The sequence below is a fragment of the Hemitrygon akajei genome, chromosome 7 (assembly GCF_048418815.1).
Source record: "Hemitrygon akajei chromosome 7, sHemAka1.3, whole genome shotgun sequence".
Classification (NCBI taxonomy): Eukaryota; Metazoa; Chordata; class Chondrichthyes; order Myliobatiformes; family Dasyatidae; genus Hemitrygon; species Hemitrygon akajei.
In genome coordinates, this window is record NC_133130.1 from 16,856,338 (window position 1) to 17,144,695 (window position 288,358).

General features: G+C 44.0%; 1 protein-coding gene across 5 annotated transcripts; it reads right to left on the minus strand.

Annotated features, from left to right (window-relative positions):
* Positions 1-76,385: 76,385 nt before the first annotated feature.
* On the minus strand, positions 76,386-238,103 carry adgrg6 (adhesion G protein-coupled receptor G6). 5 transcript variants are annotated; one of them, XM_073050439.1, is made up of 28 exons: positions 237,487-238,103; positions 237,223-237,308; positions 194,635-194,735; positions 186,745-187,086; positions 181,834-182,445; positions 159,896-159,961; positions 151,489-151,566; positions 148,875-148,934; positions 138,286-138,377; positions 136,368-136,420; positions 131,852-131,914; positions 130,544-130,686; positions 128,880-128,994; positions 122,984-123,078; positions 120,419-120,623; positions 119,496-119,664; positions 115,723-115,866; positions 112,900-113,013; positions 107,776-107,821; positions 105,121-105,227; positions 103,597-103,724; positions 102,167-102,435; positions 100,256-100,358; positions 98,259-98,542; positions 97,276-97,377; positions 96,146-96,295; positions 86,613-86,665; positions 81,745-81,825 (listed from the first exon to the last, which is right to left on the minus strand). In XM_073050439.1, exons 3-27 carry the CDS (start codon positions 194,732-194,734, stop codon positions 86,661-86,663), a joined length of 3,645 nt encoding a protein of 1,214 aa, XP_072906540.1. In that variant the 5' UTR covers position 194,735; positions 237,223-237,308; positions 237,487-238,103; the 3' UTR covers positions 81,745-81,825; positions 86,613-86,660. The 5 variants fall into 5 exon arrangements, with proteins under 5 accessions (XP_072906536.1, XP_072906538.1, XP_072906537.1 ...); XM_073050435.1 differs by lacking the exon at positions 86,613-86,665 and having other exon boundaries at positions 76,386-81,825; XM_073050437.1 differs by lacking the exons at positions 86,613-86,665; positions 148,875-148,934 and having other exon boundaries at positions 76,386-81,825.
* Between the last annotated feature and the right edge of the window lie 50,255 nt (positions 238,104-288,358).

Sequence of the window (288,358 nt, forward strand, 5' to 3'; positions counted from 1 at the left end):
TTGTTTGTAAGAGCTTACCAATCCTTTAATCTCCTTTTGTGCTGTCATTGACTTCCCTTGTCAGCCTCTATTACCTCATCCTTTCTTTAGAATACTTCTTTATCTTTGGGAGGTATATATCCTGCGCCTTCTGAATTTCCCCCAGAAACTCCAGCCATTGCTGTTTTGCCATCATCTCTGCTAGAATCACCTTTCAACCAACTTTGGCCAGCTCCTCTCTCATGCCTCTGTAATTCCCTTTACTCCACAGTAATACCGTTAAATCTAACTTTACCTCCACACTCTCAAACTGCAGGGTGAATTTTATCATATTATAATCACTGTCTCCTAAAGGTTCCTTTACCTTCAGCCCCCTAATCAAATCTGGCTCATTACATAGCACCTAATCCAGAGTAGCTGATCCCCTCATAGGCTCAACCATAAGCTGCTCCAAAAAGTCAACTCATTGTCATTCTACAAACTCCCTCCTTTAGGTTCCAGCACCAACATGATTTTTCTAATCTACCTACATATTGAAATCCCTCATTACTTTTCTAACATTGCCCTTTTCACAAGCCTTTTCTATCGCTTATTGTAATTTATATCCTACATCCTGGCTACAGTTTGGAGGTCTGTTTTCAATTCCCATTAGCCTCTTATTACCCTTGCAGTTTCTTCACTCTATCCACAAGGATTCTACATCTTCCAACCCCATATCACCTCTTTCTAAGCATTTGATTTAATTCTTTTTACCAACAAAGCCACTCCGCCCCCTGTACTTTCCTGCCTGTCCATTCCATACAACGTCTATCCTTCGATGTCCCAACTGTGTTATTCTTTCAGACATGACTCAGTGATGGCCACAACATTGCAAGATTGTCTACCTTCTTCTGTATATTGCACATATTCAAATATAACACCTTCAGTCCTATATTCATCTCCCTTTTCAATTCCACCTTCCCATATTTCATTTCATCTCATCCCACTGACTGCAATTTTGCCCTGTCTAATCATCTGTTTGTTCTTCCTCACAGTCTTGCTACAGACTGCATCCACCATGGTGTACAGAACATAGAACATAGAAAACCTACAGCACAAGACAGGCTCTTCGGCCCACAAAGCTGTTCCGAACATGTCCTTACCTTAGAAATTACCTAGGCTTACCCATAGCCCTCTATTTTTCTAAGCTCCATGTACCTATCCAGGAGTCTTTTAAAAAACTCTATCGTATCCGCCTCCACCACCATCGCCAGCAGCCCATTCCACACACTCACCACTCTCTGTGTAAAAAACTTACCCCTGACATCTCCTCTGTACCTACTTCCAAGCACCTTTAAACTATGCCCTCTCGTGCTAACCACTTCAGCCCTGGGAAAAAGCCTCTGATGATCCACATGATCAATGCCTCTCATTATCTTGTACCCCTCTATCAAGTCACCTCTCATCCTCCTTCGCTCCAAGGAGAAAAGGCCGAGTTCACTAAACCTATTCTCATAAGGCATGCTGTCCAATCCAGGCAACATCCTTGTAAATCTCCTCTGCACCCTTTCTATGGTTTCCACATCCTTCCTACAGTGAGGCGGCCAGAACTGACACAGTACTCCAAGTGGGGTCAGACCAGAGCCCTATATAGTTGCGACATTACCTCTTGGCTCCTAAATTAAATTCCACAATTGATGAAGGCCAATATACCATATGCCATCTTAACCACAGAGTCAACCTGCGCAGATGCTTTGAGCATCCTATGGACTTGGACCCCAAGATCCCTCTGATCCTCCACACTGCCAAGAGTCTTACCATTAATACTATATTCTGTCATCATATTTGACCTACCAAAACGAACCACCTCACACTTACCTGGGTTGAACTGAATCTCTGAAAAATAACATTTTTAGTTCTGTGTAGCAGTTGGCTGCGACATTTCCTTCAAGAAACTTTCCATGGCCTTGAAGAATCATCAGATTTCCCAAGACTCTGCGAATTTTCCTTGGAAGTACGAATTTTTTCCCTGTTGGTCATTCCACGACGACTTGGCTCCATTGCAGAGTTCCATTGTGTGGCGTTTGAGGTATTTGTAAATGTCAACAGAAAGAGCTCCAATGATCCACTCTTTAAAATATCTGCAATTGAGATATAGAGTCCTCTTAAGGATCCAGGGATTTGTGCAGAATTTTGCCTGTGGCATTTCACCTGTGAGCAAGTTGAAAGAAAAGTTCATTTGGTGCAGAGCCAGTTATTAATTCTGAACAAATATTGCATGTCTTCCATGTGCTTTTCCTCTTTCTCCCTACCCCTTCAGTCGTGAAATTAATGGTCAGGTTGTGAGTGTGACTGAGTTATTCAAATTCCCGGGGACCACTATTACCAATACATACAAGTGGGACAAGCACGTTGTACCCATCACTACAAAACTCCAGCAAAGACTTTTCTTGCTACACCATTTTAAGAAACTCAACAGCTCAGGATGTATCTTGATGAATTTTTTCTCAGTCATCATCAAGAGTTTGGAGTTTGTCCATCCATGGCCTCCTCCACATGATCCTAGATGCTGCCTGGCCTGCTGAATTCCTCCAGCATTTTGTGTGTGCTGTAAATTGTTGGTTGCTATTGTGTTGTCTGTTATGGTATTGTCCTGTGTTTTATGCTTGGCACTGAACCATGATCAATTAAGGACTGGTTCACATACCGGCAATGAAGTGATTCTGATTCTGAAGAAAGCACACTGAGGAGAACGTGCAAACTAGTTTCATAGAGGTAGTGTTTTAAAATAAAACACAGTTTGACATGATAGCTACCCTTTGAGCTTTGATCAAGAATATCGACGTGAACTTAACGCTCCAGTTGAAGTTGGGCCTTACACTCAACACCTCATCCCTATACTGACAGTCACTGTCCTACTGTGTGTCCATGTGTCCTGCTGCTACCAAGCAGAGCTCCTCTTGTCAAGAGCCACTTTGTCACTTTATCATTTCCTGACAGAGTCACCTTATGTGCAGATACTCCTGCACCTACCTTCATTTTATGGATATACGAACATTGGCAACTTAATTAAGTATCTCCTGTACCTACTAAAACAGTCATTTAGTGTATGTTCATGCTCTTCTGCTGCTACAGTTCAAGGTCCATCGTGTCGTACATTCAGAGATGCTCTTCTGCACCCCATGTTGTAACATGTGGCTATTTCTCAGCTTGAAACAATCCGGCTATTCTTCTCTCACCTCTCTCGTTAACAAGGTGCTTTCAGCACCAGAATTGCCTCTGGGTGGATGATTTTTTTGTTTTTTGCACCGTTGTCTGTAAACTCTAGAGTAGTGGTCGCCAACCAGTCGATGGTGATCAACCAGTCGATCTTTGAGTCTTTCCCAGTAGATCTCGAAAAAAATGAAAAATAAATACAGAAACACATTATGCCTGACAAACCTTTTGATGCAAATATGTAGTAACTTCTACTTTGAAAAAGGACCACTCGACAACTTCATGCCCAAAAGGAACAACTTTATCTAGGACGGTAAAACGATATTCGCATACAGAGGTTTTCACTAATGCGCACCGGGCAGAAAAGACCGGAAGGAAAACCCCGTAACCCGGGAAACAATCTCTCTTTACAAACAGCTTTACCATGATCTTAATTGGTATTAACTTATCTTTATAATACTCACATTACAACACTTCTCCCCCTTTAAATTCCAACATTCCCCAAATGTAAAGAAATGGGAAACAAAAACAGTGGTGTCATTAGCTTGCGTACCCCTGAAACTTATACTAGCATCTCAGTAACAATTTACCAATACCAGGAAAGTTAAGGAGCTGAAATCGGGGTTGAAGGCTCAGAGGACGTGGATCGACAAGTGTTGAAGGACTTGACACTCTGTGAATATTTTTCATGATAGTTCGATGAATCCCTGGATGTAATGCAAACGGCTCAGCTTGTTGTATTTGTCAGAATGGCTTTCCAGGATTTTACAACAAAGGAGGACTTCCTCACTCTTTTGCACTTAAAGGAGAGAACGAGAGGTGAGGATATTTACAATGAGTTTTTTTAAAATGTCCATGAAAATTACATCCCGATTCATAAACTGGTGGCAATTACTACTGATGGGACCCCAGCAAAGTGTGATGTGCACGTTGGTTTTACAGGACTGTGCCGTAATGACCCTGATTTTCCCAACTTCCTGGATTATCACTGCGTGATTCATCAGCAGGCCTTGGCTGGGAAGGTCGTGGACTTTTCTCATATAATGACACTGGTGGTCAAAATGATAAACTTGATTCGAGCAAAAGCGCTTCAGCACCACTTATTCAAGGAGTTATTAGATGAGCTTGAAGCCGCTATGTCCTGTTTGATATGCTAGTTACAGTGTTTTCGTGGTTGAATTAATTTGGAAGTTTGACAAAAACATTTTATGTAATTAAAATACAATTAGCCCAAATAAAGGGCTTCAAGTTGGAAGTACAATCTGACTTGAAGTACAAGTCACTTGTTACATTGTGTTTTATAGGATTGCTTTTACATTTATTTTCAATGCGTTTTTTAATTATGCTTTTTACGCTTATTGTGTATTTTTTTATGCTGCATTGGATCCAGAGTAGCAATTATTTAGTCATCCTTCACAAACATGTAGCGAAGAATGGCAATGATCTTAAGAATGCTCATCACAGGGTACTTGGCATTATGAGACAAGGATTTGGTTGATTGTCAAGTCTGATCTTCGGCATTTTTATAGTTGGCTGGGTCTATTTATATTTGATCTCTGTTCCAGATCCTGCATAACTGTTCTGCTGGATGCTGCCTTAGTATTTTCCTAGGGTCACAGACCCACAGCACTGAAGTCCGACCAGCTCATCATCCCCAGCTCTGGCACACAGGTGCTGCAGATCAGCTACTTCTCCTGCTTGCTTGAGATTGCTATCCCCACCACACCAAACCCCACAGGCAGGTTGATCTCCGTCCACTGGGTTACTCAGATGGACCCCAAGAGTGGAAGGAATAACAGGCTATCAACTCAAGTGAGTGATGCTGGCGAGGGTGCAAGGAAAATTTGCTGCCGCTCAAACTGAGCCAAAGGGTCTAAGCTAGAATGCCCTCTGGCCAAGCAAACAGTCAAGCTGACATACTTCAGGCATCACGATAGCGCAGCAGTTAGCATAATCACTCATACAGCTCAGAGTTCGATTCTAATTGTTAGGGCATATTCTGGAGTCACGTTATATAGCAATTTCAACAGCAACCAATCTTCAGAATTGTATGTGGACTGTAGATTAAGTTCAAAATACAGCTCAAAACAATGGTCTTTCCTGGGGTTGCAGACTGGGGTCGATTGCAAACCAGGAAACACCCCTCCACCTGAGATGTCTGCATTTACATGAATGCAGCTAGAGAGACAGCAGTGATCAACACTCATATTGGGTGTGTTGGAGTGAAGATCTAGGTGTTTGAAACTATGTGTAACTCCAAGGAAGCATTAAACATTGGAACTATAGAAACTGTCCTGTTGTTACCTTTGTTCTTTAACATATAAAACGTGATCTAACATTGGGTCAGGAGGTTTCATCTTCCAAGAGTATCTCAAGTATGATGCTCACTTATGTGGAATAAAACCTTCTGTATTTACCAGATACAATGTCGCCTGATGGCCTTGTTCACAGTCACAATTCTGATGTTAACTATAAAGTTAACATGCATTCACAGGTACGTTCCTCCCTGTGAATGCATGTGCTTCCTCCGGGTGCTCCATTTTCTTCCCACAGTCCAAAGACATGCTGGTTAATAGGTTAATTAGTCATTGTAACTTGTCCTGTGATTCGCATAGGGTTAAATAGGCAGGTTGCTGAGTGGCTCATCTCATTGGTCCAGAAGGGCCTATTCCGCGCTGTCTCTAAATGAATAAACAGCATGGCTGTAAAGATCAACGTACCTTTAGTGTTTCATGGAATTAAACCCCCACAAGAGGTCATTTGGATGGGTATGACAACAAGGTTTCCCTGTAGGTGAATTACTGCAGATCCCATAAAGGGGGAGAGAAAGATTAGCTCTATTTGTTACACATATGTACATTAAACATACAATGAAATGCGTCATTTGCGTCAATGGTCAACATGATGTGAGGACTGTGCTGGTGCCAGTCAGCGGGCACTGCCACACGACTGGCGACAACATCGCACACCCACACTTGCTAATCTGTATGCCTTTGGAAAGTGTGAGGCAGCCAGAGCACACCCACATGATCATAGGGAGAACATGCAAACTCCTTACAGACAGTGGCAGGAACCTTATAAACCTCCATCAGTCATCATTAGCAAAATAAATCATTTGATCTTTAGCCATAGAGTCATAAAAAGCACAGCACCAAATCAGACCCTTCAGCCCATTTAAACTATCTACTCCCATCGATGTGCACCAGATCATAGCCCTTTATACCCCTACCATTCATGTACCTATTCAAACTTCGCTTAATTGTTGAAATCAAGCTTGCAATCACAACTTGTGCTGGCAGCTCATTCCACACATTTTACCTTTCACCCTTAACCTATGACCTCCACTTGTAACCCCACCAACCTCAGTGGAAAAAGCCTGCTTGCATTTACCCTCATATACCCCTTATTACACTTTGTGATACAAGTGCGTCCTCAGCACACTGCTTTACGGCAGCGAGACCTGGAGCCTCTACTCCAAACAAGAGCGGCGTCTCAACGCCTTCCACCTTCACAGCCCGAGACGCAGCCTGGACATCAAGTGGACCCACCAAGTCACCAACAATGAGGTCCTGGCCCACACCCAGTTACCCAGCCTCTTCACCCTACTCCAACAACGCCGTCCCCACTGGCTGGGCCACGTACACGGCATGTCAGCCAGGAAGATCTCGAAAAACCTGCTGTATGGGGAACTGGCCTCTGGCAAGAGAGCACAAGGGCGGCCCCATCTTCGTTTCAAAGATCTCGACAAGAGACACATGATGTCACTCAACATGAATGTTGAGAGGTGGGAGGACACTGCAAGCAACTGCACTTGGAGGCTGGAACTACGCAGAGGTCTAAAAAGAGGAGAAGAGAAGCTGAGGCTTGCTACTGAAGAAAAGCGCACTCGCTGAAAAAACAGCACCAAGCCAACACTGGGGGACCGCGCCTTCAAGTGCAGTCACTGCAGCCGAGACTGTCACTCCCGTATGGGTCTCGACAGCCACAACAGACACGGCTCTACCAACACAGACTGAAGCAAGATTTTCCAGGGGCAGATCCATGAGACTAACGGATGCCTCATGATATAAGTGTTTATATTCTATGTTTTCAATTACAAAGCAAATTCAGAAGAATCCAAAACCAAGTTTAATGAGCACATTTTACAGGCCAATATCTTCCTACCATTCATCAGGTATCTGTTGCGTCATAGATATGTTTCCACTTCACAATAAAAATTTGGAAAGAACGTCATTCACTGTAAATTACTTTGAGGATATCTGTGAAGATATATTGAAGTATAGATCCAGGCAACTGTGAGCTGCTGCACTTCAGGAGGTCAAATGTAAAGGAAAAGTAGAGAGAGAGAGATCTTGTGGTCCAAAGCCGTTAGCTCCCTGAAAGTGGCTGCACAAGTGAATAGAGTGGCAAAGAGGGTGTACAGCATGCTTGCCTTTATTAGTCAAAGCACTGAATTCAAAAGTCAGAAGGTTATGTTACAGCTTCATAAAGCTCTAGTCAACGCTCATCTGGAGTATTGCACACAGTTCTGGTCGCCCCGTTATAGGAAGGTTGTCAAGGCTTTGGAGAGAGTACAGAAGAGGTTTACCATGATGAGGTTTCCTGATGAAGGGTCTCGGCCCGAAACGTTGTCTACTCTTTTCTCACGGATGCTGCCTGACCTGCTGAGTTCTTCCAGCGTTGTGTACATATTCTTTGATCCACAGCATCTGCAGTTGTATTTTTAGGTTTACCATGATGTTCCTGGATTACAGAGTATATGGTTCCTTCAGGTGGTTATAGCTGGGGATGGTAATAGGGATAAGCTCCTATTACCTATTAAATGCTCCCAATGGCATGCAACTCAAACAACCATGTCATGCTCCTGCCTTTCATGTGTGGCTTAGCTTCTATGCCCGGCGGAACCATTTCTACTGACAGGAGAGGGAGCCAAGGTGGGTTATTGGTGCCTTAAAACCGATTGAATTGGCCAGATGGGGCTCATCAGCCATGTTTGGCAACTCATCTAGGAGAAAAAAGATCTCTGATCTCAAACCTCTGCTTCTTGCGGCTATACCCACGCATGGGGAAGGCTTTGGGAGTAAACCCCGAAGAAACATTCAGAGCTGGACTCCTGAGGGATGTCTTGCATTGAGTTCAATGCTGACTGACAACTTCTGTGGCCTTGGTGCCAAACTGTATTGGTCTCTGCCATTCCTTTGGGATCATTAGCTGTGTGGAGAGGGGGAGTCTGCTACATGGGCAACATCTTGCCCTTTTTATCATACTGCCCTGGATTGTGCACTGGCTTGCGTTTCACTTAGACAGCTGAGGCACCACATCCATGGTCAACCCCAACTAATGGAGGGCCTCAAGAGGGCTATAATGAGAGGTGGGACAGGCATGGGTTGTTGTCTCTATAGAGCTGAGGCTGAGGGGAGATCTGATAGAAGTTTATAAGATCATGAGAGATATAGATAGAGTAGACAGATAATCATTTTCCAAGGGTTGAAATGTCTAACACCAGAAAGCATGCATCTAAAGTGAGAAAGGGTCATTTCTAAGGAGATGTGAGGGTCACAGAGAGTGGTGGCTGCCTGGGGTGCTGGTAAAAGCAGATACATTCAGTATTTTTAAGAGATGTTTAGATAAGCACGTGAACATGAGGAAAATGGAAGGATATGGACATTGTGTAGGCAGAAGGGATTAGTTTAGTTGGGTATTTGATTAGTAATTTAATTGGTTCAGCACATCATTGTGGGCCGAAGGGCCTGTTCCTGTACTGTGCTGTGCTGTTCTGTATTCTACCCCAATCTCAAAGAGTCCGGTTCAATCCTGACCTCTGGTGCTATCCATGAGGAGTTGTCGCGCTTTCCCTGCGACCCACGTGGGTTTCCTGCGGATGCTCCAGTTTCCTCCACATTCCAAAATGTGAAGGCTGCTGGATAATTAGAACATGGAACATAAAATATTACAGCACACATTGGGGTTAGGGACAACAGCTTGCTCTCCATATCAGCAATTTGCTGACATTTTAACCAACACTAAGATCCATCTAACACTTCCCTCCTGCATAACCCTCCATTTTTCTATCATCCATGTGTCTATCTACCTTTCCTGCCATACACAGTGGAATATTCTGTTTCTTTAGTAATGGGGATATGTAAATGTGTATATGTTGTATCTATACTGTATTTAATGCAGATACTTCTGCTTGTTTGGTAATATGATTGTAACTACATTGTGGGATGCATCATATTCTGATTCAAGTGTAGTCTTATTTTAACTTTGTGGGTTTGCAGATCCTTTTGCTATTTTGTGCTCTGTGCCCCCTAATATGATGAACTGATTAGCAAGGCTCTGGGCCTACTCACTCCAGGCTGCTCTGAGGACCCAATTTTGGTTCAGAATACTATTGTTGTTCACTTCAATTGTTAGCGTGATTTTCATTATTCTTTTCTTTCTCTTGCACATCAAGTGTTGGTCTTTAATTTTAATTTTTTAAAATTGTGTTCTTTCAGGTTTCTTGCTTTGTGGCTGCCTGCGAGCAAGCAAATCTCAAGGTTGTACTATTTATACACTTTTTGATAATAAATGCATGTTGAATCTTGAATTAAAGATGGTGTATCCAAATGCTGAATAAAAAGGAGGTACTCACCCTCAGTAGGGCAGAAAAGTAAAGGCTGCCAGCGGTTCACACTGGACAAGAGTAACATGGTGTTATTATCGTGTTTTCTGGTAGTTATCTGTTTGTAAATATTGGCAGTTTTCACTATTTTCACTATTTTTTTAAGTTTGATTTTTGACGCACCTAATAAACGCCCTTGCACTAAAGTGCTAATCTACTCCAGTCATTTTTCCTTTGGACATAGCCCATGTGTCTAACACCTTGGTAAAATACGCAGACTGTCTACTCTACTTATGCCTCTCATAATCTTAACATCCTCTATCAGTCATCATCAACAAAATGAATCATTTGATCTAATTACACTCAATGATATAGCTGTTTATATTCTATGGTTTCAATGACAAAGTAAATCCAAAATAATCCAAAAATAAGCTTAATGTCCACATTTTACAGACCAATATTTTCCTACATTTCATCAGGTCTTGTTTGTTTTAGTTTTGAAGAAGAGTTTTCACTTTAATGAAAGTTCTGAAAGCATGTCATTGTCTGTAAGTTACTTTAAGGGTATCCTGGAAGATATATTAAAGTTTAGATGCAGCCAAGTGTGAGCTGTTGCAATTTGGCAGATCAAATGGAAAGGGAATGTACAGAGAGAGATCTTGTGGTTCAAGGCTGTGGCTGCACAAGTGAATGGGCTGGTAAAGAAGACATATGGCGTGCTTGCCTTTATTAGTCGAGGTAATCAGTTTAAGTGTTAGGAAGACATGTTGCAGCTTAAAAATTCTAGTTAGGCTTCATGCAGAGTATTGCATTCCTTTTCAGTAACCCCATTATGGGGAGAATGGAGAGAGTGCAGAAGAGGTTCACCAGAACACCTGGATTACAGGGCATGTCCAATAAGTGGAAGTTGGGCAAAGTTGGGTTGTTTTCTCTGGTGCAGCAGAGGCTAAGGGAAGACCTGAAAGAAGTTTATAAAATTCTGAGGGGCAAAGGTAGGTGGATAGACAGATACAGTAGATAGATTAGGGCACAAGACTGTTGCCAAACAATTTCTAACTAGTATCAGTTGCATGCACTTACATGGCCATTAGAGACAACACATTACCTTGAGTGAACAATTTCTAAATAGTTTCCAGTGAATACCCTTGAACTCAAAAACAGTGGTTTCAACACTGAAAGTCGATGAGAAATAAGCAGTAATTCCTGACTATTTTGGTCACTGCAGTTTCATGTATTCAGGCTCGGAGATGCCAGCAGCGGCCTGGAGTGAAAAGGAAATTATTTCACTACTGCAACAAGTTAGGAACAACAAAAAATTTGAAGGTATGGACAATAATCTTGAATGTTACAAGGAAAATGGATTTGGAGGATGCGATCATCTAAAGCATTGTTTGCAGGCAGTCCATTATCTGCACTAGGCTGATTTTGTTCAATTGCACAATTACAGTCAATCAAAAGAATGCGTACATTGGACGAATTCTTCCATCAATAAATATAAGGACCTAATACACTGTTTTATAGTAGTAATATAGTACTATTGACAGTTCTCTAATTTGTTCTGTATTTTATTTAAATACATAATTTATTACTCAGTTAAACAGTAGCTTGCTTTTTAAATACTTTTTTAATGATTTTCATGAAACCGGTTAACTGGGCCAGCTGCTCAAATGGGCCAAAACATACTTGTCCCAATGTGTCCCAATTAATTGGAATCCACTGTATTTCTTATTGCAATTTATAGTTCTAACCATGCTCCACAAAACCCACCTGTAGTAACTTGGGTTGACATGTATATAGAAAAATCAGAATCAGAATCAGGTTTATTATCACTGGCATGTGACGTGAAATTTGTTAACTTAGCAGCAGCCGTTCAATGCAATACATAATCTAGCAGAGAGAGAGAAAAAAATAATAATAATATAAAATAAAATAAAACATAATGATAAATAAACAAATAAATAAATTGCGTATATTGAATAGATCTTTAAAAATGTGCAAAAACTGAAAAACTGTATATTTAAAAAAGTGAGGTAGTGTCCAAAGATTCAACGTCCATTTAGGAATCGGATGGCAGGAGGGAAGAAGCTGTTCCTGAATCTCTGAGTGTGTGCCTTCAGGCTTCTGAACCTCCTACCTGATGGTAACAGTGAGAAAAGGGCATGCCCTGGGTGCTGGATGTCCTTAATAATGGAAGCTGCCTTTCTGAGACACTGCTCCTTGAAGATGTCCTGGGTACTTTGTAGGCTACTGCCCAAGATGGAACTGACTAAATTTACAACGCTCTGCAGCTTCTTTCAGTCCTTTGCAGTAATCCTTCCACATCAGACAGTGATGCCTGTCAGAATGCTCCCCGCAATACAACTATAGAAGTTTTTGAGTGTATTTGTTGACATGCCAAATCTCTTCAAACTCCTAATAAAGTATAGCTGCTGTCTTGCCTTCTTTATAACTACATCAATATGTTGGGACCAGGTTAGATCCTCAGAGATCTTGATACCCAGGAACTTGAAACTGCTCACTCTCTCCACTTCTGATCCCTCTATGAGGATTGGTATGTGTTCCTTCGTCTTACCCTTCCTGAAATCCACAATCAGCTCTTTCGTCTTACTGACTTTGAGTGCCAGATTTTTGCTGCGGTATCATTCCACTAGTTTGCATATCTCACTCTTGTACGCCCTCTCGTCACCACCTGAGATTCTACCAACAATGGTTGTATCGTCAGCAAATTTGTAGATGGTATTTGAGCTATGCCTAGCCACACAGTCATGTGTATATAGAGAGCAGATCAGTAGAGAGAAAAACCATCGGGACAAATATGAAACAGAAGGGGCTGCATGCTATAGAATGCTTCTGATCCATAGCAAAGATTGGCATCTTCACCCAAACAATCATAACTGACGCAAAGCCACAATGGCATTCAACCCTCTCACACACAACCTCCACAATTACCCTCTGTTTGAAGGAAGCAATATTTTAGCCTCAGAATGTCTGAAAATTTCATCTATGGGGATAAACCAGACATGGGATATCACTGACCTGACAACAGTAGTGGCCAGGAAGTAAATACTGGATTTGATTCCACGGCAGCCAGGTTAGATAAGATATTGTAGGAGAAAACTGAAAGATCGCATGGAGTTGCTCCTCAGAACGGTGGGTGATTTATCAAATACTGGGGTTTTAATAAATTAAGGTCACATGAAGGCCTGGGAGCAGCTGGTGCACATCACAAGTCCTGGTTATGCAACCACTGAGTACTGATAATGGCTGGATCACCTTCTTCCCTTGTTCATTCGTCCCTTCCAACTAATCTCCCTGCTGACATCTCACAGGAGTGAAACCACAGCTTCCCCGAATTTACTATCAGCCTTCCTTATGACCTTGAACGCTGCTTGTTAAGTCTGGACCTCTGGATCAGTAGCTTGGACACTGCCATGACAGCATAGTCAATCCCTATGTGTACAGCCGCAATGGCTGTTCATGAGAGGCATCAGTCAGGGCATTATTTTGCCCCTTGATATGTTGTATATCCTTTGTGAACTCTGATAGGTAGGCCAGTTGGCATTGCTGCCACGCAGACCAAGGGTCTGATATTTTACCCATCGCGTGTGTGAGGGTTTGTGATCAGTGGCAACTCTCTAGAGGAAAATGGAAATGGCGGACAGCCAGACAGAGATCAAAAAGCTCGTGGTCAAATGTGTGGTACTTCCTTTTGGGGGATGGAGCTGACGAATGAAGAAGACAAGCTGCTGCCACACATCTCTGACTAATTGTTTGTGCACAACACCCATCTGAAGTTTTAGTGGTAATGGCATTGGGGAATGGGTTGCATTAGAAAGAGCTTGTTTGGTATCATTATATGCCATGGTCTTTTGTCACCTGACTATTACTTCCCCCTGGGTCCCCTTCTCCTTCCCTTTCTCCTATTGTCTACCCTCCTCTCCTATCAGATTCTTTCTTCTCCAGCACTTAACCTTTCCCACCCACATGGATTCACCTATCACCTTCCAGCTAGCCTCTTTTCCCTCCCCCCATCTTTCTATCCAGGCCACTTCCCCCTTGTACAGGGGAAGGATCTCGACCCAAAATGTCAACTGTTTATTCTTTTCCGTAGATGCTGCCTGACCTGCTGAGTTCCTTCAGTATTTTGTGTTATGTTGCTTATGATCTACTGTTTACCTACACTGCACTTTCTCTTTAACTGTTACACTTTATTCTGCATTCTGTTTTCCCTTGTTCTACTTCAATGCTCTGTGTAATGGTCTGATGCATATGAATAGTATACAAGACAAGCTTTTCAGTGTATCTTGGAACATGTCACAATAATGAACCAATTCCAAAACTACTATCAAGCACTTTCGGAATATTTTGATCATTAACCTTGCTGTATAAGTGTAATAAAAAGTTCTTTAGAGCAGGGCCCCTTGCTTCATGGCATTGATCCATGGCATAAGGAAAGTTGGGAACCCCTGCTTTAGAGCATACGGCCCATTGCAGAGGCCAAAAGTAAAACACAGAGAAGCGATGGTACTTTGAAATAAATCAAGGACATTGGTTTGTAATTGAGTGTTGGAGAGGAATGGATAACAATCCACATTCCTATGACTCTCCATCGTTAATTTTCTCTCCAAAAAATATCACATTGAAGATTTTTTGCCTAAACATCAGAGGGTTGTAATCCATCAAAATGTAATTCTGGGAATCAGAAGCGTTCCATCCTTTGGCAACTGAAGGCATATGATTAAAACCAGGAATCGACATACACGAGACCCGAGTTACAACAGTAGGACAATGTGAAAGGATTTGGAAGCAAGGATAAAAACATAAGAACTGAAACTTTGCCAGTGCAGGAGCTGGCATGGGTTTGCAAGGAAAGTGGGGAGAGGGTGTGGGGTTAAAGATTTTTAAGATTTAACAATGAGCTTCATCTGTCTCCTGTACAATGAAACATACAGTGAAATGCACCTGCATCAATGACTAACACTATCCAAGGATTTAATGGGGACAGCCCTTAAATGCTGCCATGTTTCCAGCGGCAAGATAGTATGCCTGCAACTCAATACGCTCATCCATAACAGGATCCATTCGACTTAAGCTCCAGGCCGATTTGGAAAGGATGAGTAGGGGCCAGAACATGACAACAGGGACCAGGCCCAGAGCGTACTGAGGCACCAGGACCCAGGTCCTCATGCAGGAATGTTTGCACAATTTAAACGCCGGGTCAGATGGACTGGAAAGTCTGGGTGTCGGGACCAGAGGTGAGGGACAGGCCATCTCCGCGTTTACTCTGCTCTCTGCAACACTGGAGCTGAGGCTGAGAGCCTGCTCCTGCTGTTCCAGACTGCAAGCTTCATGACAACTTGTCTCACTGTCTGACTAACTGAGGCTGAGGCTGTGGGCCTGCTCCAGGCTTCGTGTCCATGGACTCACTTTTGTTCTGAAAGTTGTTCGCTTGCTTTTTATTGTTTGCACAATTTGTGTTTTCTCTCTCTCTCTTTGCACAATGGGTGTTTGTGAGTCCTTTTTTTTTAATGGATTTTTCCACTTTCTTGTTTTGTGGCTGCCTGTAAGGAGACGAATCTCAAGGCTGTATGATTTATACATACTTTGATAACAAATGTACTTTGAACTTTACAACTCTTGATAAGCAGAGATACAGCTCTTCCAGCCCATGATGCCCAACTGCACGGTACAGATGCACAGTATCACTGCATGGTATGGAATAACCTGCTGCCCCGTACATCTTTGAAATGTGGGAAGAAACCAGAACACCCGAAGGAAAGCCACACGATCACAGAGAGAACATATACGCCACGACAGGAAATGAGCCCCGACCAGTAATCACTGGAGCTGTGAAGAGTTGCTCCAACGGTCCTAGACACAGGCAGTAGAGATCACGGACGTGAATTTATGGAAGGTGCAGGAGAGAAGATTCACTCAGCATCTAGCAAAACGACTGAGTCTGGAGGTGGAAAAAGCAGGGAAGAGGGTTTTTGGAGCAGGAGATAGACTCAGCTGAAGGGAGGAGAATGGAATCAGACTACCTGAGTAAATCAGGACCAGGATTATTATCATCTTTCTTATATGCTGTGAAATTTGTTGTTTTGTGGCAGCAGTACAGTGCAAAGAGAAAAAATTACTGTAAATTACAAGATAAAATATTGTATAAAGAAAGGAGAAATGAGGTAATATCCATGGACCATTCAGAAATTTGATAATGATGAGGAAGAAGCTGTCCCTGAATCATTGAGTATGTGTCTTCAGGATCCTGTACCTTCCCGCTGATGGCAGCAATTCGAAGTGGGCATGCTCGGGATGCTAAGGGTGCTAGGTGATGGATGAATTGACTGGAATTGAATTGAGTTTATTACTTACATCCTTCATATAAGTGAAGAGTATTTTTCTCTGTCTAAATGTGCAATGTGCAATTCATGGTCATTTATGATAAACAGTATGTACAACAGGGCAGTCGATATAACATGGAAATACAGTTATATTAGCATGAATTAAGCAGCCTGATGGTCTGGTGGAAGAAGCTGTCCTGGAGCCTGTTGGTCCTGGCTTTTATGCTGCGGGACTGTTTCCCGGATGGTAGCAGCTGGAAGTTTGTGATTGGGGTGACTTGGGACCCCAATGATCCTTCAGGCCCTCTTTACACACCCGTCTTTGTAAATAGCCTGAATAGTGGGAAGTTCGCATCTACAGATGCGCTGGGCTGTCTGCACCACTCTCTGCAGAGTCCTGCGATTGAGAGAAGTACAGTTCCCATACCAGGCAGTGATGCAGCCAGTCAAGATGCTCTCATTCGTGCCCCTGTAGAAGGCTCTTAGGATTTAGGGGCCTCTACAAAACTTCTTCAACTGTCTGAGGTGAAAGAGGCGGTGTTGTGCTTTTTTCACCACACAGCCGGTATGTACAGACCACGTGAGATCCTCGGTGGTGTTTATGCCAAGGAACTTAAAGCTGTTCACCCTCTCAACCCCAGATCCATTGATGTCAATAGGGGTTAGTCTGTCTCCATTCCTCCTGTAATCCACAACCAGCTCCATTGTTTTTGCAACATTGAGGGAGAGGTTGTTTTCTTGACACCACTGTGTCAGGGTGATGACTTCTTCCCTGTAGGCTGCCTCATTATTACCTGAGATTAGGCCAATCAGTGTAGTGTCGTCAGTAAATTCAAATTAGCAGATTGGAGCTGTGCGCGGTGACACAGTCATGGGTGTACAGAGAGTAAAGGAGAGGGCTCAGGACACAGCCTGAGGGGCACCTGCGTTGAGGGCCAGAGGGGCAGAGGTGAGAAAGTCCACTTTTACCACCTGCCAGCTATCTGACAGGAAGTCCAGGATCCAGCTGCACCAGGCAGGGTGAAGGCCGAGGTCTCTGAGCTTCTTGTCGAGCCTGGAGGGAATTATGGTGTTGAATGCTGAACTGTAGTCCAAGAACAGCATTCTCACACAAGCACCCCTCTTCTCCAGATGAGCAAGGACGGTGTGTAGAGCTGTGGCTATTGCGTCATCTGTCGATTGGTTGTGTCGGAAGGCGTATTAGAAGGGCTCCAGTGTGGGTGGTAGCAAGCTGCAGCTGGAGTCCTTGACCAGCCTCTCAAAGCCTTTGCTTATTCTTGAGGTGAGTGCGAGGGGCTCCTTCTTGAAGCACTGGTGCTTGAGGATGACCTCAATGGTGGGGAGGGTTGTGCCTGTGATGGGCCATCTGAGTCTGTAACCTTCTGCAGCCTCTTACGATCTTGTGCATTGGAATCTCCATACCAGGCTGTGATTAAAAAATACAGTCAAAGTGCTCTCTACTGTATATCTATACACATGTGCTAGAGTCTTTGGTGACATACCAAATCTCCAATGAAGTGGAGCTGTTGACATTCCTTCTTTGTGACGCATCAATATGTTGGGCCCAAGACAGTCTCCCCAATAACGTCCAGGAATTTAAAGCAGCTCACCCTTTCCCCCAGTAACCTCTCAATGACAATGTGGATGGTCACAGTCTTATTTTCCCAGGGTTGGGAAATAAAGGGCATAGGTTTATGTTGCAAGGACAGAGATCCAACAGGAACCTAGGGGCAACCTTTTCTCTGGAGGGTGGAATGAGCTGTCCGAGGAGGTAGCTTAGGCAGGTACAGTACATGAACAATCAGAATCAGAATTAGGTTTTTATCACTGACACTTGATGTGATAGTTGATGTTTTGCAACAGCAAAGACATAAAAAAACACTCATGGTCCCAAAACACATCCTACACAATTAGGAAAGCTCACCAGTGCCTCTACATTCTGAGGAGGCTGACGAGAGCCGGACTAAGTGCGTCCATACTCACGTCCTTCTACAGGTGCACCGTAGAGCACACCCTAACATGCTGGTCACCGCATTGAAAGGAAACTGCACCGTCTGCAAACAGGAAGGCCCCACAACGGGCAGTCAAAATAGCCCAATGCATCACCGGCACCAGCCTACCCCCAACATACACAAAGGTGTCTAAAAAGTGTCAGAAACATCATGCAGGACCCCACCCACCTTGCTCAAGGACCGTTTGTCCCACTCCCATCAGGGAGGAGGCTACGTAGCATCCATGCCAGGACCACCAGGCTCAAAAACAGTTACTTTCCCCAAGCACCTCCACCACTAGTTTATTATTTTCAGTCAGAGCCACCTGACGTAGACACTCCTGTGCCTAGCATCACTTATAAACACACAATCAATCTCTGTATATAAGCTATCTTATGTACATATACTTACTGTGCTTTTTGATAACTGGAAATGACTTGAATCTTGAAAATCCGTAAATTATAAAATAAATAGATTCAGATTTTTTTTAATCACATGTACATTAAAACATTGTCCTGGGCAAGATATAGACTGCATCCAGGCGCAGGGGTCCGCGAGGGCTATGAGGATGATGGAGTGCCTCTTAACCGTTGCTGGTACCCCCAGGTGTACTTCGGACAAGGACTAGCGCCTGTCAGCCTCCCTGACCAGGGTTATGGTGAAGACACTGGCAGCAGGGTGTTGGATGACAGCACTGGCAGAGGAACTCAGCAGGTCAACGGCAATAATGTCAACTGCGCAGGTGGAAGAATGCCATAATGGCATCACCAGCTGGGCAATTTGGTCAGTGAGCGACCACTGTGCTGTGAGAAGGACATGGGGGACCACTCACAGAATCTTTCCTCCAAGGCAACCACTTTCACTCTATTGCAGGACCAATGTTTGACAAAAACATGTCCGTAGGCAGTGGGACCCACAGGCTGGATCACGGTAACAATGCTACTGGGGAAGAGGCTGACGGCACTTCAAGTACCTCTGGTCATAATGACGACACTGGGAGAAATCCTCTTCCAGGAACCCCAGAACCTGACACAACCAGTGCTGGAACAAAGACCCTCAGACTTAACAAACATTATATCAATATTGGCACTTGGAACGTTCACACTCTAAGAAGCACAGGGAAACTTCAGCTTCTCATTGATGAAATCGGCAGAATCGGCTGTGACGTCATTGGAATAACAGAGATCAGATGGTCTGACAGAGTCACTTTACAACAAAGAACAGCTACACAATGTACTACTCCGGATCTGAGAAAGGAGGAAGAGCAGGTGTTGCGTTCATCTTGAAGCAAGAAATAGCTAAAGCAGTACTAGGCTACAAGCCATTGAACGAACGACTAATGTCCATCCACATACAATGCAAGCCTTTCCCAATCACTACTCACCAAACTGTGGATGACAATGATTCTGCTGCTCGGTGAGGCACCACACCCAGTGGCTCTTCTAGAAACATTGTATGCTACGCAATCCTCCAGCCTTCGGACCACATCTGGCGAGACTGAACCATTCTGCAATGGGAAAGGAGTCCGCCAAGGCTGCATCCTTCCTCCACACCTTTCTAACATCTGCACTGAGATGATCATGAGACTGGCAATTCCAGACAACACTGGCATTAAAATAGGAGGAAGAACTATCGGTAACTTGAGATACGCGGATGACACGGCCCTGCTAGCCACAGCAGAAGATGACCTACAAGCACCACTCAATAATGTTGCAAAAGTCTCTGCTGAATTTGAATTGCTGATAAATGGCAAATAGACCAAAGTTATGGTGATAAGCAAAACTGCAATTCAAGCTGACATCTACATCGGAAACAACAAGATCAAACAAGTGTCTTCCTTCATATACCTTGGTGCAGAACTAAATGACACAAATGAATGCAGCAAGGAAATAAGACGAAGGCTAGCAATGGCATGCACAAGCACTACTAAACTCTGGAATATCTGGAAAGATAGATCTGTGAGCACTGACACCAAGATAGGCCTCCTCAAGAGTCTCATCTGGCCAGTAACCCTATATGGCTGTGAAACATGGACCCTAAAAGCAGATAATGAAAAGAAGTTGACAGCATTTGAGATGTGGACATACAGACGGATCCCCAGGGTATCATACGTTGAAAGGAGATCCAACAATTTCATCCTAGAAAAGACTGGCATGAAACCAATACTTCTGGAAATGGTTATCCAAAGGAAACTTCGTTATTTTGGACACCTCTCAAGAACTGATGACACACTGGAACACACTGTGCTTGAAGGCAGAGTAGAAGGAAGCCACTCCCGAGGCAGAGGACAACCTGGATCAACAACATCAAGAAGTGGACCAGCCTCACCGCCAGAGATGCAAGAGGTTTGACTGCCAACAGATCGCAGTGGAAGAAAGTGGTCACCGAGGCTCTGGCAGAGTATGGCACATGATGGTGATGATGACATTGAAACGTACAGAGAAATGCGCCATTTGCGTAAAGGCCATAAACCATAGGAGTAGAATTAGGCCATTTGGCCCATTGAGTCTGCTCTGCCATTCAATGATGGCTGATCCTTTTTTTGTACTCATGACCAACACAACCTAAGGAACGTGCTGGAGACAACTGACAGGTGTCACCACACATTGTGGCACCAACATAGTATAACTGCAATGCTCAGTTGAACAATACAGAACACAGCAAAGCAAACTAAGTAACAGCCTCGAAACAAGCCCCGTTCCTCCGTCCCAACTCCCCACCCACTCATGCACATACAGAACGCAGTTCTCTAATCCAAGGAAAAGCCGTTATCTTCATCGTCCAGCTTCCAGTGAGCTTCCGAATTCCAGTGAGCTACCTAGGCTTACCCATAGCCCTCTAATTTTCTAAGCTCCATGTATCCATCCAGGAGTCTCTTAAAAGACCCTATTGTCTCCATCTCCACCACCGTCGCTGGCAGCCCATTCCACGCACTCACCACTCTCTGCGTAACAAACTTACCCCTGACATCTTCTCTGTACCTACTTCCAAGCACCTTAAAACTGTGACCCTCGTGCTAGCCATTTCAGCCCTGGGACAAAGCCTCTGACTATCCACATGATCAATGCCTCTTATTATCTTGTACAGCTCTTTCAGGTCACCTCTCATCCTCCGTCACTCCAAGGAGAAAAGGCCGAGATCACTCAACCTATTCTCATAAGGCATGCTCCCCAATCTAGGCAACATCCTTGTAAATCTCCTCTGCACCCTTTCTATGGCTTCCACATCCTTCCTGTAGTGAGGTGACCAGAACTGAGCACAGTACTCCAAGTGGGGTCTGACCAGGGTCCTATATAGCTGCAACATTACCCCTCGGCTCTTAAACTCAATTGCACAATTGATGAAGGCCAATGCACTGTATGCCTTCTTAACCACATGTGTCAACCTGCATAGCAGCTTTGAGTGTTCTATGGACTCAGACCTCAAGATACCTCTAATCCTCCACACTGACAAGAGTCTTGCCATTAATGTTATATTCTGCCATCATATTTGACCAACCAAAATGAACTACCTCAAACTTATCTGTGTTGAACTCCATCTGCCACTTCTTAGCCCAGTTTTGCATCCTATCAATGTCCCCTGCAACCTCTGACAGTCCTCCACACTATCCACAACACCCCTAACCTTTATGATTCAATGCAGCACAAAAAAATCCACAAAAGATATATAAGCCACAATAATAATGATAATAATAAATATAAATACACAGTTGGTATAAACACATAAGATAGAATTGTGATAAATCAGATTTACAAGTTCAGTGAGTGAGGAGAGAAGACACTCACTACTGGTAAACAGGTAGCTTAACCATTTATTTATAGGACAAGGCAGACACTAAACTTTCAGTAAACCCTTCAAAATAAACTCGGTTACAGATACTTACCTAAACTGAGTCTCCAAAGGGGCAGGACAAAACAGACACTAAACATTCACACAGTGACAAGTACTTATCTAAAATGTGCACCTAGGCCTCTTTTTACTGCAGCACACCTCCAGCGTTTACCGCTTCTGTTGCACCTTCATCTGCCTGGTCACTGTGACCCAAAAAGAAAAGAGACCGCTAGATTTAAACCCTACCAGTGCCATAATGTCATCAGCAAAACAGAAGCTAGTGGGAGGAGCTGCAAAGCTCCTTGCATGGGCCAATCACCGCCTTCCATGACGGAATATCTTCCAAGGAGTGGGAAAGTTAAGGCACTTCACAAATCATTCTGGAAAACTGGAAAATTTCAAATGCCACTCCACTCTTCAAGAAGGGAGAGAAGCAGAAGAAAGGAAATTACAGGCCAGTTAGTCTGACCTCTGGGGTTGGGAAGATGTTGGAGTTGATTGTTAAGGATGTGCCTTCAGGGTATTTGGAGGCACATGATAAAGAAGGCTGTAGTCAGCACGGTTTCCTCAAGGTAAAATCTTGCATGACAAATCTGTTGGAATTTTTTGAAGAAATAACAAGCAGGATTGACAAATGAGAATTGGTTGATGCTGTGTACTAGAATTTTTAGAAGGCCTTTGACAAGGTGCCACACAAGAGGCTGCTTAACAAGTTAAGAGCCCATGGTATTACAAGAAAGATACTAGCATGGATAAAGCAGTGGCTGATTGGCAGCAGTCAAAGAATGGGAATAAAAAGAACCTTTCCTGGTTGGGTACTGGTGACTAATGGTGCTCCACATGGCTCTGTGTTGGGACTGATTCTTTTTATATGTCAATGACTTGGAATCCTCTAGTTAAGATTTTTATGGCTATGCTGTAGGTATTTCATTTCAGCAGTTTTCTGCAAAAGCAATGTGTCCTACTGACCAAAAGAAGCTGCAAATCCAGTCAGCTCCATCTTGGGTACTAGCCTACAAAGAACCTAGGACATCTTTAGGGAGCGGTGTCTCAGAAAGGAAGCGTCCATTATTAAGGACCTCCAGCACCCAGGGCATGCTCTTTTCTCACTGTTACAATCAGGTAGGAGATACAGAAGCCTGAAGGCACACACTCAGCGATTCAGGAAGAGCTTCTTCCCCTCCACCATCCGATTCCTAAATGGACATTGAATCTTTGGACACTACCTCACTTTTCTTTAATATACAGTATTTCTGTTTTTGCACCTTTTAAAAAATATATTCAATATATGTAATTGATTTACTTGTTTATTTAATATTATCATTATTACTTATTTTATTTATTATTATAATTTTTTTCTCTCTGCTAGATTATGTATTTTTAAATATTTATTTATTAAATTTTAGAGATTACAAAGAATAAATGTGGTGATAAAATAGTGAGAAAAATGATATTAACCCTCTCCCCTCCCCTTAACCCTTATCTAAAAAAAGAAAAAAAAGAAAGAAGAAAAAGATTGCCTGGATATCGGAGAATCCCCACATGCTCCATGGAGTTCAAAATAATTTTGATATTTATTTTCACTTTCCCCAATTACTATAATTTTATCTTCAAAGGACCTATGTATCTAATCCTATCTTTTGTAAGTATGGGGACCAAATTTTCAAAAATATATCATATTCATTTCTTAGATTATACGTAATTTTTTCAAGTCGAATACAACTATGTATTTCATTATTCCAACGATCCATAGTTAAATTTAAATCAGATTTCCAAGTAACTGCGATAACTTTTTTGGCTACTGCCAAAGCAATTTTTATAATTTTTTTCTGATACTTATTGAATTTAAATTTCGTTATTGTCCCTTCAATGTCTCCTAATAAAAATAATAATGGACTATGTGGGAGTTGTACTCCAATAATTTGTTCCAATAAAAGTCTTAAATTAATCCAAAATGGTTGAATTTTAAAACAAGACCAAGTAGAATGTAAAAAAGTACCAATTTCTTGTTTACATTGAAGACATTGGTCAGACATATTTGAATTTAATCTATTTATTTTCTGTGGTGTTATATATAATTGATGTAAAAAATTATATTGTATTAATCTAAGTCGAACATTTATTGTACTTCTCATACTATCAGAACATAATCTTGACCAATTTTTTCCATCAATTTTAACATTCAGATCAGATTCCCATTTTTGTCTTGATTTATGAATTCCTAATTTAATTGTCTGCTTTTGAATCAAATTATACATACAAGATGTAATTTTTTTAATTTTTCCTTTCTGAATTAATATTTCTATTTCACTAGATTTTGGCATCAACATTGTTTGTCCCAGCTTTTCTCGTAAATAGGCTTTTAATTGAAAATAACAGAAAAGAGTGTTATTTGATATTTTATATTTATTTTTTAATTGATCAAACGACATCAATATACCTCCTTCAAAACAGTCACCTATATATTTAATTCCCTCTTGAAACCAATTATGTAAAAGTTTATTATCCATTGTAAAAGGAATAAGCCTATTTTGAATTAAAGTCCTTTTTGCTAATAAAGATTTCTTTATCTCATCGTCCATATTTACCTTATTCCATAAATCAATCAAATGTCTTAATATAGGAGATTTTTTTTTTCCCGTATCCATTTGGATTCCCATTTATATATAAAATCTTCTGGTATATTTTCTCCTATCTTATCTAATTCTATTCTAATCCATGCCGGTTTTACTTCATCAAAAAAAGACGCAATAAATCTAAGTTGATTTGCTTTATAATAATTCTTAAAGTTTGGAAGTTGTAACCCTCCTAAATCAAATTTACATGTCAATTTTTCCAATGATATTCTTGACATCTTTCCTTTCCAAAGAAATTTCCTTACATATTTATTCAGTTCTTGAAAAAACTTCTGAGGTAATGTATTGGTAAAGTTTGAAATAAATATTGCAATCTAGGAAATATATTCATTTTTACAACATTAGCTCTACCTATTAATGTTATTGGTAACATCATCCATTTATCAAGATCCTCTTTTTTTTAAATAATGGCAAATAATTTTGTTTATATAAATTTTTTACATCATTATTAACTCTAATACCTAAATATTTTATCCCATTTATTGACCATCGAAATTGAGTTGCTAATCGACATTGATTATAATTTCCTTCGGTAAGGGGTAAAATTTCACTTTTATCCCAATTTACTTTATAACCCGATACTTCCCCATATTCTTCCAATCTAAAAGATAATCTTTGCAAAGATTGCAATGGGTTTGTTAAATAAATCAAAACATCATCAGCAAATAAGTTAATCTTATATTCTTCTTGATTAACTCTAAAACCCCCAATATCTGAATCTGTTCTAATTAATTCAGCTAATGGTTCTATTGCCAATACAAATAAAGCAGGTGATAATGGGCAGCCTTGTCTAGTTGACCTCGTTAAACAAAATGGTGTTGAAATCTGACCATTTGTAACTACTTTAGCTTGAGGATTAGTATTTAAAATTTTGATCCATTGTATAAAAGATTTTCCTAATTCATATTTTTACAATACCTTAAATAAAAAATCCCATTCCAATCTATCAAATGCTTTTTCTGCATCCAAAGCAACTGCCACACTCATTTCCTCTCTTTTTTGTGCCAAATGAATTATACTAATTAACCGGGTTATATTATCCATTGATTGTCTATTTTTAATAAAACCTGTTTGGACAATATGTATTAATTTTGGTAAATATTTAGATATTCTATTATATAAAATTTTTGCTATTATTTTATAATCTGTATTCAACAAAGAAATAGGCCTATATGATGCTGGTTTTAAAGGATCTCTGTCTTTTTTTGGCAGTAGTTATGATCGCTGTTAAAAAAGATTGTGGGAGTTTATGCATTCTTTCCACTTGATATATTAATTCCATAAAAGGAGGAATTAATAAATCTTTAAATTTTTTATAAAACTCAGGAGGAAAACCATCTTCTCCTGGAGATTTATTACTCTGAAGTGATCCTAAAGCTTCTTCATGCTAGATTATGTATTACATTGAAAGGCTGCTGCTGCTAATTAGCAATTTTCACGTCACATGCCGGTGATAATAAACCTGATTCTGATTCTGATTCTGGCAGAGTGTTTTGGCTTCTGATGCCGTGTTGTTCAACTTAGGAATGTTATGTCAACCGATCAGGATGGTGGGATCAGAAGAAAGTTCTGGAGAGAGCTGGGCAGAGTGAGATTTGTGATGGACAGAGGTCTTGTTTGGGGGCTTTTGGTGGGAGTTGTGGAGCGGGACAGAAGGGAAGATGCTGCTAATGCCATTGGATGGTGCTTTGTGTAGGTGGCTGTCTCCAAGGAGAAAGCATCAATAGTCCTGAGGGAGAGAGCCAGTTTGTTCCAGATTGACTTTGAGGGAAGATTGGAACGTCGCGGGTGATTTCACACCAGCCATGGGTCAAGCATGTGAGTAAAAGACGACTCCTGTATGAGCACCTATGATTATGGGCACATTGGACTGGTTTAACTGTAATGATCCCTTTTCTCTTATATTTTCTCTTTCCTTTTAACTGTTTGATAAAGCTGAAACTTGTCATTTTCGGGAGTGTATGATCGCAATGCTTCTGTTTTGTTGAACCCCAAATCATACCGACTCTAGACATATATTGTTTATGAAAGGTGGCCTTCGCACCTCTGAGTCATGAGACTGTTAGCAAAGCTAGCTAACAAGCCAAGTTTGTATACGAGCCTGGTGAGAGGGTTACATGGAATTGATGGTTTTGTTGCAAAGATTATGGACGATGTGAAGATGGGAGGAGGGGCAGGTAGATTTGAGGAAGCAGAGAGGCTACAGAAGGACTTGGATAGGTTAGGAGAAAGTGGTAGCAGATGGAATACAGTGCTGGAAAGTGTACTGTTACGTACCCTTGTCACGTGACTGGGGTTGAAACTATACTGGACTTGAGGTAATGGTCTTGTGATGGTGGAGTGACGTCATTTTTCCCGCCAGTAGAGGTCATGTGACAGGTTTATTTTACAGGGTATAAAAGGAGGACCCCTCCCTGTGAGGAGGGGCAGTTCGTGGCTGGATTTGCCATGTTGGCTTCATGCCACTGCGTGATTTAATGTTATGACGCAGTTTAGTTGGAAGATGAAGTTTTATTTAATGCCTAAAGTTTAAAGGGTCATTGCCAGCAGTTTCTTTATAGCACTGCTAGTTGAGAATCAGTGGAGAGTGAAGATCAGAGTTCGGGAGTTAAAAGATCGAGGAGAATCGATTTCGACGGTGCAACAGGTTCGACCTTGTTTGATCCTTATTCGGAAGGAATTCGTTGACTGTTCTCGTGTTAATCCCTGTGAAATAGCAGAAAGGATTGGGAACAGTTTTGTAAAGGAAAGGTCAGTGCCTTTAAGCCGTTACATATCATCTTCGTAAAATTCTTCGTGGGAAAAGCAGTTCGACTGGGAATTGCAACAACACGATGAAAGAGAATTTAAATCGTCTTAAAAAGTCTCCCTTAAATGGACTGTAAGCATTTTGAACTTTTGCAATACTACTTTGAAGAACTGTTTTTGCAACATCGCTTTAAGAACTGTTTAAGCTGCCGCACAGCAGCTGATTTCGGTTACGTTAGTGATTTGTTTACTTTTGGGGGGTTTGTTTTCAGTGTTTAATAAACGTGTTATTTGCTATAAAAACCCCTGCCTAACTCATATATTTATTGTTGCTTGAATCCGTAACAGTATGGTCTCAGTTGGAGTATTATGAGAAGTTTTGGGCTGCTTATCTTGGAAAGAATGTGCTGACATTGCAGAGGGTTCAAAGGAGGTTCATGAAAATGATTCCAGGATTGAATGGCATGTCATATGAAAAGCATCTGATGGTTCTGGGCCTTTATTCATTGGAATTCAGAAGAATGAGGGGTGACCTCATTGAAACCTATCAAATGGCAAAAGGCATTGATAGAGTGGTGGTGGAGAGGATTGTTTTCTATGGTGGAGGAGCCTAAGATCAGAGGACACAGCATCAGAATAGAGAATAGAAAGATATCCTTTTAGAAAGGAGTTGAGGTGGAATATTTTTGACAGTGGTGAATTTATGGAATTCTTTGCCACAGGCGGCTGTGGAAGCCAAGTCTTTATGTATATTTAAGGCAGAGTTAATAAGTTTTTGATTGGTCAGGGCATGAAAGGACACAGGGCAGGAGACTGGGGCTAAGAGGAAAATTGGATCACACTTGATGAAATGGTAGAGCAGACTCAATGGGCCAAATTGTCTAATTCTGCTCTTATATCTTCGGATCTTATAATCTACAAATTACAACGGGAGTTAGAGAATGCATGCCAAAAGGGCAATGTTACGATAGTCATGGGGGATTTGAATATGCAGGTAGACTGGGAAAATCAGTTTGGTGCTGGATGCCAAGAGGGGGTATTTCTAAAATACCTGTGGGATGGCTTTGTAGAGCACCTTGCAGTTGAGCCCATGAGGGGATCAGCCATTTTGGATTGGGTGTTGTGTAATGAACCAGAATGGATTAGAGAGCTTAAGGTAAAAAAAAACCCCGAGGGACAAGTGATTATAATATGATCGAATTCACCCAGAAATTTGAGAAGGAGAAGCTGAAGTCAGATGTATCAGTATTACTGTGGAGTGAAGGGGATTACAGAGGAATGAGAGAGGAGCTACCAAAATAGATTGGAAAGGAACACTAGCAGGAATAACGGTAGAGCAGCAATGACTGGAATTTGTGTGGGCAATTCAGAAGGTACAGGACAGCTACATCCCAAAGAGGAAGAAGTATTCTAAGGGCAAGATGACACAACTGTGACTGACAAGAGAATCAAAGCCAACATAAAAGCCAAAGAGAGGGCATATAAAAGATCAAAAATTAGTGGGAAGTTGGAGGATTAGGAAACATTTAAAAACCGACACAAGGCAACTGAAAAGTCATAAAATAGAAAAAGATGGATTATGAAGGTAAGCTAGACAATAATATTAAAGAGGATTCCAATTGTTTATTCATATACATAAAATGTAAAGGAGAGGTGAGGACAGATATCAAACCACTGGAAAATTATGCTGAAGAGGTAGTAATTGGGGACAAGGAAATGGTGGATGAAGTGAATAAGAATTTTGCAACAGCCTTTACTGTGGAAGACGTTAGCAGCATGCTGGAAGTTCAAGATTGTCAAGGGTCAGAGTGTTTGAAGTTGACATTACTAGGGAAAAGGTTCTTGAGAAATTGAAAGGTCTAAAGATAGATAGGTCACCTGGACAAGGTGGTATACACTCCGGGATTCTGAAAGAAGTAGCTGAAGAGATTGTGGAGGCATTAGTAGAATCAATTGATTCTGGCATGGCTCCAGAAGAATGGAAAATTGCAAATGTCATTCCACTCTTCAAGAAGGGAGAGAGGCAGAAGAAAGGAAATTATGGGCCAGTTGTTCTGAACTCACTGATTGCAAAGATGTTGAAGTCAATTGTTAAGGATGTGCTTTCAGAGTACTGGAGTCACATGATAAAATAGGCCATAGTCAGCATGGTATCTTTAAGGAAAAATATTGCCTGACCAATCTGTTAGAATTCTTTGAAGAAATAACAAGCAGAATAGACTAAGGAGAATCGGTAGATGTTGTGTCCTTGGATTTTCAGAGGGCCTTTAACAAGGTGCCATAGGCGAGGCTGCTTAACAAGCTCTGAACCCATGGTATTACAGGAAAGATACTAGCATGGATAGAGCACTGGTGGATTGGCAGGAGGCAAAGAGTGGGAATAAAGGGAGCCTTTTCTTGTTAGCTGCCAGTAACTAGTGGTATTCCACAGGGATCTGTGTTGGAACCATATCTTTTTACGTTATACATTAATGACTTGGATAACAGAATTGATGGCTTTGAAGCCAAGTTTGAGGATGATACAAAGATAGGTGGAGGGGCAGGTAGTTTTGAAGAAGCAGATTAGGAGAATAGACAAAGTAGTAGCAGATGGACTCAGGAAGTGTTAGGTCATGCACTTTGGTAGAAGAAATAAAAGTGTGGACTATATTCTAAATGGAGATAAAATCCAATAATCTGAGGTGTAAAGGGATTGGAAGTCCTAGTGCGGAATTCCCTAATTTGCAGGTTGAGTCTGTGGCAATGAAGGCAAATGCAATATTAGCAGTCATTTTGATAGGAACAGAATATAAAAGTAAAGATACAATGTTGAGTTTTTATAAAGCACTGGTGAGGCCTCACTTGGAGTCTCGTGAGCCATTTTGGGCCCTTTTACTAAGAACGGATGTGCTAATATTGGACAGGGTCAAACGAGCTTACAATAAATGTTTCCGGGATTGAAAGTTTTATCGCATGAGGAGCGTTTGATGGCTGTGGACCTGTACTCACTGGAATTCAGAAGAATGAGGTGTGGCCACACTGAAACCTATCGAATGATGAAAGGCCTCGATAGAGTGACTGAAGGGAGGATGTTCCCTATGGTGAGGTTGTCTAAGACCAGAGGACATGACCTCGGAATAGAGTGGTGTCCTTTAAGAAAAGAAATGAAGAGGAACTTCTTTAGCCAGAGAGTGGTGAATCTGTGAAATTCATTGCCACGTGTGGCTGTGGAGGCCAAGCCATTGGCTATATTTAAGGCAGTTGATAGATTCTTGATTAGTCAGGGTACAAAGGGATACTGAGAGAAGGCAGGTGATTGGGGCTGAGAGATAAAATGGATCAGCCATGATGAAATGGCAGAGCAGACTCGATGGACCAAATGGCATAATTCTGCTCCGATATCTTATAGTTTTATGGTCTTGTACTCAAACTATGTATCTTGTCTGGCATCAATGATCATTCCATGGACAAAATTACTTCGATCACATTTCTTCCCCATTCTGACACTTGGTCTGAACAATGACTGAGGCTGTTGACAATGCCTGCATGCTTTTATGCAATGAGTTGCTATCACATGATTGGTCAATTCAATATTTGCATTGATGAGCAGGTGTACAGGTGTACCTGAAGGAGTGGCCACTGAGTGTATGTTCTGTGTATTGCCTGTATCAATATGTCTGCGATGCTGCCAGAAGTAAGATTTTCATTGTATCTCAGCGTACATATGACAATAAACTTGACCTGATACTGCACGGAGGTGAAAATTGCAGAGTAGCATCCCCAGTTTTGGAAATATCTCTATCAAGACCAGGAATTTTTATAGCTTTATGAGATCTGCTTCCGAAAATATTTAAGGTGAAATAGTTAAGGGGTACATGAGTTTCAGCGACAGGTTACTATCGATGCAATGCTCCTCAGACAGGATGAAGAGGTCAATACTCCCCAATGCCATTAGGCTTTACAATTCAACCGCCAGGACTTAAGAACTTTTTAAAAGCTATTATTAATGCTTTTTGAGATAGTGATTTAGATGCATATCATATTTATTTTTTTTTACTGAGTTAAGTATTGTATGTAATTAGTTTTGCTACAACAAGTGTATGGGATATTGGAAAAAAGTTGAATTTCCCCATGGGGATGAATAAAGTATCTATCTATCTATCTATCTATCTATCTATCTATCTATCTATCTATCTATCTATCTATCTATCTATCTATCTATCTATCTATCTATCTATCTATCAGGGAGAATTTCTTCACTCAGAGGGTGGTGAGAGTGTGGAACGAACTGCCTGCGCAAATGATGGATGCAGGTACCATTTCAACATTTTAGAGAAATTTGGAAAGTACAGGATGGAGATAAGTCTCTTATAAAGAAGGTGTAAGGCATTCTTTCCTTCCGCTAGCCTGCAGGTCACCATTGGGCAAGGTGTAGCACCTGCTTAGCCCCCAATCAAGATAACGTGAAGCCATGGGAACAGGTGGTGGATGGTCATATGAGCAGCCGGTGCAGATCACAAGTCCTGGTTATGCGATTGCTGACACCAGACAGACAATCTCTGAGAAGTACTGATAATGGCTGGGGTCATCCGGCTTGTAAAGACACTAGCCAGAAGAAGGCAATGACAAACCACTTCTGTAGAAAAAATTGCCAAGAACAATCATGGTCATACAAAAACCGTGATTGTCTATGTCTATTGTTGACATGGCACATAATGAACCAGCAAACAAGGATGGGAGGGGTATGGAGTGATATGGTCCAGATGGGACTAAGAATAGTTTGGCAAGAATCGATGGGCCAAAGGGTCAGTTTCCGTACGGTAGTGCTCTATGGTTCCTTCACCATCTTCAAAGAGCGAAGGGTTAATCTCTGGGAGTGAAATCTAACCCAAAAACAAGACTCAAAACCGAAATGTAGGGCTTGCTCTAAAAATTAAGCCGTGGTTTTCTTTACATTAATCTGTCTGTTCCTTTTACTTAGGCACTACATCTGGAAGTGGCAGTTAAATCCTCAGCTTGTAAATTAAACCAGATGATCTGCAATTATTTATAAAAAATATCTTTCAGGTGCAAGATGGGTCTCAATGTTGGGAATTAGCACACTTGTTTTTCTGCCTTACAAATTATCCTCGCCTTAATCCCCTCAAAATACTCCGCTAGAGCATGGAATAGGTCTAGCATGTGAGAAAGGAAAGTAGATTGAATCAACTATAGAGCCAGTTTGACAAAAGAGGCTTTTACAAAATTATGCAGCACATAAATATGCCTGATTAGCTCCGACCAGACATTCCTGCAACACTTGAATGCCTTTCATTCACTTCAGTTGTTCGCCAGCCTTATCATTACAAATGCCCATACTCCATTCACAGCCCTGCCATAATAGGAGACATAGGAACAGACTGGGTATTCAGCTCATCAAGGCTACTCTGCCACCCCATCAGGGCTGATTCATCATCCCCCTCAATCCCATCCTGCTGCCTTCTCCCTGTAGCCTTTAATGCCCTGCATAATCAAGAACCTATCAACTTCGTCTTTAAATATGCCCATGACTTGACCTCCACGGCCGTTTGTGGCAATGAGTTCTGCAAATTCACCATCCTCCGGCTAAAGAAATTCCTCCTCACCTCTTTTCTAAAGGGGCATCCTTCTATTTTGAGGCGAAACTCCAGTGAGTACAAACCCAGAGCCATCAAACGGTCCTCATACGTTAACCCTTTCATTCCCAAAATCATTCTTGTGAACCTCCTCTGAACCCTCTCCAATGTCAGTTCATCTTTTCTTAGATAAGAGGCTTGAAAATGTTCACAATATTCCCAGTGTGGTCTGACATATGCCCTACAAAGCCTCAAATATTACATCCTTCCTTTTATATTCTGGTCCTCTTGAAATGTATACTAACGTTACATTTGCCTTCCTTTCCAACAAATCAACCTGCAAATTAACCTTTAGGGAATCCTGGACAATGACTCTCAAGTCCCTTCACACTTCTGTGGCAGCAAGATCCATATGGTCATAGTGCTTTAGTGGAGAAGTTTTCTTCTGTAAGCACCTTATCCATGACTTAGGGGTTATCTAGTTACAATTATTTTCTTAACCATAACTTGAAGGGGCCTTTGCAGAGATATTTAAATCATCCTTAGCAACATGTGAGGTACCGGAGGATTGGAGGTTAGCTAATGTTGTTCCAATATTTAAGAAAGGCTCTAACAATAACCCAGGAAACTATAGGCAAGTGAGCCTGACATCAGTAGTGGGAAAGTTATTGGAAGGTATTCAAAGGGACCGGATAGATGAGTGTTTAGATAGACAGGGACAGATTACGGATAGTAAGCATGGCTTTGAACATGCTAGGTCACGTCTAAACAATCTTACAGAGTTTTTGAGGAAGTTACCAGGAAAGTTAATGAAGGCAAGGTAGTGGACGTTTTCTATATGGACTTTAGCAAGGTATTTGACAAAGTGCCGCATAGGAAGTTGGTCAAGAAGGTTCAGTCACTTGGCATTCTGGAAGAGGGAGTAAATTGGATTAAACATTGGCTTTGCGGGAGAAACCAGAGAGTGGTGGCACAGGTAGATGGTGTTGTAAAGAAGGCTTTTGTACATCGGCCTTCATAAATCAAAGTACTGAGTACAGGAGATGGGATGCTATGTTGAGAATGTATAAGATGTTGGCTAAATTTGGAGTATTGTACAAAGTTTCACTGATCTATCCACAGGAAATGATAAATTGTAAATAAGGTTGAAAGAGTACAGAGAAAATTTTCAAGGTTGTTGCCGGGACTGGAGGACACAAGTTATAAGGAAAGGTTGAAGAAGTTGGAGTTTATTCCTTTATAAGGATGGTCCTACCGAAGTGCAACACCTCGCACTTGTCTGCATTAATTCCATCGACCATTTTTAGCCCACTTTTCCAGCTAGTCCAGATCCTGCTGCAAGCTCTGGTAGTCTTCCTCACTGTCCACTACACCCTCAATCTTGTTCTCATTCACAAATTTGCTGATCCAGTTAACCACACTGTCATCTAGATCATTGATGTAGATGACAAACAACATTGGATCCAGCATCGCTCCCTACAGCACACCACAAGTCACAGGTCTCCAGTCAAAGAGGCAATCATCTACTACCTCTCCCTGGCTTCTCCCACAAAGTCAATGTCCAATCTAATTTATTACCTCGTCTTGAATGCCAAACAGTCTTGAATCCAGGACCTAACTGCCATTACAAAGAAGGCATAGCAGCAACTCCACTTTCTTAGAAGTTTGCAAAGGCTCGACATCTAATATTTGGACAAACTTCAATAAGTACGTAATGGAAGGTATACTGAGTGGTTGCATCACAGCTTGGTATGGAAACACTATTGCCCTTAAATAGAAAAGCCAACAAAAAGTGGTGAATGTGGCCCAGTTATCACAAGAAAATGCTCTCCCCACCATTGAGCACATCTACAAGGTGTGCAGAAAATCAGCATCCAGTATCAAGAAAACAACCCCCCCCCCCCCCACAATCACCATCAATGCTCTCTTCTCGCTGATGCCATCAGGAAGGAGGTACAAGAGCCTCAGGTCCCACACCACCAGGTTCAAGAAGCTATTTCCCCTCAGCCATCAGGCTCTTGAACCAAGGAGGATAACTTCACTCAGCTTCACTCTGCCCAACGTTGAACTGGTTCTACAACCTATGGATTCACTTTCAAGGACTCATCATCTCATGTCCTCAATATATTTATTTATTATTATTATTAATAATTCATTTTTTTTCTTTTTGTATTTGCACAGCTTGTTAACCTTTGCATATTGGTTGTTTGTCTGTCTTTACTGTGTGTGGTTTCTCATCGATTCTGGTGTGTTTCTTTGTAGTTATGTGAATGCCTGTGCAAGCCACTCATCGGGGCTCATACACCAACTTGGATTGTTAACTGACTATGCTAACAGCCATGTGAGTCAGCGGCAAGAAGGTAATCTTTCATAAGCAATATACATCTAGGGTCAATATGATCTGGGGTTCAACTGAACAGGAATGTTGCAATGTTCCGATTAAAGGAATCTTGATCTGAGCGAATGCTGAGTAAATACTGCCCTATATAGTTATCAGTAGCTCAGAAATAACTGATCATACGCCAGCATAAAATTATAAAGAAAATTCATTTATCAATTTTCAAATTATCAAATAGTTAACAGAGAAAGAAACAAAAAGTACCCATTATAGTTAAACCAGTCTAAATATGCACGTAAGTGTTGGAGCTCATTCCAGTATTAGCTGGGTGCATTGCTTTACTCACCATGCTGAATTCTTTTCACCACTCGCAGGTAGAAATTTCCATCGTGAAGCACTCATTGCAATAGGGTCTCCCCTTTGGATGGGATCTTCCAGGCATCTTTCCTGCTGTTCTTCTTTCTGCACCTCCCACCAAAACACCTAAACCATAATATTGTCATTCTGAAAACATACCCACCAGCTCTCTAGCACTTCTCTCACAACCCACGATCCTGATTGGCTAACACAACATTCCTAACTTGGACAATATGGCTCCTTATCTTTAGCCAAAGCCAAAAACACTTTTTCAGAAAACTGCTAAAGTAAAATACCTCACAGCATAGCAGTTGAAACCTTAACCGGGGCATTATGATTGCAGGAAAATTAATCTCAGGATCATAGACTCCGGACTCCCATCAATTTGCCTATCGCACCAACAGGTCAACAGAGGACGCCATCTCCACGGCATTTCACTCTGCCCTGACCCACCTGGACAGCCCCAACTCTTACGTCAGAATGCTGTTCATTGACTTTAGTTTGGTATTCAATTCTGTAATCCCCCGCCAAGCTGATCACCAAACTTCGCCAGCTTGGTATCAGCTCATCCCTCTGCAATTGGACCTCGGACTTTCTGACTAACAGACCCTAATCTGTTAAATTAGACAACCTCTCCTCCTCCACTCTCGCCCTGAATACCGGCGTGCCTGAAAGCTGTGTGCTGAGCCCTCATCTGTACTCCCTTGTCACCAATGACTGTGTTCCTGTACATGGTTCTAACTCCATAATCAAGTTCACTGACGGCATCATGGTGGTTGATCTGATCAGGGGGGATGACGAAATGGCCTACAGGGATGAGGTCCAGCACCTAGCGTGTTGTGCTCAACAACAACCCTGGCCCTTAACACCCAGAAGACCAAGGAAATCATTGTGCACTTCAGGCATGCTAGGACCACACTCATGTCCCCATCTACATCAACAGAACTGTTGTGGAGCGTGTATCAAGCTTCAAATTCCTTAGTGTCCACATTTCCGATGATCTCACCTGATCCCTGAACTCCTCCATCCTGATCAAAAATATGCAACAGCACCTTTATTTCCTGTGGAGCATCAAGAAAGCTCACCTCTGTCCCAGGATACTGACGGACTTTTACCACTGCACCATGGAGAGCATACTCACCAACTGCATCTCAGTGTGGTATGGCAATTGTTCCATATCAAGTGTGTGGTGAAAACTGCCCAGTGGATTATCGACACCCAATTGCCCACCATTGAGGATCTCTACCATAAATGCTACCTGGGCAGGGTGAAAAGCATTATCAAGGATGCGTCACCCTAACAATGGAATTTTACTCTCCTCCCATCCGGTAGGCGCTACAGGAGCCTCCGCTCCCGCACCAGCAAGCACAGGAAGAGCTTCTTCCCTGAGGCTGTGACCCTGCTGAACCTCACATCACAGCGCTAAGCAGTATTGCACCCATATTGTACTGTCTCAGCACTTTTATATTTGTATGCTGTAGCACGTACTATTTATTCACAACATTTTGTAAAAAACACTATTCTTTTGCACTTCTGGTTAGATGTTAATTGCATTTCATTGACCTTGTATCTGTACTTGGCACAATGATAATAAAGTTGAATCTAATCTAATCTAATATATATGGGAACATAACTGATCACTATGGGTATTGGTATTGGTTTATTATTGTCTCATATACTTGGATACAGTGAAAAGCTTGTCTTACATACTCTACGCAAATCACATCAAATTATACAGTGCATTGAGCAAGAATAAGGTCGAACAATAATAATGCAGAATAAAGTATAAAAGCTACCAAACCAGTGCATGATCATAAAGAGATAAATTATGAGGTCAAGTGATCACTCAAGAGGCCCATTCAAAGTCTGATAACAGCGGGGTAGAAGCTGTCCTTGAGTCTGGTGGTATGTGCTTTCAGGCTTTTGTATCTTCTGCCCAGTGGGAGGGGGAGAAGAGAGAATGTCCGAGGTGGCTAGGGTCTTTGACTATGCTGGCTGCTTTACTGAGGCAGCGAGAAATGTAGACAGAATCCATGGAGAGGAGACTGGTTGCTATGAGGTGCTGTCTAGAAGTAAAAGCAGAAGTACTGGAAATACGCAGCAGATGCAGCATCTATGAAGTTCAAGTGCCAGTGAGTTTGGGCTGTTATCCCTTCTCATATTCCATCTGGGTAGACTCCAACCTGATGTAATGAACATTGATTTCTTCTGGTAATTTCTTCTCCCTCCTCCTTCTCTCTTTTTCCATTCCCCGTTCTGGCTCCCCGTTACTCTTTCTCTTCTCCTCACCTGCCCGTCACCTCCTTCTGGTGCCCCTCCTCCTTCCCTTTCTCCCATGGTCCACTGTCCTCTCCTATCAGAGTCCTTCTTCTTCACTCTTTTACCTTTTCCATTTATCACCTCCCAGCTTCTTAGTTCATCTCCCTCCCAGCCCAAATATTAACTGTTTATTCCTCTCCATAGATGCTGCCCTGACCTGCTGAGATCCTCCAGCATCTTGTTTATTCATTAATTAAGATACAGTGTGGAATCTACTAACCAGTACGTCTTTGGACTATGGGTGGAAACTAGAGTACTTGGAGAAAATCCACTACAAATTCATTACAGAGGACAATGGAATTGAACTCTGAACTCCGATGCCCTGAGCTGTAGTAATAGCATTGCACGAACCACTATGCTACTGCAGTGCCTATCTTGTGTGCTGCTCTGGATTTCCAGCATCAGTTGAATATCTTGTTTATTATTATGGAAGGTGTCTTGTTTTGTCATTGATACCTAGATGAGATGTTCAACTGTAGTCTTGTCCTTTCTCAGGAATAAAGAAGATGCAGAGAGTAGTGAACTCTGCCCAATACATTGTAACTACATCACTTCCCACTATCTGTTGTATCTAAAGGAGGCACTGACTGAAGAAGGCAACATCTATCATCAAATTTTTTTTCATTTTTAAAATCTTTTTTTATTCATTGTTATTGAAGATCAACAAAAAATACATTAAGGTAATCAAGTCAAATTGTCATTATGTACAATGAAGAATTAGATTAGCAAATAACTGATTAACAAAGCTAAGCAATATATCAATAATAATAAGAAAAAATAAAGTATTAAGAATATTTTTGAAAGAAAGAAAAGAAAGTAAAAAAAGGAACGCCTAACCAACTAAGAGAAAAAAAACCCTACTAACTAAAAAAACAAACAGAAAAAGCCCCATTAGGAGCACAACCCCAGAGCTATACATCATACCGTATAAGAAAAACATCAATCCGCCAACTCAAATCCATTTAAACAAAAATCAGAAGGAAACCATATTAATTAACTCAAATCAGATGATAGTAGCGGGTGAATGAACCCCACCTTTTCTCAAAATCAAATCGAGGATCAAAAGTTCGACTTCTGATTTTCTCCAAACTAAGACATAGCATCAACTGAGAGAACCATTGTATCAAAGTAGGAGCAGAAGCATCTTTCCATTTCAACAAAATAGCCCTTCTGGCCAATAATGTAACAAATGCAATTACATGTTGGTCTGATAGAGAAATACCATGAATATATTGAGGAATTATACCAAACAAAACTGTCAATTTATTAGGTTGTAAATTAATTTTTAAAACTTTAGAAATTGTAGAGAAAATAGATTTCCAAAAATGTGGTGGCATTGGAAACGATCTTTCAAATGTTATTGGACTCTGGCATGGTGCCAATAATACATTCTTAAATTAGGCAAAGCAAGACCTCTATCCTTTTTTAAATTTTGAAAATGATACTTACCAATTCTTGGTCTTTTGTTATTCCAAATAAAAGATGAAATAATAGCATCAGCCTGATCAAAAAACTTCTTAGTTAAAAAAAAGGGATATTTTGAAATACATATAAAAATTTTGGTAAAATTTTGGAGGCGCTGACTGAAGAACATCTATCATCAAAGATTCCCATCATCTTCTCACAGCTACCATCAGTCAGGAGCTCAATCCTGAAGAAGTGTCTCAGCTCAAAACATCAGCTGTTTACTCTTTTTTATAGATGCTGCCTGACCGCCTGAGTTCCTCCAGCATTTGGTGTGTGTTTCTCAGGAGGAACTTCTAGTGGGACTGGAGAAAATTGCATGGAAGGCATTCAAGGATGTTGTTGAAAATATTCTTGGCAACTACAGACCACCAAACTACGTGCAGCTGGTTGACAACATGCTTCAAGCGTAGGTAGAAATCTGAGAAGCAGGACCTCCCAGGTAGTAATTTCTGGATTGCTGCCTGTGCCATGCTCCCAGTGAGGGTAGAAACAGGATGATTTGGCAGATAAGTGCATGGCTGAGAAGCTAGTGCGGGGGCAGGGCTTCAGATTCTTGGATAATTGGGATCTATTCTAGGCAAGGTTTGACCTGTTCAAAAGTGACAGGTTGCACCTGAACCCAAGGAGGACCAATGTTTTCATGGGCAGGTTTGATATAGCGATTGGGGAGGGTTTAACATAAGTTGACAGGGAGGTGAGAACCAGAGTGAAGGGACTCATGATAGGGTGGATGGTAAAAAAGTTCAGATAACGTGCAGTCAGATTGTCAGGAAGGGCAGGCAGGTAATGGGACTTAGTTGCAGCCAGCAGGCTGAGAATTAAATTATTAGGGATGCAAATCAGAAAGGATAGTAAGTGCAGTACTCAAGGTACATCTAAATGCGCGATGTATGAGAAATAAGGTGGATGATCTTGTTGCAATATTACAGATTTCCAGGTATGATGCTGTGGCCATCACTTAGTGGCTGAAGGATGGCTGTAGTTGGGAGCTGAATGTCCAAGGTTACATGTTATATTGGAGGGATAGGAAGGTAGGCAGAGGGGGTGGTGTGCCTCTACTGGTAAAAAATGGCATCAAATCAGTAGAAAGATGTGACATAGGATTGGAAGGTGTTGAATCCTTGTGGGTTGAGTTAAGAAACTGAAAGGGTAAAAGGATGTTGATGGCAGTTGCATACAGGCCTCCCAACAGTGGCTGGGAGGTGGACCACAGGTTACAACAGGAAATAGAAAAGGCAGGTCAAAAAGGCAATGTTATGGTAGTCATGAGAGATTTTAACATGGAGGTTGATTGGGAAAGTCGGGTTGGTAATGGATCTTAAGAGTGAGTTTGTTGATTGTCTAAGAGATGGCTTTTTAGAGCAGTTTGTCGTTGAGCCCACTAAGGGATAGGCTATACTGAATTGGGTAATGAACCAGAGGCGTTTAGGGAGCTTAAGGTAAAAGAACTCTTCGGAACCAGTGATCACAATATGATTGGGTTCAACTTGAAATTTGAAAGGGAGAAAGTAAAGTCTGATGCAGCAGTATTTCAGTGGAGTAAGGGAAATTACAGTGGTATGAGAGAGGAGCTGACAAAAGTAAATTGGAAGGAGCTGCTGGCAGGGATGTCAGGAACGTGTGTTTCTGGGGAAAATGAGGAAGGTGCAAGACACGTGTATTCCAAAAATGAAGAAATATTTAAATGGTAAAATAGTACAAATGGCTGACAAGGGAAGTCAAAGCTATTGTAAAAGTGAAAGAAAGGGCATCACAACAAAGCAAAAATTAGTGGGAAGATAGAGGATTGGGAAGTTTTTTAAAACCTACACAGAGCAACTAAAAACATCATTAGAAGGGAAAAGATGAAATATGACAGCAAGCTAGCAAATAATATCAAAGTGGACAGAAAAAGTTTTTTCAAGTATGTCAAAAGTTAAAAAGAAATCAGAGTGGATATGGGACCGCTAGAAAATGAGGCAGGTGGAATAATAACGGGGGACAAGGAGATGTCTGATAAATTAAATGAGTATTTTGCATCAGCCTTCACTGTGGAAGACACTAGCAGTGTGCATGATGTTGTAGTGTGTGAAGGAAGAGGAGTGGGTGCAGTTACCGTTATAAGAGAGCAGGTGCTCAAAAAGCTGAAAGACCTAAAGGTACACAAGTCACCTGGACCAGAGGAACTGCACCCTAGGGTTCTGAAAGAGGCAGTGTTAGAGACTGTGGTGGCATTGGAAACAATCTTTCAAAAATTATTGGACTCTGGCATGGTGCCAGAGACTGGAAAATTGCAAATGTTACTCCATACTTTAAGAAAGGAGGAAGGCAGTAAAAAGGAAATTATAGACCAGTTAGTCTGACCTCAGTGGTTGGGAAGATGTTAGAATCAATTGTTAAGGATGAGGTGATAGAGTACTTGATGACACAAGACAAGAGAGTACAAAATCAGCCTGACAATCATGGAAAATCCTGCCTGACAAACCTGTTAGAATTCTTTGAGGAGATTACAGGAAGGATAGATAAAGGGGATGTAGTGGATATTGTATATCTGGACTTTCAGAAGGCCTTTGACAAGGTGCCACATGAGGCTGCTTACCAAGTTAAGAACCCATGGTATTACAGGAAAGTAACTAACATGGTTAGAGCATTGGCTGATTGGTAGGAGGCAGCAAGTGGAAATAAAAGGATCCTTTTCTGGTTGGCTGCCAGTGACTAGTGATGTGCTGCAGGGGTCGGTGTTCAGGCCTCTTCTTGTTATGCTGTGTATAAATGGTTTAGATGATGGAATAGATGGCTTTGTTGCCAAGTTTGCAGATGGTACGAAGATTGGTGGAGGGGCAGGTAGTGTTGAGAAAACAAGTAGGATGCAGGAGGACTTAGATTAGGAGAATGGGCAAGAAAGTGGCTAATGAAATACATTGTTGGAAAATGCATGGTCATGCACTTTGGTAGAAGAAATAAATGTGCGGACTATTTTCTAAATGGGGAGAAAATCTAGAAATCTGAGATACAGCGGGACTTGGGAGTCCTTGTGCAGAACACTCTGAAGGTTAACTTGCAGATTGAGTTGGTGGTGAGGAAGGCAAATGCCATGTTAGCATTCATTTCAAGAGGTTTAGAATACAAGAACAAGGATGTAATGCTGAAGCTTTATAAGGCACTGGTGAGGCCTCACCTTGAGTATTGTGAACAGTTTTGGGCCCCTCATCTTAGAAAAGATGTGCTGGCATTGGAAAGTGTCCAGAGGAGGCTCACATGAATGATTCCAGGAATGAAAGGGTTATCATACGAGGACTGTTTGATGGCTCTGGGTCTGTACTCACTGGAAGTCAGAAGGATGAGGGGTAATCTTATTGAAACCTTTCGAATGTTGAATGACCTAGACAGAGTAGATGTGGAAAGGATGTTTCCCATGGTGGAAGAGTCTAGGACAAGAGGGCACAGCCTCAGGATAGAGGGATGCTCTTTCAAAACAGAGATGTGGAGAAATTTCTTTAGCTAAAGGATGGTGAATTTGTTGAATTTGTTGCCACATGCAGCTGTGGAGGCCAGGTTGTTGGGTGTATTTAAGGCAGAGATTAATAGATTATTTTTTGGACATGGCATCAAAGGTTACAGAGAGAAGGCCGGGAACTGAGGTTGAGCAGGAGATAAAAAAAAGGATCAGCCATGATTGAGTGGCAGAGCAGACTCGATGAGCCAGATGGCCTAATTGTGCTCCTATGTCTTATGGTCTTATGGTCTAAAACCATGGAGCGCAACATGTCACTAAAGATCCATTTTCTACATTCCCGTTTAGACTTCTTCCCTGTAAATCTTGGCGCTGTCAGTGACGAGCATGGTGAAAGGTTTCACCAGGACATTGTGGTCATGGAGAAACAGTATCAGTGCAAATGGAATCCATCAAAGCTGGCTGATTATTGTTGGACACTTAAGCGAGAAGCCTCAGAGACTGAGTACAAACGTAAATCATCAACAGAACATTTTTAGCTTAGCTAACTATTGCAAAGCATCAGCACCGTTATGTAATAAAATACATTATATTCAATAAAAGTTAATTTCTTGTTTCTCCAAATTCCTACGTGATACAAGCAGTCTGAAATTGTATTTGTGTTCAGCTTCAAGCGGTCTATCATGAACAAAAAAAATTCTGAGGAAGCAATACTTCTGAAAAATTTGTTGACCAGTGATATCAGAGATCTAAAGGCATGGATATGAAGTATTACATTAACCCTAGAGTTTTGTTCAACTCTCAACTTTTGTTATGTTTTGGTCATTTTCACACTGCTGTTTATAGAAGCTTATGAACAGGCTGTAAAACACGTTGAAATATCTTGAAGTGGGTAACTCAGATGGAAAGTTATTGAAAGCTGTAATCAACACGGTGGAATGTTGGAACAGACTCAATGGGACAAATAGCCAAATTCTGCACCCATGCCTTGTGGTCTCATGGAAAGGGACTCGATAATGTGGCTGAGAAACAAAAAGTTGTGACAGATACAACCCCACCCAACACTTCCTTTTAATCTTGCTATCGCAGCTGGTAAAATCTTTACCTTGTCATCGCCACGTTACAGGATGACAATGAGCTGTTGTACTGTAATTCCATTCACCGGGATGCCTTGAAGCAATTACATTTCATTAACTCAACACACCTTGTATTTCATGCATTATTACCTTTGATGAGACATTATAAAAGACACAGGTAGATTTATCCCTGAAGTTATCATTACAAAATCACTTTGGTTTCAATACTTACTAAAGAACTTGCTATACGGGCGCTCCTAAGGTTATTGAACTCAACTGAGTCGGCTTTGGCTGTGGTTGTGAAACTATTAGTGACCTGCTACTTCTAGTCATAGAGCAATAGAGTACAGAAATAGGACCTTCAGTCCATCTACTCTGTGCCAAAATATTATTCTGCCTAATCCCATTGACCCAGACCTGGACTATAGCTCTCCCATTCATGTACTTATCCAAACTTCTCTTCAATGATGAAACTGAACCCTCATCCACCACTTCCACTGGCAGCTCACTACACTCGCACCATCCTCTGAGCTTTCATCTGGACCTCTTTTTCCGACTTGTAACTAATTTTCAGAATTATCAAGTTAAGTCACAGAACAATGCACTCAAGCTGCAGGTGGAACTCAGCAGATCAGGTAGTATCTGTGGAGAGGAGTAAATAGTTAATAACCATATAACAATTACAGCACAGAAACAGGCCATCTCGGCCCTTCTAGTCCATGCCAAATGCTTACTCTCACCTAGTCCCACCAACTTGCACTCAGCCCATATCCTTCCATTCCTTTCCTGTCCATATACCTATCCAATTTTTTTTAAATGACAAACTCGAACCTGCCTCTACCACTTCTGCTGGAAGCTCATTCCACAAAGCTACCACACTCTGAGTAAAGAAGTTCCCCTTCGAGTTACCCCTAAACTTTTGCTCCTTAACTCTCAACCCATGTCCCCTTGTTTGAATCTCCCCTACTCTCAATGGAAAAAGCCTATCCACGTCAACTCTATCTATCCCCCTCATTATTTTAAATACCTCTATCAAGTCCCCCCTCAACCTTCTACGCTCCAAAGAATAAAGACCTAACTTGTTCAACCTTTCTAGGTAACTTAGGTGCTGAAACCCAGGTAACATTCTAGTAAATCTCCCCTGTACTCTCTCTATTTTGTTGACATCTTTCCTATAATTCGGTGACCAGAACTGTACACAATACTCCAAATTTGGGCTTACTAATGCCTTGTATAATTTTAACATTACATCCCAATTCCTGTACTTCTATAGGAGCAGAATTAGGCCATTTTGTTCAGGTGTTCAGCGAAAACTCCTACGCTCTTTCCGCCAGAGAAAGCAGGATCTCCCAGTGGCCACAGATTTCAATTCCACGTCCCATTCCCATTCTGATATGTCTATCCATGGCCTCCTCTATTGTCAAGATGAAGCCAGACTCAGGTTGGAGGAACAACACCTTATATACCGGCTGGGTAGCCTCCAACCTGATGGCATGAACATTGACTTCTCTAACTTCCATTAATGCCCCTCCTCCCCTTCTTACCCCATCCCTGACATATTTAGTTGTTTGTTTTTTTTCTCTCTCTCTCTGCCCATCACTCTGCCTGTTCTCCATCTCTGTCTGGTGCTCCCACCCCCCTCCTTTCTTTCTCCCGAGGCCTCCCGTCCAATGATCCTTTCCCTTCTCCAGCTCTGTATCACTTTTGCCAATCACCTTTCCAGCTCTTAACTTCACCCCACCCCCTCCGGTCTTCTCCTATCATTTCGCATTTCCCCCTCCCCCCACTACTTTCAAATCTCTTACTATCTCTCCTTCCAGTTAGTCCTGACGAAGGGTCTTGGCCTGAAACGTCAACAGTGCTTCTCCTTATAGATGCTGCATGGCCTGCTGTGTTCCACCAGCATTTTGTGTGTGTTGTTTGAATTTCCAGCATCTGCAGATTTCTTTGTGATTGCCATCAACAATTGCGATCTGGAAGTGGTCCACGAGTTCACATACTTGGGCTCGACCATCAGCGACACTCTCTCCCTCGATGCTGAAATCAATAGGCGTATCAGCAAAGCAACATCGATCCTTGCTCAAATCTCCTCGCGGGTCTGGGAGAATCTGAAACTCACTACAAAGACCAAGACTGCCTTGTACAATGCATGTGTCATCAGCACCCTCCTGTATGGTAGCGAGACTCGGACCATCTACTCCAAGCAGGAGAGGAAACTCAATAGTTTTCACCTGCGCAGCCTTCGCTGCATCCTCGGCATCACCTGGAGAGACGAAGTCCCAAACTCTGAGGTACCTTCCCGCACTGGACTTCCCACAATGTTCACGCTTTTAAGACAACACAGACTACGCTGGCTGGGCTACGTCAATGTATGAAGAATGGTAGACTGCCAAAGGACATCCTCTATGGAGAACTAGCAAAAGGCAAAAGGAACGTTGGTAGACCCCAGCTTCGCTTCAAGAACCTCTGCAAGTGCCACATGAAAGCCTTAAAAATCAACACAGAGTGCTGGGAGGATAGAGTAGATGACCACAACAAATGGCGAGGTACTCTTCAGCAACACCTGGAGCAAGGCGAAAGAGTGACCCTGAGTAAGTGTGAGGAGCGGAGAGCTAAATGGAGAGCACAGCGGACAGCGGAAAACAATTCCACGACACCCTACACATGCAGCAACTGTGGCAGAGCCTACAGTTCCATGATTGGCCTCAATAACCACAGTCGACACTGCTCAACAAACCAGTGACTACCAGAGGCGCAGTACCCATGGTCGACCACGACCGACGGAGGCCGCAATTCAATTCAATTCAGTGTAGGTATTTCTATGTTCAAGGTGATCCAAGGCTGACAGGAGAGCTTGTATGATTGCATTCACTGTAAACCTATAGTAATGATTGGAAAATTGGAAAATAAGTTCCTTGCTTAGGCAGAAGTTGATTCCAGCCATGAACAACTTCTCAAAGCATTCCATCACAGTAAATATGAGTGCCATTTGACAACAGCCATTGAGGCAGCTTACCCTGCTCTTCTTGGGCACTGGTATGATTGTCAACCTCTTGAAGCAGGTGGGAGCTTCTGATTGCAATAGTGAAAGATTGAAGATGTCATTGAATACTCCCGTCAGTTATGGCAGGGAGATGGGAAACAGTATGAGAGAGGTCAGGATGCCAGCAGAGAAAGAGTTAAATTGTACCACAGAGGCAAAATTCAAAAGGGTGAAGGATGCAGGACTGAAGGTGCTATATTTAAATTCAATAGGTTTCAGAATACGGTGGACAAACTCGCGGCACAATTAGAGGTTGGTCGGTATGAGGTGGGCATCACTGAGTCGTGGCTGAAAGAAGGCCATAGTTGGGGGTTTAACATCAAAGGATATACTTTATATTGGAAAGACAGGCAGGAAGCCAGCGGTGGTGATGTGGCTGTGTTAGCAAGAGATGGAATTACACCTTTAGAAAGTGGTGACATAGGGTCAGAAAATGTTGGATCTTTGTGGGTGGAGTTGAGAAACTGCAAGGGTTAAAAAACCATTATGGAAATCATAGATAGGCCTCTAAATAGTAGTCAAGATTTGGGATTGAGATTGCAAAGGGAACTGGAAAAGGCATGTGATAAGGGTAATGACACAATTGTAATGGGGCACTTCAGTATGCAAGGGGATTGGAAAATCAGGTTGGTGTCAAATTGCAAGAGTGGGAATAAACCACTGAAATACCGACAGACTGGATTTTAGTTTCTCCTTCAAAGTGAACTCGATCATATTGTGTATTCCCTAAGGGTTCCTTAACCTTAAGCTCTCTTATCACCTCTGGATCATTGCACAACACCCAATCCAGCACAGCTGATCCCCTAGTGGGCTCAACACAAGCTGTTCTAAAAAACCATCGCTTAGACATTCTACAAATTATTTCTCTTGAGGTCCAGTACTGGCCTGGTTTTCCCAATCCACTTTCATGTTAAAATCCCCAACGATTATCATGACATTACCCTTCTGACACACCTTTTCTATCTCCTGCTGTAATTTGTAATTCACATCCCGACTGCTGTTCGGAGGCCAGTATACAACAGCCATTAGGGTCCTTTTACCCTTGCAATTTCTTAGCTCAACCCATAGAAACTCTTCACCTTCTGATCCTATGTCATCCCTTTCTAATGATTTAATATTATTTCCACCCCCTCTGACTACTAATCTATTTTTCTGATACACCATATATCCTTGGACATTCAACTCCCAAATGGCAGACATCCTTTAACCAAGTTTCAGAGATGGCCACAACGTCATACGTGTGAAAAAGCCACACTCAGGTTGGAGGAACAAGACCTTATATTATGTCTCCATAATATAAGGTAGCCTCCAACCTGATAGCATGAACACTGATTTGACTAACTTCTGGTAATGTCCCCCGCTCTCTCCCTCACCATTCCCCTCCTCTTTTCCCTCTCTCACCTTATCTCCTTGCCGGACCATCACCTCCCTCTGGTGCTCCCCCTTCTCTTTCTCCCTTGGCCTTCTGTCCTCTTCTATGAGACTCCCCTTCTCCAGCCTTGTATCTTCACCATTCAACTTCGCAGCTCTTCACTTCATTCCTCCCACTTCAGCTTGTGTTTCTCCCTCCCCTCCTCTCACCTTTTAAATATACTCCTCAGCTTTTTTCCCTCCAGTCCTGACGAAGGGTCTCGGCCCGAAGCGTCGACTGTACTCTTTTCCAAAGATGCTGCCTGGCCTGCTTGAGTTTCTCCTGCATTTTGTGTGTGCTGCATAATCAGTTCGGCCCAGTTTTCATTATCTGCAGGCTGCCCTAATTCAAGTTCCCCCAAAATAAGAATAACACCAGAGACCCAAAACACATCATAACATGAACTAGAGAGTCCAATGCACAAACCGCATCATTCATGTCTAAGTTCAAGTTTAATTGTCATTCAACTATACAGATGTACAATATACTGGTAAATGAAAGTGATCCTCCAGGGCCACGGAGGAAAACGCAGTACATACAGTCACACACAGCACATATAGCTATGATGGCACTTCAGTCACATTATAATATTGGCACAAGTCCCTGAGTGGCATGGCCTGAAGATTGATGGTGCATCGGATGTTGTTCTGGAGAACAAGCACACCGCAGTTCCTCACATCCCGCAAACAAATCAGCTTGTCTTTCAGTGAGCGAACACCAGAGAGTAGCATCAACACGAGAGCTGGCCTGCAAGGGCCAACCCCCAACCCAGCACAGATTTCAGCAATCCCACTGTCACTCTGTTCTCTACTGTACTGCACCCGGGTGGACGTAGCAGGTGACGCCGTGGTAAGAGGTACTGGCCTGTGCAAGAACCGAGGCCACGCAGCACCCCCCATACCCCCCACCATCGGTCTCACCAATGAAACACACGCAGTATTTTGTATTACCAATGTCCAACAGGGTCTTGCGACTGCAAGAAAAATGCTTAAGGCTAACATTTACACCTTTTGCTAGACCTGGAGAAACTGCTGTGAACAAGCACATCACCAATTTACCAGACTGTACCAAACCAAAGATTTCACAAAGTAGGGGAAATAACATAGGTCATGAAACCTGCTTTGTCATTCAGTGGGGCTGAGGGTTATCAGGTTGTTGGTTGCAACTCAGTTTCCAGCCTAATTCCTGGAATTCATGATTTCCTTATTGTTAATCAGTTTCTAAACATTACCCTAGTGCTTCCAAAGACTAACACTCACACTCATGTTCCTCTATGCCTGCAGACGTACTTTAGAATACCCACTGTTCTATGGGAAAACATGCAAACACCTTGATGAAATTGCAGCCTGAAGCACATTCCTCTTTAAACTTCAAAGTAAATTTATTATTCAAGTATATATACGTCATCATTTCTGACTGTGAGGTTTATTTTCTTGCAGATATCCACAGTAGAACAAAGAAACACAATAAAATGAATAAAAAATACTGTAGATACTGACAAACAACCAAAGTGCAAATACAAAACAAATAAATAATTCTGGGATAATGATTTCTTGAAAGTGGAATCAGTTCAGAGATGAGATGACTGAAGTTATCCACATTGGTTCAGGAGTCTGATGTTGAAGAGTAATAACTGTTCTTGAACCAGGTGGTGTTGGACCCAAGGTTCCTGTACCTCCTGCCTGATGGCGGTAGTAAGAAGAGAGCATGGCCTGGGTGGCCTCTTGGTTGCACCACAGATTCCAACTTTGCAACTAACCACACACACCTTGATTAGATTCAGACATAGGCATGTATTTTCCCCAAAGAGTATGCAAAACTCTCGATAGTCAATGAGATATGCAGCACAGAAAAGGGACATTTAGCCCAATTTGTTTACACCGACCATGTCAGGAGCAAACAACCAAAGTGCAAAAGAAGGCAAATTGTGAAAATAGAAAAAAATATCAAGAAGGAAGTACAGAAGCCTTAGGTTCCACACGACCAGGTTCAGGATCCTTCAATCTTTACCCTTCAACCATCATGCTCCTGAACCTGCGTGGGTAACTACACTCACCAGAACTCTCAACTGATTCCACAATATGCAGACTCACTTTCAAGGACTCTACAACTCATGGTCCTAGTATTGCTTAATTTTATTTGCACAGTTCGTCTTCTTATGCACGTTGATTGTTTATGTCTATCTTTTCAGAAACTCGATTGTATTTCTAAATTTTCCTGCAAATGCCTGTAAGGAAATGAATCTCAAGGTGGGAAATCATAACATATACTGCATACAGTGCCTATAAAAAGTATTCACTCCCCTCAGAAGTTTTCATGTTTTATTCTTTTACAATATTGAATCACAGTGGATTTAATTCGGCTTTTTTGACACTGACCAAGAGAAAAACAGATCTCAGGAGTCTAAGGAAAGCAGATCTCAGTATACTAAGTGATCTAAATTAATTAGAAATATAAAACACAAAATAATTGATTGCATAAGCACTCATCCCCCTTTAATATGACACATCAAATCATCATTGGTGCAGCCAATTGGTTTTAGAAGACATATGATTAGTTAAATAGAGATCTGTGTTCAGTCAATGTGTTTTAATTGATTGTAATTAAAAAAAAAACGCGTATCTGGAAGTTCCAACTGCTGGTGATTCAGATCCCTGGCAAAGAAATACACCATGAAGACAAAAGAACACTCCAAGCAACTCTGAAGTCAGCTGGAAGAAGATTCTATGGCCTGATGAAATTGAAATTGAGCTTTTTTCCATCAAGCTAAACACTATGCCTGCGTAATCCAAACACCACACATCATCAAAAACACACACCCATATCGTGAAGCATGGTGGGGGCTGCATCATGCTGTGGGGATGCTTCACTGCAGCAGGCCCTGGAAGGCTTGTGAAGGTGGAGGGTAAAATGAATGCAGCAAAATACTGGGAAATCCTGGAGGAAAACCTGCTGCAGCCTGCAAGAGAACTGTGATTTGGGAGAAGATTCATTTTCTTGCAAGACAATGACCCCAAGTTTAAAGCCAAAGCTAGGCTTGAGTGGCCAAGTCAACTCCAGACCTCAATCCAATTGGGAATTTGTGGCTGGACTTGAAAAGGGCTGTTTGCTCACAATCCCCAAGCAATCTGACAGAGCTCAAGCAGTTCCGTAAAGAAGAATGGGGAAAAATTGCAGTGTTCAGAGGTGCAAAGCTGATAGAGACCTATCCACACAGACTCAAGGCTGTTATTGGTGCCAAAGGTGCATCTACTAAATACTGACTTGAAGGGGGTGAATACTAATGCAATCAATTATTTTGTGTTTTATATCTGTAATTAATTTAGATCAGTTTGTAGAGATCTGTTTTCACTTTAACACAAAAGAGTCTTTTTCTGCTGATCAGTGTCAAAAAAAAGCCAAATTAAATCTAGTGAGATTCGATATTGTAAAACCATAAAACGTGAAAACTTTCAAAGGGGGCGAGTACTTTTTATAGGCTCTGTATGTACGTGTATATGTTGAGATTAACTCTCTGTTGAGTCGGAGTTTAAGCTAAGCAGGGAGGAGGGATGTGTATTTGATATCTGAGTAATTTTTGTAAATATACTGTTTGAGTAATCATTCTTTGTTTGTTAGTCATTATGGGTTAAATGTAAAAGTACGTGAAATGACATACACCATCATTACACCACCACCTCATAAGTGCATGCCTCACAAAGTAAAAACGAAATTTACATGCATCTCTTGGGCTACCTTGTTTTAATTTCAATTTATTTTGTGTTTTGGAGTTACAAAGCATAACAAGAAGAGACTTAGTTTAAAAAGGGGTTCAATCAAACTGGTGCCCAAGGAGAGCAGGGTGAACTGACTCAGTAACTATTGCCTAGTAGCACTCAGGTCCACCGTGAAGAAGTGCCTTGAGAGGTCTAATCTGGCATCACGTTTGGCACAGACATCATGGATAGAAGGGATTGATCCTGTCCTGCACTGTTTTACGCTTCACGTTCTGTGACACTGACAATGGTTCTCGAGAAGTGGGACCATGCAGATTGGAAAGACCTGCACTTGTTCAGAGTTACAAACGCAGGGCTGAGGGATGGAAATCGGCAAGTGAGTGAGACTGATAAGGTCATGCTTATATCATCCATAGATGCCGTTATAAAGAAGGCAAGGCAACGGCTATACTTCATTAGGAGTTTGAAGAGATTTGGCATGTCAACAAATACACTCAAAAACTTCTATAGATGTACATGGAGAGTATTCTGACAGGCTGCATTTCCGTCTGGTATGGTGGGGGGGGGGGGGGGGCCTACTGCAAAGGACCGAAAGAAGCCGCAAAACGTTGTAAATTTTGGGCACTAGCCTACAAAGGTCCCAGGCCATTTTCAAGCAGCGGTGTCTCAGAAAGGCAACGTCCATTATTAAGGACCTCCAGCACCCAGGGCATGCCCATTTCTTATTGCTACCATCAGGTAGGAGGTACAGAAGCCTGAAGGCACACACTCAGCGATTCAGGAACAGCTTCTTCCTCTCTGCCATCCAATTCCTAAATGGACATTGAACCCATGAATACTACCTCACTTTTTTAATATATATTAATTCTGTTTTTTGCATGATTTTTAATCTATTCCATATACGTATACTGCAATTGATTTACTTATTTATTTATTATTATTATTTTATTATTTTTACTTTCTTCTTCTATATTATGTATTGCATTGAACCGCTACTGCTAAGTTAACAAATTTCATGACACATGCCAGTGATAATAAACCTGATTCTGATTCTGAATCAGTTGAACAAATGGTCTCCTTCCTTTCTTTTACCATTTCGAAATTCAATTATTCTGTAGGTTAAAACTAATTCTGTCAAGTGCAGCACTTCTAGGATGCAAGAGGCACGCTAAACCTTTTGTACTCCATCTGATCCTTCTTAATATTGGAGCATTCCGATACCAGCTGTTGAGTTTATTGGGAATGCTTGAAAGACTTTGATGAGTAGTCTGTGTGCTGATCTCTCCCATCTGAACCACCAGTGAACAAACGACCAGTGCCACAAACTAACTGGAAGCAGATTGCTTGCTTTTGCTGGTCTCTGCAGATGAAACCATGGATCATGGACTTCCCTGTGTTGCAAAGGCCCGACTGCAGCGCATCTATCACAATCCTTTCAGTACGGCAGATAATGAGCCACCCTTAAGGCTCTAGATCAGGGGTTCCCAGCCTGGGGTCCTTGGCATAAGAAAGATTGGGAACCTCTGCTGTAGCTGGATAACGTGTCAGGTCCTGTTACTCTGAACCAGTATTGGAATCACCACAGATCTGGAGCTCCCTGACTCCCTAGGTACGCAAGTCGGCAAGACCAGAGTTAAAAGTCTAGTTTTTGGGGTTCTGGTCACTGGAAAGTTTGAATTTCAAGGCTTGGAGTTCAGGATGCACGTCCAGGGTCCTTAGTTGTTGTCATCTGTGAGTCCTGGGGTCGATACCAATGATCAAAGCACAAAGATCTATTGGAAGTCTGCAAGTCGAGATCCTGTGATGGAAGCCCTGAGTTTCTGAGTCTGTCCACTCGTAGTTGGAGGTGTCCTGTCCTTAGATATGGAGGAGAGAGAGAGAGAGAGAGGGGGGGGGGGGAGAGAGAGAGAGAGAGGGAGAGGGAGAGAGAGAGAGAGAGAGGGAGAGAGAGGGAGAGAGAGGGAGAGAGAGGGAGAGAGAGGGAGAGAGAGAGAGAGCATGCGCATTGGAGAAACAGGGTTTCTTTAATTGTTGCTTGTGTTGTTCTGCTGAGCAGTGTTGACACGTTATGTTGCCTTTGGAATCTGTGGTGATACTTGTGGGCTGCCCTCAGTACATGCTTTGGTATGTTAGTTAGTCATACAGACATAGAAAAGTACAGTACTAAAGCAGGTGATTTAGCCCATCTAGTCCAGGCCAAAGCCATTTAAACTGCCTATTCCCATTGACCTGCAGGTGTTAATGCAAATGATACATTTCACTTTTTGCTCCAACGTGCATGTGAAAGCACTGATGATCATAAAGACATTCTGATTTATGTTATAGCTTTAAAACTCTGCAAGTCTACCTTGCTAGAGAACTGGATAGCAAGGGTGTTGCACAGTGACGGAGCAGAAGCCCACACTGTGCTGTGGCCTACTACAGGGTCTCGGGGAAGCAGATTCCAGATGCGGTGTGTGAGGCCGCTGAAATGCAGTAATCATGTCGGTATTCAAGTGAGATATAAACCGGATCTCAGCAGCTCCACGCTCCCGATGACACTACTGCCTAACATCCGATTGCGGAAAAATAAGACGGATACCTACATCCCTGTCTGAACCAGTGGGAGATGAGGGACTGCTGCCCACTCGTCCTGACAGAAGCGTGGCTCCAGGGCAGTACTCCAAACTCCACCATCCAGCTGCTTTCCGGTAGACAGAAACTCTCTGAGGTCTGGTAAGATGCACAGAATAAGAACTGGTGTGTGAACTCCTTGATAGTATCGGCCAATGTTCCATCGAATTAATTTTTTTTACAGCCTCACAGACCAACCATTGCTTTGAGCAGGAAGTTTTTACACTCTCTGAGAACTGCACGGCACTTTAAATGTTTTGTTTTTGTAATATGCATGCTATGAATATTTAGAATGAAATTTGAAAAATCAGGTACTTTTGATTTTATTTATTAATCGAAGGGTAAAATGAAATACAGTGCAACAAAGAAAATCTTTCACACTCGGTTAAGTTTCTCTAGCTACGTCCAATTCCAGCTGTATGGCAACGAAGGCTATGTGTGCGGGAGCATTTCAGCTACGGTGTGGCTGTGCACCCTCACAGCTTAGTGGTGATGGTGAAGTTCGGGCCCTTCCATTTACCGAGTGAGTTCACTGCCGTTGTGATTATTGCTGCTTACAATCCCTCCTGTGCTAATGCCTGGGAAGCACTACAGGAGCTCCATGGCTCCATCTGCTACCTCCTGAATGTGATAAACAAACAGATCTGATTCCCTGCCTTTAGGGCTGATACGTTCCTGGACGGGTGCCTAAAATTCTGGCTGTTCAAATCCCATCATGGAAACAAGGAAATTTAAATGCAAGTCATTAAGCAAATACGCTATAGAGTCATAAAGTCAGACAACATAGAAAAAGGCCCTTCAGCCCATCTGGTACATGACAACCAGGATTCCCATCTAAGCTAGCCCCATTTCCCTGCGCTTGGCCGATATCCCACTAAACCTTTCCTGTCCATGTTTCTGTCCTAGTAATTTATAAATGTCATTAATGTACCTGCTGCAGTCATTTCCTTTAGCAACTCCTTCTATATACTGACCACTCATTGGGTGAAAACATTGAAGTTCAGACTCCTATTAAATCTTTCCCTCTCACCTTAAACCTATGCCCTCTAGCTTTTGATTCCCTAACCCTGGGGAAAGGACTATGCACAATCACCCTATCTGTGCCCCTTTTGATTTTAAACACCTCGATAAGATCACCCCTCAGTCTGCTATGCTCCAGTGAAGGAATCAATGGCATTGGCCAGTCGTCATTGAGGCAGGTTACTGTCGCTTTCTTGGGCACTGAGATGATGGTGGCTGCCTTGATGCCGGCTCCAGAGAGATAGAACCTCAGAGGTCTGTTAGATCCTCAGGTAACCGGGCTGCATTGTCCCTCCGCACACAATCTTGCCTTGCAACTTTACATGGGTTGACCCTGGCTAGGGACTCCCTCACATCAGCTGTGGTCAGACAGAGTGCCTGCTCCCCGGGAGGAAGGGGCGACCTTCCTCTCCGGCACATCGTTCCGTGCATCAAGCTGAGCGTCAAAGGCATTCGGTCTATCAGGAAGAGAGGTGTCACAGTCATTGATGCTCAGCGTGGACTTGTTAGCCTGTTATGGTCTGAATATCCCGCCACATGTCACATGTCTCTGGTGGTACAGAAATGGCTGTATATTCTCTGTGAATAATCCTGTTTTGCCTTCCTGATAGTGCGGGAAAGCACAGCTCTTGTTGACCCAAGAGCCAACCTATCCCCCAATCTGAAGTCAAAGACCTGATCTCTCAGCCATGCCAGGACCTCTAATTTAATCACAGTGATGACCTCAATGCACTTCTCTTTGTAGCCAGTAATTAATAATAAGTAATAAATTAAAAACAATAAACCAATTTACCAATTCAAACCCCATTGGTCTTCTCCCTTTGCAAGTTCTGCAGAAGGGTCTTTGATGTGAAATGCCAATATTGTTTCTCTCTTCGTGGATGCTGCCCATTCTGTTGAGAGTTTTCAGCATTTCTTGTTTATCATTTCTGATTTACAGCATCTGCATTTATTTAAATTTTTCAGCCCAGGACATCCTGTATTGAAGTGCATAATCTTCCCGTCAATATCCAGTGTACTGATGACCAGGTAAATGGATATAAGAAGTACCATAGGGTTTGCTGTCATTCAAAAAGTAGTCATACAGCCCTTCTGCCCATCTAGTCCATGCTAAAATCAGAAGATCAGGACTTTACTCCATGCACAAAGGCCAGTGATGAAAGACATCAAATGATGTTGGGCTGTCCCAGATTGGTGGGTCCTAGGAACATAGGAGGCAGAAGGTCCGGTGAATCGTCACACCCAGGGTTCAAGGTTGGGGTTCGGCATCCCATCATCGGCCACACCGGGTATCAATACTGAAGGTCGATCGGAAGTCTGGAAGTCAAAGTTCAAAGGCCGAAGCCTGCAGTCTGGAGACTGGAGGCATGTCATAGAGTTGGAGGACTGTCTGTGTGTGTATACGGTCAGAAGGGAGGAAAGGGGCTTTTGTTTTGTTGTAATTACTTTGCTGATTGTGGGGTTTGGTTTCATTGTATCCTGTGGCATTCTGGGTGGTGGGGTAGAGACTCATCTCTCCCAAGATGTATAAGGCGCTTCTTCCTTCTGCTCGCCTGCTGGTCACCAATTGGACAAGATGCTTAGCCCCTTCCCCACCCACACCATCAAATCAGGGTATTGATTTATTGATCAATTCTGTATTGACCAAATCGGGGTAATGTGAAGCCATGGGAGTCGGTGGTGCATTTTACAAGTCCTGGTTATGCGACCACTGAAAACAATCTCTGAAGATAATGCCTAGGTCACCTGTCTTGTAAAGACACTGCCCAGAAGGAAGCAATTGCCAAGAGCAATCATGGTCATGGGACCAACCATGATCAGCCACGTCATACGACACGGCACATGACGATGATGAAGATGTGTTGCTCTGCCGAGCATTGCAGGCATGCTCTGGTGGTGCTGGAATTTAGGTATAAACAAAGATTAGCTTATTTGCTGCATGTATATTGAAACATCAAAACATACAGTGCAATGCATCATTAGCATTAACAACCAACACATTTCCAAGTGAAGCCATACTTCCTGTGCCAGTTTAGCATGCCCATAAGTTACTACCCCTAACCCGTACATCTTTGGAGTGTGGGAGGAAACATGAGTACCCAGAGGAAATGTACAGGTTCACGGAGAAGAACGTACAAAACCTCACACACAGCGGTGGGAAATGAGCCCAGGCTGCAGGCACTGTAAAACATTGCACTACTCATTCCATTATTGGGTGGATTTGAAGTGACTCTCTCATATGCAGAATAAATACTAACACAGACCAGATTGACTGATGGCCAAAGCTGCTATACATCAAGTCTTCTCCGTGGATTGTCACCTTGTCGTGGTGGAGAAGCTTGTGTGGTCCTGAGATCCCGAGAGCGATGCCGTCTGGAGCTATGCTCCTGGTAGGGTCACCCATGGCGGTAAGGTCGAAGGTGAGGTCCCTGACAAAGAACAATCCAACCAAGACCTCAATGGCAGAACAGGTTACTTCGAACTCAATGTCTGTGAAGGCGGATGAAAGCTGCAACAAATCCATCAGCTCCAATCGTCGTGGTTTCCATGCCACTGGAATCAGTTGATTGATTTGTGAAGTATCGTGTGCTTCTTGGAGTGCAACATCAAGTACATGTTAAACAAATACACGCACAGGTGGGCGTCTTCGCTCTGTGATAGATCAACGGAACGAAGATCATCATCTTCGACCTCGAGGGATAGCCAAAACATCAAGTCATAGATCTCCACGACACAGAAGTAGTCCCTTCAGCCCACTATATCCATGCTAACCAATGTGCCTCAGGAATACACCAAGGTACCTCTGGGAAATATTACCCAGGGTGTATATCACGTTTGAATACAAATCCTTCACTCTGGCCAAACAAAGCAATATGATCCCCTGCATCACATTGCCTGGTTTTACCTGGAGAACTAGATTTTCAGAATTCTTGTTGACAAAACCAAACTATCCAACTAAGCTGCTGTTTTATTATTGTCACGTGCCATTGCCAAGGATAATGGTGAAAAGTTGGCCCAGTGGGGATCTTGAATAATGGGTGTTTTCTCTTGAAGCGGTGCCTCCTGTAGATACAACTGATGTTGGGGAGAGATATGCAAATATATATGTATTGGAGGAGTCTGATACTCTACTATTTAGCTTCTTACGTTCTTCTGTAGCAGACCATAATGCACCCAGGCAGGATCCTTTCAGCAGCATATCTGTTGTAGATGCACAAGGGCAAGGAAATTATGAAGAGCCTGGTTCATGCATTTCATTATGGCCCATTATGAAGAATTTGGTTGAGCAACTTCACTCCATTCACAACAAGCAGGATTTCCTGTTGGCCAAGTATTTTAATTCCACTGCCCATTCCCAATCCAACATGTCCATTGTCTCCTCTGCAGCCAAGACGAGGCTGCTCTCAGGTAGGAGGATCAACACCTTGCGGTCCATCTGGATAGCCTTCAACTTAACGGCATGAAAATCTATTTCTCCAACTTGTGGTAATTTCTCTACCTTCCTCCTCCTCTCTTTTTTCATTCCCCATTCTGGCTCCCTTCTTACCCCTTCTCTTCTCCTCATCTGCTATCAATTCCCTCTAGTGTCCATCCTCCTTCCCTTTCTCCCATGGTCTACTCCCCTATCAGGTTCCTCCTTCTACAGCCCTTTACCTTTTCCACCTATCACCTCCCAGCCTCTGACATCAGTTCCTCTTCCCCACCCACCAAATTCTCCCAAACCTGGTTTCACATATCGCCTTCTAAACTTGAGCTTGACCCCCTCCCCACACTCCATGTTTTCATTCTAGTTTCTTCCAGTCTCACACTCCGTAGAAGCTGCCTGACCTACTGAGTTCCTCCAGCATTTTGTGTGTGTTAATGGAGTACTCTGTCCAGTTGCCTTTTTATTGAGATACAGTGCGGAATAGGCCCCTTCTGCCCTTTCGGCTGCACCACCCACCAATCCCAGATTAAACCCCTGCGTAATCACAGGACAATTTACGATGTGCTGGATGGCATCCGTTAGTCTTGCAAGACCATGGATCTGCACCTGGAGAGTCTTGAGAGTGTCCTCTCCAGGGTGCAGGGTTGTATGGAAGACCAGCAGTTTCCCAAGCAGCAAGTCTCCCCTCTCCACGCCACCGATGTTGTCCAAGCGAAGGGCAAGGGTCGATACAGCTGGGCACCAGTGACGTCGCAGCAGTTGCCAGAGCGAATCTGAAGGCAACGTCGGACTGCCTTAGGGACTCCAGCTCCGGGTTTGTCCTCAGGGTTTACTCCCGAAGCCTTTCCCATGAGTGGGTATGGCCGCAAGGCAGCGGAGGTTTGAAATCAGAGTTTCCCCTCTCTTAGATGGACTGCCTTCCCAGGCTGACGAGCTCCATCCACCCGAAGCACTGGTTTTAAGGCCACCAGGACCTGCCTTCGCCCCTTCTCCTGTCAGTAGAAACAGTTCCGCCGGGCTTAGAGGCTAAGCCACACGAGAAGGCCAGGAGTTGGACTTGGTTGTCAGAGTCTATTTGAGACGCATGCCGTGAGGAGCACTTTTAGGTAGTGGGAGCTTGTCCCCACTACCACTCCTCGGCCTGACCACCTTGGAACCAATTAACCTACTAACCAGTGCACTTCTGGACCATGGCGTAAAACCGGAGCAGCTGGTGGAAAGCCATGTGATCACAGAGAGAATGTGCAAACTCCTACAGACAGCAGTGGGAAATGAACCCGGGTAATTGGAGCATAATACTTTAGGAAAAGTGTAAAGGAATAGAGTATGGCAGGTACAATGTAATCTTGAGAAGGATGATGTCATTCATTTTAATAAAATAAAGATGAGCAGAGTATTGTCTTTAAATGATGAGAGGTTGAAAGGCCCTGGTGTCAGGGATACTCGTGGATCTTATTGAATATTGAAAGGCCCAGAAAGAGAGGATGTGGAGAGGATGTTTTCTGTGGTGGGGGACTCTAAGACCAGAGGGCAGAGCTGCAGAGTAACCTCCATTTAGAACCAAAATGAGAAGGGATTTCTTCAGCCGGAGGGAGGTGAATTGTATAATTCAATGCCACAGATGTTTAAAGCAGAGGTTGGTAGTTTTTTTATTAGTCAGTCCATCAAAAGTTACATGGAGAAGGCAGGAGAATGGAGTTGAGAGGGGTAATAAATCGGCCATGATGGAATGGCGGAGCAGACTCGATGGGTGAGTGGCCTCATTCTGCTCATATGTCTTATACCTGGATCACTGAGAGTTAATGCTCAGGTGTGACAGGCAACGTGGAAGGCAACTGATACATTGGTTTCAATCACAAGAAGATTTGAGTATTAGGAATACTTTACAGCAATTGCTTAAAGCTCTGGGGAGATCGTTCCTGGAACGTTATGTACAGAACTGGTCTCACTACCTAAGGAAGTGTGATGGTGTGAAACAGCAAATGTTTGCCAGACTGATTACTCAGCTGACTGGTTTGTGATTTATAGAGATATTATGTAAACCTGGCATACTCTCCCCAAAGTTCAGTAAAATGCGAGATGTCCTGATTTATAAACACATGGCCACTTTATTCGGTAACTCCTCTCCCTAATAAAGTGGCTGCTAAGTGCGTGTTGGTGGTCATCTGCTACTGAAGCCCATCCACTTCAAGGTTCAATACGTTGTGCATTCAGAGATGTACTTCTGCAAACCACTGTTGTAACGTGTAGTTATTTGAGTTAGTCACCTTCCTGTCAGCTTGAACCAGCCTGTCCATTCCCCTCTGACCTCTCTCATTAACAAGGCATTTTTGCATACAGTGCTGCCGCTCACTGGATGTTTCTTTTATTGTTTTACACTCTAGAAACAGCTGTGCGTGAAAATCCCAGGAGATCAGCAGTTTCTGAGATACTCAAATCACCCTGTCTGGCACCAATGGTCAAAGGTCACTTAGATCACATTTCTTCCCCGTTCTGCTGATTGGTCTGAACAACAACCGAACCTCTTGACCACGTCTGCATGCTTTTATGCATTGAGATGTGGCCTGCCTGCTGAGATGCTTGCATTAACGAGCAGGTGTACAAACTAATAAAATGGCCATTAAGTGTAGTTAAGGCGATCACAAAAAGCACTGGGGAGATCACCCTGAGGAAATGTGACGTTGTGATTCAGTAAAGGTTTGCCAGGCTGATTACAGGGCCGACAGGTCTCTCGTTTGTTGAGATATTATATAAGCTTGGCGTACTCTCCCCAAAGTCTGGTAAAATGAGAGGTGACCTGATTGATATATATAAAAGCGTAAGACAATGTAGATGGTAACCATATTTTCCCCAGCCTAGTTACTTCAAGTGTTGGCATGTGGCCAAGAGGTTAAGGCGTTGGTCTAGTGATCTGAAGGTCGCTAGTTCGAGCCTCAGCTAAGTCAACGTGTTGTGTCTTTGAGTGAGCCACTTAACCACACATTGCTCTGCGATGACACCAGTGCCAAGCTGTATCAGCCCTTGCCCGTGGAGAGGGGAGACTTGCAGCATGGGCAACTGCCGGTCTCCCATGCAACCCTGCCCAGGCCTGCGCCCTGGAAACTTTTGCGCTCATGCGCAAATCCATGGTCTCTCGAGGCTAATGGATGCCTATTAAAAGTTACTTCAAGGGGTCACAGCCTCAAAATAAGGATTTGGATATTTCAGTCAGAGTTGAGCAAAAATATCTTCATCCAAAGGGTTAACCCTGGCTTGACCCTACAAGAGATATTCCCTCTGTCCCACCCACTCGCTGCAACTTAGATATTTGTAGTATTTTATCATTTATTTATTTTACTATACCTCTGGAGCAGAGTAGACCTTTTCAGCCATTTGATCCACGATGTCCCAGTAACTCTGACAACCCTGACTTAACTCTAACCTACTCACAGGACAGTTTACAATGATCACTGACCCTACCCAGTATGTCTTTGGGCTGTGGGAGGAAACTGGAGCATCTGGGAAGAAACCCACAGGGAGAGTGTATAGAGACTTCTCACAGAATTGTCACCCGTACCAAGATGCAGTGAAAAGCTTGCCTTACATGCTGCTCATACAGATCAAAACATTTCACAGTGAAAACACCATAACAGAATGCAGAATGAAGTGTAGCAGTTGCAAAGAGCAGAGCAGGGAGACAATAAGGTGCATGATCTTAACGAGGTTGACTGTGAGGTAAAGAGGCTATATTTTCATATTGGGGAACTATTTAGTCAACCATGATCAACTGATTAGATATTTGCATTAACAAGCAGGTGTGCAGGAGTACCTAATAGTCACTGAGTGTATAGTTATGCAGCAGCACATCTAGTTACAATAAAGCACAGTACAATCACAAGGGCACCATGGTGGCATAGTGGTTAGCAGGAGGCTTTTACAGCTTGGGCGTCAGAGTTCAGAGTTCAATTCCGAGACAGTCTGTAAGGAAATTGTGCATTCTTCCTATGACCACGTGTGTTTCCTCCAACTGCACAAGTTTCCTCCCACAGTCCAAAGACGTACCAGTTGGTAGGATAATTGGTCATTGTAAATTGTCCCATGATTAGGCTGGGATTAAACTGGGGATTGTTGGGCGGTGCGTCTCAGAGATCTGGAAGCGCCTATTCCACGCTGTATCTCAATAAATAAATGTGTGTATACCATATAGCGCTAGATGTCACCATATATTACCCAGAGATTCATTTTCTTACGGGCATTTACAGTGGAATAGTGAAATGGAATAGAATCAGTGAAAATCTACACACATAGGACAAAAAGCCAATGAGCAGAAGAAGACAACCTGTGCAAATACAAAAAATAGTAATAATAATAAACAATTGAAGAAATAATACTGAGAAAATGAGTCCACGGGTTGTGGAATCAGTCCAGTGTTGAAGTGAGTGAAGTTATCCTCACTAGTTCAGGAGCCTGATGAGCTGCATGTCTTCAGAATGAGAGAGGAGTCCCACGTGGTCACAAGGAGAATGTACAACTTCCTTACAGACTCAGCAGAAATCAAACCCCGATCTGCAGCTGACACTGCACTAACTGCTATGCTACCGTGCTGCGCTAGGGAGCAGTTAACGCATGGACCTGTGCACCTTTAGCATGTGGGAGGAAATCAGGGCCGCCGGCTCACAGGGAAAATGTGCGCACTCCACACGGACTACGCCCGAGGTCGGGTTCGGACCGGGGTCGCACGCTCTGTGAGAGAGCTGCTCCACTGTGCCACTCCGGTATTCAAGATCCCAGCAACAGTGACAGCACAGGCCACACTTGACATATAATTGGGGATAAAAACTACACTAGCAACTTTTAGCTTTCTTTAAAACAATTTCCTGGATTTTCCAAGCAAGTATTCAGATAGTTGTATTGAGAAAAAAATGCCCATTTCAGATGGGTAAATTCCATATGCTTTTCAGTCATCGTCATAAAGAACAACAGCACAGAAACAGGCCCTTGGGTCCATAGTCTATGCCGATCTATTAATCTGCCTCGTCCCATCAAACTGCACTGGACCGTAACCCTCCATACCCCTCCCATCCATGTAATTATCCAAACTTCTCTTAAATGTTGAAATCAAACCTGAATTCACCTCTTCCGCTGGCAGCTCGTTCCACACACTCACCACCCTCTCAGTGAACAAGTTCTCCCTAATAGTCCCCTTAAACATTTCACCTTTCACATTTAACCCATGATTTTTAGTTTTCATCTCACCCATACTCAGTGGAAAAAGCCTGCCTGCATTTACCCTATCTATATCCCTCAAAAGTTTTGTATAATTCTATCGAATCTCCACTCATTTTCCCACATTCTGGGGAATAAAATCCAAACCTATTCCGCCTTTTCCTATAACTCAAGTCCTCAAGTCCTGGCAACATCCTTTTAAAATTCTTCTGCACTCATTCAATCTTATTGATATCCTTTTTGTAGGTAAGTGACCAGATATGCACACAATACTCCAAATTTACATCCCAACTCCTGTACTCAGTACTTTGAGCACTGACATGCCACAAGCTCTCTTTATGACCCCATCTACTTGTGACACCACTTTTTAGGAATAATGGACCTATATTCCCAAATCCTTCTGTTCCACTGCAATAAGCTTTAAACTCTAATTGCTTTAAGCTTTCTTTCCTTCAGATTAATTGTGAGCCTTTTGTGAATTTTACATTAATGCAAATGCTTTCCAGCTTGAGACTAATATATCTCTGCCTGAATTTATGATATAGTGAATGCAGCAAGGAAAATTAACTTGAAACAATACATCTGAGTGGGCTGAGAAAGCAGGAGTGAAGCCATGTGTCCCAAGTGCGTGGAGTAAGTTAGCAGGAATATGGCTTTGCACGGGAGGTGATTAACAGCTGCGAATGGTTTGCAGATCAAGTTGCTAACACACACACACACACACACACACACACACACACACACACACACACACACACACACACACACACACACACACACACACACACACACACACACACACACACACACACACACACACACACACACAAGAAACACCCAAGAATTGCATAGGAGATGGTTCTCTCTGGAGCCTCAGAGAAGGAAGGGCGACTTAATCTACAAAATTATGAGAGGTTTAAATGGGGTAGACTGTCACAATTCAGGACTCCACAGCTCATGTTCTCAATATTATTTATTACTTACTTATTAATAATATCATTATTTGTATTTGGATAGTCTGTCTTCTCATGCACATTGGTTATTTGTCTATCTTTGTTGGTTCATATTTTATAGTCACACTGCCCAACAACCCTGAAACAATAACCAATTAACTGACCAACTGGTGCATCTTTGGACTGTAGGAGGAAACCCGAGCACCCGGAGGAAACCCAGACATTCCACAGGAAAAACGTACAAACTGCGGCTGGAATTGAACCCGGGTCACCTATACCATAAAGCGTTGTGCTAACCACTATGCTACTGCACCACCCTGATTTTTCATTGATTCTACGGTGCTCCTTTGTATCCACTGCGAATGCCCACAAGAAAATGAATCTCAGGATAGTGTATGCCGAAATATATGTAGTTTCATAATGAACTTACTTTGATCGTTGGATCTTTTTATCAAGATAGAAATGCCCAAGTACTAGTGATTATTTTTTCCATTTCATTATGTACTCGCAGGGCAAGGGATATGCGGTCAGAATCTTTTAATACAATATACAGTCTTGTATATCGTTTGTACAGGGAAGTTGCCGAGACTTGTGGACTTGAGTTATCAGGAAAGGTTGAATATGTTAAGGCTTTATTCTCTGGAGCATAGGAGAATGAGGGGAGATTTGATGGAGGTATACACAGATATTAGAACTATAGATAGGGTAAATGCAAGCTGGATTTTTCCACCAAGGTTGTGTGAGACTGAAACAAGAGGTCATAATCTCAGTACATAATCTCCAGTTCTAGTCTATGAACATACTGAGTGTGTAGTGTGGTTTTCCGCTGCTGTATGTACATTCAGAGACTTCTGCACGCCACTGTTATTTGAGTTACTGTTACCTTCCTGTTGGCCGTTCCTCTCTGATCTCTCTCATTAACAAGCCATTTTCACCCGTGGAACTGCCTCTCACCGGCTGTTTATATTTTTTGTTTCTCACACCATTCTATGTAAACTTTAAAGACTTTTGTCTGTGAAAATCCCAGGAGATCAGCAGTTTCTGAGATACTCAAACCACCCTGTCTGGCACCAACAATCATTCCATGGTCAAAATCACTGAGATCACTTTGCTAAGGTAAGCATTGCTTCGATGGAAAATGACTCATTAGGAGAACTTATTGGACTGGGGGCTTGAATTATAAAGAGAGACTGGGACTGTTTCTACAGGAGTGAAGAAGGTTGAGGATTACTGAAGTTTATATAGTCATGAAGGGCTTGTGGATATGATGAATAGTCACAATCATTTACTCAGTGTAAGGCAGTAAGGGAGTCTAAAACTGTTCCTCTGTTTGAGAGAGTGTGATGATGTTGCCAGGGCTTGAGGACCTGACACAAAATTAATTTGGATAGTTTAGGACTTTGGGAATTCTTTGCCACTGAAGACAGTGGGGGCCAAGTCACTGGGTTTACTTAGACTGAGGTTGATTGGTTCTTGACTAGTCAGGAGTGGTCAAAGGTTACAAGGAGTAGGCAGGAGAATAGGACTGAGAGGATTAATAAATCAGATATGATGGAACAACAGAGAGGATTCGATGCGCCAAATGGCATAATTTAGCTCCTATATCTTAAGGGCGTATGGTCTTTATTCCCTGGTATGCAAAGGAATGAGGGAAGATCATATAGAGGTATACAAAGTTACGAAGAGTGTAAATAGAATGAATGCAAGCAGACTTTCTCATGTCAGGTTGGGAGGGACTAGAATTAGAGGTTTACTGTGATAGGTGATCTATGCAAAGGGGAGCTGAGGGGGAATTTTGTCATTCAGAGGGTGGTTCATGTGTGGAACATGTGTGACAGGCACTGGACTCTGCTGTTATCCATCATTTTCCATGATGCACTGGGGGAGTTCAGCCTTATTAGGGAGGAGAATTGATAACTCTCTGCTGGATAAGAGCTAAATTACTTCCATTCCCGAAACATCATTTGTATAGTTTCTTGGAATAAAATCACTGTTTATATCCATAAATTACCCACCCAACAGACATTTTGATTTGAGGGCTCGGAGGAAGTTAATATAAAATAAAACATTCTTGGCAATGAAATTGATTTGTTGTTGGGAATTGACTGAACTGAGGTCATAGAGTTGGAGCAGCAGCTTCGTGGATAATTACTTGATATATATGTTGTTCCTAGATGCATGAGGATGAGAGGTGAGTTGATAGAAGAGTACAAGATGAGAAGAGGCATAGATTGAGTGGACAGCCAGAAACTTCTCCCAGGGTGGAAATGGCTAGTACGTAATTTTAAGGTGATTGGAGGAAAGTATAAGGGGAAGATACTAGAAGTAGTTTTTTTTTTACACAGAGGATTGTAGGTGCATGGAATGCATTGCATAGAGTGGTGGTAGATGCAGATACCCCACCATACAGGCCATGCCCTCTTCTCTCTGCTTCCAGGAGCCTCAGGTCACACACCACCAGTTTCAGGAAAGGTTATAACCCCTCAACATTTCAGCCCTCTGGACCAGCATAGATAACTTCACTCACCTCAAGGTAATACACACAAAATGCTGGAGGAACTCAGCAGGCCAGGCAGCATCTACGGAAAAGAGTAAACGGTCAACGCTTCGGGCCGAGACCCTTCACTCGTCTCAACACTGATCGTTGAGCCCAGAACCAGTGGACTCACTTTCAAGGACTCTACAGCTCGTTCCTCAGTATTATTTATTTATTTATTTATTATTTGTTTCATTTTGTATTTGCACAGTTTGTCTTCTTTTGCACATCGGTTGTTTGTCAGTCTTAGTGTGTAGTTTTTCATTGATTCGATGCTACTTCTTTTACTTACTCTGAATGCCTGCAAGAAAATAAATCTCAGGGTCACGTTTATTGATCTTACACACTTTATAATACATTTGCTGTGAACTTGGAACTTTGAGATACATTTGGGACGTTTAAGAATATCTCAGATTGGGACATAGATGGTAGAAAGGATGGTTATGAAGGAGGGAAGGTTTAGATCTTAGAGTAGGTCAAAAGGTGGGCATAGTATTGTGGGCTGAAGGGCCTGTGTTGTGCTGTAATATTGTATGCTCCTTGTATTAGAAATGCAGTACTGTGAAAAAGTCTTAGGCACCCTAGGATTTTTTATATATAGTTTCAGATGGTATAGCTTCCATGGAGTCCTGATTTCAACATCATCAAGGGCGTCTGGGATCACCTGGAGAGACGGAAGCAAGCAAGACAGCAAAAGTCTACAGAAGAACTGTGGTAAGTTCTCCAAGATGCTTGGATCAACCTACCAGCTGATTTTCTTATAAAACTGCCATCACAGTGTACCTGAGAGAATCGATGCAGTCTTAAAGGAGAAGGGTGGTCATAACAAATATAGATTGGATTTAGTTTTTTTTTACTGTTTGCTGCTCTTTTCAGTAATTCTTTTTGATATTTAGAAACATTTCATTTCATTATTTCTGAAAGCATCTTCACTTTACAGAGTTTTATATGTGACTAAGACTTCTGCACTGTATTGTATCAGATATGGATTAATATCTATATTAAATTGTCAGAATCAGCTCGTAATTCCTTCCATCAAATCTGATCACTGAATGAGGCTTCCGTTCTGCTGAGTGTCAGAGGTTGAGAATTGATATAATTGACATCTTCTAGATGATTGAAGGGATGAATGAGTAAAAGAGGTAGTTTTTCTAGATTTGAGATTGGAAGTGAATAAACAGCGTTTGAACTGATTCCGATTCAGATTTATTGATCACACTTACATTAAAACATACAGTGAAGTGCATCATTTGTGTTAACGGCCAACGCAACCTAGGGATGTGCAGGGGGCAGCCTGCGAGTATCACCACACGTTCTGGTGCTGACATAACATACCCACAATGCTCAGCAGGACAATATAGGACATAATAAGCAACAAAACAACAACAGCAAAACAAGTTCCCATTCCTCCCTCCCAAACACAGACAGTTCACAAGACGCTGCAGCGGATAGTGAGGTCAGCTGAGAAGATCATTGGGGTCTCTCTTCCAGCCTTCACGGACATTTACACTACACGCTGCTTCTGCAAAGGAAACAGCATTATGAAGGACCCCATGCACCCCTCATACAATCTCTTCTCCCTCCTGCCGTCTGGGAAAAGGCTCCGAAGCATTCGGGCTCTCATGGCCAGACTATGTAACAGTTTCTTCCCCCAAGCTATCAGACTCCTGAATACCCGAAGCCTGGACTGACACCATGCCCTACTGTCCTGTTTATTATTTATTGTAAATGCCTGCACTGTTTTGTGCACTTTATGCAGTCCTGTGTAGGTCTGTAGTCTAGTGTAACTTTTACTGTGTTGTTTTTTTATTACATAGTTCAGTCTAGTTTTTTGTACTGTGTCATGTCACACCGTGGTCCTGACAAACATTGTCTCATTTTCACTATGCACTGTACCAGCAGTTATGGTCGAAATGACAATTAAAGTGACTTGACCTGAGTTCCCCAACTCCAGGACAGGCCCCAGCCTCCAGTCTCCAGGTTTCAGCCATCAGTTTTCGTCAATCGTACTTCTGATTGACCTGCAGGCTCTGGGTTTCGGTACCGACCCCTAGACTGTTCGATCATGGAACTGGCTGGTCTATTGGTGAAAGGAAGAGCATCAATGTCAGAAAATTCTAGAAGCATTCTGCAGGTCTGAGGAGAGAGAAATTGTATTTTCAGTCTGCGACTCATCAACAGAGCCAGGAAAGAGAGACATGAAAGTTTGAAGGTTTGGAGAGGGGGAATAGTGAAAGAGAGGGAATTATTGTGATAGGACAAGTTGAAACGCTCGTCAGAACAACACAAAACACAACAAGCAACAAAATAACAAGAGGTAAACAAACCCCGTTCCTCCATCCCATCAACCCGTGCACATACACAGACCTCTAACTCCAGATAGGCCGTTTCGACCTCCAGCCTCCAGTGGACTTGTAAATTGGACCTTCGACTCCTCCAGCAGACATGCAGAGATTCGTAGTCTCGGGGCTCTGGCCTTCGGGCCTCAAACTCTGGACTTCAGATCGACCTTTGGGATTCAGTCTGGGCTTCCTAGCAACCTTCACCATCACTGCCTATCGTCAGTGTCATCGTTGCTGAGATGTGGACGCCCAGGAACTTCCAGCTGATGGGTGTTGTGACTATAATCTAAATTACCGGACAGACACTGAAGCTGGTGATATAGACAGAAGTCTTTATTCATCACACAAGTAAACATTCTTCCGGAGACTCTTTCAGTAGAATCCAACAAACAGACAGTACATCGTATTCTTACACCCTTAAAGTCAAAGTACAACAGGAGATTCAGTACGTTTACTTCAATTTTTTTGTGTCTGACAAGCGGTTCCTTTGAGGTGCGTATTTACACTGGAAGGACGTAAGATAAAGGAGCAAAATTAGAGGATTTGCCCATCAAGTCTGCTCTGCCTTTTCACAGATCCACTACTCTCTGGCGACAGAAATTCTCCTCAGCTTCATTCTACAGATTGCCCCTCTATTCTGAGGCTGTGTCCTCTGGTCTTGGACTTCCCTCATCAGAGAAAGCATGCCCTCTACATCCATTCTGTTGAGACCTTAGGTTTCAATGAAATCTGCCCTCATTCTTCTGAATTCCAGTGAGTATAGGCCCAGAGCCATCAAGCACTCCTCATTTGATAAGCCTTTCGATCCCGGAATCAGTTTTGTCAATCTCCTTTGGACCGTCTATAATGTCAACACATCCTTTTTTTTCGGATAAGAGGCCCAAAACTGCTCACAATGTTCAAAGTGTGGCCTCGTCAGTGCCTCACAAATCCTCAACGCTGAAATTGATAAGACACCACTGAAGGTTCAAACGACTTCGCTGGAGAAAATCATTCACACAGGTCGTCTAAAGAATTCTGAGGACAGAGAGCCAGATGCCCATGTTGGTGTTGTGAGGGCTGATCTCTCTGTGTACACAAATCTCTCAACTACTGATAGATCAGCTATCTGATGTGCTCAGTGATAGTATCAGTCTTGTCTGCAGGCTTCCTTGAACTTGTAGCACTAACTCAGCCAACTGCTGCCTGGTTTGATGCAGGCCAATTAACATAAAACAGTTGGCTGATGAACGAGAGTGCCTCATTCTCACCTCACTTTGCAAACTGTATCCTTTACCAGCCAACCCCCTTCTGTGGGCCATCCTGAGCTCCACAGACCAGACTGGTGTCCCTTTAACTTCAAACTGATTACTGCTTGCAATTTACATCAAGAACTGAAAACTGGTTCTTGCTTGAGTTAATAACTGATATATTCACATGATTCCATAACTCCTCAAAAGGTGTATAAGATGATGGGAGGCGTTGATCGTGTGGATAGTCAGAGGCTGTTTCCCAGGGCTGAAATGGCTAACACGAGAGGGCACAGTTTTAAGGTATTTGGAAGTAGGTACAGAGGGGATGGCGGGGGTAAGTTTTTTACTCAGAGAGTGGTGAGTGCATGGAATGGGCTGCCGGCAACGGTGGTGGTGGAGGCGGATATGATAGGGTCTTTTAAGAGACTCTTGGATAGGTACATGGAGCTTAGAAAAATAGAGGGCTATGGGTAACCCTAGGTAATTTCTAAAGTAAGTACATGTTCAGCACAGCATTGTGGGCCGAAGGTTTTCTATGTTTCTATATTTCCAATTCTGAACAATGAGGAGTGCAGAAACTTGAGTGGAAACTTTTTTAACAAAGAAGATCATAGCAATGTGGAACAAAATGCCGAAGGAAGCTATTGGGGCAGGTACAGTAACAAGACTATTCCGTAGGTGCATGGATTGGGAAGACTTACAAAGTCATAGGTCAAACGCAGGCAAATGGGACATGCTTGGGATGGGCCAATTGAGCATAAGGGGCAGGCTTCCAAGTTGTAAAACTCCATGACTACGGCTCCCAACTTCAGCCTTAACTCCAAAATCATACCTTCTGGGCTGAAAAGAATTTGTCGGTTAGAGGGAATCTGAGCTAGCAAACTCCCAGGGGATGGGATTGCCCCAATATTGTATCGAAATTGGAAATCCAACAATGGCCATCACAAAATTTACCAAAGCTTGCAGGGAATTCCAGCAGCAGGAAGTCAAATGTAGTGCGAAATGAGCATCGTTTGTAAATAAAGCATGTGCCCTTTCACCCATTGGTCACTGTAACTACAGGGTTCACAGGTGAGCAAGGTATGAGAGAAGGAGATAGATATATCAGTTAATGCTGATGGCTCTGTGATGGAAAGTGGGTAAACACCTAGATTATGTGAGGAGAGAGCTCAGCCCAGACAGAAAGATTCCCCTTTGGAACAGAGATGAGGAGGTGACTCTGTGGAATTCATTGCCACACCCAGCTGTGGAGGCCAAATCACTGGGTATATTTACAGCAGAGGCTGATAGGTTCTTGATTAATAAGGGCATCAAAGGCTTCAGGGAGTAGGCAAAATAATGGGGTTGAGAGGGATAATAAATCAGTTATGATCAAATGTGAGATCATGAAGAGAAGGAGAAAGGGGGGGAGAGAGGGAGATGGAGAGGAGAGAGGGAGAAAGGGAGGGAGAAGGAGAGAGAAAGTGCAGAGAGAGAGAGTGAGAGAGGAGACACACACGCATACATGCATGCACTCATGCATATCCACAAAGACGCACTTGCATGGAGGAGTAAAAAGGAAAGTGAAGAATGATGTAAAGTGGAGGTACGCACGGCTCAGCAAAGACCCCTATCTGATTTCCTCTCTTTGGCTCCTGTCACAGTGGCGAAGCAAGTAGAGCCGTTGCCTCGCAGTTCGATCCTGACCACCAGTACTGCCTGCGTGGAGATTGCACATTGTCCCTGTGGCAGCTTGGCTCTCCCCAGGAGCTCGGGCTCCTGTGCGGATGTGCAGGTTGTTGCTTTAGGGATGATTGATAAGTTCGTGGCCTCAGGTAGAAGGAGTCAATTTTAGAAAACCTAGCACATTTATTTTTCACCCTCCCCTAGTGTTGCCACCATGTCCTCGTGGTCCTCCTCGGGTGATAAGCCCTTGAGACGAAGGTAGCGGATGACTGCACGAAGGCCGATGTTGTCCATTTTCTCAGACAGTGCTTACTTGCAATTTTCAATTATCTGGAACAGAAATACCACAAAAGTTATTAACTTCAAACTTTCTGCGTAATCACTCAAAGAGTTGAACTGCACGTGCATGTAATGAGAGCTGTATAACTCATCTCCTTCTACCTTCGGCCATGAACTAATCAATCACCCCTGCTGTGGACACTTTCTGGAGGTCCAAGACACCGACTTCTACAAAGAAGGGATCCGTATGCTCCACAACCGCTGGACTAAGTGTGTACATGTAGGGGGGGACTATGTTGAAAAATAAATGTGCTAGGTTTTCTAAGATTGACTCCTTCTACCTTAGGCCAGAAACTTATCAATATCCACTTGTACACAGGTGAGTGTTAGAATCGGGGGGGGGGGGGGGGGGTGGGGGAGAGGTGAGGTAAGGAGAGTGAAATAGAATTGGATTGGACGATTTGTGTTAGTAGGTGATTCATGGTCCAGAGTGGAGTTCATGGGTCTGAAGACGCATTTCCGTGCTGTATGATGCTGGCACTCAATATGACCCTCTGACAGAGAGGCCTTGGTGAATAACTGCAACATTTCTAATTTATTTTATAGCTGTGGGCACCAGCCACTGCTCTGAGCAGGGAAAGTTTGACATGGCCTGAACATTGCAGGTGCGCTTTAATATTAACATTATATAAAGGAAAATTCCTGCTGCCTGGCCGCAAATGCTACTTGTGTGGGAGCCGCGCAGCTTAGAGGGAACAGTAACACACACAAAATGCTGGAGGAACTCGGCAGGCCAGGCAGCATCTATGGAAAAGAGTGCAGTCGACATTTCAGTCCTGCCAAAGGGCTTCAGCCCAAAACGTCCACTGCCCTCTTTTCCATAGGTGCTGCCTGGCCTGCAGAGTCACGCCAGCATTTTGCGTGTGTTGCTTGGAATTCCAGCATCTTCAGATTTTCTCTTGTTTTGGAGGGAACAGTGATTGGTGTTGGTATTAGTGTTGTCACATGTACCGAGAAACCTTTCTTGCATGCTTTTCATACAGATCAAATCATTACACCGTGTGTTGAGGTAGAACAAGGCATGACAACAAGAATGCAGAATAAAGTGTAACGGCTACAGAGAAAGTACAGTGCAGGAAGACGATAAGGTGCAAGATTGTACTGAGGTAGATTGTGAGGTCAGGAGTCCATCTTATTGTTCAAGAGATCTATTTAGGAGTCTGGCAGCAGTGGGATAGAGGACGTCTTTCAGCTTGGTGGTATGAGTACCCATAAAGGGCAAGAAGTCTCTATAATGGCAAGTCAAAGCTGCTCAATGCCTCACCAGCACCAGCCTACCCACTGGAAAAGGGCCAGTAACATCATGAAGGATCCCACTCGCCTTGCTCATGGACCGTTTGCCCAGGCTGCATAACATCCATGCCAGGACCACCAAACTCAAAGACAGTTACTTACCCCAAGCAGTAAGGCTGATCAACACCTCCACCCACTAACCCAATGCTACTTTATAATTATCTTTATTACTTATTCTTAATTTATCTTCATTACTTATCACTATTATGATTATTATTATTATCCTGTCAGTTACCTTATGTACAGCCTAGTCTCATTTTATGGACACATAGCCAATCTACATATATATAAGTTATCTTATGTATTTATATTGATTGCTTTTTAATTATTATCGTGTTCTTTATCTTACATTTTTCTGTGCTGTGTCAGATCTGGAGTAACGATTATTTCATTCTCATTTACACTCGTCTACTGGAAATGACATTAAACAATCTTGAGTACAGGACGGGATCAGGTCATTCAACCCAAGTGATCCATGTTGATCAAGATGCCGCTCCCAAGCTGTCTGCTTCTGGCCCATAACCATTCCAAGCCACGTACCTGCCCAACTGTCTTAAATGTTGTTAATGTACCTGCATCAGACTACTTTCTCTGGGATTCCATCCCACACACATACCACCCTCTATGTAAAATATTTCCCCTTGAGCTCTCATCTCAAACCTCTGCCCTCTGGGTTTTGATTCCACAACCCTGTGGAAAAGACTAAGTTCATTCAATCTATATTGACTGTCTGGTTCCTATGAAATCTCTCCCAACACACATTAAATCCACACCCTCTCATTCTTGATTCAATCTGCCTATGTCCCCTGTGAATTTACACATTTCTATAAGGTCAGCTCTCAGTCTCCTATTCCCCAAGAAAACAATTCCTCGCTTGTCCACCCACCTCCTTTAATCCAGACATCTCACCGCGACAGCACCCCACCAAACCAGCCATCTCTACCACCAAGGAAAGCAACCACATGTTTATCTATGGCCTCATCAACCAAACTCGGGTTGGAGGAGGAGCACCTCATATTCCATCTGGGTAGCCCCCAATCTGATGGCATGAACATCTCTCCTCCCCCATTGTTTTTCCATTCTCTTTCCCATCCCCATTCCGGTTCCACTTTCATCCCTTCTCTTCTCCCCTCACCTGCCTATCACCTCCCTCTGGTGGCCCTCCTCCTCCTCCTTTTCCCATGCTCCACTCTCTTCTCCTATCAAGTTCCTTCTTCTTCAGCCCTTTACCCTTTTCGCCTATCACCTCCCAGTTTCTTACTTCATCCACCCTCCTCCACTCATCTACCTCCCCCCTCACCTGCTCATTTGTACTCCTTCCCCTCTCCCCTGACTTCCTTATTCTGGCTGCTGCCCCCTTCCTTTTCAGTCCTGCTGGGAGGTCTCAGCCTGAAACACCAACTGTTCACGCTTTTCCTGACCTGCTGAGTTCCTCCAGCATTGTGTGTGTGTTGCTTTGGATTGCCAGCATCTGCAGATTTTCTCTTGTCTGTATTCTCATGAATATGATTGCTGACCCCTTTCAGCTGCTCTCCTGTGAGGGCACCCAGACTCCGTGCTTGTGACAAAGATGGCTTAAATACACAGACTGATTGTACGTCCATACGAGCCGTTAAGTACGGGTATTTACGCTCTCCCACCCCCCCCCCCCACCATCAGTACCTGCTCCCACCCTAACCACCCAATCAGACACATCACATTTGCACATCCAAAGCTTGTGTTTATTTGCACTTTTACAATGACAAATGGGATCTGAAAGCAAATGCTTTCACTGAATTTGAAATACATCAACACTTCAGAAGGGAAACCGCAACGAGCTGAGGGAAGACACAGAAGACTGCAATAAATAAATATTTACAAGAGTAACCAGATTACAATCAGCAAATAGAAGGCAAGGGTGTGGTGGAAAGACATAACGTGGGAAAAACACAACATCATATAAAAAATATAAATGCACTGTACTACACAGTAGTAATGTCTAAACTTAACAAAACATTCAGCTAACACGATGATTGTCAAATTAATATTTGCAACAAGACTAGTTTGTGGAATCTAAAATCTTGGGCTGCTAAGTTCACGTATTTCCAACATAATTATTTTCTAAATAAATATGTTAGAGAATGGGGTTGAGAGGGATAATAAATCAGCCATGGTGAAATGGCAGAGCAGCCTTAATGGGCCGAATGGCCTAATTCTACTCCTGTGTCTTATAGTCTAAAAACAATCAAATTCACAGCACATATAAGAGAAAAAATGTGTTTTTGTAGCATTAGAATGGAAAAGGGGGAAAAGTGAGGTATTGTAATTGCTTCTGCAAAGTACACTTGGCGCCTGTGACCGGGAATGTCAAGACGGTGGATCCAGCTTGCCCCGTTCTTACAGAGGAGGTGTGTTTAAGTGTCACATGTGCACTTGCAGACATGTCAAAGCAAGTTTTATCAGTGAGCTGACATGAAGGAACAGGCTGGGAGATTTGTATTTAATATACAAATGCCATGTCACAGAAATCACCCTAGGGTGTACCACAAGCTGTCAGCTTTCGCAAATATTTCCCAATCAGCAGTCTTTCAAGGCATGAACGGAAGGCAACACAGAAAGCCAGCGTTAGCTGCGCTGTAATCTCGTGTCCAAAGTCGGACAATGCTGCATCCCAATTTACTTCAAGTTCATTGTTTTTACGCACGTAATTCTGACTGACAATTATTTTGTGTTTTGACTAATAATGGTGTCTGACACATGTACCATGGTGAGAACTAACACATTGGCGGCCTTTCTGTGCCAGACTGGAAGCTCGGCATTCCTGTTCTCCTGGGTGTAACCTACAGGTGGTATTCAGAGAGGACCTGCAATACCAGGCTGTCTCCAAGAGGTGGCAGTGGTGCGCGTATGGCGAGTGGGGTGACCATCAGCTCCCAGTTCATCACTGCCGCCACCAGGTGGATGTTGGTATTGCAGGACAAAGAGGACAGGGAACTTGGAACAAATGTGTTTGCAAATTTTAGTCACAGTTTCAAGGTATTTTCTATTTTTTAAACGGATGGCAGGGATATTCAGAGGAAAAGGGAGTGACTGTAGCAACATGGGCCCACTGAGAATTGGCTCCAGTGAGACGAAGGACTGCCTGCAACATTCTGAAGTGCTTCACAGCCAAGGCACTGACTTTGTTGTCTACCTGTTTTAGTTGGGTACAGTGGGCTCCAAGAAACAACCAGCTACTCTCAGTTTAATAGTTGTTCATGAGAGGGGCTGGGGGTTGAAAACAGAGCAGTGGGGAAAATACATATGCAGGCTTTTTCCACTGATCTTGGGTGAGACAAGATCTAGAGGTCATGGGTTAAGGGTGAAAGGTGAAATATTTAAGGGCACCTTCTTCACTCAGAGGGTGGTGAGAGTGTGGAATAAGCTGCCAGCAAAAGTGGTGGTAGGAGTCTGATTTCAACATTCAACAGAAATTCGGATAGGTGTATGAATGGGAGGGGTACAGAGTGCTACGGTCTGGGTGCAGGTCCAGACTAGTAGTCCAGTACAGACTAGATGGGCTGAAAGGTCTGTTTCTGTGCTGTAGTGTTCTATGACTTTATGTGTACCGTAGTCTGAAAATGCTGAGAGTGGCATGCTTTATAGTGGCAATGACCTGTGTTCATTGGACATTGTATGTTCTCCCTGTGACCACATGAGCACAGCTTCCTCCCACATTCCAAAGACCTACAGGTTAGTAGGTTGTGGCCAAGCTACGCTAGTGCTCTGGACCCATCAGGCAGCAGGTCCACTCACTACACTACTGAGCCACCTCTCTGCCTCTATGCACTACCCTTGGGAAGCCCTCAGCCTCTGCCTGTGGTCCAGCATTCAACTGCCAGTGATTGGGCTTCGATTCCGTTACGGTGAGTCAAAGCAATCTGCGCCTAGCGGTCTGCTGAAACCAGTCCCAGGCTGACTTTCACTGATTGGTCGTTGTCGCAATCAAGGACTCTATCCTCCTGTCGTCGTATTGGGGAGTGTGAATTTGAGTTGCGTTCTGCGTTCTGCGTCTGAACAAAGGGTCATTTTGAGGAAAAAAAGTGCCTGAAGCAACACTTGCGGGGTGCTCCCAGTACATCTCGGACTGTGCTGTTTGTTGAGGAAATGACGCATTTCACTGCACGTTTCACAGCTTCAATGCACAAGTGACAAATAGAGCCAATTATCATCTCCATAAAGAGCTGAAGATGGTGGAATCTGATAGGAGAGGAAGGTGGCTCCCAGAATTAAGTGAGGGACTATGCTGCAGCTTTAACAAGAACCTAGTTAGGCCACATCTGGAGTATTGTGTTCAGTTCTAGTTGCCCCACTACACAAAGGATGTTGGGGCTAGAGAGAGGGGCAGAAGAGGTTTATCAGGATGCTGCCTGGTTTAGAGGGCACGTGCTATCACGAGAGGCTGGGTAAACTTGGGTCATTTTCTCTGGAACAGCAGAGACTGAGGGGAGATCTGGTAGAGGTTTATAAAATTATGAGAGGCATAGATGGAGTAGACATGGAGTATCTGTTTCCCAGGGTTGAAATGAGGGCATGCATTGAAGGTGAGAGAGGGTAGATTCAGGGTGGAAGTGAGGGGTAATTTTTTTTACTCAGAGAGTGGTCGATGCCTGGAATGCGTTGCCTGCTATCACAGGAGAGGCAAATACATTAGAGGCTTTTAAGAGAGGTTTAGATAGGCTCAAGGATGTGAGGAAGATGGACAGATTTCGACATGGTGCAGGTAGGAGGGATTAGTATCTGGGTGCTTTTGAATTCCTTTTTAGCCGGTTTGGCACAGCATCATAGGGCGAAGGGCCTGTTCCAATGCTGTACAGTTCTCTGTTCTATGTTATATGAGGGAGTTGTGGAGGGCCGAGGGGAATACAGGGTGCAGGGACGTATGGGTGATGGGCAGTGGTAGTGGGTGGAACTGATCGATGAGGGAGGCACTCTGCCGGCCCGTTGGGCCACGTTGCCAAGCACCCCCCACCCAACCAACTGGTACATCGTTGGACTGTGAGAGGAAACCGGAGCACCCGGAGGGAACCCACGCAGTCACGGGGAGAACGTACAAACTCCTGACAGCGGTGGGAGTTGAACCCTAGTCGCCTGCACCGATAAAGCTTTGTGCTAGCCGCTACGCTACCATGCTGGAGGAGCTCAGGAGGCAGCAATGAAGGAGGAGAATACATATTAGAAGGGGACTGGGTTGGGTGTAGGAGGAACGGGGGAGATCAGGAGGAGAAAGAATGGGACGGGAGGTTAGAGAATTCAGTGAAATTTTTCATTGATCTTGTTTACTCTATCTGATGAAGACACATAATGTCATAGAAAAGCACAGCACAGAAACAGGCCCTTCAGCCCATCTAGTCCATGCCAAATCATTTACGCTGCCTACTCCCATCAATCTGCACTGGGACCATAGCCCTCCATACACCTACCTTCGATGTACCTACCCAAACTTCTCAGGCATTGCAATCGAGCTTGCATCACCACTTGCGTTGGCCTTTCACTCCACACTCGCACAACACTCTGAGTGAAGAGGTTTCTCCTCATGTTCCCCATAAACTTTTCACCTTTCACCCTTAACCCATGATCTCTGGTTGTAGTCCCACCCAACCTCAGTGGAAAAAGCCACAAAGGGGAACGTGAAGGAAAATAGACAACAGCTGATCTGGAGCTGGCTACCTGGAGGCTGGTGGGAAACAAGATAAATCAGGGCATTTGAGAGTGATTCAGTTGGAATTCTGAGGGAAGGTCATCTCCAGGCAAGGACTACGAGGCTGATGGAGCCAGTATGGATTCAGTGGGCTGGAGGACTCGGTCTGAGTCAGAACCATTCCCTGATTTCCACAACCCATCCATGACGAAATCCTTTTTATACTTCCAGACGTGTCGAACAAAAACATGTTTAATAAATAGACTAGAGGGCACAGCCTCAGAGTACAGGGACGTCCCTTTAGAACAGAGATGAGGAGGAATTTCTTTAGCCAGAGGGCGGTGAATCTGTGGAATTCATTGCCACAGACGGCTGTGGAGGCCAAATCATTGGGTATATTTACAGTGGAGGTTGATAGGTTCTTGATTAATATGGGTGTCAAGGGTTATGGGAAGAAGGCAGAAGAGTGATGTTAAAAGGGGTAATAAATCAGCCATGATGGAATGGTGGAGCAGACTTGATGGACCGAATGGCCTACTTCTACTCCTATGCGTTAAAGTCTTATGATGTTGCTAATGGAATGTACACACTGGATGGGATGTACAAACCAATGGCCCCTGTGTGCTCTAGTTTAGTGGCCTGGCCCATCTTCCTTCCAATCCCGGGCCTTTATTAGTGGATTCTGTCCCCATTGGGATGAGGCACCCCTCCCCCCATTCAGGGGTCTCTCGTGCCTGCGTCAGGCAGGTACAGCGAGCAAAGGGACAACCTCTCCCACCGAGGGAGGTTCCCACGGCAAACAACACAAAGACACCCCCAGTGTAACATCATTGAAGCCCTCTCCAGTCCATGCGCTCCACAAGTATCACTCACCCAAAACTTCCACCTTCTGTCAACTTCTCAAGGGTGGGAGGAAGTGGGTGGTGCTGGGTGGCACCCAAGTGTGGGAGGAGGACTCATTCCACTGCTGGATCTGGCTGATTTGAACCCAGGTCAATCTCTCGCCCCTGCCCTCTCTGAGTGCAGGAAATGGCCCACTGTGATGGAAACGTTGGTGAAAGAGAGTGGATAGAAGATGATAATCTGCAGAGTTTAGCTGATGTCCATTAACCAACTGACCAGGACACAGTCACCTGAACTCTATGATTAAATCTCTGGTCTTTCATTCACTCCCTCCCCCAACCAGTGACCATTCCCCAACCCGCCACACCCTTCCCCTGTCCCGTATCAGAATGGCCGGCACTTTCACAAGACTCCCCTCCGCCTCTTTCCAGAACGTCCCTACCAGCGGGCGTGAGGCGTCAGAACTTGGTGCTATGGCTGAAATTATCAGACATCATGATGTTCTTGTAGAAGTTGTCAGAGTGGGTCGGGTAGAAGCTGGTCACCTTGTCCAGGACATTGTGAACAGGAACAACAGGCTCCTGGCAGGCGTCCAATTGGCCGAATTTCGATGAGGTCACAGCTGCTAAGAGGCCACCTGGTGTGGAGAAAGGAACAGGTACGGTTAATCCTGCAACTGAACTGGCAAGCACAAGAATCATCAAAGACCCCACCCTCCCTGGACGGGTCTCCTCTCCCCTCTCCCATCGGGTAGAAGATACAAAAGCCCGAAAGCATGTGCCACCAAGTTCAAGTACAGCTTCTATCCCACCGTTATCAGGCCCTTGGATGCACCTCTGGTACAAGAGGGGCTCTTGGCTTCACAATTTACCTCATTACGAACTTGCACCTTATTGTCTGCCTGCACTGCACTTCCTCTGGAACTGTACTCTGGTTTGTTATTGTTTCATTCTGTTCCAGCTCAGTGCACTGGGTAATGATCGGATCTGTATGAGCAGTGTGTAAGGTAAGTTTTTCACTGCATCCCGGTACATGACAATAGTAAACCTACTCAGACCCAGGAAGATCTCACGGACAGCAGTAATTAAGCAGGGGATCTTTGTTTAGTTACATTGAGGGAGGTTTAAATACTGGCCTCTGGACACCACCAATGACTCTCGGGGGGCAGCCCCTGCCTGCATTTTAGCCTATTTCCTCTCAGTGGCCGTATCATGTACACCTCCTCATTAACATAAATATCTGATCAGCCAATCATGCGGCAGCAACTCAATGCATAAAAACATGCAGAAATGGTCTAGAGGTTCAGTTGTTATTCAGACCAAATGTCAGAGTGGGAAAGAAATGTAGTCTAGGTGACTTTGACCATGGAATGACTGTTGGTGCCAGATGGGGTGGTTTGAGTATCTCAGAAACTGCCAATATCCTGGGATTTTTTTTTTACACACACAACAATCTCTAGAGTTTACAGAGACGGTGCGGAAAACAAAAAAAAAAACATCCAGTGAGTGGCAGTTCTGTGAGTGAAGATGCTTTGTTAAAGAAAGAGGTCAGAGGAGAATGGCCAGACTGGAAGGTGACGGCAACAGAGATAGCCACACATTACAACAGTGGTGTGTAGAAGAGCATCTCTGAATACACAACACACTGAACCTTGAAGTGGATGGGCTACGGCAGAGGAGAACATGAACATACAGTTAGTGACCACTTTATTAGAGTGGTAGAGTATATACGCGGCCATCCAGTCAGAAGGAGCCAAGGAGGGAGAGGATGTCCAAGTAAACGTGCTCCTGGAGCAGGCAAAGATGGCTATCTATGTGTCCTGGGCATGGGTAGCAGAGGGTTCCGCCAGGGTGCACTGTCTGGTGATGTTCTGGGGGTATTTCCATGACTGGGTAACCATGGAGGGGGAACATGCAGTGTCCACAGGTACCATGGAGGTGTTGCAGGGATGGTTCTGAACCAAAGGGGATAAACGTCATCCTGGACAGGGATGGGAGCATTTTAATTCACGTTAGTGTTCGTATCAGTCACTGTTATTGAAAGCAATTTGTAATAAAGGTGTTTTTGTTAAAGGAAGGAAAAAAGAGATCAAATTGAGGAGTGTGACTTGATCCACAACTTGCTGATTTAGGCATGAGAGCCCACCCACTGAGCCAGTACCATTCATTACACTGGAAAGGGAAGAAAAGCCCACAGATGCCAGAAACCTGAAACAAAATCAGACCATGCCAGAAATGCTCACCAGGTCAGGAAGCATCCAGACGGAGTGAAGCAGAGAGAACATTTCAGACTAATAACCTTTCACCTGGACCAGACAGTGTCAGGAAACCAGCATTTTCTAAGTTGTGGAGAAGGGAGGGGGTGTATGAGGAGAGGTTGGACATCCCTGCGTTGTTTTATACATTGTTTTAGGCTGACCTAGTAGAGGGTTCAAAAGTTATGAGAGACATAGACAAGGTAGACAGTCAAATTATTTTACCCAGTGCTGAAATGCCAAATGCTAGAGGGCATATGCTTAAGGTGAGAAGGGGAAGTGTCTACAGGTGATGTACAGAGAACACACACAAAATGCTGGAGGAATTCCACAGGTCAGACAGCATCTATGGAGGGGAATAAACAGACAATATTTAGGGCCAAGACATGTTCTCAGTGTGGTAGCAGAGGGACTCACAATCCAGATGAAGAATTTAAGCATGAAACATCAACTGCTTATTCCATTCCACAGATGCTGCCTGACCTGCTGAGTTTCTCCAGCATTTTGTCTGTGTTGCTCAGGATTTCCAGCATCGGCAGAATCTCTTGTGTTTGTGTAGGTGATGCTGGAGGGCAGGGATTTCTTTTCTGAAGCAGTGGCGGGTGCCTGGAACACACTATCAGCGAAGGAGGTGGAAGCAGACATAACAGTAATATTTAAGAGGCTTTTAGACAGGGACGTGAATAAAGAGGGAATTGAGGGAGGTAGACCATGTACAGCTAGATATGATTAGTCAGACTGGAATCATCATCAGCTCAAGCTAGATGGGCAGCAAGTTGTAAACTCAGGCAGCTCCACCATGGGTAATAGCCCCTCCAGCACTGAGGATGCTTTCAAAAGGCGATGCCTCAAAAAGGCAGCATCCATCATTAAGGACCCCCATCACCCAGGTCGTGCCCTCTTCTCACTGCTACCGTTACAGGAGCCTGAAGAGACAGATTTGATGTTTCAGAAGTTTTTCCCCTCTGCCATCAGATTTCTACACGGACAGTGAACCCATGAACACTACCTCACTACTTTTTTCTCTTTTTTTTTTTGCTCTCATTGCACTACTTACCTACTTGATATTTTATATATATTCCTGATTGTAGATTGTAGTTTTTTATTATCATGTACTGCTGCTGACAAACAACAAATTTCATGACATATGCCAGGGATACTAAACCCGATTCTGATTCTGTTCCCGTTCCTGCTTCATGGCCCATGTCCTACGTCCTAAGTTATCTCAAATGCCAAACAGGAGCATTGACGGAGAATGTCAAGGCCAAATGGCCTCTTCCTGGCTCTATGTTCTGTGGCTCCCTGCTTCCTGGAGTACACGGCCTAGGAAGCTCACCAGTGGGTCTGCTTCCCCGGGAGAATGCAGCACATCGTTTTGACCCTCATCGGTGCCCCACAGAAGGCGTCCGGATCCTGACGCAGCATGGGTCGGTATGGCGACTTTTCTGCCCGATTGGAGGGAACGGCACAGATTTGTGGGTTCAGCTCGGCAATTCATGGAAACCGTTCTCCCATTCCATGGATCCCATCTTCTCACTGTCAACATCATCAGACTCCCCCCACCCCAGACGTTCTTTCTTCTCCCCCCCACCCCCCGCCATCCAACAGAAGATACAAAAACATAGAAGCAGGTACCACCAGGCTCAGGGACAGTTTCTAACCAGCCGTTACAAGACCCCAGTACAATAAGATGGGCATTTGGCTTCTCAGTCTACCTCAATTTGGCCCTTGCATCTTATAGTAAGACCATAAGAAATTAATTTATTTAATTATTGAGATACAGCGTGCAATAGGCCCTTTGGGCACTTTGAGCCTCACCTCCCAGCAACCCCTAATTGAACTCTAGCCTAATCATAGGACAACTTACAATGACCAATTAACCTCCTAACCAATACGCCTTTGGACTGGAGGAAAATGGAACACCCGGAGGAAACTCACACAGTCAGAGAGGAACATGATTGTGAGGAAAATGGAATGATTTGAACATTGTGTAGGCAGAGGGGAATTCTAAGGTTGCCCATTTAATTGGATTGGCACAACGTTGCAGGCTGTAGGGCCTGTCCCTGTGCTGTTCTACTCTACGTATTCTATTTGTGATAATGCTACTTTATGTATCGTGTGTGAGCTATATGTACTGTGTTGTGCACCTTGGTCCAGATGAACATTGTTTCGTTTGGTGGTATACATGTATACCACTGAATGTCAATGAGCTTGAACTTGGTGAGCAGAAACCTTTGGTTAATTGCTCTTTCCTGAACATGACTACATTATATCCAAGAGTAGAATGTTTGAAGGAAGGTTTGCATTGTCCCAGTGCGCAGCAGAGGAACAAAACCCTCTTTGCCACCCAACTCCATGAGCAGTGACCCTAGTAAAACATCGAACCTCCACGACACATGCAGCGACCAAGAACACCCTGGCAAGAAGGACCCAAAGCCAGTCAAGGTTCCAAGATGTAAGAAAAGGGAGAGTGCACAGAGGTGGGATAGAGAAAGGCACGCTACGAAAGAGACCTGAACCATGCACGGCAACACACACAAAACGCCGGAGGAACTCAGCAGGTCAGGCAGCATCTGAGGAAGGGAATAAAGAATGAGGTTCTTCATCAGGACTGATCAAATCAATACACAGTGCATGAGAAAGACCAACAATGACAATAACTTCTTCCCCCTTCTTCTCCAGTCCTGATGAAGGGTACCAAAGTGAAACACCAACTGTTTATTCCTCTCCATAGATGCTGCCTGCCCTTCTGAGCTCCTCTGGAAACCTTGTGTGTGCTGCTCTGGATTTCCAGCACCTGAAGAACCTCTTGCATTTATGAAGCATGCACAGAACCCGAACTCCTCGAACCCTCGGTCGTCGAGCATGCACGCGGCCAATCAGCGGCGGCCAGCTCGGCGCAGAAGCGGCTTCAGGCAGAAGGCTGGAAGTGCAACATCTCCACACCACCACGCCGGGAGGGAAGTGGCCTCCCAGCTACGGATGCACCAAGCCAAGCAAGAGCACAGAACCTCAACCAACAGCGTAGGGGAATGTCTCCCACTTGCACCCATCTACCGGCTGCGTGCAATGGTCATTTGCCGTGGGCCAGAGCAACTGGACACCCCATCAACGCAAGATGACTGCAGCCATTGGTGACCAAGCAATGGTGGTTACGCAACATGTTTTACCTTTGAAGGGGAACTCATCTCTGCACAGGGACAAATTCTCAGAAGGCCTCATCCTGTTCCAGAAACACATCAATAGATGTTATTCAGAATGGCGTGACAGCATACAGAGCACCCGTGTCCTTCAAAAACAGACATGCATTCATGCAGCGTCAGTTGGTTTGCAGCTTAGCGAAGGCGCGGTCACTGCGGTACCGTGCAGAGAACAATAGCTTATTCACGCACCGCCAACTCCCACCTGCAGCAGCAACCAAACAATCTGGAAGCATTGAGAGACTGAACAGAATCAGGCTCTTTGGCCCATCAAATCCCTGCTCACTGTCCATCCTGCTCTGAAGTAATGCACACAGAATGCTGATGGTGTCATCACCGATTAACTGGGCTCTGACAACTCTGACAACCTGCTTTTGTTTCTTAACCACACTCTATTCTACTTGTGCACATGGAGAACGGCGTGCCCTCTGTATCCAGAATGTTTTGGTGTCTGGACAGAGAAATGCCATTTTTATACAGAATTGATCAGCAGTTATGGATATTGCCCATCGATAACCTTGTGCATGTTCAAATTCCTCATTTTCAAGATTAATTGCCATTCACAATACAGGTGCTAGAAATCAATAGAAACAATGTTGTTGTTCAGTCGTTAAGTCGAGTCTGATTCTTCGTGACCTCATGGACCATAGGGTTTTCATGGCAAGATGCAGAAGGAGACTGCCAGGCCTTTCTTCCCCACAGATACTGCTGCTGCCCAGGCTGGGAGCCAGCCAGTCTTGAACTCAGGACCATCTGCCTTGGAGTCCAATGTTGATGCCACTACACTACCAGCTGACCCAATAGAAACTACAAGCTACCAATTAGTAAAACAATTGTCCCTCAGTTGGCGTGTGTGCCCTTTGCATCTCTCTGCTACATTGTCATCTGGTCTTGGTAAGCCTGATGGCTCCGGTTTGCTGCTGTGCAAAGGGAAACGATGTTCTTCAAAGATCTTTCTTGCCTGGACTGTCTGCACTCTATGCTTGCCTAGACATTAATTAACACTTACCTTACCATGCCTTCCACGGACGAATGCAGTAAGTCAGGCAGCATCAGTGGAGAGGAATAAACAGTTGACATTTTGGGCCGAGATCCTTCATCAGGACTGCCTGACCTGTGGAGTTCCTTTGGCATTTTGTGTTATTCTGGATTTCCCTCATCTGCAGAACTCTTGTGTTAACCTTCTTTCTCTAACCCTGCTCTGGCCCCGATTCACCTCCCCACATTTTCCAATCAGCTCCCTCCCAGGTTCTACCGCTCACCGACAATTTGCAGTGATCGATGAACCTCCCGAACCGCAAGCCTTTGGACAAAACTGGTGCCTCCAGAGGTCAGAGAGAGAACGTGCAAAGCCCACACAGACAAAACTGGAGGGCAGAGGCCAGAATGAGAAGTTGTGGGGAGGCGGAGGAGTACAATCTGGTAGGTTTCTTCCCCGCTTCCTTTTTTCCGGACCTGGTGAAGGGTCTCAGCCAATAAGTCGACTTTTATTCTCCTGCATAGATGCTGCCTGGCCTGCTGAGTTCTTCCAACAGTTTGTGTGTGTTGCTCTGGATTTCCAGCATCTGCAGAATCCCTTGTGTCTATCGTTCATCTCGTCTTTTAATCTTGGCTGCTATCCACAAAGACAGCAGGAAATTGCAAAGAGTTGTGGACACAGCCCAGTCTGTCACGAAAACCAAACCTCTCCTATATTGTAACACAAATAAAATGCTGGAAGAACTCAGCCGGTCTCAACTCCCACTGAGTTCCTCCAACATTTTGAGCACATTGCTTAAAATTTCCAGTATCTGCAGAATCTCTTGTTTTCTTAAGATCTGCCTCCCCTCAGTTGATTCCGTCCACCACTTCCTGCTGCCCTGGGAAAACAGTCAACATCATTAAGAACCCCTCCCAACCCACTCATTCTCTCTTCTCCCCCCTCGCATCAGGCAGGAGATACCAATTCCTGAAAGTACATACTACTCGGCTCAAGGGACAGCACGTATCCTCAAGTTATTAAACGCTTGAATGGATCTCTTATATGATAAAAATGAATATTTAATCCTTCAACCTACCTCATCGTGGCCCTTTACCTTATTGTCTACCCACACTGCAGTTTCTCTGTAACACTATATTCTGCTTTCTGTTTTCCCTTTCGTACTACCTCGATGTATGTATATATATGGAATGATCTGTCTCAATGGTAGGCCAACAGAAGGTCTTCTCTTTATCTCGGTACATGAAACCATAAGATACAGGATTTTTTTAACAGAAATGATTCCAGGATTGAATGGCTTGTCATATGAAGGGTGTTTGATGGCTCTGGGCCTGTATTCACCAGAATTCAGAGGAATGAAGCATGACTTCATTGAAACCTACCGAATGGTGAAAAGCTTTGATGGAGTGGATGTGGAGGGGATGCTTCCTATAGTGGGAGGGTCTAAGACCAGAGGACACAGCCTCAGAGTAGAGGGGCATCCTTTTAGAAAGGACGCGATGATGAAGTACTTTAGCCGGAGAGTAGTGAATCTGTGGAATTCTTTGCCACAGGCAGCTGTGGAGGCCAGGTCTTTATGTATATTTGAGGCAGGGGTTGATAGATTCGTGATTGTTCAGGGCATGAGGGATATGGGAGAAAGCAGGAGACTGGGGCTGAGAGGAAAAATGGATCAGCCATGATGAAATGGTGGAGCAGATTCAATGGGCCACATAGCCTGATTCTGCTTACATATCTTGTGATCTTATAGTCTTATTTGGCCCATCGAGTCAGCTCTGCCATTTCAGCATGGCTAGTCCATTTCACTCTCAGCTACGTTCCCCAATAAGATCTTATCTGTGAGAATAATAAACCAATTACCCATTAATCTGTACAGACCTTCACTCCTCTCCACACCCCCTCTCTCTTAAAACTCGCTGTGCCTGAGTATGGTACATCCCGTGCATTAAGGAGGGCTGCGTCCATAGGAAACCCTCCATATCACGACTTTCCGTAACCCTTTATAAGAATTAACAGATATAGTTGTTCCTTTTGCATTTTGTGTTTATTTTGTTTTTTTCACACATAAATTCAGTAAGAGAAAATTTTTATTCTCTCTCTCAGTTCTTTTGGAACTGAAATGTGAATTGTGTAACAGTGAACTTCCATTACAAGGAGCACAGTACACTGTAGTCACAGTTCAGGTGAAGGAACTTTGAACAAATACAATGGCTCTGTTTCTCCTTAAATAGGTACGGCTTGACTTACCGGGGGTTCGCGTTACATTCCAGAGCAAGGACGTCCCTGTCCAGGTTTTGGTCTGAGTTGAATAATCTTAAATGGTTCTGAGGTGGGGAAAGTTGGGTGTTGGGGGGGGGGGGGGGGTTTGCAAGCATCTACAGGAAGTACTGCCTCAAGAAGGTGGCATGTATTATCAGGATCCCACCTTTCAGGCCACGCCCTCTTCCTGTGGCTACCATCTGGCAGGAGGCATAAAAGCCCGAGGCCCTCCACCACCAGGTTCAGGGACTGCTAATGTGGGTCCTTGAACTGACCTGCAAAACCCTAACTTTACCTTAGCCTACGGACCACCTCTTGCACTGTTACATCCCTGAACCACAAACAGAAAATACTGGAGGGACTCTGCAGGTCAGGCAGCATCTATGGGCGGGAATAAACAGTCGATGTTTGGGGCCGAAACCCTTCATCAGGACTGGTGGCGTTTGCACTAAAGTCTTGTTTTATGCAGCCCTTTTCCCTCTTCACTGTCTTGTATAAATTATGGGAGATGTTGTACTTTGAGAGGACAGACCAGGTTAGAACTTGCACAGTGGACGGAAGGGTTCTGTGCAGAGCAACAGAACAAAGGGATCTGGGAATACTGATCCATAATTCCCTCAGCGTGGCCACACTGGCAGAGAGGGTCATGTGGAGAGCCGGACCTTCATAAATCAGACACTGAGCACAGGAGCTAGGATGTTGTGTTCAAGATGTATGAGACATTGGTGAGGCCAGATTTGGAGTATTGTGTGCAGTTTTGGTAACTTACCTAAAGGAAAAATATCCATCAGATTAAAAGAGTACAGAGAACATTTACAACCTACTCAAAGATTAATCTAACCCTTCGTTCCCACTTAGCCCTCCATTGTCTTTCTTCAATATGCCAATCTAAGAGTCCATTAAATGCCCCTGATGTATCTCCATCTGCCAGCGCATCTTGCAGCATGTTCCATGCACCCACCACTCTTTGTGTAAAAAATCTGCCGCTGACATCCCCCTATACTATATTTCAATTCCCTTAAAACTATGACCTTTCATATCAGCCACTTCAGCCCTGAGAAAAATTCCCTGGCTATCCACTCAATCTATGACTCTTATCACCTTGTACTTCTCTATCCGGTCACCTCTCATCTTTCTGAGCTCCAAAGAGAAAAGTCCTAGCTCATTCAACCTATCCTCAGAAAACATGCTCTCTAATTCAGGCAGCATCCTGGTAAATCTCTGCACCCTCACTAAAGCTTCCACATCCTTCCTATAATGAAACGTCCAGAAGTGAACTCCATATTTCAAGTGTGTTCGAACCAGGGTTTAACAGAGCTGCAACACTAACTCGTGGCTCTTGAGTTCAGCCCACCAGCTAATGCAGGCCAACACACCGTATGGCTTCTCAACGCCCTACATAAGCTGGAAAGAGAAAGAAGATATGCCCTTTTCTCATTACTACCACCAGGGAGGAGGCACAGGTGCCTGAAGACACACACTCAATGTGTTAGGAATATCTTCTTCCCCTTCATCATCAGATTTCTGAATGGTCCATGAACCCATGAATATTTTCCCTCTTATTTTGCACTAATTTTTACAGTGTACGTACATATACATACATGGCGGATTTCAGTTAATTTAGCTTTGGTTATTCAGGGCAGCTGCTAATTTGGGACAACTCTTAAAGAACAAAAATTAATTGAGAAAACAGCCGGGATTCCCTGTGTTTACTTGAGACTCTATGCCTCTTAATTAGGACAGGAGACGGTTCAGGAAACATTTCGAGCTCGTGTCTGTTGCGTATACTGTCTGGCCATTAGACACTCCACTGTGCTTGGAATGAACAGTTTTTAAATAGCGTCTTTTGTGTGTGTTTGTGTTACGTTAACTGCTTGGGCTGATGGATGTCAAATACAAAAGTTTAAAAGCTATTAGATGGATGGCTTCTACTTGTAGGGTAACCTTTTCGGCTAGCGTCAAATCTTTTCGTGGCATCTTGGCAAGGGTCCAAATTAAAAACAAATGATCACAAATCCACCAAACACCACTCATTGTCAGCTGCCAGAGATAACTGGTGTGCTGATACATCAGCAAGATATAATACAAAAATTCCCAAAAATGAGAACATGAAAACAGCCAGGTGTTGAAGAGGACCTCAGTCAATGGTTTTCCATTGTACCTGGATGAGATGTGCATATCAGTGGACCAAGGTTAAACAAAAACAAGTCAGATGAGCTAGATAAGAAGCTGGGACATGAAGATTTGGTTAGTTGTCTCGATGGGAGTGTTGGCACCACATTAAATTCAAAAAAGCACAAGGCGAGAAAGATAGAGCTTATGCTGTAAGCGCAGAAACACAAAAATCTACAAAACTCCCCGACTTGCTTCAAAACGTTTGCACATGCAGATGGTATCTACAATGCCGATGAAACAGGACTTTCTTTTATCATGCCACACTGAGTGGTTCCTTGGCTACAAACATGCAATATGATCGGGTTCAAACAAAGCAATGGATCACGTAATGGATCAATTTTCTGCACTGATTTTCTTCATTTCCAATTAATCAACGGAACGCAGCCGCATACACTGTATGAATTTGTCCATTGATAAATTTTAGGAACTAACACACAGTTTTATAGTACGATAGTAGTATTGCTTCTGTTCTATTTCATTTAAATACTTAACTTGTTTTTTTAACTATCTCCATGAAACTGACTAATAAGGGCAGACGTTTAATTGCACCATGATGTACTGGTCCCAATGTGACCCAACTAACTCGAATCCACTATATTTCTTATTCTGATCTACTGTTTATTTAATGTCTTGCTCTGTACTGCTGCCACAAAACAATAAATTTCACACATGCGTCAGTGATAATAAACTCGATTCTTAATCTGGTTCTGAACCTAGTCTGATGTACTGCATGCCAGACATTTGAATTTAATAATATTACGAGAGTTCATTCTTATGTAGGAGGGTCCATAAATTGGGCGTTCATAACCCAGACAACCTGTATTTGGCAGAGGACAAATAACGACAGAGGCAGTGTTCCTGACGAGCTGAAGGAAGAAATGAAGAAGCTGAATCTTTGATGTGAAAGGAATGAACTAAGATTCAAAATTCAAGATTCAAATTTATTTATCACATTTACATCAAAACATACAATGAAATGTGTTGCTTGCTTTAACAATCAACACACATGAGACTGTGCCAGGGACTGCCCACAATGCCACCAGACATTCAGGTGCCAACATAGTGTACCCACAATGTTCAGCAGAACAACACAGAATACAATAAGATAAAACACAACAAACAACAAAACAACAACAGCAAAACAAGCCCGGTTTTTTCCCTTCCACCCGTGCACACACACAACTTCAACCCGAGGGCAGGGTTCAGGCCGCGGACTTGGACTCACAGACATTGGACCTCAGACTTCCCCAGCAGTCCCGTAGCGATTCACAGATTAAGTTTCCCGCCAGTGCACTTCAAATTCCGGATTTCCGATTCGACCCTCGGGCGTCGTCCTCAGCAGCCCTCGTTGACAATGGACTTCCAGCCCGACACCTAAGTCTGGATGTCCCACGTCTGCATCGCTGGCTTCTGAATGTGGACCAGAAGCTTACACTCTGGCCTGGCCTTCTAATTCCACCCCCTCCCTCCTCCCCTCCACATCCCTGTCTCTAAACCCTAATCTCAAAGTTCAAAGTAAATTTATTATCAAAGCACATGTCTGTACCCACGTACAACCCTGAGATTCATTTTCTTGTGGGCACGCTGAAGCTGTCCACGAAAGAATATTAACCATAATAGAATCAGTGAAAGACCACACCAACATGGGCAAAAGGCAAAAAATTGTGCAAACACAAAACCAAATAATTAATAATAACAATAAATAAAAAAGCAATAAATATCAAGAAAATGAGATGAAGAGACCTTGAAAGGGAGTTCAGAGTTTGCGGGAACATTTCGATAATGGGGCAAGTGAGGTTGAGTGAAGTTATCCCTTCTGGTTCAAGACCCTGATAGTTGCGGGTTAATAACTGTTCCCGAACCTGGTGGTGTGAGTCCTGCAGTTCCTGCACCTTCTTCCTGCTGGCACCCGCAAGGGTCCCTGATGATGGATACTGCTTTCCTGCATCTACGTTTCATGCAGACGTGCTCAGTGGGGGGAGGGATTTACCTGAGATGGACAGGGCTGAGTCCATTACTTTTTGTAGGATTTCCTGTTCAAGGCCATTGGTGCTTCCAAACCAGGCTGTGATGCAACCAGTCAATATTCTCTCCCTTCACATCAGACCATAAGACCACAGGAGCAGAACTTGGCCATTTGGCCCATCGAGTCTGCTCTGCCATTCCATCATTGCTGATCCTGGATCCCACTCAGTCCCATACACTGGCCGTCTCGCCACATCTCTGGAAGTTTATCAAACTTTTAGAAGTCATACTGAATCTTCGTAAATTCCTAAGGAAGTAGAGGTGTTGCTGTGCTTTCTTCACAACACACGTGCAAGACGCATGATAGGTCCTCCAAAGTAATAGCACCGAGGAATTTCAAGTTGCTGACCCTCTCCACTTCTGATCCTCTGATGAGGAGTGCCTCACGGGCCTCTGGTTTCCATCTCCTGAAGAAAATAATCCTGCTGTGTTAGTGCTCTGACACCACTCCGCCAGATTTCAATCTCCCTCCGATACGCTGATTCATCACCACCTTTGATTTGGCCCACAGCAGTGGTGTCATCAGCTAACTTGAACATGGCATTCGAGCTGTGCTTAGCCACACAGTCACAACTATAAGGCAAGTAGAGCAGGGGTCTAAGCACACAGCCCTGTGCTGATGGAGATCGCGGAGGAGATGTTTTTACCAATCGAAACTGACTGGGGTCTGCAAGTGAGGAGATTGAGAATACGGCTCAAGCGGGGACTGAAGCTAAGGCCTTGGAGCTTATTGATTAGTTTTGAGGGGGTGACAGTATTGAATGCTGGGCTGCATTCGATAACGAGCATCTTGATGCATGCATCAGGACTCAGTCGCATCAAGGACTTGGCTTCATGCCGTCCGTCGGCTTGCCTGCTCTGGCAGTCCAGGAGAGGAGACACTGATATAGCATGGTGTCCATGCTCGGCTGGGAGCAGGCCTCTCCCATCAGTGCTGCCCTCCAGTGTTCGCTCAGTGGAATGACAGGCTGGAGACGTGCCTAGGTTTGAGTGCTTGCTATTTGAATCTGCTATTTATGCTTTGCACCCTCGCCCTGGAAGAATACTGTTTCATTCGGCTGTATTCATATATGGTTGAATGATAATTAAGCTGGAATTTGATTTGATTTGATCATTGCTGTCCAGATGATGCAGAGTTGTGAAGAGCCAATGAAAAGTGAAGGAGCCTGACCCCTAACCCCCACCCTCTCTGTCCCCAAAGCCATCCCTACAAACTTTAAAAAAGCAAACTAAAATAATAATAATAATAATAAACACAGATAATGTACAGAAATCAATAATTGAAAAGCACCAGAAATATGCTGAATTAAAAGAGGAAATTTTAAGACTATGGGACATGAACAGGGTAATATCTGCAACTGGGTATTACCCCAAAGTCACTACACAATAGTATTAAACAATTAGGCTGACACAGCAATATCTATGTAAATCTTCAGAAAGGCACAATTCTAAACACGACTAGAATAGTTGAAAAGTTCCTGGCGATTGAGAAGTGAGTGTGCTTAGCTATGCCAGCACCTCAGGTTTCACCAGCTTGAGCTGAGAAAAAATAAAAATACAATAATAATAATAATAATAATATCTTATTTATAGAGCACTTGTCATACAGATGATGTAGTTCAAAGTGCTTTACAATCAGATAAAGTGCAAACGTGAAAATAAAACAAAGTGAACATGAAAATATAAGACAAAAAGTTGTTAGTTAAAGCAAGGTTAAAAAAATAGGTATTGAGCTGGCTTTTAAAAGCGTCAACAGCGTCTTCATCTCTTAAAAGTTTTAGATATTGATTTTCACAGTTTTGGAGTACATTACAAAAAAAGCTGACCCGCCAATTATCTTTTGAGGGAGACTGTTGAAATTTAAAAGACTGGTGAAAGAAGACCAGAGAGCTCGAGCAAGATTATAAAATGAAAATGGTTTTGCGACGTACTCTGATCCGAGAGCAACTAAACAACAACCTCGACTGGGGCCACAGCTCAGCACCATCTTGGAAAAGAGACAAAGGTCGGGGTAAGGATTAGTCAGTAAGATCCAGGTGTTAGGCAAGGAGCTCATGTCCCTCACCCTTGCCGCTGCTTTTGAAGATGCTGGAGCCGGACTTGAACTTGCTGGCCCAGCTGGTGGAGCTGGAGCCGATGGAGCTGCTGGAAAGGGACTTGCCCAGGTTGTCGGAGCTCACTTTCTTCGTGTTGTTAGTGATTGTTCGGCTCCACTCTGGAAGAGAAGATAGGAAAGAATATGTAACCCAACGTTCCTCTCGTGAAGGAAGGTCACCCATGCTATTTCTCATATTTGCCACAAAGGGGGTCATTCAGTCCATTAAATCAGTGCCAGCTCATGGCATAATCTCATCGGTTTCCCTGCTACCTGTTCTCTGTTATCATTCGCAGGAGTGATAAAGGCCCTTTGGCCCAACTCTTCCATGCTGACCAACATTCCCATTTACCCATGTTTGGCCTATATCCCTCTAAAACAGGTGTCCCCAACCTTTTTTATGCTACAGACCAACACCATTAAACAAGGGGTCCATGGACCTCAGGTTGGGAACCTTCGCTCCAAACCTTTCCTATCCATGTACCTGTCTAATTGTCTTAAATGTTGTAATTGTACCCACCTCTACCACTTCCCCTGGCTCTTCATTCTCTATATCCACAGATGCCTTGTGCGTAAAATTTTACTCTGGTGGTCGCCTGTAAACTCACCCCCCCCCCCCCACCCCACTTCACCTTCAACCTGGCCTATCTTGTGTTTGATTCCCTCTCCTGGGGTAAAAGACTGACGACTCACCTCTGTACTCCTCATGATTTTTACAAACCGTTATAAGGCACCCTTCAACCTGCTATACCCCGGGGAAAATCATAAGATTATAAGACATAGAAGTAGAATTAGGCCATTTGGCCCATCTAGTCTGAACTGACATTCAATCATGGTTGATTTATTACCCCTCTCAACCCCATTTTCTTGCCTTCTTCCCATAATCTTTGACATTCTTTGCATCTTCAGTCTTTACAACATTGTCAACCTATCCAATCTCTGAAGCCCTCCAGTCCTAAAGCCCAACTCCCAGTCCTGACGATAATCCTTATGAAATCCCAGACACTGGAATAACAGATAACAGATTAGTGGAGGTTGTCAAAGCACTTGCATCTTCCCTGACACAGGGGGCAAAAGTGGAAGGTGTCTTTGGCACATACCTGAGTTTTCTGGAAGTCTGAATCTACCACAGCACAGGTATCTTCTCCATTGCTTCTGCACATTTTCCTTCATAGCACAGTGGAAGACGAAGATGAAGAAGCCTGCGTTCGATAAGATGAGAACATGAGTTTTAAAAACTGAATCTGAGCAGGTGTCTTGTCACCCTGGAGAAAGAACCGCATGTTAATCCCATTGTCATAATTTTGTAATCACGTCCCACCAGGCTCAGGGGCAGCATGGCAGCACAGCACATCTGCGCAATGCCATTACAGCAGCAGCAGTCAGCAGTTGGGGTTCAATTCCTGCCGCCGTCTGTAAAGAGCTGTCTACATTCTCCCGGAGACCACGTGGGTTTCCTGCGGGCGGCCCTGTGACGCCTAGCAACCCCTGATGTAACCCTGGCCTGATCACAGGACAATTTACAATGACCGACTGAGGGAGGGAGCTGGAGCATCTGGAGGAAAATGTCGTGGTCACAGGGAGAACATATAGACAAGCTCCTTACAGGCAGGAGTGAGAATTGAACTGTGAAGCATTATTCTAGCCACTATGCCACCCCGAATAGTCTTATGGTCTTTCAAAAGCACTGGATGATCATTTGAAATGTTTTGCTTGAGATGATGATGCAGAGCTACAGAAAGACCATAAGACATTGGAGCAGAATTTGGCCATTTGGCCCATCGAGTCTGCTCTGACATTCCATCATCCTGATTTATTTTCCCTCTCAACGCCATTCTCCTGCCTTCTCCCCATAACCTTTGACACCCTTCCTAATGAAGAAACTATCAACTTCTGCTTTAAATGCACCCAATATCTCAGCCTCCACAACCGTCTGTGGCAATGAATTCCACAGGTTCACCACCCTCTGGCTAAGCAAATCCCTCCTCGTCTCTGTTCTAAATGGATGTTCTTCTTCTCAGTTCGTTAAACGTACATTTGCTCTACTCCTCTGGGAAGGTAAAAGGGAATTCTTCACAAATACCTTGCAAAGAGTTGAAGATTGCAAAGAGGTACATGAAGGTGAGGTTCACTGGGCCCCAGGCAAAGAATGCAAAGCCCCACGTCATTCCCAAGAGGAAGGTCAGGCTGGTGACGCTTCGGAGATTGCGCAGGATCTCCTCCCTCAGGTTCCGGTTGCTCTTCTTCCCGTTCCTTCCACAAATCTGTATCAACACCACGATGAACATGGAGATGTTCATCAGAAAGAGGATAGCAAAGTAGCAGACGCAGGTCACGTAGAAGACGATGTCATCAGCGATCCAGCAGCTGTAAGAGAGCGAGAGATCAGGAGGCTAAAGAAATCTGAATGTCCCCTTTGAATCTCACCAATTTTTATCAATGCACTGAAGTGTCCTATCCCGATGCCTCACGGCAACCGCTCTGCACGTAAACGGCAAGGAGTTGCAGAACCAGCTCCACTCACTACAAAGCCAGCCTCCCCCTCCGTTGACTCTGTGTATACTTGCTGTCTTGCTAAAGCAGCCAGCATACTCAAAGTCTCCACCCACCTTGGGTATTTTCTCCTCTCCCATCGGGCAGAAGATACAAGAGCCTGAGAGCTGTCCTCTGCCACTAGGCTCAAGGACAGCTTCTATCCCACTATTGCATGGATTTCTAGTACAATCAGGTGAATTTAGAATCAGAATTGGGTTTATTATCACTGAGACGTGTTGTGAAAAATGTTGCAGCGACAGTATAGTGTAATACATAAATATACTCTAAATAACAATGAGACATACTGTTAGTTCATTATGTGCCTTATCATATGACATGAGCAGTCATGGTCTTTCCATGACCAAGAATGTCCTTGGCAAATTTTTCTACGGAAGTGCTTCTTCTGGGCAGTGTCTTGACAAGACAGGTGACCCCAGACATTATCAAAACTCTTCAGAGATTGCCCTACTGTCCTGTTTATTATTTATTGTAATCCCTGCACTGTTTTTGTGTACTTTATGTAGTCCTGTGTAGGTCTGTAGTCTAGTGTAGCTTTCTCTGTGTTTTTTTAATTACGTAGTTCAGTCTAATTTTTTGTATTGTGTCATGTAAACCATGGTCCTGAAAATTGTTGTCTGATTTTTACTATGCACTGTACCAGCAGTTATGGTCGAAATGACAATAAAAGTTGACTTGACTTGACTTGACATGTCACCATATGCTACCCTGGGATTTGTTTTCTTGCAGGCATTCACAGCAAACAAGGAAATACAATAGAATCAATGAAACACTGCACGCAGGCAACAATATTGATATGGTGCACAGTCCTTTTGTCAGGGTAGAAATGTCAAATACGAGGAGACATCAATTTTAGATACAGGTCCGGGTATCTGATGTGAGTTACAACCCAAACATTAAAATTCACCATCCCAGACGTGCCCTCTTCATGTTACTACCATCAGGGAGGGGTTACAGGAACCCACAGACCCCCACTCAACATTAGAAGAACTGATTTTTTCCCTCGCTATCAGATTTATGAACGATCCACGAACCCACAAAAACTACCTCACTATTCGTCTTTTACATTATTTATTTATTTCTGTAACTTTATTTAGAGACACAACACGGTAACAGACCTTCCTAGCCCAACGAGCCTGTGCCGCACGATTACGCCATTCTAACCAATTGACCTGTCTTTGGAATGAGGAAAGCAGGAGTAACCAGAGGAAGTCCACGTGTTCAAGGGGAAAACGTGCAGTCTCCTTACAGACAGGGGCAGGAATTGAACCCGGGTTGCTGGCTCTGTAACAGCATTCCACTAACCACTAGGTTACTGTGCTGCCCCCTAGTGTATAGTGATTTTTATGTCTGTCACTGTAGAGCAAGTTTCACCTCAGACCTCAGTGCCAATAAGCCCGCTTCTGAAGCTGCCTGACCCACCAGCAGTGGTGTGTTATTCCCCCCCACACTGGACGCGCCGGCCTCCCCACACGCCCGCAGAACCACAACAGAAGCAAATAAAACCAACGGAGAGGAGGTACTCACAACTCTGAGGAACCGGAGCCTTTGTCATCCTTGCCGTACAGCAACAGGCCGTAGAAGCTCCTTCTGATCGCTAGGACAATGACCACAACCAGTGCCGGCAGCCCTGTAAACACACAATGTGCAGGACATATGGAATCCCTGGGCAGCACCACGATGGTTATGGGACATAGGTGCAGAATGAATAACCACATCAACAGCAGATAGAACGTAGAACAGCACAGCATGTTCCAGTCCCTTTGGCTCACTACATTGTACTGACTTTTTAACTTACATTAAGGTCAATCTAACCCTTCCCTCCTACATTTTTGTTTCATCCATCTGCTTACCTATGAGAAGGTTCCTCTCTTACACTGATTTAGGTGTTGTTTATTATTCCCAGGATATCAGTGTTGCTGAGAAGGCCAGCATTTAATACACATCCCCTCTTGCCCTTGACAAGGAGGTGGTGATCCACTGTCCAGAACGACTGCCCTTTGCGAGGTGTTCTCTGGAGATTTCATGGATGTAGAGATCAAATGAGGACAGTACGTGATGGCGTGTGATGTTGACCAATGGTGTGTGGTGGTGTGTATTGGTGTGATAGTTTCTGACAGTATGATGGCATATGAAAGGGTGATATTTTGTCATGGTGTGTGACGGGTTGTGATGACGTGTGAAGGTTCGTGATGTATGTGAGCTTGTCATGGTGTGAGATGGTTTGTAATGGTGTGTGATGATTTATCATGGTGTGTGATGGTTTATCATGGTGAATGACGGTTTGTGATGGTGTGTGATGTTGTCATTATGTGAGACGGTTTGTCATGGTGTGTGACAGTTTGTGATATGTGACAGTTTGTGATATGTGACAGTTTGTGATGGTGTGTGATGGTTTGTCATGATGTGTGTATTGTGTCATTTTCTGGGTGTAATGGTGTGATGCTGTATGAAGGTGTAATAGCTTCCAATGGTGTGTTGGTATGACTGTTTCTTATGGTGTGATGGCATATGAAGATGTGATAGTTTGTGATGGTGTGACAATTTATGAAGAATGGGTAGAACAAAGAAAGAAGCAAACATGAAACAACTAGAACAAAGGAACAAGTGAAACAAAAGAGACTGGCAAAACAGAACAAATTCTTGATTGGTCAGGGCATGAAGGGATACAGGGAGAAAGCAGGGGACTGGGGCAGAGAGGAAAATTGGATCAGCCATGATGAAATGGTGGAGCAGATTCAATGAGCCAAATGGCTGAATTCTGCTTTATATCTTATGGTCTCAACTACAGGCGGAATAATGAAACAGGGGAACAGGTGAACCATGGGAAGAGGGAATCAAGGGAACAGGTGAAACAAGGGAACGGGGAAATGAGGGAAGAGGGAATCAAGGGAACAGGTGAAACAAGGGAACGGGGAAATGAGGGAAGAGGGAATCAAGGGAACAGGTGAAACAAGGGACCAGGCAAACAAGAGAATAGCGAGATGAGAGAAGAGGGAAATAAGGAAAGGGAGAAATGAGGGAAGTGGGAACAAGGGAAGAGGGAAGCAAGGGAACGGGGAACTAGGGAACTGGGAATCAAGGGAAGAGGTGAAATAAGGGAACAGGGAAATAAGGAATGGGGAATCAAGGGGACAGGTGAAGCAGACCAAAGAAAGAAACAGGCAAAGCAGAGGAAAGTTGAGCAGAAAGAGGTGAAACAAAGGACCAGGTGAGACTGAGGAACTTCTCAGAGAACTGCTGAGTTTCACAAGTGTGGTGAATTTTCTGGAGGAGACAGCACAGCAGATAGTTTCTCTTTTACTTCAGCATTTCCTTCCTGTCTGGTGCAGGCAGAATAAAAGGAACGCCCAGAACAACGAAACAAGGTGGAACAAAATGAGCACCAATGAATCAGGAGCAACAGGGAACCCCAACGAGAGAGATGACCCGACTTACCCCACCCAACGATGCAGAACTTGAGCATGTACTTCCTGATGTAGGTGTTGAAGACCTTGACCAGGGCGATGTACATGTGGACGGCCTCTAGTCCCATCCAGGTGAAGGAGGCCAGCAGGAAGAAGTGGAGCAATGCCGCCACAGTGACGCACAGCCCGTCAATTCTGAATGAGGCCAGCCAGCCGTCGATCAAGAAGATGAAGTTCAGGAAGAAGAGCGAGGCACTGAGATTCATCAGGATCTTCGAGGGGTAGTCGCGACGCAGTTTCCTGGAGGAGAATTCACCTGTTACTCCAGACGCTTCAAAGATAACAATAAAATCAACTTGAAGAAATTCAACATCATATCTAAAAACTGAGAAGACATTGCTCTGAATGGGGCACCATAGGAGTGTAGAAGTTAGCACAATGTTATTATAGCTCAGTGTGTCAGAGTTCGGAGTTCAATTCCAGCACTGTCTGTAAGGAGCTTGTCTGTTTCCCATGTGACTATGTGTGTTTCCTCCCACAGTCCAGAGATGTACAGATTAGCAGGTTAATTGGTCATTATAAATTGTCCTGTGATAAGAATAGTGCTGCACAGCTTGCTAGGCCGGAAGGGTCTGTTCTGCACTTACTAAATAAATAAAACAACAGCACAAGTCCCTAAGAGGCCTGGCCTGTAACTTGATGGTGCGTGGAATGTTGTCCTGGAGCCATGTTACCCTTAAACATGAGTCCCTAACTCTCAACTCATGTCCTCTTGCTTGAATCTCCCCTACTCTCAATGGAAAAAGCCTATCCACGTCAACTCTATCTATCCCCCTCGTAATTTTAAGTACCTCTATCAAGTCCCCCCTCCCACAACCTTCTATGCTCCAAAGAATAAAGAACTAACTTGTTCAACCTTTCTCTGTAACTTAGGTAACATTCTAGTAAATCTGCCCTGTACTCTCTCTATTTTGTTGACATCTTTCCTATAATTTGGTGACCAGAACTGTACACAATACTCCAAATTTGGCCTTACCAATGCCTTGTACAATTTTAACATTACATCCCAACTCCTATACTTCTATAGGAGCAGAATTAGGCCATTCTTGCGGTGTTTTTTCGTGTTAATATTACAGCTTCATGTTAGGCCATGTCTGATGTAGTCAATTCTGGTCACCCCATTACAGGAAGGATGTGAGGCGACGATGCAGAAGAGGTTCAGCAGGATGCTGCCTGGATTAGAGAGCAGCAGGTCAAGCAGTATCCGTGGGGATGAGGGAGGAAAAGGAATTGTTGATGTTTCGGGTTAAAACCCCACATCAGGACCCCAAAACATCAACAATTCCTTCTCCATCCTCCCACCCCCACCCCCGCCAACAGATGCTGCTCAATCCACTGAGTTCCCTCAGCAGGTTGTTTGTAGATCCCGATTCTGCTGCCTACACCACCTCCATTACTCACTCAAAGGCCACGTATGTAAGAAGTGTAGTCGCTGAGAAGATAGCTGAGATCCCACATCCGATGTGAGTGATGAAGGTCAGGATCTTCCTGTTAAGCGGATCGATCTGTTGGGCTGTTCCCGAGATGTCCTGTAAGTGGAGAAAACCCGTGATAAGTGCAGGTCAGTAGCAGGGCGTCACGGTCGCATAGCAGTTAACACAACGCTTCACAGCGCCGATGAGCAGGGTTCAATTCCCGCCACGTCCGTACATTTTCCCTGTGACCACGTAGAGTTCCTGCGGGTACTACGGTCTCCTCCAGGCACTACAGTCTCCTCCCACAGTTCAAAGGCGCACTAACGGTTAGTGTCAGTAAGTTGTAGGGACAATGTGTTGTCACCAGAGGTGTGGTGACACTTGCAATCTGCTCCCCACACACCCTCGGACTGCGTTGCTCATTAATGTAAAATATGCACTTCACTGTACGCATGATAAACAAAGGAAACCTCTTCAGTTTTAGAACATCTCGCTGTCACTAATCCTACACTGTACCCAGTTACTGGAGTTGGTAAATCGGTTTAGTATCGTCGCACGTACCAAGGTACAGTGAAAAACTTCACTTTGCAAAAGCCATCTGACTGAACAGGCTGTTTGATTACAACAGAACGTCGAGGAAGAACAAGGGAAAACAATAGCGGAGCGCAGAATAAAGTGTTACACTTACAGAGAAAGAGCAGTGCAGGTTGGCAGCAAGGTACAAGGTCACAGGTGTGAGGCCAAGGGTCTTTTTTTTAAATCGCCCTAGGGGACTATTCAATAGCCTTATAACAGCAGGATCAAATCTGTCCTTCAGCCCGGTGGCAAGTACTTCCAGTATGCTGAGCTTGTGTAGAACACTTATCATGATGTGGGTTACTAGAGGGCCGCTGGACTCTGACGTTTCAACCAAAGGTTCTTTTGGAAGTCAGGAAAGAGGCACAGAACCTGCTGCTTCACGGTGGTTTTATAATGTGTTGATAGAAGAAAGGAAAATTGAAACAAACAGTATTGCAAGCAGAAGCTAGTAGCAGAAGAGTTAGCGAGTTGTGGGCGTGCTGTGAGAAGCACAGCGGCATTGCAGGCTGACCTCAGCACATCCTCGGACTCTGGTGGCTGTTGACACAGAAGATGCACTTCACTGTATACTTCAATGTTTCGATGTACACGTGACAAATAAAGCTAATTTTTAATCTTTATCTAATCTTTCATCTTTTCACATTTTGGGCCACGACTCTTCATCAGGACTGGAAAGGAAGGGGGCAGAAGACAGAATAAAAAGGTGGGGGCGGGGGATGAGTACATGTTGGCAGGTAATAGGGGAGACCAGGTGAGAGGTGAAAGGAGAGTAGGTAGCGGAGCAGGCATAGTAAGAGAAGCTGGACGCTTCTAAGGCTATTTGCCCCATTCCAACTATGCTAGCCCATTATTCTGCTCTTACCATCACCCTGCAGACAACGCCCAAGCATCCCGACATTTCCCCCACCCTGAGTAAAAAAAGGGTTCTTACCAGCAATATTCCAAAGTGGGTCAGATGATTGCACAGGCAGATGGTTTCATTGGCATTGGACCCTGGATCAGCCTCACACCCTTGGGTGCTCCATCCACCACTCTCATCTGCAAAGGAGGAGTTACAGGGCGATGAATTGACACTGAACCCCTGCTAGACTCAACAGGTTGGGCACAAGGAGTTATTTCCTTCAGCTAACATGTCTAGGGTTACTCTCACAGATAAAGGATAGAACTACAAGGCCACAAGATAAAGGAACGGAATCAGGCCATTTGGCCCATTGACTCTGCTCCACCACGCTATCATGCTTGATCTTAGATTCTTTCAACCTCATTCTCCCACCTCCTCCCCATTACCAATCAACAATCTATTAACCTTTGTCTGAAGTATACTGGGTGACTTGGCCTCCACTGCCTACCATGGCAACAGATTCCACAGATTCACCACCCGGTAGCTGGTATATTTCGTCCTCATCTCAGTTTTAGGTGGACATCCCTTTACTCTGAGGCTGTGCTATCAGATCCTAGGCTCTCCTACCGATGGACACATCCTCTCCTTGTCTACTCTGTCTAGGCCTTTAGTATCTTGTAGGTTTCAATGAGATCCCTCCATTATCCTTCAGAACTCCATTGAGTGTGGCCCAGACACATTAAACACTCCTCATTTGCTAAGCTTTTCATCCCTGGGATGACATGATTTGAGAGTTAGGGGGCAAAAGTTTAAGGGTAACATGAGGGGGAATTTCTTTACTCAGAGAGTGGTAGCTGTGTGGAATGAGCTTCCAGTAGAAGTGGTAGAGGCAGGTTCGGTATTGTCATTTAAAGTAAAATTGGATAGGTATATTGGACAGGAAAGGAATGGAGGGTTATGGGCTAAGTGCAGGTCGGTGAGACTAGGTGAGAGTAAGTGTTCGGCATGGACTAGAAGGGGCAAGATGGCCTGTTTCCATGCTGTAATTGTTATATGGTTATATCAGATCAATCTTGTGAACCCCCTTGGGACCTTCTCTAGGGCCAGCACATTGCTCCTTAAGTATGAGGCTAAAGTTGCTCCAGCTGCAGAGATTCCAAATGGGACTGAGATGAGGAGAAATTCCTTCACTCAGAGGAAGAAAGCCTCTCAAAGTCTAACCCTACATCCCTGTCATGAGAGACGAAAGCGGGTAAGGCCAGCCAACAGGGCTCTGGTGAGGTTGGATAAGACAGTCTCCTGTACAGTGGGTGCAATAGATTGCAGAAGCATTGATGAACTCCAACCAGACCATCGACATCGATGGAGATGGCAGGTCATCGATGGTCTATGCTCCCCTGGGAGCTAAGGGCCCAAGAAAAAATAAGTAAGAGGACACAAACTCGAGGACTGTTCTATCCCTAGAGGATAGCATCACTTATTGTATTGAAGAAGTACTGTAGGTGGACAGATTTCTAGACAGAAAAGGTGTTAAGGTGCAGAGATGGGATGGTAGTATTGTGATTAGTGCAACGCTTTACGGTGCCAGGGATCCAGACACAGTTCCCTCCACTGCGTGTAAGGAGTTTGCACATTTCCTCCGTGACCATGGGGGTTTCCTCTGGGTGCTCCAGTTTCTTCCCACATTCCAAATGCATACAGGTTAGGGTTAGCACGTTGTGGGCATGCTCTGTTAGTGCCCGAAGTGTGAGGACATTTGTGGGCTGCCTCAGGATCAGTGCAAACCGTCACTGCACTGTATGCTTTGGATGTTTTGATGTACCTACGACAAATAAAGCTAATCTTTAAAAGGGTTTCAAGGACAAACCCAATCATCCTTCCGAACAGGCCCTGAGACATTAAGACCACAAGATATAGGAGCCGAATTAGGCCATTTGGCCCATCGAGTCTGCTCGGCTATTTCATCATGGCTGATCCATTCTCTCTCTCTCTCTCAGCCTCAGTCTCCTGCCTTCTCCTGCAACCCTTCATTCCCCAACTAATCATGAATCTATCACCCTGAAATATAAACGCTGGGATCATCCTTGTGAACCTTCTCTGTATCTTCTCCAAGGCCAGCACACTGTTCCTTAGAAACAAAGCCCAAACCTGGTCCTCCAGCTGCTGAGCGCAATGGGACTGAGCTGAGGAGAAATTCCTTCAATCAGAGGAATGGAAACCTGTGGAATTCTCTATTCCAGGAGGTGGGCATCAATGGATATATTAAAGGAGAGGGCGGATAGATTTTTAGACACCCAGAAGATGGTAAGGTGCATGGGCAAAGAGTGGGAGTATGGTATGGCAATGGAGGACCATCTATGATCATATTGTATAGTGGATCAGTCTTGAAGCAGTAATAATTAATGGCTACTATCTACTATCACTGCAGAATTTCAATGGACACATGTGACCTGACAGTTTGCTGTAGTTTTCATCTATTGTGAGAAGATGCTGCATGCACCAAACCAGACAGAAAATGGCTGACATGAGGATGCTCTCAATCATGCCAGTGTAAAATTGCACCAGTATGTTCCGGCAAGGATGGAATTTTACCAACTGTCGCAAAAAGTACAGAATATAATGTTACATCTATGATCCTATTGTTTGATTGATGGAACAGTCTCAAAGGGCTGAATGGCCTCTCCTGTACCATCACATCCATCAGACGCTCTTCATACGTTAGGTCGGAAAATGACAAATACTTACTGTTCAGTGTCAAGTCCCAGAAGGCGCAGAGTGGCTTAAAATTCTCCTGTTAAAGAGACAAGAAGCAAGTTCTCACTACATTACAACTTAGAATATGACATTCAACTCACATTAACGCGGTGCCATCTGTGAATTTCAAGTGTGTTAACAGCAAGTGAAGTACACATTGTTGGATATGAAAGACATGACAGATGATTTCAGAAGTAGGAGAGTTTCAGAGCTGGAATATAGCTACAAGATACTAATAGGATCAAAGATCACAGCCTCAGAAAAAAAGAGCGTCCCTGTAGAACAGAGATAAGGAGGAATTTCTTCAGCCAGAGACTTGTGACCCTGCAGAACTGTTGCCACAGAGGTCTCTAGAGTTCAAGTACCTGATATATTTAAGGCAGAGATGATAGGTTCTTGATTGGTAATGAAGGCGAGAGAATGGTGTTGGCTACATTTCATTAGGAGTTTGAGGAGATCTGGTATGTCACGAAAGGCTCTATTAAATTTCTACGGGTATACACTGGGGAGCATTCTAACTGGTTGCATCACTATCTGGTATGGAGACTCCAATGCACAGGAACAGAAAAAGCTGCAGAGGGTCGCAAACTCAGCCGGCTGCACCACGAGCACGGGCCTCCACATCGCTGAGGACATCTTCAAAAGCCGATATCTCATGAAGGTGGCATCCGTTATTAGGTGCCATCACCTTTCAGGAAATGCCTCTCCTCATCAGGAGAAGGTACTGGAAACTCAAGACCCACACTGAAGATGTTAGGGACAGCTTCTTTCCCTCCACCATCAGATGAACCCATGAACACTACATTGTTTTTTTTTGCACTGTTTATTTATTTACGTAACTTTATTTAGGGATAGAGCACAGTAACAGGGCCTTCTGTCCTGACAAGCCTGTGATGCCCAATTACACCCAAATTACATCTTTGGAATATGGGAGGAAACCACAGCACCCAGAGGAAACTCACATGCTTTCGGTAGCTTTGTTCTTATATTACACTATTCATTTGATTTTTTATATATTTCATATTATAACTTATAGTATTTTTTATGTATTGCACTGTACTGTTGGTGTAAATCGGCAAATTTCACGACATACTGAATGCCAGTGATAATAAACCTGATCCTGATTCAGCATGAAGATTCCGAAATTAAGTGTTGCAGCACTATCACTTACCTGCAGAGGGCAGAGGTGAGCTGTGCCTCTTTACCTATGACTGCAGTGCCACCCACTGGTATTTACTGGTATTGAATACCAGACAAACCAGAACCAGTGGAGAAAGCTGGGTGTTCAATAACTAGGCCAGTGAGAGGTTTGTGACAGCTGGTTTACCCGACAAGCTGCCTGGTGGAGACACAAGGGACTGCAGATGCCAGAATCTGAGCAAAAAGCAAACTGCTGGAGGCACTCAGGGTGTCGACCAGCGCCTGTGGATGCTGAATCGATGATTCAGGTCCTTATCAAATGTCTTGACGCAAGACATCGACCTCCCCTCTCTCTCTCTCCACAGAGGCTGCCTGACCTGCTGAGTCCTTCCAGTACTTTGTGTTTAAACTGAAGGGGAATGAGAGGTGATTTAATAGAAATGCTTAAGGTGATAAGAGGCATAAATCAAGTGGAGAGCCAGAGCCTTTCTTCAAGGAGGAAATGGCTAATACAGGAGGGCATAATTTAAAGGTGATTTGAGGAAAGCATAGGGGCAGATGTCAGAGGGAGTGGTGGGTGCCTGGAATGTCCTGACAGGTGGAGTGGTAGAGGCAGATGCACTAGGGACTTTTAAGAAGCTCCAAGATCAGCACATGGATGATAGAAAAATGAAGGGCTAAGTAGGAGGGAAGGGTTAGATAGATATTGAAGTAGGTTAAAGGTCAGCGTAACCTTATGGAACTCTTTGCTACAGACGCCCGTGGAGGCCAAGGCGATGGATATATTTAAAGAAGAGATTTATAGGTTCTTGATTCGTAAGGGTGTCAGATGTTATGAGGAGAAGGCAGGAGAATGAGGTTGAGAGGGATAATAATGAGCCATGATGGAATAGGAGAGCAGACTCAATGGGCTGAATAGCCTAATTCTGCTCCTATGTCTTATAGCAGGGGGTCACAAACTTTCTTATGCCATGGACTTCTACCATTAACCAAGGTATATTAAAGAGTTTCTTCGGATACATAAAGTGTAAAAGAGAAGTAAGAGTGGATATTGGACAACTGGAAATGATGCTGGAGATAGTATTGGGGACGAAGAAATGGCAGATGAACTGAGTAAGTATTTTGCATTGGTCTTCATCGTAGAAGACACTACTAGTGTGGTAGAAGCTCTCGGTGTCAGGGGTCATGAAATGTGTGAAGCTAACATTACTAGGCAGAAGGTTCTTGAGAAACTGAAAGGTCTGAAGGTAGATAAGTCACCTGGACCAGACGGTGTACACCCCAGAGTTCTAAAAGAAGTGGCTGAAGAGATCATGGAGGCATTAGTAATGATCTTTCAAGAATCACTGGATTCTGGAATGGTTCCGGAAGACTGTAAAATTACGAATGTCACTCCACTCTTCAGAAGGGGAGAGAGGCAGAAGAAAGGAACCTAGTCTAGCCTCAGTGGCTGGGAAGATATTGGAGTCAATTGTTAGGGATGTGGTTTCAGGGTACTTTGAGGCACATGATAAAATAGGCTGTAGTCAGCATGGTTTCCCCAAGGGAAAATCTTGCCGAAGAAATCTGTTGGAATTCTTTGAAGAAATAACAAACAGGATAGACAAAGAAGAATCGGTTGATGTTGTATGTTTGGATTTTCATAACGCCTTTGAAAAGGTGCCACATATGAGGTTGCTCCACAAACTACAAGCCCATGGTACTACAGGAAAGATTCTGGCATGGAGAAAGCAGTGTGTGACTGGCAGGAGACAAAGTGTCCAAATAAAGGGAGCCCTTTCTGGTTGGCTGCAGGTGACTAGTGGTGTTCCACGGGGGGGGGGAACCGGTTGTGTTGCAACCGATTCTTTTTACATTATATGTCAATGATTTGGATGATTGAATTGATGACTTTGTTGCACAGTTTGCAGACAATACAAAGATAGGTGGAGGGGCAGGTAGTTTTGAGGCTACAGAAGGACTTACACAGATTGGGAGAATGGGCTAAGAAGTGGCAGATGAAGTACAGTGTCGGGAAGTGTATGGTCATGCACTTTGGTACAAGAAATGAAATGGTTATTTTTTAAATAGAGAAAAGATAGAAAAATCTGAAGCGCAAAGGGGCTTGGGAGTCCTTGCACAGGATTCCCTAAAAGGTTAATTTGCAGTCGAGTCCATGGTGAGGAAGGCAAATGAGATGTTAGCATTCATTTCAAGATGACTAGAATATAATGTAGAGAGTTCATAAAGCACCAGCGAGGCCTCACTTGGGATGCTGTGAGCAGTCTGGCTCCCTTATCTTAGGAAGCATGTGCTGAAACTGGAGAGGTTTCAAAGGAGGTTCACAAAAATAATTCCAGGTTTGAACGGCTGGGATATGAGGAGTGTTTGATGGCTCTGGGCCTGTATTCACTGGAATTCAGAAGAATGAGGGGAGGCCTCATTGAAACCTATCGAATGGTGAAAGGTCTTGATAGGGTGGGTGCAGAGAAGATGTTTCCTACGGCAGGAGAGTCTAAGACCAGAGGACAGAGCTTCAGAATAGAGGGGCATCCTTTTAGAACGGAGGTGAGGAGGAATTTCTTTAGACAGAGAGTTGTGAATCTGTGGAATTCTTTTCCAAAGGCAGCTGTGGTGGCCATGTCTCTGTGTATATTCAAGGCAGATGTTGATAGATTCTTGATTGGTCAGGACATGAAGGGATACAGGGGAAAGGCTGGAAATTGGGGCTGAGAGGAAAACAGATCAGCCTAATTCTGCTCCCATTTATTATGGCCTTATGGGTCTGTGGACCCCAGGTTGGGAGCCATGAGGTCTTAGGGTCTCATGGAAATTATCTGCCTCTACCACCTAAGTGTGATTCCCTCCAGCAGTATATTGTGCAGGGTGGCTTAAGTATTATTTTGTCTTGACTACTGATTTATTCATCATTTTTCTTTCTCTCTATTTTATTATTTATATAACTCTAATAAAGTAATTCCTTATAACCTTTAACATGTGCACAGTCCCTCATTTGTTTCCGGATACATCTTGCTGCCAAAGCAGAAAAGAACAAGGAAAGGATTTTAAAAATATTTTCCATACAATGACTCTGTGACTCTCGGCAAAGGATACCAGCAGGTGATGGGAATGAGGAATGATGGTTACAATCAAATCAGTTATAATCTACTTCAATTAAGGGCATGGATGTAAAGCTGAGGCTTTATAAGGCATTGCTCGGACCACACTTTGTGTATTATGAGTAGTTTTGGGCCCCTTATCTAAGAAAAAATGGGCCGGCATTGAAGAGGGCCCAGAGGAGGTTCATGAGAATGATCCTGGGAAAGAAAGGGTTAACGTATTAGGACCGTTTGACAACTCTGGGCCTGTACTCGCTGGAGTTTGGAAGAATGAGGGGGATCAATAAATCCTATTGAATATTGAAAGGCCTAGACAGAGTGGACATTGAAAAGGTGTTTCCTGTAGTGGGGGAGTCTAGGACCAGAGGGCACTGGCTCGGAAAAGAGAGTCTTCCATCGAGAACAGGAGCAAGCAGGAATTCCTTTTGCCGGAGTGTGGTGAATCTGTGGAAGGCCATGTCATCGGGTATACTTAAAGCACAGGTTGACGGGCTCTTGATTAGCTTCAGGGTGTCAAAGCTTACAGTGAGAAAGCAGGAGAATGGGGCTGAGAGGGATAATAAAGCAGCCATGATGGAATGGGAGAGCAGACTCAATGGGCTGAATGGCCTAAATCTACTCCTGTGTCTTATGGTCTTATAATGAAGAGGTGTGAGAGGCTGACTGGTACGTATGTTGAGAAGGAATCTGTTTATGCACTGCTGAAGAAGCCTGGAGGGTGGGAGGGACAGGGGACACGTGCAAACTGTGGGGCTCAGTAACAGCAACAAAAAGCAAGGAGAGCATTAACACTGAAATCAAAAGGATCGGCACCACTGATATCTGAGCAATGAACAGAGAAACCTGTAACGAGCTGACTGCCACAGGCCGGCCATACCTTAGGGTTCCTGTGTTTGATGCGGATCCTGACGGATTCGGAGAGGTTCCTGATGGTTATGTTCCCCACGCTACTCGCCACCACGAAGCTTTGCAGGGAGAATTCACGCGGGTCCTATCAAAGCACAGATATCCCTGTTAAATAGGCAGCGTGACACAGGCCTCAGAGAGGTGTCAGTGAGGCTCCAGGCACGAGACTCGTGTGTCCGGTGAATGAGGGGGGGTGGGAAAAACACAAAGGCAGTGAGAGATGCGGAGGAATAGAGGCAGACTCGGGAAGAGAGGAAGATGGAAACAGGCTTAGAGAAGGGGCAGAGAAGGAGAGAGGGAAGAAGGGTGAGAGACAGAGGGAAGCAGGGAGAGGTGAAGAGAAAAAGAGGGAGAGGGGAGAGACAGATAAAGAAAGAGAAGGGGAGAGAGATAGAAAGAGGGGGGAGAAAGAGAGAGGAGGAAAGAGGCAGAGGGAGAGAAAGAGAGAGGAGGAAAGAGGCAGAGAGTGATGAGGGAAGAGAGAGGGAAAAAAGAGAGAGCAAGAAAGAAGAAAAAGTGTGGAGAGACAGACAGAAAGAGGAAGGGGAGGGGAAGAGGGGAAGGCAACAGAGAAAGAGAGGAGGGCAATAGCAAGATAGAGACAGTGAGACAGGGAAACGGAGAGAGTGGGAGAGAGGGAGAAAGTGAAGGGAGAGGGGATGATTATGAGAAAGAGGGTGATAAAAAGGAGAGGGGATGAGAAAGAAGAAAGAGAAGGACAGGGAGAGGAGGATGTAAAGAGAAAGCTAAAGGCAGGAAGTGTTAGAGAACTAAGAGAGAAACTGAAAATAGGGGAAGAGGAAAGAGAAATAGAGAGAAGGAATGGGACAGGGAAAATGTTAGAGAGAATGGGAATAGGAAAGCCATATTAAAGAGGAAGCAAGAGGTGGTACTATTGGATCATCCTCGTCACTTTTCAAACCTATCTCCTGCTTTCTCTATTCATGTCCTTCTGTCTCTTTCATTTTCTCCTTTAACCCACTCTATCACTCTCTCCCTCCTGTGGCGCCCAATTACACTCAAGTGACCAATTGACTTACCAATCAGTACGTCTTTGGAGTATGGAAGGAAGGTGGAGCACCTGGAGGAAACCCACACAGTCACAGAGAGAACGTGCAAGTTCATTACAGACTGCTTTGGGAATCGAACCCGGGTCGATCGCACTGTCATAATGTCACACTAACCACAATGCTACTGTGCACCCCTTGAGACAACTGGAGCAAATGCCTATGAATTGTTTCTTTTCACATTTTTGAGCTCATTACAAAAGAATGCAAGACCCACAACCTCAGCCCCAGCCTCTTTGCTTGTTCCTTCGGGATCAGGGTGAACCAAATCTTGGGAGAGTTCCCTACATTGCGGTTACTTTAAAGCATGTTCAGAACGATCGACTAGGATACATTTCAAAGCAAGTGTTCTTTTTGCCCCATCTGCTGCATATTCCAGTGGGAACATGGAAGGAATGATTGACAGAATGGATGTAGAGAGGATGTTTCCTACAGTGGGGATCACAGGGCACAGCCTCAGAGGACAAAATGTCCATTTAGAACAGAAATGTGGAGGAATTACTTTAGCCAGACAGTGGTGGAATTGATTGCCACGGGCAGCTGTGGAGGCCAAGTCATTGTGTATATTTAAAGCAGACACTGACAGGTTCATGATTAGTCAGAGTGTCAATCGTTATGGAGAGAAAGCAGGGGAATGGGATTGAAAAGGACAATAAATCAGCCATGATGGAATAGTACAGCAGACTCGATGGGCTGGATGGCCTAGTTCTGCTCCTACGAATAAGGATATGGGATTTGAGTAAATGTGTTGCTGATGGATTCAGTGGGCCAAATGGCTTGTTTTTGTGGGCCTAGGACTGACAGATGGGCTGCCATGGAGCAAAAGTTGTGTGACTGGGTTAATAGAAGAGAGGAGAATTAGATTCTACACCATCTGGAAAATGGGGCTCTGTCCACACTTCTCGCTACCTCAGCAAAGCAGTGAGTATAATCATAGCCCCCCCCCCCCCCCCACCGCCCCCCATCGGGCAGAACATACAAAAGCCTGAAACCACAATCAACTGGGCTCAAGGAAAGCTGCTATAAGATACTGGACGGCCCTCTAACACAGTAAGATGTACTCCTGACCTCACAATCTACCTTGTTATGATCGTGAACTTTACTTTTCTGCCTGCACTGCTCTTTGTCACCGTAACACTTTATTCTGCATTCTGTTACCGTTTTCCCTTCAACTACCTCAATGCACCATAACCACCAAAGAGCTGCGGATACAGCCCAGCACCTCACAGCAACCGGCCTCCCCTCCACGGAGCCCGTCTACATTTCCCACTGCCTCAGTAAGACAGCCAGCCCACACATTCTGTCATCTCCCTCCTCCCGTCGGGCAGGAGCTACAAAACCCTTAAAGCACGTACCACTAGACAGCCTCTGCATGGCCACTTGCACTTCGCCCTAGTTGTGCTCTAATATTCTACAGTACACGCTGTGAATTTCTGATTTTCTTGCTGCGTCTCTGATGCCACGTGCCTGTGCAGATGCTGCAAGCAAGATTTTACTTCCATCTGTTCATACGTATTCTGTGCATGTGACAATGAACTTGACTTTGACTTTGGTTCTGGTGTCCACTACGGAGGAGGAGGTCATTCCCAGCTCCATCAAACCCAATCCTAATGAAGAGAGACATCAGCAGGCAGGAGGCGAGAGGGTGGAAACTGGTCTGGGGAAGAGTGGGGATGAAACAGCCCATGAGGGTAGTGGATGTAGACATTCAAATGTCCGGTGCTTACCTGGAACAACCCTGTCCTACTGAAGAAGGCAAACTGGGCCCTGGAGACCTCACTGATCTCTTCTGCTGTCAACTGCTCAAAGACACTAAGAGGGAGCTCGATTTCAGCTAGGGGGTCGCTCAGCGGTTTCCCATCTAAAGCAACCTGTGGGCCAGAGAGAGAGAGACATCAATCATATCATGACAACAGAGCAGAGAGGCAATATCTCTAGAACACGCCTTGATCCAACAAACTCATCCATCTTCCAAACCATTCCCCTCATCAATCAAGACTCACCTGCATTGCTTCATTAAGCAGGGAATTTTACCTTCAGGGTAAAAATTAATCCTTCTGCACTCTGGGTTTGTACTCAACAGAGTTCAGGAGGATGCAGGGGATCTCATTGAAACTTACCAATTACTGAAAGGTCTGCATAGAGTAGACGTGGAAAGGATGTTCCCGTCAGTAGGAGACCCTGGGATCCGAGGACACAGGCTTCAAATAAAGGGACTTGAGTTTAGAACAGAGATGGAGGAATTTCTACTGCCAGACAGAGGAGCATCTGTTGAATTTGCTGCCACGTGTGGCTGTGGAGGCCAAGCCATTGGGTATATTTAAGGCAGAGTTTGATCTGTTCTTGATTGGTGAGAGGATTAAGAGTTATAGGATATTCTGTCCTCTCTAGCCCTTTACCTTTGCAACTCACCTGGCTTCACGTATCGCCTTCTAGCTATCCTCCTTCCCCTCCCCCCCCCCCATTTTATTCTGGCATTTTCCCCCTTTTCTTTCCAGTCCCAAAGAGGGGCTTCGGCCTGAAACAGCGATGGTTTATTAACTTCCACTGATGATGCCTGATCTGCTGAGTTCCTCCAGCATTCTGTGTGTGTTGCTTTGCAGACTTTCTCATGTTTATGAGGAAGAGATCAGCCATGGAACAGAGTCGATGGGCTGAATGGCCTAATTCTACTTCTGTGTCTTTTGGGCTTATGGGAGTATACTGCAGCTGCTGAAGATGTTTCAGCTTGCCAGTACAACCATTGTGTTTCTATTTAAGTAGGGAGATTGATCGGGGAAGATCAGGAGAATCAGAATCGGGTTTAATATCACTTGCATCTGTTGTGAAATTTGTTGTTTTGCAGCAGCAGTACAGTGATAATAACAGCTAAATTACTGTAACACACACACAAAAACCTGGAGGAGCTCAGAAGCTCAGGCAGCAATTGTGGAAAAGAGTTAACAGTCAACATTTTGGGCCGAGACCCTTCATCAGGAAGAAAGGGGCAAGATGCTGGAATAGAAAGGTAGGGAGAGGGGAAGGAATCTGATAGAAGAGGAGCGTAGACCATAGGAGAAAGGGAAGGAGGGGGGGACCCCGGGGAAGGTGATAAGAGGTAAAAGGCCAGAGTGGGGGAATAGAAGATGAGGGGAGGGGAAGAGAGAAACAATATTACCAGGAGAAGAAATCAATATTCATGCCATCAGATTGGAGGCTCCCCAGATGGAATATAAGATGTTGCTCCTCCACCCTGAGTGTGGTCTCATTACCGCACAAGAGGAGGCCATGGACTGACTTGTTGGAACGGGAATGGAAATCGGAATTAAAATGTTTGACCACAGTGAAGTTCCACTTTTGGTGGATGGAGAGGAGGCGCTCAACCAGTATATTTACTTTTTTCTAAAGTCAAATTAAGTAAGTAGTGGGAAAAGAGAAAAAAAGTAGTGAGGAGAAGTGAACATTTAAAGCAAAACTGCTGATAATGGAGTTCTAAAACTAAAAAAAAAGAAAATTGAGTGGAGACTCTCAGCAGGTCAGGCATGATGGACGCATCAAATGACTTTTTGGTGGCCAATTCACCGGGTATATTCAAAGTGTAGGGTAATAGGTCCTTGATTAATCAGAGCTTCAAAGGTTCCAGGGAGAAGGCAGGAGAATGGCATTGAGAGAGACAATAAATCAGCCATGACTAAATGGTGGAACAGACTTGATGGGCTGAATGGCCTAATCCATCTCCTGTGAATTATGGTCTTATAAATGCTTTCCCAAAGTCCATGTAGACAACCTCCAGTGCCCTACCCTCTTCTATCTCCAACTTAATTCCAGAAAGGGTAATATTTCTGTTGCTGTCCTTGAATTCAGGGTTTGGCCTCGGGTGGCCCTGTGGACTCGATTCCTTGCTGGTGTCACCAACTGAAGCGTCGCGGGAAATCAGAACATCAAGACAACGAGTGCAGCTGTCGGAGGCCTCGGCACTCAAGTAATTTCTCTCTCTCTCTCTCTCTCACACACACACACACGCACACGCACACGCACACGCACACACTCACACTCACGCTCACACACACACACACTCACACACACTCACACTCACACACACTCACACACACACACACACACACACTCACACACACACACACACACACTCACACACACACACACACACACACTCACACTCACACACACACACACACTCACACACAGACACACACACACACTCACACTCACACACACACACACACACACAGACACACACACACACACACACACACTCACACACACACACACACACACACACACACACACACACACACGGGATGAGTCTAGGGTTTCTCAAGTCAGCTGAGCTTGAATAAACGTCACTTCAGACTGTGACATCGAAACAGTGATCTGTTCCTCTCCCCTCTCACAGTGGGAGGAGTGACACCTCTCTTTTCCCTGTTAGTGGGAGAGCGAGCCCGCGGCATGTTGGCTGAACAGTGGTTTCTGTTGGACTGCAGATCACGGTCTCTCTGCGGGCTTCGCTATCGCTTGCTTGGTGAGCGGTGGGTGCTGACGCTTCCTGCTGGAACAGGGAGGGGGAGAGGGGAGGGTTGATGCTTTGCTGCTGCTTGTGTGCATGGGGGAGGGAAAAGGGGGTCTTTGGGGCTCTAACGTTCATTCTCTGGGGTTTCTGTTTTATGGATATCTGCAGAAAGTAAGAATTTCAGATTGTATACTGTATATGTTCTCTGATATTAAATGGAACCATTGAATCATTGATGACCAGATAGATACTGTGTAAAAGTCTTAGGCGTGTGTACACACACATATTATATTTTTATTTATATATATAGATAGATAGACAGAGCTAGGGTGCCTAAGACTTTTGCATAGTATTTTAACTTCAATTTACAATTTCCATTAAAAACTGAAGGGTTTATTTTGCTCAAATGAAAATCTGCTATATTCACATAACTCCAGAATAGCGAGCATGAAGGACATTGAGCTCATCAGGGAGAGAATCTCATTGCCATATGCAGTACTGGTTACCCTAACTATCTGTGCCTAACACTTTTGCATGTAATAAGTGTCCATTGAACACCACTCCCCCCATGGGAAGCTCGTATACGGAGAATTTCAGCTCCTCCCACCTAGCCGCCGTTTAGCTGATGATATCATGGCGCCAGTAGAGATTAAATCTAGCGTGCAGAGACTCTTTTCACTTCCAGGTTGCTGTGGAGCGGGTAGACAAGGGTGCCACAGAAGCAGTAAACACAGGAGGTATTCTGCAGTAGGGTGCACACTTTAGGTAAGTATTTGCCACTCTGTGAATGTTTAGTGTCTGTTTGGTCCTGCCACTTTGGAAGGTCAGTTTAGCTAAGTGCCTGTGACCGAGTTTAGATTGAAGGGTTTAGTGCCTGTCTTGTCTTGTAAATAACTAGTTAACCTACTTACCGGTAGTGAGTGCCTTCTGTCCCCACGCATCGAACCCGCAAATCTGATTTCTCACAACATCGTCCCACCCCAGACAACTCACCTTTAGCTCGGACTCCTCTCCATCCTGGGACCCAACGCTGAAGGAGGTCCCATTGTACGTCTGAGAGTCGATGGCGGAGATCCCAATGGCCAGGTTGCGGGTGGTGATGCTCACCGATGGTCCGCTGAAGATCATCTTGGCGGTCAATGCGTCCACAGTCCTCAGGGCCCTGAGGGCAAGGAGGAGCAAGCAGGGTGTCAGCAGGCACAGGTCATTGGTTCTGAACCCAGCAGAGGTTAGAAATGCAATGCATCTCTTTAGGAATGAGGGGCAGATATTCCAGGGAAATGACAGGGTAGATGTCGACATGTTCCCACTTGTGGGACAGTCAAGGGCAAGAGGACATTTGGGTAAGTACATGGATAACAAGAGTTCATTTCGTTTAGAGATACAGCCCAGAACAGGCCCTACTGCAACCACAGGCCATGCTGCCCAGCAGCCCACCTATTTAACCCTAGCCTAATCACACAATGGTTTACAATGACCAATTAACCTACAAACCCTTACGTCTTTGGACTGTGAGAGGAAATCGGAACACCCAGAAGGATCCCATGTGGTCATGGTGAGAACGTACAAGCTCCTGACAGACATCAGAAATGAACTCCGAACTCGAACTCCCCAAGCTGTAACAGCGTCGCAATAACCACTACAGGACTGTAGGGCCCCACGTAGACAGAAATGGGCCAAACACAGGCAAATGGGGCTACTTCTGTGGGCATCTTGGTCTGCAAGATGGGCTGAAGGGCCTATTTATTCTTGGATAGGTGCATGGATGGGAGGGATATTGAGGGCTATGGTCCAGTTGCTGGTCGATGGGAATAGGGGGAATAATGGACTAGATGGGAGAAAGGGCCAGTTTCTGTGCAGTAGTGCTCTGTGACTCCATGCCTCAGAATTGGACCCATCTGCTGAGGGCCACTCACACTTGAGAGGATGTGGTGAGTGCGTTGTCCGAACTGGAGAGGATGTTGGACAGAACGATCAGCACAGTGTTTGCCAGAGACGAGTTGATCTCGGACACGATGACGATCTGATTCAGCTTCTCCACCATCTGATTCACCTCTTCCCGAGTCAGATCCTTGTCCGCAGAGAGGTCCAGGAGCTGGTTGGCCACTTCAGCTGCATTGTCTGCAGTAAGCAATGAGAAAGGGTGAAGTGTTACACTTGGGAAGATCAAACTTGCCAACTGAGTACAAGGCTAATGGCAGGACTCTCAGCAGTGTGGAGGAACAGGGGGATTCTAAATTGACAGAATGGTTAAGAAGGTGTTTAGGTGTACTGACCTTTATTAGTCCGGGGACTGAGTTCAAGAATCGTGGGATAATATTGCAGCTTTATAAAATGCTGGTTGGACCACACTGGAATATTCTGCTCATTTCTGGTCACCTCACTATAGGAAAGGTGTGAAAGCTTTAGAAAGGATGCAGAGATTTACTAGGATGCTGCCTGGATGAGAGAGCATATCTTATGAGGAGAGGTCGAGTGAGCTAAGGCTTTTCTCTTCGGGGTGAAGGTGGATGAGAGGTGAATTGACAGAGGTGTATAAGCTGACAGAAGGCGTTGATTGCAACACGCACAAAATGCTGGAGGAACTCAGCAGGCCAGGAAATGAATAAACCATCAATGTTTCAGGCCGAGACCCTTCTTCAGGTCCTGATGAAGAGTCACGGCTCAAAACGTTGACTGTTCTCTTTTGCATAGGTGCTGCCTGGCCTGCTGAGTTCCTCCAGCATTTTGCGTGTGTGTTGCTTGGATTTCCAGATCTGCAGATTTTCTTGTGTTTGAGAGGCACTGATGGAGTTGACAAACAAGAGACTTTTTCCCAGGGCAGAAATGGCTAATACTAGAGGGCATTGTTTTTAAGGTGACTGGAGGAAAGTACAGGGGGATGTCAGAGGTAAGCTCCTTTACACAGAGAATGGTGTGTGCATGTAAAGTCCGGCCAGGTTGTGGGTGATGGAGACAGATACACTGGGAACTTTTAAGAATCTCTCAGATAGGCACATGGGTGATAGAAGAATGGCGGGCTATGCGGGAGAAAAGATTGATCTTCGAGAAGGTTAAAATGACAGCACGACAGTGTGGAGCGAAAGGCCAATACTGTTCTATATGTTCCATGTTCCAAACAGGTTACATAGACTCGGGCCATGCAACATCACGGGAAACCAGGATGGGGTCCTCAGAGGGTTGGGGTGAGATCCTTGGGGCCCAGTTTACAGGATCACCATGGAATCATCGGTAATCAAAGGACCAACTAGTACAATCCTGTGCCCTGGTCAGTGCAAACCATCGATACTGCGATTTGCAGTAATGCAAGAACAGACAAAATTTATTATTTTTGTTTGCATTTTGAATTTAATTAGCTCTTTTTTTCCATAAGGCTGAATTGTTGATGCTTTGTAATGCCAGCCTTCATGGCTGAGAATCTGATCATAGCCAATCAGAGCAGATCCTTTAACTTATCACATGGGCGTGGAAACACACAGTGAAATGCGCCATTCGTGTTAACAGTCAACACAGCCTAAGGACGTGCTGGGACAGCCCGTAAGTGTCACCACACATTCCAACGTCAACTTAGCATTCTCCGATCAAGATTCTTAGTTCTTCTCCCCACCTGCCTATCACCTCCCCCTGGTGCCCGTTCTCCTTTTTCTCTGTCTCTCATGGTCCACTCTCCTCTCCTGTCAGATTTCTTCTTCTTCCGCACTTTACCTTTTCCACCTATCACCTCCCAACTTCTTACTTCATCCGTCTCCTCCGACTGCTTTCACCTATCACCTTCCCTTTCCCCCACCTTCTTATTCTGGCATCTTTCCACTTCCTTTCCAGTCCTGATGACGGGTCTCGAGCTGAAACATCGACTGTTTATTCATCTCCATAGATTCTGCCGGACATGTTGAGTTCCTCCAGCATTTTGTGTGTTGCCAAATTAGCAGGCACACAATGGTCAGCAGAACAATACAAGCAACAACAGGATAAGAACACACTTTCCTCCCTAACACACACAGACAGGTTCGATAGTCAGGAGAGGCTGGCTTCGGTCCTCCAGCTTCCAAACGCAGTACAGGCCTCCAACCATCATACCCAATATAGGTCACCTCCAGGCCTCGAGCTGCCAACCCTAGGATAGACCATCTTCCAGCCTCAGGCCTCCAAACCCAGTACAGGCCACCTCCAGGCCTCTAGCTGCCAACCCTAGGATAGACCATCTTCCAGCCTCAGGCCTCCAAACCCAGTACAGGCCACCTCCAGGCCTCTAGCTGCCAACCCTAGGATAGACCATCTTCCAGCCTCAGGCCTCCAAACCCAGTACAGGCCACCTCTGGGCTTCCAGTCTCCACATTAGGACAGGTTGCCTTTGGGCCTCCATCCTCCATCCCTAGGCCAGACCGCCTCTAGGCCTTCAGTTTCCAGACAACTTGATCACCTCTATTCAGCAGCATTGCTCTTTGAGTTAAATAAAAACTATAGGAATTTATGGGAATTACCTGCAGTCACCTCCGGGAGGTCACTAACATTGGAGATGCAGTTGCTCATGTCAGGTGGCTCCCAGTAAGACGTGTAATTCTGCGTGTTTAAAGCGCTGTTGAGGCAAGCAAAAGATTACAGTTAGAGCTACATGTCAGCCACAGAACAAACGTCCAGCTTCACGTTGGAGGATCTGTATAGAGTTGCAATGTATTTTTCTGAAGGTCAGGCAGTTTGGGAATGGAATAATTGCAGCTGTTTCCAGGTCCAACATATCGGGGTGGTCATTGGCTCTAGAAGGGCCTTGGGATTTTCTCACACTGTTTTCTTCTATAACTGTCTCTTAGAGTCATAGAGAAACAGGCCCGCCAGTCCATTGAGTCCATGCTGAACTGTTATTCTGCCCAGTCCCATCGAAATGCACCTGGACCATAGCCATCCATGTATGTATTCAAACTAGAATTAAAATCGAACCTTCATCCATCACTTCCACTGGCACACTCTCACCACCCTCTGAGTGAAGTCCCCCTCATGTTCCACTTAAACATTTCACCTTTCACCCTTAACCCATGACCTCTAATTCTAGTCTCATCCAGCCTCATTAGAAAAGGCCTGCTTGTATTTATCCTATCGATACCCCTCATAATTTTGTATACCTCTTATAATTATTATCATATTAACTTACTATTGTAATCTTATGTTTAAATGTTTAAAATGCATTTGGACAGGAACTAGAGTAAAGTTATTCAGGACTGAACTAGGCCCATCAACTTGTCCATACTGACCAAATTGTGTAACTGTGCCAGTCCCATTTGGCCCACATCACACTATACGTGTGCTTTCTCTACACCTGCCCATCTGTCTTGAGTGAATCCTGATCAAAGACCTTGGATATCTCTCATATCCCATCCCATGCACCATCAGCCTACAGGCCATGCCACTCAGGGACCTGAGCTAGTAATGTTTTATGCGACTATATGTGCTATCGTAACTATATGGACTGTGCGTGTCTGTGTTTTGCACCTTAGTCCTGGAGGAACAGCACTTCCTTCAGCTGTATACGTGGTTGAATTATAAACTAAGTTGAACTTGAACTTTAACTCTCCACGTAGATGCTGCCTGACTTGCTGAGTTCTTCCTGCATGTTGTCGTGTGCTATTCACAACATCGTATTTGTACCCACCTCTACCATTTCATCTGGCAGCTTATTCCATATACTCTGCAAGCTCTGTCTGAAAAGCTTGCTCCAAAAGGTTCCCTTAAATTGTTCCCCACTCACTTTTAGCCTATGATCTCCAGTTTGGAGACTCAGGTGTAAAGAATGTGGCTGTTCATGTGTCTCTCACAACTCAATAAACCCCTACAAAGTTAAGTCTCAGCCTCCTGTGATCCAGAGAAAAAATGTCACAACCTATCCAGCTCCTCCTTTTTGCTCAAGCCCAACAGTCCTGGGAACATCCCTTTCCAGTTTAATGACATAATGGGATTAAAATCATACAGGGTCCTCCAACAAAAACCAACTACTTCTTCTCTTGAGGGAAACAGCTTCAAGGGGGAATATTACCCTTGCTCTACACTCAGTGGCCAACTGCTCATTAATGCAAATATCTGATCAGCCAGTCATGTGGCAGTAACTCAATGTATAAAATCATGCAGGCATGGTCAAGAGGTTCAGTTAAATGGGCATACTATGCTTAATTATTCCTTATATCTTGTTGGAAAACATCACTCTGGGTTGTGTGGGTTTTGTCATCGTTATGAAACAATTGAGCACATTCTAATACAGTGTGAAGTGTATAAAGTTGAAAGAAATCAAATGCAGGCTACACAACTCTCGTTGGGGTTGATAGTTCTCTTTTAAATCTTTATTAACTTATGGGAGTGACTTTAGTCACAATATTGTCTTTCTTACAATCTATAGGGCTTTTGGGGCAATCTAGTTTCCATTTGATAAAGGACTAGTAAGAGTTTTATTTCCCAGTTCTCCACACCAGACTCCAGTCCAGTTGGTGGTGGTAATGCACCTTTAAGTTGAACTGCCAACAGCCATTAAAAGTTAGAGGAAGTTCAGTCGTTGTTCAGACCAAACATCAGAATGGGGGGAAAATGTGATTTAAATGATGAATAAACTCTTCTCAGGCTTCCAGCCAGGTACAGGTATCAAATATAACCAACATTTCGATGACAAACTTGTTAGGTCCAGTGGTATTTATAACCCATCATCCATTTCTCCTGATTGGTTAGCCCTCATCCAATAAGGTTTCCCTTGCTTACAATCGAATTCCAGTTCTTACTTAGAACAAGACCTTCAGCTTTGCTAAAATTATTTTCCTCTAGTTTTATTTCAATGGCTTCCTTTATCAGGCAGTCCCAAAACCCATTAGTTTTGTGCAGTGAAAGTCAATCCTATGGCCATTGCAAATGCAGTGTTCTGCTGCCACCAGTTTCTCCGAGTAACCCAGATGGTTACACCTCATATGCTCCTTGATGCTCGTTTCCACTGTGCCGATATACGCTGCTCCTTCCTCCCAAGGAGTCCTGTAAACACAAATCGGTCGGAGACCCAGGTCATCTCTGACCCGCATAAGCTGTGATTTGAGCTTCCTTATGGGTTTGTGGATGGTATTAATCACTGAGAAAGCATTAGATCCTTTCTTTACAGAGAATGTTGTGAAAAACAACAAAAAAACATCCAGTGCGCAGCAGTTCTGGGGGTGAAAAACCTTGTTACGAGAGAGGTGGGAGCAGAACATCCAGACTGGCTCAAGCTGACGGGAAAGTGACAATAACCCACATAGCCGTGCATTACAACAGTGGTGTGCAGAAAAGCATCTCTGAACACACAACACATTGAAACTTGAAGTGGATGGGCTACAGCAGCAGAAGACCACAAATATACACTCAGTGGCTACTTAATTGGGTACATGTGGTGTAAAGTGGCCATGAGTGCGTGATTCTATTGTACGTAGGACGTTGAAGGAGACTGTTCAGCCCATTGAGTCAATGCTGGCTCACTGAGCAATCCCATTAATCTCATTTCCTCTCTTATTGGTTGCTAGATTCACCAAATGATTCCAAGCATGAAGAGTACAGGTGGATAGGGTTGCAAAGAGATCTTTAGGCACATCGACCTTCATAATTCAGAGTACTGAGTATGGGGAGTTGGGATGTTACACTGAAGATTTTGCTGAGGCCTAATTTGGAGTATTGTTTGCAGTTTTTGTCACCTACCTGATGGAAAGAGATCAATGAGATTGAAGGAATACAGAAATAATTTACAAAAGTTGCCCGGACTGGAGGACCTGAGTTGTAGGGAAAGATTGAATAGGTTAGGACTTTATTCCCCCGAGCGTAGGAAAATCAGGGATGATTTGATAGAGGTACACAAAATTATGTGGGTATACATAGGATAAATGCAAGCTGGCTTTTTCCACTGAGGTTGGATGAGACTAGAACTAGAGGACATTGGTTTAAGGGTGAAAGGTGAAATGTTTAAGGAGAATCTTCACTCAGAGGGTGGTGCGAGTGTGGAACAAGCTGCCAGCCTAAGTAGTAGAATTAGGCTTGACTGCAACATTGAAGTTTTGATAAGCACATAGATGGGAGGGGTATGGAGAGCAATGGTCCAGGTGGGGTCGTTGCAACTAGACAGAATAATAGTCTGGCACAGTCTAGATGGGCTGAAGGGTCTGCTTCTGTTCTGTAGTGTTCTATGACTCCATGAAATGTTAGATTACCAAAACTAAAATGTTACCAAAATGTTAGATTGCCTGAATTCATTGAAGCGCAGAAATTCACAGGCAGTCAACACTTCTTTTCCATGCCAGCCTCCAAAGAGGTTATTGAAGTTATTGAGCAGTAAGAACAAGTATGTTCCAGTTTCAGGGTTACCTCTTGTAGATGCATCTTGTTTACATATGCGACATATGCACCATCAGTAACGTGGCTTGGCAGAATTAAATGTTTACATTTCAAATGTATTTATATTTTACAGAACTTTACTTGAAGCAATGAGATTGCAAAATAACTCAATTCAATACTAATGAGATAAATATGGTAACACGACTTAAAACACAAGAGCAACTCACACAAAATATGCAGGAGGAACTCAGTAGGCCAGCAGCATCTATAGAAAGATGGATTTCCAGCATCTGCAGATTTTCTCTTGTTTGTTAAAATTCAAGATATTCTGCAGATGTTGGAAATCCAGATTAACGCACATCAAATGCTTGTATGAATGATGCCAGTCAACAGTTTGGCTCCAGAGATAGAGACTGAGAGTTTGAAAAATGGGAGAGAGGTGTCTTCAATGGACCAAATGAAAGCTGGAGGCAATATTGATGAAATTGAGGAACTCAGGATTGGTGCATGAAGCGGCCAATGCAGTCATCAATGTAGCATAGGAAGAGTTGGGAAGCATTACCAGTGAAGACTTGGAACACAGACTTTTCTAACCACATTGCTACACCTTGGGTTTGGAGAATATTGGAAGAACTGAAAGAGAAATCGTTGTGTGTGGACCAGTTCCACCAAATAGCGAAGAGTGATGATGGAGCTGAATGTATAACACAACTCATTTTTCAGTTACTTTCAATTCAAAGCTTATGAGGGAAAGGTTGAGCATTTCTTATAATTAAAGTGGTTGCCTAATAATTGAAGACTTAAGAGAAGTTTGGATAAGTATATGGAGGGGTATAGTCCAAGTGTGAGTCAATGGGACTTGACAGAACAATGATTCCTTCTTGTACTGCTCGATGGCTCTATGACTCCAGTGCTCTAGAGCAGCAGTTCCCAACTTTTTTTTATGCCATGGGCTAATACCATTAAGCAGGAGGTCTATGGACCCCAGGTTGGAAATCCCTGCTCTAGATAGTGTTGTAGAACTGAGAACCCGAGGGGTACAGTTGCACAGACAGTTGTGAAGGCCAAATCATTGGGTATATTTAAACTGGAAGTTGATAGGTTCTTGATTAGTCAGGGCATCAAAGGTTATGGGAAGAAGGCAAGAGAATGGGTTAAGAGGGATAGTAAAGCAGCCATGATGGAATGGTGGAGTAGACTTGATGAGCCAGGTGGCCTAATTCTGCTCCTATGTCTTAAGGTCTACATATTTCCCTGAAAATGGCATTTGGAATGCATCCTTCACCATGATGATGTGACCACATGTAGAGTACTGTGTGCATTTCTGGGCCCTTTATCTAACAAAGGACATGCTGGCACTGGAGAGGGTCCAGAAGAGGTTCACAAGAATCAAAGGGTTAACGTAAGTACTGCAGTTCTGTCTCCCAGAATGTCCTGGTAATGAAAAGGTTAACACATACATGTCATATGCATGTCTTTCCATAAAGGCTAACAGAAATCAGGCCAAACAGCTTGTAAGACTGGTAGAGAACAGGCTATGTTAGATGGTCGTACAGTGAGCTTAGAGTCATTAGGTCATACAGCACAGAGAAGATAGATAAAGATTAAAGATTAGCTTTGATTGGCACACGCATATTGAAACATGCAGTGAAATGCGTCACCTGCATCAAACCAAATCAGTGAGGATTCTGCTGGGCAAGTTTCGCCATGTTTCTGGCACCAACATAGCATGCCCACAACTCACTAACACATGGGTATGTGTTTTTGGAATGTGGGAGGAAACTGGAGCACCTGGAGGAAACCCACGCGGTCACAGGGAGAACATACAGACGGCAGTGGGAATCGAACCCTGATCTTACAGCTGGTGCGTTAAATCATTAATTGTTATGCTATCATGTCACCTCGGTTAGAACGTAGCCACTTCAGCTCCACCAGACCATGCCGACCCAGATTCCCAGTTAAGCTAGTCCCATTTACCCATGCTTGGCCCATAAACATTTCCTACCCATGTATGCTTGTAGAATAGTTAGTTAAAAATGTTTGGAGGAGAGTTACCATTTCCTGCTTGCATACAGGCCTCGATTTAACTGGCAGAGCAGATACTGAGTGGCATTTGGTCTCGTCTCCGTCCACATGTATTGACTGGGGTTCTCATCAGAAGAGCAGTTCACTGTGGATAAAGAACACAGGAAACATGAGAGTAATATACACTTTAATGCAAGAGAGCCTAGTCCATCGGTGGATACAGTTCAATCCATCACAGGCAAAACCCTCCCCATTTATATGAAGCACGTCTACATGAAGAGCTGCTACGAAAATCAGCATCCATCACCAAGGACCACCACCATGCTCTCAACTCGCTGCTGGCATCGGGAAGGAGGCTTAGGACCCAGACGAACAGGCTCAAGAACAGCTATTACCCTTCAGCCATCCAGCTCCTGAACCAGCATGGATAATTTTACTCACAACTCTGAACTGATTCTACAAGCTACAGACTCACTTCAAAGATCTACATCTCATGTTCTCAGTATCTGTTCGTTCATTATTTGCCACGTCGTATGACTTGGGCGATTATGGTCTTTCCAAGACCATGATTGTTCTTGGCAAATTTTACTACAGAAGTGGTTTGTCATTGCCTTCTTCTGGGCAGTGACTTTACAAGACAGGTGACCCCGGCCACTATCAGTACTCTTCAGAGATTGACTGTCTGGCATTACTGTCACATAAGCAGGACTTGTGATGTGCACCAGCTGTTCATACAACCATCCACCACCTGCTCCCATGGCTTCACGTGACCCTGATGAGGGGCTAAGCAGGTGCCACACCTGACACAAGGGTGACTCGCAGGCTAGCAGAGGGAAAGACCACCTCACACTTGCCTTGGTAGAGACGCATCTCCACACCATCACCCTATACACTCAGTGGCCACTTTATTAGGTACACCTGTACACCCGCTCGTTAATGCAAATATCTAATCAGTCAACCGAGTGTCAGCAACTCATAAAAGAATGCAGACATAGTTCAGTTGCTGCTCAGACTAAAAATCAGAATGGGGAAGTAATGTGATCAAAGTGACTTTGACCATGGTATAATTGTTGGTGCCAGGCGGGGTGGTTTGAGTATCTTAGAAACTGCTGATCTCCTGGAATTTTCATGCACCATAGTTTCTAGAGCTTACAGAAAATTGTGAGAAAAAAAATCCAGTGAGCAGCAGTTCTGTGAGCGAAAAGACACTTTTTATGAGAGAGATCAGAGGGGAATGACCAGACTAGTCCAAGCTGACAGGAAGGTGACAGTAATTCAACCAACCACATGTTACAACAGTGATGTGCAGAAAAGCATCTCTGAATGCACAGCTCATTGTACCTTGAAGCAGATGGGCTACGGCAGCAGAAGATGGATGATCTCAGTGGATACATTATTAGGTACAGGAGGTAGCTAACAAAATGGCCACCAAATGTAACGTCTGAACTCATGTACTCAATGTCCTAACAGATGAGCACCAATGTGTTAACTGCCTTTTTCAGCATAAACGTTGCGCCATTTCCAACTTAAGTATTCAAACATCAGGTCTCCCACCACCATTCCTCCTACCTACCATGAATCTTCTCTCTGCTTAAGGAAGCAGCCCAAAATTGTTGTGGTTTTGAAGGAACTCAACTCAGTCTGTGTGTGCTGGTAAACCATTGCAAAAGACACAACTGTAATAATTCACTCACCAATGGGTTGAACTTTGATGTAATCAATGGACAGGTTGTTTCCAATGGCAGAAGATCTGCTCCTCAGTCTCTCCTGGACCACAAGTTCCTCCAGGTAAATATTTTTGGTGATGTTGTAATACAGAATGGCCTTGCAGACGTAACTAAGGACAGGAAATTATGTGAGAAATGATAATGTATTTCAGTTTGATTCAGTTCAGAACTGAAGTGTACGGAAGGAAAATCGGGAGTCTCAGCATGTCTCCTCCAGTAATTGGAAGAGAAGTCACAAAACTCATCCAAGAGGCTGGATGCAGGGAGGAGGTTTCCTTTGGCTGAGGGCTCACTGTCTCAGAAAAGCGGCAAGGAATTGAACTGGAATTGATTTATTATTGTCAAAGAACACAGGACATAGAATAGTACAGCACAGTACAGGACCTTCAGCCCATGGTGTTGTAATGATCACTTAACCTACTCCAAGATCAATCTAATTCTTCCATCCCATATAGATCTTTAGTTTTCTTTCACCCAAGTACCTATCTAAGTGTCCGTGCCTGTCCCTTCGGCCTACACAGTCTCCAGAACCTTCATTCTCTGCACATTCACGTGTCTATCTACGTGACTGTGTTGAGTGTAGTATTGTTCCTGCTGCAAACAAGCTATTTTTCATACGTTTGCCCATGGCAATAAATTTGAATTTTAACTCAAGCCAATCTATTGTGCAACCTTTATCAACATAGTGTTGTAGAAAGCTACAGCACAGTAACAGCCCTCTAGTTCATGCTAAGACATTTAAGCTGCCTACTCCCATTGACCTGCACGGGGTTCATAGCCCTCCATACCCCTCCTATCCATGTACCTATCCAAACTTCTCGTAAATGTTGAAATCAAGTCTGCAAGCTCCACTTGTGTTGGAAGCTCATTCCACACTCTCATAGCTCTCTGAGTGAAGAAGTTTCCCCTCATGTTCCCCTTTAACTTTTCACCTTTCACCCTTAAACCATGACCACTGGTTATAGTCCCATCCAACCAAAGAGGAAAAAGGCCTACTTGCAGTTATCCTATCTATACCCCTCATAATTTTGTATACCTCTATCAAATCTCCACTCAATCTTCTGCAATCTAGGGAATAAAGTTCTAACCTATTCAACTTTCCTTCTTACTCAGGTCCTCCAGACCCGACAACATCCTTGTAAATTTTCTTTGTACTCCTTCAACCTTACAGCGTTTACATCTTTCCTGTAGGTAAGTGACCAAAACAGCACACAATCTTCCATTTACCCAGAAAAGGAACGTGGAAAGTCTGGTCAAAAGTTAACTATTTCTTACCGCTTCGCTTCGATTGATCTTGCTACGATCCGGACTGGTGAGGTTGAGTTGCTCTCAATTATGCTGATCAATGACAGGAAAGAAATTTATTTTAGCATAAGAACACACAACAGCAGGAACACGTGCACCAGACAAGATGATTTTCTAAACACAACAGATTCTGCAGCTGTTGGAAATCCAGAGTAACACACACACAAAATGCTGAAGGAACTCAACAGATCAGGCAACATCAATGATGGAGGATTAAACAATTGATGTTTCATGCCAAGACTCTTCATCAGGACACTAACGCTGTTTATTCCTTTCCATAGAAGCTGTCTGACCTGTTTGAGTGTGTACAGCATTTTGTGTATTGCTCTAGATTTTCTAAATCAATTCAGAAACCTAGGGGAACACTTCTTAATGCTTACTGTCATTATTGGCTTAGAATGTGTGATGGGTGTATAAACAGGCACTGTTATAACAGAGCATCTGACAGCAGCTTTCAGAGTTGATAGATAAACTTGAATCTGGTCCATCGTGGGTAAAGACCTCCCAACCATTGAGCACATCTACATGAAACACTGTCGCAGGTAAGCAGCATCCATCATCAGGGACTCCCACCACCAAGACATGTTCTTTTCTCATTACTGCTCTTAGCGAGAAGGTACAGGAGCCTCATAACCCACAGCACTAGGTTCAGGAACAATTATTACCCTTTAATCATCAGGCTCTTATACCAGAGGGGTAACTTATTCAATTTCACTTGCACCATCATTGAACTGCTCCCATGCTTATGGATTCACTTTGAAGGACCCTTCATCTCAGGTTCTAGATATTTATTATTTAATTATTATTATTATTATTCATTTGTATTTGCACAGTTTGTTGTTATCTGCACTCAGGTTGAACATCCTAGTTGGGTAGTCTTTCACTGATTCTGTTATAGTTATTATTCTACAGATTTATTATGCCCAGGTAATGGGTAAGATTTCTATTGCTATGCTGTGAGGTATTTTTATTTTAGTATTTTTCCACAAAGCAGCATGTCCTAGGAATGTTTGACAGGTTTGGCCCATACTCACTGGAATTTAGAAAAATGCCAAGAGTTGGGGGGGGGGTGGAATCTCATTGAAACATACCAAATATTGAAAGGACCAGATAAGGTGGATGTAGAGAGGATATTTTCTATGATGGGGGTAACCAGAACTGCAGGGCACAGCCTTTGAATTGAGGGGTGACCCTTTAGAACAGAGGTAAGGAGGATTTTTTTTTGCCAGAGAGTAGTAAACCTGTGGGATGTTCTGCCACAGACAGCGGTGGAAGCTAAGTCCATGGGTGTATATAAAACGGAAGTTGAGTTTCCTGATAGGTCAGGGCATTACAGAAGGATATGGTGGGAAAGCAAATGTATAGGGTTGAGTAGGATCTGGGATCAGCCATGATGGAATGGCAGAGCAGATTTGATGGGCTGAATGGACTAATTCTGCTCCTTTGTCTTATGGTCTTATGTAGCCCAATTAGGAATGCTGTGTCAGCTAATCAGGACTGTCTGGATACTTGTTGTAACTTTCTGCCCAGTGGGATGTGAGCGAGTGTTCTAGACAGCTGGATGGGAAGAGATTTCTGAAGGTCACTGGTCTGGTTTGGGGTTTATTTGGTGGGAGGTGCAGAAGGAAGAGCATCAGAGAAAGTGCCTGCAGGACCCCATCCGAAGGGGAGATCCTATTGCAAGGAGTGCTTTACAAGACAAAGGATTCTAAGAAGGGAAGTTCTGCCTGCGGTTGACAATGTGGATTTAGCACTGTGAGTAAAATGAAACACTCAGCTACTACAGATATGAGCCTCGGTGAAAGGGTTATACCCATCAGAAAATGAACCTCAGGGTTGTACATAGTGACATATATGTACTTCGGTAATAAATTTACTTTGAACAGCAGAAATTCCTACTAATAATTCATTATTCCCTACTCCAGCTGTGGACATCTGGTGTATCAAATCGGCTCTCTGCCTTTGCATCTCCAGCGAAACAAAGCAAGTCTGTCCAGCTCAAACCCTCTAATCCAGAAAGCATTCTAGTAAACCTATACACCGATCCCCAAAGAACAGTTCAGGATCAAGCCTTGGCAAAACCCTTAGAGCAGCAACACCTCATATTCAGTCAGGTTAGTCTCCAACCTGAGGCACGAACATTGATTTCTCTAACTTCTGGTAACATCTCCCTCCTCCCATTCCTCTCTTTTACCATTCCCCGTTCTGACTTCCCTCTCACCACTTCTTTTCTCCTCACCTGCTTATCTTCTCCTTCTAGTGCCTCTCCTCCTTTACTTTCTCCCATTGTCCACTGTCCTGTCCCATCAGACTCCTTCTTCTTCAGTCCTTTACCTCTTTGACCTATCAACTTCCAGCTTCTTACTTCATAAACCCTCCCCGCCCAACTACCATCCCATTCACCTGGTCTCACCCATCACCTGCCAGCTTGTATTAATTCCCCACCCCTCCACCTTCTTATTTGGGATTCTTCCCCCTTCCTTTCCAGTCCTGATGAAGGCTCTCAGTCCAAAACATCAACAGCTTATTCCTCTCTATGAATGCTGCTGGGCCTGCAAGTTACTCCGGCACGTCGTGCATGTTAAATTTCCAAAGCCCCAATACCGTCCCATAATTGGGCAAACAGAATTGCACACAATACCCCAACTGCAGAACAATCAGTGGTTGATATTGTTGGAGCAACTCCTGAACTTGCAAAATACACAAAAGCTCCTCCCCCCCAGGATCAAGGACTTCAAACAGCAGCATGACAAAATTGTAGGAGGAGGAGCAGCACCTCCTATTCTGTTTAGGTAGCCTCCAACCTCATGACATGAACAGGGATTTCTCTAACCTGGTAATTCTGCCCTCTCCACCTTCTCTCTTTTTCCTTCCATATTCTGGCTTCCCTCTTACCCTTTCTCTTCTCCTCACCTGCCCACCACCTCCCTCTAGTGCCCCTCCTCCTTCCCTTTCTTCCATGGTCCAATATTTGACATTTCCACCCTAGGAAACATGTGACACACCTCTACCAAAGGAGGTGTGAGGTACTTCTTCCCTGTGCTAGACCGCAGGTCACCCTTGGGCAAGGTACTCAGCCCCCTGCCCCAATCAAGGTCACATGAAGCCATGGGAACAGGTGGTGGACGGTCATATGAGTGGCTGGTGCATATCACAAGTCCTGGTTATGTGACCACTGAAGCCAGGCAGACAATCTCTGAAGAGTATTGATAATGGCTGGGGTCACCTGTTTTGTAAAGACACTGCCTAGAAGAAGGCAATGGCAAACTACTTTGATAGAAAAATTTGCCAAGAACAGTCATGGCCATGGAGACCGTGATCAGCCACATCATACGACACAGCACATAACAATGACCACGATGACCCTGGGAAAGAAAAGTCTGACTGCCTACTCTGTCTGCAACTCTCATCCTTTAGCAAACTTCCATCATCAGGTCTCTCGTCAGCTTTTGCTGATCTAGAGTAAACCATCCATGTCAGCCTATCCTCTCCCGAAAGCTAGCACTCTCCAATCCAGGCCACATCCTGGTTGAGCATCTGCACCCTGTTAAGCCTCTGCATCCTTCCTGTAATGTGGCAAGCAGAACTGCACACAATAAACAACGGATGCAGGACGAACACCTATGAAAAGAGGACAAAGTATGGAAATGTTTGTATCCATAAGACCCACTGTACTGTGGAACACACCACCATGCCTGTGAGGCAGGGAGTGTAGATTTGGTGAGAAACAACTAGAAGATCTCTTTGGAAAATCAGTTGCCAATCCCTTAGCCTTATCCATAATGAAAGGTTAATCTCTTGGATTGAGTTTATTGGAAATTCCCATGAGAAGTTACATTTATCTACCAGTCTATCAAAGTCATGCCTGTTCTACTCAATCCCCTAACTTTTCTTTATGTCAGTTCCCCAAAGCCATGATTCCATGAATTTTTGAGTCACAGAGTCATGGAGCACCACAGCATAGACACAGGCGACTTGGCCCACGCGCTGAAATCATATTCAGTGTGGGTGGAGGGATGAACAGGCCTTGTTTTCCTTTGCTTGTGTTCTGTGTTGTCCTGCCGAGTGCTGTGGGCATGCTGTGTTGGTGCCAGATGAGTCGTCACACTTGCACATCCCTCGGATGTGTTAGTTGTTAACACAAAAGATGCATTTCACTGTATATGCCCAAGCTGGTGCCGACTTCCATTGATTCTGTTGTGGCTATTATTCCGTATGCCCATGAGAAGAGAAATCTTTGATAATAAATTTATTTTGAACTTTGAATCTGAATAAATGAATTAATCTAAATTCTAAGAATCCTGTCGTTTACTGAATCAGAATCAGTTTTACTATCACTGACATATATCGAAAAATTTGCTGTTCTGCGGCAGTACATAAAATATACTATAAATTACTATTTACTGTGTATATACTGTATATTATATATTGCAGTACATAAAATATACTCTATACATATAATCCTCAATGAAATATCCCTCCTCACCTGACAGACATGACGTGCACAGTGTAATTCCAATTCTGAAATGACGTGGTGAGCTGAAACACAATTGAAGACACTGGGATGAATGGGCGAACCATTAACAGTGCGCAATAGAAGCGAGAGTCACTTGAAGGTAAATTTAATTAAATTACAACTTCTCTTCAGATTCCTTATACAGAGCATTCCTTCTCTCTTCTTCCATTGCCCGCTCTGGTTCCCCTCTTACCTCTTCTCTCCTCACCTGTTTATCACTTCCCCCGGTACCCTTCCTCCTTCCCTTTCTCCCATGGTCCACACTCCTCTTCTATCAGATTCCTACTTGTTCAGCTCTCCTAACTCTTCACTGCATCCTTCCTCCCACACTCATCCACCTTCCTCCTCACCTGGCTTCACATATCACTTGCCAGCTTGTACTCCTTCCTCTTCATCATAGTATTATTCTGGCTTGTTAGCCCCTTCCTTTCCCATCCTGATGACAGGATTTGGCCCCAAAAGCTGACTCTATTTCTTTGCATAGATACTGCCTGACCTGCTGAGTTCCTCCAGCATTTTGTGTGTATCACTCCAGGGTATCTGCTTTTCAGGGAAGCTGAATGACAGGGAGGTTGTGAGGGTGAAAGTTCACAAGAGAAGACAGAAGTTATGCAACATTTTCAACAATAGGCTTTGTGACTTTTCTGAGGATGTGGACAAGTGGGTTACTATGTTGATGACGGTACAAAGGCTGGAGGATTATGCACAGTGTAGAACTTGTTGCAGGTTTCAACAGGACATGGATGGAATTCAGAGCTGGGCTGAGAAGTGGCAGATGGAGTTCCATCCTCGACCGGGTTGAAAGGCCTCCGACGAGTGGATGTGGAGAGGATGTTTCCTATGGTGGGGAGTCTAAAACTAAAGGACACATTCTCAGAATAGAAGGATGTCCATTTAGAACAAAGATGAGGAAGAATTTCTTTAGCTGGCTTTGGAGGCAAAGCCATTGAGTATATTTAAGGCACAGATTGATAGATTCTTGATTAGTCAGGGCATGAAGGGATACAGGCAGAAGGCAGGATATTGGGGCTGAGGGGGGAAAATGGAACAGCCATGGTGAAGTAGTGGAGCAGACTTGATGGGCCAAATGGCCTAATTTTGTTCCTATAACTTATGGTCTTATGGTTTCAATCTGGAAAAGTATGAAGTGATGAAAAGAAGGAATGACCTACAGGAAAGATAAAAGTAAGAATGAAAGAGTAATGAGAATGTTTAGAAGGATGTTGCCAGGACTGGAGGACCTGAATTATAAGGAAAGGTTGAATAGTTTAGGGTTTTATTCTCTGGAGTGTAGAGTGAAGATTGAAGGGAGGTTTGGTAGAGATATTCAAATTTATGAGGGGTACAGATAGGGTAAATACAAGCAGGCTTTTCAACTGAGATTGGGTACGACTACATCTAGAGATAATGGGTTAGGGTGAAATGTGAAATGTTTAAATGAGGGAAAACTTTTTCACTCAGAGAGTGTGGAACGAGCTCCCAGCACAAGTGTTAGGTATGATTTCGATTTTAACTTTCACGGGAAATTTGGATCGGTACATGGATGGGAGGGGTATGGAGGGCTGTGGTCCCAGTGCCGGTTGATGGGACCAGTCAGTTTAAATGCTACAGCATGGATTAGAAGGGCTGTAGGGCCTGTTTCTGTGCCTTGTCACTCAATGAAATAAAACAAATCGTCTCCAACGTTCTATGAGAGCCATTTTCCTCGGCTCACTTGCCATCCCCACGCACCCTCCCACCCCCGTAACTGTCGATCACGTTCTTTCTTCACTGTCTATTTTTTCCCAGCAGAATGTGGGAGACTCAGGCTCCAGCTCTATTGACAAGCAGGCATTGCGAATGAGACTCTGAAGTGCTGGCAGGCCAATAATGGACGGGAATGTCTTACCCACGTTAATACATGCTGCTTAAGGCGTGGAATGTCTGGATTTTCCCCGGACTGAGAGTACAGCATAAACTGCGTCCTGTAGAACACTCCACCTGTGAGGAGAGAGCAGTGCAGAGTTACCCTGTGGATTATCTACTCAGCCCACAAGAGGCCCTCCCATCACACTCACACCACAGTGATGAACATGGGATTTCTTCAGAGACATATCGATGCAATCAGAAAGAAGGTATGGCAGCGGCTATATTTCATATGGAGTTTGAGGAGATTTGGTGTGTCACCGAGACTCCAGCAAACTTCTACTGATGTACCGTGGAGAGTTTTCTGACTGGTTGCATCACCATCTGGTATGGAGAGACCACCATACAAGATCAGAAAAAGCAGCAGAGAGTTTTAAGCTCAGCCAGCTCCATCTTGGCATCTAGCCTCCCCAGCACTGAGAACATCTTCAAAATACTAAGACCAGCCTTTCCCACCTATCCCTTATATCCCCCTCTGAACTGAGTGTCTCCTCGTGCTTTGTGGAATGTCTGGAAGCAACCGTCCCCAAACCAGATAAGGATGCAGATTTCCGTTCCTGTGTAGGACGCTCAAGAGCCAAGAACCTAGGAGTGACTACGGTTGCGTAACAGTTAGCACAACCGATGACAGCTCAGGGCATCGGAGTTCCGACTTCAATCTCCCTGCAGCCTTCTGCATCCTCCCATGAGCGCGTGGGCTTCCTCTGGGTGCTGCAGTTTCTGCCCATGTTCCAAAGATATATGGGTTAGTAGGTTGTTTGCTAATTGTAAACTGTCCCACGATTAGTCTAGGGTTAAATCGGTGGGCTGTTGGACGGGAAAGGCTTGTTCCACGCCGTATCTCTAAATAAATAAAAGATAGCAAAAGACAAATGCTCGGCAGGCAAGTTAAAAAAGTTTCCTTTCTTAAATCAAAGGATATAAAAAAATATTCCAAGTCCAAGTCTATACCGGTGAACAGTCCATGTTCCAAGTCTATACTGGTATCCATCCCCCTCTTTTCCTTCACTACATCGACGACTGCATTGGCGCAGCCTCTTGCACGCATGCTGAGCTCGTTGACTTCATTAACTTTCCCTCTAACTTTCACCCTGCCCTCAAATTTACCTGGTCCATTTCCGACACCTCCTTCCCCTTTCTTGACCTTTCTGTCTCCATCTCTGGAGATGGCCTATCTACTATAAGCCTACAGACTCTCACAGCTACCTGGACTATTCCTCTTCCCACCCTGTCTCTTGCAAAAAGGTTATCCCCTTCTCACAATTCCTCCGTCTCCGCCGCATCTGCTCTCATTCTGAGGCTTTTCTTTCCAGGACGAAGGAGATATCTTCCTTTTTTAAACAAAGGGGCTTTCCTTCGTCCACCATCAACTCTGCTCTCAAACGCATCTCTCCCATTTCCCGCACATCTGCTCTCACCCCATCCACCCACCACCCCATTCGGGATAGGGTTCCCCTTGTCCTTACCTACCACCCCACCAGCCTCCAGGTCCAACGTATAATTCTCCGTAACTTCCGCCACCTCCAACGGGATCCCACTACCAAACACATTTTTCCCTCCCCCCCTCTTTCTGCTTTTCGCAGGGATCGCTCCCTACGCGACTCCCTTGTCCACTCATCCCCCCCATCCCTTCCTACCGATCTCCCTCCTGGCACTTATCCTTGTAAACTGAACAAGTGCTACACCTGCCCTTACACTTCCTCCCTCACTACCATTCAGGGCCCCAGACAGTCCTTCCAGGTGAGGCGACACTTCACCTGTGAGTCGGCTGGTGTGATATACTGCGTCCGGTGCTCCTGGTGTGGCCTTTTATATATTGGTGAGACCCAGCGCAGACTGGGAGACCGTTTCGCTGAACACCTACACTTGGTCCACCAGAAAAAGCAGGATCTCCCAGTGGCCACACATTTTAATTCCACGTCCCATTCCCATTCTGATATGTCTATCCATGGCCTCCTCTATTGTCAAAATGAATCTAAACTCAGGTTAGAGGAACAACACCTTATATACCGGCTGGGTAGCCTCCAACCTGATGGCATGAACATTGACCTCTAACTTCCATTAATGCCCCTCCTCCCCTTCTTACCCCATCCCTGACATATTTAGTAGTTTGCCTGTTCTCCATCTCCCTCTGGTGCTCCCCGCCTCCTCCTTTCTTTCTCCTGAGGCCTCCCGTCCCATGATCCTTTCCCTTCTCCAGCTCTGTATCACTTTCGTCAATCACCTTTCCAGCTCTTAGCTTCATCCCACCCCCTCCGGTCTTCTCCTATCATTTCGCATTTCCCCCTCCCCCCACTACTTTCAAATCTCTTACTATCTTTCCTTTCGTTTAGTCCTGATGAAGGGTCTCGGCCCGAAACGTCGACAGCGCTTCTCCCTATAGATGCTGCCTGGCCTGCTGTGTTCCACCAGCATTTTGTGTGTGTTATTAAAAAAATATTAACTGCCTTGATCTGCTGTGTTGTAATTCATATCAGATCAAAGCCTGGAAACACACTGTGTGTTCCGGCTCTCTCACAGGGTACAGTAATACACATAACTAATCACAACAGTAATGTTCTACTTGTGTTGAGCTTGCAGACTTCACTGAATGTCCTCTCAGAGTTTGCAAGAAATGATCCACTCTTCAGCACGACATGCACAAAATCCACACTTTGGAATTACATCAATTAGATCTTAAGTGTCCCTCCCACTTGGGAAACATCTGGGCCCTTGTAGAAATTCTGCACCAGATGTGAGGAATAAATTGGTGGAAAAATGACAGTCTGCACACTCGACACTAGGTGGCAACATCTTCCTAGCTACCAGGTGCTGTGTTAGTGACGATCAGAGGGATGTGTGTGTTAGTCGATGGTGTGACTGAAAATATAGAACATAAAACATTACAGCACAGCACAGGCCTGTCGGTTAGCCAACTTTTTAAACTACTCCAAGATCAATCTAACCGTTTCCTCCCACATAACCCTCCATTTTTCTCTCATCCATGTGCCTAAAAGTTTCTCTAATATCCCTAATGTACCTGCCTGTACCACCACCCCTTGTAGTGCATTCACGCATTCACCACTCTCTGTGTGTAAAAAATACTACTTCTGACTTTCCCCCAATCACCTTAAAATTATGTCCATCGTACTAGAAGAGAGAACAAAGTCATTTTCAAATATCAAATGCAGATGGGCCCAATTGTAGTCCTAAAGCAGACAACAGCTGCCAAAGTTCATATCAATTACATACTGCAAAATTTCTCTGCCATATCTCCCTCATAATACAGTGGATTTTGGTTAATCAGAAAGAATAAAAACTATATCGATAAAATTGCTGGGATTCCTTCATATATTTGGAATATGATGCCACTTAATTTGATGTGGGAGACTGTTGCCGAACTAACGTAATTTTGTTCATTTGCGGTCAATAAAAAGCATACAGCAGATGAATTCCTCCAGTGGTAACTATTAGGAAGTAGTACACAGTTTTATAGTACTATAGAGGTATTGGTAGTTATGTAATTTGTTCTGTATTTCATTTAGATACATACATTGTTACTCAGTTAAACAATAGTTTGCCTTTTTTTTATATCTTTTGACTATTTCCATGGAATTTTGGCTAATTAGGACAGCTGATTAATTGAGCCAAAATGTGCTGATCCCAATGTATCCCAATTAACCATAATCCACTGTATTTATTAACTAAATTTTCTCTGTAATTCAACTCAAATCAGAGTTGGTTTACACACCCAAAATGCTGGACAAACTCAGCAAGTCAGGCAGCATCTCTGGAAAAGAGTCAACACTTTGGGACTAGATCCTTCATCAGCCCTCTTCTCTTCACTTCACTTTCTTCTAGGACCCTGATTAAGGGTCTTAGCCTGAAACGATGACTGCTTCTTCCTTTCCATAGCTGCTGCCTGACCTGCTGAGTTCCTCCAGCAGTTTGTATGTGTCATTCCAAGACATCCATTTTCAGAGTTCGTTTATGATATTTCTCGAATCAAACTACATCTGACGGACTCGGCTGGTTAGTTATCATGCAAAGTTGATTATTTTCACACTCGTTTGCGAGCATGACCAAAAGCAAAGGCTCGTTGAAGCAATTGGTTCAGTTGCACGAAACCTACACATTCAACACAAGACTGACCCAACAGCAGGCGGCTTGATGGGCTGAAAGGCTTCATTCTGCTTCTGTGCCTTATGATCTTATAAACTAAACCTGTGCCTTTCTCTCTTCCGGGAAGGTCCTACTCTCCGATCTACTGATACACTTTGATCTGGTTGGGCCGCTACAGAGGTTTGTAAACTCAGTCATCGCCTTCATGGGCACTAGCCCCTTCACCAGCTAGGACATCACAGCATCACGGTAGTGTAGCGGTTAGCATGATGCTATTACAGTTCGTGTGTATTTTCTCCAGGGACTTCAGTTCCCTCCCACAGGCCAAAGACGTTCCAACTAGTAGGCTACTTGGTCATGGCAAATTGTCCCATGATTGGGCCGGGGTTAAATCAGGGGTTGTTACATGCGCAGCTCCAAGGACCAGAAAGGCCACGTTGCATCTCTAAAAAAATCTTCAAAAGACAATACCTCAAAAAGGTGGCATCCATCATTAAGGACCCGCACCACCCAGGGCAGATCCTCTTTTCAATGCTACCATCAGGGAGAGGGTGCTGCAGCCTGAAGACCCTAACACCACATTTCAGAACAGCTTCTTCCCCTCCACCATCAGATTTCTGAATGGACATTGAACCAACTAACGAGCACGACTTCACTGCTTTTGCACTCTTCTTACACTTAATTGATTTTATATTTATACAGCACTGGGGAAAAGTCTTAGCCACATGTAAAAAAAATTCTGTAAAGATGCTTTCAAAAGTAATGAATTTACTATAAAGAGCAGTAAACTGTAAAAACCTAAATCAAATCAATACTTGGTGTGATCGCCTTTTGCCTTTAAAACTGCATCAATTCTCTCAGCTACACTGTGGTGCAGTTTTAGAAGAAAATAAAACTCTCAGATAATCTCAGACAGCCTCAATGATGTTGAAATCAGGACTCTATGGGGGCCATACCATCTGAAACTATATAAAAAATCTGGGGTGCCTAAGACTTTTGCACAGCATTGTACATTTCTTATTAGAATTTATAACGTATTTTATGCATTATACTGTACTACTGCCTCCAAACAACAAATTTCACGACAGTGATAATAAACTGGATTCTGACTCTGATTCGGGTAAACTGGCTTCAGCTACAGTCAAGGAAAACTACACGGAACTCATCTGTCTCTCGGGTCGAACCAGTCACACCCACCCGAGGCTCATTGTTCAAAATAGCCACTGCATTTCCTCCTTCAACGCAATCAGCTTGGTCTCTCTTTCTGCAAAACCACCTCCAACCCTGATGGACGGACATCAAAAGAGGAATTTTGCTAATGTGACGTAGAATGAGCACGTACCTGCTTCTACGACTTCTACCGGCAGCTACTTCCATGTACCCATCACCTACCCGTGGAAAACCTGACCCACCACCCCCCCCCGTGTCCCCGTTAAATCTTTCCCTTCTCAACTTAAAATTATGTCCTCTAGCTTTGGACTCCCCTACCCTGTAGAGTCATATTGTCATACAGCATTACAGCACAGAAATAAGCCTTCGGGCCATCTAGTCCATACTAACCCGGCTTTCTGCCTACTCCCATCGACCTGCACCTGGACCATAGCCCACCATAGCTCTCCCATCCACGTACTTATCCAAACTTCTCTTCAACATTGCAATTGAGCCTTCATCAACCACTTGTACACTTCCAGCAACCTCTAAATGAAGAAGGTCCTTCTCAGGTTCTCCTTAAATATTTCTCCTTTCACGCTTAACCCTTGACCTTTAGTTCTAACCCAAGAGGGAAAGGCCTGCGTGCATTTACCATATCTATACCCCTCATAATTTTGCATGCCTCTATTCCCCGCTAGAGAGAATAAAGTCCTAATCTATTCAACATATTCCTGTAATTAAGGCCCTCAAGTCCCGGAAACATTCTCCTCTGATCCCTATCACTTAAATGGAAATGAAGTGTTACATATTTTTGCATTAAAAAATAACAACAGAATTGTTCTTGCTATTTGTTTATGTAATAATATGCAGAATTGTTTTTGCATATGTTACAATGTCAGAACCCAAACTCACAGTGGTCGGGGCGGCAGGGTAGCGTAATGGTTAGCACAGCGCTTTACACTGCCAGCGACTGAGTTGAATCCCCCCCCCCCCCCCCAACTGCCTGCAAGGAGTTTGAACATTCTCCCCATCACCGCGTGTGTTCCTCCGGGTGCTCCGGTTTCCTCTCACAGTCCAAAGACATACCGGTCGGTAGGTTAATTGGTTATTGTAAATAGCGCGGTGGTTAGACTAGGACTAAATCAGGGGGTTGCTGGCTGGCACAGCTCGAGGGGCCTGCTCCGTGCTGTATCTCAATGAATAAATAAATTAATTAATCAACACTGCTAAAACTACTTGATGAGTTTTACAAGTGATAGCGTTTAACTAATTTCTAACCTTTAACCAAGCAATCAATTGTGTCATACACCCTAAATTCTGCTAAATCTACATGTTCAGTCTAACCACTACCAACACCAGTGAGCTAGCTACTACAGTGATTTTTGGTGACTTTTCTTTAACTAGCTAAGACTACAGATTTCGGCAGACGTACGGTTAGCGATCAACATTCCACACAAGCAACTCCTGCCAGCCATGCCCTCACACAGACAGAGCAGAGAGGAGGCTTGGTTGGGGGAAACTGATGGTTCTGCGCTGCCCAGGCCGGAGTCGAAGGTCTTGCTGAATCCTGGAATGTCACGGGGGAGAGCTGGAGGTGATGGAAGCACAGTTGGTGAAGAGCTGAACTGAAGATTTGGTGAGTGTGTAGAGGAGGTCTGAGAGCCCTTCAGGAGCCATTCGTTTGTCACTACGCTCATCTTGAGTTCCCAGGCCAACTCACTCATGGAAGGTAGAGCAGGAAGACTCATCAGCAATGTGGGCAACAATACTGGCTCTGAGGATCCAACATTCAGCTGGAATGATGTTGCAAGCGCCATTTCTGATACCTGTTCACCTCGTGGCAAAGATTGCAGTTCCAGGTTATAAGTGGGTGTCTCTCTAGCATAAATTTTTGAGGTGTGGTCTTTCAGTGTCCTTATGTGCTGCTGATTTGTCGAAGCAGTGCTTAAGATTTGGCTGTCAGTTGATGTTTGCACTGATCTACTGACCAGTGTGAGTTCAGATTCTGACATTGTAAAAATGTCACTGTATTGTACATGTTTAGGTTCTTTTGATAGCAATGGAGTAGGTGTATTGAAAGATGGCACATGGGGTCCCAAGTGTACTGGTAACAAAGTCATTACCTGAGGACCTTCTGATCTTTCAGGTAATGCAGGACTCATGGAGACTTCCTCCACTGTTCCATCCAGGGATAAAGCCAACCAGGTCATCCAAACTTCCTTTTGAGCTTCCATTTCCGTTTGGGTAGCTGATATCATAAAGTCCTCTTGGGAGGAAGAACCAGCAATCATATCCAAGTGATTTGCCTGGAAAACACTCCACTTTTCCTGGAATGGTCCTGGATCTGTCAGTGAAAAGCCTGGAAAGTCAGTTACATTTATAGTTCCATGGGATGAATTCATTCTCAAGATTGGAATGCCATCGGATTTGGAGAGATGGTCAGGGTGAAGCAAATTTGTATGTCCTCTTCTTATGTTTTCATGGACATCCAAAGACTGGAACAAGACTGCTGCCTCTGGTCTCTGGTCTAAGGGTGCAGTCCACGGGCTCCAAACATCTGCCACTGAAGCAAGCAGTGAAGGCTTGAGGCTACCAACCACTGCTGAGGAGTCATTCCTTGGTGGAAGACCATTGGAATCATTCTTCCTTTGAAAAGTGTCAAAGGTTAAAGGGTTCTTCTCTGAATGAGGAGTGTCGGAGATGAAGGATTCGTTCCCTGGATTTGCAATGTCAGAAGTTAAGGATTCATTTCCTAAAGAATAAATGTCAAAAGCCAAGGTTTCATTCCCTGGATGTGGAGTGTCAGAGGTTATAGAATCATTCCCTCGATACAGAATTTTGGAAGTTAAGTATACATTCCCTGGATTTGGACTGTTGGAAGTTAAAGATTCATTCTTTGGATGCGGAATACTGGAAGTCAAGGATTTGTTCTCTGGATATCGAATGTTGGAGGTGAAGACTTTGTTCCCTAAAGCTGGTGTGTTCAACATTAAGGACTCATTCCCAGGATCTGGATTTACAGAGGTTAAGGATTTAATCTCCATATCAGAAGCACCAGAGGGTAAGGTGGATGCGGTGTGCAAGGAAACCCATGCATTTTTGGTCAACCATCCAGTATTTTTGTCCATCATCATCTCCCATGTGTTTTCTGTCACAATAGGTTCAGTGAGAATGCCTCGTGCGTTATGCAGTGTGACGGGAGTCAGCGAGACTTCGCTGAAGTCTTTATATACAAACAGTTTGCTGAGAGGAAGGAGAGAAGGTCTGGTTTCTATCATAGACAGACTCCACTGACTGACGTTAACTGGTGAAGCATTTTCCAGTTGCAATTCCAAGGCTCTTGTTGCTGCTGATGCCTGACTCTGTTGGTCACTTGTTCTTAAATCTAGCTGTAACATCGTGGTGCTGACGTCAACTGACTGCACTATCAGAGAATTGGAGAAATGGACGCTGTACTCAGCAGATCCCAGTGACAATTTCCCTGAGTTGGACTGCAGTTGAGTGAGATCCACAGGGAATTCAGAGTTGGTAAGACTCGGAGAAATATCCAAGAAATTATCTGGAATTGGAGAATGATTTACCATGTTCAACATTGTCAGGGGCGTAGAAACAAACATCAAAGTACTGGCATGGTTCATTTTTTTGTGCAGCCCACCTGATGTGCGGCAAAGGTCCTTATCCACATTTTTCACTGAACTAGGAGTGCCATACATTTGGCTCCTTTCCAAAAACTGTCCTGAAAGCGGTGTGAACACTTGGTATCTCCTTAATTGATTTGCTATCTGTTCAGTGTTAATAAGCAGCCTTTGTGTTGATGCCATAAGTTCTTGGCCCTTGATTGTGAGGTGGAGCAAATCAGCCTCTTGAATTAGTGGAGTGTCATTGACACCGTTCTGGCGCCTTTCCAAAGGCGGGCTAAAGATGATGGAAGCAAATTGCCCTGGATCAAGCAAAGAACTTGGCCAGCCTGTCAAGGGACTATTCTCCTCTAGTGAGGCAGTGCTAGAAGACTTGGAACTAGTAGGCTCAGTAGAGAACTTGGGTCCATGGGAGACTATTGAAGATTCAGCATTGCCATGAAGAGACTGTGTTGAAGTTTCTTTGATGAATAGATCCCCTAGAGGGTTCAATGGATTTATCAGCTGCATCATATTACTGGTGGGAGTCCAGAAGGAGCCATATAGGAGATGCCCAGTAGATGCAATGCTGTCTGCACTTAATTCAGGTAGGGACCCTGGTGGAGTGGGATTAATTGGATGGTACTGCACCAGGAAGGGTACTTGTGTTTGTATCTCTGATAAGTTTAACTCATCAGATGACCTTTGGCCAGAAATGTGTTGGTTAGATGACAGTACAGAAGTATTAGTTGTCTTTAAACTCAACATTTCCATCCTAGCATCAATACCAAGTCTGGTGATGGCCTCACGGGTTTCAGGAGCAGGAACTGTTATCTCAACAGTGTTTTCTGTAACATTAACTGTTGAGTTCTTGCTAGCAAACTTCAAGTCCCAGAACTGCCTCCCCACTTGTGGTAACCTAGTGAGGAATTCAGAAGTCAGTCCAGATGTATTGGCACTCTGATTGGTTGTGATGTTACCTCCAGTAAAGTTGGGAAAGATACTTGGAGGAAGATGTTTCATTACAGTGACATTACTAGCTGCCTTCTTCGAAGAATTTGACTCCTTGGTTACACGTGAGCTCTCGGTAATGGTCTTGGTGAAGACAATCGAAGCATTATGCACATGCGGGAATATTGGCTTCAAAGGGCTGGGTCTGGGTCTCAGGGGGAACCTCAGTGGTGTGGAGATGATCCCCAGCGGGTTTCTGATCCTCCCCGATCTCTGCTCCATCTGCCAATTTGATCCTTGACAGCACTCATTTGGCAGAACCTGGAACCTCTGTAAATCTAGTTTGTTAAAACTTCCAGCTGTTAGTGGAAAAATCGTTATTAGTCCATTGTGTTAACCTTCATTCTGAATCTTCGTACACATTGACATATCTTGCAGAACTACCTTCACTTCCTCCAATACATTATTAAGTGCAGGAAAATATAATTTAGTGGAGCAAAACTATAAGGGATGCAGACTCAGTTGACACTTTTAAACACCAAATCAAAACTTACTTACTTAACTTTGTTATTAACTAAAATATTTTGTCTTTTATTTTCATGTTTGCACTTTATCCCATTGTAAAGCAGTTTGAACTAGGTCTATATGAAAAGTGCTTTATAAATAAGTTCTTATTATTATTACATACCACCCCATCCACCCACCATCCTATCTATGACGACATTATTGGACTGAGCATCCAGTGACTTACTCAGCTCTGTGCTCTCCCGGGATCCAGGCGTGGTGACTTCAGTGTGCGGAGTATTTGTGCCTTTGTGACGTAATCAGATGCAAGATATTGATCACATAGCTGAATGAACTTCAAAGTGGTCTGAGTACTTCTCACTACTCCTCTGAACTTCCCTTTGTGAACCACCTGGGAATTCTCAGAAAATCCACTCAACGTGCCATAGAATTTTCTAAACTGGAATCTTCTCCAGTTCCCTACTGGAAGAAAATGTGCTTGCTGCAACAGGGAGAGACTGTGCAGCCCTTGTGTTGGCTTCTTGAGAGACTTTAAGAATCCAAAGACATACAAGGTAAGTTAATTGGTCTTTGTAAATTGTTCCATGGTTGAGTTAGGGGTAATTGTGGTTGTGGCTCTACCCCTAAATAAATATAAATAAATAAATAGTGAAAGGCTTAGACAGATAGACATGGAGGCAATGTTTCCTAGAGCGGGGGAGTCTATGACCAGAGGGCACAGTCACAGAATGCAAGGACATCCCATTAGAACAGAGAGAAGGAGGAATTTCCTTTGGTAGAGAGTGGTCAGTCTGTGGAATTCATTGCCAGAGATGGCAGTGGAGGCCAAGCTATTGGGTATCTTTAAAGTTCTTTTGATTAGTAAGGGTGTCACAGGTTATGTGCAGAAGGTAGAATAGTGGGGTTGAAAAGGAAAACGTATCAGCTATGATTGAATGATGGAGCAGACTCAATGGGCCAAATAGCCTAATTCTGCTCCAGAGTCTCATGGTCTTATGAATAGAACTGTGTGCAATGAGTGAATCATGTAATATATTGTTCATAATCTAACATTCAGCACAGTGCACCATGCCACCATTACTGAATATAAAGTCGAGATGGTTGACTGTCCATCATTGCATCTTTAAACCCGCTGACTTACATGATTTTTAGTGTATTGCACAGAACAGCTTACAATATACACCAGCATCAATATGCTGTTTGTGAACAGTGTGTGGAGGTTACCCGTTCCCATGTCATATGCTATAACGTGGATCCAGTGTATCGTGCACCAGGTCTTAATGAATAGGTATAGGGCAACTTTACACAAAGCAGAAGCATAATTAAAATTTACACCATATGGGATAGTAATGCCCTGAACAAACATGTTTGTTCTGCGGAGGAAGTTTGAAAGATGAAAATTGCATCAGTAGATGGGTGAATGATTGTTCTCATTGAAGTGTTTTCTACACTGTGATTGGTCAAATGTTTTACACACACACTTCACGTTTGTAATTTTCTTTAAACTCTGTTATATTCCAGGTCTTATATCATGACATACTACCCCTAAGGTAGCAGGTTAAGTCGGTGGTGAAGAAGGCAAATACAATCACAAACAAGAGAAAATCTGCAGATGCTGGAAATCTGAACAACACACACAAAATGCTGGAGGAACTCAACAGGCCAGGCAGCATCCGTGGAAAAGAGTACAGTCGACGTTTCGGGCTGAGACCCTTCAGCAGGACAAATGCAATGCTGACATTCATTTAGAAAGGACTAGATTATAAAAGCAAGGATGTAGTGCTGATCACAAACAAGAGAAAATCTGCAGATGGTGGAGATCCGAGCAACACACACAAAATGCTGGAGAAACTCAGCATGCCAAGCAGCATCTGTGGAAAAAACTGCACTCAACGTTTCGGGCCGAAACCCTTCACTGATGCTCCATTAGACAGTGATTGGAGTTCATGGAATATTGTGAGCAGTTTTGGGCTCCTTATCTATGAAAAGATCTGCCAGCATTGGAGAGAGTCCAGAGGAGCTTCACAAGAATGATTCTGTGAATGAAAAGGTTAACGTCCGAGGAGTGTTTGGTGGCCCTGTGCCTGTACTCACTGGAGCTTAGAGGAATGAATGGAAACCTATTGAATATTGAAAGGCCTAGACTGAGTGGATGTAGAGAAGATGTTTCTTATAGTTGGGGAGTCTAGGACCAGAGGGAACAGACTCAGAATAAAGGGCAATCCCCTTAGAACGGAGATGAGGAGAAATTTCTTTCGCCAGAGAGTGGTGAATCTGTGAAATTCATTGTGGAGGTGAAGTCATTGTGTATGTTTAAAGCAGAGGTTGATACACTCTTGATTTTTAATAGTATCAGAAGTAATGTGGAAAAGGCAGGAGAATGGGGTTGAGAGGGATAATAAATCTCACCCAGTGGGCTGAATGGTCTAATTCTGCTCCTAAGTCTTATGTCTTTAAGTAAAAATGAATGTACTCTAACACACTATAACAATCTATTGCAAAAAATATAATACTATATTTAGTTGCATTCATGTTCTGTATACAATACACAATACAAAATTCTAAAATGTATTATCACTAAGCTAATGCTTTACTGAAACTTAAACTATAATAAACAATCCTAGTAAAATAAGTTACAAGAGATGAAAGTTACAAATCATTCTTATATTTACAAATAGAATTCCTCTTTATTACTAAAAGCAATTATCCCCTGAAACTATCTGACACAGTAATTATAATAGGGCAGTTGGTGGGAGATTGCCAGCACACCGCCAAGCCTTCACACCAGCTGCCTCCGTTATAGTAAATTATATTAAAAATGAAAGGTACATTTGTCTTACCATCAGGCGAGGGGTCGACACTGTTAGTGGTGTGGATGTTAGTGGTGGGGGTGTTGGAGTTAGCTGGTGAGGCAGTTGCTAATAAGACAAGGAAGAGCAGGCAAGGTAACGTTATTACATCGTGCATTGGTTAGTCATTACATACAGTTACCGAACTCGGCATATGAACCAAATGTTGTTACAATGAATAATTCCCTGAAAATCTTCAATTTTACCATTCACCTATGACAAGAAAAGTGATAGAACCTCACCTCTAGATAACTTTGCCCTGTTTTTGCACTACAAGTTATTTCTTATTGTAATTTATAATGTTTTATGAAGGTATTGCAATATACTGCTGCTGCACAACAACATATTTTACAACGTATTCTGCATCACAGCCTGGAATAGAAGCAGCAATGCCTTTAAATGGAAAATCCTACAAAGTCTAATGGATTCAACCTAGTACATCACAGGTAAAGCCCTCCCAACCATTAAAATGATGTCGTAGGGAAGCAGGGCCCATCATCAGAGATCCCCACCACCCTGGCCATACTTTTTTCTCGCTACTGCCGTCAAGTAGAAGGTACAAGAGCCTCAGGACTTGCACCATCAGGGTTAAGAACAGCTATCGCCCCACAACCATCAAGCTTTTGAACAAAGGGAATAATTGCACTCACTTCCCCTTACTTTGAGGTGTTCCCACAACCAATAACCTCACTTTGACGACTCTTTATCTTGCTATCTCGTGCTCTCATTATTTATTGCTATTTATTTATATTTGCATTTGCAGAGTTTGTTGTCTTCTGCACTCCAGTTATAGTGATTCTCCAATTATAGTAACTCCAATTGATTCTGTTATAGTTACTATTCTATAGAGTTGCTGAGTATCCCTGCAGGAAAATGAATCCCAGGGTTGCATACAGTAACATATATGTACTTTGATAATGAATGTTACTTTGAACTTTGAATATTAAACGTGATTCTGATTCTGTGCTCCCCACCAGAGTGTAAGCACCTGGTATAACCACACACTCAGTCAGATAGTCGGGATACACTGTTAGTCCCATCTCTTCAACAACACATTAAACTGAGGCAGGGTATGTCAACAACCCTACTAAACTACACAGGGAGAGCAATATACTGAAGATCAGGCCCAATAATTCCACATTAACCACCCACTGACACTAATCCTACACAGACATGTTCTCTTTTATTAGAAAGAAGGAAGCTGCAGTAAGATTTTAAATCAATTACAGATGAGTTAACATAGAATATTACAGCACAGTACAGGCTATTCGGCCCACAATGCTGTGCCAACCTTTTAACCTATTTGAAGATCAATCTAACCCTACCCTCTCTAAAGCTTTCTTACTCACTGTCTCCCCACATTCCCACCAACTCCCCCCAGATTCTAACACTCATCTATCACCTACACAACAGGGGAAATTTACAGTGGACAATTAACCCATTAAACTACCTGTCTTTGGCATGTGGGAGGAAACCGGATTTTGCGGGGAAACCCCATGCATTCACAGGGCGAGCATGCAAACTCCTTGTGGTAGTGGTAGGTACACGAGGGATATTGAAGATACACTTGGAGAGGCACGTGGATGAAAGTAAAATGGAGGCCTGGGTAAGAAGGGTTAGTTTGATTTTAGAGTAGATTAAATGAGCAGCACAACATTGCGGGCCAAAGGGCCTGGGCTGCATAGTACTGTGATGTTCTATGTAACTCCACAAAGATAGCACCGGAGACTGGGATCAAACTGGGTCAGCGAAGCTGTGAGGTGGCAGTATTAACTTCTGTCTCAGGGTTTACAGAGAGAGAAACAAGGGAACAATTAGCTCTGGATACAGGGATATGAGTTACGGCCTAGGACCGAGACAATAGATCCAAGTGACTTTACTGATGAATAACAGATGGTGTCTTGCAAGTGTTGTCCCAGCCTGGCTGGAGAATAATGAGTGGGAGCTAAGGAGGGTTTGTGGACCACAGGAGTGATGGCACCTGCTGACGTTAAATCACCCAGAGAGGAGCTGGTGCAGAGCTTATCAGTTGCTTGCAAAGAGCCGCATCAAGTGAGTTAAGGTCTCTGGCACATGTCCAGCGTCTGCTGTATAGCAAGCAACCGCAACAGTAGCTGAGGTCATAGGTCAAAATGAAGAGGGGTGATGGTGTAGAATTCCAGGAGAAGACAGAAAGAAGCATACACCCCACACCCCACCCCAACTACAATGAATTCATGTTATCTTCAATGTCCTCATCCCAAGTACGAGGCACTTATCTATCCAGCTTTGCATCTGAAGACACCTGAGAATGAAGGGGCTGAAGCATTTTTCCCTGCAGTGAAGGAAGGTGAGAGATGACCTTTGTAAAATTATGAGGGGCATAGACAATGTGAATGCTCAGTCTTTTTCACAGGGTATCTATGGTCCCTTGAAAGAGGCATCATAGATAGACAGGGTCATAAAGAGAGCTTTCAGCATATTGGCCTTCATAAATCAGAGTACTGAGGTACAGGAATTGCAATGTGATGTTGAAGTGTAAGGCATTGATGGGACCGAATTTGGAGTATTTTGTGCAGTTCTGGCCACCTACCAACAGGAAAGATACCAATCAGATCAAGAGAGTTCAGAGAATATTTACAAGGATGTTGCCAGGACTTAAGCACCTGAGTTATAAGGAAAGATTGAATAGATGAGGACTTTGTTACCTGGAAGGAAGGAGAATGAGGGGAGAGTTGGTTGAGGTAGACAAAATTACGAGGGGTATAGATAGAGTAACTGCAAGCAGTCTTTTTCCCTTGGACTGGTTCAGACTAGAACTAGTGGTCACGGGTTTAGGATGAAAGGTGAAATATTTGGGGGAATGCAATGCAAGGGTAGTGAGAAAATGGAATGAGCTGCTAACGGAAATGGTAGATGCAGGTTTAATTGCAGCACTTAAGAGAAGGTTTGATAGGAGGGGTTTGGTGGGATAAAGTCCAGCGTCAGGTAGATAGGACTCGGCAGAAGGCCAACTTGGCACAGAATAGATGAGCTGAAGGGTTTGTTCCTATGCTGTAGTGTTGCTTGACTCTATATGGTCGGGAAATCCAAATCGAGTGAACATAGGTTTAAGGTGAGAGTGGAAAGATTTCAAGGGGACCTGACGGGCAAGCTTTTCACACAGAAGGCGTTGGGTATTTGGAACCAGCCACCAGAGAAGAGAGGCAGGTGGAATTACAATGTTTAAAAGACACTTGGACAGGTAGATGGATGGAAATGTGGGCGGAAACTGGAGCACCTGGAGGAAACCCGCATGGTCACGGGAGGATGTATAAATTCCTTACAGGCAGTGACGGGAATTGAACCTGGGTCACTGGTACTAACCACTACACTGCTGTGCCGCCATCCAGTCATAACCGTGTGACTGACTCTCATCTGACCTAATTTCTCCTGCAACAGAACATCCGTCGTCTGAGGATACTAACTCTAGAGGCGATATTCCCTGGCGATTAGAAGAATGTGTTGTGAACTTATTCAAAAATATCCCCATGGGGTGGATGCCGAGATATTTCCTCTGATGGACGGTCACAAACAAGACTAACTCTGAGGCTCGTCACTTAAGACTCAGATGCATGAAAGCCTCTTTTCCCTAAAGTAGATCTACTCATTACTTCTATTCTCTTCTTTTAGATCCAATTTTTATAACTCTAAGACACTTTATTCTGCTATTGTGTTTCCTTTGGACCACCATGGCATGCAAATGCGATGAAATGATCTGTATGGATGGTATGCAAAACAAAGATTTCACTGTACTCCAGAACCCGTGACAATAGTAATCTGGTTACTAATTAATTGGGGGAGTGGGGCTGATGGGATTGCCCTGAGAGCCAGCATACTAATGAATGCCACCACTTTGAAGCACAGCTTCCATTCTGCTGGTATAAGACTACTGAACCCTCCAGGAGGACCACAACCTTGGAGGCTTGCATGCTTCAATGGTCCAGAGAGCTCCTGTATGTTGGCTGGGACCAGGGCTTCATGCTTTGGCGCTTGGTAGTGTTGGCGCGTGGCCAAGTGGTTAAGGTGTTCGTCTAGTGATCTGAAGGTCGCTAGTTCAAGCCTTGGCTGAGGCTGCGTGTGTGTCCTTGAGCAAGGCACTTAACCACACATTGCTCTGCGATGACACCAGTGCCAAGCTGTATGGGTCTTAATGCCCTTCCCTTGGACAACATCAGCGATGTGGAGAGGGGAGACTTACAGCTTGGGCAACTGCCGGTCTTCCACAAAAAAAAATCCTTGCCCAGGCTTGCGCCCTGGAAACTTTCCAAGGTGCAAATCCATGGTCTATCGAGACTAACAGAGGCCTACATCAGGGTCACCCACGCCAAACAGGTCAAAGGCTAAGAGTGGTCCGCCGGTTCTCCAGGTTTGAGTGTTCAGCTCAGGGCTAACAACCGTGAATGGTAAAACAAAATTGTAGTGAAGAATACTTCAAGATCTGAGTGCGATGGTATTCCTGAGTCTCCACCCAGGACTTGCATGACTGACAGCAGTGAAAACCGAGAGGAAGCTACTGACACGATGAAGGAAGCCTTGAACACCATCAGAGATGGAGGACCTTCATTGCTGTGCTAAAAGCCAGTGGTGCAATGGACAGTAAGTAAGTAAGACTATTGAATCATCCTCTTTTAAAACAAGGTGGACGTTTGGCCACACAATTGACCTCATCGTCACCCTCGCACCTTGTTGTCTGCCTGCACTGCACTCTCTCTCTTACTCTAACACTATAGTCTGCATTCTGGTTTTTTAATATTTTTTGTAGTACCTTAATGTACACATGTTTGAAATTATCTGTATGGATGGCACGCAGTATATATTTGTTTTTCCTGTACATCATAGAGTGGTGGACTTTAGGAGATCTAGGCCTCATATGGAGCCAGTGATCATTAATGGAGAATGTGTGGAGCAGGTTAAGACCTACAAGTATCTGGGAGTACAGTTAGACGAGAAGCTAGACTGGACTGCCAACACAGATGCCTTGTGCAGGAAGGCACAGAGTCGACTGTACTTCCTTAGAAGGTTGGCGTCATTCAATGTCTGTAGTGAGATGCTGAAGATGTTCTATAGGTCAGTTGTGGAGAGCGCCCTCTTCTTTGTGGTGGCATGTTGGGGAGGAAGCATTAAGAAGAGGGATGCCTCACGTCTTAATAAGCTGGTAAGGAAGGCGGGCTCTGTCGTGGGCAAAGTACTGGAGGGTTTAACATCGGTAGCTGAGCGAAGGGCGCTGAGTAGGCTACGGTCAATTATGGATAACTCTGAACATCCTCTACCTAGCACCATCCAAAGACAGAGAAGCAGTTTCAGCGACAGGTTACTATCGATGCAATGCTCCTCAGACAGGATGAAGAGGTCTATACTCCCCAATGCCATTAGGCTTTACAATTCAACCGCCAGGACTTAAGAACTTTTTAAAAGCTATTATTAATGCTTTTTGAGATAGTGATTTAGATGCATATCATATTTTTTACTGAGTTAAGTATTGTATGTAATTAGTTTTGCTACAACAAGTGTATGGGACATTGGAAAAAAAAAGTTGAATTTCTCCATGGGGATGAATAAAGTATCTATCTATCTATCTATCTATTACAGCTCAGAAAGAGGCCCTTTGGTCCATCTACTCTGTGCTGAACTATCACTCTACTTAGGCCCAGTATGATAACAATGAACTAAGTTACCAATTTTGTGAATCACTGGAGTGGAGAAGGATGAATCACTGGATATATTCAAATCAGAGATAGATAAAGTTTTGAAAGATCAAGGATTTGAGGATTCTGACATAGCAGACCAGTTGGGACCAGCATAGATTGAATATATTGAATGGGAGGGCATGTTTGAGGGGCCAAGTGGCTTACTTCTGTTCCTATTTTCTCGCACTCTTGTGTGACACCTCGGCCCAGCCAAGTTGTCGGGAGAAGAAAGGGTATGGAGCTCGTTGCCTGGAGATGCATGCCTGCAAGTGTTTGCTTAAAGAGGATCAAGCAAGGGAAACAGGAAGCAGGCAGGTGGCTGTGGTAAAATGTGCTTTGGAATTTAATTAACACGACAATTTCCTGGGATGGATGCCCAGGCTGCCTGAAGATAGGGAGTGTTTGAGGCTGGGGGGCACGGAAGGAGAGGGAGAAGCTTAAACCTGCTGAGTTTGGAGTTTCTTGCGTGTGTGTGTCCTGCGGGAAGCCTGTTCCTCCAAGAGTGTCTCAATATGATGCCTGCTGCTCATTTTTGTTGAAAAAAATACTACTATATCTACTAACTACAATGTTTCTCCGCTGACTTTGTTCACAATACAACACAGTTTGGTGGAGTTTAAGAGGCTTTTAGACAGTCACATGAATATGAAGGGAATGGAGGGATATGATTGATAGGCAGGAGAAGGTACCGTAATTTAGTATAAATTGCCACAAGATTGGTACAACAATGTGGGCTGAATGGTGCTGTATCATGCTAGACTCAATAGCTGCTTTATTAGATATACCTGTACACCTGCTCATTAATGCAAATATCTAATCAGCCAATCATGTGGCAGACATGGTTCAGTTGTTGTTCATACCAAACATCAGATTACAAACGTACACACAGTGGCCACTTTAATAGGTACAGGAAGTATCAAATAAAGTGGCCACTGAGTGTATATCTTAAGTTTTAATCGAAGGACAAATAATACTTTGGAGTCACATAGGAGCTAGCTCAGGCTTAGAAAGTCAGTTCCCATAAAAGGGTAAGAAAACCAGTTGGATATTTTAATTAGCCACCTTTAAAGATGTTAACATTTCTAGATTTAACTTCATTGACCGAATTTTAAATCAGCTATGTGGTGGAATTTACACTTGCCTCTCCCGCCATTAACCCAGGGTTGTCTGCCCAGTTACATAAATATGTATTTTCCTTGTTCTTAAGTTAGAGAAGAGAACATATTAGAGGCTGTGATGAAAAAGGTATGGATTGTTTGGAAAAACCGAACAGATGTAATATGGGCCAAATGGCCTCCTTTTGTAATTCAGTGAATTTTAATCCTGATTTTATGATTCTCGTCCCAAAGTTTTTTTCCAATGAGGAAAGCTCTCTCTGAATAACCAAGAGTCCAAAAACAAAACATGATGTATATTTATTTTGCTGTTTCTCCTGAGAGAGAGCCTGATTGGTATGTCTAAAACCTTCCAATGCTCTGTTGATACAGAAGTTCAAGTTCGGCAACAAACACTCGGCATGAATGAAACATGGAAACAAAAGTCAACATCACACAAACTGAGGGAACAGAGTCAAGCTTTGAACGGGAAAGGTTTGGCACCATTTGTGAAAAACCAGAAATCATTGACTATGAATCCAGGAAAATTTACATCCTACACTTTGTAAATATATTTCTGCCTTTCTCTCTTTCTCTGTCTCTTTTTCTATCTCTCTTTCTCTCTCTCACTCTCAAACTCTGTCTCTCTCCTCTTTATCCTGTCTCTCCCTCAAACTCTCACTCAAACTCTGTCCTTCTCTCTATCCTCTGTCTTGCTTTCTCTGTCTCTCCCTCAAATTCTCTATCCTTTCTTCTCTCTTCTCTCTCTCTCCTCTCTGTCTCTCTATCTCTATCTGTCTTTCTCCCTTCTCTATCTCTCTCCTCTGTCTCTCTATCTACCTCTCTCTATCTCTCTCTCCCCCTCTCTGTCTCTCTCTCCCCTCTCTCTCTTTCTCTATATCTCTCTTTTTCTCTCTCACTCTCAAACTCTGTCACTCTCCTCTTTATCCTGTCTCTCTCTCAAACACTCACTTAAACTCTGTCCTTCTCTCTATCTTCTCTGTCTTGCTGTCTGTCTCTCCCTCAAATTCTCTATCCTTTCTTCTCTCTTCTCTCTCTCTCTCCTCTCTGTCTCTCTATATATCTCTCTCTCCTCTCCGTCTCTCTCTCTCCCTATCATTTTTTAACTCTCTCTCTCTCTCTAATTCTCACATTCTTTTGCTCCCCTCCCAAACTCTCGGGGAATCCACTGAACAAAATATCAACCCCACACTCCCAGAGCCAGGAAATAAATGAATCATCGAACCTGATAGAATCTATCTATGAAACAGCACAGTGGGACCATCCCCTTTCACCCAGTGAGAGTGCAGTGCAAAAGGAAACAAATCAGAAAATCTTTGGCTCATTTCCTGACCTTCTCCCAATGAGGGTTGCTGGAAACCATCCGGAAGTGACCAATACTTAATTGGCCTTTCTCCTGGCCTAGCTCAGGGCAGCAGGTGCTGCTTAAATTAGACTCGTGGCTGGTAAAGTTTAGTTACTCTGGTAAAGAACTTGCACATGGAACAGAATGCACCAGTCAAAGACTGATCCTGTTAAAGACTGAAACTTTAAAACTGACCATTGTGGTCATGCCTATGCCATCCTTGGCCCTACCTTGACATGCCGATCTGAAGGATGAGCAGGTAGGTGCGATAGTCGGTGTAGCAGGCAGTTTGGAGGCTGAAAGGGAAGGAGAAACAAACATTACTTAGCTAGCAGCAGGGTGGTGCTGTCAGACTGGTGTGTGTGTGTGTGTGTGTGTGTGTGTGTGTGTGTGTGTGTGTGTGTGTGTGTGTGTGTGTGTGTGTGTGTGTGTGTGTGTGTGTGTGTGTGACAAAGAGAGAGAAAGACAGGGGGTGGTGACAGACAGACAAAGAAACAGAGAGAGAGAGGGGAGAGAAGCAGTGACAGAGAGAGAGACAGGGAGGGAGAAAGAGAGAGGGGAGAGAGGGAGAGGGAGACAGAGATGGAGAGAAAGATAGAGGGGAGAGAGAGGGAGAGAGAGAGGGGGGAGAGAGACAGGGAGAGATGGAGGTAGAGGGGCGTAGAGAGAGGGGGAAGGGAGAGACAAAGTGGGAGGGAGAGAGAGCGGAGAGAGACAAAAATAGTGGGAGAAACAGAGGGAGAGACAGACATAGGGGGAGAGAGAGTGGGGAGAAAATGTACAAGACGCTGATTTGTATGAAAACCTGTGAAAATATCCTCCCGGTGAGGCGGGTCTCATTCTCTCTATCTCCATCAGCTGCACAAAGGCTTCAAAGATGTAAGCCTCTCATCAGAGCCCTGAGCGCAAGCTCCTGGTTGCTTAACAATGCAGCGACGTACAAGTGCTGCACTGTTGAAGATACAGCCCTTCTAATGAGAATTATGCCACAGAGAATCCACACCATGCACAGAAATGAAGAGAATCAGAATCAGGATTCTTATTTTGTATTTTATTTAATGTAGAGATCCGGCACGGAATAGGCACATCTGGCCCAGTTACCCCTTGGTTTAACCTTGGCCTAATCACAGGACAATATATTATGATCAATTAACTGGTATGTCTTTGGACTGTGGGAGGAAACAGGAGCATCTGGAGAACCTGCTCACAATACTCCAAGTGAGGCCTCGCCAGTGCCTTATAAAGTTTCAACATTGCATCCTTGCATTTTTATTTTAGTCCTCATGAAATGAATGCTAACATTGCATATGCCTTCCTTGCCACAGGCTTATTCTGCAAATTAGCCTTTAGGGAATCCTGCAGAAGGACCCCCAAGTTCCCCTGCACCTCAGCTTTCAGTATATTCTCTGCATTTAGAAAACAGTCAGCCTTTTCATTTCATCTGCTGAAGTCGATGACCACACACTTCAGGACACTGTATTCCATTTGCCAATTCTTTGCCCGTTCTCCTAATCTGCCTAGATATTTCTATAGCCTAACTTTCTCAAAACTGCCTGCCCCTCCTATATTTATATCATCTGCAAACTTTGCCACAAAGCCATCAATTCCATCATTCAAGTCATTGACATACAGTTGTGGAACACCAATAGTCACCAGCAGCCAGCCAGAAAACACTTCCTTTATTCCCACACTTAGCCTCCGGCCAATCAGCCACTGTTTTATCCATGCTACAATTTTTAATACCATGGACTCAAAGCCTGTTAAACAGGCTTACATGCCTTTGACAAGGTGCCACAGGCCTTCTGAAAATCCAAGTATATAACATCAACTAATTCTCCTTTGTCTATCCTTGTTATTTCTTCAAAGAATTCCAGCAGATTTGTCAGGCAAGATCTTCCCTTGAGAAACCATGCTGACTAAGGACCAGCTTATCATGTGCCTCCAAATACCCTGAGACTTCATCCTTAATAATCGACTCCAACATCTTCCCATCTACTGAGGTCAGACTCACTGGCCTATAGTTTCCTTTCTTCTGCCTCTCTCCCTTCTTGAAGAGTGGAGTGACATTTTCACTTATCCAGTCTTCCAGAACCATTCCAGAATCTAGTGAATCTTGAAAGATCATTACTAATGCCTCCATGATCTCTTCAGCCACTTCTTTCAGAACCCTAGGGTGTACACCACCTGGTCCAGGTAATTTATCTACCTTTAGACCTTTCAGTTTCCCAAGAAACTTCTCTCTAGTTGTGGTAACTTCACACACTTCATGACCTCTGACACCTGGAACTTCCACCATACTGCTAGTGTCTTTCACAGTGAAGACTGATGCAAAATTCTTAATCAATTAATCCGAATGTTGTTGCCCCCCCCCCCCCCCATTACTATCTGTCCAGCATGTGTTTTCCAGTGGTCTGATATTCACACTCATCTCTCTTTTAAACTTTATGTATCTGAAGAAACTTTTGGTATCCACTTCAATATTATTGGCTAGCTTTCTTTCATAGTCCATCTTTACCTTCTTAATGACATTTTTAGTTGCCTTCAATTGGTATTTGAAAGCTTCCCAATCCTCTAACTTCACACTAATTTTTGCTGTATTATATGCCCTCTCTTTGGCTTTTTGTTGGCTTTGACTTCTCTCGTTAGCCATAGTTGTGTAATCCTGCCTTTGGAGTACTTCTTCCTCTTTGGGATGTGTGTATCCTATGCCTTCCAAATTGTTTCCAGAAATTCCAGCCATTGCTGCACTACCATCATCCCTGCCAGTGTCCTTTTCCAATCAATTCTGGCCAAATCCTCTCTCCTCCCTCTGTATTTCCCTTTGCTCCACTGTGATACTGACACATATGATTTCACCTTCTCCTCACATTTCAGGGCGAATTCAATCTTTTTATGATCACACTCCCCAAAGGGTTCATTTTACCTTAAGCTGTCTGATCATTTCTGGTTCATTGCACAACACCCAATCCCGAATAGCTGATCCCCCACTGGCCTCAACCTATGAGCTGCTCGGAAAAGCCATCTCATAGGCACTCTAGAAATTCCCCCTCCTGGAATCCAGCATATTGAAGTGCCCTATGACTATCGTAACATTGTCCTTTTGGCATGCACTTTTTATCTCTCATTGTAATTTGTAGGCCACATCCTTACTACTGTTTGAGGGACTGTATACAACTCCCGTCAGTTCCCTTGCAGTTCCTTAGTTCTACCTACAATGATTCAACACCTTCCGACCCTCTGTCACCTCTTTCTAATGACTTGATCTAATTTTTTACCAACAGCGCAATGCTGCCCCCTCTGCCTTCCTGCTTATCCTTCAATACAACGTATATCATTGGACATTAAGCTCCCAGATATGATCTTTCAGCCATGATTCAGTGATGCCTAGAACATCATACCTGCTTATCTGCAACTGTGCTGCAAGTTCATCTACCTTATTCGGTATCCTGCACACATTCAGATACAACACCTTCAGTCCTGTATTCACCCTTTTCGATTCTGTCTGCCTTCTCATTTCAACTCATCCTCCAAAATTGACTGCAATTTTGCCCAATCAGCAGCCTCCCCTCACTACATATTGCCTGTTTGTAAACTAGCTACATCTTCAGCATTATCATCTGCCTCTCCTAAGATATTTCTTGCATTGAAATATAAATTCAACCTCGCTCAAACTTTTCATTCCTAACTTTGTCTGAGCTCTTACTAATACCTGCCTCCACAACCTCTCCACTAACTGTTCTGGCACTCTGTTTCCCATCCCCCTGCAAATCTAGTTTAAACCCCACCATGCAGCATTGACAACCTTCCCACCAGGATATCAGTCCCCCGCTAGTTCAGATGCAAACCGTCCCTTCTGTACAGGTTCCACCCTCTCTGGAAGAGAATCCAATGACTCAAAAATCTGATGCCCTCCCTCCTACACCAACTCCTCAGCCACGTATTAAACTGTATAATCTTCCTAGTTCTGGCCTCACTAGCACATGGCACGGGTAGCAATCCTGAGATCACAACCCTGGAAATCCTGCCTTTAGCACCTCACTCCCTGAACTCCCAATGCAAAACCTTCCATCCTACCCATGTCATTGGTACCTACATGAGCCACAACTTCTGGCTGTTCACCCTCCCACTTAAGAATCCTCAGGACTCATTCTCACCCACAGAACCTCTTGTCCATCTCCCTAACCAACAAACCCCCTAACACTGCAGCAAGTTTCTCACACCCACTTCCCTTCCGAGTCCCAGAGGCAGGCTCAGTGCCAGAGATCTGATCACTGTGAATTTCCTCATTTAGGTCATCTCTCCTGACGGTATCCGAAGTCGTTGAGGGGGATGGCCACAAGGGTACTCGGCACTGGGGCCTTAACCCTTTCTCCTTCCTCACAGTTTCCTGTGTCCTGCACCTTGGGTGTAACTAGCTCTTTATATGTCCTATCTATTACCCATTTAGCCTCTCGAATGATACGGAGATCATCCAGTTCCAGATGCAACTCCCTAACGCAGTTTGTTAGAAGCTGCAGCCAGATGCACTTCTCACAGTTGTAATTGTCAGAGATACCCGAGGTCTCCCTGCCTACCCACATCCCACAAGAGGACCATTGCACTACCCTGCCTGTCATCTCTTCTGTCCTAGTTGCGCAGATATAAAGAAGAGAAGGAAAAAGCTTTTTTTTGCTTTCTCTGAGTGAAGCCTCAAAGAGCAACAGCCTCAAGATCACCACTTTATGTCCAGTCAGACGATGGTTGCTGCACTTGCCCCGCCTTCCTTTAATTTGCTCTTACTAATCAATCCCAGAAGCTGATTCATCACTGGTCAAAGCTCTATTACGGTACTGCAACCTGCTCCCGCGTTTTACCCTCAGGAAGTGAACCTGTTTGAAGTTCCCTCCTCTCCAAACTTCAGATGTCCTGATTGGCCACTGGTCAAAGATCTATGTCATGGAATTTGTTGTCTTGTAGCAGCAATACACAAAATATACTATAAATTACAATGAGAGAAATATATATATATTAAATAATTAATTATGTACTGATAAAGAACAAAAGCAGAGAGTTAATGTTTAGGCGTCCATGGACCATTTAGAAATCTGATGGCAGAGGGGAAGAAGCTCTTCCTGAAACATTGAGTACGTGTCTTCAGGCTCCTGGTCTTCCTCCCTAATGGTGGCAATAACTGGAGGGCATGTCCTGGGTTATGGGAGTATGGGGGTGCTTAACGATCTCCCTCCCTCTCTCTTTCTCTCCCTCTCTCTCTACCCCTCCCTCCCCCTCCCTCTCTCTTCCCTCTCCCTCCCTCCCTCTCTCTCTCTCCCTCTTCCTCCCCCTCCCTCTCTCTCTCCCCTCCCTCCCCCTCCCTCTCTCTTCCCTCTCCCTCCCTCCCTCTCTCTCTCTCCCTCTTCCTCCCCCTCCCTCTCCCCCTCCCTCTCTCTCTCCCCTCCCTCCCTCTCCCTCCCTCTCTCTCCCCCTCCCTCCCTCTCTCTCTCCCTCCCTCTTTCTCCCCTCTCCCTCCCTCTCCCTCTTCCTCCCTCCCTCTCCCTCCCTCTCTCTCTCCCCCTCCCTCTCTCTCTCTCCCTCTCCCCCTCCCTCCCTCTCTCTCTCCCTCCCTCTTTCTCCCCTCTCCCTCCCTCTCCCTCCCTCTCCCTCCCTCTCTCTCCCTCTCTCTCCCTCCCTCTCTCTCTCCCCCTCCCTCTCTCTCCCCCCCTCTCTCTCTCCCCCTCCCTCTCTCTCTCTCCCTCTCCCTCCCTCTCTCTCCCTCTCTCCCTCCCTCTCTCTCTCTCCCTCCCTCTCCCTCTCTCTCCCTCCCTCTCCCTCTCTCCCTCTCCCTCCCCCCCCTCCTATCACCTTTTTGCAGATGTCCGTAAGGGAAGTTAGGCTATGATGTACCCATGATGTTGGAGCTTGCCAAGTTTACAACCCTCTGCAGCTTTTTCCGATCCTGTGCAGTGGCCCTTCCATACCAGACTGGTGATGCAACCAGTCAGATTGATCTCCACGGTACATCTCTAGAAATGTGCTCAACTCCTTGGTGACATACCAAATCCCCTCAAACCTTTAATGACATATAGTTGTTGGCATTCCTTATTCATAATTGCAGCAACATGCTTGGCCCAGAATAGATCTTCAGAGATGTTCACACCTAGGAACTTGAAACTGTTCACCCTTTCCACTTCTGGCCCCTTGATGAGGACTAGTGTGTGTTCCCTCGACTGCCCCTTCCTGAAGTCTACAATCAACTCCTTCATCTTCCTGCTGCTGAGTGCAAGGTTGCCGTTGTGACAACCTTGCACCTAACGTCAGTAAGACCAAGGAGCTCAGTGCCCTGGCTCATCTCTACTAGCTTTCACAAACTCGGGGTACTCTGAAGCATCTCACAGCTGAATAAATATTTGCCAAAATCACTGTTGCAATATTAGCAATCAGCTCACAGCTTCCTCTGATTAACAGCTTTGTAATGAGATGATTCACATTTTCATGGGCTTAGTTTGGAGGATATTATTACCCAAGTGACTGTGCTCTGCTCTTTGGCCTTATGGATAGCTCGTAATCTTATAAACCTCTATCAGATCTGCCTTAGTCTCTGCCACTCCAGAGAAAATAATTCAAGTCTGTCCAACCTCTCGTACTTGAGAGGAAGGGTTGAGCGAGCTGGGGCTTTTCTCTTCGCAGTGAAGAAGGATGAGGGTTAACCTGGGGGTAGATAGCTGATGAAATTGTGGACTCAAGTCAGGAAAACTTCCAAAGGGCAGGAAAATCACTATCACTCATTCATTAAGGGGTGGGGGAGGCAAAAGACAGGACATTAACTGGCCTGATATCAGTGGTCGATAAGATTTTAGAGTCCATTATTAAGGACAAAGTTTCTAAAAACAAAGTTTCTTGAAACTATTCATCCTTTCCTCAGAACTTGGAAGCTCATAATAAAATAGGCTAAAGTTAGCATGGTTTCCTTAAGGGGAGAGATCTTGCCTGACAAAACTGTTGGAATTCCTTGAGGAAGCAAGCAGAATAGACAAAGGAGAGGCAGTGGATGTTGTTTACATGGATTTGCAGACGGTCTCTGACAAGGAGCTGCATATGATGGGGACACCTACTGAATATTGAAAGACCTGGATAGAGTGGATATGCAGAGAATGTTTTCCAATATTGGGAGAGTCTAGGACCAGAGGGCACAGCCAGAGTAAAGGCTGTTAATGGTATGGGTGCGAGACATAAAAAGATTGGGAAGCCCTAAGACAGAGGGTAGAATCATAACAGTCGTCAACAGACTAGAAAGCCAGCACCTTTTTCCCAGGGTGGCAATGCCAACACCAAGGGACATCTATTTAATGGAGTAGAGGAAAGTTTACGGGAGATATCAAAGGTAAGTTTTTTTTATTATACAGAAAGTGATTGGTGTCTGGAACACACTGCTGATGGTAGTGGTAGAGGCCGATACACCAGGGTCTAAGAGATTGTTAAATAGGCACATGCATGAGCATAAAATGGAGGGTTATGGGCTGTGTAAGTGGGAAAGGTTAGATTGGCCAACGAACTAGGTTTATAGAGGTCGACACATCATGTGCCCAAACTGTGCTATGTTAAAACTTCACCAAAAGCACTGGTTAGGAATGCATATGAAGTAAAGCATTCAGTTCCGGTATCCACTGGAGAAAAAGATGTGATTACAATGGAGGGAGAGCAGAGGAGATTCACTGGGATGTTACCTGGTTTACAAGACTTTAGTTATCGAGAGAGACTGGAGAGGCTGGGTTTGTTTTCCCTGGAGTGAGGGAGGCTGAGGGACGACCTATTAGATTCAAGAATAGGAGAGACCTTGATAAGGTAAATAGTCAGAACCTTCCTCCCCGTGAGTCAAAAAAACTAGGACTGTTTTAATATGAGAGGAAAGAGTTTTAAACGAGATCTGAGGGGCAAGTTTTTGACACTAAGATTGATGCCAGAGAAGATATTGGAATCAGATGCACGCAGACCACCGATTAAATAAGTCAAACTAGTTTACAGTGAGGGCAGGACCCAGCCAGAAGCTGCCACCTCAGTGCTGCAGGACAGGTTCAAAAGCACGGACTGGCGCACATTCAGGAAGGTGGCAGCCTCCGATCATCATGCCAGCATTGACGGATATGCGGGATCGGTGACTGGCTATGTAGGAAAGTGCATTGAGGACATTAACCATGATTAAATACTGCACTGCCACGGCAAACCAGAACCCATAGCTGACTGTGGGGCTTTGTGCACTGCAGAGGGATGCTGCCTTCAGACTGGGGGATAAAAGGACTTTGAGGCCAGCAGGAGCCGAGCTCCCTCATGCCATTAGGAAGGAAAAGCGGGAGTATGCAGAGAAAATTCACAACCATCTTTGTAGCCCCAGGGACATATGGCAATGTATATAATAATCATAACCAAATACAAGTCTACCCTGCACGTCAATGACAGTGACACCTCCATTCCATAGGCTGAATGCCTTCTATGCAGGATTTGACGCATTGAACAACTTCACTCAACTTCACTTGATATGTTCCCACAACCAATGATCTCACTTTCAAAGGCTCTTTATCTCATTATCTTATGTTCTCATTATTTATTGCTATTTATTAATATTTGCATTTGCACAGTTTGTTGTCTTCTGCACTCTCATTGATCTTTCATTAATCCTGTTATAGTTACTATTCTACAGACTTTTTGAGTATGCCCACATGAGGATGAATCTCAGCGTTATATAGGGTGACATATATGTACTTTGAACTTTGACATTGGGGGACAGTCCCCTCTCCCCCTAAGGGGCAGACATCTGGTCTGGCTGCAGCCGATGTGAGGAGGATCCTAGCCAGGGTAAATCCACGCCAAGCTGTGGGGCTGGACAACGTACCTGGTCATGTTCTGAGGAACCGTGCAGTTCAGCCAACAGAGGGCTTAATGGGCATCTTTAAGATTTCTTTGAAACAATCCATTGTCCCTGCAGGCTGCAGGACATCCACCATCATTATGGTGCCCAAGGGAGTGACAGTAACTGGCCTAAATGAGGAGGAGCCTGAAGACTCACACTCAATTTATTATGAACAGCTTCTTCCCTTCTCCATTAGATTTCTGAACCAGTCCAGAAACCCATGAGCACTATCTCACTATTCCTCTTTTGCAATATTTATTTTTGCAACCTCTAATAATTTTTATGTCTTGCCTTGTACTGCTTCCCCAATATCAGTGATAATAAAACTGATTCTGATTCTGTCTACACTTCTCACTGCCTTGGGAAAGAAGCCAAATTAAGGACCCCACCCAGCCCAGACATTCTCCCATCTCCTCCATCTTCTCTCTCTGTGGGCCAGATCAGGGAGGACGGAAGGTTTCTTCTCTAAGACTTCAGTGAATTGGATTTGTCCGTATAACAACCCAGCACTTTCATCAGCATTTTTACTAATGGCTGGATGATTTTTTTTTTTTTGCTTTTGCTGAGTTCCTCCACAGAATAAATCATTGGCAACACACTCAGCAGGGCAAAGTGAATGTCCAACAGTCAGTCACACCAGGGAAAATCTTCCCAGGATGGCAACAGAATAAAGCGAGCACAATATATTTTCCTGCACACACGCTTGTGATAATGAAATGACTAATTCATCGAGCACTGAAGCCAGTCCATGTGTGGGCTGAAACAGTTACTGAATAACATGACTCTAGACAGCCACACTGCATTCTGTTCATACCACTGGACCTCCACCCAACACTGGCTTGATGCAATCATTTTTCGCATTTACTTTTAAGATCATAAGACACAGCAGCAGAATTGGGTCATTCAGGAGGATTTATTATTTATCTCAACCCCACTCTCCTGTAACCTTTGACACCCATACTAATTGAGAACCCCCACTTTAAATATACACAATGACTTGACCTCCACTGTGTCCCTGGAAATGAACTCCACAGAGTCTCCACACTCCAGCTAAAGACAAGTTTCCTCATCTCTGTTCTAAATGGATGTCCTTGTATTCTGAGGCTGTGCCCTCTGGTCCTAGACTCCCCCACTATTGGAAGCATCCTCTCAACATTCACTGTATCTATGCCTTTCAATATTCAATAGGTTTCAATTCTTCGTTCTTCTAATCTGCAGTGAGTACATGCCCAGTTACTTTCTAACTGATACAGTATGTAATTGTAGTTGGTGGACATTATCCAGCGGCACTTGGCGAAGGTTCACAGTTCTTTTTCAGCTTTATTCCGCATTCTTGAGCAACAATACAACTTACATTGCAGCTTTGGTCAGGTGGCACTTGGAATACCGTGTAGCATTTTGGTCACCCTGTTGTAGGAAAGATGTGGCTAAACTGGAAAGAGGGCAGAGAAGATTTACAAGGACATTGCCAGAATGGGAGGGACCAAGTTATAGGGAGAGGTTAGCCGAGCTAGGTCTTTATCCCTCGGAACGTTGGAGAACGAGGGGTGACCTAAAGTTATAGGAGAGAGATACGGAGGACAGTTTTTTCACTGTGTTAAGGGAGTCAAAAACTAGGGGAAATAGGTTTAATGCAAAAGGGGAAAGATTTAAAAGGAACCGGAGGGACACCTTTTCCATACAAAGGATGGTAAGTGTATGGAATGATCTGCCAGAGGAAGTGGTTGAGGTAGGTACAATAGAAGCAATTGCATGGGTACATGAAAGGGCAAGGCTTGGAGGAATATGGGCCGAACACAGGAGACTGGGACAAGCTGGCTGGATAATGTGGTTGCTATGGACTGGTTGGGCCAATAGGCCTGTATCCATAGGCTCTATGACTCAATAGCTGGGGTAGTAGTCTATCTATTTATCCTTACCCCCATATTAATAGAGAACACGATGGCAGATATGCCAAAATGTTTCCAGAGTTGTTATTCTTGTTTCATATGGCAGTTGCTTTTCTCTTCACACTTCTCATTGGTTTTTGTCAAGCCACTCCTCCAGCTCGTGGCCGTGTCGATGGACTACAGCAAAGCCATCTCGGGTCTTGGTGAAAGGGCATGTTTGGACCAGGTGGAGGACATCCTGGGTTAGGGTGCCTCAGGGCAAGCTGGGGTATGTCAGGCACCCCATCGCTGTAGTGTTTGCGCTGGTTTGGCATGTCGACTTCTCAGTCTACTTGCGGCTGTCCTGTTTTTTCTGGTAGCTGTAGTAAAGCCTGGGAGGAGCAAGGTGGGGTCAATCATCAGATCTCTGCCAGGAGGTGAGTTGGTGTGCCAGAATTGGCTCCATTCAGTGCACTTGCCATAGGAGCCGAGGTTTTTCAAGTTGTAGAAAGGTTTTCGGGAATTGAGTCGGGAAGTTGGAGAACCATTTTTGATGAGTTTATCAACTGGAATATTGTTGGGTATATTTTGGAATTTGCTGAAGCTGCTCTTCTACAGATCCCTGGGGTTGCTATTCCGCTCACTGTTGGGAGCCAATGGACAGGTGTGGATTTTAGAGCTCCTGAGATTATTCTCATAGAGGTATGGAGCTGTGTACTGATGATGTTGGTGTGAGCTCTTTTCTCCCAGGTGGGTGTGCAATACTCAGCAACTGAGAAACATACTGCTATGCTGACTGGCTAAGCACCCCATTTGGTTCCTGCTACCTTCTTGATTATGGCCACTCGGGATTTTAGTTTCTTTGCAACATTCTGAAGGTGGATCTTGTATGAGAGAGTTCAATCTAGTGTGACTCCTAAGTACCTTGGATGTGGATTGTTGGGTAGCAGTTTGTCATTTAGTTTGATATTAAGTTTAAGTTTGGTTAGTCGGTTGTGCAGATGAAATATGGAAGTTACTGTTTTGTTGACATTCATATTTAGGTACCACTTTGAGAAAGTATTTGGATAGGGAGTTGATATCTTGGATAAAGTTTTTTCAATGGATTTGGCATCGTTCAATTGCAAGGCTATGGCCCAGTCATCAGCATATCCAGATTTAGCAGATTTGGTCTCAGGGAGGTCACTCAAGTATAGATTGAACAAGGTTGGAGCCAGAATTGACTCTGGGTGGACACCATTGTGGAATTTCATTATGCGACTGGTGCCACTTCCTAGGCAGGTGAAGAAAGAACGTGTGCCTGTCGTTCTATGGAGGAGATGTAAGACCTTTTTACTTGGGATGATTCAGGCTGTACTGCGCTGGACTCCTCTATGTTCTATGCTCTTTGTTCTAAAACAAAGATATTAATCATACCTTGGAACATGTGACAATAGTTTACCAATTAATTTACTTCCAAATCTTTGAATGCATTTAAATTGCATGCATTTGTGATTCTGCAGTGTGAGGTTTCAAGCCAAAATGATCACAATCCCCAATGGACATTTCTTGACACCCACTGAGATCCACCAGCAGATTGTCTGCTATCCTTTATGCTCCTGAACGGTGCCTTCTGGTACTCACAGAGGAGGATGATTACGCATCTACTTTCACAGAAATTTGCAAAGATTCAGTATGTCATCTAAAACTTTGACAAACTTCTATAGATGTGTGGTGGAGAGTATATTAACTGGTTGCACCATGGCCTGGTATGGAAACACAAATGCTCTTGAATAGAAATGTTTCCAAAAAATGGTCAATATTGGCCATCCATCATGCCCTTCCCACATCTACTTGGAGCACTGTCGCAGGAAAGCGACATCCATCAGCAAAAACTCCCACCATCCAGGCTATGCTATTTTCTCACTGCTGCCATCTGGAATAAGGGACAGGAATGTCAGGACCCACAGCATCAGGGTCAGGAACAGTTAGTACCCCTCAGCCATCAGGCTCTTAAACCAACGGGGCTAGCTTCACTCAACTGCACTCACCCCATCACAGAACTGTTCGCACAACCTATGGATTCACGTTCAAGGACTCATTGCAACATGTTCTCAATATTTATTGCTTCTTTTTCTCTTGTGCATTCACACAGTTTGTTATCTTTTGCACAGTGGTTGTTTGTCCTTCTGCTGGGTGTGGTCTTTCATTGATTCTATTGTGTTTCTTGGATTTAGTATGTATGCCCACAAGAAAACAAATTTCTGAGTTGTATATGGTCACATATAAATACGTGATAATAAATTTGCTTTGAACTTTGAGACACCAGATGACATGGGTTTGGATCCCGCCAGGCCAGGAAGGTAAGTTAAATACGGCAATAATTTTTTTTTTTAAATCGACCATCAAGGATGTTTGTAAAACTGGTTGCCTTTTCAAAAAACTGGTCTGAATCACTAATGTTTTCAAGGGCAAGACGTTTGCCATTTTAATCCAGTCAGTCATAAGTCCTACTAGGAGCTACCAACTGTTCACCACCGCCTTAGCCCAGGGACAATTAAGGATAGATGATAAATATTGGTATTGTTAGTGACATCCACACCCTATGGATGAAAAATAAAACATTTGAAATATTTGGTGACGATATATATTTGGTACCTAATAAAGTGGCCAGTGAGTGTATGTGTGTGGTCTTCTGCTGCTGTAGCCCATCCACTTCAAGGTTCAATGTGTTGGGCGTTCAGAGATGCCCTTCCTCACACCACTGTTGTAACATGTGGTTATTTGAGTTACTGTCACCTTCCTGTCAGTTTGAACCAGTTTGGCAATTCTTCTCATTAACAAGGTATTTACACCCATGGAAAAGCCACACACTGGATGTATTTTTTTGTCTTTCACTCCATTCTCTGTAAACTCTAGAACAGCTGTGTGTGAAAATCCCAGGAGATCAGTAATTTCAGAGCACCTCAAACCATCCTCTCTGGCACTAACAATCATTCCACGGTCAAAGTCACTTAGATCACATTTCTTCCCCATTCTGATGTTTGGTATGAACAACTGAACCTCTTGACCATGTCGGCATGCTTTTATGCATTGAGTTGCTGCCACATGATTGGCTGATTTGATATTTGCATTAGTGAGCAGGTGTACAGGTGAATCTAATAAAATGGCCACTGAGAGTATGTACTAAAGGAAGGCTGGTGAGGAGCAGTTAGTACATCATTACAGAGTTCATTTCCAACATGGTCTGTAAGGAATTCGTATGCTCTGTCCATGAACTATGTCGGTTTATCTCCAGGTGCTCCAGTTTCTTCCCACAGTGCAAAGAATTACCGGTTAGTAGGTTAATTGGCCATAGTAAATTGTCCTCTGAATAGGCTGAAGTTAAATAGGTGAATTTCTGGATGGTGCAGTTGACTGGGTCAGAAGAGGCCATTCCACACTATTCTCTAAAGTTGACTTTGAACCAGTGCTGGTGTTTACACTGGAATAATATGCAGATACAGGCTGTTACTGTGGTTTCATCTCAAAAGATGTCTATGTCAATTTTGTCCATAAGTAGAAAATACACAAAATCTTTCGATACAATAACCATACATCCGTGGTTTCATGATGAATGGGGTTAAGTCCAATTAATATCAACATTTCAATGTTATCTTCCCCTGGTAGAGAATCAAGATGTCCCACAGTCACAGGATGGGTAAACAGGCTTCAACTATTAGTGGATGTTACATTGTTTAATCAGTATTTCTCCTTAAGGTTATTGTAGCCAGAATTGGTAATGGGGATAAGCTCCCATTACCCACTAAATGCTTCCATGGTGTGCATCTCAAATAGCATCTGACAATCAAGTCCAGCTCCTGGTCTTCATGTGTGGCTTAACTACTAAGCCCAGTGGAACCATTCCTACTGACAGAAGAAGTGGCAATAGCGGGTTACTGGTGTCTAAAAACCAGTTGCTTCAGGTAGAAGAGGCTCGTCAACCATGGTTGGCAGCTCATGTAGGAGAAGGAAAGTCCGCTGCAGTTTGCTGTCTACATTTTACTGCCCTTGCTTGTGTACAAGCTTACATATTATGTAGACAGCTGGGACAAATATCCATGATTGAACACGACCAAAGGAGGTCTTCAATTGTTACACAAAAGAGTCTTTGAGTCAAATACAACTCCTTTGTCTTGACTGGTCCATGCTGACAACGATGCCATTTTAGCTAGTCCCATGTGCTTCATTTGGGCCATATCCCTCTAACCTTTCCCATCCATGAGGCATCTATCGCCAGGACCTCCAGACTCAAACCCTTACTTTCCTCAAGTAGCAAGGCTGATCAACACCTCCACCCACTAACCCACCCCTCCACAACCCTTCCCCTCCATCACTACTTTATCATTTCCTGTCAGTGTCAGTTATATACAGACACCCCTGCGCTTAGCATCACTTTATGGACATATAATCACACTACGTATATAAGCTATCCTAATATATTTATTGTGTTTTTAAGTTATTATTGTATACATTATAAGACCATAAGATCTAAGAGCAGAATTAGGCCACTTTGCCCACCGAGTCTGCTCTGCCATTTCTTCATGGCTAATCCATTTACCCTGTCAGCCCCAATCTCCTGTCTTCACTCCATATGCCTTCACGCCCTAACTAATCAAGAATCTATCAAACTCTGCCTTAAATATACCCAATGAGTGGCCTCCACAGCCGTCTGTGGCAAAAAAAATTCTGCAGATCCATCACTCTGTGGCTAAAGAAGTTTCTCCTCATCTCCATTCTAAAAAAGACTCCCCTCTATTCTGAGGTTGTGTCCTCTGGTCTTAGACTCCCCCATCACATCCACTCTATCGAGGCCTTTTACCATTTGATAGGTTTCAATCAGGAACCTCAATCTTCTGAATTCCAGTGAGTAGAGTCCCAGAGCTATCAAACGCTCCTCATGTGACAAGCCTTTCAAGCTTGGAATCATTTTCATGAACTTCCTTTTAACCCTTGCCAATGCCACCACATCCTTTCTTAGATAAGGTGCCCAAACGGAGCCACAATACCTACAAATGAGAACTCACCAGTGCCTTATAAAGCCTCAACATTACAATCTTGCTTTTATATTCTAGTCCTCTCGGAAAGAGTGCCAACATCGTATGTGCCTTCCTCAATACTGATTCAACCTGCAAATTACTGTTAGGGAATCCTGCGCGAGGACTCCCAAGTCCCTTTGCACCCCAGATATTTGAATTTTCGCTCCATTTAAAAAATATTTAGAAATACTGTAAATTTATCTTATTGTGTTTTTTTGTGCTACATAGGATCCAGAGTAACAATTATTTTGTTCCCCTTTACACTTGTGTACTGGAAATGACAGACAATCTTGAATTCTGAATTTGTCCAAGTGCCTTTTAAATATCGTTAATGCTTCTGCCATATCCACTTCCTCTGGCAGCTCCTTCCATATGAGATGATTCCTCATTCTCCTCAACTCCAAGGAATAAGTGCTAACCTGCCCAACACCTCTCTATAACTTGGTTCCTCAAGTCCTGTCAAACTCCTCATAAGCAGTATCAATAGAGTTATTGCTTGTTAGTTTCCAAAGCAACTCTCATAAGTGGCCTCCTGCGGTGAAAAGGGCAGCCTGTGTTCTTAAGTGACTGGTCTCTGGTAACTATGGGAATGTTACACGTTCTTTTGAAATACTCAAATGGCAAAATAGTCTAACCATGGCTTACAAGGGAAGTCGAAGCTAATGTGAAAACAAAAGGAAGAGCATACAACAAAGCAAAAATTAGTAGGAAGATATAAGATTTGGCAGTTTTAAAAACCTACAGAGACTAAAAGAATCATTAAAAGAAAGAAGATGAAATATGAAAGCAAACTAGCAAATAATATCGAAGAGGACAGTAAAAGTTTTTTCAAGCATGTTAAAAATAAAAGAGAAATGAGAGTGGATATAGAACTGCAAGAAAATGAGGCAGGAGAAATAATAACGGGGGACAAGGAGATGGCGGATGAACTAAATGAGTATTTTGCATCAGTCTTCACTGTGGAAGCCACTAACAGTGTGCCAGATGTTTCAGTGTGTGAAGGAAGAGAAGTGGGTGCAGTTACTAATACAAGGAAGAAGGTGCTCAAAAAGCTGAGAAACCTAAGTCACCTGGACCAGATGAACTGCACCCTAGGGTTCTGGAAGAGATAGTGTTAGAGATTGTGGTGGCATTAGAAATGATCTTTCAAAAATTATTGGACTCTGGCATAGTGCCAGGGAAGTGGAAAATTGCAAATGTCACTCCACTCCTTAAGAAAGGAGGAAGGCAGCAGAAAGGAAATCATAGACCAGTTAGCCTGACCTCAGTGGTTGGGAAGATGTTAGAAACAATTGTTAAAAATGAGGCATTGGAGTACATGGAGTACAGGACAAGATAGGACAAAGTCAGCATATTTCCTTCAGGGGAAAATCCTGCCTGACAAACCTATTGGAATTCTTTGAGTAGATTACAAGTAGGATAGATAAAGGAGGTGCAGTGGATGTTGTATATTCGGACTTTCAGAAGGCCTTTACCAAGGTGTGACACATGAGGCTGCTTACCAAGTTAAGAGCCCATGGTATTACAGGAAAGTTAACAACATGGTTAGAGCATTGGCTGATTGGTAGGAGGGAGTGAGTGGGAATAAAAGGATCCTTTCTGGTTGGCTGCCAATGACTAGTGACGTTCCGCAGGGGTCGGTGTTTGGACCACTTCTTTTTTATGCTGTATATACATGATTTAGATGATGAAATAGATGGCTTTGTTGCCAAGTTTGCAAATGATACAAAGATTGGTGAAGGGGCAGGTAATATTGAAGAAACAAGTAGGATGCAGAAGGACTTGGACAGATTAGGAGAATGGACAAGAAAGTGGCAAATGAAATAAAATGTTGGAAAATACATGGTCATGAAGTTTGGTAGTAGATTAAATGTGCAGACAATTTTCTGAACGGGGAAAAATCCAAACATTTGAGATGCGAAGGGACTTGGGCGTCCTTGTGCAGAGCACCCTAAAGGTTAACTTGCAGGTTGAGTCGGTGGTGCGAAGGAAATGGAATATTAGCAATCATTTCAAGAGGTCTGTGTACAGTTTTGGGCTCTTCATCTTAGAAGAGATGTACTGGCATTGGAGAAGGTCCAGAGGAGGTTCACAAGGATGATTCCAGGAATGAAAGGGTTATCATACAAGGAAAGTTTGATGGCTCTGGGTCTGTACCTGGTTGGAATTCAGAAGGATCAGGGGGAATCTCATCGATACCTTTTGAATGTTGAAAGGCCTAGACAGAGTAGATGTGGAAAGGATGTTTCCCATGGTGTGAGAGTCTAGGACAAGAGGGCACAGCCTCAGGATAGAGGGGTACTCTTTCAAAATAGAGATGGCGGAGAAATTTCCTTAGCCAAAGGGTGGTGAAATTGTGGAATTTGTTGCCACGTGCAGCAGTGGAGTCCAGGTCGTTTGGTGTATTTAAAGCAGATTGATAGGTTCTTGGTTGGACATGGCATCAAAGGTTACAGGGAGCAGGCCGGGAACTGGGGTTGAGGAGGAGATAGAAAAAAGGATCAGCCACGATCGAATGGCCGAGCAGACTCGATGGGCCAGATGGCCTAATTCTGCTCCTAAGTCTTATGGTCTTTTCTCATCACACACAAAATGCTAGAGGAACTCAGCAGTTCAGGCTGCATCTACAGAGGGAAACAAACAGTCAATGTTTCAGACTGAGACCCTTCATCAAGACCTGGGCTTTTCTTCCATACTGGTTCTCATTTGAATTTAATTATATTTACGTGTTTTCATTTAGATGTTCTGGAGTCCCTAGGACAGGAATTTGTAACCCATTGAGGACCTATGGATTATTGGAAGTGTTCAACCCAGATGTTAGGGAATTGATTAATGATCAAAATTATGTTTATATTTTCATTTTTTTAACTACCCTGAGCAAAATTCCATGTGAATTCATCAAGTAATGCTTGATAATATTTAAAGCATGTCCCTGAAACACCTTTGTCTGTCCAACTGTGTAAGCAGAAGAACATAGAACAGTATAAAACAGTATAGGCCTTTAGCCCACAATGTTCTGCTGACCTTTTAACCAATTGCAAGATCAATGCGATGGGATAACTTCTGCAGGATTAACAACAGCTTTGTCCAACTGATATAAGAGCCTTGAATGTTCCCTAGTACAAGAGAAACTTTTCATCTCACAGTCTTTGCACCTTATTATTTACCTGCCCTGTACTCTTTCAGTAGCTTTACGCTTCATTCTGCATTTTTATTATTTTCCTTGCTCTAGCTCAATGCACTGTGTAATGATTTGATCTGTATGAACAGCGTGCAAGACAAGCTTTTTACTGTTTCTTGGTACGTTACTTGGGTATGTGCTATGTCAGATGACATAGTTTTTCCATGACCATGATTGTTCTTGGCAAATTTTTCTACAGATACACTTCAGAGATTGTTTGCCTGGCGTCAGTAGTCACAAAACCACGACTTGTGATATGTATCAGCTGCTCATACAACCATCCACACCTGCTCCCGTGGCTTCACGTGACCTTGATCTGGGGACTAAGCAGGTGCAACACCCTGCCCAAGGGTGACATTCAGTCTAGTGGATGGATGGAGTGCCTTACACCTCCTTTGGAAGAGATGTACCTCCACCCCGCCACCCAATATGTTGGTATATGTGACAATAATAAACCATATCCAATACCAATATATTGATATTTAAAATCAACCTGAACAGGTACACGGATACGAAAGACTTAGAGCGATATGGGCCAAACACAGACAAACAAGATTCACTTTCACCTTGTCAGCACGGTCCAGATGGGCTGAAAAGCCTGTTTCTGCGCTGTGTTATTCTATAATTCTTCAACTCAGCTATTAACAGCAGTAAACCACTCTCCTGTTTACAGTGAGGATATGATTGTCCACCAACTATGTGACTTCAGAACCATCAGTGTCGGGGACATCTTCAAAAGGTGGAGCCTCAGGGAGAAACCATCTTTGCTCAAGGACCATCTGGGACATGACCTCTTCTCAATGCTACCATCAGGAAACCTGAAGACTCGCACTCAACATATTAGAAGCAGTTTCTTCCCCTCCCCATTCTCCACTGTATTATAAACTGATAATTATTTATACTGACACTTCTCAATATTGTTTATTTAGTTCCTGCTTTCCCCGCATTATTTATTTATCTATTTGTTTGTTTATTTATTTGCACAATTTGTCTTATTTTGCACATTGATTCTTTGTAGTATTTGATTATGAATAGTTTTTGAGTTCAAGAAGTTACTTTGAAACTTTATAAAACTCTGGTCAGGCCACATCTGGAGAATTGCGTACTGTTCTGTTCACTCCATTATGGAAGAGACGTTGGGGTTTTGGAGAGGGTGCAGAAGAGGCTTACCAGGATGCTGCCCTGTTTAGAGGGCATGCGTTATCACGAGAGGCTAGATAAACCTTTGTTGTTTTCTCTGGAGTGGCAGAGCCTGAGGGGAGATCTGATAGAGGTTTATGAGGATGTAATGTTGAGACTTTATAAAGCACTAGTGAGGCTTCAGTTGGAATATTGTGAGCAGGATTGGGCCCCTTATCTTAGAAAGGATGGTGTTGAAACTGGAGCAGGTTCAATGGAGGTTCAGGAAAATGATTCCAGGATTGAATGGCTTGTCAAATGAAGAACGTTTGATAGCTCTGGGTCCGTGTTCACTAGAATTCAGAAGAATGAGGGGTAACCTAATTGAAACCCATTGAATGGTGAAAGGCTTTGATAGAGTGGATGTGGAGAGGATGTTCCCTATGGTGGGAGAGTCTAAGACTCGTGGACACAGCCTCAGAATAGAGTGGCATACTTCTAGAATGAAGATGAGGAGGAACTTCTTTAGCCAGAAATATGTGGGATCTGTGGAATTCTTTGCAACAGGGTGCTGTAGAAACCAAGTCTTCATGTATATTTAAAGAAGAAGTTGATAGATTCTTGATTGGTGGGCATGAAGGGATACAGGGGACAGACAGGAGACTGGGGCTGAGAGGAAAAATAGATCAGGCATGATGAAATGGTGGAGCAGACTCGACAGGCCAAATAGCCTAATTCTGCTTCCATAATCTTATGGTCTTATAAGGTTATGAGAGGCATAAATGGAGTAGACAGGGAGTATCTGGTTCCCAGGCTTAAAATGTCTAATACCAGAGGGCGTGCATTGAAGGTGAGAGGTAGTAAGTTCAAAAGGGATGTGAGAGGTAAGTGGTGTGATGGAGAGAGTGGTGGATGCCTGGTATGGTGGTAGGGGCAAATGCTTTAGAGGCATTTAGAGTGACATTCAGATAGGCACATGAGTGTGAGGAAGATGGAGAGGCATGGACATTGCTTAGGTAGGAGGAATTACTTTTTGGATGTTTTTGATTTGTTTTTTAGATGGATAGACATAACACTGTGGGCTGAAGGGCCTGTTCCTTGCTGTACTGTTTCTATGATCCGTGTATAGTTTTTCATTGATTCTATTCTATTTCTTTATTTTCCTGTAAATGCCTACAAGAAAAAGAATCTCAAGGTAGTATAAGGTGACAATATACGTATTTTGATAATAATCAATTTACTTTGACTTGGACTTACTTACATACTTAACTAATCCTTCCTGCCTACACCCGAATGGTCTATGAACACAACTTTGTCATTCCCACTTACTTACTCATTTGTAATTTTTATGTCTTCCACTATACTGCTGTCACAAAACAACAAATTTCATGACATACATCAGTGATCGTAAACCTGATCCTGATCCTGAATTGCACAGGCCTGTGATAAAGCACAATGCTTTACAGAACAGGGGACTCGGGTTCAATTCCTGTGAGGAGTTTGTACGTTCTCCCGGTGACCACATGGGTTTCTTCTGGATGCTCCAGTCTCCTCCCACAGTCCAAAGACGTACCAGTTGGTAGGTTAATTGGTCATTGTAAACTGTCCCGTTATTAGGCTAGGGTTAAAATTGGGAGATTGCCTAGCAGCACAGATTGAAGGGCCACAATGGCCTATTAAACACTATATCTTAATGAATGAATTAATAAAATAAAATAATTAATAAACCTGAATCTGAATCATAGTTTCATGACCATCAGAATGTTTCTCTTTCTTGTGAAATAATCATCTTTAACAGTTCCCATCTTCATAGCCCTGCATGGGGCTGCTAACCCAGTTCCCATGGCCTTGTGACATGCAGTTCAGAATGACTGTATCATGTTTTAGTTGATGAAACAGCCATTATTTAAAAATCATCACATCTTATATCTTGCACTATACTGCTGCCACAAAGCAACACAATTCACGGTGTATCTCAGCTGTGATAATAAACCTGATTCTGATTCCAAGAATCAGCAGACAATGCAGAAAGTTAACCCAACCTGACAAACAGCACACTCACCACAACTTAGCTCACTGTCTGCTTCCAACATCGAGGTAGGGATGCTCCAGTCGGAGTTCACCCAGTCCACCACGTTGCCCATTTCTTCACACGGCAAGGTCATCAGCGACGGTCCGGGCATGGTAAAATTCCAGAGGCGGAAGTTGTAGACCTGGCCGGAGAAGGTTGTTCCGCCTTGCTTTGGTGTCAGTGAGAGGGAGCCCTTGCCTGCGATACTTTTTCCCCTGGAATCTGGACAGTCGTTGCGGCGGTATCTGTTACCTGTTTGGGTGATAATGCCACCTGAGGCACCATCCCACGAGATGCACAGTTGTTGCCAACTGTCCGTGAAAGCTTCGCCAGAGAAGTCCCAGGACGAGCTCAACTGGCACTCCACACCGGAGATCACCAGGGCGATGCTGCTCAGTGTGCTGCTGAAGTTAATCAGCACCTGGCTGTCGGCGCCCAGGTACGAGAAGGGAACCCATTTATTCCTTTTGCTTGATGTTTTGGCCTCCATGCACACAGTGAACTGTTCCAGGTCTGGGAACGAGACCAAGGGAGAGACCGAAATATCCTGCTGTTGAGATGACCTCTCCAACACCAGCTTCTGATTCCGCAGTGAGACTGCCACTATATGTTAAAACAAAGAAAGAGGGGAAAACAAGAGGCTTTAGCTTCCCAGAGACAAAAAGTGTGTGTGTAAGAGAGGTGAAGAGCTACAATTGTCCGGAGGAGACCATTCAGACCAAGGAGCCTATACTAACTTTGAAACTACACTAATAAATGATCCCTGCAAATTTCTGGGCACTGGACCTGCATTCTCTGGAGTTTAGAAGAATGAGGGGAAGGGATCTCTTTGAAAGCAATTGACTATTGAGAGGACTAAACAGAGTGGACGTGGAGATGATGTTCCCTATAGTGGAGGAGCTTAAGACCAGAGAGCACAGACTCAGAATAGAAAGGGAATCCATTTAGAACAGAGAAGCGGAGGAATATCTTGAGCTAGAGAGTGGTGAACCTATAGGATTCATTACCACAGACGGTTGTGGAAGCCAAGTCATTGGGTATATTTAAAGTAGAGGTTGATAGGCGCTAGATTAGCTAGGTTACGGGGAGTAGGCAGGAAAATGGGTTTGAGACAGATGATGAATCAGCCATGATATAAAGTCATTGGACCATAGGAGAATGAGAGGTAATCTTACAGAGGGGCATAGATAGGGTGAATGCACATTGTCTTTTTACTCAAGTTGAGGAAACAGGAATACAAAAGCCTTTTTTTTCCCAGCATGAGGGTATAATGGGGGGGGGGGGGTGGGGAGACAAAGTTAAGTGTTTTTAATACAGAAAGCGGTGGATGTCTGGAATGCTCTGCCAGGGGTGGGAGTAGAGATAGATACATTGAAGAAATTCTTAGATAGGCACAGGAATGATAGAAAATAGAGGGTTATGTAGGAGGGAAGGGCTAGATTGTTCTTAGAGTAAGCTAAAATATCTACACAATATCATGGGCAGAAGGGCCTGTACAGTGTTGTAATGCACTATGTCTATGTTCCAAATGGTATAGGCTTAACGTGTGAGGGGAGAGACTCAGTGGAGTGACAGGGGTCAATTTTTTCACCCAGAGGGTTGTCAGTATATGGAATGAGCTGCCAGAGGCAGTGGCTGAGGTACGAACCTGAACAGGTAAGGGTAAGAAATACTTTGAGCTATACAGACAAATGCAGCCAAATGGGACCAGCGTTGGTCAGCTTGGACCAGTTGGGTCAACGTTCCAGTATCTGTGCTGTGTGACTCTATGAGACCTGATTTATTTCCCTGCTGGGACTTTGTCATTCAAACCACTCCCTTGGAGTGTGTTCCAGATCACGGGCAGCTCACATTGGCCACGTGACTGGGTGGCCAAGGAACTCTGGGATAGGGGTCCATCTTGCCCATTGGGGCAGTGAGAAGATGGAGCAGTTTGCCCACTCCTTCTTCTTGGAAACCCTCCATGCACAATATACTGTACATAAGGAAAGTAGTGCACCCAAATGTTGGGTGTTTAAGCCTTGCCTCATGAGCAATGAGCAGTAGGGCCATGGTGCCTGAGGTAACATGCTTCTCCATCCAAGTCCACTTCACATGCTTCTCCTCCCCATCCCTCAACAAGCGTGCAGGTAGAATTTATGAGAATGCTGCCAGGACTCATATTAGGAGTACATAGTTTAAATGGTTTTGGCATGGACTAGATGGGCTGAAGGGCCTGTTTCTGTGCTGTACTTTTCCACGACTCTGTGACTCTACGACAGTATAAGACATTGGTGAGCTCTAATTTGGTGTATCGTGTGCAGTCATCTATCTGCAGGAAAGGTACCAATAAGATTGAAAGAGTGCAGAGAAAATTTACAAGGATCTTTCTGGGAATTGAGGACTTGAGCTATGGGGGAAGGTTGAATAGGCTAGGAATTTATTTGTTCCCTGGAGAGTGGGAGAATGAGGGGAGACTTGATGGAGGTGTTCAAAATTATGAGGGGTATATACAGTAGATAGATTAAAATGCAAGTGCACATTTTTGACTGAGGTTGGATGAGACTAGAGCTCGAGGTCATGGGTTAAGGCTGTAAGGTCTAATGTTGAAGGGGAACCTTCTTCACTCAGAAGGTGGTGAAAGTGTGAAACAGGCTGCCAGCCGAAGTGGTGGATGCAGATTCAGTTGGAACATTTAGGAGAAGATTGGATAAATACATCGATGGCAGGGGATTGGAGGACTGTGGTCCAGCAGCAGTTCATTGGGACTGGGCAGAATAACAGTTCAGACGAACTAGATGAGCCAAATGGCCTGTTTCTGTACTGCAGTGCTCTATGACAAGAGGGGCTGAGCTATATATTCCTTGAAGGCATGGGAAACTGAGAGGTGACCTTATTTATTCTTTATTCATTTTATTTATTTAGCTTTTCCAGCCCTTTGAGTTGCACCGCCCATATAGCCGCCAAAAGCCCTGATTTAACACTAATATAATTTACAATGACCAGTTAACCTACCTGTTTGGACTGCGGGAGGAAACCGGAGCACCCAAAGGAAACCCACGCAGTCCACCTGGAGGACTTTCAGAGACTCTGCAAAGGTTACTGGGATTGAACTTTGAACGCCAATGCCCTGAGCTGTAATAGCATTGTGCTAACACTGCACTACCATGTCATCTAGAAATGTATGGTCATTGATGTGTAGGTACTTCTCAGGCCTCAGTGTAGTACATGTACAGTACATGCCTATGACAATAACTCGGTTTTTATTTTGGCAAAGTTGGTAGCTACAAGTCGGTTCAACAGGAACCACACTTCAAAAGCACCCCTATTACTTGTCAGGATGCACAAAATGCTGAAAGAACTCAATGGGTCAGGCAGCATCTATGGAGGAAAACTTCCTCAGGATAAAAATACCTTGAAAAAGCTTCCCATTAAGCCAGCAAAATGGAGACAAAAGAGGGATGCTGGTGAAGGTTTTTTTTTTAACCAACCCTGTGCTCACTGGATTCTGCCCCCTCCCTTTCCAGTCCTGATGAAGGGTCTTGACCAGAAATGTTGACAGTTTAACCCCTCCATAGATGCTGCCTGACCTTCTGAGTTCCTCCAGCATTTTGTATGTGCTGCTCAAGATTTCCAGCATCTCTTGTGTCTCTGTTACTTGTTGAGTGGTTTTAGAAACCCAACAAGTCAGAAAGCAAATCCAGACATTTTTTGAAGCCAAGGTGGCAATATTCTACACTAAGAGCTGGAGGAACTCAGTAGGTCATGCAGTCTCAATAGCGGGGACTGAACAGCAGGTATTTTGAGCTGAGACCCTTCATCAGGTCTCAGTCAAAGAGCAACACAGCAGCAGATGTCACTGAGGGAGGGAAAGCAGTGAGAAAGGGTCTGCCGGACTCCTGTCGGAGAGAGTGGGGAAGCTTCGTCAGGTTAGGCACACCTCAAAGAGACTGCACAGACCTCATGAAGTTCCATGGCCCGAAACATTGACCGTTCATTTCCCTCCATAGATGCTGCCTGACCTGCTGAGTTCCACCAGCAGCTATACGCACAAAATGCCGGAGGGACTCTGCAAGTCAAGCAGCATCTATGGAGGATAAACAGCCAACGTTTCATGCCGAAACCCTTCAACAGGACTCTGTCCCTTTGTGAAGGCTCTTGGAAAGGAAGTAGGCTGAAGCCAGAGTAAGAATATTGGGGGGAGGGAGGGGTAAGGGGAAGGAGTACAAGCTGGCAGGTGATAGGTGAGACCAGGTCAGGAGGAAGGTGGGTGGGTAGGGGAAGAGGGATGAAGCAAAAATCTGGGAGGTAATAGGTGGACAAGATTTTCATTGTTTGTTCCTCTTCCCTTCTCTCTTTTTCAGTTCCCCATTTGACTTACCTCTTACCCCTTCCTTTCACTCCACCTGTCTATCATTTCCTTCTGATGGCCCTCCTCCCCTTTCTCCCAAAGTCCACTCTCCTCTCCTATCAGATTCCTTCTTCTTCAGCTCCTTACCTTCTCAACCTATCACCTCCCAGCTTCTTACTTCATAAACCCTTCCCACCCACCCAACTTAACCCTCACCTGGCTTCACTTATCACCTTCTAACTTGTACTTCTCCCTCCCCCCACCCCTCACTCCTCTTATTCTGGTTTCTTCCCAATTCCCTTCCAGTCCTGATGAAGGGTCTCTGCCCAAAATATTTACTGTTTATTCCCCTCCATAGATGCTGCCTGACCTACAGAGTTCTTTCAGCATCTGCAGAGTCCTTTGCGTTTATGAGTTCCTCCAGCAATTTTTGTGTGTGTTGCTTAAGATTTCCAGCATCTACAGAATATCTTGTGTCATGGTAATACTTCAGAAAGCAAGGGTGTGATTCAGCATCTTTCATCACATACCTTGTGCACTTCATCGCATACCTTCTGCACTTCAGTACGTACCTCGTCTGTATGTCGCCGTGAAGCCACGCTTTTGGATGCTAAAGTCAGTCTTGAATTCGACAATCATTTCATTCTTTGTAGAGTTCAACGTGTGACCTTTAGCCGTGACTCCACAAAATTTTAGCTTTTCTGCCCCAGTCTTGATCTCGACAAAGTCATACGGGCATCCTTGGGCCTCCTCTAAGTCGAAGTCTTGGAAAGTCAGCTGTATGATAAATCCAGTCGGGGCGAGGATAGTCCACTTACACGCTAAGTTTGGGTCATAGATTTTGGGGTAACATGGGGATGAGAACTGACCCGAGAGGCCAGTTAGAGTTTCTAAGCAGTCTGAGCAACTCAACACTGCCAAATGTCAAAAGAAAGAGAGAAACGAATCATGGCATTTCGGCTTATTAACTCAACCTTGTTAAACACTTTGTGACATACAGTATATGTTGGAGAGAATCCCAGCAGAGGGAGGAGAGAGGAAGCTTTGCCAGGCTGCAGCACCATGCATCTCGTCAGTACTCTCCGAAGCAGAGATTGTTTAGAGAGTCAGGTCACGTACGGCACAGTATTGGAACGTCAGCAGCTACGGTCTCTGAGAACCCCAGCACCCAAAATGTTCATGGCCCCCTTCCCCAATGCCATTGACTGGTGCTGGGATCATACCCCACTGAGTCCAGATCAGACTGAGGGGTTAATTGCCACTCAAGTGACAGGGGAGTTGACAGACTTTATAAACCCATTGGACAGGAAGAAACATCTCAGCCATAGTTCAGTTAGGTATGGTCAATTATGTTCTTCTCATCAAGTCTTTAGAAACATTATCTGGATAAAAATCCGTAACAGTCAATCCTTTTCACAAACTGACTCCAGTTCTACCACAAGACTCAAAGACAGCTTCTATTCCACTGCTAGGAGACAGTCCCTTATGACGATAAGACGGACTCTTCACCTCAATGAACCTTAATATGACCTTAAACCATTGTCTGCTTGCTCTGCTCTTTCACTGTTACTGTAACCCTCTATTCCACATTCTGGGTATCCTTTTTACCTCACTGCTCTGTGGTAATGAAATGATCCGTATGGCCGGCAAGCAAAACAAAGTTTTCCTCTGTACCTCAAGGCAATACTAAACCAATAACAATTATCAGTCTTCTCCACCCTGGCAAAAAGGACTGTGTGCACTCACACACAAAAATGCTGGAGGAGCTCAGCTGGTCAGGCGGCGTCTATGGAATAAATAAACCGTCAGCGTCACTGGCCGAGAATCCTGAAGAAGGGTCTCAGCCCGAAACATTGACTGTTTATTGATTTCTACTTCCATAGATGCTGTCTGCCCTGCTGAGTTCCTCCAGCATTTTGTGTGTGTTTCTCTGGGTTTCTGACATCTGCAGACTTTCTCATGTTTGTGTGTGCATTCACCCTGGTCTCTTGTCCTCAAAATCTACCTCGTTTGGCCTTGCAGCTATGGTCTAGTGGCACTGGAATTTCTCGGAAACTGTGACGCCATATTCTTCATTCTGTTATTATTTACCTATGTACTACCACATTACGATCTAGCTCATTTACCTACACCGCATTTTTACACTTTACTCTGAATTGCTATTGTTTTACCTTATTCTACCTCAATTTGGGACATGTCTGTCCTAGCATGTGAAGTCATCTCCAGCGGGCTGGCCGGTTGAGATCTACAGTGAGATCCAACGGCCAGGAAGGCAATACTGCAACAGTCCGTGGAGAGAGGGGGACATGACAAGGTGCAGAAGACATCATGGTCATCCCTTACAACCAAGGAACACCCCAGTTTGTGGAGACTTCTGAGGTCGAGAGAGTGGAATTGCCCCAGTGCAATGGCTTTTCCACTTTAAAAACTCTCCCGCACAGGTTTCCTGTCATCATCGGACACGGACAACCATGACCTCAATACATGGTGTAGTGATTTAAACTGTATAAACAGTATGCAAGACAAGTTTTTCACTGTGGCTCAGTAGATTGGACAATAATAAAACAATTTATTATCAACCTCCTCTGCCCTGGGAAAAAAGGCTGCGTGAATTCACCCTAAACTCTTGACCTCAAATTCTACACCTTTATGGCTTCGTGCCTCATTGTCTATCTGCACTGCAACTTCTCTGCAACTGTAACATCTGCATTCTGTTACTGTTTTCCCTTGTACTGCCTCGACGCATGGAATTGATTAGTATGGACGACAGTCAGGTTTTACACTGGATCCCTATGCACAAATCAATATAAAACAATTTATCAACATTTCAATTATCCCTCTTTCCAAATTCCTCAATGACTACCTCCATCCTATTTCCTCATGACTCATGAGCCTCTGAAATCTGCATTCCTGGAACGAGGCACTCCCTGTGTTTCCGAGTTATCTGCATTCCACCTCAAACTTCCCGACAGAATTTTTAATTGCGAGTAAGCTGATCCAGTAGTCTCTCTGCAAGGTGACGAGTTTGAGCAAATGGGTGTTATTTGCAGGAAATACCCTTAGGGCATTGCAAATGGTGGGATGGGTGTACCTGGACTGGGGTCCTTCCATTGCTTTGGGGACTCGGCCCCACAATGAGGAGTGTCAAGGTAAGTGGGCAGCTGCCCTCCATTCCAAAGCATTTTCCAGTAGGCTTGAGGTCTTAGGTGGCACTGGAATCTCAGAAAATTCATTAATGAGCCTAACCAAAGGCACCCATTGCATCAATATGTTGGGCTCTGGGTGTCAACATCTACAAAGGACTATCCTGGGCCCGACATATTGACATAATTGCAAAAGTCGGCAGGAAGTGGATTATATTTCATTAGCAGTTCATGGAGATTTGGAATGTCACCAAAGACTTTAGCAAATTTCCACAGATGTACTGTGGAGTGGTTGCATCACTGTCTGGTATGGAGGGGCCACTACACAGGATTAAATAAAATCTGCAAAACAACTGTAAACTCCGCGAACTCCGTCATGGGCGCTAGCCTCCCCACCATCAAGGACATCTTCAAAAGGCGATGCTACAAAAAATGCAGCGTCCATCATGAAAGGCCCCCACCATCCAGTCCTTTTTCTTGTGACTCTCATCAGGGAGGACAGCAGAAGCCTGAAGATGCACATTCAATGCCTTAGGAATAGTTTCTCTACTTCCACCATCAGATTTCTGAATTGTTTATGAACACTATCTTACTATTTGGCTGTTCTTTTGCGTAGAAACATAGAAAACCTACAGCACAATTCAGGTCCTTTGGCCCACAAAGCTGTGCCGAACATGTCCTTACCTTAGAAATTACCCAGGCTTACCCACAGCTCTCGATTTTTCTAAGCTCAATGTATCCATCCAGGAGTCTCTTTCCGCCTCCACCACCACTGCTGGCAGCCCATTCCACACACTCACCACTCTCTGCATAAAAACTTACCCCTGACATCTGCTCTGTACCTACTTCCAAGCACCTTTAAACTATGCCCTCTCATGCTAGCCATTTAAGTCCTAGGGAAAAGCCTCTGACTATCCACACGATCAATACCTCTCATTATCTTGTACACCTCTATCAAGTCACCTCTCATCCTCCGTCGCTCCAAGGAGAAAAAGCCAAGTTCTCTCAACCTATTCTCATAAGGCATGCTCTCCAATCCAGGCAACATCCTCTGCACCCTTTCCATGGTTTCCATGTCCTTCCTGTAGTGAGGCAACCAGAACTGAGCACAGTACTCCAAGTGGGATCTGAACAGGGTCCTATGCAGCTGCAACATTACCTCTCGGCTCTTAAGTTCAATCCCACGATTGATGAAGGCCAATGCACCATATGCCTTCTTAACCACAGAGTCACTTTATTATATACTGTAATCATATTGTAATTTATAGTTATTTTTATGAATTGCACTGTTCTGCTGCCGCAAAACCACAAATTTCACGACATATGTCACTGATAATAACTAGAATTTCCTGGCCTCTGTCTGTAAGAATCACATAGCCGCTTTTAAACACCGGAGTTTGTGCTGTCTGCTCAGTCAGGTACAACTGAGCTTGAGTCCGGTTGTTGTAGTGGTCAAACGCCCAAGGCTGTGACCGGGTGACCAGATTAGGTGAAACAAGGAAAGGAGGCTGCAGTTTTAGCAATAGTCAGGCAAAGAAAGGAACACTGCAGAGAGAGCCAGCGCTGTGCAGAACAATTAGTTAATTAGTTACTTTTGAACATTTGCTGGTGATTAAAGCTGACCAATGGACAAAGCAATTTACTAATTATTTTGTTTTTGTCCATCTTCATTTACAAGAAGTACTGCAAGATAAAAAGTAGCATCCATCATCAAGGACCCCCACCATCCAGGCCCTGCTCTCTTCTCACTGCCGCCATCAGGAGGTACAGGAGCCTTAGGTCCCACACCACCAAGTTCAGGAACAGTCATTACCACTCAATCATGAGGCACCTACACACTCACTGAGCTGAATCAACAACCTATACGCTCACTTTCGAGGACTCTGAAATTCAGTATTGCCTATTTACTTCTATTTATCTATTTTGTATGATTTTCCCTCTGTTCACAGTGGATGTTTGTCAGTCTTTGTTTTAAGTATAATTTTTCATAAATTGAATTGTATTTCAAGCTTCAAAGTAAATTTTATAATCAAAGTATATACATGTTGCCATATACAACTCCGAGATTCATTTTCTTGCAGGCATATGCACAGCAACCCAATAGAATAATAACCACAACATTGTGGGCCGAAGGGCCTGTAATGTGTTGTACTATTCTATAACAGAATCAATGAAAGACCACACCAACTATATTTCATTTTCCTGTAAAAGCATGCAAGAAAATGAATCCCAAGTAGTAGTGCGATCACTGGAGTTGAGTATGATGTTCTCCTACGGTGGTTTTCCCTCAATGGAGAACACCTGTGCATGACTTTGATCAGCGTGGGGAGGCTGATGCACGGGCAGCCACCACAGGGTCCCTGACAGATCGAGGTCAGGGTCTCAAAGGCATGGAATGCAAGAGGACCAGGGACCCACCGCTGCTGCAGCTTCCTGCACGAAATGCTGTTGTACAACAGCAGCACCCATCATCCAAGATACTCAACACCCAGGCCAAGCTCTTTTCTCATTGCTACCATCGTGGGGGAAGTACAGGAGCTTGCAGACACACACTTCTTCCACTCCACCATCAGATTTCTCAATGGACATTGAAACAACCCATGAATATAAACCGACTAGTTTTGTTCTCTATTTGCATTACATATTTAATTTAATATTATATATATGTAATATATCACTTGCTGTAATTTATAGTCTTTGTTGTTTTGCCCGGCAAAACAACAAATTTCATAGAAATTTCGGTGATATTAAATCTCTCTGTCTACATGAGACATTTGGTCGAGTATCTTTCAGCAGGCTGAAAGAAGATTAGGACAAGGAACTACCAAGTGATAAAGATAAGTGTGCAGGACTGATATTAGAGTCGCACCATGATATAAAACGTGAGCGAGAGCCATAAATGCAACCAGATTTGCTGTTCAGGGAGCCCATTTTAAAATATGCACATATGTTAGTTTGCCGATTAGTCATTATATTTAAAGAGCAGTTGCCAGCAAGAAAAGCAGTGGAATAAACTGGTAGCAACGCAAGCAGAAAAGCAGAGAAGGTTTTAACTGAAAATCAGACTACACAAGGTCAACACACATTGCAAATAATAACAATACCACAATAATTTCTAATGCTTTATGATCTGCTGTTGTTGGCAATGGTGATCCACACAGTGTTTAGAAATTCCTCCGTCCAGTTGTTTTTCCACGGGCATTGATCCACAAATCAGACGGACAGCCAGAAACTTATTCCTTGGGCGGAAACGGCTAACACAAGGGGGCATAATTTTAAGGAGATTATAGGGAAGGACATCAGAGGTATGTTTTTACAGAGAGAGGTGGATGCGTGAAAGCCCTGACTGGGGTCATGAGCAGAGGCAGATACTTGAGGGGCATTTCTTAGATAGGCACATGGATGATAGGAAAATGGAGGGCCATGGGGGGGGGGGGGCAAGGGTTGGATTGATTTTAGAGTAGGTAAAAGGTCAGCACAACCCCGTGTGCCGAAAGGCCTGTACTGTGTTTTAATATTCTATGTTGTAGGGGTTAACCCATCTGTAATCAATTTAAAATTATATTTTATTTTATTTTATTTATTTATTGAGATGCAAAGTGGAACAAGTCCTTCTGGCCCCTCGAGTCGTTCCGCCCAGCAATCCCCTGATTTAACCCTAGCCAAATCAAAGGACAATTTAAAATGACCAGTTAGCCTACCAACCAGTATGTCTTTGGACTGTGGGAGGAATCTGGAGCACCCAGAGGAAACCCACTTGATCACAGGGAGGATGTACAAATACCATGCAGAAGTGGGTCAACTGTACTGTAAAGCATAGTGCTAACCACTACACCAGCATGCCTCCCACCTTAAGGCGGTGTGGTCTCCCTGTGGTCACCTTGCTTCCGGATACTTGCTTCACTTAGAGACGCGGGACAGCACGGTAACAGGCCCCTTACGGCCCAACATGCCTACATTCCCCAGTGACCAATTAACCTACTGCAGCCGCACCACCTCCGCCCCTGGCTCTCCTTCTCTGCCACCTGCCCCACACCCCTCCCAGGGCACTCCACCCTCGCCATTCCCAACATCCTTTGTTCCCAGCAGTTTTATAAAAAATCGGCCTCTGCTCCACATTGACAAGCACAGTAAAAGTCTTAGGCACCATAGCTATATGTACCTAGGTCTTTTGTACAGTACTGTAGCAAAGCTTCTGACATGGTCCCACAGGGTAGGACAGTCAGTATCATTCAGGTGTTATTACACCTTTTTTGGACATCATCCTTGTAAATGTGAATGTAGAATTTTCTAATGAAGATCGTGGAAAATAATGTTACAATGTGCAATATATCAAGTCTGGTCTTTGTAGTATAATTGGTCTGTTCATCTCTTAGGGCACTTTAGGACAAGAGGACACGACTTCAGGATTGAAGGACGTCCTTTTTAGAACTGGACGTCCTTTTAGTCAGAGGGTGATAAATCTATGGAATTTGTTACCATCAGATGCTGTGGAGGCCAAGTCATTGGGTGTATTTAAGGCAGAGATAGATAGATTCTTGATTAGCTAGGGCATCAAAGGGTATGGGGTGAAAGCAGTGGAGTGGGAATGACTGGAAGAATTGGATCAGCCCATGATTGAATGGCAGAGCAGACTCGATGGGCCAAATGGCGTACTTCTGCTCCTATATCTTATGGTCTTATGGACTAAGTTCTGTTCGTCTTGACTCTCTGTAGTGGTCGCTGTGGAAGAACTGTCATTTTAATATATTCAGCTTAATCGGTGCAATGGATGTATCAAATAATTATGAGTATAGACAATGTTAATGCAAATAGGCTTTCTCCACTGAGGTTGGGTAAGGGTCATGGGTTAAAGGTGAAAGGTGAAATATTTAAGGGGAACCTGAGGGGGAGCTTCTTCACTCAGAAGTGGGTTGAGTGTGGGAAGGGCTGCCAGCAGAAGTGGCAGATGTAGGTTCGACATCAACATTTCAGAGAAGCTTGGATAAATACATGGATGGGAGGGGTACAGATGGAGTGCAGAGGTGTTGGTCCAACAACTATGCAGATGAATATTTCAGCATGTGCTGTTTTGTACTATGACTCCAGGACAGTGGAATGTCATCAAAGCACTGGAAATAATCACTCTCTAACATTACCAACCACAACAGGTCTTGGGACTTTAACAGAAAAAAATAAAGATGTAAATTAAATATTTAAAAATCATAAAAGCATTAAAATAAAGATTTGGCATAATAAATAAAGTTGAGTAACATTAATGAAGCAATTAAAACTGAGATTGTTTATTTTCTGTCTGTTTGGGTGAAGACAGGTGCTTACCTGTGGGGCCAAGACAGCTCACGACAACAGTCAGACAGCAGAGAGATCGCCAGAAGCTCCCTCCTCGGCAGATACGCCACAGCCTAGCTTGGCGGGACATCCTACAGCACACAATTAAAACACAAGCGACATACAGAAACAATTTGTCAGTAGAATGATCTGTTGGCATTCCAAAGGGGAGGTGACGTTCACATTTGCAGTCAAATATTCCGCTCACCCACTCGTTCTGAGCATAACTACATAGCTCAGCCAACAAGTTGTTAACACTGCTGACTTTGGAGGAATTCTTTCTGTTATTTCAGCTGAGATCCTTGTTATGTTACCTTGCAACTACAAAGCTAATTCAACCCGAGGTATCTACACTCAATGGACACTTTATTAGCTACCTTCTGTACCCAATAAAGTAGCCACAGAGAGCATGCTCATGGTCTTCTGCTGATGTAGCCCATCCACTTTAAGGTTCAACATGTTGTGCATTCGGAGATTCTCTTCTGCACACCACTGTTGTAATGCATGGTTACTTGAGTTACTGTCGCCTTCCTGTCAGCTTGAACCAGTCTGGCCATTCTCCTCTGACCTCTCTCATTAGTAAGGCACAGAACTGCCCCTTACCTCTCACTGGATGTTCTTTGTTTCTCGCACCATTCTCTGTAAACTCTAGAGGCTGCCGTGTGAAAATCCCGGGAGATCAGCAGTTTCTGAGATACTCAAACCACCCCATCTGGCACCAACAATCATTCAATGATCAAAGTCACTTAGACCACATTTCTTTCCCATTACATGTTTACATTACAATGTTTGATCTGAACCTTTTGATCAAGTCTGCGTGCTTTTATGCATTGAGTTGCTGCCACATGATTGGCTGATTAGATATCTGCATTAACGAGCACGTGTACAAGTGTACCTAATAAAGCGGTCATTGAGTGCATTTTGTGACATTTGTTGTTTCACAGTGCAATACATAATATGTACAATAAATCACAGTAACAAATATATATTAATAAAATTAAATAATTAGTACAAAAAAGAATAGAAACAGTGTTTATGGGTTCATTATCCATTCAGAAATTTGTTGGTAGATGGGAACAAGCTGTTCATAAAATGCTGAATGTGTGACTTCAGGCTCCTGCACCTCTTCGCTGATGGTAGTAATGAGAAGAAGGAATGTCCTTCCTGGGTGGTGTGCAAAGTGCTAAAGAACAAACTTTGGGGAGAAGTCTTCACGTTAGCCCATTTATCTGGCAAGCTCTTGAACCAGAGGGGCTAACTTCACTCAACTTTACTTGCTCCATCACTGCAATGTTCCCAGAACAAATGGACTCGCTATCATCCCATGTACTTGATACATATTGCTTATTTATTATTATTATTATTATTATTATTATTATTATTATTATTATTATTATTATTATTATTATTATTATTATTATTATTATTATTATTATTATTATTATTATTATTATTATTATTTGTTATTATTACTATTTCTTTGTGAATTTGCCCAGTCTGTTGACTTTTGTTCACTATTTGAATGCCCAAGTTGGTGTGGTCTTTCATTGATTCTGTTATGGTTATAATTCTATGGATTTATTTAGTATTGAGAAAATGGATTTCAGGGCTGTATATGGTGATAATTACACACTTTGATAATAAATTTACTTTGAACTTTGAATCTTGAAACATGGGTAAATGGGACCAACGTAGATGGGATTTACTAAGCTGGGTGGCAGTGTGACATGTGATAAGGATGTTAGGAGAATTCAGGGTGACTTGGATAGGCTGGGAGAGTGGGCAGATACTTGGCAGATGACGTTTAATGTGAATAAGTGTGAGGTTATCCACTTTGGGAGTAAGAACAGGAAGGCAGATTATTATCTGAATGGTGTAGAGTTAGGTAAGGGAGAAATACAAAGAGATCTAGGAGTCCTTGTTCATGAGTCACTGAAGGTGAATGAGCAAGTGCAGCAGACAGTGAAGGCTAATGGAATGTTGGCCTTTATTACAAAGGGAATTGAGTACAAGAGCAAGGAAATCCTTTTGCATTTGTACAGGGCCCTGATGAGACCACACCTGGAGTATTGTGTACAGTTTTGGTCTCCAGGGTTAAGGAAGGACATCCTGGCTGTAGAGGAAGTGCAGCATAGATTCACAAGGTTAATTCCTGGGATGTCCGGACTGTCTTACGCAGAGAGGTTAGAGAGACTGGGCTTGTACACGCTGGAATTAAGGAGATTGAGAGGGGATCTAATTGCAACATATAAGATTATTAAGGGATTGGACAAGATAGAGGCAGGAAATATGTTCCAGATGCTGGGAGAGTCCAGTACCAGAGGGCATGGTTTAAGAATAAGGGGTAGGTCATTTAGGACAGAGTTAAGGAAAAACTTCTTCTCCCAGAGAGTTGTGGGGGTGTGGAATGCACTGCCTCAGAAGGCAGTGGAGGCCAATTCTCTGGATGCTTTCAAGAAGGAGCTAGATAGGTATCTTATGGATAGGGGAATCAAGGGATATGGGGACAAAGCAGGAACCGGGTATTGATAGTAGATGATCAGCCATGATCTCAGAATGGTGGTACAGGCTCGAAGGGCCGAATGGTCTACTTCTGCACCTATTGTCTATTGTCTATTCTTAGTTGGCATGGCATAAATGGGCCAAAGGTCCCACTTCTATGCTGTATGATGCCCTGACTAACATTAGAGCAATTATTTGGGTCAATTGACCTGTTCTTGAAATGTAATATTGCTCCATATTTCTCAAAACACGAGACCTCTACTCTGAGCAGAGAGTATCAATTATTCCACAGAATGAATGATCTTTTGAAGGTCCTTTCAGACTCTGCCTTCACCTCTATCTGGTTTCCCCTCAGCCTGTTCTGCTCCAAGGAAAACACAGCCAGCCTATCTCGTCTCTCCACATGCCAGAAACACTCCATCCTGGTGAATCTCACCTGTACACTCTACAGTGCATTCAACGCAATCAACCCATGCTGTCATCAGGCAGGAAGTACAGGAGATTTAGGTCCCACACCACCAGGTTTGAGAACAGTAACTACCCCACAACCATCAGACTCCTGAACTGGTATGAATAACTTCCTTCACTTCTAAACCGATTCTATGAACTGGAGATCATTATCATGGACACTTTGCAACTCCTGTTCTTAGTATCATATTTATTTGCATAATTTTTCACTCCTTGTCTGTTTATGTATAGTTCGTCATAAAGTTCAATTGTATTTCATTTTTCCATTTAAATGTCTGCAAGGAAATGAATCTCAACATAGAATATTGTAAAATACATGTATAGTACTGTTCAAAAGACTTGGGCATACATTAGTAACGAGGGTGCCTAAGACTTTTGCACTGTACAGTAGTAATTTTATGCATTGCACTGTTGCACAAAAAACAAATTTCATGACATTTCTGAGAGATGGTAAACTTGATTCTGATATGGGTCTCTATTGTGGATTGAGAGTGGGAAGGGGGCAGGGAGAAGGGAATCATGGTTGGGAAAAGGGAGAAAGGAGCAGGAAGCACCAGGGGGACATTCTGTAATGATCAATAAACAAATTGATTGGAATCAAATGACCTTGTCCGGTGTCTCAGTGCTGGGTGTGCCTGCACCCGCGCTACCCCCTGCCTCTTGCATTCCTTCTCTGCCACCTGTTCTGCACCCCTCCTGTGGCGCTCCAGCCTCACCATTCCCAACATCCTTTGCTCCCGCTAGATTTACAAACTCGCTCTCTGCTCCACGTTGACAAATACAAAGATGTTCAAAGTTCAATATTCAAAGTAAATTTATTATCAAAGTGGAGTTCTGTGCAAAAGTATTAGACACCCTAGCTATAAATATGTGCCTAATATTTTAGCACAGTACACTACTATGATAAAAAAATTACTTTGAATATTGAACTTTGAACACCTTTCCTACAATGGAGTGACCAGGACTGCACACAATACTCCAGATGTAGCCTAAATAATGGTTCATAACTCTAGATCTCAGTCTCCCTTCTCTTATGTCTCATGTCCCAGCCTATCAGACAAGTATGGAGGCACGAGAGTGCGGATGCTGGAATCTGGAGCAACACATGAAGGAACTGGAGGAACGCTGGAACTCTGAGTCAGGCAGCATCTATGAAGTGAAACGGACATTCGATGTTTCAGGCTGAGAAACTTCATATGTATCTCCCAGATCAGGGGTTCCCAACCTGGGGTCCATGGCATAAAAAAGGTTGGGAACCCCTGTCATAGAAGAGTGAGCGGGGATCTTATTGAAACCTAACGAATTTCAAAAGGCTTAGATAGAGTGAACTTGGAGAGTCTAGGACCAGGGTGGACATCCCTTCGGAACAGGGATGAGGAGGAACTCCTTTAGCCAGAGGGTGGTGAATCTGTAGAATTCATTGCCACAGACAGCTGTGGAGGCCAAGTCATTGGGTATATTTAAGCTGAAGATTGATTGGTTCTTGATTAGTAAGGGTGTCAAATGTAACAGGGAGAAGGCAGGGTAATGGGGTTGAATGAGAAAATAAATCAGCCATAAGCAAATAATGAAACAGACTTGATGGTCTGAAGGACCTAATTCTGCTCCTTTAAGTCTTACAGATTAAGCTCCAGTACCACAGTCTTCAGGGATGATTGGACAGATATACTCTGTTCTGTAGGACCAATGTGGTGATCATGGAACACACATTACTGTACTAACATCAGCTCCTATTACTATTACCCCATTCCACAGAATTTTCTGACACAATCCCTCAAGTGATGCAGATCCAGAGAACTTGCATCAGGTACTTACAATGATTAAACGATGTTTACACTTAAGAGAAAATGATCACAAATATGCAAATAATATAAACTGCATGCGAAACCAATGTTGCGCAGTTTCAATATTATTCACCGATCAGATTGTCATCCGCCTCCTCAGAAAGTTCAAAGTCTCAAAGTAAATTTATTATCAAAGTACATATATTCAACCCTGAGATTCATTATTTTGCAGGCATTCACAGTAAATACAAGAAACACAATGAAGTCAGGACAATGTGTAAAAGACAATTTCTGCAAATGTGAAATGAGAAAAAGAAAAACAGAATTTAAATAAGAAATAAATAAGCAAAAAAATATCAAGAACCTGAGGCGAAGAGTCCTTGAAATTGAGTCCATAGGTTATGGGGCAGTTAAGTGATGAGGTGAGTGAAGGTGAGTGAGATTGCCCCTCTGGTTCAAGAGCCTGACGATTGAGGGGCAAGGATATTAATAGGCACAAAAATCTCAGCACAGGGAAAAAATGCCTGGGGGAGTTTCCATTGGATGCTATTTCCTTAACAAAACTTTTCATTTAATTCCTTAATTTAAATAAAACATTAATGCCACACCATATTGCTGGAGGCTTCATTCACTGTCTGTTCAGATTTTACTTGATCACTTTTGCATACTGGGGAACAAATCCAGGCAGAACTGCCCAACATAAAGTACACAAAGTCAGAGGAGGAGGATGAAGCCACTCAGCACCTCAAGCCTCTCCCCCCTACCGCACATCAAATGTAATCACGACATCTCTGCTGGAGATACGTTTCCACCAAAGGAGATGTAAGACCATAAGATATAGGAGCAGATTAAAACACCTGGCCCATCGAGTCTCCTCAACCATTCCATTACAGTGCTCTTTCCCTCCGCTAGCCTGCATGTCACCCTTAGGCAAGGTGTAGCACCTGCTTAGTCCTCCTGATCAAGGTCACGTGGGATCTGGTGGCGGGTGGTCGTATGAGCAGCTGGTGCATATCACAAGTCCTGGTTATGTGACCACTGACGCCTGACAATCTCTGGAGAGTTTTGATAATGGCTGGGTTCACCCATCTTGTAAAGACTCTGCCCAGGATAAGGCAATGGCAAACCACTTCTGTAGAAAAATTTGCCAAGAACCATCATGGTCATGGAAAGACCACGATTGCCATGTCATATGACATGGCACATAATGATGATGACGATGAGTCTGCCACAGCACTCATCTCCTGGCAGCTGTCGCATAGGCACACATAATACTGTTTACACTTAAATACTTACTGGTATTTATTTATGCCAATTTTATTCCATATTCGTCCTTCAGCCTCTAGTTTATAATCGTTGAATTTTGTTGTTTTGTTGCATGTCAAAATTTTAAAAGTCTCGAAGTATCAAAGTAGATTTTACTATCAAAGTACACGTATGTCACCATATACAACCCTGAGATTCATTTTTCCATTGGAATACTCAGCATAGCTATAGAACAGTAACTATAACTGGATCAGTGCAAGATCAACTAGAGAGCAGGAAACAACAAACTGTACAAATGTAAACAAATAATAAATGGCAATTGATAACGAGAACGTGAGATAATGAGATAGAGTCATTAAAGTGTGATCATTCGATATTTATTGGTTATTTATTTATTACTATTATTTTTTCCTTTTTGTATTTGCATGGTTTGTTGTCTTTTGCACACTGGTTGATCACCAAGTTGGTGCAAGATTAGGGGCATTTAATAGACTCTTGGGTAGGCACGTGAATGATAGAAAAATGGAGGATTCTGTGGGAGGGAAGGGTTAGATTGATCGTGGAGTAGGTTAAAAATTGGCACGACATCACAGGCTGACGGGCATGTACTCTGCTGTACGCTTATGTAAAGTTCATTGCAAAGTATTTTAATTTAAAAATGTAGTCTGGTGGGTTTTATGCAAGCCTCCTCCCAAAATAACATCATGAAGTTCCGCTACAGTGATGGCATAAAGCAGGAATGCAGCCCGCTCAAGGCAGTCCTTAGTAATACCATTGCACTTGTTAAAAAGAGTTGTCGGGCTTTTCCTTTTATTAGTAACTTCTCAGAGAAGCATCTGCTACAGCTAAAGTCTGCAGCAAGTATAGACTGCTCTCGTTTATAGTCGAACAAAAGAGCCATTGTTACTGAATTTTCAAGTCCAGAATTTAATGGATTTTGGTTACGTAGATAAGATGGATGCCTGCACTCCAGGGAAACACAAGCCAATAGGGTGACAGGGCCTGGACTTTTATGAAAGAACTGCACTGTGTTGTCATAGATAAATTAATACAGGAAGGAGTCACGGTCAAGGCCCTCTGTTGATCAGGGTCAACCAATGATGTTGTATTCCAGCTGTCTATGTGATATGTAAAGCCAGGACGCAAGACAGTATGATATGGAGAGGAAGCTCTTACCCATGTAGCAGGCTGCCCCTCTCCACACAGCTGATGAATCCAAAGGGACAGCAGGGACCAATACAGCGGTGCCACATGATCTCCCAGTCAGCATTGAATTCTATGTCGACTGCCTTAGGGATGCCAGCTCCCGATTTTTCCTGAAGCCCTCCCCAGGAGTGGGTATAGCCAAAAGGCAGCAGAGGTTTAAGGTCAGAATTCTCCTTCTCCTTGATGAGCTGACAACCGTAGCTGATGAGCCCCATCTGCCCGGAGCAACTGGTTCTAAGGTACCAGTAACCCGCCTTGACCGTTAAACAGGTCCACCAGGCTTAGAAGCTAATCCACACCTGAAGGCCAGGAACTGGACTTGGTTATCAGAGGCTATTTGAGATGAACACATTTAATATATAGTGGGAGCTTATCCCCACCCCTCCCCACGATATGACAACTTTTAATATTCATTAGGTGTCAATGAGATACCTCCCTCATTCTTCTCAACTCTAATGAGTACAGGCCCAGAGCTATCAAACAAGTATAGATTTGTATTCCCAGATCCCTTGCCAGTCCCTGTTGTGTGCTTCATTGACCAGATCTGCCATGCTTCACTTAATATGTTCCTTATTTCCTGATCCCTTATAAATGGGCCTAGCTAAATTGTTCTTATGCAGAACCAAGACGGAGTCAATGAGACTAATGGTCTACTAAAGTCCTGATGAAGAGTCTTGGACTAAAACATCAACTGTTCATTTCCCTCCATCGAAGAACTTGCCAAATTCCTCCAGCACTTTGTAGGTGTTGACCAAATGGCTCCTTCCATGTTGTCAGAATCTGTATCTCTGGTGTGAAGCCATTATCAGTCTGTCTCTGCTGTTCTTCCAATGTAATTACCTACCTCACACATCTAGAATACTGCGTAGACCTTGGGTTACAAGCCATCGCTCAGGAAGCTGGTGACAGGTCAGTAACACAAGAAGGACAAGCATGGACCTGGAGCAAAGTTGCAACCTTGTGGTTAAGTTGCTAAATCAGCTTCCACAAGCCCAACGCAGCAGCAATTTAATGAGCTGATTTTTAGTAGCAGTGGCCCTGACACCATAATATAGTTATAAAAACCCATGGTCCTTCATCGAAAAATATCTCTCCTGGGGTTGGAGATATCCCTCTGTGTGGGTGGGAGGAAAAAAGGGTCTTGTTTCACTGCAATTGTTTTATTTTGTGGCAGTTGTGTTGCGATTAAAAAGCTGTCCCTCAAGTCCCTTTGAAATCTTTCCTTTCTCACATTTTAAATTTTAGACATTTTCTTTCTAAATGTCTACCCCATGTTTTTGGAATCCGCTGCCCTGGGAAAAGACTCACAATTTGAAGTATTTCTAAAAGCTTGATCCTCATTCTCCCACGTTCCAAGGAATAGAGACCCAGCCTGACCAACATCTCCCTGTAACTTGGTCCAATAAAGCCTTGCATGCCATTTGGAAACATGATATATCGAAATCAGTGAAAAAATACTGTGGGCGGCACGCTAGTGTAGTGCTTAGCACATCGCTTTACTTCACCAGCCGGAAGTCAACATGAAGGGTTCAATTCCCACACTGTTCTCCATTTCAAAGGCGTACAGGTTAGGGTTAGTGAATTGTTGGAGTGCTGCGTTGACGTCAGAAGTGTATGCTGCCCCCAGCACAATCCTCGCCTACTTGACTTGACGCAAACAATGCACTTCACTGTAGGTTTCGAGGTACATACAATAAATAAATCTAATCTTTCATCTTTAAAATAGGCACTCTGCACCAGTACCAGTAATAACCTGGCAAAACACAAGCAAACTATAATATTATACACCAAAATATCAAATTACACCAACAAGCCACAAAAACATGAAATCCTGCCAAAGAAAATAGAATGATTTCCAAAGCATATCATAAATCCACCAAGATTCAATATTAACTCACCAAACTCAGCAGCAACGTTAAAACCAGAGCAACCATACATCAGAATCCATAATCTGCAGAGTAGAACAGCAATTCTACCAATCCATCAACAACCCGTCACCAGAAAATGCCTCCGGGTCTTGGTGATATGAAATACGCCAAGAGACATGCTCTATTAAATGTACAAAATAGCAAACAGTACGTCTTTCTTACATGTGACCCAACTAACTCAGGCCCTCAAGCCTGGCAACATTCTTGTAATCTTCTTTGTACCTTGCCTCACTTAATGACACCTTTACCCTAACAAGGTGGCCAAAGCCATAAATGATACCTGAGGTGTGGTCAACACACACAGGAACTCAGCAGGTCAGACAGCATGCATGGAGGAAAGTGGACAGCTCATGATTCCGTCCGAGACCCTTCATCAGGTCTCAGCCTGAAGGGACTGGGCCCAAGATGGTGACTCTCCATAGATGCTGCCTTCTCCTCCGGCATTCTGTGCGTGCTTTTCAAGATTGTTCAGTATGTGGCTGCATCTCATACACGTGCAACAGGTGACAGTCAGCACCTCCCTGACATAACAGTTTACAGACCTAGGACTGGTTTCTCTTTCCACAGGCACTTCTTGAAACGATACCATAACAGTTACCACAATGGCTTTACAGTGCCTGCGATTACTGATCGGGGTTACATTCCCTCCACTGTTTGCAAGGAGTTTGTACGTTCTCCCTGTGACCACGTGCGTTTCCTCTGGGTTCTCCGGTTTCCTCCCACATTCCAAACAGATCCAAAGGGCTAGTGAGCTGTGGGCACACTACGGTGATACCAAAATTGTGACAACACTTACGGACTGACCCTAGCAGAATCCTTGATTTGATTTGATGCAAACAACGCAGACACTAGCTGTTTTGACATATCAGTGCATTTGGGACCAATAATCTTTCATCTTTAATCTTATTGCACATCCTCCGATTATGTTGGTCGTTGACACTAATGAAGCATTTCACTGTTCAATGTTTCGACGTACATCAGATGTGACAAATTGAGTTACCCTCTCAGCTCCCTCTCTTTGACAGACTGAGTTCTTACAGCATTTCTGCTTTCACGTCAGAGTGCCACATTGTCAGAGATACAACCGTTCGTATTTTCTGACAACATAGAATGAGGCCATTTGGCCCATTGAGCCTACGCATATTCACAAAGCATTCCCATCATCACAGTTCCACAACTTATTTCCCTTATATGCCCATCATCTCCACCCCCCCCCCCATTCTTCAAATTTCACGGCATATGCTGGTGGCATTAAAACTGATTCTAATTCTGAAAAAGGATCTTGGGCCCGATTGATCTCCTTCACCTTACAGCCATTCTGTAAGGATGTCATGCACAATCATCTTATTTCCTTGTGGAGACTCTTCAGGTCCAAAATAGTTTTTGCACAGTTAATAAAAGTACGTTGGGAAGCATGATGGTGACTGCTATTGTTGACGTTTAAGGGCCTTATAAGGACCAAAGGAAAAACCAGGAAACCTAACAACAAGGAGGAACCCGTCACTTCCATGATTTCTGGAAGGATTGGCAGGATCCTGAAGAAATACTGGATGAATACCACCCACAAAAGTGTAAGGAAGCTCAATTCATAGCTTATGTGGGTCAAGGATAATCTGGGAGTCTGGATTCCCCGTGAATGTGGAGCAGCGTATATTGGCCAGACGGGACGCACAGTGGAAACCCGCATCAAGGAGCACAGGAGGTGCCTCCATTTGGGTTACCAGGATAAATTGGTAGTAGCAGAACATTGCATTTGCAATGGCCATAGGATTGACTTTGACGACATGAAACTACTGTGACATGCCAATGGCTTTTGGGACCACCTGGTGAAGGAAGCCACTGAAATAAAACTAGAAGGAAGTAATTTTAACAAAGGTGAAGGTCTCACTCTAAGTAAGAACTGGAATTTTATTGTAAACAAGGTAGGACAGCAGAAACCTGACTGGATGAGGACTAACCAATCAGGAGGGATGGACTACGGGGGTATAAATACCACTGGACTAGACATGCCCAGGCATCATCCTTGATGAAGGTGGCAGAGTTTGTCACTGAAACGTATGTAAAGATCCTATACCCGGCTAGAAGCCCGAGAAGAGTTCATATGATTCTAATTCTCATACTAACCCTACATCTTTGGAACATGGGAAGAAACTAGAGCACCCATGGGAGACCCACACATTCACATGGAGAATGTACAAACTCTTTACAGACAGTGGCAGAAAAGTAATGCAAGGTAATAAGGTGACACTAACTGCTACAGTACTGTACTTGCACTGCAGTTAGTAGTATGCGCTGTGGCTAGATTAGGTGCTAAAATTCTCAAGTTAGAGCAGTGCTGTTGCACCCAAAACTAGCAAACTAGTGGCTCAGTGGTTTGAAACAACTGTGGTTCTTCAAAGAGTGTCCTTGACACTCTTTATCCTGTGCGACATTCTGCAGAAAACAATTGCTTCTAACATTCAGAAGTGAAAACCACTCTCCACTTCTGATGTCGGTCATGGTTCAGTAGGCAGAGCTCTCTCTTCTAAGATGGAAGATCGAGAGTTCAGGCATTGCTGCACAGAGCACCTTTTGCACAAAGTTTAAAAAGAGCGTGGGCGCGCATATTGATGCCGAGCATGGAGAGGGGAGTCTTTTACCTCTGGAACTGTTATTAAGCTTGAAATGGTAAGGAATTTCTTGACTTGGAGACATCTGTTTCTCTCCACCCCCCAGGCACACTTTTGAATCACAACTGGATCTGAAGTTAGCATATGGTGGCGATAACTTACTTTGATAATAAATTTACTTTGAACATTGAACTTTGACTTTTTTTTTTGTTCTTCCCCATTCTGGTGACTGTTTCACCCTTTCTCTTCTCCCTCACTGCCCTCACAACATGGCCATCACCTCCATCTGAATACCTGCCTCCTTCCCTTTCTTCTATGGCCCAGTGCCCTCTCCCATCAGATTCCTTCTTCTTGAGCCTTTATCTTTTCCACCTATCACCAACCAGCTTCTCACTTCAACCTCCCCCAAAAACCATCCTTCCCCCTCACCTGATCTCAACTATCACCTTCCAGCCTGCTATCACTAAGGAGAAGGTGCTTATGGAGCTGAAAGCTCTGAAGGTAGAAAAGTCACCTGGGCCATATTGATTACCTCTCTTCATGCCACCTTCGGATTCTGCCTTCAGCCCCCTTCCTTTCCAGTCCTGATGATGGGACTCGGCCCAAAACATCAACTGCTCATTCCCCTCCATAGATGCCACCTGACTTGTTAAGTTGCTCCAGCATTTTGCGTGTGTTTCTCTTCACTTAGAGGGCTGCAGATCTGTGAAATGTTGTATCATAGAACAACACAGAACATAGAAATTTACAGCACATCACAGGCTCTTCGGCCCACAATGTTGTGCCAACCATGTAACCTACTCTAAAGACTGCCTAAAATTTCCCTAGTGCATAGCCCTCTATTTTACTAAGCTCCATCTACCTATCTAAGAGGCTCTTAAAAGACCCTTTTGTATCCGCTTCCACCACCACCACCAGCAGTGCATTCCACACACCCACCACTCTCTGTATGAAAAACTTACCCCTGACATCCCCTCAGTACCTATTTCCAAGCACCTTAAAACTATGCCCCCTCATGTTAACCATTTCAGCTCTGGGGAAAAAGCCTCTGACTATCCACTCAAAAAATGCCTCTCATCATCTATATACCTCTGTCATTTCAGCTGTAATCCTCCATTACAAAATGCCGAGTTCACTCAACTTATTCTCATTAAGGTACGCCCTCCAAACCAGGCAACGTCCTTGTAAATCTTCTCTGCACTCTCTCTCTCTATATATATATCCTTCCTGTAGTGAGGTGACCAGAAATTAACTCAGGACTCCAAGTGGTGTCTGACCACGGTCTTATATAACTGTAACATTACCTCATGGCTTTTAAACTCAATCCTACAGTTGATGAAGGCCAACACACCATACACCTTCTTAACAACACTGTCAACCTGAGTAGCAGTTTTGAGTGTTCCATTGACATGGACCCCAAGATCTCTCAGATCCTCCACACTGCCAAGAATCTTACCATTTATATTATATTCTGTCTTCAAATTTGACCTACCAAAATGAACCACTTCACATGTATCTGGGTTGAAGCCCATCTGCCACTTCTCAGCCCAGTTCTGCATCCTATTGATATCCCACTGTAGCCTCTGACAACTATCCAGACTATCCAAAACACCTACAACCTTTGTGCCATCAGCAAACTTACTAACCCACCCTTCTAATTCTTCATCCAGGTCATCTATAAAAATCACAAAGAGGAGGGGGTCCCAGAACAGATCCCTGAGGCACACCACTGGTCACCAATCTCCATGCAGAATATGAACCATCTACAACCACCCTTTGCTTTCTGTGGGCAAGCCAGTTCTGGATTCACAAAGCAAGGTCTCCTTGGATTCCATGCCTCCTTACTTTCTGAAGGAGCCTTGCATAGGGAACCTCATCAAATCTTACTGAAATCCATGTACACTACATCCACTGTTCTACCTTCATCAATGTGTTTCGTTACATCCTCAAAGAGTTCAATTAGGCTCATGAGGCAGGACCTGCCCTTGGCAAAGCCATGCTGACTATCCCTAATCAAATTATGTCTCTCCAATGCTCATAAATCCTGCCTCTCAGGATCTTCTCCAACAACTTGCCCACCACTGAAGTCAGGTTCACTGGTCTATAATCTCCTGTGTTATCTATACTCCCTTTCTTGAACAAGGGAACAACATTTGTCAACCTGCAATCCTCTGGTACTTCTCCCATCCCTGTTGATCACCACAAGAGGCTCAGCAACCACTTCCCTCACTTCCCACAGTAGCCTGGGGAATATCTCATCCAGTCTCGGTGACTTATCTAACTTAATGCTTTTCAAAAGTTCCAGCACATCCTCTTTCTTAATATGTATATGTTCAAGCATTTCAGTTCGCTGTAAATCATCCCCACATTTGTTCCCTGCAGAATACTGAAGCAAAGTATTTATTAAGTACCTCTGCTACATCCTCCGACTCCATGCACGTTTCCACTATCGCATCTGATTGGTCCTATTCTCACACAGCTCATCCTCTTGTTCTTCACATACTTGTAGAATGCCTTGGGGTTTTCCTTAATCCTGTTCACCAAGGCCTTCTCATGGCTCCTTCTGGCTCTCCTAATTCTATTCTTAGCTCCTTCCTAGCAACCTTGTAATTTTCTACAGCTATAACAGTACCTAGTTTTTTTTTTAACCTCTCGTAAGCTTTTCTTTTCTTTTTAATTAGATTTTTCTACATACTTTGTACACCATGGTTCTTTAACCCTACCATCCTTTCCCTGCCTCAATGGAACATACTATGCAGAACTCCAATCAAATGTTCCCTGAACATTTGCCACATTTCTGCCATGCATTTCCCTGAGAACATCTGCTCCCAAGTTCCTGCCTAAAAGCATCATATTTCCCCCTACTCCAATTAAATATTTTCCCAAAGTCTGCTCCCATCCCTCTCCAGCACTATAGTGAAGGAGATAAGAGTTGTGGTCAATACCTCAAAAATACTCTCCTACCGAGGGATCTGACACCTGACCAGGTTCATTTCCCAATACCAGATCAAGAACAGCCTCTCCTCTAGTGGGCTTATCTACATATCAGGAAAGGTCAGGAAAACTTCCTGAACACATCTAACAAACTGCACCCCATCTAAACCCCTTGCGTTAAGAAGATGCCAGTCAATATTAGGAAAGTTAAAATCTCCCACCACAACAACCCTATCATTATTGCACCGCAACAGAATCTGCCTCCGTATCTACTCCTTGATATCCCTGTTACTATTGGGGGATCGATAAAAAGCACCCAATAGAGTTATTGCCCCCTTCCTGTTTCTGACTTCCACCCACACTGATTCAGTAGACCACCCCTCCATGACTTCCTCCTTTCCTGCAGCCACGACACTATCCCTAATTAGCAATGTCATGCCCCCACCTGTTCTACCTCCTTCTCTGTTCTTTTTTGAAACATCTAAAGCCTGGTACAGTCAGCAGCCATTCCCATTCCTGAGACAACCAAGTCCCTGTAATGGCCACAATGTCACAGTTCTACGTATGGGTCCACGCTCTAAGTTCATCCACCTTGTTTATGATACTGCTTGCATTAAAATAGACACATCTCAAACCATCAGACTGAGTGCATCTTTGCTCTAACATCTGCCTATCCTTCCTCACAAACTCCCTGCAAGCTGTCTCAACTTGTGCTCCATCCTCCCCATCCTCTGCCTCTTTACTTTCATCCCCACCCCCCTGAAAATCTAGTTTAAACCCTCCCCAATAGCACTAACAAACCTCCTCGCCAGGATATTGGTCACCCTCAGATTCAAATGCAGCCCGTCCTTTTTGTACAGGTCACACCTGCCCCAGAAGAGGTCCCAATGACCCAAAAATCTGAATCACTGCCACAAGTACATGCACTGTTGCAATGAATAACTTACATGCACCATGCAGTAAAAATCCTGCATGTGGCTGCATCACTGGTACATTAATGATTGAAGATTACTTGTCTTTAACTCTCCGGTTTGCTTCCAGTTCCTCGTGCTGGTGAGGGCAGGAACAGGGAGATTAGGGGATCTCAATGTGTGGCTGAGGAGCTGGTGCGGGAAGCAGGGTTTTAGATTCTTAGACCAATGGGATCTGTTTTGGAGTAAGGATGAATTGTACAAAAGGGACAGGTTGAACCTTAACAGGAGGGGGACCAACATTCTGGCAGGCAGGTTTGCCACTGCTGCACGGGTGTGTTTAAACTAAGTAATGAGGGGAGGAGACGAACTGGAAATATAAGGATGGAGTTAAAGGGAAAGAGAGAATAAGAAAAGTTAAGAAAGACAACAGAATTAACGGGGCAGAAAGCTCAGGAAGGGATCAGAGAGTATGGCCAAGTGCAATAGGAATCGATGTGAGAGGTGAGGGGAGTAATGGATTAAAAGTATTATATATGAATGCATGAAGTATAAGAAATAAAGTGGATGAGCTTGAGGCTCAGTTGGAAATTGGCAAGTATGATGTTGTAGGAATAACAGAGACATTGCTGCAAGAGGACCAGGGCTGGGAAATGAATATTCAAGGGTACACGTCCTATCGAAAGGACAGACAAGTGGGCAGAGGGGGTGGGGTGGCTCTGCCGGTGAGGAATGAAATTCAGTCCCTTGTGAGGGGTGACATAGAATCAGGAGATGTAGAGTCAGTATGGATAGAACTGAGAAATTGTAAGGGCAAAAAGACCATAATGGGAGTTATCTACAGGCCCCCGAACAGTAGCCTGGATATAGGGTGCAAGTTCAGTCAAGAATTAAAATTGGCATGTCGCAAAGGTATTGCTACACTTGTAATGGGGGATTTCAACATGCAGGTAGACTGGGAAACTCAGGTTGGTACTGGACCCCAAGAAAGGGAGTTTGTGGAGTGCCTCCAAGGTGGATTCTTAGAGCAGCTTGTACTGGAGCCTACCAGGGAGAAGGCAATTCTGGATTTAGTGTTGTGTAATGAACCAAATTTGATAAGGGAACTTGAGGTAAAGGAGCCATTAGGAGGTAGTGACCATAATATGATAAGCTTTAATTTACATTTTGAGAGGGAGAAGGGAAAATCGAAAGTGGCAGTATTACAGTTGAGCAAAGGGGATTATGGAGCTATGAGGGAGGAGCTGGCCAAAGTTGACTGAAAGGATACCCTAGCAGGGAAGACAGTGGAACAACAATGGCAGGTATTTCTGGGAATAATACAGAAAGTGCAGCATCAGTTCATTCCAAAGAGGAAGAAAGATTCTAAGAGGAGTAGGGGGCAACAGTGGCTGACAAGAGAAGTCAAGGACAGTATAAAAATAAAAGAGAAGTATAACATAGCAAAGATGAGCAGGAAGCCAGAGGATTGGGAAACTTTTAAACAGCAACAGAAGATAACTAAAAAGGCAATACGAGGAGAAAAGATGAGGTACGGAGGTAAGCTAGCCAAGAAAATAAAGGAGGATAGTAAAAGCTTCTTTAGGTATGTGAAGAGGAAAAAAATAGTTAAGACCAAAGTTGAGCCCTTTAAGTCAGAAACGGGTGAATTTATTATGGAGAACAAGGAAATGGCAGACGAGTTGAACAGGTACTTTGGATCTGTCTTCACTAGGGAGGACACAGACAATCTCCCAGATGTAATAGTGGCCAGGGCACCTAGGTAAGGGACCTGTGCTTAGGTAATGGAGGAACTGAAGGAAATTCATATTAGGCAAAAAATGGTGTTGTGTAGACTGATGGGACTGAAAGCTGATAAATTCCCAGGGCCTGAATGTCTGCATCCCAGGGTACTTAAGGAGGTGGCTCTAGAAATCGTGGACACATTGGTAATCATTTTCCAATGTTCTATAGATTCAGGATCAGTTCCTGAGGATTAAAGGGTAGCTAATGTTATCCCACTTTTTAAGAAAGGAGGGAGAGAGAAAACTGGGAGTTATAGACTAGTTAGCCTGACATCAGTGGTGGGGAAGATGCTGGAGTCAATTATAAAAGATGAAATAATGGCACATTTGGAAAGCAGTAACAGGATCGGTCCAAGTCAGCATGGATTTACGAAGGGCAAATCACGCTTGACTAATCTTCTGGAATTTTTTGAGGATATAACTATGAAAATGGAAAAGGGAGAGCCAGTGGATGTAGCGTACTTGGACTTTCAGAAAGCCTTTGATAAGGTCCCACATAGGAGATTAGTGGGCAAAATTAGAGCACCTGGTATTGGGGGTAGGGTACTGACATGGATAGAGAATTAGTTGGCAGACAGGAAACAAAGAGTAGGGATTAACGGGTCCATTTCAGAATGGCAGGCTGTGACGAGTGGGGTACCGCAAGGCTCGGTGCTGAGACCACAGCTATTTACAGTATACATTAATGATTTAGATGAAGGGATTAAAAGTAACATGAGCAAATTTGCAGATGACACAGATCTGGGTGGCAGTGTGAAATGTGAGGAGGATGTTATGAGAATGCAGGGTGACTTGGACAGGTTGGGTGAGTGGGCAAATGTATGGCAGATGCAGTTTAATGTGGATAAATGTGAGGTTATCCACTTTGGTGGCAAGAACAGGAAGGCAGATTACTATCTGAATGATGTCAAGTTAGGAAAAGGGGAAGTACAACGAGGTCTAGGTGTCCTTGTTCATCAGTCACTGAAAGTAAACATGCAGGTACAGCAGGCAGTGAAGAAAGCTAGTGGCATGTTGGCCTTCATAACAAGGGGAGTTGAGTATAGGAGCAAAGAGGCCCTTCTGCATTTGTACAGGGCCCTGGTGAGACCACACCTGGAGATTGTGTTCAGTTTTGGTCTCCAAATTTGAGGAAGGACATTCTTGCTATTGAGGGAGTGCAGCATAGGTTCACGAGGTTAATTCCCGGGATGGCGGGACTGTCATATGTTGAAAGGTTGGAGCGACTGGGCTTGTATACAATGGAATTTAGAAGGATGAGAGGGGATCTGATTGAAACATATAAGATTATTAAGGGATTGGACACGCTAGAGGCAGGAAACATGTTCCCAATGTTGGGGGAGTCCAGAACCAGAGAACACAGTGTAAGAATATGTGTAGGCCATTTAGAACAGAGTTGAGGAAAAACTTTTTCACCCAGAGAGTTGTGGATCTATGGAATGCTCTGCCTCAGAAGGCAGTGCAGGCCAATTCTCTGGATGCCTTCAAGAAAAGGTTAGATAGAGTTCTTAAAGATAGTGCAGTCAAGGAATATGGGGAGAAGGCAGGAACGGGGTACTGATTGTGGATGAACAGCCATGATCACAGTGAATGGCAGTGCTGGCTTGAAGGGCTGAATGGCCTACTCCTGCTCCTATTGTCTATTGTCACACTTACATTGAAACACAGAGTGAAAAATGCATTATTTGTGTCTAGTCAAATCAGCAAGGATTGTTTAAGTCTTGCCATGACTATGGCACCAAACATATTAGCATCATGCACAAGAGAAACATAAACATACAGTGGCATGCAAAAGTTTGGGCATCCCTGGTCAAAATTTCTGTTACTGTGAATAGCTATGTGAGTAAAAGATTACCTGATTTCCAAAAGCCATAAAGTTAAAGATGGCACATTTCTTTAATATTTTAAGCAAGATTACTGTTTTATTTGCATCTTTTACAGTTTCAAAATAACAAAAAAGCAAAAGGGCCCGAAACAAATTTTTTTGCACACAGCATGGTCAGTACTTATTAACACCCCCTCTGGCAATTATCACAGCTTGTAAATGCTTTCTGGAGCCAGCTAAGAGTCTTTCAATTCTTGCTTGGGGGATTTTCGCCCATTCTTCCTTGTAAGTCTTCTAGTCCTGTGAGATTCTTGGGCCATCTTGCATGCACTGCTCTTTTGAGGTCTATCAACAGATTTTCGATGATGTTTAGGTCAGGGGACTGTGATGGCCATGGCAAAACCTTCAGCTTGCGCCTCTTGAGATAGTCCATTGTGGATTTTGAAGTGTGTTTAGGATCATTATCCTGTTGTAGAAGCCATCTTCTTTTCATCTTCAGCTTTTTTACAGATGGTGTAATGTTTGCTTCCAGAATATGCTGGTATTTAATTGAATTAATTCTTCCCTCTCCCCGTGCCACTGGCTGCAACACAAGCCCAAAGCATGATCGATCCACCCCTGTGCTTAACAGTTGGAGAGGTGTTCTTTTCCTGAAATTCTGCACCCTTTTTTCTCCAAACATGCCTTTGCTCATTGCGGCCAAAAAGTTGTATTTTAACTTCATCAGTCCACAGGACTTGTTTCCAAAAAGCATCAGGCTTGTTTAGATGTTCCTTTGCAAATTTCTGATGCTGAATTTTGTGTTGAGGACATAGGAAAGGTTTTCTTCTGATGACTCTTCCATGAAGGTCATATTTGTGCAGGTGTCATTGCACAGTAGAACAGTGCACCACCACTCCAGAGTCTGCTAAATATTCCTGAAGGTCTTTTGCAGTCAAATGGGGGTTTTGATTTGCTTTTCTAGCAATCCTATGAGCAGTTCCCTTGAAAAGTTTTCTTGGTCTTCAAGACCTCAACTTGACTTCCACCGTTCTTGTTAACTGCCATTTCTTAACTACATTACAAACTGAGGAAATGGTTACCTGAAAATGCTTTACTATCTTCTTATAGCCTTCTCCTGCTTTGTGGGCATCACTTATTTAAATTTTCAGAGTGCTAGGCAGCAGCTTAGAGGAGCCCATGGCTGCTGATTGTTGGGACAGGGTTTGAGCAGTCAGGGTATTTATAAAACTTTGAAATTTGCATCACCTGGCCTTTCCTAACGATGATTGTGAACAAACCATAGCCCTAACAAGCTAATTAAGGTCTGAGATCTTGGTAAAAGTTATCTGAGAGTTCAAATCTCTTGGGGGCCCAAACGTTTGCATGGTGCTCCTTTCCTTTTTCAACTCTAAAATTGTAAATAACAAAAATAATACACTAATCTTGCTTAAAATGTTGAAAAGAATGTTTCATCGTTAACTTTATGACTTTTGTAGATCAGTTCATCTTCTACTCACTTAACTATTCATAGTAACAGAAATTTTGACCAGGGTGCCCAAAGTTTTGCATGCCACTGGTAAATTAAGCACAAATTTTACAAGACAACACAATTAGAACAAAAAAAACCAACGTCCATTTTTGCGCAAAGTGATCAAAGGGATGCCAGTGTTGCTAAACTGTAGTGGTTAGCATTGTGCCATTTGGTTCAAAAACTGAACGGTTGAAGGGAGTTAGCTGTTCTTGAACATGGAGGTGTGGGACTTTGGGCTTCTAAACCTGCAGTCTGATGGAAACTGAGAGAAGATGGCATGGTAGATGTGAGAAAATGGCAGGGGATAGACGGTGGGGATCCCTGAAGACGGACCTTGCCTTCTTGATACTGTGCCTCCTGATACTACTGACGGGGGGGAGGGTTATATTGGGCCAAGTCTATCAGTCTACAGCTCCTTACATTCATGACGCTGAGTAACTACCCTGTCTAAGCCTCTCATAATCTTATAAACTTCTATTTTCCCGTCTCAGAGCAAGTCAACACTAGATGCATCAGAAAGTTATAAACACAAGCGAGTCACAGATGATGAATATCCAGTAACACGTCAGTGCATCAGAAATTCCCTGTCTTGGAGCTGTCTTTTCAACTCTCTCCAAAGAACACCCCCCCCCCACCCCACTCCATGTCCACATCACCAAATCACTCTGAGGATTCCTGCATTCCGTTCCACCCTCTCCTATGAGGGACACACAGAAAAGGCAGAGATTTCCCAAATGGGAAAATCATGCAGTCCATGCCGAGTTCTGTTGACAGACCGAAGCAAACGGCAACATCAGAGTTCAGGATCACAAACAGACTGAGGAAAAACCAGTTCGCCTCAAAATGGCATTGTGTTGCGTTTACCTTCAGACCGTGAGACAAAAAAGTAAGTAGATGTTGGTTTATTAATACCACGCGTACCGCGAAACCGCGAGAAGTTTCTGCTTGCAGAGCATGGTGTACCTAAATACATCAAGGTGGATGAAAAGGGAAAGAAATCTTACTCATCATCTGATTTTTGCGAATCTCTTTATATTTTTTCAAGATGGATCAAGGTTTCGCTCCCCCCCCCCCACCTTACTTTCCTTTCCTAGGAAGGCCAACGGGGACCAAGCATTTGTAATCACAATCAACGACCAGAGGCTCTTCGAATGCCATACAAGTAATGTGGACACTTGCAACTTTTTACAGAAGTGCTGTGGAGAGCATTCTAACAGGCTGCATCACCTTCTGGTATTGGGTGGGGGGTAGGGTCTGGGGCATTACCCAGAATCGAAATTAGCTGCAGAAGATTGTAAACTCAGCCAGTTCTGTCAAGGGCACTGGCCTCCCCAGCATCTAGGACATCTTCAAGGACTGATGCATCACAAAGGTGGTATCCATCATTTAGGACCCCATCACCCAGGACATGCCCTTTTCTCATTGCTACCATCAGGAAGGAAGTACAGGGGCCTGAAAGCACACACTTAATGATTCAGGAACAGCTTCTTCCCCTCTGCCATCAGATTTTGGAACAGACATTGAAGCCATGAACACTACCTCACTACTTTTTTTGTCTTTTGGTACTACTTATTTAATTTAACTTTTTAAATTAAGAACTCAGAGTGTGGATCAATACATAGTTGTATAAAATGATGAGAGGCATTGATCATGTGGAGAGCCAAAGGCTTTGTCCCAGGGCTGAAATGGCTAACACGAGGAGGCATTGTTTTAAGATGCTTGGAAATGGGTATCAAGGGGATGTCAGGGGTAAGTTTTCACACAGAGAGTGGTGGGTGTGTGGAACGCACTGCCGGCAGCACTGATGGAAGGGGATACAATAGAGTCTTTTAAAAGCCTCTTAGATAGGTACATGGAGCTTAGAAAAATAGAGGGCTATGCAGTCGGAAATTCTTGGCAGTTTCTAGAGTAGGTTACATGGTCGGCACAACATTGTGGGCCTGCAATGTGCCGTAGATTTCTATGTTCTATCTTCTAATATATATGCTCCTTACTGCAATTTACAGTTTTTATGATTATGTATGATCAATGTATCGCTGCTGCAAAACAACAAATTTCACAACATATGCCAGTGATATTAAACCTGATTCTGATTCCTTAAAATATGCTCAGTGCATTCCAATTCTCACAGAATCTGCAACAGTTTATAATTATGCAAAAACTCATTTGCATCCTGGACCCTTGAACATGCATTTTTTTTCCCCAGATGGAAACCTGTTAAAATGACTGAGCGGGCATTAGAGCTCACGGATGGTTACATCATGCAAAGATCTTATTTATAAAATGTGATAGGTCCAGTTGTTAGAAGAACCATCTGAAGCCATTTCAAAGCTTAATACTGAGCAAAGGGAAAGCCATTTGGTCCATCATGGTGTGTTATTTGGGCAGCATGGAAACAAAACAGCCAGTGCAATCCATTACTGCTACCAGCCGTAAGATTGGTTGTTCGGTCCCCGCCACAGTTTGTTTGCATGCTCTCTCTGCGGCTGCATAGTTTCCTCGGGGTGCTCCAGCTTCCTCCCCCATTCCGAAGGTGTACAGGTTGGGGTTAGTAAGCCGTGGGCACGCTATGCTGGTGTCGGAATCAAGGCAACACTTGCAGACTGCTCCCAGCACTCCCTCAGACTGAGCTGACAGTTTGATATACATGTGACTAATAAAGCTTATTTCTTTAAAGGTAAATCTGCACGTGGACCACTTAACCCGGAGTAACCCAGGTAACCATACTAGGTGCAGTCCAGTCAAGTATAGTGTTCAACACCTCCGAGGGAGGATGTTCTTTATCTGGAATGTACGTCATCCTCCATCTGTGTAGTGCATTGTCACAGGAAGGCTAACGGCATCGCCATGGTACCTGCCACCACGGCCATTTCCCTTTTCTATCTTCTACCTTTTGGGGAAAGATACAGAAGTTTGAAAGGCCAGATGGTCACTTCCTTCCCATCCCCTTCCCAGTGGTACTGTCATAACCTTAATTCCACCTCTTCCATTACAGTGTGATCGCGGGACCGTCGCAGCAGGAGGAGGAGCGAGGGGCTCGGGAGAGCGCTGGGCGCTGGGAAGCAGCTGAGGAGCTGAGGTGAGCGTGCTTTAAAAGGAGCGCAGAGGGCAACTGAAGGGTTAAACAGAGTGTTGATTAGTTGATTAGAGGGAGTGAAAACTTGAGATAATTTGCAGGGACAAATACAAGGAGGGGTAACTGAAGAGGAGCAGCCGGTGTGTGAGTGTCTCAGGGTAGGAGTGGAGCTTTGAGGCTTTGGCTCGAGAGGCTTCGGCGAGCAGAGGCTGAGGACGAGCTTGCTCCCAGTGAGGTAAGGCTGGGTAAGTTCCTTTAATTAATTTAATTAACTTAGGAGTAGGTAATGGAGGCAGCAGTTAGGGCAGTCGAGTGCTCTGTATGCAGTACGTGGGAAGTTAGGGACAGCACAATTGTCCCTGATGACTACACCTGCAAAAGGTGCATCCAGCTGCAGCTCCTGACAAACCAAGTTAGGGAACTGGAGATGGAGCTGGATGAACTTCGGATCATTTGTGAGGCAGAGGCAGTAATAGATTGGAGTTTTAGGGAGACAGTCACCCCTAAGAGTCAGGAGACAGGTAGCTGGGTGACTGTCAGGAGAGGGAAGGGGATTAGACAGAATGAGTAGAACACCCCTGTGGCCGTTCCCATCAATAATAAGTACACCATTTTGGATACTGTTGGTGGGGATGACCTACCAGGGACAAGTTGCAGTGGTTGTATCTCTGGCACCGAGACTAGACCCTCAGCTCAGAAGGGAAGGAGGGAAAAGACGAGAGCAGTAGTGATAGGGGATTCAATAGTTAGGGGGACAGATAAGAGCTTCTGTGGGAGAGATCAAGAATCCCGGATGGTCTGTTGCCTCCCTGGTGCCAGGGTCCTCGATATTTCAGAGAGTTCTCGGTATTCTCGGGAGGGAAGGTGAGCAGCCAGAAGTCGTGGTCCATGTAGGGACCAATGACGTGGATAGGAAGGAGGAGGAGGTCCTGCAAAGAGAGTTTAGGGAGTTAGGTGCAAAGTTGAAGGACAGGACCTCCAGAGTTGCATTCTCAGGATTGATACCCGTGCCACGTGCTAGTAAGGCTAGAAAAAGGAAGATAAAACAGCTAAATACGTAGCTAAGGAGATGGTACAGGAGGGAGGGCTTCATGTTTCTGGACAATTGGGCCTTGTTCCAGGGAAGGTGGGACCTATTCCGATGGGACGGTTTGCACCTGAACTGGAGGGGGACTAACATCCTTGCAGGTAGGTTTGCGAGTTCTGCTCGGGGGGGGGGTTTAAACTAGATTTGCAGGGGGAGGGGAACCAGAGTGTTAGAGCAGATAGTGAGGTGGAGGAGGATAAAGGTCATGTATAGACTGCATGTATAGACAGAAATCAAAGGTTTGTATGTGATAGAAATGTTCTCAGGTGCATCTATTTCAATGCAAGGAGTATTGTAGGTAAGGCAGATGAGTTTAGGGCATGGATTGGCACGTGAGATTATGACATTATTGCTATTAGTGAGACTTGGTTGCAGGAGGGGCAGGACTGGCAGCTTAATGTTCCGGGGTTCCATTGTTTCAGACGTGTTAGAGGGGGAGGGATGAAAGGGGGAGGAGTGGCATTACTAGTCAGGGAAAATAACACAGCTGTGTGTAGACAGGACTGCCCGGAGTGCTTGTCTACAGAGGCCATATGGGTGGAGCTGAGGAACGGGAAAGGTGTGACCACACTAATAGGGTTGTATTATAGACCGCCCAATAGTCAGAGAGAATTGGAGGAGCAAATCTGTAGAGAGATAGCAGACCGATGTAAGAAACAGGATGTTGTAATAGTAGGGGATTTTAACTTTCCACATATTGACTGGGACTCCCACACTGTGAAAGGACTAGATGGATTGGAGTTTGTCAAATATATTCAGGAAAATTTTGTAAATCAATATATAGAGGTACCTATGAGAGAGGATGCAATACTTGATCTCCTATTATGGAACCAGACAGGTCAGGTGACAGAAGTATGTGTAGGCGAACACTTTGGGTCCAGTGACCACAATGTCATTAGTTTCAAGTTAATTATGGATAAGGATAGGTCTCGTCCTCGAGCCGAGGTTCTAATTTGGAGAAAGGCAAATTTTGTGGAAATCAGAAAGGATCTAGGAAGAGTGGATGGGGATAAGTTGTTTTCTGGCAAGTTTGCTGATGACACTAAGATTGGAGGTGTTGTGGACAGCAAGGAAGGCTCTCAAACCTTGCAGAGGGATCTGGACCAACTGGAAAAATGGGTCAGAAAATGGCAGATGGAATTTAATGCAGACAAGTGTGAGGTGTTGCATTTTGGAAGGACAAATCAAGGTAAGACATACACAGTAAATAGTAGGGCACTGAGGAGTGTGGAGGAACAAAGGGATCTGGGAGTTCAGATATATAATTCCCTGAAAGTGGTGTCACAGGTAGACAGGGTTGTAAGGAAGGCTTTTGGCATCCTGGCATTCATAAATCAAAGTATTGAGTTGGGATGTTATGGTGAGGTTGTATAAGACATTAGTGAGGCCAAATTTGGTGTTCTGGTCACCTAACTATAGGAAGGATATCAGTAAGATTGAAAGAGTGCAGAGAAGATTTACTAGGATGTTGCCGGGTCTTCAGGAGTTGAGTTACAGGAAAAGATTGAACAGGTTAGGACTTTATTCCTCGGAGCGTAGAAGAATGAGGGGGGATTTGATGGAGGTTTACAAAATTATGAGGGGTATAGACAGAGTAAATGCGAGTAGGCTCTTTCCACTTAGATTAGGAGAGATAAATTCAAGAGGACATGGCTTTAGGGTGAAAGGGGAAAGGTTTAGGGGGAACATTAGGGGGAACTTCATTCAGAGTGGTGGGAGTGTAGAATGAGCGGCCATGTGACGTGGTAAATGCGGGCTCACTCTTACGTTTTAAGAATAAATTGGATAGATACATGGATAGGAGAGGTCAGGAGGGTTACGGGACTAACGGAATGAAGTTTCAGCACAGACTAGAAGGGCCGAATGTCCTATTTTCTGTGTTGTAGTGTTCTATGGTTATAGTCATTTTAGAATTTGTTTTTGCACTGTTTCACATTGCACTACAATCTTTGCATCATTCAGTTGTACTTACATAGAGCACAGAGCACAAAGGACAGGACAGAGAACAGGACAGAAGAGATCAGTACAGTCCCTTCAGCCCATGATGTTGTGCCGACCTTTTAACTACTGTAAGAACAATCTAACCCTCCCCTCCCATGTAGTCCTCCATGATTCTGTCATCCAAGTGCCAGTCAAAGAGCTTCTATTGTAAATGCTGAAACAAATATAATAGCTGTATTTACCACGTATTACTGTGAGCGTCACACGAGCAAAGAATTTTGTTGCATCCTGCTGCATTAATCTATCGATCTATCTACATGTTATCCTAAACCTTCAACTGCTCAGCTGCTGTTTCTAGAATTTGCGGAAATTTTGAGGATGGATGGAGAGGCATTCCATCCACTAACTGGTGAGTCTCCGAGTAGAGGGAAGGATTTGAAAAATGGGAAAAGTCCAATTAATTAAAAAAACTCATGATATTCTACAGATGCTGGAAATCTTGAGGAACACACATAAAATACCAAAGGAACTCAGGTGGTCAGGCAGAATCTGTGGAGGGGAGAAAACAGTCGATGTTTTGGACTGAAACCCTTCATCAGGACTGGATAGGAAGGAGGCAGAGCCAGAGTATGACTGATGCACCATCAATAACTCACGCCGAGACTTAGGAAGTGAGATATCGGCTTTTATTGACTGAAGAACAACTACATCCTGGGAAAATGAGGGAGAGCAGCAGGCCACAGTCGCCTTTATACAGGGGTCTGTGGGAGGAGCCACAGGGGCAGTCAGCAGGGTCTTGGGAGGAGCCACAGGAGCAGTCAGACAGGTATATCTAGTTCACCACACCACCATTCTCTGTAAACTGTAGAGACTGTCGTGTATGAAAATCCCAGGAGTTTCTGAGATACTCAAACTACCTCGTCTTGCAACAACAATCATTCCATGGTCAAAGTCACTTAGATCACATTTCTTCTCCATTCTGCTGTTTGGACTGAACAACAACTGAACCCCTTGACCATGTCTGCACGTTTTTAGTTCACCACAATGACGATGGAGGGATAAAATGTCAAAAATCTCTTCCCCACAGATGCTGCTCACTGAGTTCCTCCAGTAGATTGTTGTTGCTTCAGATTCCAGCATCAGAGATTTCTTCAGCACAAGAGATTCTGCAGATGTCGGATATCAGAGTAAGAAACACAAAATGCTGGAGGGACAAGCAGGTCAGACAACATCTGAGAAGTGGAGAGGAATAAACAGTTGACGTTTTGGGCGGAAACCCTTCATCAGGACTGGAAAGGAAGGCGGAAGAAGCCGGGACATAAAAGGGTCGAGGAGGAGGAGTATAAGCTGGTAGGTGATAGGAGAGACAAGGTGAGGGTTGAAGTGAGAAGCTGTGAGGTGATAGAATGAAATGTTAAAGGGCTGAAGGAGAAAGAATCTAATAGGAGAGGAGAGTGGACCATGGGAGAAAAAACAGGAGGCGGGGAACCTTCTTCAGAAGGTCAAGACCCTTCATCAGGACTGAAACATCAACTGTTTATATTCCACTCCACAGATTCCCCTCTATCAATTTATTGGAAACTCATCTGCACACAGTGGTGGAAATTTGGAGCTCTTTTCAGCCGGAGTAGGGCCAGAAGAGAAGGAGAACTTAAAAAGCCCATTTACGGCATGTGGAACACATTAACTAGATGTACAAGCCAATGTTAGGCCAAGTGTTAATTCTGAATCTGGGAACTAAGGATATTTTGGGATATGGAGAAAGGGAGGTGTAGGAGCATTGTTCAGAGATTAACCATGATGCCAAAGATCCCCTTCTGATCTTATCCACATTGCATTGTGGTTCCTCTCCGTAAAGGTGAACACAATGGACAGCTGAATTTAAGAAAACATAAGACTTAGGAGCAGAATTAGGCCATTTGGCCCATCGAGTCTGCTCTGCCATTCTATCACATCTGATTTATTATTCCTCTCAACTTCTTTCTCCTGTCTTCTTCCTGTAACCTTTCACGCCCTGACTAATCAACAGCTGAACAACTTCAGCTTTAAGTATACCCCTTAACTTGGTTTCCACAGCCATCTGCGGCCATAAATTCCACAGATTCACTACTCTCTGGCTAAAGAAATTCCTCCTCATCTCTGTTGTACAGGATTATCTCTCTACTCTGAGGCTGTGTCCTCTGGTCTTACGCTCTCCCACTATAGGGAACAACTTATCCACATCCATTCTATCTGAGCATTTCAGTATTTGATAGGTTTCAATGAGATACTCCCTCATCCATCTAAATCAGTGAATATAGACCCAAAGCCATTAAATGATCCTCATACACTAACCCTTTCATTCGTGGGATCATTCTCATGAGCCTCCTCTGGACCCTCTCCAATGCCAGCACATCCTTTCTTAAATAATGGGGTCCAAAGCTGCTCACCATATTCCTCGAGCAGTTTGGCCAATGCCTTAAAGCCTCAGTATAAGACAGAGCGATGATGAAGAGGCTGGAAGATTCTATTATTACCAGTGCTCACAAACACCCACATTGGTAACTATCTTTGACCAAAGAAGTCCAACTTGCCAAGGATGCCCTCAGCCCCAGAACATCTAAGGCAATTTTTTCTAGAGTCCAACAAACATTTTCTTTTCATGTTCTGGAATTATTTCCAGCACATAAATATGTCCTCTATTTAAATTTATAGTCTTGGCTATTGGCTCCATCTAATGTGTCCCACATGCTGTAAATTTCAATGCATGTCTGCTAATTAAAGTCCGCTTCTCCGGAAAATTCTACACAAAACGTTGGATGCAGCCCAGTCCATCAGAGGCAAAGCCCTCTACACCACTGGGCACATTTACATGGAGTGCTGCCACAAGAAAGCATCAAGGGCTCCCACCATTCAGGCCTTGCTCTCTTCTCGCTACCACCATCAAGTACAGGAGCCTCAGGTCCCACACCACCAGGTTCAGGAACAGTTATTACCCTACAACCATCAGGCTCCTGAACTGACATAGACAACTTCATTCACCTCAGCTTTGAAACGATTCCACAACCCATAGACTCACTTTCAAGGACTCTACAGTTCACGTTCTCAGTATTATTTGTTTCATTTGCACAACTTGTTGCCTTTTGCAAATTGGGTGCTTGTCAGACTTTGTTTGTGTGCAGATTTTAATTGATTCCATTGTATTGCTTTCTGCTTGTAAGGAAATACACTACCAAACTCAAGTGCAGGAATCAGAGGCTTTGGCAATCCAAACAAAACAAAAGATTTATTACAGAAATTAACCAGAAAAACTAACAAGAGCTCAGGCAAGCTATGCAGAATCTCGAGGAACTGAAATCACTCATGATGCACAGAAGAATCCCAAATTGAATAAAAGCGATAAATACACAGAGAGCTTAACAGTGCCCATGACACCTGCAACACAAAGTGAAAAACCAGGGCTAGCGCAAAAACAATTAGATATTAAAGGTAAAAATCCAATGAACACTGCATAATCATAAGGTGACACTGAGAAAGTACAGTCCACATACTAACTGTATGTCTTTTTCTTTAAGAACAACCTCTGGTTGTGACAGTTCTACTGTGAATGTCTACAAGAAAATGTATCTGAAGGTAGTAAGCAGTGTCATATACAGCACATACTTTGATAATAAATCTACTTTGACTTTCAGCTTGAGTTTCACTCCACCCTCTATTCCCTAGTACTCCATTACCCCGTACCATCCATGCCTTATTCCCTAACCACACCAAAAGGCAATGACCCAATTCAGTAACAGCCCACATATGTGTTGGAAATATTCTAATCGGATTCCAGGCATGCTGACAGAGGAAATCCACTGATAAAAAGACACAACACAGACGGGGTCCAGATGGCAGAGTGGCGTGGTTCACTCCATTTCTCCTCAGCTCTGCTCGTCATCTGCACTGTACTCACATCGGCTGAGAGTTCATGATTACAATTGTAGTCATAGAGTACTACTGCACAGTAAAAGGCACTTTTATCTAGTCCGTAACGAACTATTAGTCTGCCTAGTCCCATCATCCCGCACTTGGACCATAGCCCTCCATACCCCTCCCATCCATGGACTTATCCAAGCTTCTCTCAAGTGTTGAAATCAAACCTGCATCCATCACTTCCGAATGCAGCTTGTTCCATCCTCTGAGTGAAGTTCCCCTTAAACATTTCACCTTTCATTCTTAACCTATGACCTCTATTGCTAGTCTCACGCAAGCCTGCTTGCTTTTACCCTATCTATACTCCTCATATTTTTGCATCTCAATCAAATCTCCCCTCATTCTCCTGTAATCCATGGAATAAAATCCTCACCTCTTCAAACTTTCCCGCTACCTCAAGTTTCGGCAACAACCTTGTAAATCTTCTCTGTACTCTTTCAACCTTATTGGTATCTTTCCTGGTGGTGGGTGAGCAAAACTGTGAACAGTACTCTAAGTTTAGCCTCAACAACATCGTACTCTTGGTCCACAATAGAGACCCATATCAGAATCAGGTTTATCATTTACAGGCCCTAGCTGTATATACATGTCTAAGACTTTTGCACAGTACTGTACATCAGTGATAATTAAATTTATTTTATTCGGATTCTGAATAGGATATGGATTCAGCCCCAGCCGTCCTATAAAACAATGAGGTCCTCAACCCCAACTAACATTTAGCTAAAGATACCTTTTCTCCCCTTAAATTGTTCTTCCGTTCATAGGGCTATACAGCTCAGAAACAGGCCCTACAAGCATCTCATTCATGCTGACAGGCTGAGCAAAATCACTAAGTTTTCAATCTCCCTGCTGTGAAGTATTGGTCCTTTCTGATCTAGACTCAGCTGAGTTAATCAACCTCTCAGTTTCTTTTGTTCCAAGGAAACGTACCCCAGCCGAGGCAGCCTGTTAACAACCTTGTAATTTTTTTCTACACACCCTGAGTACTGTCACCTCCTTCCCCACAGTACAAAGTATAATGGAAATGTCAGAGGTAGGCTTTTTCACACAGAGAACAGAGGCTATGTGAAATGCTCTGTCAGGGGTGGTGATACAAGCAGATACAATACCGACTTTTGAGATAGATGAAAAATGGAGGGCTATGGGGGTGGGAAGGGTTAGATCCATCTTAGAGTACATTATAAGGTCTGTTATAGTAGGTTAAGAGCTCAAAGTTCAGAGTAAATTTATTATCTAAGTACATATACGTCACCAAATGCAACCCTGAGATTCATTTTCTTGTTGTTATACTCAATAAATCCAATAACCACAATAGAAGTAATGAAAGACCACATCAGCCTGGATGTTCAACTAGTGTGTGACAGACAACAAGTTGTGCTAACACAAAAAGTGATCAATAATAATAGTAAATAAATCAGCGATAAATATCGAGAACATGAGATGAAGAGTCCTTGAAAGTGAATCCATAGGTTGTGGGGACATTTCAGTGATGGGGCAAGTGATGTTGAAGTTATCCCCTCCCCTGCTGGCTGACGGGTAGTAACTGTTCCTGAACCCGGTGGTGTGAGTCCCGAGGCTCCTGTACCTTCTTCCTGATGGCAGCAGTGAGAAGAGAGCATGGTGTAGGGTCTCTGATGATGGATACTGCTTTCCAGTGACAGCGCTCCATGTAGATGTGCTCAGTGGTGGGGAGGGCTTTACCCGTGATGGACTGGGCCGTATTCACTACTGTTTGTTGGGTTTTCTGTAGAGTATACAGTTTTAACAGCATAGGATCCTGTTCCGTGCTGGACTTCTCTATGCTCTCTGCTCCATACGACATGTCATCATAGCACATGCATTTGAGATGAGTGGGGAAAGTTTAAGAGAGATGTGCGGGGAAAGTTTTTTTTTTACACAGAGTAGTAGTTTCCTGGAATGGACTGCCAGGATGGATGGATAGGATAATAGTGTTTAACAGGCTTTTACAGAGACACATCAATATGGAGGAGAATAGATTAGGTGCGGACAGAAGGGATCTAGTTTAATCCAGCACAGACATCATAGATCAAAGGACCTGTTCCTGTGCTGTACTGTTCTAATGTTCTACGAATGTGCCTTCACCAACTTTCACTTATATACGGTTATACAGCTTTTCACACAGCGGAAACAGGGCGTTCTGCCAAACTGTTCTGCTCTTGTACTTTATCCGTATATGTCTCTCTTTATCCTCCTCCACCATTCACTGGCAGAATAAGCTCCCCATTGCTCTACAAGTACTTTCCGTGCATTTATTAGAGACTATCTCGTGGTGATGTCACTCAGTTCTGACCTCATCCTCAAAATGGAAGGGCTTTCTCTGAGCAACTCACGGGGAAAAAACGCTGGAGGGAATCAGAGCAGCTGAGGGGCTGGAATAAGAAGCTGGGAGGGGATAGGTGGGAGAGGTCAGGGGCTGAAGAAGAGGGAATCTGATAGGAAAGAGCTGTCAGCTGTCTACGAAAGAGAAGGAGGTGGGCACAAGGGGGAGATGATGGGCAGATGAGGAGAAGAGGGGCAAGAGGGAGCCAGAATGGGGAATGGATAAAGAGAGCAGGGGGAAGCGGGGGAGGGGAAGGTATTACCAGAAGTTAAAGAAATCAATGCTCATGCCATCAGGTTGGAAACTACCCGGATGGAATATGAGGTGTCACTCCTGCACCCTGAGAGAGGCCTCATTGTGCAGTAACGCTTCCTTGGAGTCTTCCCACCTCCATCACCATTAAATATCTTCATAATCATAAAACCGATCACCTCTGACCTTCCCTGTTCCAAAGTAAACAGACCTAGCTGAACGTTCTCTCCCGATAAGGAATACCTGTCAGAACGGGCTTCATCTTTGCAATTTCCCAGTGTCCCTATTTTCCTTTGGAGGCATTGAAATCAGAATTGTATAAAATTTGTTTGGAATCATGTCAGCTTTTATAAAAGTTTAATTACTGCTGGAGACGCTCAGTAATGCACTCTCTGATGTTCTCCACAGTGCACAGAATCATCTCTGGTAAGAACTATTTCCAACTGCCTTCTCCTCCCCCCCCCACCCCACCCCCCAATCAACTCCTTCACCAACCTCTCTGCGCTCGGGGCAGAGGAGCTGAGGAGGAACACGACAGAGTTATGGGTTGCACAGAAGTGGGGAACTTTTCCCTACAGCAGCTAGAATCTGAAGCTGGAGGCTACAGGATCAGAATAAAGGGGTAACAAACAATCTTCCGGAGGAACTGAGTGGGCTATGCAGCACCTGTGCGAGGAAAGGAATTGTTGATCTGATATGTTGACTATTTTTATCCTCCCACAACCTGCTGGTTCCTCCAGCACAGGGGTGTCAAACTCATTTTAGGTCACGGGCCGGATTGAGCAAAATGCAGCTTCATGTGGGCCGGATCAGTCGGACGCGTGCGAACGCAGCTTTCGTTGCCTCCGTTTTTTCAGCCTGCTCTCATGTGTCTCAGTCTCTGCTATAACTACAAAGTGTTTCACTTTACAAATTCCATTTCTTATGAAGAAGACTGCCGAGCAAGACTGCCGAATAAACACTAAAAACCCTGAAAACCTGATACCTGAATAAACTCAGCATTAGCCATATCATATGCCATAGGCGCTTCGATTACTGGGGCCAGCTTTAATAGTAATTAGATATTATCTCGCGGGCCAAAGATAATTCCACCGCGGGCCGGATTTGGCCCGCGGGCCTTGAGTTTGACATATATGCCCAGCAGATTGTTCTGATTCTAACAATTATCACAGGTACAGCGAAACATTCTCCAAGAGGACCTCAACCTTGGCGTAGGGTTTGGAGGCTTGCCAGCCTCAGTGACCCGGAGAGCTACACTGGCTGGAGTCAGGGCCTTGGGCCTTGGCTCTTGGTAGGGTCACCTATGTCAAACAGGTCAAAGGGTAGAGGCCAGACTAAGAGTAGTCCACCAGTCTTCCAGGTTCAGGGGATCAGCTCAGGGATAAAACCCTGAGTGCTGGAAAAGCAGTTGTTACAGAAACAGCAATGAAGAACCCTTCTGTACAGACAGAGGTGGAAGACCTTCATTGTTGCCCTAAATGCCAGTGGCATAACAGGCAGTAAGTACATCGAAACACAGAGTGAAATGAGTCACTTTGTGTTAACAACCAACACAACCTAAGGACACGCTCGGGGCAGTCCGCTAGTGTCACCACACATTCTGGCACCGACGTAGCTTGCCCACAATGTTCAGAAGAATAACGCAAGCAACAACAATATCAGAACAGAACAAAGTAAAACTATCAGCTTCCCCTCCCTCCCACTCACCCCTCAACATGCACAGACAAGTCTCCAACCTCAGGACAGGCCCACAACTATCGGTATGAGCACATAAAAAACCTAAACCTGAGCCACGACATCGATAGGCATCACAGCTCAACGCCATCTTGACTGGAAGAGACGCCAGCACCTGTGTTCTCTCATGTTTCCTAGGGTAACGGGGTAAGAACTTCAGAGGGGGTCTGGTGAACAAGTGTTTTTCACACGGAGGATGGTTATACGCTGAGACGCACTGCCTGAGGGTGTAGTGAAAGCAAAGCTCTCATGGCCATAAGATAAGCACAGATTCACAGTGGACTTTGGACCAAATGTTGGCAAATGGGATGAGTATGGATGTTAGCAAGGAGAACGATGGATAAGAGGGCAGCACAGTAACCTAGCAGTGCCTTACAGCACCAGCAATCACCAGTCGTGATCACCTGGTCATGTGGGACCTAAGGCTCCTGTACTTCTTGCCCAATGGTAGAAGCAAGAAGAGAACATGGCCTGGATGGTGGAGGTCTGTGATGATGGATGCTGCTTTCCTGTGGCAGTATTCTTTGTAAATGTGCTCAGTGGTGGGGTGGGCTTTGCTTACTATGGACTGAGCTGTATACAACATTTCCTGCAGACTTTTCTGCAACGCAAACCCATTTCAATAATTCAAGCACGTTTTCTCAGCAGATATTACTAATGCTGATCCTGCACATTTCCAAATGAAACCTCCTGTCCATCCAGGACATGCCCCCTTCTCCTTACTACCAGTGGGGAGGAGATTCAGGAGACTGAAGACCCACATGCAATGATTCAGAAACAGCTTTCCTCCCCTCCACCATCAGTCTGCTGAACAGTCCATAAAGATAAATATTATATACATATATATCAAAGATTAGCTCTATTTGCCACGTGCACATTGGAACATCGAAACAGGCAGCGAAATGCATTATTTGCATCAATGTCTAACGGGGCCTAGGATGTGCTGGTGGCAGCCCACTATGTTGCCATGCTTCCCTCGGCAATATAGCATGCCACAACTTACCCACCCTAACCCACATGTCTTTGGAATGTCGGAGCACATTCTGAGCACCCAGACGAATTCCTTATGGTCACAAAGAGAACCTGTAAATTCCTTACAAACAGAGGCAGGAATTGAACCCCAATCGCCAGTGCTGTAACACATGATGCTAACCACTATGCTACCATGCCATCCATGAACACAAGAACACAACCATCTTTCGCACGACTTAGTTCTGTAATTATAGTCATTCGGTGCCTTTGCACTATACCGCTACCACAAAACAACAAATTTGAAATCATCATCATCGTAATCATCATAATCATTATGTAATGTGTCATATGACGTTGTCAAGCAAGGCCTTTCCATGGCTATGATTGTTATTGGCAAATTTTTCTACGGAAGTGGTTTGCCTTGCCTTTTTTCTGAGCAATACCTTTACAAGACGGGTGACCCCAGCCATTATCAAAACTCATCAGCAATCGTCTGCCTGGCATCAGTGGTCACATAATCAGGACTTGTGATATCCACCAGCTACTCACATAGATTCACGTAACCCCGAACGGGGAAGCTGAGCAGGTGCTATACCCTGCCCAAGGGTGACCTGCAGGCTCAAGGGAAGGAGCACCTTACACCTCCTTTGGCAGAGACGTACTGTATCTCCGCCCACCACCCACACATCACCTAACTCATTGATACATAAATCTCATTCTGATCCTGTCTCCTGCCTCAGGTAGATACAACCGATCCCAACACCTATCTGTGAAGAACAGCAAAGTTCAAGGCAAATTTATTAACCAAGTACATATGTGTCACCAGATACTACTATGAGATTCATTTCCTTTCAGCAATTCACAGTAGAACAAAACAAATACAATACAACGAGTGAAAAACCACACACAAAGACTGAGGCGATTTGGTGTGTCACTTGCAAATTCCTACAGGTGTACTGTGGACAGCATTCCAACTGGCTGCATCAAGAGCCTAAAAGCACAGTCTCAACGATTCGGGAACAGCTTCTTCCTCTCTGATCAGATTTCTACCTCACTATCTCACTACCTCACCTCTTTTTTATTTCTGTTTTTACATTACTTATTTGATTTAACTACTTAACATACGAGGGGTGATTGATAAGTTCATGGCCTAAAGTAGAAAGAGTCAATTTTAGAAAACCTAGCACATTTATTTTTCAACATAGTCCCCTCCTGCATTTACACACTTAGTCTAGCGGTCGTGGAACATACGGATCCCTTCTTTGTGGAAGTGGTCCACAGCAGGGGTGATTGATAAGTTTGTGGCCTTAGGTAAAAGGAGATTAATTATTCAGCTCGTGTTACATGCATGTGCAGTTCAACTCTTTAAGTGGAAGTGCAGAAAGTTTGAAGTTAATAACTCACCTCCTTCTAACTTGGGCCACGAACGTATCAATCACCACTCGTGTGTGTGTGTGTGTGTGTGTGTGTGTGTGTGTGTGTGTGTGTGTGTGTGTGTGTGTGTGTGTGTGTGTGTGTGTGTGTGTGTGTGTGTGTGTGTGTGTGTGTGTGTGTGTGTGTGTGTGTGTGTGTGTGTATATATACACACATTACTGTCATTCACAGGTTTTTATTTGATTACTGTGTGTTGCATTGTGCTGGTCGACAGATGCCGGTAATACTGAACCTGACTCTGATTTTGATTTTGATAAGTGTAGGAGAGTTCTCCTCTGACGCAGGCTGACAAACACCCTTTAGCACCAAACTGTAACTTTTGATCACTAGAGTGATGAGTGTTTGGACAACATTGTAACGGGTAACCAGACTCATATCCCAACTGCAGCTACGCTTCAAAAGCAACTTTGGAACATTCTGAATTTGTGAATGGCGAGATATACAGTGTAAAACAGTCATTTCTTTAACACTGCAAACTGACCTCAGGCTAATTGGCAGTGCAGATCTGCAGCGAAATGCAGGGCTTGCTCTTTCAATACTGGATATTGTTCAAAATTCTGGATTTGGGAAAGTGGGCGTTGCTAGAAAGACCACTACTTATTCTTCATATTCACTGCCCTTAAGAAGGTTGAGGCTCTCCCTCAGGGATCATTACTGCCTTCCCATGTCACCAGTAGTGCCAGGGTTCCGGGGCTTTGACCCAACGGAGATGAAGGTACAATGAACTGTGTCAAAGTCTGGACATGTCTGTAAATTGCAGAGGGAGGGGTTGGAGGGGATGCTGGTCAGTGACCTTCTCAGTGGGAAAGGCCAAATGGGAGGGGAAGGAAGAATTTAAAGAACCATCCAGGTTAGATGCTGTGAGATGTATTTACCAGACTGTAACACGGAAAATGAAGGGGCCATTTATCCTTCCCACTCTGAAGGATCAGGGATCAACTTTATTTGTCATTTATATTAAAAAGCATTAGGAACTTGCTGTGGTGGGTTGGTTGGGGCACAACATGCAACAGGAATCAACATTTACCAATATTAAAGAGAATTGCATTAAAAATAAAGTTAGAGGTTTAAGTACTTATATGAAATAAAATGGCATAAATATACAAAAACAACATTATTTACAATGTAAGCAGGATTATAAAAAGAAGTTTAAAGTGTTTATTGTGCAGTGATTGAGGTAACAGATAGAAGAGGTGCGAAGAGGGTGCTAACCAGAATGGCTGATCAGATTAACTGCCTAGAGGAAGAAAGTTTATTATTCCATCCAATTGAGCTCTCCTTCCTCTATCTACCCATTTTCCTTTTAGACTACAGGTTCCTAACCTTCCTTATGCCATGATGAGTTTACACAAGGAAGACTCCAACATCCCAGTACATCCTAAAAAGCCAGCTGAATGGGAAGACCAAGATCTGAGCCATCAATGGATTTCCCTCACCAGTCATCAGATACCCAGCTGCAATAGTGTGCTGGCCTAGGAATGATCTGGAAGCCACTGACATCAAGGCCTGGAAACTATTAACAACACATAGAGGATTCCACCCAAAGTCCGACGTCAAGTGACTGTACACCCTCCGGAATAAAGGAGGACGGGGATTTGGAAGTGTCCAGGTCACAGTTGGAAGAAATGCGAAACATCCCTGAGTATGTCAGGAAGGTGGCCCCTAAGGCCGACCTGCTAGGAGAAACCTCAGACAGCAGGCAGGGGACATGGAAATGGAAGTGGGTGAAGCAGAGTCAGAGGACCAGAGGCCACGGCAGGACAAGCCACTGCACGGGATTTACCATCGCCAGATATCAGAGGTGGGTGACACAAGAAAGTCCTACCAATGGATGGAAATGGCAGGGCTGAGGGACAGCACAGAGGTATTGCTCGTGGCTGCACAAGACAGACACTGAGCACAAGCGATAGAAGCAGGGGTCTGTCACACCAGACAAGACCCACAATGTGGACTGAATCCACTGAAACCATCCAGCACACAGTAGCAGGGTGCAAGAGGCAGGCAGGGTCAGCATATACTGAACGGCACAACCAAGTTGCAGGAATTGTACAGGAACACCTGCACTGAGTATGGATCGGACACTCCCCAGTCCAAATGGGAAACACCCAAGAAGGTAGTGGAGAATGACAGAGCTAAGGTCCAGTAGGACTTCCAAATACTGACTGATACGCAGGCACTGGCCAACTGACCAAACATTGTAAGGAATGTAAGGACAAGGAACATTGTAAGTTAATACAAACATTGTAAGGACAAGGAACAGAAGAAAGCAATAGTAATAGATGTGGCAATCCCAAATGACAGTAACATCAGGAGGAAAGAATATAAGAATCTGGTGAAATACCAGGGCTTGAAAGAGCAAATAGAAAAGTTAAGCCTGCGTAACATTCCAGTGGTGATAGGAGCACTTGGAGCTGTGATACCTGGACTGGGAGAGTGGCTCCAACAAATCCCAGGAACAAACATCTGAGATCTCAGTCCAGAAAAGTACATTGGTACGAACAAGAATACTGTGTCAAACCCTCAAGTTCCCAGGCCTCTTGCACAGGACCCAAAATTCAGGGAAAATACGCATACACATCACCCATAAGGGGTGAGAAATATATATAGATAGATAGATAGATATTTCTCAATGTAATTTATAGTATTTTTATGTATTGCTTTGCACTCCTGCTGCAGAACAACAAATTTTGAGACATAAACCAATGATATTAAACCTGTGTCTGATTCTGATTCTAATACACGGGAAAATAACAACAGAATGCAGAATAAAATGTCCACCAGCATAATCAATGACATCTCCACTCATGCCAGGCACTTTCTCTTCTCCCCTCTCACACAGAGCAGAGGATACAGAAGCTCGAGAGCATACACAACCAGGCTAGAGGACAGCTCTGTCCACCACAAAAGACAGGATCTCCCAGCGGCCACCCATTTCCATTCTGACATGCCCCCTCGCTACAGCCATGATGGGGCAATACTCAGGACGGAGGAGTGACACCTCATGTTCTGCCTGTAACCTGATGGCATGACTCCAGCAAACTTCCACAGCTCTACAGTGGAGAACACTAACTGGCTGCCTCACTGTCGAGTATGTGCAGGAAGAGAAAGAGCTGCAGGAAGTTGCAAATTCAGCCAGTTCCGTCATGGCACCATCGAGCACATCTTCAAAAGGTGATGCCTCAAGAAGCTGGCATCTGTTGTTAAAGACCCCCGCCATCAAGAAGTTGCCCTCTTCTCCTTACTACCATCAGGGAGGAGGTACAGGAGCCTGAAGAGGTGTTGTAGGGACAGCTTCTTCTGTACCGCCATCAGATTTCTGAATTGACAATGAACCTGTGAACACTACCTCACTAGTTACACTACTTCTTCATTATCGATATTTCTCATTGTAACTTATAGTCCTTTTTACGGCTTAAAACTGCACCACAACAAATTTCATAACACGTCAGTGATAATAAACCTGATTGCACACACACACACACACACACACACACACACACACACACACACACACACACATATATATATAGCATATGTGTGTGTTTGTCCGTTTGAATGTGTGCAATCAGGTTTATTTTCACTGACGTGTTATGAAATTTGTTGTGGTGCAGTTGTATATACTCCGTATATAGAACAACAACCAATCTGCTAGAGGAGTTGTGCGGACCCAGTAGCATCTGCGAGGAAGGGAGAAGGATTCCTTTCTCTCCACAGACGCTGCTCGATCCGCTGAGGTCCTCCAGCAGATTATTTCCACCTCCAGATTCCAGCGCTTGCAGCCCGTGGTGTCTGCGTGCAGATTTAAGGGAGGAGAATCAATGTGGCCACGCGCGGTGGGAATGAGATTCAACCAGCGTCGGATCTGTCCCAAATCCCATTCAAAGATTCCATCCGACCGGCACCCGTTCGAAGCAAAAAGGTGTATCATCTCGCTGCCGAGAGGAACAACTTCTGCAGGCGCCAGAGGAAATAGGACCAATTTAGAATTCCATACCAAATTCAAGTATAATTTCAACCAGGGCAGTTAGAAAGACACCCGAGAGATTATGCCGCGGGTGTCTGAACCTTTAGCACACACACTAATCTCGTACAGCCCTGATGTCTAACTTCCTAGCGGTTTGAACTCGCGCTGGATGGGATGAATAGGGAATCAGGCAGTGCCTCGGAAATCGCTTGAAAGTCTGCAGTACTTTTGTTTCGCAAGTTGTCACCGGGATAAAACGGAGAGGATAATTCCTCTAAAGAAGTTTCCGAAGATTCGCGGCAGCGCTCGGGAAAGTGAGGCGGGAGAGGACGGTTCTTTTGTTTGACCGAACCCGGGTTTTGTGAGGAAATTTCGGGGTTGAAATTTGACACGGGGAAGAGCGTCGAGTAAGGCGTGTCTGCTTATACACAGACGCATTCGAAAACTTGTTCCGAGTGTCAAAGAGCCTGCGCCCAAACGAACGAAAGCCCGTGCCCATACACAACCCGGTCTCGTCCCCAACCACCAGCACTTGTCTCTTTTCGAACGGGGGACTGGTGCGGAATTTGATCTTTGTGACATTCTCGCTTTGCTGTAGACGCGGGAGATTCTGGGGGTTAGGGTGGATTTTCAAAGAGGTCCCCCGCAATCTGAACTTCGACATCGTCCCTGTCGTTATATGTAATGAATTAAGAAACAAAGAATTGCGCACGCCACAACAGGGGCGACCGAGGAAATGAACATTAGGCGCCGAAAATGCTCCGAACATTAGGCGCCGAAAATGCCCAATTTCCTTCAAAGCGAACAGACATTAAAACTCCTGAGACCTTGCACTGGTCTCGGTCTGTCCCGGGTAACTTGAAGAACAAGTTCCTCACAGTGGGAGGAACTCGGCAGGTCAAGCAGCATCTGAGGAGAGAAAGTGGCCCAGAAAAGGATCACGACCCAAAATACAGACTACCACAGATGCTGCTCGGCCCGATGAGCTCCTCCGGCAGATTACCAGCGTCTGTCTTCGAGAATTGAAAACGCAGCATTAAATGCAATCTTACATTTGACCTTCATAAAACCCGCGTTAAGCCGGTGTCTCTTACCTGGATTTAGACGAAATTCACTCAGCTGGGCAGATTCCTGAACTGCATGCTTCAAAGAACTGTCACCTCTCGGCGAGACCCGGCTTCTGTACCGGGGCGGAGAGAGGGAGGGAGAGAAAGAGAAAGAAAGAGAGAGACGGGAGTCAAATTAAATTCTTACAGCACAATCCTACGTTGTAAGTTGTACTGACACACTCACAATTGATACTAAATTAAAGCAGAGGGTGGGGACTAAATGTAAAATGTGTTAAAGGTGGGACTTACAGTCTGGACGTTCTCTCCCGGGCAGTAAACAGGCAGTGAACTGTTCGACTGGCGTTTGAGTTATAGAGAGAGAGGCGAGTCCGCACTGGCTCTGTCGGCGCACCCCAGCGCGGAATGAACTAAGACCTTCCCGGTTGCCGGCTGACGGTTCAGCGCCCCGGCAAGGAGTGATTTCCCTGGGCGGCGGGTTCTCCTCTGCGTGGGCAGCCGTTTCTGTCCCCGAGAGGCACACGCGGCTGTGCACGTTCAAGACTCAGACTCCCGTTTGGTTTCCCCAGCCCCTCCCTGTGACAACATCGACGAGAAAGTCTGATCAAGTCCTCTCCCCCTACTTTCACGGGGAGTCCTGAAACGATGCTCTCTGTATTCCTGCTCTTGTCAGTAACTTTTGTAAGTCAGTCCAGTGTTCCCCAACTCCTGGACGCGACACTTATCCTCCCAGTGCCCACTGTCACCACCCTTCCACTTGTCTCCGCGGGAGTGTGAAACCACGGCTCTTCCCCCGATCTATCTTTTGATTCCGTTTTTCCGCAGTTGCGCCACTTAAACGTCCATGTCTCCGCGAAAGCTCCCCTCCGCGGACGCCGACCGGCCCACTGCGATTTTCCTTGAGTCGCCGCCAAAAGAATTCTGCGTTTTCAAATTTTGCGCACAATTAGGCAGAACGACAAAACATGGAACAGGACAACACAGGAACATCCTCTGTACTACAATGTCTGTGCCAAGCACAGTAACACATTAAACTACAGCTGCCAGAAAAAGTTTGAGAGCCCTTTGCAATTACCTAGTTTGCTGCTTTAATTACTCATAAAATGTGGTCTGATCTTCATCAAAGTCACAATAATAGGCAAACACGATCTGCCTCAAATACTAACACACAAAAATAATTGTACCTCTCCTCAATACTGGGTACACCATTTAAACAATCACAGTCTAGGTTCAAAAAGTATGCGAACCTCTGAGGAAATGCCTTCTACAAAAGCGATTTGGAATCAAGTGTTCCAATCAATGAATGCTGAATGAAGTGAAAAAGAACCCAAAGGACCCGCACCTCTGGAACTTGCTAAAGTCTCTGTTCATGCCTCCACTAGAAGAAAAACACTAAACAAGAATGGAAGCTCTCCAAAGAACATGGCTGCACTTCCCAAGTTTGCAAAAGACCACCTGGATCTTCCATAACACTTCCGGGACAATGCTCTGTGGACAAATGAGACAAAAGTTGAACGTTTTTTTTTGGGCAGAAATGCACACCGCTATGTCTGGAGGGAGAAGAAAAGCACTGCGCACCAACACCAAAACCTCATCCCCACTGTGAAGCATGGCGGAAGGGGCATCCCGGTTTGGGGCTGCTTTGCTACCTCAGCGCCTGGACAGCTTGCAATTGTTGAGGGAACAATGAATTCAAAAATGTACCAAGACATTTTATAGGAGACTGTCAGGGTCGCAGTCCATCACCTAAAGCTTAATAGTAGTTGGAGGCTACCACAAGATAGTGATCTGAAACATGAGAAAATCAGCAACAGAATGGTTTAAAAAGAAGAAAATTTGTGTTTTGGAATGGCTAATTCAGAGTTCAGACCTTAACCCAATTGAAATGTTGTGGCAGGTCCTGAAGAGATGTGCATGCAAGGTATCCCAGAAATAATGATGAACTGAAACAGGTTTGTATGGAGGAATGGTCTGATATCCACTGTGCAAGTCTGATCGGCAGCTCCAGGAAATGTTTGGTGGAGGTTATTGCTGCTAAAGGATGTTTGACCAGTACTTCCTTAGAAGGTTGGCGTCATTCAATGTCTGTAGTGAGATGCTGAAGATGTTCTATAGGTCAGTTGTGGAGAGCGCCCTCTTCTTCGTGGTGGCGTGTTGGGGAGGAAGCATTAAGAAGAGGGACGCCTCACGTCTTAATAAGCTGGTAAGGAAGGCGGGCTCTGTCGTGGGCAAAGTACTGGAGAGTTTAACATCGGTAGCTGAGCGAAGGGCGCTGAGTAGGCTACGGTCAATTATGGAAAACTCTGAACATCCTCTACATAGCACCATCCAGAGACAGAGAAGCAGTTTCAGCGACAGGTTGCTATTGATGCAATGCTCCTCAGACAGGATGAAGAGGTCAATACTCCCCAATGCCATTAGGCTTTACAATTCAACCACCAGGACTTAAGAACTTTTTAAAAGCTATTATTAATGCTTTTTGAGATAGTGATTTAGATGCATATCATATTTTTTACTGAGTTAAGTATTGTATGTAATTAGTTTTGCTACAACAAGTGTATGGGACATTGGAAAAAAAGTTGAATTTCCCCATGGGGATGAACAAAAGTATCTATCTATCTATCTATCTATCAGTTATTAAATACAAAGGTTCACATACTTTTTTCTCAACCTGAACAATGTGTTCGATACAGACATGAAAAGTACAATTATTTGTGTGTTCAAGCAACACACACAAAATGCTGGTGGAACGCAGCAGGTCAGGCAGCATCTATAGGAAGAAGGACTGTCGACGTTTCGGGCCGAGACCCTTCGTCAGGACTAACTGAAATAAAAGACAGTAAGAGATTTGAAAGTAGGAGGGGGAAGGGAAAATCTGAAATGATAGGAGAAGACCAGAGGGGGTGGGGTGAAGCCAAGAGCTGGAAAGGTGATTGGCAAAAGTGTTATTAGTTTAGGCAGATTGAGTTTGTCTATTATTGTGACTTAGATGCAGATCAGATCACATTTTATGAGTAATTAATGCAGAAAAACAGGTAATTACACAGGGTTCACAAACTTTTTCTTGCAACTGTAAATATATTCTGCCTCCATTCCTGACATATTCACATATCTGTCTAACAGTCTCTGAAATGCCATCAAAATATCTGCTTCTACCACCACCTACCTCCTGACAGCCCATTCCAGCCACACATCTTCATTAAAGAATCTTTTCATCTCCCCAAGGATTTTGAATGATGAATTTTTATACTCCAGATGGGTGGCGGGCAGGGTAGAGATACATCTTTACCAAAGGAGGAGTATGGCGCTCCTTCTCTCTGCTAGCCTGCAGGACACCCTTGGGCAGCTGCTTAGCCCCGTGATCAAGGCTCACATGGGGTCGAGGGAGCAGGTGGTTGACAGTTGTATGAGCAGTTGGTGCATATCACAATTCCCGGCAGGTGATCTCTGAAGTGTATTGATAATGGCTGGAGACACCAGTCTTATAAAGACACCACCCAGAAAAAGACAATGGTAAACCACTTCTGCAGAAAAATTTATCAAGAACAATCATGGTCGCCAATGTCATTGTGGCATGGCACATAACGAACAAATGATAGAGGCAGAACATAAAACATAGAACATTACAGCATGTATAGGCTCTTTGGTCCACAATCTCGTGTCAACCTTTTAATATATTCTAAGATCAACCTAACCCTTTCCTCCTACATAATCTTCCATTTCCCTATCATTCATCTCCTGTCTAAGAGTTTCTTAAATGCCTCTAATCTTTACCACTACCCCTGGCAGGGTGTTCCATGCACTCACCACTCTCTGTGCAAAGAACTTACCATTGACATCTCCCTATGCTTTCCTCCAATCACCTTAAAATTATGCTCCTTGTATTAGACAATTCCACCATGGGGTGAAAAATTCTCTGGCTATCCACTCTATCTATCTCTCTTATTATCTTGTACACCTCGATCAAGTCACCTCTCATCTTCCTTCACTCCAAAGAGAAAAACCCTAGTTCATTCAACCTGTCTTCATAAGACATGCTCTCTAGACCAGTCAGCATCCTGGTGAATCTCCTCTACACTCTCTCTAAAGCTTCCACATCCTTCATATAATGAGGTGGCCAAAATTGAACATAATACTCCAAGTGTGGTCTTACCAGGGTTTTATAGAGCTGCAACATTACCCCATGGTTCTTAAACTCAGTCCCTGATGAATGAAGGCAAAATCACCATACACCTTCTTAACAACCCTATCAACTTGTAAGGACAGGGGTTTATCAATCCCAAAATTGGGTTCAGATCCCCATGGCTGTTATTAAGAAATATAAGGATGATGGGTCTTGAGTTTACAGCTTACTGGAATGGATATTGAACTAGTGATAGAGCAATATCAACAATTAAATTATCTCTGTGTCAGCGAGTATATAGATCAGAGAGGATGAAGATAGGACTCAGATACAGGTAAATAGGAACATTTGGAGGGATATAGAGTCTGACCAGTGGAGCGGGTTAGGTCATCAAGAAATTGGATGCATTGATGTTAAAAAAGGCAAATGCAATGTTAGCGTTCATTTCGAGAAGACCAGAATGTAAGAGCAAGGATGTAATGTTGAGGCTTTATAAGGTGTTGGTCTGACTGCACTTGGAGGATTGTGAGCGGTTTTGGGTACCTTTTCTAAGAAAAGGTGTGCTAGCGTTGGAGAGGATCCAGAGGAGGTTCATGTGAATGATTCCGGGAATGAAAGGGTTCATGTACGAGGAGTGTGCCTGAAGAATGAGGGTGGATCTCATTGAAATCTATCAAATATTGAAATGCCTAGATAGAGTGGATCTGGAGAGGATGTTTCCTATAGTGGGGGAGTCTCGGACCACAGGGCACAGACTTAGAATAATAGGAAATCCCCTTAAGAACAAAGATGAGAAGGGATTTCTTTAGCCAGAGTGGGGTGAATCTGTGGATTTCTTTTGCCACAGACAGTTGTGGATGACAAGACATTGGGTATATTTAAAGCAGAGGTTGATATGATTTTTATGAATATAGACACAAGAGTTACTGCAATTACTAGAAATCTGGAGAGATACACATAATGTGCTGGATGAGTTCAGCAGGTCTGGCAGCATCTATGAGTGGGAATAAACAGTTGACATTTCAGGCTGAGACCCATCATCAGGACTGGAAAGGAAGGGGACAAGTCAGAATAAGAAGGTAGGGAAGGGTAGAAAGAAGTACAAGGTGGCAGGTGATAGGCGAATGTGGGAGAGGGAGAGGGGTGAAGTAAAGAGCTGGGAAGTTGATTGGTGGAAGAGATGAAGAACTGGAGAAGGGAAAATCTGATAGGAGAGGACAGAAGACCATGGAAGAAAGGGAAGGAGGAGGAGCACCAAAGGGAGGTGATGGGCAGGTAAGTAGAGAAGGTGAGAGAGGGAAATGGAAATGGGGAATGGTGAAGGAGAGGGGGTGGTTATTATCACAAGTTTGAGAAATCAATGCTCATTCCATCAGTTAGCAGGCTATATGGGAGGCAGTGTTTGAGGGTCGGCACAACATTGTGGGCCGAAGGGCCTGTAATGTGCTGTACTATTCTATGTTCTACCTAGATGGAATGTAATATTTTGACCCTCCAGGTGAGTGTGGCCTCATTGTGGCAGTAGAGGAGGCCGTGTCCAAACAGGAATGGCTTTTTATTAATATGGCTATCAAAGGTTACAGGGTGAAGGTGGGAGAATAATAAATCAGCCATGATGGAGTGGTGGAACAGAATTGACAGGTTAAAGGGCCCTTTTCTGCAACTTTGTCTTATGGTCTTATTATTTTAGGAATGTTGCCCAATCCAATAGATGGTCTAAGAGGTTTTATACCTCTGTGTCAAAAGAAAATGCCCACCAAGCTGTCTTCAGCATTTCCCTTTTGTCCTTAAAGGTATGCCCTCTAGTATTTGACATTTCTATCCCGGGAAAAAAAGATTCTTTAAGTCTATCCTGTCCGTGCTTTACATAAATTTATCCACTTCTAACAGGTCTCTCCTCAGCCTCTGGCATTCCAGAAAAGAGAAAATCAAATTTGTCCAAGCTCTGTATACAGTTTATAGTCTCTAATCCAGCGACATCACATTCTGGTAAGACTCTTCTTCCCACTCTCCAAAGCCTTTGCATTCCTCCTGAAAAAACAAACACAAAATGCTGGGAGAATTCAGCAGGTCAGGCAGCATCTGTGGATAGGAATAAACAGTGAATGATTTGAGCCAAGACCATTTATCAGGACCTTCGGGATGGTACACTGGCACTGTCGGCAAAGCAAAGAGAACCCGGTTCAATTCTGACCTCGGCTGCTGTCTGTGGTTACTGGGTTTTCCTGTGGGCTCCAGTTTTCTCCCACATCCCAAAGATGAGCACTGGATTGAAACAAGCTGCAAAAAGTTGTGAACTCAGTCTACTCCAGCATGGGCGCTAGCCTACCCAGCACCCAGGACATTTTGTTACTTCTTACTGTAATTTACATCTTTTATTATTAAGTATTGCAATGTACTGCTGCCACAAAACAGCAAATTTCATGACCTACTGGATGCCGGTGATATTAAACCTGATTCTGAGGTTAATTTGCTCACTGGCCACTGCAGGTCGTCCCTGGTATATACAATCAGTGCCTTGTGATGTCTGAGGGAAACTGATAGGAATGTGAGGAGAATGTCAGGGTTAATGCTGGATTAGTGCCAGTAGATGCCTGATGGGTAGCATTGACTCGATGGGCGAGGGACCTGTTTCCATCCATTTTTTCTTAATGGTTCTCCAATTCCATGAAAATGCCACCTTTCGATGTGAGAGGAAAGGGTTAACTTTTCTGTGGTTCTCCACAATGGCAGTATTTCAAGCATGTTACAGCAAGTGAATTTCTTCAGACACCTTTCTCTTTTTAAAATCTCACGCTAAATTTATCTTCATGATTGAACCAAACGTTTAAAACTATAATGGGCATCTTTAACCAATTACATTTATGGTTCCTTCTTACCCAAGAAAAACTTTGTGTGGGAGTTAATGATCTAAGCAAAGCTAGCACTCAGTCTAGAATAACAAAGAACACAAGACAAGAAATAGGAGCAGGAGTAGACCACTCGGCCCTTTAAACCTACCCTACCATTCAATATTTTCATGGTTGATCTGTTCCAAGCCCTTTGCTCCAACCAGTCGATGCTGACCATGGTGCTCACCCATCTGGCCCCAACTTCCTGCGTTCAGCCTATATCCCTCCAAGCCCCACCCCTCCATGTATCTCAAACACTTTTCCACCAGCTCGTTCCAAATACCCACCACCCTCTGTGTGAAGAAGTCTGGGGAAAGGACTGTTTCCATATACATTTTCTGTATCTCTTAATTTTAAACCATTCTATAAGCTTGAGAATTTGGTTGAGAGGGATAATAAATCAGCCATGATGGAATATGGAGCAGATCCAATGGCCTAATTTTGCTCCTGTGCCTTATGGTCTTATTTTCCTATATTTGAAGGAATAAAGACCTAGACCGGACGACCTTTCCCTGTAGTTCAGGCCCACCTGTCCTGGCAGTATCCTTGTACATATTTACAGACACACCTCAATTCCATCTCCTGGCAGTTACCTCTGTATATATGGAGACCAAACCAGGCCAGGTGTGCAGCCCTGGCAATGTTAAAATAAATCTCCCTACATCTTTCCAGTCATCTCACATTTCCCTGCAGTGACAAGAAGTCTTAAGAATCATAAGACATAAAAGCAGAATTAGGCCATTCAGCCCATCATGTCTGCTTTGTCATTCCATCATGGCTGATTTGTTATCCCTCTCAACTCCATTCCCCTGCCTTCTTCCTGTAACCCTTGATGCCCTAACTAATCAAGAACCTATCAACCTCGACTATATACACACCCAATGACTTGGTCTCCACGGACGCCTGTGGCAATGAATTTTACAGATTCATCACTCTCTGGCTAAAGAAATTCCACCACAGCTCTAGTCTAAATTTCCTACTAGCCCTCAATGCACTAATATTTAAAATACGTATCTACTTCCTTTGCAAGTGCCTCAAGTGTCCTCTCTTTCAGAACCCTCAGGAGTGGAGAATTCACCACTAAGACGAAATGACTGCACCCTTCTCATCTTTTAATTATGTTTCCTTGAAAGCTGGGCCCCCAAGTTCAAGCAACATCCTGGTAAATCTTTTCTGCATTCTTTCTAGTTTAATAACATGCTTCCTATAACAAGGTGACAAGGTGAGTATATTGACAGGCTGCACTGCACCTGGTATGGAAACACCAGTGCCCCTGAATGGAAAGTCTAACAAAAAGTCATGGATCTGGCCCAGTCCATCACAGGTAAAGCCCTCCCCACCGTTAAGCACATCTATATGGAATGATGTTGCAGGAAAGCAGCATCCTTATCAGGGACCCCCGCCACCTAGGACATGCTCTCTCCTCTCTGATGCTATCAGGAAGAAAGTACAGGAGCCTTCGGACTCTCAGTTATTACACCTCAACCATCACGCTCTTGAACCCAAGGGGATAACTTCACTCAGCTTCACTTGCTCCATCACTGAAATGTTCCAACAACCTAATGACTCTTCATTTTATGGACTCAATATTTATTGCTTATTTATTACTTTATATCCTTTCTATTTTGTATTTGCACTTTTTGTTGTCTTTTGCATTTTGGTTGAATTCCCAACTTGGTGCAGTCTTTCATTGCTTCTATTATGATTATTATTTTATGATCCATTTGTTGAGTATGCCCACAAGAAAATGAATCTCAGGGTGGTATATGGTGACATCTATGTACCTTAATAATAAATTTACTTTTAAATTTAAACTTTGGACTTTATCTCTCTCTATTGCTCTATCTCTTTCATTCTATCTCTCTCTGTCTCAAGCTATCTCTCACCATCCATTTTTCTCTTCCTCTCTCTCTCTCTCTCTCTCTCTCTCTCTCTCTCTCTCTCTCTCACTCTAGGGTCCTATTGGCTATCACAGACCACCGTGCAGATGTACTATTTAAAATCCTGGAAATTGTGGTGGTGTATTTCTTTATAGGCCTTCAATAAACATGATAGCTTTGACAAAAGCTGTAGTCAGTGAAACCGCATATAACTTGTGGTTTCATTTAGACTATTAGTTATTTATTCCAGAAAGGTTTGATTAAAACCTAAACCCTCTCAGCTGTTTGAAATTATGGCTCCTGATGAATAATTTCTACAGAACTCAACTCTTGTTCCTTCAGCAGTAGTTTTATTGGACTGGAACTCAATTCAACTCAGAAGATGAGGCTTACCAACCCTGAGAAACCAAGTATGTAAGACTCCAATAGGGTAGACTAGTAAGAGAAGAAGAAAGAACCTTGCCAATTAGACATGTAGCCAATATTCTTGGAAGCACAGAGAATTGATTTTGCTATCTTTCTTTGGATATTTATGTTTGAAAGTTGTATCTAATCAATATGAGGCCGGTAGATTTCTTGAGGCCTGATTGAGTTATGATGGCATTCATCTGTCTTGAAGGACAATTGGTAGCAACATTGGAGTGACCTCTCCAGGGCAAAAGCCTGGGTGGAAGGTATGGAGATCCTGGGATACCCAATCATCAAGATCCCCCTCTAGCTTCACAGGTGTCGTCCAAAGGAAAGCTTCTGAAGCAATACGTTCGGCACCAGCTTGGCTGCAGGAGCTGCCGAAAGGATGTTCAGTGACGTCCAGCCGCCTCAGGGGCTCCACTCCAGATTTCTGCCTGGGTTTACTCCCGTAGCCTTCGACTCTCCCGAGGCTGCCCGCAAAGCAGTAGGGCTATTTACCCATAGCTGGGGATCTGGTTCACAAGCACCAGGGCATGTCCATGTGTGCAGAAGCCAGAACACCTTCCCGTCCCCTGTAGTTCAGCAAGGACTCAGTTTATGTGTGTTGCCAGTGAGGAGGCACTGCATAAGGCTTGCTGTGGGAGAGGCTATGTGCTGGTAAGGAGAGACTTGTGCATTCAGCTTTCCTTTTCGCCAGTGGTGGAAGTTGAAAGTGGGAACAACTAGGACTTCCCACGACACTACCACTCTGCATGCGTCACAGCAACAATTTGACACTAAAATGAGTTAATATTGAGCTATATACCATGGAAGCAGAATTAGGCCATTCGGCTCATCGAGTCGGCTCCGACATTTCACCATGGCTGATCCAGTTTTCCTCCCAGCCCCAATCTCCTGCCTTCTCCACATACCCCTTCATGCCCCGACCAATCAAGAACCTATCAGACTCTGCCATAAGTATACATAAAGACTTGGCCTTCACAGTTGCCTGTGACAAAGAATTCCACAGATTCACCACTCTCTGGCTAAAGAAATTTCTCCTCATCTCTGTTCAAAAAGAACAGACCTCTGTTCTTAGACTCTCCCACCATAGGAGACATACTCTCCACATCCAATTTATCAAGGCCTTTCACCATTCGATAGGTTTCAGTGAGGTCACTCCTCATTCTTCTGAATTCCAGTGAATACAGGCCCCGAGCCACCAAATGCTCTTCATATGACAAGCCATTCAATCCTGGAATCAGTGTCAAATACTTACTCGGTTCTCCCAACATTTCATTGTCCCACATTACTACCACTCCAGCATCAATTTCCAGCGGTCTGATATCCACTCTTGCCTCCCTTTTACACGTTACGTATCTGAAAAAAACTTTTGGTATCCTCTGTAGTATGCATACTTTCATATTCCAGTTTTAATTTCTTCAAGACTTTTTAGCTGCCTTCTGTTGGTTTTAAAATTTTCCCAATTCTCACTAATTTTGGCTCTTTTATATGCCATCTCATTGGCTTTTATGTTGGCTTTGACTTTCTCTTGTTAGCCAAAGTTGTGTCATCTTGCCTTTAGAATACTCCTTTCTCTTTGGGATGCATATATCCAGTGCCTTGTGAATTGCTTCCAAAAATTCCACCCATTGCTGCTCTGCCATCATCCCTGCCAGTGTTTCTTTCCAGTCAGTTCTGGTCAACTCCTCTCTCATGCCTCTTTAATTCCCTTTACTCCACTGTAATACTGATACATCGAGTTTTAGCTTCCCACTCTCAAACTTAAGGGTGAATTCTATCCAAACACACACCAACTACACACACAGCTTTTGACAAGGTCTGCACACCATCACAGACTTCAAAGCTAAATGCAGTGGTGTTTCAAACATCACTGCTTCTCTCCCAGCTGAGCTAAATATTTTTATGCTCGATTCGCTCGTGCCAATACTGAGCCCCTGAAGAGAGCCACAGCTGATGCAACCTGCACGTTGGTCATTGAGGTACGCAGATGTTTCCAATGAGTGGACGGTCGCAAGGCTGTGGGACCAGACGGCATCCCAGGGCGGGTACTCAGGATGTGCGCAGCACAGCTGGCAGGTGCGTTTACAGACATTTTTAATCTCTCCCTCTCCCAGTGTAGAGTGCCCTCCTGCTTCAAAACATCCACCATTGTTCCAGAACCTAAAAAGACCGAGGTGACACACCTGAACGACTGGCGTCCTGTCACACTCACCTCAATAATAAGCAAATGCTTTGGAGAGGATTACCTCTGCCGCATGCTACCACCCACACTGGACTCCTACAATTTGTCTATCGACACAACTGATTGACAGATGATACAATAGCCACAGCTCTATATACTGTCTTTACACATCTGGAGAAGAGGGATGCTTATGTGAGAATGCTGTTTTTGGACTACAGTTCAGCATTCAACACCATAATTCCCTCCAGGCTCGACAAGAAGCTCAGAGACCTTGGCCTTCACCCTGCCTTGTGCAACTGAATCATGGACTTCCTGTCAGATTGCCAGCAGGTGGTAAGAGTGGGCTCCCTCACCTCTGCCCCTCTGGCCCTCAACACAGGTGCCCTCAGGGCTGTGTCCTAAGCCCTCTCCTTTACTCTCTGTATACCTGTGACTGTGTCGCCACCCACAGCTCCAATCTGCTAATTAAATTTGCTGATGACACTACACTGATGGGCCTAATCTGAAATAATAATGAGGCAGACTACAGGGAAGAAGTCATCACCCTGACACAGTGGTGTCAAGAAAACAACCTCTCCCTCGATGCCGCAAAAACAAAGGAGCTGGTTGTGGACTACAGGAGGAATGGAGACAGGCTAACCCCTATTGATATCAATGGATCTGGAGTTGAGAGGGTGAACAACTTTAACTTCCTCAGCATAAACATCACCAAGGATCTCACGTGGTCTGTACATACCAGCTGTGTGGTGAAAAAGGCACAACAGCGCCTCTTTCACCTCAGGTGGTTGAGGAAGTGTGGTATGGGCCCCCAAATCCTAAGAACCTTCTACAAGGGCACAATTGAGAACATCCTGACTGGCTGCATCACTGCCTGGTATGGGAACTGTACTTCCCTCAATCGCAGGTCTCTGCAGAGAGTGGTGCGGACAGCCCAGCACATCTGTAGTTGTCAACTTCCCACTACTCAGGACATTTACAAAGACAGGTGTGTAAAAAGGGCCCAAAGGATCATTGGGGACCCAAGTCATCCCAACCACAATCTATTCCAGCTGCTACCATCTGGGAAGCGGTACCACAGCTTAAAAGCCGGGACTAACAGGCTTACAGGACAGCTTCTTCCACCAGACCATCAGACTGATTAATTCACCCTGATACAACTGTATTTCTGTGTTATATTGACTGTCCTGTTGAACATACTATTTATTATAAATGACTATAAATTGCACATTGCACATTTAAACAGAGACATAGCATGAAGATTTTTACTTCTCACGTATATGAAGGATGTAAGTAAATAAGGTCGATTCAATTCAAATTCAAATTCAATACTGTCTGTATACAACTCCTATCAGTGCCCTTTTACCCTTGCAGTTCTATCCACGATGATTCAACACCTTCTGACCCTATGTTACCTCTTTCTGATGATTTGATTTCATTTTTTACTGACAGAGCAACACTGCCCCCTCTACCTTCCTGCCTGTCCTTTTGATACAATGTGTATCCTTGGACATTAAGCTCCCATCTGTAACCTTCTTTCAGCCATGATTCAGTGATGCCTACAGCATCATGCCTGCCAGTCTGCAACTGTCCTGCAAGTTCATCTACCTTCTTCTGTATACTGCACGCATTCAGAAGGCGGTAAGTCAGACAGCATCTATGGATAAACAGTTGACATTCATCAGGACTCAGAAATTGAGGAATCCTGACCAATGTGTATCTTCAGAGTAAGTTCAGAAAATACTTTCTGCGATGAGAGACCTGGGAAAAACATAGTCGCCAATTAGTGGGGTGGGCTTGAATCTTCAAAGGGAAGCCACCAGCTGTCCATGTTCCGGAGAGTCAGACCATCTAAACCTCAGAAGCTGGCAAGGTCAAGTGTGTATCGTAACACTTTCAATGGGCCAGATGTGTCTGGAGGGGACGAGTTAGACGTTGCTCTCCCAATGTACTTGCTGCATTTTGCTAATACGCTGCTTGATCATTCCAGGAAAGGCTTTGTGATTCTGGCTGGAGATCAAATGACATCCCAATGGAATTTCTGGAGCATGATGACAAAGGAGAGCACAGGGATCTCTGCCAAAGTTGACTTCAAAGTTCAAAGTCAATTTATTATCAAAGTCCATACATGTCACCCTATACAACCCTGAGATTTATTTTGTTGCGGGCATTGACAGAGAAACACAATAGAATCAATGAAAATCTACCCACTAACAAAGACAGACAAACAACCAATGTTCAAAAGATAAATTGTGCAAAAATACAAAAATTGAAACCAAATAATAGTAATACTAGATAAATAAGTAATAAATAATATTGAGAACAGGAGTTGTAGAGTCCTTGAAAATGAGTCCATAGGTAGTGGAATCAGTACAGTGTTGGGGTGAGTGAAGTTATCCACACTGGTTCTGTTGATTGAAGGGTAATAATTGTTCCTGAACCTAGTGGTGTGAATCCTGAAGCTCCAGATATCAGCTGCAGGAAGTGATGATGGATGGCCTGGGAATCCTTGATAACGGTTGCTACTTTCCTGCATCAGCGCTCCTTATAGATATGCTCAATGGTGGGGATACTGGGCTGGGCTGGGCTATGCCCACTACTTTTTGTTGGCTTTTTTGTCCAAAGGCATTAGTGTTTCCAAACCCGGCTGTGATTCAACAGTCGGTATACTCTCCGTTGTGCTTCTAAAGAGGTTTGTCAAAGTTTTAGATGACATGCCCAATCTGTGCAGACATCCAAGAAAGTAGAGCTGCTGCCATACCTTCTTTGCAATGGCACTTGCATGCTGGACATAGGACAGATCCTTTGAAATGATAACACGGAGAAATCTAAAGTGACTGACTCTCTCCACCTCTAATCTTCCGATGAGAACTGACACGTGGACCTCTGGTTTCCTCTTGACATGTGACTGTTCATCCCACTGGATTGATAAAGACCACAGTGGAGAGGGGAGACACAGTCAATTGGTAAATTGGTTAATTCTCTGCTGCAGTGCTCGATGGACCCTATGACTTTATGACTGATCTTGGGTGGTTTTCTCTGCAGCACTTGAGGCTGAAGGGAGACCTAATAGAGGTACATAAGATTATGAGAGGCATACATAGTGTAGACAGTCAAAATCTTCTTCCCAGGGTAGAATTGTCAAATACAAGAGGACATGCCACATATGGAGGATGTGGACGCTATAGAAAAGGTGCAGAGGAGATTTACCAGGATGTTGTATGGATTGGATCATAAGACCATTAGATATAGGAGCAGAATTAGGCACCACATCTGCTCCACCATTTCATCACGGCTGATCCAATTTTCCTCTCAGCCCCAATCTCCTGCCTTCTCTTCATATCCCTTCATGCTCTGACAAATTAAGAATCTATCAACTTCTGCCTTAAGTATACATAAAGGCTTGGCCTCCATTGCTGCCAAGAGTTCCACAGATTCACCATTCGCTAGATAAGGAATTCCTCCTCATCTCTGCTCTAAAAGGACACCTCTCTATTCTGAGGCTGTGTCCGAGACTGTCTCTTAGACTTAGACTTTGCATGTCTTCTGAGGATAGTATGTGTGAGCTAGGGCTTTGCTCTTTAGAGTGACAGAGGTTGAGAGACAAGTTGATAAGAGGCATAGCTTGAGTGGGCAGGCACTGCTTTTGTCCCAAGATAGAGGTCATCCTCTGGGCAGGAGTTCCCAACCTGGGGTCCACAGATCCTTTGATTAGTAATCGTAGTCCTCAGCATAAATAAGGTTGGGAACCTGTGTTTTGAGCTGAGTGGAGGAAAGTTTACAAGAGATGTCAGAGGTATTTTTTCTACACACACCATGGTAAGAGCCTGGAACAAACTCTAGAGTGTTGTAGTTGAGGCAAATGCATTAGGTCCATTCAAGAGACTCTTAGATATGCACACGGATGAAAGGAAAATGGAGGGTTATAAGCTGTATAGGAGGGGACGGTCATGGAGTATATAGATCGGCACAACCTTGCGGGCTGAAGGGCCAATACTTCTCTGTTCCATGTTCTATGCATTTAAGATGAAATAAGCAAAGCTTAAAGGAGATGTCCAGGACAAAATATTTTTGATACAGAATGCGAGCCATTGGGCTGCAAAAAGTAGTGGATTTGAGTCGGGGCCTCTGCTCTGCTTCATGTTCAAACTCCAGTGATGTGGACATGGGACCAAAGATATCTGGAATCCAGACCATGATTCATGTTTGAATTCCAGTGATGTGGACATGGGACAGAAGATACCCAGAGCCCAGACCACCACTGAGTGTTCGAATTCCAGTGATGTGGACATGGGACAGAAGATACCCAGAGCCCAGACCACCACTGAGTGTTTGAATTCCAGTGATGTGGACATGGGACAGAAGATACCCAGAGCCCAGACCACCACTGAGTGTTTGAATTCCAGTGATGTGGACATGGGGATGAAGGACATCCGTGGTTGTCTGGCTGTGCCAGAGTGGTGCATGTCAATGTGAGCAGGAGGCGTAGGCTGTGTTGATCATTAACACAAAACGACACATTTCACGGGATGTTTTGAGGTCCATGTGATAAATAAATCTGATTCAGAATCTGAGTCTGCTTAAGAGATTGTCAGATAGACAATGAGTGTGTAAGGAATGGAGAGATACCATTGTGTGCAGATGGAAGACGTTTAGGTTGAGTTTGAGATTGTAGGATTGGCATAGATAATGTGGGCTGAATGGCCTGTTCCTGTGCTGTACTATTTCATATTCTACTGATGGAATGCTGCACCGATACAGGGGTCTTCATTCCAAATCCCACCAAGCTACTGTATACAAAATTATGAGGTGTATAGAGAGGGTAAATGCAAACAGGTTTTTTCCACTGAGTTTGGGTGAGTCCAGAAGTAGAGTTCATAGGTTGAGGTTGAAAGGGGGAATGTTTAAGGGCAACATCAATGGAAAGCTCTTCACTCAGAGGGTGGTGTGGGTGTGGAACGAGCGGCCAGGAGGTGGTGGACGCAGCTTCGATTGCAATGTAGGGTAATGCAACTGGCGGAAACATAAATAACTCGCAACCACCGACGCTGAGTTGGCAGCTGGCTTCAAGAGGCTGGTCTGACATCATTACACAAAGTTCTGTTACTGTGCTTTTGTCTTCAGTGTTTGGAGTACAATAAATTAATTGTTATGGTTTATCTTAAGCATAAAACACCTCTCACTATTTTATTTGTGAAAACCTACTTTGGTGACCCCAATGCTCTAGGACGATTCCAGAGTTACTCAACATGTTAGTCAATGCCTTCTTTTTGAAAATGCCAGAGTTCTGGGAACAAAATGCCATTGTCTGGTTTGTACAAGCCAAGGCTTAATTGGTGCTGGGAGAAACCACCAGCAATGACACCAAATGTTACTGCCAGGCAGCGTCACTCAGCAGTTTTGCAGCGTCAAGAGTGGTGTGTCTACTGGAACACCCGTCTGAACACTACGTATACTGATCGCTAGAAAATCACTTTTACAGATTTTTGGACTATCGTAGTCTGAGCGTGCCACATACTTGCTTTACTTGCCCTGCCTTGGTGATGCTAAGTTGTCAGTGCTAATGGACCACATGCTATCCCTCCTGGCAAATCACCATCCCCTGTTTTATTTTTAAAGAACGCTTCATGTCACAAAAACAAAGGAGCTGGTCGTGGACTACAGGAGGAATGGAGACAGGCTAGCCCCTATTGACATCAATGGATCTGGGGTTGACAGGGTGATCAGCTTTAAGTTCCTCAACATAAACATCAGCAAGACTCTCATGTGGCCTGTACATACCGGCTGTTTGGTGAGAAAGGTGCGACAGCGCCCCTTTCACCTCAAACGGTTGAAGAAGTTTGGTGTGGGCCCCCAAATCCTAAGAACTTTCTCTAGGGGCACAATTGAGAGCATCCTGACTGGCTGCATCACTGCCTGGTATGGGAACTGTACTTCTCTCAATCGCAGGTCTCTGCAGAGAGTGGTGCAGACAGCCCAGCACATCTGTAGATGTGAACTTCCCACTATTCAGGACATCTACAAAGACAGGTGTGTAAAAAGGGCCTGAAGGATCACTGGGGACCCAAGTCACCCCAATCACAAACTTTTCCAGCTGCTACCATCCGGGAAATGGTACCATAGCATAAAAGCCAGGACCAACAGATTCTGGGACAGACTGAAAAATTCATGCTGATACAACTGTATTCCTTAGTTATATTGACTATCCAGTTGTACATAATATTTATTATAAATTACTATAAATTGCACATTACACATTTAGACAGAGATGTAATGTAAAGATTTTTACTCCTTGTGTATATGAAGGATGTAAGTAATAAAATCAATTCAATTCAATGCGGCAAATGTCTGATCAAGTTCGCTTAGCCCTCACTAACACACCCGCGAATGCTTGCTAAAATGGCTGATAGTCTGCACTCAGCCAGGCAGTTGTGCCTCATCCCTCCTGCTTTCCCTACCTCAATAAGCCCGGTCAGCAAGGCCGGCCGAGGCTGTGAACCAGACGCCAGGTCTGTGTTTTTACCAGGCTCACTTTGGTATGAACACTAGGAAGTGCTGATGGTCTTGCAGCTTTGACTGTGCCAGTGTATCGGAACATCAGGTCTGTGAACACTGTGGCTTCCAGCTGCCAGTGATGTCTACTGTTCATTATGGACACCCTTTCAAGGCGACGCTTCCTGGGTGACAGAGGTGCTCAGGTGAGTGTGCTGTCAACATCACCTATTGATCAGAAGGCAAAGCGATGAAATCTCATTGGAGGCTGCGAATGGCCGCAGGATCCAGGTTTACGGGACACGATGGGTGATGCTCTGCTTCAGTGGGTGACATTACACATGGGACTTCATCCTGGCTAAAGAGGCTAGACCACTGCTCGGTGCAGATTTCCTGTGTGCCCAAGGACTATTGGTCAATCTTAAGAACTGCCAGCTTGTGGACGTCAAGGATTTTGGGTTGTTGTTCTGCTCTCCCGTAAGTTCCCCACAATGGTGCTGTCAAGCACTACACAACCGCATGCAAGCCTACCTGACTGCTAGGCAAAGTCCCAAATTTCACCAACCCCACATTCTTCACTACAGTTGTAGAACATGGGGTCAAGCACCACATCTCCACAAGTGGCCCACCTGTCCATGTCTGTGCGCGTAGACTGGACCCAGAAAAGCTGGTGTAACACTTACCCACAAAGGCTGGTATATGTCTAGGGGAAAAGGAGATCCAGCCACTCACCAACCCACCTCCCGTACACGCAGGTGCTGTGAGAATCGCGTTTATGCCTCGCGCCCGCCAACAGTATCAAACCCACAACAAATACCGGTATGAAATACACTTTAAAGAGTTTACTAAAATTAAAAGAGTATTAGGCAATACAATATATATATATACACAAGAAAAAAACAAAAGGCGCCAACTTATCAAAGTTCAGTCAGTTTAGTGCACTCGTTGGAGCTCAACCAGCGAACCATTCGACTCCTCGGCGCTTGCCCTCCCGACTTCCACGTCTTCCACCTCGGACTCCCCGGTGGTCTTCCGAGCGCATGTCCTCCTTCCTCGGCGTCTCCCTCCCGACTCCCTTCACCCCCAAGCCCGCGCAACCCCTCCCCCAAGTTCCCAGCCTCACAAAACACAATAACATTCCCCATTGATTAACAAATGAATACAATTACTATATCAGCCATTCTAAAGCGAAACAACGGCGAGAGAAACATTTAACAGACAAAGAAACATTCCTACTCGTAACAAACCAAAGAAGCCCTTTTTAGTAACATACACAGGACATTGTACACTGGCAACCGTGAAGGCTGAACTTGCCAGCACGGAAAGACTTGGGTTTGTATGCCGGTTGAATAGCTCCAGGGTTTCATCCCTGCACATGGTCCCAAAGTCCACTGGTGGTTGCTGCCCGTGTGGCGATTACCAACGCCTTAACGAGGTCACCACTCCCGATCGTTATCTGGTGCCACGTATCCGAGACTTATCGGCGTGTTTAGCAGGAAGGTTAATTTTTTCCAAAGTCGATCTAGTTAAGTGTTACAATCAGGTGCCTGTGTGCTCTGAGGACATTCCCAAAACAGCTGTGATAACCCCGAATGGACTTTTTGAGTTTCTGCACATGCCATTAGGGCTGAAAAATGTAGCACAGACTTTCTAATGGCTGATGGACTCTGCATTGGAATTTAGAAGGATGAGAGGGGATCTGATAGAAACATATAAGATTATTAAGGGATTGGATGCAGTAGAGGCAGGAAACATGTTCCTGATATTGGGGGAGTCCAGAACCAGAGGCCACAGTTTAAGAATAAGGGGTAGGCCATTTAGAATGGAGTTCAGGAAAAACTTTTTCACCCAGAGAGTTGTGGATCTATGGAATGCTCTGCCTCAGAAGGCAGTGGAGGCCAATTCTCTGGATGCTTTCAAGAAAGAGTTAGATAGAGCTCTTAAAGATAGCCGAGACAAGGGATATGGGGAGAAGGTAGGAACGGGGTACTGATTGTGGATGATCGGCCATGATCATATTGAATGGCGGTGCTGGCTTGAAGGGCCGAATGGCCTACTCCTGCACCTATTGTCTATTGTCTATTAAAACTCTTAGATTTTCCTTTTGCTTACCTGGATGACATATTTGTTGCCAGTGCATCCCAATTCAAACACATATCTCATTCCGTACACTTTTCAAGTGCTTAAACCAACACCAGATTCATTATTAACCCTGCTAAGTGCCAGTTTGGGTTATCAGCCACTTATTTTCTCAGCCATCCCATTTCCGCAGAAGGCTTGAAACCCTTCCCATCGAAAGTGGTTGCTGTTGTGGATTTCCCACTGCCCCACACTCAAAAAAAATGACAGGAGTTTTTAGGTATGGCTAATTCCTAACACCGCTTCATTCCGCAAGCTGCTGAACTTGTGTTCCCCCTGTATGGTGGCTTAAAGGTAACACCCCTCATCAAGTGCTTGACTGGTCAGTGGATATGACCAGGGCATTTGATGATACCAAACGAGCTCTTTCCAATACAACCCTACTGGTGCACGTGCTCCCCAATCTATAGCCATTACTACTGACGCTTCAGACTCTGCTGTGGGTGCTGTGCAAAATCAGTTGGTCAGAGGTGTGTGACAGCCATTTGCCTTCTTCATTCGGCAGCTCTGTCGGCCCCCCCCCCCCCCCCCCGCCAAAAGGAAGAACAGCACGTTTGGCCCTGAGCTTCTTGGTCTCTCTCTGGTTATTTGCCATTTTCTTTTTCTTCTAGAGGTTCGGCATTTCATAGTGTTTGCTGAGTTCAGAGTTTACAACTGATGTACAACATATCAAGGGAAAAAGTAACTCTGTGGCTGACTGCCTCTCACAATGAGTCGTTGAGACCGTACACATAGGGGTTGACTATGCCTACATGGCAGCTGGCCGAGCCACTGATCGAAAGGTCCAGGCTTGCAGGACAGCAGTCACAGGCCAGCGGTTGGCTGACTTTAAGTTCAGTGGAGCTGAGATTTCTCTCCTGTGCAATGTCTCAACCTGCCACTCTTGCCCCATCGTGCCCACAAACTGGAGACGGACTGTTTTCAGCTCCATACATGGCCATTGGCATCTTTTGAGGTCCCTGAGCAACAGTTTGACCATGTCAATGTGGACCTTGTTGGTCCGTTTCCCCCTCCGAGGTTTCATGCACCTTCTTACCATGGTGGACTGTACCACCAGATAGCCAGAGGTATCCCTCTAGCATCGAAGACGGCCACTGACATGGCTCAGATGTCTATCAGCATCCGGGCTGCTTTGTTCGGAACCCCATCTGATAGTTTCTCTGGCCGCGGGCCCCAATTCATATCGGACCTCAGGGCTGTGACGGCCCAGAACCTCAGCGCTCGGCTACACCACACCACGACTTCTCAGCCACAGTCCAATACCCCAGGCGAGTCGTTTCACAGTTCCTTAAAGGCTGCTCTGAGGGCTTCCCTGACCAATTAGTGTTGGCATGATCGTCTCCCATAGGTCCTGCTGGGGCTCAGAACAGCTCTAAAAGAGGACCCGCAGTCGTCCACGGCTGAGTTGGTGTATGGGCAGCCGTTACAAGTGCCAGATGATTTTACTCCTGACTCCACAACACTCTGGTTGGTCTCTCAACAGCCTCTCCACCCTCCTCAGTAAATTCAATTCCTTTACAGCTATTCCTATGCTCCATCATGGCGTACAGCACGCTTGGGCTCCTGCTGGCCTACATTCTGCCTTATTTGTTTTCAACTGCTGTGGTGCACAGCAAAATCCCCTTGGGCCCTCTTACGAAGGCCCATTCCACATTTTGCAATGGAGAGAAATGACTTTTATCATAGTTAAGGGGGGGTAAACCTTATTGTGTTTCGGAAGATCACCTTAAACCAGCCCAGCAAGATATGAAGGATTCTGCTACCATGAATCTGTCATCACAACATGACCATAGTGTGTCAACACACCCCTGAATGAGCCAGAGGCACCTGCTGTTTCTCCACCCATGGAACATAGGACCCGAGACGGGCGGCTCATCAGGCTTCAGGCAGGCTCACACTGCAGGTTTTAGTGAATTCTGGGGTGAGGAGGCTGTGTAAGGTAACATAAAAAACCTGCAGCACAATACAGGCCCTTAAACATGTACTTACTTTAGAAATTACTTAGGGTTACCTATAGAACCCTATTTTACTAAGCTTCATGTACCTATCTAGGAGTCTCTTAAAAGACCCTATCGTATCCGCCTCTACCACCGTTGCCAGCAGCCCATTCCACACACCCCCCACTCTCTGAGTAAAAAACTTACCCCTGACATCTCCTCTGTACCTACTTCCAAGCACCTTTAAACTGTGCCCTCTTGTGCTAGCCACTTCAGCCCTGGAAAAAGCCTCTGACTATCAATGCCTCTCATCATCTTGTACACCTCTATCAGGTCACCTCTCATCCTCTGCCGCTCCAAGGAGAAAAGGCCGAGTTCACTCAACCTATTTTCATAAAGCATGCTCCCCATCCAGGCAACATCCCTGTAAATCTTATCTGCACCCTTTCTATGGTTTCCACGTCCTTCCTGTAGTGAGGTGACCAGAACTGAGCACAGTACTCCAAGTGGGGTCTGACCCGAGTCTTATATAGCTGTAACATTACCTCTCGGCTCTTAAACTCAATCACACAGCTGATGAAGGCCAATGCACCATATGCCTTCTTAACCACAGAGACAACCTACACAGCAGCTTTGAGTGTCCTATGGACTCGGACCCCAAGATCCCTCTGATCCTCCACACTGCCAAGAGTCTTATCATTAATATTATATTCTGCCATCATAATTGACCTGCCAAAATGAACCACCTCACACTTATCTGGCTTGAACTCCATCTGCCACTTCTCAGCCCAGTTTTGCATCCTATCGATGTCCTGCTGTAATCTTTGACAGCCCTCCACACTCTCCACAACACCTCCAACCTTTGTGGCATCAGCAGATTTACTAACCCAACCTTCCACTTCCTCATGCAGGTCATTTATAAAAATCACAAAGTCAAGGGGTCCCAGAACAGATCCCTGAAGCACACCACTGGTCACTGACCTCCATGTAGAATATGACCCATCTACAACCACTCTTTGTCTTCCGTGGGCAAGCCAATTCTGGATTCACAAAGCAATGTCCCCTTAGATCTCATACCTCCTTACTTTCTCAATAAGCTTTGTATGGGGTACCTTATCAAATGCCTTGCTGAAATCCATATACACTACTACACTACCTTCATCAAAGTGTTTAATCACATCCTTAAAAAATTCAGTTAGGCTTGTAAGGCATGACCTGCCCTTTACAAAGCCACGCTGACTATTCCTAATCATATTATACCTCTCCAAATGTTCATAAATCCTAACTCTCAGGATCTTCTCCATCAACTTACCAACCACTGAGGTAAGACTCACTGGTCTATAATTTCCTAGACTATCTCTACTCCCTTTCTTGAATAAGGGAACAACATCCGCAACCCTCCAATCCTCCGGAACCTTGCCGTCCCCATTGATGATGCAAAGATCATTGCCAGAGGCCCAGCAATCTCCTCCCTCACCTCCCACAGTAGCCTGGGGAATATCTCATCCGGTCCCGGAGACTTATCCAACTTGATGCTTTCCAAAAGCTCCACAGCACATCTTCTTTCTTAATGTTTACGTGCTCAAGCTTTTCAATTCACTGTCAATCATCCCTACAATTGCCAACACCTTTTTCCTTAATCAATACTGAAGCAAAGTATTCATTAAGTACCTCTACTATCCCCTCCAGTTCAATACACGCTTTCCCACTGTCACACTTGATTTGTCCTATTCTCTCACGTCTTATCCTCTTGCTCTTCACATACTTGTAGAATGCCTTGGGGTTTTCTTTAGTCCTGCTAATCCTGGTCGAGATTACACAGAAGTTATCAGTAGAATAGCTTTAATCCTTAACCAGAATAAAGCTAATGTTTAATATTTAAAACTTTAAAACATAGTTGGTGGAAACGTACAGAATTCACAACCATTGACGTTGAGTTGGGGTTCACTTTAACACAGGGGTCAACAATGTTTTTTGCACCACGGACCTTTTCAATATTCACAATATTCTTGCGGACTGGCCGATGGTGGGGGGGGCGGGAAGGTAGGGGTGTTAATCACAACCGGAATATAGGTGATAAGTCAACTATGAGTCACTTATAAGTGGCTAATACACTCAATTTCGTTTCTGAAAGGGTTTATCTAATGAATTTAATATTAAACACACACCGCATATTTTCCTCATATGAACATATAAAATCATTGCAATACACCAGTGAGACGACAAGGTAAGGGCCGGAGGTCCCCGTGCCGGGGCCACAGCGGTCGCAGTCCAGAGAGACTGACCGACCAAGCCAGGAGTGCGACAGGGCGCTTGCCCGCTCCCCTTGTAGCTAGGTAGAACCTATCAGCCCACAAAAGTTTGGCTCGAGGGATGACTTTCAGTGGATCGCAGCGAAGTAGCTGCTCTGCAACTTATGAATCCCTGAGCCCGAATTAGGTCGTCTGTGAATATTTCAACACCAGGTTCCCCACGAACATTCGGTGTGCTAAACAGGTTTAAAGGTGGCGCCCATCTGTCTGCGCTCCAGGCCAGTAGCATTGGCACTTCTCACCGGCCATGCGAGGCGGCCGGTTACCCGAGGCCAACCAGTGATCCCTGGCGCGAGAGGTTTACTGCGTTTAGGCAATTGATGACCTCACATGGGTAATGACTTCATGTGCGCGATGACCTCGCGTGCGTTCTAGTTCAACAGTGGGAGTGACAGGGAATGAGGAAAGGTGCAGCTGGCTCATATCGTTTCATATCACCAAATCATGTCATTCCTTGCGGCCTGGTAGCACATCTTTGCGGCCCGGTACCGGTCCACAGCCCGGTGGTTGGGGACCACTGCTTTAACAGGCTGGTCTGACGTGATGACATTATTACATGAGGTTCTGTTACCATGTTTTAGCTGAGTTGTTACAACTTTTCTTAGACATAAAACAACTTATTTATGAAAGCCTATAGCAACATTTAAGAGACGTTTGGATAGGTACCTGGATGGAAGGGGTATGGATTGCTGAGGTCTGGGTGCAGGTCAATGGGAGTAGGCAGAATAATAGCTTGGCATGGACTAGATGGGCTGAAAGGCCTGTTTATGCACTTGTAGTGCTCTATGACTATGGATCCATAAGGTTGCAGATCAGAGATCAACAATACTTGTTTTATAGGAATCACATGACCATTATGTGAATTAGCCACAGGAACATTGTGATTAAGTTCCATGATCGGTTCTGCCATGCCTTAAGCTAAATCTCCACCCTGGCAGATTGCGAGTTTTATTTCACACAGTTAAATAACACTGCAGTCTGTAAGGAGTTTGTACGATTATGTACATGTACACATATGACAAATGGGGTTAATCTTAACCTTAATTCTTATCTTTAACAAAAATGGTCTGAAGTTATGGATGAAAGAAAGATCAATGAGTTTTCCCCTGACCTTTGGTTGGGATTACACAGAAGTTATTAGTAGAATGGCTTTAATCCTTAACCAGAATAAAGCGAATGTTTAATATTTAAACCTTTAAATCATAAATATTTACAACAAAAATTGAGACCATGCCAGCAGAAGATGAGCTGATAAAACGTATGGTAGGATCTAACACATGTTAAATTCCTTTACAGCCTTGATCTGGTATTGGGGAATGAACCTGGTCAGGCTGAACACCTGAAATCTTCCTACGTTTCATTAGGTACACTTGTACGCCTGCTTGTGAATGCAAATATCTGTTCAGCTGGGCATGTGGCAGCAACTCAATGCATAAAAGCATGCCGACATGGTCAGGAGGTTCAGCTGTTGAGACCAAACGTCAGTATGAGGAAGAAATGTGATCTAAGTGACTTTGACCATGGTATAGTAGTTGGTGCCAGATGGGGTGGTTTGAGTATCTCAGAAACCACTGATCTCCTGGGGTTTTCACACACAACAATCTCTAGAGTTTGCAGATAGTGGTGTGAAAAACAAAAAAATAAAACAGTGAGCTGCAGTTCTGTGGGCAAAAACACCTTGTAATGAGAGAAGTAAGAGGAGAATGGTCAATCTGGTTCAAGCTGACAGGAAGGTGACAGTAACTCAAATAAACACGTGTTACAATAGCAGAGTGCAGAAGAGCATCTCTGTATGCACAGCAGGTCAAATTTGAGGTGAATGTGTTACAGCTGCAAGAGACCATAAACAAACGTACACACATTGGCCACTTTATTAGGTACAGGGCTTAGTTCAGTAATGACCATCCAGGTGGAGTTTTGATAGTCCGGTCTTGATGTGACTCCGATCCACCCTTGTGTTGACTCTTCAATTTCTCTTCAAGGGGCAATTGAAATGTGCAATAAATCCTGAAATCAGTTGTTTGTGTGCCTCATTCAGCAATCAAGTCCACACTGATCATGAACCATCCATTTACACACAAGATATAGATAGATTGGGCAGCTAGTGCCTCTTTCCCAATGATCAACATCCATAGGTCCCTCAAAGTTGCCACACAAGTTGATAGAGTGATTAAGAACCCATATGATATGTTGGTCTTCATTAGTCACGGATTGAGTTCAAGAGCCATGAAGTATGTTACTTACTTACACCTACTGGAGCATGGACTGTCAGCAGCAGTTCACCAGAGTCCTTTGTCCTGGGCCAGTCTTTCACGTTGTCCCCAGGTGTAGCCCATCTTCGAAGATCTTTCCTCTCCCAGGAACAAGGTCGTTGGAACTTCTGTTGGCACTCCTGTACCTCTGTTTCTTCTAGAGGATGGGGCTGCTTGCCCCATGCCTCCTCTTGCAGCCAGGCTTGGGACTGTCCATGGCAATGTAGCTTCATAAAAATCTGGTTAGACAACACTTGGAGTATTGTGTTCAGTTCTGGATACAGGAAGGGTGTGCAAGCTTTACAGAGGATGCAGAGATTTACCAGGATGCTACCTGGATTGGAGAGCATGTCTAAGGCGGATAGTCTGAGCAAGCTGGGGCTTTACCCTTTGGTGCAAAGTGACTTGAAACAAGTGTACAAGGTGATAAGGGGCATAGGTAGAGTGGATGGCCAGAGAATTTCTCCCAGGACAAAATCTATTAATATGAATGGGCCCAATCACGCACACACACACAGATGTCTCCCAGGACAGGCTGCCTCTGGGCCTCCAGCCTCCATTGGACTGGTGGGCTCACAGAGGTCTGACCTCTGACTTCCCCAGTGGGACTCACCAACCCAGGGTTTGGCTTTGGATTGGTTCAGAAGCCTAATGGTTGAAGGGAAGTAGCTGTTCTTGTTCACAGGGAAGGCGAGTCTAAATGTAAAAGGCATGGGTTTAACTGAGAAAAGGGATACGTTTTTCACACAGAGGGTCATTAGCGAGCTTATTGAGGGAGTGATAAAGTTAGAAACAACTATGTTTGTAGATTGGAAAAAGAAGAGGGATACAGGCAAGCGAGATTAGCATTGGTAAGCATTGGTGTCAGCATGGAGTAGTTGGCGCAAAGTGGCCTGTTCCTACAATGTATGATTATGTGATTACATGAACAGGCGGCAAGGTGTCATCTGTGGAGAGAGAAGCCAGTCAACATCTCAGGTCGGTAACCTCTTTTCAGAACTTCAGAGAGTGGAATTAGAGCAGAGCTGGGTTAAGATATAAGAACATAGAGAGTCATAGTGCCATTGAACCACAGTACTCTAAAACACAGAAACAAGCCCTTCAGCCCAACTAGTCTATGCTGAACTATTATTCTGCCTCACCTCATTGACCTGCACCCAGACCATAGTCCTCCTATCTCCTCACATCCATGTACCTAGCCAAATTTCTCTAAAATGTTGTTGAAATCAAAACCACATCCATCACTTCTGCAGGCAGCTTGCTGCATATACACTTATACATTTCCCCTTTCACCTTTAACCCATGACCTCTAGTTGTAGTCCTACCCATCTTCAGTGGAAAAAGCCTGCTTGTATTTATCCTATTTATACCCCTCATAATCTGTATACCTCTATCAAAGTGTTCCCACAACCAATGGACTCACTTTCAAGGACTCTTCATCACATGTTCATGATAATTAGTGCCTATTTATTTGTTATTATTCTTTCTTTCTATAAATGCAGAGTTTGTTGCCTTCTACATTCTGGTTGAAGCCCAAGTTAGGCAGTCTTTCATTAATTCTGTTATGGTTATCATTCTATTGATTTATTGTGTATGCCCACAAGGAAATGAAGGGTTGTATATGATAACATGTATGTACTTTGATAATAAATTTACTTCGAACTTTGAAATCACCCCTCATTTTTCTACGCTCCAGGGAATAAAGTCCTACCCTATTGAATCTTTCCCTATACCTCAAGCCTTCAAGTCCTGTGAACATCCTTGTAAATTTTCCCCGAAGACAGATCAGGTAATAAGGAGCATGAGAGGCTGCTACACTGGATGTGTTATTCCAGCATTTCTGCTTCCTGTTTCAGACTCCAGCATCTGAAGTTTTATTTATTTTCCAAAATAAAGATGGATTCTATTACGGCAGCAAGGCAAAATATCATTTTACAGCGCCAGCAGTTAGGGTTCAATTCCCACCGCGTCTGTAAGGAGTTTTTGTACATTCTTCCATGATCGCGTGGGTTTCCTCCTGGTGCTCCAGCTTCCTCCCACATTCTAAAGGTGTATAAATTTCACTGTTTTGATAATTCAATGTAACATGTGACAATTAAAGCTAATTTTCCTTCTTGCTTTCTTTCTAGACTTGGGAGACATCACAGTATAGCAGTTGCAGGAAACCAGTGATGAGGAAGTGGAAAGTAGCCAGTAGGTATGATCTATAAATAGAGAAAACTAGGGTTAGCATTGCAGGCAGGCAATCTTACCTCAGAATCCTATCACGAACTGGAAAGTCTGGTTATCTGAAATAGCTGAGCAGAAGATGAAATGCTGGCCCTTGAGCTAACAATGGGCTTGGACGGAACAGAGTGAGAGGATAAAGACAGAGGCATCAGAGTGGCAGAGGTATAGGGAATGAAAATGACAGATGAAGTGGAAATTTGGACAGATTAACATTTTAGTAGAAATACCAGGCACTACGAAGTGAATAATGGACTGAATCAAAGAGACTAAAGACTAGTTTATTGTCACATGTGCATTGAAACATACAGTGAAATGCATCCTTTGAATCAGCAACCAGAACAGTCCAAATCTGTGCCGTGGGCAGCTCGCAAGTGTTACCGCGCTTCAAATGCCAACATAGCAAACTCACGATCTACTGATCCTAACTTGAGTGTCTTTAGGACGTGGGAAGAAACTGGAAGACCTGGGGAAGTCCGTGTTGACTCAGGGAGAATGTACAAGCTCCTTACAGTAGCGGTGGGAATTGAAACCTAATTGCTGTCACTGTAAAGAGCTGTGCTAACCATTGCACTACCATGCCACAGTTGTGTTATCACCTGTTACAAATGTCAAATCCAAAGTAGATGACAAACAAGAGAAAATCTGCAGATGCTGGCAATCCGAGCAACATACACAAAATGCTGGAGGAACTCAGCAGGCCAGACAGCAACCAGGAAAATGTTTCCTTAAACATTTTGGCCTCTCCAAAGACTCAACATCTTTCCTGTAATGTGGTGACCAGAAATGAATGCAATACTCCAGATACGGTCTAACCGGTGCTTTATAAACACAGAACAGCCAGCACAGTAGAGGCCTTTGGGCCTACGATGTTGTGCCAACCATTTAACCTACTAATGTCAATCTAGCCTTTCCTTCCCACACAGCCCTCCACTTTTCCTTCATCCATGTACTTACTTAAGAGTCTCTTAAATGTCCCTAATGTATCTGCCTCTATCACCACCATTAATGCACCCACCACTCTCTGTGGAGAAAACGTATCTCTGAAATCCTCCTTATATTTTCTACCAAGCATCACAAAATAATGCCCTCTCTTATTAGATATATCTGTCCTGGGAAAAAGTCCCTGGCTGTCAAATCTGTCTATGCCTCTTATCATCTTATACACTTCTTGAACGCAAAGACCCCGAATGATGATGGCAACTTTGAGGGATCTATGGACGTGGATTGATTGGTCGCTGCATATAGTCCCTAGTGTACAGCTGAATGGTAGAGACCATGGTGAGGGTGGCATTGATGGGAATGCTGGGAGAAAAAAATTGATTTGGTGTTGCCTTAGTGATGATGGTCAGTACAGATTCAATGGGCTGAAGGGCTTGATTCTGAGCTGTAGTCATTTAACTCTATAAGCAGCATGAGTAACATAGAACATAGAACATAGTAAACTACTGCACACTACAGGCCCTTCAGTCCACAATGCTGTGCTGACTATGTTGAAAGAGGGCAGAGAAGGTTTACAAGGATGTTGCTGGGACTTGAGAAACTGAGTTACAGAGAAAGGTTGAATAGGTTAGGACTTTATTCCCTGGAGCGTAGGAGAATGAGGGGTGATTTGATAGAGGTATATAAAATTATGATGGGTATAGATAGAGTGAATGCAAGCAGGCTTTTTCCACTGAGGCTAGGGGAGAAAAAAAAGAGGTCATAGGTTAAGGGTGAAGGGGGAAAAGTTTAAAGGGAACATTGGGGGGGGGGCTTCTTCACACAGAGAGTAGTGGGAGTGTGGAATGAGCTGCCAGGTGAAGTGGTGAATGCGGGCTCACTTTTGACATTTAAGAAAAACTTGGACAGGTACATGGATGAGAGGTGTATGGAGGGATATGGCCCAGGTGCAGGTCAGTGGGACTAGGCAGAAAAATAGTTTGGCATAGCCAGGAAGGGCCAAAAGTCCTGTTTCTGTGCTGTAATGTTGTATGGTTCTATGTAACCTCCTCTAGAAACTGCCAAGAATTTCCCTAACTCATAGCCCTCTATTTTTCTAAGCTCCATGTACCTATCTAAGAGTCTCTTAAAAAACCCTATTGTATCTGCCTCCACCACCATTGACAGCAGTGCATTCCACATACCCTCTACTCACTGTGCGAAAAACTCACCCTGACATCCCCTCTGTACTACTTGCAAGCACTTTAAAACTATGCCCCCTCATGTTAGCCATTTCAGCCCTGGATAAATCCTCTGGCTATCCACACGATCAATGCCTCTCATCATCTGTCAGGTCATCTCATTCTCTAAGGAGAAAAGGCCAAGTTCACTCAATCTATCCTCATAGGCATGCTCTCCAATCCAGGTAACATCCTTGTAAATCTCCTCTGTACTCTCTCTATAGTATCCACATCCTTCCTGTGGTGAGGTGACCAGAACTGAACACAGTACTTAAAGTCGGGTCTGACCAAGGTCTTCTATAGCTGTAGCATGACCTCACAACTCCAGAATTCAATCCCACAGTTGATGAATGCCAACACACCACACGCCTTCTTAACAACACTGTCAACCTGTGCAGCAGTTTTGTGTGTCCTATGGACACTGACCCCAAGATCTCTCAAAAGCTCCAGCACATCCTCTTTCTTAATGTCTATATGCTCAAGCATTTCATTCTGCTGTAAGTCAACCCCACAATGGCCAAGGTCCTTTTCCTTGGTGAATACTGAAGCAAAGGATTCATTTAGTATCTCTGCTACCTCCTCTGACTCCAAACGCACAACTCCACTATCGCACCACATTTCTCTTGCTCTTCATATTCTTGTAGATGGCCTTGAGGTTTTCCTTGATTCTACTAACCAATGCCTTCTCATGGCCCCTTCTAGCTCTCCTAAATTCATTTTTAAGCTCTTCCCGGGCGACATAGTAATTTTCTAGAGCTCTATCAGTACTTAGTTTCTTGAACCTTTTGTAAGCTTTTCTTTTCTTCTTAACTAGATTTTCCACATCCTTTGTTCACCACGGTTCTTTTACCCAACCATCCTTTCCCTGCCTCCGTGGAACATATTCTTCGATGTTTCTGTTACTATTGGGGGGGGGGGGGGGGTCTATAAAAAGCACCCAGTAGAGTTTTTTGCCCCCTTTCCTGTATCTGACTTCCACCCACATTGACTCTGTAGGTAATCCCTCCATGACTTCCTCATTTTCTGCAGCCATGACACTATCACTGATTAACAATGCCACGCCCCCACCTCTTTTGCCCCCCTCTCTGTCATTCTGAAACATCTAAAGCCCGGCACACTCAGCAGCCATTCCTGCTCCTGAGGCATCTCCGTTTCTGTCATGGCCACAACGTCAAAGATCCACATATTGATCCACACTCTAAGTGCATCTGCCTTGTTTATGGTACTGCTTGTATTAAACTAGACACATCTCAAACCATCTGGCTAAGTCCATCTTTGCTCTTTCATCTGCCTATCCTTCCTCACAAACTCCCGACAAGCTGTCTCTACTTGTGCGCCAACCAGCCCATCCTCTGCCTCGTCACTTCAGTTCCTATCCCCCCGCAAATCTAATTTAAACCCTTCCCAATGGCATTAGCAAATCTCTCTATCGGGATATAGGTCCCCTTCGGATTCAAGTGCAATCCATCCTTTTTGTACAAGTCATAACTGCCCCAGAAGAGGTCCCAATGATCCAGAAATCTGAATCCCTGCCCCCTGCACCAATCCTTCTGCCACGCATTTATCCTCCACCTCACTCTATTCCTATACTCACTGTCGTGTGGCACAGGCAGTAATCCTGAGATTACTACCCTTCAGGCCCTGCTTCTCAGCTTCCTTCCTAACTCCCTGTAGTCTGTTTTCAGGACCTCCTCCCTTTTTCTACCTATGTCGTTGGTACCAATATGTGCCATGACCTCTGACTGCTCACCCTCCCATTTCAGAATGTTGTGAACGCAATCAGAAACATCCCGGACCCTGGCACCAGGGAGGCAAGCTACCATCTGTGTTTCTTCTTTGTGCCCACAGAATCACCTATCTGTCCCACTAACTATAGAGTCCCCTATTACTGCTGCCACCCTCTTCTGTTCACTACCCTTTTGAGCTACAGGGCCAGACTCAGTGCTATAGGCACGGCCACTGTTGCTTCCCCCAGGTACAGTACTCAAAATGGAGTACATATTGTTAAAGGGGATGGCCACAGGGGTGCTCTCCACTACCTGGAGAGCTATTCCTTCCCTCTCCTGGCAGTCACCTGTCTCCTTGGCCCTGGTGTAACAACCTGCCTGTAGCTCCTATCGATCATCTCTTCACTTCCCTTAACAAGCCAAAGTTCATCAAGCTGCAGCTCCAGTTCCTTAACTCAGTTTCTGAGGAGCTGTAGCTTGAAGCACCTTGCACAGATGTGGTCATTAGGGAGGCTGGAAGTCACCCTGATATCCCACATCTGACACCCAGAGCAGAAAACTGGCCTTGCAGTCATACCCACTAATCTTAAGTTAGAGGAAAGAAGAGATATAAAACCATAAGATAAAGGAGCAGAAGTAGGCCATTCAGCTCATCGAGTCTACTCCGCCATTCAATCATGGGCTGATCCAATGCTTCCAGTCATTCCCACTCCCCTGCCTTCTCCCCCATACCCTTTGATGCCCTGGCTAATCAAGAACCTATCTGTCTCTGACTTAAATGTGCCCAGTGACTTGGCCTCCACAGCCACTTGAGGCAACAAATTCCACAGATTTACCACCCTCTGATAACTGATAACTGGTAACCGGCAGCCAGTCAGAATAGGATCCCTTTATTCCCACTCTGTTTTTGGCCGATCTGCTGATCAGCCAATGCTCCACCCACGCTAGTAACTTCCCTGTAATTCCACGGGTTCTTATCTTGCTAAGCAGCCTCCTGTGCGGCACCTTGTCAAAGGCCTTCTGAAAATCCAAATACATCACATCTACTGCATCTCCTTTGACTACACTGCTTGTAATTTCCTCAAAACATTGTAGTAGGTTAGTCAGGCAGGATTTTCCTTTCAGGAAATCACACTGGCTTTTGGCCTGTCTTGTCATGTGTCTCCAGGTACTCCGTAATCTCATCCCTAACAATCGATTCCAACAACTTCCCAACCACTGATGTCAGGTCTATAGATTCCTTTCTGCTTCCTCCCACCCTTCTTAAATAGCGGAGTAACATTTGCAATTTTCCAGTCACACGATACAATGGCAGAATCTATCGATTCTTGAAATTCTTGTTAATGCCTCCGCAATCTCACCAGCTACTTCCTTCAGAACCCAAGGGTGCATTCCATCAGGTCCAGGAGATTTATCCACCCTCAGACTATTAAGTTTCCTTCTCAGTCGTAATTTTCACTGCACATACTTCACTTCCCTGACAGTCTTGAATGTCCGGTATACTGCGGATGTCATCCACTGTGAAGACTGATGCAAAACACACATTCAGTTCCTCTGCCATCTCTGCAATATCTCTAGCGTCATTTTCTATTTGTCCTATATCTACCCTCAAATCTCTTTTACCCTTTATATACTTAAAAAAGCTTTTAGTATCTTCTTTGATATTAGTCATCAGCTTCCTTTCATAATTCATCTTTTTCTTCCTAATGACCCTCTTAGTTTCCTTCTGTAAGTTTATAAAAGCTTCCGAAATCCTCTATCTTCCCACTAGCTTTGGCTTCCTTGTATGCCCTCTCTTTTGCTTTTACTTTGGTTCTGACTTCACTTGTCAGCCACAGTAGTGTCCTTCTTCCCTCTGAAAATTTCTTCTTATTTGGAATATACCTGTCTTGCACTTCCCTCATTTTTTGCAGAAACTCCAGCCATTGCTGCTCTGCTGTCCTTCCTGCTGGTGTCCCTTTCCAACCAACCTTGGCCAGTTACCCTCTCATGCCATTGTAATTCCCTTCATTCCACTGAAATACCAACACATTGAATTTATTTTCTCCTTCTCAAGTTGCAAAGTGAGCTCAGTCATATTGTGATCACTGTTCCCTAAGGGTTCCTTAACCTTAAGCTCTCTTATCACCTCTGGATCACTGCACAACACCCAGTCCAGCACAGCCCTAGTGGGCTCAACAACAAGCTGCTCTAAAAAGCCATCACTTAGACATTCTACAGTTTAGAGCATTGCACAATGCATCGAGGTCATCCAGGGTCAAAGAATAACAAAGCAGAGCAAAATGTAACAGCTACAGAGAAAGTACAATGCAGTTGGGCAATAAAGTGCAAAGTCATAATGATACAGATTGGGAAGTCAGGAGTCCAAGTTATTGTACTAGGGAACTATTTAATAATCTTAAAACAGCGGGGTCGAAGCTGTTCTTGAGCCTGGTGGTACGTGCTTTCAGGTTTTTGTATCTTCTGCCCCATGGGAGAGGGGAGACGAGAGAATGTCCTGGTGGGGGGGGGGGGGGGGTAGGGTCTTTGATTATGCCGGCTGCTTTACTGAGACAGTGAAAAGTGTAGAGAGAGTTTATGGAGGGGAAGCTGGCTCCTGTGATGTGCGAGAGATGTCTGGGTGTCCAGTTTCCTCCGATATTCCAAAGATGTACGGGTAGGGTTAGTAAGTTGTGGCCATGTTATGTTAGTGCTTGAACTGTGGTGACCCTAGTGGGCTGCCCAGTATTGATTTGATTTGATGTAAATGATGCATTTCAATGTACGTTTCCATGTACAATAAGCTTTATTTTTAGTTTTATTTAGAGACACAGAATGGTAACAGGCCCAATGGGCACCTGCCACCCAGCTACACAATGTGACCAACTAACCTACTAACCCGTGCAGCTTTGGAATGTGGGAGTTCAAAGTAAAAGTATTATCAAAGTACATATATGTCATCAGATTCAGCCATGAGAATAATTTTCTTGTGGGCATACTCAACAAATCTACAATAGAATAATAATCTTAATAGAATCAATGAAAGACCGCACCAACTTTGGCACTCAGTGTGAAGAATACAACAAACTGCAAATATGAAAAGAACAAAATAATAATAATAATAATAAGTAAAATAAGCACTAAGTGTAAAAACATGCGATGAAAGGCCCTTGAAGTGAGTTCATTTGTTGTGGGAACATTTCAACGATGAGGCAAGTGAAAGTTCAAGAGCCTGATGGTTGAGGGGTAGTAACTGTTCCTGACCTGGTGGTGTGGGTCCTGAGGCTCCTGTACTTTCTTCCTGATGGCAGCAGCAAGAAGAGAACGTGACCTGGGTGGTGGCAGTCACTGGATGTTGCTTTCTTGGAAAGCATTTCATGTTGATGTGCTCACTGGTGGGAAGGGCTTACTTGTGATGAACTAGGCCGTGCACTACTTTTTGTTGGATTTTCTATTCAAGAGCGTTGGTGTTTCCATACCAGGCTATGATGCAGCCAGTCAATGTACTCTCCACCACACATCTCTAGAAGTTTGACGAAGTTTTAGATGTCATGCCAAATGTTGGCAATCTCCTAAGGAAGTAGAGGCACTGTCGTGCTTTCTTCATAATTGTATTTACATGTTGGGCCTAGGACAGGCCTCTGAAATGATAACAACAAGGAATTTAACAGTGCTGACCCTCTCCACATCTGATCCCCTGATGAGGACTAGCTCATGGGCCTTCCTTTTACTGCTCCAGAAGCCAGCTCCTTGGTCTTACTGACATTGAGCAAAAGGCTGTTGCTGTGACATCACTCAGCCAGATTTTCAATCTCCCTCCTATATACTGACTCATCATCACCTTTGATTATGGCTATGCCAATGGTGCCATCAGCAAACTTAAATATGGCATCGGAGCTGTGTTTAGCCACACCGTGATATGTGTAAAACGAGTAGAAAGGGGGCTAAGCACACAGACTTATGGTGCACCTGTTGTTGCCACTGGGGTCCTACTGCCCTGGTATAGGACAATGTCATACAGCTGCATCTCAACACAATGTGGCACTCACTCGGCCATAAGACCATGAGACAGAGGAGAAGAATTAAGCCGTTTGGTCCATCAGGTGTGCTCCACAGCCTGTGATTCTGACCTGGATTATTAAACCAAGTGCCCGATTTCTGCATGAAGACACAAATCTCATGCTTAGAAGGGAAGGATTTAAAACTGAGTCACACAGGCTAGGTAACAGGAAAGGGAGTGTCACACATTTGCTTGTTAAGTTAAGAATAATGCAGATGCAATGCATGATTTGGCAGTTTCAGTCATTAGTCAGGCATAATTCCTCATGGATTGTTTAGAATACATATGGGGTTTGAAAATGCGGTCACCCATAGAATGCAAATACACATGGCTTCAACGCACACAGAACGCTGGTGGAACTCAGCAGGTCACATAGCATCTATGAAGGGGAATAAAGTGTTGTCGTTTCAGGTCAAGACCTTTCATCAGGTGTGGAAAAAAAAAGAGGGAAGAAGCCAGAATAAGGAGGTGAGGGGAGGGGAAGGAGTACAAGCTGGCAGGTGTCAGGGACGCTGGGTGGGGGATGAATTATCCTCTGGGAGGAGATAGGTGGAAAAGGTAAAGGGCTGGCAAGGAAGGAATTTGACAGGAGTGGAGAGTGGGTCATGGAAGAAAGGGAAGAAGGAGGGGCACCGAAAGGAGGTATGGAAAAGAGAAAGAGTAAGAGGGGAGCCAGAGTGAGGAATGTAAAAAGAGAGAAGGGAGGAGGGAGAAATTACCGGAAGCGAGAGAGTTTGACGCTCATGCTCTCCCCCCTGAGGGTGTTTAGAAGGTTAATTAGTCAATGGGCATAATTGGACTGAGTGGGCTCACTGGGTCAGAATAGCTTGTTGTAATGACATGATCTGAGTGAACAGTATGAAAAACAGGTTTTTCACTGCATCTCAGTATACGTGACAATAATAAACCAATTCCATTCCAATTCAAAGATTATTGCCAAACTCTTTCTCATTACACGAAACAAGATCCAAAGTAACCTTCCCCTCAGTGATTTCCTCAAGGTACTAATCTCTAAAAGCACTCAAATTGATTCCATGAAGTCTTCTATATTAGTCATCTTGAAATGTATCTTAAAATCTCCCATAAATACTGCCACAGGTATCTTTAATTTCCTGAGAAATGCTACACCCAACACCACAGCTGGCTTCAGCTGACTCTTACTAATGCTTTTTTTAAATCTGGCTCAATCCAGACTGATTCAGATTCTGTGATCTATTAATTATTATTTATTACACCTGCCTGCTCCTTTATTAATAGTGCCCCAGCAATGGGTATTGGAGTGGAGTTACGTCTCTCCCACTAGTCTGCAGGTCAGCCTAGAGCAAGGTGTAACATCTGCTTAGCACCCCCCCCCCCCCCCGATCAGGGTCACCCTAAGACATAGGAGCAGGTGGTGGATGGCCGTATGAGCGGTTGGGGAAGATCATAAGTCCTGGTTATGCAACCACTGACACCAGGCGGACAATCTCTGAAGAGTGTTGATAATGGCCGGGGTCACCCATTTTGTAAAGACACTGCCCAGAAGAAGGCAATGGCAAACCACTTCTGTAGAAAAATTTGCCAAGAACAATCATGGCACTGGATCATGTTCGCCTACGCGTACAACACGACACTTAATGATGATGACACAGCGCCTTCACACATTGCCATATTTTCCTTCCTCTCATTACCATCATTGAACACGAAAGAGTTCTATCTAATTGGAACAACACATCTGCACTCTCGCACTCAGACCTTGCAATAGATCTTGTGAAAACAGGTGGGATTATTCATGGTCGGCACAGGCATCGTGGGCTGAAAGGCCTGTTCCTGTGCTGTACTCTTCTGTTCTTAAAATCCATTGAAGCATTTGCTGATTTGATGTACTTGGACTTTCAAAGGGCATAAGACCATATGCTATACACTCAGTGGCCACTTCATTAGGTACACCTGTACACCTGCTCATTAGTGCAGATATCTAATCAGCCAATCATGTGCCAGCAGCTCAATGCATGAAGACGTGCAGATATGGTCAAGCGGTTCAGTTGTTGTTCAGACCAAACAGCAGAATGGGGAAGAAATGTGACCTCAGTGACTTTGACCGTGGAATGATTGTTGGTGCCAGACAGGGTGGTTTGAGTATCTCTGAAACTCCTGGGATTTTCATGCATAACACTCTCCAGAGTTTAAAGAGAATAGTGTGAAAAACAAAAAAGAGAGAAACATTCAGTGAGCGACGGTCTTGTGGGTGAAAACACCTTGTTACTGAGAGAGGGCAAAAGAGAATGGCCAGACCAGTTCAAGCTGACAGGAAGGTGACAGTAACTCAAATCACCACACGTTACAACAGTGGTGTGCAGAAGAGCTTCTCTGAATGCACAACACATCAAACCCTTGAAGTGGATGGGCTAAAGCAACAGAAGACTATGCTAGGTTTTACTCCTATACCTAATAAAGTGGCCACTGAGTGTTGGAGTAGAATTCGTCCATCTGACCCATTGAGTCTGCTCCCCTATTCAATCATGACTGACTTTTAAAACCACATTTTCTCTTCCTTCTCCCCGTAATCCTTAACACCCTTACCAGTGAAGAACCTATCAAACTCTGCCTTAAATGACTTGTTCTCCAGTCCCTTCTGTGGTAATTAATTCCATAGAGTCACCACCCACTGGATGAAGAAAATCCTCCTCATCTCAGTTTTGAAAGCACATACCTTTACTCTGATGAGGCATCCTTAGATCTTAGCACCCTGGGAGGCATTGATTAAGACCTTGAATAATGAAATTAGAACACAACGTTTTTGAAAAGTTTGATCACTATCTTATATTTTAAATGTACTTTAAAAAAATGTTGGAAGCTTCAATAACATTCAGAGGTTAATAGAGCTGACAGTCAGCTAAAGCAATGCTTTCAGCTTAACTGTCTCAAATTTCTTTCCCAGCTCTTTTATGAGTGGGACTGAACTTCAGTCTCTTATGTGTCAATGTTAAGGTTATACCGCCTTCTTCCCCATTCCTCTCCAGTCCTGATAAAGGATCTCAGCTCGAAGCTGACTCAGTATTCCCCTCCGTAGATGCTGCCTGACCTGCTGAGTTTCTCCAGAGTTACGTGTGCGTTGCTCTGGATTTCCAGCATCTGCAGAACCTCTCGTGTTCAACCTGCACATTGCTTTTTCATTACGCAGGATCACATCCCTGATGATCACCTCCCCACTTTGACGTCGTTCATTATGTGCTGTGTCATTTGACATGGGCAATCTCGGTCTTTCCATGACCATGACCTGTTCTTGACAAACTTTTCTATAGAAGTGGTTTGCCATCGGAATCAGAATCAGGTTTAATATCACCAGCATGCGTCATGAAATTTGTTAACTTAGCTGCAGCAGTACAATGCTATACATGGTCAGTACAGAAAAAAATTATAAATGAATTACAGATGTATATATAAGTACAATAAATAGTTAAATTAAAAATAGTGCAGAAGCAGAAATAATTTAAAAATGAGGTAGCGTTCACAGGTTCATTGTCCATTCAGAAATCAGGAAGGGAAGAAGCTACTCCTGAATGTTAATTGTGTGTCTTCAGGTTCCTGTACCTCCTTCCTGATGGTAACAATGAGAAGGGGGCATGCCCTGGGTGACTGGGGTTCTTAGTAATGGATGCCGCCTCTCTGAGCCACCGCTGCTTGAAGATGTCTTGGATACTATGGAGGCTAGTACCTATGACGGAGACAACTAACCTTACATCTTTCTGTAGATTCTTTCGATCCTGCGTAGTAGCTCCCTCCTTCCCCACTACCAGCCCATGATGCAGCCTGTCAGAATGCTCTCCACAGTACATCTGTAGAAGTTTTCGAGGGTTTTAAGTGACAAACCAAATCTCCTCAAACTCTATATAGTGAAATATAGCTGCTCTCATGTCTTCTTTATAGCTATGTTGGGACCAAGTTAGATCCTCAGAGATACTGACCCCAGGAACTTAAAATGGCCTTCTTCTGAATTCTGCCTTTATAAGAGGGGTGACCCCAGCCATTAAATACTCTTCAGAGATTTTCTGCCTGGCGTCTGTAGTCACATAACCAGGACTTGTGATATGACTCAGAAGGACAATAGACAATAGACAGTAGGTGCAGGAGTAGGCCATTCGGCCCTTCTAGCCAGCACCGCCATTCACTGTGATCATGGCTGATCATACACAATCAGTACCCCGCTCCTGCCCTCTCCCCATATCCCTTGACCCCGCTATCTATAAGAGCTCTATCTAACTCTCTCTTGAATGCATCCAGAGACTTGGCCTCCACTGCCTTCTGGGGCAGAGCATTCCACATATCCACCACTCTCTGGGTGAAAAAGTTTTTCCGCATCTCTGTTCTGAATGGCCTACCCCTTATTCTTAAACTGTGGCCTCTAGTTCTGGACTCACCCATCAACAGGAACATACTTCCTGCCTCCAGCGTGTCTAATCCCTTAATAATCTTATATGTTTCAATCAGATCCCCTCTCATCCTTCTAAATTCCAGTGTATACAAGCCCAGTCGCTCCAATCTTTCAACATATGACAGTCCCGCCATTCCGGGAATTAACGTCATGAACCTACGCTGCACTCCCTCAATAGCAAGAATGTCCTTCCTCAAATTTGGAGACCAAAACTGCACACAATACTCCAGGTGGGGTCTCACCAGGGCCCTGTGCAGCTGCAGAAGGACCTCTTTACTCCTATACTCAATTCCTCTTGTTATAAAGGCCAGCATGCCATTAGCTTTCTTCACTGCCTGCTGTACCTGCATGCTTGCTTTCATTGACTGATATACAAGAACACCTAGATCTCGTTGTACTTCCCCTTTTCCTAACTTGACTCCATTTAGTAGTAATCTGCCTTCCTGCTCTTGCCACCAAAGTGGATAACCTCACATTTATCCACATTAAACTGCATCTGCCATACATTTGCCCACTCACCCAACCTGTCCAAGTCACCCTGCATTCTCATAACATCCTCCTGACATTTCACACTGCCACCCAGCTTTGTGTCATCGGCAAATTTGCTAATGTTACTTTTAATCCCTTCATCTAAATCATTAATGTATATTGTAAACAGCTGCGGTCCCAGCACCGAACCTTGCGGTACCCCACTGGTCACAGCCTGCCATTCCGAAAGGGACCCGTTAATCGCTACTCTTTGTTTCCTGTCAGCCAGCCAATTTTCAATCCATATCAGTACTCTGCCCCCAATACCATGTGCCCTAATTTTTCCTACTAATCTCCTATGTGGGACTTTATCAAAAGCCTTCTGGAAGTCCAGGTACACTACATCCACTGGCTCTCCCTTGTCCATTTTCATAGATACATCCTCAAAAAACTCCAGAAGATTAGTCAAGCATGATTTTCCCTTCATAAATCCATGCTGACTCGGACTGATCCTTCTACTGCTATCCAAATGTGTCGTAATTTCCTCTTTTATAATTGACTCCAACATCTTTCCCACCACTGACGTCAGGCTAACCGGTCTATAATTCCCTGTTTTCTCTCTCCCTCCTTTCTTGAAAAGTGGGACAACATTAGCCACCCTCCTATCAGCAGGAACTGTTCCTGAATCTATAGAACATTGGAAAATGATTACCAATGCGTCCACGATCTCTAGAGCCACCTCTTTAAGTACCCTGGGATGCAGACAATCAGGTCCCGGAGACTAATCAGCCTTCAGACTCAACAGTCTATCCAACACTGTTTCTTGCCTAATATAAATTTCCTTCAGTTCATCCTTTACCCTAGTTCCTTTGGCCACTATTACATCTAGGAGATTGTTTGTGTCTTCCCTAGTGAAGACAGATTTAAAGTACCTGTTCAACTCATCTGCCATTTCCTTGTTCCCCATAATAAATTCACCCATTTCTGTCTTCAATGGCCCAATTTTGGTCTTAACTATTTTTTTGCTATTCACATACCTAAAGAAGCTTTTACTATCCTCCTTTATATTCTTGGCTAGTTTACCTTCGTACCTCATTTTTTCTTGGCGTATTGCCTTTTCTGTTATCTTCTGTTGCTCTTTAAAAGCTTCCCAGTCCTCTGGTTTCCCGCTCATCTTTGCTATGTTATACTTCTTCTCTTTTATTTTTATATTGCCCTTTACTTCCCTCGTCAGCCACGGCTGCCCCTTACTCCCCTTAGGATCTTTCTTCCTCTTTGGAATGAACCGCTCCTGCACCTTCTGCATTATTCCCAGAAATACCTGCCATTGTTGTTACACTGTCTTCCCTGCTAGGGTATTGTTCCATTGAACTTTGGCCAGCTCCTCCCTCATAGCTCCATAGTTCCCTTTGTTCAACTGTAATACTGACACATCCGATTTTCCCTTCTCCTTCTCAAATTGTAGGTTAAAACATATCATATTATGGTCACTACCTCCTAATGGTTCCTTTACCTCGAGGTCCCTGATCAAATCCGGTTCATTGCACAACACCAAATCTAGAATTGCCTTCTCCCTGGTAGGCTCCAGTACAAGCTGTTCTAAGAATCCATCTCGGAGGCACTCCACAAACTCCCTTTCTTGGGGTCCAGTACCATTCTGATTCTCCCAGTCTACCTGCATGTTGAAATCCCCCATGACAACTGTTTCATTACCTTTGCGACATGCCAATTTTAACTCTTTATTCAACTTACACTCTACATCCAGATTGCTGTTTGGGGGCCTGTAGATAACTCCCATTAGGATCTTTCTACCCTTAGAATTTCTCAGTTCTATCCATACTGACTCTACATCCCCTGATTCTATGTCCCCCCTCGCAAGGGACTGAATATCATTCCTCACCAACAGAGCCACCCCACCCCCTCTGCCAGTCAGTCTGTCCTATCGATAAGATGTATATCCTTGAATATTCATTTCCTAGGCCCTGTCCATTTGAAGCCATGTCTCAGTTATTCCCACAACATCGTACTTGCCAATTTCCAACTGAGCCTCAAGCTCATCTACTTTATTCCTTATACTTCGTGCATTCATATATAATACTTTTAATTCGTTACTCCCCTCTCCTTTCATATCAATTCCTATTTCACTTGGCCATACTGTATGATCTCTTCTTGAGCTTTCTACTCCATTGATTCTGTTGTCCTTTTTAACTTTTCTTATTTTCACTTTCCCTTTAACTCCACCCTTATATTTCCAGTTCATCCGCTCCCCACCACTACTTAGTTTAAACACATCCGTGTTGCAGTGGCAAACCTGTCTGCCAGAATGCTGCCCCCGCCTATTAAGGTGCCTGGTCAGGGGGCTAAGTTGGTGCTACCCCTTGTCCAAGGGTGACCTGCAGGCTGGCGGAGGGAAGGAGCGCCTTACACATCCTTTAGTAGAGATGTGTCTCCACCTCAACACCCAGGTTCTGTGTTTAGGTGAGCGTCAAATCGATGGGTTGCTGCTAGACGTAGCTCATTGGGCCAGAAAGGTATCCCTTGTTAAAATAAATCAAGTGAACTCAGCAAGTCAGAAACCTGCTAGAGTGCTTTAGGATATTTGGAATCCTTGGAATGAAGAAATAAGGCAAAACACTTTTGGAGTAATTTGCTAATTGCCACTACTGAGAGAGCAAGGCTTTACCTCGCACCATCAGAGAAACTTCCATGATGACTGTTTTCCCCATCAACACTATTCCCGTGTGTGGTGGGGTGGAGATACATTTCTACCAAAGGAGGTGTAAAGCGCTTCTTCCCTCTGCTAGCCTACACCCTTGGGCTAGGTGTGACAGCTGGTTAGACCCCTCCCCCCAACCCAATCAGGGTCACGTAAAGCCATGGGGGCTGATAGGACCATGGGATGCCATTGATTGCACGAGCAGCCGGTGCATATTACAAGCCCTGGTTATGTGACCATTGACGCCAGGCAGTGAACCTCTGAAGAGTTTTGATGATGGCTGGAATCACCCGTTTTGTAAAGACACTGCCCAGAAGAAGGCAATGGCAAACCACCTCTGAGAAAAATGTGCTAAGAGCAATCATGGTCATGGAAAGTCCATGATCGCCCACCTCATATGACACGACACATAACGAACGAACTACACTAATCTCAACAGGATCGTATCCTTTAAGGATCAAGGATCAACTTTATTCTCCATTTACATTTATTTGCATTAGGAATTTGCTGGGGTGTGTTGGCATGACATGCAACAAAAACCACCATCCAACAGTCATAACAAATACTATATATAAAAAAAACTTTGAGTTTATATCTGGATATGGAATCGACTGAGCAGAGATACCTAAATACCAGCATTTAACCAGTGATAATGGGAATCAAACAAACATACCCAAAACATTCCAGACTATTCGCTTCTCTCTCTTCCACCTTCTAGGAAAAGAAACAGGAGCTTGAAAGGAGTTTATGACTAGACTCAAGAACTGCTTCTTCCACACCGCTATTAGACTGCTAAACCAGTCGCTTCTTTCACATCCCCTTCCCTGTGGTGCTGACACGTTCTTGGTCTCTTAACTCTTCCTCTTTCAGTTAGTCTTCTTCGGTCATTCAAATGTTCTTATTGCAACTACGTCAGACTGACAGCGGCACTTTGCATCTTTCTGCTGTTTTACACTCGTTGCATTCCCTTACGTCAGTGAGACCCGTAATAAATTAGGGGAACTGCTTCATCAAGCATCGTCAACCGGGACTTCCCAGCAGCCAAACATTTTAAATCCCATTCCCATTCCCGTTCCAACGACTCTGTCCATGGCCTCCTCTTGTGCCAAAATGAGACAATGCTCAAGGCGGAAGAGCAACACATTATATTCCATCTGGGTAGCCTCCAACCTGATTTCTCCTTCCAGTAAACAATTCAACCCCCTCTCTTCCCCACTCATACCTTTTACCTCTTGTTACCTTCATATTATTTCCCCCTGGGTCCCCTCCTCCTTCTCTCTCCAATCAGATTCCTTCCTCTCCAGCCTTTGACCTTTCTCACCCACCTAACTTCACCTATCACCTTCCAGTTAGCCTCCTTCCCCTTCCCCTTTTTATTCTGACATCTTCCTCTTCCTTCTCAGTCCTGACGAAGGGTCTCTGCCCAAAACGTTGACAATTTACTCTTTTCCGTAGATGCTGCCTGACCTGTTGAGTTCCTCCAGTATTGTACGTGTACGTGTATGTGTTGCTTTGATTCATTGCTGTGTTCTTTAAAGACAGAATATCAAACAGTGTCGGTCAGGCAGCCTGTGAAGTCGTGCCAACTACATAATCCTATTGTGATATCAATCCCACTCTTTTCTCCCACAGGTCCTCCATTTTTCTTACACCCTTGTGTTTATATGCTTTGATAATAGACGAACCTTTGAACCTTTCTGAACTTTTATTGAAGAGTCTCTTAAATGTCCCTGATGTCAACAAAATAGAGAGAGTACAGAGAAGATTTACTAGAGTGTTACCTGGGTTTCAGCACCTAAGTTACAGGGAAAGGTTGAACAAGTTAGGTCTTTATTCTTTGGAGCGTAGAAGGTTGAGGGGGGACTTGATAGAGGTATTTACAATTATGAGGGGGATAGATAGATTTGACGTGGATAGGCTTTTTCCATTGAGAGTAGGGGAGATTCAAACAAGAGGACATGAGTTGAGAGTTAAGAGGCAAAAGTTTAGGGGTTACACGAGGGGGAATTTCTTTACTCAGAGAGCAGTAGCTGTGTGGAACGAGCTTCCAGTAGAAGCAGCCGGTGCATATTACAAGCCCTGGTTATGTGACCATTGACGCCAGGCAGTGAACCTCTGAAGAGTTTTGATGATGGCTGGAATCACCCATTTTGTAAAGACACTGCCCAGAAGAAGGCAACGGCAAACCACTTCTGAGAAAAATGTGCCAAGAGCAATCATGGTCATGGAAAGTCCATGATCGCCCACCTCATATGACACGACACATAACGAACGAACTACACTAATCTCAACAGGATCGTATCCTTTAAGGATCAAGGATCAACTTTATTCTCCATTTACATTTATTTGCATTAGGAATTTGCTGGGGTGTGTTGGCATGACATACAACAAAAACCACCATCCAACAGTTATAACAAATAAGGAGTACTATATATAAAAAAAGACTTCGAGTTTATATCTGGATATGGAATCGACTGAGCAGAGATACCTAAATACCAGCATTTAACTAGTGATAATGGGAATTAAACAAACATACCCAAAACATTCCAGACTATTCGCTTCTCTCTCTTCCACCTTCTAGGAAAAGAAACAGGAGCTTGAAAGGAGTTTATGACTAGACTCAAGAACTGCTTCTTCCACACCGCTATTAGACTGCTAAACCAGTCGCTTCTTTCACATCCCCTTCCCTGTGGTGCTGACACGTTCTTGGTCTCTTAACTCTTCCTCTTTCAGTTATTCTTCTTCGGTCATTCAAATGTTCTTTTTGCAACTACGTCAGAATGACAGCGGCACTTTGCATCTTTCTGCTGTTTTACACTCGTTGCATTCCCCTACGTCGGTGAGACCCCTCATAAATTAGGGGAACTGCTTCATCAAGCATCAAGTCAACCGGGACTTCCCAGCGGCCAAACATTTTAAATCCCATTCCCATTCCCGTTCCAACGACCCTGTCCATGGCCTCCTCTTGTGCCAAAATGAGACAATGCTCAAGGCGGAAGAGCAACACATTATATTCCGTCTGGGTAGCCTCCAACCTGATTTCTCCTTCCAGTAAACAATTCAACCCCCTCTTTTCCTCACTCATACCTTTTACCTCTTGTTACCTTCATATTATTTCCCCCTGGGTCCCCTCCTCCTTCCCTTTCTCCTGTGGTCCACTCTCCTCTCCAATCAGATTCCTTCCTCTCCAGCCTTTGACCTTTCTCACCCACCTAACTTCACCTATCACCTTCCAGTTAGCCTCCTTCCCCTTCCCCTTTTTATTCTGACATCTTCCTCTTCCTTCTCAGTCCTGACGAAGGGTCTCTGCCCAAAACGTCGACAATTTACTCTTTTCCGTAGATGTTGCCTGATCTGTTGAGTTCCTCCAGTATTGTATGTGTATGTGTATGTGTTGCTTTGATTCATTGCTGTGTTCGTTAAAGACAGAATATCAAACAGCGTGGGGCAGGCAGCCTGTGAAGTTGTGCCAACTACATAATCCTATTGTGATATCAATCCCACTCTTTTCTCCCACAGGTCCTCCATTTTTCTTACACCCTTGTGTTTACATGCTTTGATAATAGATGAACCTTTGAACCTTTCTGAACTTTTATTGAAGAGTCTCTTAAATGTCCCTGATGTCAACAAAATAGAGAGAGTACAGAGAAGATTTACTAGAATGTTACCTGGGTTTCAGCACCTAAGTTACAGGGAAAGGTTGAACAAGTTAGGTCTTTATTCTTTGGAGTATAGAAGGTTGAGGGGGGACTTGATAGAGGTATTTACAATTATGAGGGGGATAGATAGAGTTGACGTGGATAGGCTTTTTCCATTGAGAGTAGGGGAGATTCAAACAAGAGGACATGAGTTGAGAGTTAAGGGGCAAAAGTTTAGGAGCTACACGAGGGGGAATTTCTTTACTCAGAGAGTGGTAGCTGTGTGGAATGAGCTTCCAGTAGAAGTGGTAGAGGCAGGTTCGGTATTGTCATTTAAAGTAAAATTGGATAGGTATATTGGACAGGAAAAGAATGGAGGGTTATGGGCTGAGTGCAGGTCGGTGAGACTAGGTGAGAGTAAGTGTTCGGCATGGACTAGAAGGGGCAAGATGGCCTGTTTCCATGCTGTAATTGGTATATGTTACATGAATCTGCCTCTGCTAGTGTGTTCCTGGCACTTAGCACTCTCTGAGTAAATAATCCTTCCCTGAACGTCTCCTTTAAACTTTCCTCCACTTACCTTAGGCGATATCCTCTGATATTAGCCATTTTCCCTCCGGGAGTAAGATGCTGACTGTCTACCCTATCAATGCACCTCATAATCTCAGACACCTCTAGCAGGTCACCCCTCATCGCCCTTTGCTCCGAAGAGCAAAGCCCTAGGCCGCTCAACCTATCCTCATAAAATGTACTCTCTAATTCAGGCAGCATCCTGGTAAGCCTCCTCTGCACCCTCTCTGAAGCTTACACACCCTTCCTATAATGAAATGATCAAAACTGAACACAATACTCCAAGAGTGGTCTAACGAGAATTTTAAAGAGCTTCAACGTAACAGCATGCAGGTTTAGCGTTGCGGTTAGCGTAACACTATTAGAGTACAGGTGACCTGGGTTCAATCCCACTGCCGTCTGTAAGGCTTTTGCACCTTCTGCCTGTGATTGTGTGCAGTTGCTCCGGGTGCTCTGGTTTCCTCCCACCTTCCAAAGATGCATGGGTTAGTACAATGATTATCCCAAAGATGAGCCATAGTCTTGGGTCTTGGACAATGTTTAGTCGACACAGTTCGTGTATTAAACTCTGAAGTTCAGGTTATATGTATTTCTGGTTATTCCTTTTTTAACTGTCATTGTCTGTGATTTTGATTGGGGCAGACTGGCCCTGCGGCCTGCATTCAACAAACAACGCAGCGCTCCACTGAACTGAACATTCAGGGACTTATATTCTGTGTGTTTTTTTGCTCATTTTTTTGCCGTTTGTTCTTTTTTTAGCATGTTGGGTGTTTGATTTTTCTTTGAAAGGGTTCCATGGTGTTTCTTTGTTCCGTGGCTGTCTGTGGGACGACGAATCTCAGGGTTGTAGTCTGCATGCGTACTTTCATAATCAGTGTACTTTGGGTCTTTGGATATTTAGTTGGTTAATTAGTCACTTGGGGATAATTGTGTGCTGTGGACTCATTAGTTGAGAAGGGCCTGTTACCATGCTGTATCTCTAAATAAAACAAAGCAAATTAAAATCAAATAACCTTGTTATTCCCATATCTACTAATTACTTTATGAGCTTCACACAGGGAAGGAATTTCATGAAAACCCTGGTGTATAAAGTCATCTGAATCTAAATCTGACTTGTAGAATTTTAGAAGGCAGTTGGTCAGGTACTTTAATTGGAAAGGTTTAGAAGTTTATGGGTCAAATGCTCAGTCAATCCTGGGAAATGACGGACAAGGGAAAGATGAAAAATAATGGGTAAAGAGTTAAACTACGAAGAAATAATTAAGTTACAACCTGAACTGGACTGTATTTATCAATTTGCTTGATCTATGTCTTTTTAAAAAATTTTCATATTGAGATATAGCGCAGACAGGCCTTTTGGCATTTCGAGCCACACTGCCCAATTACAGGATTTAAGCAGCAGCTCTCTCAGGAAAATATCGAGGTCAAGGAGAGGCAGCAGCTGGCTTCTGACAGAGACCACTGGAGAATGCTGATCCACGGAGCAGCCAAGAATTTTGAAAAAATCCAGAAGAGCGACTGCTGAAGAGAGGAGGAGATGCAGGAAGCATCCTATTACCCAAGCACCCACATACCAGTTGTTCCCGTGTCTCTACTGTTCCAGAGTCCACAGATTCAGAATTGGCCTCTACAGTTACCTACGATCGTGCTGTCACTTCTGAGGACTCTTCTTCCCTCCTGATCTTCGCAAGCGAAGAACCAGCCATCATCATCATCAGTCATGGCTCAATTTACAATGACCAGTAGGTTTTGGGCCTACTCTGGGATTTGAATCTAAGGAGTCATCTTGGTTTGGAATGATGTTGTTCACTTCTGTCGTCTGCATGATTTGTGTTTCTTTTTTCCTTTTTTCTGTACATCAGGAGTTGGTCTTTAGTTTGTTTTACTTGGTTTTGCTCCAGGTGCGTACTCTGAGTCCTTTGGTTAGAGACTCTCCAGAATCAGAGGGCACAGTCTCACAAGAACCTAGAACTGGAGGATGCATTGTCAGTGAGAATTGAAACCAGGATGTTGTTAGGCTTAATATATATCTAATATATCTGCCTCTATTACCTCGTTCCAGATAAACACTGATGATTGTAGAAAAAAAAACTGTTTCTTCAGATCTCCTTTCAACTTCTCCCCTCTCACCTTACACCTGAGTTCTCTCATTCTGGATCCCCGTGACCTGGGAATAAAAACTATCCACCCATCCTTACTCCTCATCACCGTATAAACTTCATCCCAGCCTCCTGCATTCCAAGCATATTTCTGTTCCATCTCTCATTATAACTACACCCTTTTATTTTGGGCAACATTCAGTGAATAGTTGTTGCACCACCTCAATTATTACCTGATACTTCTTGTACTGGAGTAACCGGAACTGTATGGTCCAACCAATCTTTTGCACAACTGCAACACAATATACCAACCATTTTATTTAATGCCATGTCCTATGAAGGCAAGTATTTAAATGCCTTCTTCATAACCCTGCCCATCTGTTGCCACTTTCAGTGAGCTATGGACTTACACCCTGAAGTTACCCTGTCCCGATTAAACTGGTGTCCTTCTTGGTGTTGGCAGTTAAGCCACAGAGGTTTGGCAA

What these genes read in the sequence shown, in the direction of transcription:
- adgrg6 (XM_073050435.1), bottom strand. Translation starts at nt 194,734, where the DNA reads ATGTCCCGCCAAGCTAGGCTGTGGCGTATCTGCCGAGGAGGGAGCTTC. An exon ending in CTCACCACATCCTCTCAAGT is followed by an intron (nt 119,665 to 120,418) that starts GTGAGTGGCCCT and finishes CCTTGCCCTCAG; the next exon opens with GGCCCTGAGGACTGTGGACG. An exon ending in CAGACTTCCAGAAAACTCAG is followed by an intron (nt 96,296 to 97,275) that starts GTATGTGCCAAA and finishes CTTCTCTTCCAG; the next exon opens with AGTGGAGCCGAACAATCACT.